The 282,251-nt window shown below is 42.6% G+C and overlaps 23 protein-coding genes and 1 pseudogene across 30 annotated transcripts; 14 read left to right on the top strand and 10 right to left on the bottom strand.

Annotated features, from left to right (window-relative positions):
• The first annotated feature begins 15,882 nt into the window (after positions 1–15,882).
• Positions 15,883–28,561, top strand: LOC139926085 (discoidin domain-containing receptor 2-like; annotated as a pseudogene). Its single transcript, XR_013507116.1, has 16 exons — positions 15,883–15,994; positions 17,594–17,700; positions 19,098–19,200; positions 20,070–20,307; positions 21,164–21,311; positions 21,471–21,573; positions 21,859–22,042; positions 22,950–23,190; positions 23,515–23,580; positions 24,209–24,345; positions 24,625–25,145; positions 25,476–25,603; positions 25,938–26,180; positions 26,351–26,585; positions 27,105–27,254; positions 27,760–28,561. The product of XR_013507116.1 is annotated as a discoidin domain-containing receptor 2-like (transcript).
• A 303-nt stretch (positions 28,562–28,864) lies between these two features.
• LOC139926096 (3-keto-steroid reductase/17-beta-hydroxysteroid dehydrogenase 7-like) lies at positions 28,865–33,845 on the top strand. Its single transcript, XM_071917678.2, has 9 exons — positions 28,865–29,019; positions 29,424–29,627; positions 29,751–29,843; positions 29,993–30,107; positions 30,792–30,986; positions 31,841–31,945; positions 32,074–32,130; positions 32,224–32,322; positions 32,425–33,845. The coding sequence occupies exons 1-9, from the start codon at positions 28,985–28,987 to the stop codon at positions 32,557–32,559; spliced, it is 1,038 nt and encodes a 345-aa protein (XP_071773779.1). The 5' UTR covers positions 28,865–28,984; the 3' UTR covers positions 32,560–33,845.
• Positions 33,846–34,990: 1,145 nt separating this feature from the next.
• serbp1b (SERPINE1 mRNA binding protein 1b) lies at positions 34,991–43,994 on the top strand. Its single transcript, XM_071917675.2, has 9 exons — positions 34,991–35,400; positions 36,437–36,617; positions 36,989–37,129; positions 37,875–37,943; positions 38,299–38,373; positions 39,690–39,867; positions 40,862–40,927; positions 41,116–41,301; positions 42,190–43,994. The coding sequence occupies exons 1-9, from the start codon at positions 35,145–35,147 to the stop codon at positions 42,247–42,249; spliced, it is 1,212 nt and encodes a 403-aa protein (XP_071773776.1). The 5' UTR covers positions 34,991–35,144; the 3' UTR covers positions 42,250–43,994.
• Positions 43,995–44,865: 871 nt separating this feature from the next.
• On the top strand, positions 44,866–47,748 carry LOC139926107 (nucleotide sugar transporter SLC35D2-like). Of its 2 annotated transcripts, XM_071917696.2 has the most exons (13): positions 44,866–45,065; positions 45,457–45,490; positions 45,587–45,673; positions 45,802–45,869; positions 45,978–46,049; positions 46,167–46,235; positions 46,381–46,483; positions 46,591–46,683; positions 46,808–46,875; positions 46,972–47,050; positions 47,148–47,230; positions 47,329–47,381; positions 47,524–47,748. In XM_071917696.2, the coding sequence occupies exons 1-13, from the start codon at positions 44,878–44,880 to the stop codon at positions 47,532–47,534; spliced, it is 1,008 nt and encodes a 335-aa protein (XP_071773797.1). In that variant the 5' UTR covers positions 44,866–44,877; the 3' UTR covers positions 47,535–47,748. The 2 variants fall into 2 exon arrangements, with proteins under 2 accessions (XP_071773797.1, XP_071773796.1); XM_071917695.2 differs by lacking the exon at positions 47,524–47,748 and having other exon boundaries at positions 47,329–47,404.
• Positions 47,749–47,996: 248 nt separating this feature from the next.
• mier1b (mesoderm induction early response 1b, transcriptional regulator) lies at positions 47,997–55,274 on the bottom strand. 2 transcript variants are annotated; one of them, XM_071917653.2, is made up of 13 exons: positions 55,266–55,274; positions 54,428–54,452; positions 54,060–54,208; positions 53,747–53,932; positions 53,525–53,651; positions 53,303–53,370; positions 52,879–52,951; positions 52,568–52,719; positions 52,378–52,459; positions 52,112–52,206; positions 51,619–51,746; positions 50,456–50,583; positions 47,997–49,990 (listed from the first exon to the last, which is right to left on the bottom strand). In XM_071917653.2, exons 1-13 carry the CDS (start codon positions 55,272–55,274, stop codon positions 49,680–49,682), a joined length of 1,533 nt encoding a protein of 510 aa, XP_071773754.1. In that variant the 3' UTR covers positions 47,997–49,679. The 2 variants fall into 2 exon arrangements, with proteins under 2 accessions (XP_071773754.1, XP_071773755.1); XM_071917654.2 differs by having other exon boundaries at positions 51,619–51,665.
• A 2,017-nt stretch (positions 55,275–57,291) lies between these two features.
• Positions 57,292–58,405, bottom strand: dynlt5 (dynein light chain Tctex-type family member 5). The gene is made up of 4 exons (XM_071917730.1): positions 58,293–58,405; positions 57,882–57,973; positions 57,637–57,761; positions 57,292–57,495 (listed from the first exon to the last, which is right to left on the bottom strand). The coding sequence occupies exons 1-4, from the start codon at positions 58,403–58,405 to the stop codon at positions 57,292–57,294; spliced, it is 534 nt and encodes a 177-aa protein (XP_071773831.1).
• Positions 58,406–61,960: 3,555 nt separating this feature from the next.
• On the bottom strand, positions 61,961–77,451 carry LOC139926097 (SH3-containing GRB2-like protein 3-interacting protein 1). Its single transcript, XM_071917680.2, has 24 exons — positions 77,442–77,451; positions 73,762–73,825; positions 73,470–73,515; positions 73,037–73,093; positions 72,612–72,669; positions 71,391–71,566; positions 71,148–71,159; positions 70,549–70,560; positions 69,934–69,958; positions 69,737–69,800; positions 69,472–69,536; positions 69,291–69,359; positions 69,124–69,192; positions 68,257–69,021; positions 65,381–65,502; positions 64,936–65,086; positions 64,611–64,667; positions 64,132–64,243; positions 63,557–63,712; positions 63,296–63,428; positions 62,991–63,193; positions 62,764–62,828; positions 62,165–62,329; positions 61,961–61,983 (listed from the first exon to the last, which is right to left on the bottom strand). The coding sequence occupies exons 1-24, from the start codon at positions 77,449–77,451 to the stop codon at positions 61,961–61,963; spliced, it is 2,679 nt and encodes an 892-aa protein (XP_071773781.2).
• A 4,907-nt stretch (positions 77,452–82,358) lies between these two features.
• Positions 82,359–86,409, bottom strand: LOC139926126 (cytochrome P450 2J2-like). The gene is made up of 9 exons (XM_078287461.1): positions 86,227–86,409; positions 85,813–85,975; positions 85,532–85,681; positions 85,078–85,235; positions 84,445–84,621; positions 83,772–83,913; positions 83,357–83,544; positions 83,071–83,206; positions 82,359–82,643 (listed from the first exon to the last, which is right to left on the bottom strand). The coding sequence occupies exons 1-9, from the start codon at positions 86,407–86,409 to the stop codon at positions 82,462–82,464; spliced, it is 1,479 nt and encodes a 492-aa protein (XP_078143587.1). The 3' UTR covers positions 82,359–82,461.
• An 11,505-nt stretch (positions 86,410–97,914) lies between these two features.
• Positions 97,915–105,394, top strand: LOC139926075 (phosphatidylinositol 3-kinase regulatory subunit gamma-like). The gene is made up of 10 exons (XM_071917649.2): positions 97,915–98,277; positions 101,445–101,556; positions 101,705–101,803; positions 101,932–102,112; positions 102,277–102,402; positions 102,570–102,712; positions 102,857–103,033; positions 103,235–103,309; positions 103,427–103,597; positions 103,737–105,394. The coding sequence occupies exons 1-10, from the start codon at positions 98,223–98,225 to the stop codon at positions 104,008–104,010; spliced, it is 1,413 nt and encodes a 470-aa protein (XP_071773750.2). The 5' UTR covers positions 97,915–98,222; the 3' UTR covers positions 104,011–105,394.
• A 6,543-nt stretch (positions 105,395–111,937) lies between these two features.
• On the top strand, positions 111,938–119,336 carry ipp (intracisternal A particle-promoted polypeptide). Its single transcript, XM_071917694.2, has 10 exons — positions 111,938–111,997; positions 112,498–112,932; positions 113,145–113,356; positions 113,643–113,862; positions 114,018–114,173; positions 114,407–114,574; positions 114,672–114,809; positions 115,717–115,839; positions 116,493–116,713; positions 117,185–119,336. The coding sequence occupies exons 2-10, from the start codon at positions 112,575–112,577 to the stop codon at positions 117,407–117,409; spliced, it is 1,821 nt and encodes a 606-aa protein (XP_071773795.1). The 5' UTR covers positions 111,938–111,997; positions 112,498–112,574; the 3' UTR covers positions 117,410–119,336.
• A 1,013-nt stretch (positions 119,337–120,349) lies between these two features.
• LOC139926128 (transmembrane protein 69-like) lies at positions 120,350–121,725 on the bottom strand. 2 transcript variants are annotated; one of them, XM_071917724.2, is made up of 3 exons: positions 121,437–121,725; positions 121,245–121,290; positions 120,350–121,133 (listed from the first exon to the last, which is right to left on the bottom strand). In XM_071917724.2, the coding sequence occupies exons 2-3, from the start codon at positions 121,281–121,283 to the stop codon at positions 120,417–120,419; spliced, it is 756 nt and encodes a 251-aa protein (XP_071773825.1). In that variant the 5' UTR covers positions 121,284–121,290; positions 121,437–121,725; the 3' UTR covers positions 120,350–120,416. The 2 variants fall into 2 exon arrangements, with proteins under 2 accessions (XP_071773825.1, XP_071773824.1); XM_071917723.2 differs by having other exon boundaries at positions 121,572–121,725.
• Positions 121,726–122,014: 289 nt separating this feature from the next.
• Positions 122,015–133,653, top strand: gpbp1l1 (GC-rich promoter binding protein 1-like 1). Of its 2 annotated transcripts, none has more exons than XM_071917683.2 (12): positions 122,015–122,091; positions 123,671–125,076; positions 125,788–125,902; positions 127,469–127,598; positions 129,845–130,164; positions 130,535–130,610; positions 130,794–130,990; positions 131,188–131,331; positions 131,881–132,036; positions 132,522–132,646; positions 132,770–132,872; positions 133,061–133,653. In XM_071917683.2, exons 3-12 carry the CDS (start codon positions 125,843–125,845, stop codon positions 133,229–133,231), a joined length of 1,482 nt encoding a protein of 493 aa, XP_071773784.2. In that variant the 5' UTR covers positions 122,015–122,091; positions 123,671–125,076; positions 125,788–125,842; the 3' UTR covers positions 133,232–133,653. The 2 variants fall into 2 exon arrangements, with proteins under 2 accessions (XP_071773784.2, XP_071773782.2); XM_071917681.2 differs by having other exon boundaries at positions 131,878–132,036.
• Positions 133,654–134,364: 711 nt separating this feature from the next.
• On the bottom strand, positions 134,365–140,494 carry LOC139926122 (nuclear autoantigenic sperm protein-like). The gene is made up of 14 exons (XM_071917714.2): positions 140,384–140,494; positions 140,101–140,212; positions 139,024–139,104; positions 138,741–138,844; positions 138,280–138,567; positions 138,036–138,151; positions 137,852–137,928; positions 137,668–137,741; positions 137,056–137,244; positions 136,201–136,373; positions 135,999–136,070; positions 135,642–135,734; positions 135,281–135,435; positions 134,365–134,537 (listed from the first exon to the last, which is right to left on the bottom strand). Exons 2-14 carry the CDS (start codon positions 140,199–140,201, stop codon positions 134,531–134,533), a joined length of 1,530 nt encoding a protein of 509 aa, XP_071773815.2. The 5' UTR covers positions 140,202–140,212; positions 140,384–140,494; the 3' UTR covers positions 134,365–134,530.
• Positions 140,495–144,432: 3,938 nt separating this feature from the next.
• Positions 144,433–148,690, top strand: prdx1 (peroxiredoxin 1). Its single transcript, XM_071917657.1, has 6 exons — positions 144,433–144,553; positions 145,717–145,833; positions 146,061–146,214; positions 146,303–146,425; positions 147,289–147,419; positions 148,212–148,690. Exons 2-6 carry the CDS (start codon positions 145,728–145,730, stop codon positions 148,292–148,294), a joined length of 597 nt encoding a protein of 198 aa, XP_071773758.1. The 5' UTR covers positions 144,433–144,553; positions 145,717–145,727; the 3' UTR covers positions 148,295–148,690.
• Positions 148,691–149,655: 965 nt separating this feature from the next.
• Positions 149,656–152,953, top strand: zte38 (zebrafish testis-expressed 38). Its single transcript, XM_071917671.2, has 12 exons — positions 149,656–149,706; positions 149,939–150,083; positions 150,477–150,540; positions 150,758–150,794; positions 150,910–150,930; positions 151,096–151,122; positions 151,257–151,324; positions 151,657–151,805; positions 151,991–152,232; positions 152,563–152,608; positions 152,691–152,731; positions 152,858–152,953. Exons 1-12 carry the CDS (start codon positions 149,656–149,658, stop codon positions 152,903–152,905), a joined length of 939 nt encoding a protein of 312 aa, XP_071773772.1. The 3' UTR covers positions 152,906–152,953.
• Positions 152,954–152,972: 19 nt separating this feature from the next.
• On the bottom strand, positions 152,973–159,539 carry aldh9a1b (aldehyde dehydrogenase 9 family, member A1b). The gene is made up of 11 exons (XM_071917670.2): positions 159,333–159,539; positions 158,728–158,873; positions 158,251–158,380; positions 156,980–157,114; positions 156,613–156,809; positions 156,038–156,178; positions 155,689–155,877; positions 155,462–155,549; positions 154,470–154,611; positions 154,110–154,222; positions 152,973–153,857 (listed from the first exon to the last, which is right to left on the bottom strand). The coding sequence occupies exons 1-11, from the start codon at positions 159,505–159,507 to the stop codon at positions 153,763–153,765; spliced, it is 1,551 nt and encodes a 516-aa protein (XP_071773771.1). The 5' UTR covers positions 159,508–159,539; the 3' UTR covers positions 152,973–153,762.
• A 3,613-nt stretch (positions 159,540–163,152) lies between these two features.
• uck2b (uridine-cytidine kinase 2b) lies at positions 163,153–169,831 on the top strand. Its single transcript, XM_071917664.2, has 7 exons — positions 163,153–163,271; positions 165,589–165,748; positions 166,546–166,642; positions 166,876–167,018; positions 167,785–167,882; positions 168,000–168,048; positions 168,219–169,831. The coding sequence occupies exons 1-7, from the start codon at positions 163,167–163,169 to the stop codon at positions 168,353–168,355; spliced, it is 789 nt and encodes a 262-aa protein (XP_071773765.1). The 5' UTR covers positions 163,153–163,166; the 3' UTR covers positions 168,356–169,831.
• A 632-nt stretch (positions 169,832–170,463) lies between these two features.
• Positions 170,464–173,253, top strand: czib (CXXC motif containing zinc binding protein). The gene is made up of 8 exons (XM_071917718.2): positions 170,464–170,491; positions 170,586–170,669; positions 171,130–171,186; positions 171,285–171,366; positions 171,453–171,484; positions 171,964–172,041; positions 172,175–172,240; positions 172,951–173,253. Exons 1-8 carry the CDS (start codon positions 170,486–170,488, stop codon positions 173,026–173,028), a joined length of 483 nt encoding a protein of 160 aa, XP_071773819.1. The 5' UTR covers positions 170,464–170,485; the 3' UTR covers positions 173,029–173,253.
• Positions 173,254–174,329: 1,076 nt separating this feature from the next.
• scp2a (sterol carrier protein 2a) lies at positions 174,330–203,359 on the top strand. 2 transcript variants are annotated; one of them, XM_071917697.2, is made up of 16 exons: positions 174,330–174,450; positions 181,120–181,177; positions 181,328–181,399; positions 182,993–183,124; positions 183,610–183,674; positions 184,650–184,776; positions 184,922–184,985; positions 185,245–185,331; positions 185,600–185,750; positions 186,327–186,474; positions 186,768–186,875; positions 189,680–189,833; positions 192,064–192,160; positions 195,780–195,909; positions 200,596–200,675; positions 202,475–203,359. In XM_071917697.2, exons 1-16 carry the CDS (start codon positions 174,397–174,399, stop codon positions 202,568–202,570), a joined length of 1,623 nt encoding a protein of 540 aa, XP_071773798.2. In that variant the 5' UTR covers positions 174,330–174,396; the 3' UTR covers positions 202,571–203,359. The 2 variants fall into 2 exon arrangements, with proteins under 2 accessions (XP_071773798.2, XP_078143800.1); XM_078287674.1 differs by lacking the exons at positions 174,330–174,450; positions 181,120–181,177; positions 181,328–181,399; ... (6 more) ...; positions 186,327–186,474; positions 186,768–186,875 and adding an exon at positions 188,079–188,159.
• A 5,517-nt stretch (positions 203,360–208,876) lies between these two features.
• slc1a7a (solute carrier family 1 member 7a) lies at positions 208,877–238,123 on the bottom strand. 2 transcript variants are annotated; one of them, XM_071917647.2, is made up of 11 exons: positions 237,983–238,123; positions 231,425–231,504; positions 219,515–219,730; positions 215,217–215,269; positions 214,512–214,814; positions 214,100–214,199; positions 213,405–213,638; positions 211,964–212,158; positions 210,113–210,247; positions 209,678–209,777; positions 208,877–209,143 (listed from the first exon to the last, which is right to left on the bottom strand). In XM_071917647.2, exons 1-11 carry the CDS (start codon positions 238,121–238,123, stop codon positions 208,877–208,879), a joined length of 1,824 nt encoding a protein of 607 aa, XP_071773748.1. The 2 variants fall into 2 exon arrangements, with proteins under 2 accessions (XP_071773748.1, XP_071773749.1); XM_071917648.2 differs by having other exon boundaries at positions 214,512–214,743; positions 215,227–215,269.
• A 14,754-nt stretch (positions 238,124–252,877) lies between these two features.
• LOC139926132 (protein shisa-like-2A) lies at positions 252,878–254,484 on the top strand. Its single transcript, XM_071917728.1, has 3 exons — positions 252,878–253,059; positions 253,914–254,050; positions 254,315–254,484. Exons 1-3 carry the CDS (start codon positions 252,878–252,880, stop codon positions 254,482–254,484), a joined length of 489 nt encoding a protein of 162 aa, XP_071773829.1.
• Positions 254,485–259,595: 5,111 nt separating this feature from the next.
• Positions 259,596–265,051, top strand: LOC139926112 (uncharacterized). Its single transcript, XM_071917703.2, has 3 exons — positions 259,596–259,668; positions 263,661–263,849; positions 264,645–265,051. The coding sequence occupies exons 1-3, from the start codon at positions 259,596–259,598 to the stop codon at positions 265,049–265,051; spliced, it is 669 nt and encodes a 222-aa protein (XP_071773804.2).
• A 1,016-nt stretch (positions 265,052–266,067) lies between these two features.
• LOC139926133 (transmembrane protein 125) lies at positions 266,068–266,778 on the bottom strand. The gene has a single exon (XM_071917729.2). The coding sequence runs from the start codon at positions 266,776–266,778 to the stop codon at positions 266,068–266,070; it is 711 nt and encodes a 236-aa protein (XP_071773830.1).
• Positions 266,779–267,535: 757 nt separating this feature from the next.
• Positions 267,536–280,827, bottom strand: cfap57 (cilia and flagella associated protein 57). Its single transcript, XM_071917702.2, has 23 exons — positions 280,674–280,827; positions 279,950–280,263; positions 279,390–279,649; positions 278,885–279,059; positions 278,222–278,374; positions 277,750–277,889; positions 277,122–277,287; positions 276,810–276,923; positions 276,424–276,636; positions 275,328–275,501; positions 273,967–274,128; positions 273,527–273,682; positions 273,027–273,120; positions 272,637–272,827; positions 272,326–272,499; positions 271,879–272,037; positions 271,311–271,454; positions 271,045–271,161; positions 270,441–270,575; positions 270,114–270,263; positions 269,294–269,429; positions 268,381–268,544; positions 267,536–267,625 (listed from the first exon to the last, which is right to left on the bottom strand). Exons 1-23 carry the CDS (start codon positions 280,825–280,827, stop codon positions 267,536–267,538), a joined length of 3,735 nt encoding a protein of 1,244 aa, XP_071773803.2.
• Between the last annotated feature and the right edge of the window lie 1,424 nt (positions 280,828–282,251).

The raw sequence follows: 282,251 nt of genomic DNA, 5'->3' as shown, positions 1-282,251 counted from the left end.
CCACCCTTAAGAAGAATTATTTAGAAAATCCCGCAGTGCCAATGCAGAGGAAGATGCAGCTTTAGGGGATTTCTACAATAGCTTCCGCTGTAGTGTGTCAGTGCCGCTGCCTGCCTTCACTAACCACTGCTGGTTCCTTCATATTCTAATGGCCAGCTGTCCCAGCAGCTCCACCAAGCTGACTGCGGGCCAACTCTTTAAATCACTGTATTGGGGACATGGCTTTGAGCTCTTTCCAAAATCGATAAATCACTTCCTCTCCCCTCTCCCTCTCTCACCTTCTCTTTTCCTCTTTTTACTTCGCTGTCTTTCCCTCTTTTTGCCTTTTTATCAAGCTCATTACCTCTCTGACCTTCTCTTTCTTTCCCCCTCTTGCACTCACAATCTATCTGTCTGCTGCATCCATCTATCTCTCCGTCTCTGACATTTCTTTTCAAGGTTATGCCTGTTCATGTGAAGTGTACTGAAAACGGAAGTGCACTTAGTTCAGTGTTTCTCCTTGTGGAATTAAATGCCCTTTCTAAAATGCCATGTGTGCCACCGGTGTCATGTTGTGTCCGCTGCAGCCGCTGCATTTCGTGCAGTCGTCGTGAATTAAAAATCGCTTGCACAACAGTTGTTGAAATGTAGCCATCGATGATTAAAACTGAAACATGTCGCTATCGTAATAATAAGCAGCAGTTCTTCCACCCAGTTCCTGGCAGTGCCACAGGCTGACCTTTTCGAAATGTTTTCCTCGTTGGTATTTATAACTGGTTTACAAAATGGTGCACTGTCTGTGTGTGTATGTGTGTGTGTGTGTGTGTGGGAGGTCCTTTGTAAAGGTGATGGCTCTCTGTTATTGTTAGAGGGACAACAGCGCTGGTCTTTAAGCAGGGTCAGCTCGCATTAGGCTCACTGTGCGGACAGCGGTACCTTGATGTTGTAACGCCACAGATAATCAGGGAAAATGTGAGGAATATCAGCCATTACCCACCCGCCTCCAGCCACGACACCCTGCCGCTGGAGGAGAACAGCCGCTGACACAGATAGTGGGCGGCCTCTAGGACACTGCCTCTGCTTTCATTTACTTGATTATGGAGGAAAATAGACTGTAGCTTCACTCCCCCTTGAATCTGTGCCAGTATGTTCCTCTATAATCCCCAAGTAAAATGAATTGATAGAATCTGATAAAACAGTTGCTTCACTGTACATACGGTGTAATGTTTATCCCTGGGTTCTTTTTATCTTTTTATAAACGCTACTGGTATTCATGCTCCTGCCTTCCCATCAGACCCCTTTATGTATTAGTCACTAGTCAAATATAAATTCCAGTTTACGTGGATGATGTTGACGCACGCCCAGACATCACCTTCTTTAAAACAACAGATGTGTGTCATGTATCCTTGAGAACCTGAGGCTTATAAGAACATTTCTGATGAGTCATGAATCATTTCATGTCTCTCTTCCTGAAGAGTAGTTGATGCAGATTTACTTCTGCTGCCCCTACCATGGTCAACTTTATTACTAAGAGACAGCCACGATCACAGAATAAGGGATTCAATCATCTCCCCTCGAACAAATCAAGGCTGTTTTGCAGTATAAGTTGAAATTTTGCATTCTTTCTCTTTAATATCCTGTTATCTTTCATGATTATCGGCCAAAAATGAGTAGGAAATGACCCTCTGAATTTCAGAGTTTGCACGAGCCTTGACAATCTTTGAAAGCTTTGTGGATTTGAGAAAAATAAAATGAGGCCTAACAATTTTGAAAATTAATGGATGGCCTTGATTTTTTAATTATAATATAGCACCTGCATTCATCAATATGCCTCAGCTCGTTGGATCTCTCTCCATCCTAGGATCAATACTTCACATCCTGATGGAAACTCTGTGATGGAGATTTGCGTCGATAGAGCAGCAGTTTTTACAATGAATGATTTCACCATGATTTACAGACTTGATTATGAGTAAAAAATTAGGCCTCATGATGTCTAATTTTGACCAATGGCATGTCTAATCCTAAAACATGACAATTTTGAGTCCTTCAATTTCAACAAACAAGTACTTGAAAGTCACTGAAAACTTCAATTTCTCTGAGTGTGGGAACCCTGGAATTGTGTATCTTTCCTGAAGTGTTGTATATAATGAATGAGGATGAAGACATCTACATATACAGTACCATCATAGGCGGCGTTATTAAGAGGCTAGGGGAAGCAAGAGAGGCGGAGCGGGAGGGAGAGGATTGAAGCAGCACACGTTGCCTCCTACGGCCCACACTGACACCTGAAAGTAGCATCAGCAAATGCATTCACCCATGGGTTCTTGAACGTTCTAGTTATGCACACAATGAAATGTGGACAATTTTATTTTTGCTTGTTGTATTTTAATAGCGGCATGTAGACTATATGTGGTCACGCTCGCTTGCCACGTTCATTTAATGTTCATTTTGTTCGTGTTGTTTTTGAAAGCCTACTAGATACTCATCATATATGTTGGAGTGGAAAAGGTTATGATAAAAAGAAAGCCATGCCTTCACTCGGCATGACCAGGTTAGCATTAACAGTTAAACTCAAGCATTGGAAAATGAACAATGGATAACCGTAGCCAATCTTAAGCACTTATTACTCTGTGATTATTTTCCATTCACTATTATAGCGTAATGTGTTGGTAAAATAAAAAAGGCTATAAAAAAAAGTCTGTGTTTAAGAGGCTTTATCTCACAGTAAAGGCCCATTCACATCTAGAACGATAACTATAAAGATAACTATAACTATAAAAAGATTTCAGTTGTTATAAGTAGTAAATGGAATGTCTGTGTTCACACTACAACTACAACTATAAAAACACACCAGTACTATTTGACAAAGACCATCGCCTCTAAAAATGTTGAAAAGAAACGTGACATACCGGTCGGGGTCAGAAGAGCTCTTGGGATTAGCGGTAAGGCGCGTTTACTGACCTGGAAGCTAGTTAAATCGCTAACTTTTGCTAGCTAACAAAATAGCATCATGTCTTGGCCAACCTGACCGCAAATGTGCTATCATCCTATGTTTTTAGTATGACCGGGAGGTAACAACATGTGTCCCTCCAGTAGCCTGTTGAAACTGTTTAGCCACAGTGAAGTTACAGGTGTTTCTCTCAACATGGGCTACAGGAGACTTCAGTTCAGTTCAGTTTTATTCACAAATCAGTTAAAATACAAGTACAATCATATGAGACATAATGGAGATATGTGAAATGGGACACCCTGATAAGCTATCTGAAGCTTGAGAATAGGGGCCAAGACACTAAGCAGATAGTATTTAAAATATATGTTTACTAACATGTCTAGATTTGAAAAAGTGCATGTATTATACAGTAACACTTACAACCTACAAAACACCTAAGACTAACCTAAGACCCTAAAAAGTACTACTAAATGGTCCTAAGACATTTATTCCATCAGTCTAAACACTGATTAAATAGGTAAGATACAATAAGTAGAGACATATGGCAAGTGGAAATAACAGTACAATTTGAATGGATTTCGGAAGTAGAGTAACTAGTTTAGAAGTCCCCAGCCGTTCAGGGTATTCAAGCTTAAACATATTTTAGCAGCAACAGCTGCCTTAAGCTCTTTTTGAAAACAGACACAGATAATGACATTTTTATAGTGTTATCAAGCTCATTCCACACCTGTGGACCTCTGCAAACCACACTAAAGCTCGTACATTTAAGTTTACGTTTCTTACCCTTTATAAGATGCTTTTTTCTAGTCTTATATGTATGCGAGGGAAGGTAAGTCGGAATAAGGTCACAAAGTCTGTCGTTGAGCATATATACAACATTATACATTATACAAGCATTGTGAAAGATATTACATTCAGTAAGCTTCAGAAGACTGTAGCTGTGGAAAAGAGGGTCAGTGGGAGCATTTACCTTGGACCATGATATGGCACGTATAACTTTCTTCTGTAAAATCTGTAGTTTCTCAAGATAACTAGGAAAAGTATTGCACCATATAACATTACAGTAATTTATATGAGGCTCAAATAAAGACTGATATAAGGTTAGAAGTGCTTCAAGTGGAAGAAAAATTCTCAACTTGAAAAATAAACCAACATATTTGGACAATTTTTTCGTCAATTCATCAATATGGCCCTTAAAGTTTAGAAATGCATCAATATGAACCCCCAGGAATTTGGTGGACTTCACTCTCTCAATAACCCGACCGTTTATTTTGATACAAACATGTTCAACATTATTTCGATTTCTATTGGAGCGAAAAACAATGAAGTTTGTCTTGCTTATATTTAAGGATCATTTATTGCATTTAAACCATGTATCCACCTTAACCAGTTCCTCATTTAGATTATTTTGCAGATCATTTAGATTTTTGTGTGATAAGAATAAATTTGTATCATCAGCAAATAATACTTTATGTAGAATGCTAGAGGAATTCACAAAATCATTTATATACAGAATGAAGAGGAGCGGCCCTAAAATGGATCCCTGGGGGACCCCATATTTGATGGTTTTACTTTGAGATTTGTGACCATTTACATAAACATATTGCTTCCTCCCATACATATAGCTTCTGAACCAACTGAGCGCTGTGCCTCTGATACCATAATGTTGTAGTTTGTTTAGAAGAATTTCAAAGTCAATAGTGTCAAATGCTTTTGATAAATCAAGGAAAATTCCAGTGCCGCAGTCGCCTTTATCAATAGCGTCATTGATTTTTTCGATGAGATCAAGAATCGCCATACAAGTGGTGCTCTTTTTTCTAAAGCCATACTGTGATGGAACAAGAATATTTGATTTATCGAAGTAATCACTAAGTCTACTATACACAATTTTCTCCAATACTTTGGAGAGAGTAGGCAATATAGATATAGGTCGGTAGTTGTGCATATCATTTTTATCACCAGACTTAAAGACTGGTAAAATTCTAGCAATCTTTGTCATTTTAGGCACAACCCCACAAAGTAGAGAGAGATTGCTAGAGTAAACAACTGGCTCCACAATTTCATTCACAATAGCTTTAAGAATTTTGCTACAGATTTAATCTGCGCCAGCTGTATGGGAACTTTGGCATTTCTGGCATTGTGTTTGATTTTGGTGTCAGGAAGCACAGTGTTTTTGTGACCCTGGCTGAGGACTTCGTTGAGCACCTTCCAGGATTGGAAGTACTGAGAAGCTTTAATAAGCTCGGTGTAGTGTCTTCACTTACTCATTCGTATTACATGTGTGAGTTTATTTCTGTATTTTGTATATGATTCTTTATTTGCATCGCTTGGATTTTTAATATAGCGCTTATAAAGTTTGTTCTTTTTATTGATGGATTTTAAGATACCCCTAGTAAGCCATAATTTCTGATCTGCAGCACCACGTTTAATGATCTTTTCAGGTATGGTGCGATCAATGGAGTCAGTTATTTCATTAAGTAGAACATTATATGCGGTGTCTGGATCTTTACAGTTATAGACTGAGTCCCACGTTTTGGCTCGCAGGTTTTCGCATAGTTGTTGCAAGGTTTTTTCATTCAGAACTTTAACTTTTGTTCTAGGACGTGGGTCATCAATCTTTTTAGCAAGATCAATGAATAATACAATAGGAAAATGGTCTGTAATGTCCGAAAGTATTACACCTGAATCAATACAAGCATTTTGACTATTTGTAATGATGTTATCAATGATTGACTTGCTGGATTTCGTTACTCTAGTAAATGTATTTATGGTGGGGAAAAAGGATGAAGAATATAGAGTGTTAATAAAATCGTTTTTAACATTATCCTCTTTAGAAATATCAATATTAAAATCCCCAAGAATAAAACAATTTTTATTATTTTTATTTATGCAATATAAGAGTTCATCCAGTTTAATCTTGAAAGTGTCAAAGTCAGAGTCTGGGGGTCGATAAATCACTCCAACAATGAGGTTTTTACCATTGTTTACATTTATCTCAATAAATAGAGAATCTGAGTGACCATCTTCAAGGATGAGGTCATCACAAATATTTACGGAGTGTCCTGAATCTACATATAGACACACTCCACCACCTGGTCTGCCAAGTCTATTTCTGTTATATAATTTGTAACCATCAAGGTTAAGAATATCCACATATGATCTATCATTAAGCCAGGTTTCACTGCAGCCAATTACATCAAAACTACGGCCTATACTGGCCAAAAGGGAGACTAGATCATCGTGATGCTTATTCAGACTTCTAGTGTTAAGATGTAGCAACGAATAGTCATTTTTGTTATTTATATGTTTCAGCTGGTCAGGTGTAAAACGCTTACAATTTAGCTTCCCACCGATGTTAACGCAATGCTGTTCAAATACTTCATAATTTCCATTACAGCTTATATCATCAAGGCCCATACAAAGTGTGATGGTGATATAGTGTCGAGTGACTAATGTAAAAATGAACTAAGACCATACTAAAAAACCTCATATCTAAAGATCCTAACTTGATTCTTTGATCCACAGTAGATGTGGTGTTCAGAGTCACCTACTGGTAAAGAAATTAATAGCTTCACTTAGTGGCCATTAGCTCTCATATAAACAAAGCAAAATGTCATGAAAGCGCCGTAAAAGAACATTATTAAAATAAAAGTAAAATAAAAGCACGTCGGTAAAGCAATCATGCTCCATTTTTTCTCTGAATATTCGGCGCCGATATTGTTATAGTGTGAACACTTGAGCAACAGCATATCCCCAGCTAACACGTGACGAACCAGCAGCATAATCTATTCAGACTTTTTAGTCATTTCACGATTTACCATCTGAAGACGTTGTCATTACGTTCTGTGGTGGTAACATTATTACCTCCGCTCCCCCGCCTCAGATTACCTGCATACGACATTGTAATTACGTGCTCCGACGGTCGGTTTAATGACCCACTGACGATCGTCAGTCGGTCATTAAATTACCAGTCGACGAGGTATGTCAACTATCAAGTATGAGCAACCCCAATGAGGAAAAAGGTGCATTTTGTAGGCTTATTGCAATAAGCCTGTGTTAGCTTCTTTATCGTGTGTAGAAAGATGAAGACAATCTTAATTTCTGCAAACTGACCAACTGTTACAATCTGAGAGAAAATAACAGTTATGTGTATATTATATATATATATATAGATATACATATATATGTATATCTATATATATATATATACATACTGTATATATACACACACTTAATATAACTTATAATATACTTATAGTCTACATATATGTATAAATATACTTAAAATAAATTCTATTAAAATATTTCTAGGTTTAGGGACTATGTTCATTAGTATAGCTGGTTCTAATGCAATGTAAAAAGAAACATGCTCACATTCTCAAGTATCTAGTAAAATGTACAATATTAAAAAATGTATTTCATTTGAAATATAAATAACAGTGATATTACTTCAAAATATGAGAGATTTTAACCATTTTCATTAGACAAATATGATGCACAAATTTTAATGGCTATAATTTTGGAACATCCAATGTAACATACTTGAAAACATCTGTTAACTGCTTTAAGAACGTACTATTGACTCTTGTTCTAAAGGTGCACTGTTAAATAAAGGCTAAGAACACGTCTTTTCCCCCAAAAAAGATGACATGTTTCCTCCTTCAATCTAAATCAAGGTAATTTTTCTTTATTTTTTCAAACTGATGGAGAGGAGGGTGAAGCCTAGTGGTATTGGCTGATGGAGAGGAGATAGAAGCCTGGTGTTACTGGCTGATAGAGAGGAGAGAGAAGCCTGGTGTTACTGGCTGATGGAGAGGAGAGCGAAGCCTGGTGTTACTGGCTGGTGGAGAGGAGACAGAAGCCTGGTGTTACTGGCTGATGGAGAGGAGAGAGAAGCCTGGTGTTACTGGCTGGTGGAGAGGAGAGAGAAGCCTGGTGTTACTGGCTGGTGGAGAGGAGAGAGAAGCCTGGTGTTACTGGCTGATAGAGAGGATGGTGAAGCCTGGTGGTATTGGCTGATGGAGAGAAAAGGAGAGTGGAGCCTGGTGTTACTGGCTGATGCAGAGGAAAGAGAAGCCTGGTGTTACTGGCTGATGGAGAGGAAAGGAGAGTGGAGTGTGGTGTTACTGGCTGATGGAGAGGAGAGAGAAGCCTGGTGTTACTGGCTGATGGAGAGGAGAGAGAAGCCTGGTGTTACTGGCTGATGGAGAGGAGAGAGAAGCCTGGTGTTACTGGCTGATGGAGAGGAGAGAGAAGCCTGGTGTTACTGGCTGATGGAGGGGAGAGAGAAGCCTGGTGTTACTGGCTGATGGAGAGGAGAGAGAAGCCTGGTGTTACTGGCTGATGGAGAGGAGAGAGAAGCCTGGTGTTACTGGCTGATGGAGAGGAGAGAGAAGCCTGGTGTTACTGGCTGATGGAGGGGAGAGAGAAGCCTGGTGTTACTGGCTGATGGAGAGGAGAGAGAAGCCTGGTGTTACTGGCTGATGGAGAGGAAAGGAGAGTGGAGCGTGGTGTTTTTGGCTGATGGAGAGGAGGGTGAAGCCTGGTGGTATTGGCTGATGGAGAGGAGAGGAGAGTGGAGCCTGGTGTTACTGGCTGATGGAGAGGAGAGTGGAGCCTGGTGTTACTGGCTGATGGAGAGGAGAGGAGAGAGAAGCCTGGTGGTATTGGCTGGTAGAGAGGAGTGTGGAGCCTGGTGTTACTGGCTGGTGGAGAGGAGAGAGAAGCCTGAGCTAATAGGACGGCTGACAGTGCTGGCATGGAACAGCACACTCAACATATCAGAAAACTAATTGTATCAACAATTATAGACTACAGGGACGCCTGACTCTGCTAGCTTCAGACAGCTTGCTCAGCAGATCAGAAACCGAACTGTATCAGCAAACAATAATGCCAAGACCTGAGAACAGTGTATCACAACTCAACCCGGCTACCATATCTAGGCTATACTATCATATGTTACATAACTCTAAAAACGTATTTACATCTAAAATCTTATCGCTATCATTTTTTATTTTTTATTTTTTTTTCTCTATGAAGCACTTTGTAACTTATTGTTTTCAAAGGTGCTATGAAATAAAACTTACTTAATGACTCACCTACTTACTTACTATTTACAGTTAATACAGTAGCCAAAATAGTAGGTCAGAAACCGAATGATATCAACACTTACAGACTACAGGGACGCCTGACTCGGCTACCTTCAGACAGCTTGCTCAGCAGATCAGAAACCAAACTGTATCAACAAACAATTACACCAAGACCTGAGAACAGTGTACCACAACTTATTCCAGCTACCATATCTATACATATTTCTAAAAACGTATTTATGTCTAAAATCGTAGGAGGCTGCAGCTGCTGCTCTGAGCTAATAGGACGGCTGACAGTGCTGGCATGGAACAGCACAATCAATAGATCAGAAAGCGAATTGTATCAACTATTATAGGCTAAAGGGATGGCTGACTCTGCCGGCTTGAGACAGCCAGTTCAGCAGATCAGAAACCGAATTATATCAACAATCAACAATCATACTGAGATCTGAGGACAGTGTATCACTCCGGCTACCAAATCTCTAAGAACCTATTTATGTCTAAAACTATACTATTTACAGTACCTACAGTCAGAGTCTCAGGTGTCTCTTGGGAGGAGGGGGGCTGCTGCTGTTGTCATCGCTGCTAGCCTTCCTCTTCCTCCGACTCTGACGCATCGGCACGTCTCTGGCCCTGGGGAAGGTACAGAAGGGACAGCTAAAGGGACGGCTGACTCTGTTGGCTTGAGACAGCCCACTCAGCAGATCAGAAACCAAATTGTATCAACAAACAATCAAACCTGGGGAAGGTACAGAAGACGGACAGCATCATGTGGCCCTCTGGACTGTAGTCAGTCAGCCTCCACCGACCCTCCAGCTCCCCTCTCACAGAGCAGCAGACTGGGGAGATGACCCTGATGAAACGGCTGCCCGCCACCTTGGAAATAAGACCACATTGGAAATAAGAGTTTTGTGTAATACTTTCATGTGCCATCCTCTGGGTTCAGTGTAAGTCTTTTAACATGTTTGATTATTTTTTTACCCATAATAAATTCAATCAATCACCTCTATAGGGCAGACGTGGTTCCTGGGGTCTGCCGTCAGGGCTGCTGGCTCAACCTTGTCAGGGTGGCTTGGAGTCACAAGGGAGCGAGCAGAAGACCTGGAGGCTGCTGTGGACACCATCACAGCTGCCGATGCTTCCATCACAGGAACTAGGGATGGGACAATATATTGTAATTCAATATATCGCAATGCAAAAATGTGACAATACGCATCGTGGGGCAGAAAAATGTATCACAATATTAGCTATATCTTACTCTGCTGTAGTAATCACAAATGAGAAGACTTGCCCATCACAATTTCACAAGCTCTCTATCAAAAGTATTAGGCTGTTTATTATTTGCACTTTGTAATGACATTTTTAAATTGTTGTTTAGGTTCTAGCAAGCCAATGCCATTGCTAGAAAGATTTGTGGTTCAGAAATAAACATAATTCTGCAGAGTCATACTTTGTTGTCATTGAACTTTTATCCTATTACATCGTTTTGTGGTGTTTCTCCAACCATAGAAATTAGTGGGTGGGCCCACTAATGTCAGGCCGAGTAATGTTGATCACCCGCCCACTAATCCCTGTCAACAATTACACCAAAGTTTGCCGGCTCTGCAGTGTTTGGCCCTTCAGGAAAATCACAGAGTAACTAAGCCCCAAACCCAAATCTGTGGTGAAGCCTGACATCTACGACCCTACCCCTCCATCTACCCTACTTTTCACCATTAGATGTCAGGCTACACCACAGATTTGGGTTTGGGGTTAAGTTACTCTTTAAAAACAGAAAAGTCCACCCAACTGGGAAGCCAGACCACTTTAAACAAACAGCTCAATCTGAGCCGCGGAGCTGACAGGTTGTGCTGTGAAAATGTTGGGAAAGAAGAACTAATGTGTTCAAGTGAATTTAACTTGTAAACAGACAGAAATATCATTGTCATTTCCTCATTATCCATCTTTGAAAGTTAAATTACTATAGTGTAAAGATTGCTACCTAGCATGGCAAGGAGAGTGAAGGAATATGTAGCCATCTGTTGTTTGATTGACTGTAACGTTAGCTAAATAGGTGGCACTGGTGTATCTGAATATGGTGGTGAATATGGTGTTAATCAGAATATAGTCATTTAAAAAGTCTCCTATAGACAGCCATCAGTCTCATAATTTCAGAATGCACCAGCATTTTAGGATCATTTTATAGACAGAATGAAGTCTACTGTTTTGTGAAGCTTATTCGGGAATGGCAACAATATGGAGAGTGTCGACTTGTAACGTGTAATAAGCATATCGTCCCATCCCTACCTAGTGGTGTGTTCTCCATGCCGTCCTGGGATGGATAGACGAAGGGGGAAGTCAGCAGTACTGCTTCGAAGGAACCCTCATGATAAATCCAAGAATAGTCACTGGACTCTCCGGTGACGTGGCGGTGAAGGGTGGCGATCACCTGACCGATGCCAAGGATGTTGTCCATAGTCAGTGTACGGTTCCTAAGGTTGGTCACATACATCAGTACCCCGATGACTCTTCGCGGCCCATGCAGCCCAGCTAAATGGAAAACACGAGTCATGAATTACTTTTATTTAACTGACTACATGCCTTTCTTAAAAACATTAAATAAAAAGTAAAAATAGGAAATTTCATTAGTGATTCAGGAAAAATTAAAGATGTGAAAATATCATATCTAAGCTCAAATATTCAGCACTGTTGAAAAAGAAATCCATGCTCAAGCAACAAAAAGGAGCGATGCAACCTTAAATCCAAAATAGCATGCTGAGAGAGAAAGGCGTAACACTCTCTTGTAGAAAAAAAATGGAAATCTATTTATTTAGTTATAAAAACATGAAGTTTTGGTCACTTGACCCTGTGACTTTCTCTCTCAGCAAGCCCAAATATTCAGTAAGAATTAATTGTTGGATTATTGTCAAACACATGAATAAGTATATGTACATTGAGTAAGATGCTGGGCTATTTCAGAAATGGAAGAATGTGTTTGACAGTGGGACTGAATCGGCAAAGGCTTCCAGAGAAAGCTTAAACAGCTCTATAGTTGAGAGACTTGTATAAATCTACATGCACCTAAATCCACATCACTCTTTGTGATTATCTGCAAAATAAGCAAATTCCGCCTGGGAAAGGTCTTAATTTTATTTCAGCCACACACTATAATGCTTTTGAAACATATATTGACTTTGAAATATTTTTTGTAGACTAAAATAAGACTTCTAAGAGAATTCTTTGGGTCTAATGATGGCTGCCCTAATGAGATACCCACTGAGATGCTCTATACAAATAAAATGTATTATTATTATTATTATGGGTTTTTTTAACATGCCCACAGTTAAGATACTGGGATTTGCCTGGACATGCTTTACTAACAAACTGCACTCCAATGTGAATATCTAAGAATTATAGTGTCAATTAGAAAATTTTGTTTGATATCAAATTTCCCTATGTAACGTTAAAACACTTGAACCAAGATCAAGCCTCTATTTGAATTGTAAAGAGGCACAATTACATAATCTAGCACCAACATCCACCCATTTGCTGCTGTTCATAACAATAAAATAAACGACTCCCAGCGGGAACTGCATGTTTTTACATATCAATTTACTTACTATGTCCTTTGAGACATGCTTGTGATAAAGGGCTATATAAATAAACAAACTTGATTAAACTAAACTAGCAACACATAACACTAGCTAGCCAGAATCCAATTCACAGCCAACTCTAAAGAAACTGCACATTTTCACTGTTTTAAGAAATCGTTTTTAGCTAATATTACGCTAGCTAAACAGTATCAATTAGTTAGCTAACATCAAACCTAAGCCAACGTTAGCTTGCAGTGGTAATTAAAAAAATAATTAATTGATCAACCCTTTGGCTGGTAAAATATCGAGGGGTACAACGGTAAAATAAAAAAAAAACAGTTTGTTTTTCTAAGGCTCAGATTTTAACGAATCGTCTCTGTTGTCATCCAAGTTATGTAACGTTAAGCTAGCTACCGCTAGGTGAGCTGAGGTTAGCTCTGCTAACTTTGACTTGCCTTATTTTGCCGTACCATGTTTTGTCATGTTCTTATTTTTATTTTTTAACCAAACCCACATTTTGAAATTTGGTCGTGTTGTTGAAACAATACGCATTTCCCAGCGAATGTCGCACGTTTAATTGTGTGTCATTTTTGCGGTCAAACAATATGTTTTCCATGTTGTACAAACTTAGCATTAAGCTAGCTTGCCGCCGCGACCCGCGGCTGCACAGTTTATTATGGCCTGTTCCCGGCTGGGTCTCCGGGCGCTAAGCGATAAATTACTGAGTAGTTCTCCAAACTACCTGCATGACCCTGCTCTGAGTCGGGGACGAAACGTGAAACCAGCAGGTACTTCTCACGTTGCAGTGCACTAGCCATTATTTCGACAGTCTCCGACAAAAGCTGAAGTGCAGAATGATAATTCGGAATGTTCGGGTCTGCTTTTATACATGTCCCATCGCCCTGGAGAAGGAACCTTGGAGATGGAACATGAGCCTTCTGTCCATTATGACAGGTGAGGTACACTGAATGTCCAAAATATCAGGGATACTAGTATTTTCATCTAGTACACTGACTAGGTGAATCCAGGTAGAAGCCATTATGCCTTATTGATTTCCCCTATTAAATGATACTAATCACAATAGTATCTTTGTTGCCTATTGCTTGTCTACATTTCATTATAGGCTGATATGATATAATTGCGACAAATTCAAGGTGTTAAGCAGTTAGACTGGGTGTCACAGGGTTATAAAATAATGATGCGTTATGGCTTCGTGGCGCACGGGGCGCATTGGAGACGCCTGTGGCACAGCCACCCTCTACAGCCGCACCCACTGTCTGATACCCCGAGTAAGAAAATGAGAATAAAGAACTTGTCCAGTCCGTTCTTAAGTCTGTAATGCGTTTTTCATTCAAATCAAATGAATGTGAAATGTTGAATGCATGGTTAGGTTCACTCTGTCCAAAAACAAAAGGCACATTTAGGAAACCTCGGCCAGTCGCAGCAGTCTCATTTTCCTCTAATGCCATGTCGGTGTCTCCCTCTTTTTCTAACACTACGTAGGGTTTCCCGTTATGGAGGTGAAGAGGAGAGCTCCGGTGTCCCATTGCGCCGCCAGTGGGACAGGTGTCATATATGTGTTGATAAAAATAACTTGTTTCCTGTCCCATCACTTAAAATTTAATCAAAACTACAGTCATGATAGTGCGCTACCACATAATGTTGTTCGTCGCAGCCATATCTCTATTACAATTACAAAATGGCATGCTCCAGGCTCTACTATTGGGAAACCTGTTGAAAGGAAGGAGACGAGCATGCAGTTGTTGTGGTGTGTTTGGATGGAGCTGTGAGCCGCGGTGTCCAGCGCGTCTCCAGAGTGTCACCGTCCGTCTCCTGTATTCCTGATGATTTGCACTGTAGAAACTTGGAAGCTGCGCGGAATAGCCTACCATGTGTGCACAAAAACACAGAGGTGTGTGTACCTATTTGGCAAGAGCCTGATGCTGGTTGTGCAATATCAAGGTTGAGGTGTGCGTAATTGCGCAACGCTTTGAAAATGCGCACCACATCGTTCAAATTAGAGGCTGCAGGTGGAACGCACATAACTGCCAAGCCGCCTTTGGATGGATATAGCGATTTCATCAACTGAAATATATCCTACAAGCTGTTGGATGACGGATATTGGTAAGAATAACCCCCTAATCTAGCCCAGTACAGACCACAATTACCTTTTACCTTCACATGGTGAGCTGGACACATGCGCAATTTGGTTACTGTTCAACAAATGCGACTATGGTGTATACATGTTCATTATTGCGATTAAGATCGGTGTACTCTTACTGCGATTATGCTTACTGCGATTATGCTTACTTCGATTATGCCTATCAATCGATGGGTGACATGGATTGATGGAGCGCAGTTTGTTATAGTTTATAGTTATCTTTATAGTTGTCTCTAGGTGTGAATGGGCCCCAACAGCCGCAACTTAGGCGCAGCTCATAACACAAACGTTTCTGTCATCCTACTGTGATGCTCTTATTAAACAATAACAAAACAAACATCTCTGACTGGTAAATTTACCTCAGAATAGAGGCCTGAGGTGAGCATTTCTTCTGTGTGAAAAATGAATGGAATTATACTGCGCTATCTCAATTTGGCCATACCAGCGATAATTGTAATAATTTTGATAATTTTGAGCTTAATGCATTGATTCTAATTTTATATTTCATGGCAAGATGTGGCCTTTCCTATTCCATAGTGTCAGTCGAGCTGTTTAGGTGGTTTGCCTAATTTTGTCCTTTTAAAATCCTGGGAGTTTTAGCTTCCCCATGCGTGATACCCTAGCGCCGCCTATGAGTACCATACATAGACATACCTTGTGGTTTTCCATGCCCCTAGACCATTCTGATTCACATATGCAGTAGTATCTCAACTTTTTATTGTCAAAACAAATTTCTGCTGGCTACTGTGCCCATGCAATTTCCTTTCATGCCCAGCCATGGTGCCCACATCCTGTGATAGTTTCATAGTTTCTATAAAACATCATCTGTCCTCCAGTAATTATCAGGTTTTCCTCAGCAGGAATGTGAACTCCAGTCTTTTTTTCAGTAGCCCTTGGTAGCCGCCAGAGACTGCTGCTCTCAGCTGCCCCTCTGGGCCATAATTGAAACCTTATGTGGATCAGGTGGAATTCTGGGCTTTTGGCCTCACCTCAAAATCCCAAAGTGTGTTATTTTCTCTTTCTCTTTTTTTCTTAGTTTCTTTCCTCTAGCCAGAAGCCAGAAGACTCTTACATCAGCCTTCGTTTCCTCTCTCTCTCTCTCTCTCTCTCTCTCTTCCTTTCCCAGAAAGACCTTCCTAGGAAGAGGTCAGTGACTTTCAATGCTGAATGCATCAACTCACAGTAGATGTGGAATATTCCCTGCGACAAATGGTTTCCAATAAGGAGGAGAGAACTTGCGAAAGTAAGTCTTATCCATATTGTTCTCATCTGTGACTGATAATCCTGATCCTAATGTGGAAAGTTTGTCAGTTCAACTCTATTATATAACATCATATAGGGTGAAAGATCATACAGGTTGAAATAAGATAGAGGGCATGGAATATATAATCTAGACATATTATATAGGTTGAAATGAAAAGTGAGATATTCTTGCTTTGTTCTTATTTCCCTTGTATATAATGAGTAATTTACTTAACAAATATACAGAAAATGTTATTATTTGACCCAAATTATTAGGGTCACTGATCATCATGCTAGTTCATGTTTTCAAAAGGAAAACATTTAATGATTATTCTAGACAGTAATGAAAAGTATAATCTGGATATGTTATGTCTTGCTACTGTAGTGGTGTGATATATTAAATTCTGCATATAATGGCCATCTTTTTTAATTTCTTGTAATATTACATTCATGTATGAAAGACAAAAAGGCTATAGTACTGTAATTTTGTAGATTTATTTTGAGGAACCCAAGGCAGGACCACACAAAACTCCAGAGGCAGCGTTTTGCGGGACGACAGTTCGTACACTAACACAGAAACACACTGTCAGTACTTTTCCCCCCCAACTCACATTTTTGGTGAACTCACCAGATGAATGACTGTAAGTACAGCAGCTGAACAGTAGCCTAAGTTGTGCAGAGCAAACCGGAGTGTGCTACAGGCGTAATTCACTGAGACCTTTACAGGCCTTTTACAAGGTAAATAAAACGAGAGCTCATACTGCAGGTACTGTGGTGGGAGAGCAGCAGTCACTTCGACAAGGTTACAAGGAGGACTGTGTGTGCGTGTGTGTGTGTGTGTGTGTGTGTGTGTGTGTATGTGTGTGTGTTTGCCACTGCGGATCTCACCAGGGTTTTAGGAACGTACAGCACCATACAGAACCAATACTGACAACCAAAAATCACACCAATGAAATTGTTGTCATGTTAATCTACAATTTACAGCACTTTAAATTTAAATTTGTTGATGTTAAATTTCAAAACTTACATTAGGTTAGATAGCCAACTGCCAGTTTTGATTACTATGAATGTATATGAATCAGAGGTGGAGACTCGAGTCACATGACTTGGACTTGAGTCAGACTCAAGTCACAGTTTTAATTGCTTGAGATTTGACTTGACTTGGGTTCTGGTGACTTGGCACTTGACTTTGACTTGTACTTTGATGACTTGAAAAGGTTTCTAAAGTCTTGACAAAAGATCTTGTGTTTGTGTAAATTACTTAGATTGGTATGAAATGATTGAATTTATTGAAGTTGAAACTCATGATGCTCTTACCAAGTTTTTATCCTATTAAAACCATATTGCATTGAAAAGTCCTAGATATTTCGTTTTCTTTAAGATATTAAATTGATACTGGACTCTTGATTTGTTCTGACTTGACTTGCTGTTCTACATTTAGACTTGGGACTTGACTTGAGACTTGTGCCTCAAGACTTGAGACTGACTTGTGACTCAAGTACGACTTTGCTGATATGAATATTATGATGACTATGAATGGTCGGCTGTACCACTAACCACTGATCTACAAATGTGGCCTTGATGCTAAACTTTCATTCAGGTGTGCAGCTCCTTGAGATGAGATGAAGGTGATGGAGGTTCAACAGATCAAACACCAAGTCCTGTTTATCCTGCTGGCTGCCACAGTGCGATCTCAAGTCAACCCAGGTATATATTTATATTGTTTGGCATTTAGCTAACGCTCTTACCCAGAGTGGCTTGAGTAAGCAGGACCGGGTTCAATATCTCACGTTAGGACACTCTGACAGGACACATTGGCTGTCGCTGGGACTGAACCCGTGACAATTTGATTCTGGCATGGTCTCCCGAACCGCGAGGCCACTCTGCTTACTGTGCAAGCCAATCAGTCAATCAATGATACAGTGAGTTTAGTTTCATAAGTGTATGATCAAAGCAAGAGGCATGAGCCGGTCAGTGCAGATATACGATAGATAAGCTTAAAATAACGTTTCTATATTCCTGAGGGATATGCAGGAATGTTGACATGATGGAGATGGAAAGCAATTTCAGGTGGGTGGGCTTAGTATGCAAGAATGTGTACGTGTGTGTGTGTGTGTGTGTGTGTGTGTGTGGTTTACCTAATGGTCAGACAGCAAATATCCCCAGAACAGGCAGACCTTTCACAGGCGGGGGGCATTCAGGGAAAAGAAAAAAAAAAGAAAAAGTTTGAAAAGTTGTAGGTGTAGAGGAGAGGAGAGCGGTGAGGGAAGGCAGCTAGAGGCAGAGTGAGCAAAGGTCTACGCTTATTAACACACACACACACACAGACACACACACACACACACAAACACATTTGACTTTCCCACTTCGAATATTTTCACAGTAAAAAGCTTATTTGTTCTGCTGCTCTCTCTCAAAGTATATGTGTAGGAAGGTGAATGGGAAACAGACCTGCCTTAATTATCAGGTAGGGAAGGTGAGAATAAACAGTGGCCGTCTGGTAGATGCAGTGAGTAGCAGTTTGGTCCATGAATCACATTAAAATCATTACTTCTATTGTTTTCAAAGTTTTCATTTCATTTTTTCAAGCCCAAATGACACGTAGTTAGTGTCCAGTGGGCACCACACTTCTAAAAAGTGAAATCACAACTTCCTCTCGTTTTGGTTCTGGTCGAAAATGATGAAAAAAGGGGACGAAAAATAAAGAGTAGGCAGCTCTGAGGCCACTCCCGTCTCATTTTGCTTAGACTGGCACCTACACAGTGATGCCTCTGTTTGAGTTTAGAGGCCTTGCAGGGCTGCAGGAAGGGGACTGGGGGAAGGGAAGAGCTGTCCACTTAACACTCGACTCCTCATGTCCTGCAAACACCCAAAATACCAAAACTCATATAGCCACACATGTGTGCATGCACGTGTGACCATACCGGTATCACACTCACATACACACACACAAGAGAGTGTGCCCTATATAGTCCTGTAATGCACAAAGGTACATTTCATTTCATACACACAACATACACAAATTAACCAGACTTGATATCATGTCCAAAAATATATCTTTATGATTCTGAGGTGATGAGTGTGTATCGTACCTGTGTTTGTAGAAATGTGTCGCTATCCTCTTGGTATGACCGGTGGGCAGATTCAGGATGAGGACATCTCCGCCTCCAGTCAGTGGTCTGAGTCCACTGCTGCACGATTTGGCAGGTATGTGCAATATTAATCCATTAATCCAATCACCTCATTCACATTTCTATGGTTTCTTCATCTCACTTCATTTCAAAAAGTGATTTCATTTTATTTAGTTGGAGCAACATAGTATGCATGTTAAAATATCCACACACGTGCATTTCTGTACTCGGTGAATGTGATTATCGACTGTTTTGCCTTGTGAGTCAGTGGTTTGTTTATGATGCTTGTTAAAATCCGCAAGTAAAACACATCCCGTCCTGTGCACCAGAGGATTTTTCCCAGGAAAGACACAAACCAGCTATAGATTGAATTATTATTGTGCTATATCATTCAGCAATAGAGAGTAATAAAATGGACATTTATTTATATGAAAAGGTTGCGGATTCATACTTTAAAGATATTTCAATTTATTGGTGAGATCACAGAAGGAAGGATCAACCTTAAACTCTCTTTGTTAAATATCTTCTCATATATCTCAATATCTTCTCTCGCACACATGAATTCACCACCATAATGGAAAAGACCATGCGTAGTAGATAAATTAACTGCCCCCTCCTTTCTTGTCCCCTCTCCCTTCTCTTCCCCTCTCTTCCTCCTCCATTCATCTCAGCCATGTATGTGTGATTATGTTTTATGTCTTATGAATCGTCTGTACAGTATATTTTGTCTTTTATTGAGGCGCTGCAACACCAATTTCCCTTTAAGGGATAATAAAGTTTTCCACTATTACTACTATCTCTTCATCCTATAAAAACATTTTTTTTACTGTCCTTCCTTTCCATCCCTTCCTCTTAATATTCACCCCCCTTCCCTTCTCTACCTCTTCTCCCCTCCTTTCTCCTCCCTTCTTTCACTCACTCCTCTCCTCTTCTCCCTCTCCCCAGACTGGACTTTGATAACGGAGACGGGGATGGGGCTTGGTGTCCTGACATCATGTCAGAGCCGGACGGCCTCAAAGAGTATCTCCAGGTGGACCTGCGTTCGCTGCACTTCATCACCCTGGTGGGCACCCAGGGGCGCCACGCCGATGGAATGGGTAATGAGTTCGCCCAGCGATACAGGATCAAGTACAGCCGCGACGGCAGCAGCTGGGTGGCCTGGCATGACAGGAAGGGTAGGCAGGTGAGCGGGTCAACATAATACTGCATATTACAGTGTATGATTAGTAGTTTTGTAAGAGGCAGTCTTATCCACTCTCAGTTTGAATCAGTGCATTTAAATCAGATCAGGTGATCATTGGCTCATCTTGTATCTCTACAGCATATCCACAAATAAGGCATTTAAAGGTGCTACATGGACCATTTTAACATCAATAAATCATTACCGCATTCATTTTGAGACATTAGCATAACTGAACAAAATCCATCGCCAAGAAGATTGGCAGCCTCTACTGGCCTCCACACTGCATTTTACATCGTGTGCCACTGGGTCGGATTTTGTGGGAAATCTGCTGGATGGCGTTACACCACAACACAGCGAGAAGGCCGCTGTTCTTCCAGCGCAAACAGAGCTAAAGCTTTCAGAGTTTGTTGTAATGACAGATGCTGGAACGAGTAAAAGGCCGATGGACGCCAGGGAGGGGGAGGAGGGACGAGCAGCAACATCCTCTTTGCAACAGTACGCAACAGTTTATGGGAAATGCGGTCTTAATTTTGAGAAACACTGGCACTAATACCGCTGGCGTGAGACAGAGGCTACCAATCGTCTCAACCATGGTCTCATTTATGCCAAAGTTTCACAATTAATTTGAGAATGACATATTGATTTATTCAATTCATATTCATATTCATATTGTTTAAAAATGCTACCAAATAATTTTGTCACTCAGCAACCCTGATTCCCCGCAGCAGCACAGAGATTTTTGCTCAAGGAGTCAAAGCATTAACGCTACATATGTATATTTAAACAGTTTCATTTCTATCCCTGGCATGTTTCTCTCAGTCAGTCTGGCTGATGTCATCTTCCTCTCCTATGCCAGGTCATCGAGGGGAACAGAAATGCCTATGATGTGGTGCTGAAGGATCTGGAGCCGCCCATCATCGCTCGCTTTGTCCGCTTTATGCCTGTGACGGACCATTCCATGATCGTGTGCATGAGAGTGGAGCTCTACGGCTGTGAATGGCTGGGTTAGTCGTAACTCTCATACACAGTGCAACTTTAGTAATTTTGTAAAAGTGTCTTTGTTTGTGTGAATTCATTCATACTTTTAACGTGTTAGTGATTTTGCTAATGAAGGCATGCAATCTGGACATTGACCATAATCTTTGACCTTTGACCCCTTTCAGATGGCCTGATGTCTTACAGCACTCCAGATGGGCAGCAAATGGTCTACAGAGGCCTGGATGTTTACCTTAATGACTCTGTGTACGACGGAGCTTCGGCTGAAAGGTCTGGGTTTTACCACTACTTCTATAAAGTAGGCCACAAGCAGCACTAACTTTGATTGTTGTTCTATTGTTTTAATTACTTTGTGTGAGTGCAGTGAAGTTTATCACCACCATGAATGAATGGAAATATGGGCCATAAGAATTTTTGATTGAGCTGAATTATATCTAGTCAGCAATTTACAAATGTGTGCACTTCTCAATGAAGTAAATTCTAAATTATTTTCTATCTTTCTATCAATCCATCCATCCATCCATCCATCCATCCATCCATCCCTCCCTCCACTAGTCTGACCAAGGGTCTAGGCCAGCTGACAGATGGTACCTGGGGTCTGGATGATTTCCTCCACAGCCACATCTATGGCATGTGGCCGGGATACGACTATGTGGGCTGGACCAACAAGAGCTTCCCCAAGGGTTACGTGGAGATGGCCTTTGAGTTTGACCACGTCCGAAACTTCACCTCCATGAAGGTCAGAGGTCAATGCAGGGGGAGAGTTGGGATTATTAGTAGGGGATTTTTCAAACTGCTGAGCCATCATTAAACTGAACTGAGCTGTGCTGTGCTGGCCTATAGGAGCCATCCTCTTTAGCTGCTGTGTAATGTCAATAGGAAATAAAATTAAAGAATAGGTGCAGGATAGCCTGGTAGTGTGAAAATTGCCTGCTCTGTATAATCAGCCTATTTGTCATGGGTGAGTGCTCAGGCTAGAGATTAGAGATGGAAGCTCAGGTTTGTTAGCTGTAGCCCAGCAAGACCAAGTCATCACTACACCATCTTCTATAGACCCCATTCAAATTCTAGTCATTTATCTATGGGCCAATGACATGACATGCATTTTTTGTGCCCAAATTCATTATTTAAAATAAATAAATAAATAAAAGAAACACATGCAATATATGAAATTATTCTACAATATGTACTTCAAGAGAAACCACTTTCATTTTATTGAAATGCAATTAATTGTTTTAAGTTTTGATGTTCCAAAGTCCAAAAAATGTCAGTAGTGGTTTTAATTATTTAAATATATATATGTTCAGTTGCACTAGTTGACATTTTGTGGGTGATAAGAAATCTTGTTAAAACATCAATTAATTCCATCTTAAAAGCTATAAAGCAAATATGTATAGCCTACATAGGATACATTCCTATGGACTTGACATTGCATTTGAAATCCATTTTGGTCATTCTGGTCATTTTGTTCTCTTTTAAAATCTTGTCTTATCTGTCATTGACCCCTATACTATTACTACTATCTACACTAAAAAACTATTTTGGCCATTTTACACCAGCCTAGTCAACATGGTAATGGGTAGAGGTATTTCACTATTTGCGATCTGCCATCATGCATCATGTTATATACCCCCTCCCCCCTACAGGTCCACTGCAGTAACATGTTCAGTCGGAGGGTGAAGATATTCAGACAGGCCGCCTGTTACTTCCGGTCTGGACCGGACTGGGAGGCCGACCCGGTGTCCTTCAGGCTCTCCGCTGACCGCGTGAGCCAAAGCGCCCGTTTTGTTACCGTGCCCCTTGGGGACCGCACAGCCAGCACCATCAGATGCCGTTTCTACTTCAATGACATTTGGATGCTGTTCAGTGAGGTGGCCTTCCAGTCAGGTAAATGGGACTAGATGTGTGTGTCATCCTCCAGTCAGTGCCTCATAAGAACCTTTAAGTTCCTCCGGCCTCAGGAAAACCCATAATCTCTCTCATTTGATTTTCCAGACAGTGACTGTGACAGAAGTCTCTCCCACATATATGGAAATTTTAACTTTTGATGTTTTCATTGATTTTCCCCAAGCGGTGCTGCATGAAGCACATGGTTACTGTAGAGCTGACTGGGTGAATAGCTCCCTTTTGTCTGACTCTACATCCTGAAAAGTGATTTCCTATCCACACCCGTCCTCTTTCTCTTTCTTCCTCTTTCTTTCTCACTGCCAGGCTCAGCGGTGTACAACACATCTCTGACTCCTCGCAAACGTGGACACCCTACAAACACACTACCAGGTCAGCAGCAGAAACACAAACCCAAACCCTTATAACCATTTTTCTTTTTTAAAGGACTGGTAATAATTATAGAGAAAGGAAAGATAGACACAGGAGATAATTTCCTGTCAGGGTAGACTGGCAAGGTAAAGCAATTCAGCAAGGTAAATAAAAAGCTGGGTAAACTATAACCTCCAGTCGGTGATCATCATAAAGCAAACAACCACTGATATAATCAAAAATCAATTATATATTCAGAAAAACATTTTTACATTTTTCCTTAAAAGACCCAATCCTCATATAGCTTGCATTGGTTTGATACTTCTTACTATGATGAATACTGTGAATTTCACACCATAAAGACTTATTTCTGCCTAAAAAGGGTGGGTAATCTCTATTGCACAAATAAAAAGGTGGGTCAACTGAGTTGAACCTAAACTGCTTTTCTAAATAAACAGTGCCCCCTGCTGTCAGTATGGAACACTACTGATTATTATAATGAATTCCAGGCTTCTTCGCTGCAGTGAAACATGAAGGGGATTACGCAATGGGAATGTAATTATACTGTGTTATAATTAGCTGAAGTATGATGGCTATTATTCATTAAATCAAACCCATCTGATCCCCTGACTCTCATCTGGTTTATTAGGGGATGACCCTACCCATAAGTTGGATGACAGCAACACCAGGATCCTGATTGGCTGCTTGGTGGCTATCATTGCCATCTTGTTGGCTATTATCGTCATCATCCTGTGGCGGCAGGTCTGGCAAAAGATGCTTGAAAAGGTGTGAGGGGGATTTTTTTGTTCAATTACTTTATATTTGGTATATAAAAAATGATCTTTAGTGTTGATAACCACTAAGAAGATAACCACTTGTTTTCTGGTAATCAGGGGTTCTTTACAATATCAGTGATGACTTTGTTAATTTGCCAATTATTTCTTCCTTTTAGAAAATTGAAACAACTTACATTAAGAGCATCCAAAGCTCCAACACTGAGTATTATTACAGACACATAACAGTTAACAGCAGCTCTCGACTGCTGCCCGCTCATGTCCTTCTTAGGCGTCCCGTCGCATGCTGGATGATGAACTGACAGCCCGTCTTGCAGTCCAGACCCAGGCCTTCTCCTTCCTCCACTCCTCTCTGTCCAGCGAGGGGGGCTCCAACTCCAACTCCACCTACGAGAGGATCTTCCCCCTCTGCTCCGACTACCAGGAGCCGTCCCGCCTCATCCGGAAACTGCCCGAGTTCGCTCAGTCCACCGAAAACCTCGGTGAGCTGGCAAAGCCATACATAATGCCATGATATCTTGGAGGTTGGCTACAGCTGCTGCAGTGTGTGTGTGTGTGTCCATAGCAGGGCCCAGCGGCTCCTCCAGACCCGTCCCGGCCAGCGGTTCAGACGGCGCTCCCCACTATGCAGAGGCAGACATCATCAGCCTCCAGGAGTCTTCAGGCAGCAACACTTACTCCATCACAGCCGTCAACATGAACCTCTTCGCCGGGAGAGACTCGGCCATGAGAGAGTTCCCCAGACACAAGCTCACCTTCAAGGAGAAGCTGGGAGAGGGCCAGTTTGGAGAAGTAAACTTAACTTTGTGGCATCGCTTCAATTGCTGTTTGTTCTGGGGTTTTACAAATATGCTTTAAATCAGAAATGATTATTCGAATCAAAGGGTTATTCTTTCTTTTCCAATGTTATGTTAATGTGGCTTTATAGCTCTCAGTCTGGATGGTGGATGATGGATTTCACTGTGTGGTGAAACTCCTGACATGAGTGTGAAGTGTAATGAGTATGAAAGGGCGATAAATAGTAGGTAACACTTAATGGGTGGTATTAAATGGAGCTAAATAGACAGTTGTAAGTGGTGCCAAGTGGATGATGGACTGAGTAAGTGTCTTTTTTTAACACAGGTGCACCTGTGTGAGGCGGAGGGCATGCAGGATTTTCTGGATGAGGATCTGTCTATAGAAGGGAGCAGTGAGTCACCTTTGCTTGTGGCTGTAAAAACACTGCGGGAAGACGCCAACAAGAATGCAAGGTACTAACATTTGGTGACCTCAATTCTTTTATTTGTGTGTGTTATTGTCCTGTTCTCATGCTTAACAACTGTAAGAATAATTTCTGTGTGTTAGAATGGATTATGGGTGGCATATTGTGTGTAAGCTGTCATTATCTCTAACAAGTGGATCCAAAAAGATAATATTTTCTTGAGGATTTATCCCGCAAACAGGTGGCATCCCTGCACAGCTATGTTAACTAATCTCCAGCTGGTTGTTATTATTCGTTTAATTATTCACTCAGGCAAGCAGATAATTAATCAATCAATCAATCAATCATGATTCACAATGATTACCATCCCCGCTGTGCTGCAGGAATGATTTCCTGAAGGAGATCCGGATCATGTCTCGTCTGAGGGACCCCAACATCGTCCGTCTGTTGGCGGTGTGTGTGGACACGGACCCTCTGTGCATGATCACTGAGTACATGGAGAACGGAGACCTCAACCAGTTCCTCTGCAGTCTCCGGCTGAAGGAGGGTGTTGAGGAAGACAAGAAAGAAAAGGAGGGGAAAGAGGGGAAGCTAGACAAGAAGTTAAACAACATGGCTATGGTCAGGTAGGCCAACACTGGGTCTGTCCATATCATGACATTAAATTGTGTAATTTGAATGATTATTGAGGGTATAATATAAATGGTATAGAGACAACTGTATAACACTATGTACAACTACACAAGGTTAAAGAACCAATGACCTGTTCTCTCTTTCTCCTGTCTTCTCCTCTTAGCTACAGTAAACTGATTGGCATGGCGGTACAGATTGCATCTGGTATGAAGTACTTGTCCTCTCTCAACTTTGTCCACCGTGATCTGGCCACCCGCAACTGCCTGGTGGGTAAGAACTACACCATAAAGATCGCTGATTTCGGCATGAGTCGGAACCTGTATCGGGGGGACTACTACCGGATCCAGGGCCGGGCCGTCCTGCCCATCCGCTGGATGTCCTGGGAGAGCATCCTGCTGGTGAGGGCTCTTAGGAATGGGGGCTAACATGATGATATGTCAAGGATGGAAATCTAGAGTAGCCCATTTAGCCCATCAGAATTTTCAAAAATGTCCTCACTACTCAGAGTTTGAGTGGGGCCGATGAATTGTCATTGACAGCCAAATAGCCCTGGTTGGTTGGTGCCTAAAACCCCTTCAAAGTTCAATCACATCAATTGTATAAAAAAATACCAGATGAAATGAAATGTGTTCCTCTTTTATTGTGATCTTGTAGTATTCTACTCAATGAACCCAGCAAAGAAAGAAAGAAAGAAAGAAATAGACGTCAATAAGGCAACTGAGGAGAGCACAGATTAAATGCTGCAATTATGCATTACTACAATTGTAGTACTAGTACTATGTACTAATTGTTACTTACTTGAGTTAATGGTATTGTAGCTATGTTATATACTTGCTTAATCCCACTAAACTACATCCTAGCAACCACTTGAAGTCAATGCCAGACTGTGTTTGGATATAACGTGTCACCTCTCCCAGGGCAAGTTCACCATGGCCAGTGACGTGTGGGCATTCGGCGTGACTCTGTGGGAGATTCTGACTCTGTGTAAGGAGCAGCCGTACTCCCAGCTGTCTGACGAGCAGGTCATCGAAAACACAGGCGAGTTCTTCAGGGACCAGGGCAAGCAGGTGAGGATCATGCAGCTTTATCTACAAGTGCTCCACCTAATACTAAAATAATAATTTACATCATTGTTAATGGTGATACATGTTGCATTTTTAACATCAATAAGTCATTACCACATTCAAGATGTTAGTATTGCCGTAAACTATCAAGACCATTGCTGAGAAGATTGGTGTCCTCTACTGGCCTCTGCACGGCATTTTACATTGTGTGGCACTGGGTTGGATTTTGCAGGAAATCTACTGTAATTCTTCATAGCACAAAATAGGAAGAAGGCCGCTGTTCTTCCAGTGCAAACATGGCTGTTACCAAGGGTGGTTATCGCCTTCTTGGTCTTCAAAACAAACACACACAGAGTGACAGCCAACATCCTCTTTGTGACAGAAAGCAACAGTTTATGGGAAATGTGATCTTCATTTTTGGGAAACACAAAATGCTACACATGGCACATTTAAAACCACTCCTTGGTTCAGATTCCTTTACCCCCAACACTTCCCTTCGTGCTCCCAGGTGTACCTGCCAAAGCCCCCCTGCTGTCCTGAAGCGGTCTACAGTGACCTGATGCTGAGCTGCTGGAGGAGGAACGCCAAGCAGAGGCCCAGCTTCCAGGAGATACACACTCAGCTGATGGAGAGCCAGGCGTAGCAGATGGGGTCCACGCACATACCGTTCCTCTCTGCCACGCAGACTGATGAAACTTGTGTTCACTTCACAGTCTGGAATTACTTGGAACTGAGTCAGAAACAAGAGAGTTTCAGAGAATCTTTTCCATTTCTTAGTAGTGCTGTACTGTAAATATTATAATGAGGACAAGGCATATAGCTGAACAAGGCCTGACGTTGTAGATACTAATAAATGACTAATATATGATATGCAGATAAACACTATTCAAATGATCGAATTTACTTTATTTTCTGTTTCTAAGTTGTTTCTATTTTCAGATTTCCCCACGCTATCCTTGTGTTCTCAGACACAATTGTAAATATTTGGCTATCACAGGTCCATGCCTTCTATGCTTCTATAGTTCTACAAAATTCTATCGCATATTTATTAGAACATGAATGTAGATCTGTTAATGTTGGTATCACTGTTGCTGTTTTTTACATTATTACGTTATTTTAAAGGAAAATAAAGACATGATGATGGTGATTGATGGTTGCCTTCAGGAGGAAGCAACAGGCTTTTTTCCTCTGCAGCAGTTCACTGTATGATTTGAAAACGTGTCCTTTTGTATAGGCTACAGTTGGATTAATAGATGAATGACTGTATATTGTTGACGTTTATTAAAGAATTAAGATTTTGTGTAGTTGTCAAACCCAAAACTTCCTTTATAAAAAGAAAAATGAATATTAATCAAGTGTGTTAGTAATCCTTTGGTGTTTCCTTCACAGTATGGCTTTAGTATCTTATGCCATTCACTCCATAAAATGCACTAGTGCCACATAACATGACTTTCCCTTGCGACATTTTCAAGCGTTGCGCTTTTTAGCAAGCTTGGGTCCCTTCGCTCTCCGTAGTTGAAGCTGATTGGCCAGCAGTCTGGTGACATCCAATCACACCACGTACAGGCTTGTGCATATAGGCTGCTGCTCTGTTTTCCTAATCGGACCATGGGGCTGTACTTGTACATTCCTTGCTAGTCTAGTGTGTGTCAGAACTGCTGGAAGTCCGATCATATTGATTATCTGGCTCTGTTCCCCTTTTCATCTGAACCTGCTGTGGACTACAGGGAATCATGGAGAAAGTTGTCGTCGTGACCGGTGCGAACAGGTAAGTTCATTTTCACTCGCGGTGACAGAACGATCACTGGACTCTATCACTGATTTGTTACATTGTTGCAAAGTGACGCCTTCAGCTCGTTTATAAACATTGTGCAACACCTGAGTCTGTTGTAGCTTCGCTGAAGGAGAATCCCTCCTGACCAATTAGAATTAACTGCTTATAAGTCTGTGATAAGCTGACTATGATGCCCTGATTCTTCCAAGCTGTAATGACGGTTCACCTATAGACTTATTTGTAAGCCTCTGTCATTCAAAGTCATTCAAACCTCAGTGCTTTTGTACACTCACTCCACCAAATTACTCAGAGAAGGTGGGTTTATATGCATGGGTACATGCTTCTGTTGTCTTCCCCTATAGAAGTACTATTAAATATTCTGTCTCCGTGCTCCACAGTGGCATTGGCCTGGCCCTGTGTGAGAGGCTGCTCGGTGAGGACGGCCTGCTGCGTCTGTGTCTGGCCTGCAGGAACATGCAGCGGGCCCAGGCAGCCCGCTCCGCCCTCCTGACCTCTCACCCCAACGCCCAGGTAGACCTACTGCACCTTGATGTCGGCTCCGCCCAATCGGTGCTCGCCGCCGCTCAGGTGGTCAAGGCCAGGTAGGGAGGGGGTCACTCACTGGCCTCATTCTGGTTCCATCTGCCCTGAAATATAAACTATGAATATGAAGCACTCTTTTTGAAATTGAGTCATCCTTTATGTGCATTTGTGTTTTTCCACAGGTACAGCAGACTTGACTATTTGTACCTCAATGCAGGAATTATGCCCAATCCACAAGTGGACATCGAAGCTTTTTTCAAAGGTCTATTTTCTAGGTAAACTTTCAAAGCCAGCTCAGCTACTTTTTATGTTGAATCTTGAATTCTCAAAGTGAAATAGGCCTAAGCTAAATGGTTTTATACTAGTGACAACTTGTTCCTGATTTCCCGCGCTCTTATGTACTGGTGTTATCTTCCCTCTGCAGGAACGTCATCAACATGTTTGCAACAGCAGAGGGTCTCCTAACTCAACAGGACCGCCTCAACTCAGATGGCATGCAGGAAGTTTTTGCCACTAACCTATTTGGTCACTTCCTTCTAGTAAGCCACAGACCACAAACATACATTTCTCAATTAGAAGCCTAAATTGTGACTTCAAATTACATAATGTGACATAATATGGTGCTTAGCGTTAAATGTCGTAGAAACATAGTATGTATACAGATTTAAAAAAAAAAAAAGTAGGAAATCTTGTAGGTTTTTTCAGATCGACGGAAGAAGAGAAGACGGTTCCCCATTCACCCAAATGTTAACGCCTTGTTTCTGCATTACCATACTCTTTCCTTTTCCTTGCTTAGTTGAGGCAGTAGGATAACTGAATTGTATTGCTGAATACTACGAAGGCATTTATGATGTTTGTTGATTACAGAATTGTCAATGGTTTCTGTTTAGATTTCAGAAAAAAAATATATTTGCCAACAGTAGAATATTGTACGATTTTCAAACCGAGAAATGGCCTCAATCCATTAATTATCATACGTTTCAAATGAGGCTTTGTAACAAGTAAGAAAAAGTTGAACATTAACGACACAGCTATTATAATGTAAGTCACAAGGCTTTTATAAATGGGCAGCGTCCTGAAGCAATGTAGATGAAATGTTTTCTCCACATCTATGATGTTTGAATGTCATCGTAATCCCCGTCCCTGCTGAAGGCCATGTTACCCATCTACTTGCCCTTGTATTGTTATCTATGGCCCTAACGTCTGTGCTGTCTCTGGTGTAGATCAGGGAGCTGGAGCCTCTCCTGTGTCAGGCGGATCACAGCTCCAGGGTGGTGTGGACTTCCTCGAGCAACGCCAGGAGCTCTGCCTTCAGCCTGGATGACATCCAGCACAGACACGGCACTGAGCCCTACAGCTCCTCCAAGTACGCTTCAGACCTGCTCAGCCTCGCGCTCAACAGACACAAGAACAGCCAGGTGTGTGTGTGTCACGTACTCCACAGTTTATCACTGCCGATGTCAAGCTCTTGCTCTTGTTGTGCGCTGGTGACTGCCAGTTGCAGTGATACACTGTGAAAATACCTTTTTCCCAAAGCCTCACTAATGTATACTATGACAAGTCAAAGTGCCAGAATTGTCTCCTATGCTGTAATCATATATTTTCAAAACTAAAGTTAAAGCATAACTCTGTCCGTTTTCAACCTGGATCCTAATTTCTCATAATTTTCCATCATACCATTCCATTCTGGCCAAAATCTCGTCAGTTGCTTGCTTCACTACTTGCATCTTGCTTGCCTGGGTGCACAGCTTTCTCCTCTAGGGCCAGTGGACATTCCAAAAATCAACCCCAAAAGTACCCAAAGTATGTCTTTCTCAAAACATTGATTGCTCACTTTGTATTGAGACACGTCAGTAAAAATATTGAAATGAAAATGATCTAAAGTCATGCTTTTCTCATGCGGTTTTAATGCTACCTTGGCCATTACTTTAGCACTTCCTCCATTACTCTTTGCCGCCTCTTTGCATTGATATATACATTCTTTATTACAGAGTGAGAGCCTACAGTATATGTTGAAAAAGACATGCTTTGGGTGCTTCTGGGGTTGATTTTTGGGCTGTCTATTGACCCTATAGGACTGTGCATCCAGGCAAGGAAGATGTAAGTAGCTTTATACTGAAGCGATTGATGAGATTTTGGTCAGAACCGATTGGTAAGATGGAAAATAATGCAGGTTGAAAATGGACAGATTTATGCCTTAAGTAAACCAAATAAAACATGTATCTGGTTGGTTAAAACCATAATTTTTGTGGGTTTTTTTTCTGACTGGCAGGGCCTGTTCTCCTCTGTGATATGCCCAGGACTGGTGATGACCAATCTGACCTATGGCATCCTCCCCTCCTTCTTCTGGACCCTCATCATGCCTATCATGTGGCTTGTGAGTTGTCCTCTTTTTTTCTTTTTCTTCCATCTCTCACAACTCTCACAAATACTAATGTTCTTTTTCTGACTTGACTGGAGGTATGAACAATCTCACATTCTTGTATTTCTTGTTGTGCTGAACAGATTAGGATCTTCACCAACACGTTCACACTGACACCGTACAATGGAGCAGAGGCCTTGGTATGTAGTGTGTCTTTGTTAAAATGCTTTTAGGATTCATATCGTAACAATGAATTTTCTATGAATGTGGCATTGTGCTTTTGCCTTTCACAGCACTGGCTGTTTCTTCAAAAGCCAGAGTCTCTGGACCCAAGAGCAAAGTATCACAGTTTAACATCGGGCCTCGGAACAAACTACACACAGCCTCGACAGGTAAGTGACTGTAGGCTTGTGCTGCCACAGATGTAATACTGCTGAAGTCTACCAAAGATGCAATTCATTTAGATCTGCTGTGTCTTTGTGTTCATGTTTCAGATGGACGTTGAAGATGGAATGTCTGAGGTCCTTTATGTGAAACTGGTTGAACTTGAGAAAGTAGTTAGAAGGAAACTGAGTGAGGAAAATGCTGACATGGAAGCCCATCGACAGTATCTCAATGAGACCGAGTAGAGGTGTGGCCTAATTTCAGTGTGATGGAGGGAAAGTGTTGCTCTCTGGAAATGCACCACATGCAGTTTCTAATGGGTATGTGTATTTTAGCACAGCCATACTTCTACTTCAATCAAGGTCACAACCTGTTCAGATCTGTGTAATGGGACCATGGATCATATCTACAGGAGGACAGCTACCTCTGGGACAGTGAAGCCACTCCTAAATCACATCAAAAGAGGTTGGCAACATAATACACTGAAACATTGATGGTAGAAAAGAGACCAGGCTTGATTCATTTCCTAGATTCAGCATCACTGACGTCTGTTTAAATAATGAAACACAATGAAGTGATCAATGATGCTCATTCACTCCCTCTGAGTTCTTTGATTCACATTGCTCTTATTTTCCAAGAGCTTTTTGTGGATTTGGCTAAATTTGAATAGATGATAATTGTGCTGCTATTACTCTTCCATAATTATTTATGTAACCCACGCTGCTCTCGCCATGCAGTTCTGAGCATTAAGAGATAAATTCAGGTCAGTCGGTCAGGGGTGAGACACTTTATTCCTCCATAGCTGTGTGCTAAAATCCATCACGGCTTACAGCACTTGAGAAGATAATTTTGTCCAAATCATGCCCATTTATTGAGCAATATCTACTTAATAAAAGGAAGCCTTACTGTGAAAATGAAACCATAAAAATTAATAGTTACACCTCAGCTGCAACATTCCACACACCTCCAATAATCCCCTTCTTGTATTCAGGAAACATTTCTTTAAACTGACTACATCAGAGGAACTTTGTCTTTTTTTTAAGTAATTTTTTTTCTTTGTTTTGTTTGATGTGTCAATTATATTAGTTAATTATTTGATATTTTAACTTTCACAACCTGTTTTGAAATGTTTTGCTAGCTTGCAAACCCATGCAATGTTGCACTGTACAGAATCTGTACTTGTTTTTACATTTTTGGCCAATAAAATGTAATTAATCAAGGCAATAACACTCTTTGTCACATGGGCTGACATGCCACATTTTTCCATCATCGAATCAAAACCAGCTGTCTCTTTTCACACTCTCAAAAACAATCATTTTAGGGTTCACCAAATGCTTGAGATCCAAAAAAGTAGCAGTTGCTCTCGTCTGTTGTGTTTTTCTGTTGTAATATAGATACCGTCGCCTGCTGTGGCCTAACCTGATAGCAATATCATGTTTCTCTCACGACAGGCTTCCCAGCGTAACCTTACCAACGTTAATGAGCTGTTTGTTTATGCTGTGGTTTCCTGAGGCCTTGCACCTCCTCCACCACCAGCACCAGCACCAGTTGTCATCTGTGGCTGTCTGCTCACCAGAATCATGATGCACAATTAGCTGAGATGAATGGCTAGTTTAAATAAATGAAATGACTATCAAGGTCAATAATAGGCTGTCAGGAGGACAAAACAAAGCGTATGAATGAATCCGGTTTCAACTGATTGAGGAGGGTGTTGTTCAAAATAGCACACTGCAACACAACACTGCCTTGTGTCAAGATCCCTTATGCACTTAAGCTTTATGTTACTGATATCCTCTGTTGCTCAAATTTCAAAACTGCTTCAGGGCAACATCAGGGAAGGGCTATGCTCGCTAAATTGCTTGTCACATGAGTCATGTGGCTTGTGGCAGACAGCCTACAACGGCTGTCGTACTGATTTGCAACTTATTTGCTTTTCTTTTTAACTGTGAAAGACCCGAATAACTCAAAACACAAGCTCCATCCTACATGACTTGGTGTCTGTGTATCCTTCAGGAGTGTGATGACAGCTGTAGAGCTTCCTTTATGGTGTGTTGGAGTACTGATTCTACAGAAGGCAGACTTGTCAGATATGTTACCACCAGCTGTTTCTCAGCATGCCCCGGCTTGCCCTGCCCACACCATTTGCTGCTTTTTATAAACTGACAAATCCCACTTAATCTTCTGATATGCATGTCTGAAGGATCAGCTTAGGGTCACAGCTGCACACACAGTGTACTCCTAGACAGTGACATTGTTTATGAAAATAATCATAATCATAATAATTGTATCCATTTAGTGCTTTTTAGGTTCCTCAAATACACTTTACAAAAAAAATATATATATACATCTTGGTGTATGATTTTGGAAATTTGTCAGAATGTATTTCTGTAAGCAAACAATGGGGAGTTTATTTCAATACATCCATGCATATTTTTTTATTTTAAGTTATACATTTATTACACAGATTTAATACACAGATATTTAATATAGCTATTTAATATATACTTCATATATAACTTTATATATAACATATAGAACAACTCTCCGGCCTTATTGAACACAATGAAAGCATTCCTTGCATCTGATGTCTTATTAGAAATTAGAAAGTGGAATATTCTAGGAGGACATGAAAACACAGTCTTACATAATGTAAATAAAAACATTGCTGACAGCGTGTGTTTAGATTGGTGCGCGCTGCAGAATGTCCCGGATGCTGCTCGCGCCGGAAGAGAAGGGGTAGGTCTCCCAGCCATCTTGTGGCAGCATCCAGCGAATTGTTCGCATCAAGCCTCGTAGAATCGGAGGTGAATCCCGTTGAAGGGGCGCCATCATGCCCGGACACCTGCAAGAAGGCTTCGGCTGCGTCGTAACCAACCGGTTCGACCAGTTATTGGACGATGAATCCGATCCGTTCGAGATACTGAAAGCCGCTGAAAACAAGAAGAAGGAGGGGGCCGCCGCTGGCTCCACCAAGACCGCAGCTCAAGCCGCCAAGCAGCCGAAGAAGGAGTCACAGAAGGACAGAAAGAACCCGCTCCTGGACAAGAAGGAGGAGTCTCAGGCTCCAGTCCCCCTGAAGAAAGAAGGTAAACTGTGTATGCTCTCACGTATGTGAGCTGCATCTTTATTTTCGTTTTTGTGGTGAACTGTCATGTGCAGCTCCTTGCTAGCTCAGCTGCTAGCCTGCTGTTGGGTCTCTGCGAAGCACAGCATGAGGTCAACATGGACCCTGTCCTGTTGTTATCAATTAGAGGACAGACACTTTGTCTGCGGTTCTTACAGACCGAGCACAGATGAGACGTGATGTCTTGGCCGGAGAGGATAACTACAACGCTCACGTCTCTCCATAACAAAGTACTGTGCAAAGTGGCGAGCCTGTGTCGCAGAAATAGTTTCCACTAGCATCAGCCAGGATGGTGTAACGTTGGGTCGCTGCCTGGTAGATGATGCTCCATGCACTTGCTACGCAGGTCGCTTGTAGCAGCGAGATATGCAAACCTATATGAGATGATAAGAGAAGATATTCACGTGAGCGGTGTGAAAACAAAACAGCAGGTCCGTTGTTTGGATTGATGTTGTCTCGTGTGAATACAATATTTTCACATTTAATGTTCTTTCTCGTCTAATAACGAGTTGAAATCATCAGCAGCCGAGCCGAGTTGTGACAAGAGAGGGGCCCAGTCTGTGTTAGCCAGTAATGATGTTGCAATGTAGCTCAGTGCTGCATGCTTGGTGGTGTTGTGTTGTGTTGTGTTGTTGTTGTAGCATAGAGCTGCTGACAGGAGAGATAACAGTCAGTACCAACAGGCCAAGACTGATACATTTTGATAACATCACTAGCTTAAATAGCTCCTTCACTTGAAAATGAGCATACTCTTGTGTGTGTTTATGGTGCAAAAAAAATAAGCAGCTGACAATTTAACATGCACAGATGACTATATTGAGGGTTGAACACACACCAATGGAGTTGACTAATTGTCCTATGTAGGCCTATTCTTAGCAAACCAGAGGAACAAGCCATGTTACTCTGCAGGTGTTAAGAATTCAAAACAGCATTCATGATTGATGAAATTAATGTTATAGATTCATCTCAATAGTTTGTGTATGTGTGTGTGATGGCAGGTATCAGGCGGGTGGGCCGAAGGCCAGACCAGCAGGGCCAGCCTGGCTCCCAGCATCAGGGCGGGCAGGGCGAGGGGCGGCCTGGAGACAGGAGGCCGGACCGGAGACCCCCTCGCGAGCGCCGCTTCGACAAGCCCACCGAGGACAAGCCTGAGGGAGGTGGAGAGTTCTCTGCAGACAAGTGAGTCGCTGTAATGAATGATGAATAGCATATTTAAGCGTGCTGATAAGCCCAAGGCTGTCTAGTGTGATCATAGGATCAATGTGGGGGCGTACGCTGGGATTAGTGTTGCTTTCAGATATTGATTTTCTGATGTGATCTCAGCCCACTTACCTCAACATCGCAGCCCAGCGATCTGTAACCCGCTAGTGTTGGAAACTGAACTGCTCTCCTTGGCATTCATATTACTACCACTGACATAAAGACCACACTGGGAAACATGCATGTGTGTCACTGTGCGCTTGTATAGATAAGTACTGCTGATCATTGTGCCGATAAGGTCATGTTTATGTGCTTTGTACTAAGTGAGTGTGTCTGTTTCTGTCCGTCAGGCCTTCTGGAGACAGGCCCCCGAGAGGGCGTGGTGGCGGCCGGGGTGGGCGTGGTGGAAGGGGGCGGGGCATGGGCCGAGGAGACGGCTTTGACTCCCGCGGGAAACGAGACTTCGACAGACACAGCGGCAACGACAAAACGTGAGTCAGTCCTGAACTGGGTCCTTAGCAGACCAGTTAATCTGTGAATAGGAACAGCTACTTCCCAAAGCTACAATCCATCCAAGACTAGAGTATCAGTGTTATCATCAAGACGTGCTTCCCTGAGCTCTTTCGTTGCTATTTGCTCACAGCACTGGCAGGCAGTGAGTGCCAGGACCAGCTCACACTGTTTACAGCGCTTTTGGTTTGTTTGAAACTAAAGCCCGACTGACAAATCGCTTCTGTTGGCAACAGGATGTGAAAGGAGTCGCACATTTTTTTTGGAGGGAAAGAGGAAAGTGGAATTACAATAATGATTAAACCCTGGGTCGTAGAAGTTGGGCTAATCAATGGCCAGCTGACTTTGCAGGACATCCATTTTTTTTTATTAGCTAGCTAATAGTTAATTTCAGCTTCAACACCTAAATGAGCTTCATTTAACAGTTGTGCTCTGAAGCAGAATAGGTACCGATATTCCCAAAAACACACCCACGCTACTGCTGAAGCCAACAGAGTATCTCCAGAATGATACTCAGAATGACCTTGCAGATTAAACGTGGATCTTGTTATTTCTAGTTTTGCGTGGAGACATATTCATGCACTCAAATCTAGTTTTGACTGCATAACATCATGAGCCTTGGGTGCAAGGGTTGTTCTTAGTTTTAAAGTTACTGTGCATTGTGGGGGCGAAGTTTTTTTCTTGACTGTTTACATGTGGCATGATGTGTTTCTCTTTCCATTTCAGTCAGAAAAATGAGGAGAAGCGCGGTGGCAGTGGCTCGCACAACTGGGGCAATGTGAAGGAGGAAGTGAGGTGAGTCTTCAGACACAGATACATGCTCCATAAATGCAAGCATTAGGGACGCTGCAAGCCGATGTAGCTGGCGGACATATGATTTTTCAGTTGTATCCAATGGCTAATGTACATTTAACAGGACAATTTAATTGGCAAACATAGACAGCAAGTGGTGCAACTTTGAGATATGTTGTTGTTTTTTCTCCTCTAAATCACTGGCTAAATCATTAGCAAGTCAATCCCACTGATATATTGAAACCTGCACCAAGGCTGTCGCTCCAAACATGCACTGTTCCCCTAAATAACCTCAAATAATAGAAAAAATATATATAAATGCTGTGTTGACAAGATGGTTGTGTGTCTGTGTTCCCAGTGAGGCTGAACAGACTGCTGCTCCTGAGGCGACCCCAGAGGGAGAGGAGCACCCACCTGCCGACTCTGAGAACAAGTAAGTGCTCTTTTCCTGTCGGAGCTGGTCAGGTTTCAGGTGCTATTTGAATATTCAGCAATAGGAAACTCACCTGTACAGAAATTTCAGCACCAGATTATTTGCCCTATTTGCATTGTCTGTCACTGCACTGTTTGAGCCACTGTGATGTTTTCCTGTGGGTTAAGTTGAGAAACTTTGGCGAGTATCTGAAAAGTGTCAGCGCACATTTTGCTTTTGGTAGTGATTCTCGATGGCCACTTCCACCCAGGTTTACTGTGTTTGTAGACGCCCCCGGCTGATGAGCTGTTTCTTTCCCCCTCATATGTTCAGTCACCCTGCAGATGCGCTCATTGAAACAGCAGTTCTTGCACTAGTTTTACAGTGTTGTAGATTGTACCTGTCACCAGAGGTCCGCCAGCCCAGCAATGCTGTCACCAGTCTCTACAAGTCTCAGTCTCAAATGAGACGATGTCTAGTTTTGTCACAAGGTGTTCTGTGTCACAGCCAGTATTTCTGTCTCTGCATTTTCTTCACAAAGGTTTTGCACAAATGGGATGTACATTATTCACATTATAGTCTTATTCATGAGTGATGGTACATTTTGACCAATTCTGGTGAGGGGCGTCATTTCCACGCTTCCAATTCATTTTCTATGTAAGTGGCCATGCAATGGATGCTGGTAGCGGCGCAGCAAGTTTCAAGAGGTGGTGTGTCACATTGGCTGCTCCATATTTGCGTGTGGTAGACTTGATCTGAACAATATGTAAATCAGGGGTGTCCAACATGACTCGCTGCCTCTTGAAACACCCGAACCTTGTGAACAAACTTGTAAACTAGCTGTTGCTAGTGTTATAGATCTAAAATTAATCAAGATTCAGCAACAGGCATATTTCTTGCCTCAAATATTTTCAGAAAAAGATTTCGTTGGACTGTTAGGTGAAATAATACGAACAAGCCGCCATGTTTTTCCAGTTTGAAAACCTGGGACAGAAACCAAGGACAGCCCAACAAGTGGTGCGTTCGTCCAATCAGAATGAGATTGTGGATACAAGCGGCTGAGACGAGGTTCCTCCGCAGGGTGGCGGACCTCAGTCTGCATGATAGGGTGAGGAGTTCAGTGATCTGAGAGGACCTCGGTATCGGGCCACTGCTCCTCCACATGGAGAGGACAACACATGGAGACTGCTCTGCTACCCCTATTGGATGGAAAGATGGATGGAAGGGATGTGCATTGTGGCTGACAGTTTGGCCTCAGGATTAGAGAGCCTGAATAGAGGAAGGAGGGCTGGCAGTTTGAGGTGTCATTCTGACATTGTTCTACTTTGGCTTTCCAGGGAGAATGAGGTTGAAGAAGTGAAGGACGAGGGCCCCAAAGAGATGACCTTGGATGAGTGGAAGGCCATGCAGGACAAGGAACGCGCCAAGGTGGAGTTCAACATTCGTAAGCCTAACGAGGGAGCGGACAGCCAGTGGAAGAAAGGATACGTGCTGCACAAGTCCAAGAGTGAAGACGTAAGTAGTGTGAGATACAAGTATGGAGGAATGAGAATGTTATTTTATACTTTGTATTTCTGCCTTTTCAAATATGAGTTTTAAAACATAAGATGGTGTTTTGTAAGATGAGTATAATAATAATAGAAACTTTATTTGTAGTTGGTGTGGAGTTTACAAATCAATATACAGAGGAAACAAATGACAACACATAAAAACAAGTGCTGAATTCAGTACCCAGACCGCAGTGGGTTTGTTAGTCTGGTTATTTTTGTTGATGTGATTCTTGTTGTATATTTTTTGCTTTGGTAGTGTTGTTAGTGATGTTGGGGTTGGTATAAGATTGTGGTCGTGGTCTCATGGAGATCAGGGAAAGTAGTAATGTGAGACCAAACAAACGGCCCAGGACTTGGATAACCAATGCAAGATTTCCAATTGCGGCGAGCACAAGAGAGAATTTTGGGTTGGACAGGAGTAAAGAGGGTTGCAGTAATCTAAGCAAGAGGAAGTAAATACATGAATGACCTTCTCTGAGTCAGCTGAGCGTAGTAGTGGTTTCATTTTTTTTAATAGTTCTCAGCTGCAGAAAGCACGACTGCACAAGCCTTTTAACCTGTGTCAAAAGTTGGAGTTAAAGAACACCCCGAGGTTCTTAGCTACAGGTTTCACATTGGAGGCTAAAATACTGAGTCTGCGGCAGGTTGAATTTTCTCTGCAACTTTAGATAAAAAAAAGGGAGTTTGGAAAGTATTCTAAAATTATTTGAAATTTGTTGGGTCCAAGTTTGTTTTATTCATATACTATGAAGGAGCTGGGTTCAAAAGCTGACAGCATAGAGAGCTTGCAATGTTTTTTGTTCTTAATTGATGTATTGAAATTGAAACAACCAGCTTAGACTTTCTGTGTAGCATGCATTCATTTAGTGCTAGGCACACATAAGCCACCTTGTCTTTCTCACCAGCTGATGTGACATGACATGACTGCTCAGATATCTTTTCTTGTCTTTAAATTTCAGAGGCCTGTTGGCGCTTTGATTGATGCCGCAGAGACGGAAGCAGAACCACACACTCTGTACCACAAGGTGCCTGTTCTCACATTGATCTTAAACCACACAATCCACTAAATAAAATCAGTGTTCGCTGTCTGTTTTGAAAGCATTTACTACGTAATGGTGGGCGCTGTAACACATCTTAATATACTGAGAATAGTATATACATTTTTACTGTGTGGAAATAGAGTACAGTTAACATCTAACATGCTTGTCGTCAGGGCAACGCTGAGGACGCCGGAGACCACCACTTCCGCAAGCCAGCCAACGACATCACATCTCAGCTGGAGATCAACTTCGGAGACCTTGGCCGCCCCGGGCGCGGGCGTGGGGGCGCTCGCGGAGGCAGGGGAGGTCGCGGCGGGGGAGGCAGCAGGCCGGCACGTGGGGGAGGACGCTCCGAAAAGGTAACAACAACGAAAGCTGTTGTCACTGCCAACAGCAAAGGTTTAACGTCCTTCACAAAAGATTTAGTGGAAGGAAAACCGTGAAAGAATGTTGATGTTGTTCATTGACCACAAAGGCAGCGCGTGGCCATGAGCCCAAAGCCACTGACCCAGAAAAGCAGCTGTGTGGACCACTGAAGCCCTGTGGTGACTGACTGGTGGCTACATGCTGTAGGTGTTGACACAAAGGCACAGACTGAAGATACTGTGTGTCACTGTTGAGGTGGTTTTCTGTAGTGATGGTGCTGAGTTGGGATAGGGTTAGTGTGATCTTTGGAACTTTGAGATGCCTATTAAGGAGGAATATTTCTATCTGCTCCAAACTGCTCTCTTTACCATCCAGCATAGTCAGCTGTCTAATATGTAGTGCTGAAACAATTAGTTGATTCATCGATTAGTCGTTTGACAGAAAATGTATTGATTATAATTTTGATAATGGATTAATAGATGTAGTCATTAATCAAGTAAACATACCAAACATTTGCTGGTTACAGCTTCACAAGTGCTAAGATTTGCTTGCCATTCTCTGTTTATATCATTAATAAAATGAATACTTAGTTTTTTTTTGTCTGCTGGTCAGACTAAGTAAGCAATATTAAGAATCACTTTGGGCTCTGGTAACTATCATTGTTTTTTTTGTAAATTTTATAGACTAAATGATTAATAAAAAAAAACAATCAATAGATTAATCGATAATGATCGTTAGTTGCAGCCCTACTAATATGTGAAGAGTTCTACCAAAACACACCTCTCTGGCTCTTTCTGTCTCTACTTTAAGTTTAATTTGAGACTGTTGTCCCAGGAGCTGCACCCTTAACATTGTCCTTTTTCCCATGTGCTTCCCACCAGCCAAGTGGAGTGTCAGTCCCCAACGTGGATGATCCTGAGGCCTTCCCGGCTCTGGCCTGAGGCTCCTTTTCCACCACCAGCCCACCCATCAGCCCTTCCGGGCCCCTCCTCTACGAGGCTTGCATGCTTACCACATCTTCAAGTATATAAGAAAACAGAGAAAAAAAAAAAAGATTTTAATGACGAAAAAGACTGTCATCCCATACCACTCACACCACCAGAGGACTGAAATTTTACCTGTTTTAAAGGAGAACAAAAGACAAAAAAAAAGGCGGAAAAAGGACCTCTTGTTACACTGAAGCAAATTATTGGTAGAAGTTTTGTATTTAGGGACATGAAAGCAGGGATGTTTTCATACAGTGTTTTTTTTTCAGAGATTATGCATACTTCATTGATATTTTTTGTGCTGCTTGAATATATGCATTTCCGCAGGTTAGGTTGAAGTGTGCGCATCTCTTTTTCCCCTGAAGCTTTTGTGCTCACTCTCCTCATGACTTCAACTCAGTATTATGGGGTCATCTTAGACAAGACTTTTTATGGGGTCATTTTTTTTTTTTTCCAGTAATACACACTGATGTGGTAGAGCTACACTACAGTTAGGAAACGTGTACTAGGTATCTGAAGTATGGTTTAACATGCATCTAAAGTGTAATTACTCTTCTCCTGACTACCCATCCTTTGCAAGGCACAAATTCAGGATGAGTAGCCAGGCAAAGGGACTTCCTACTAAAGCTTGGTATTTTTCTGCTTGTTGTGCAGTGAAAGTAAATGCCTCTTTCCTTTTTTGATAGCTTGCCTCTTTTTGGTGGACCAGTGGTTAGTAATGCTTTGTATCCCCTGATCCGGATGTGCTACCTGTGTTTTCAGGGTGTCCCAGGGCCCAATATATATCTTTAGGCTGGTCCTCTTAGGTCATACAGACTGTACTACTAGTAACTTCAGGACCACTAAGCAAATATTGTATTTTTTTGTTAAGGATATGTGTGTGTGTGTGCCTGTGTGTGTGTGTGTGTGTGGGTGCGTGTGCAACAAAGTGTGAGAGGGCGAATGTGTGAATTTGACAGGTAGTTACTTAGAGTTTAAGTATTCCTCTGCTATGAACTTGCCATTCTCTCGAACAGTAGACTGCAGGTTCTTGCCTGAAGTAGTTCACATTGTATTTTGAGAAGTGATTGTTTCAATCTAGGTGAGAATGATAGGTAGACCATGGACATATCTTGCACTTAGAGTATTGGTAATGTCTTTTAGATCTCAGAAGCACTTGGTTTTTATCAGCACCAGTACTCTGAAGATTGTTTTTATGTTTATTCCCTATTGTAATCATATTTGCTGTTTTTTTTTTTTTTTCATTTTTTTTTTTTTTCTTTTTTTTTTATCAGTACAGCAGCACCACTGCATAATTTGTCTGAAAGAAATGTTGCCGGTCATTGTGGACCAATCAAGAGCTACAGAATGTAATGTAAGCTAATGGTGCTTTTAGCCCCCTGTGTGTGCATTTCCAGCGAGCATTTTATTTTAATGAAGCGGGTGCATTTCTCATTGGGTAGGGAAGGGGTGGGTGAATAGACGGGACTAAGTGAATTGAAAGCTTTATATGCTGTGCTCTGGAAAGACTTGCTGGTGATGCACTGATACAGACGGCCGGAGCAGTTTTCTTGTAGGACTGTTTGAGCCACATGACGGTAAAACTTCTCTGCAAACATCCCTGTTCTAATAAATTGCTTTAGAGGTGTTACATGTATTCTGCCCACGGCTGTTGGGTTGTGTGAAATCAATACTGTGATTTTAAAGGTGTAAACAAATGTGCTGTGGACTCTTTATTGCTTTTTGTGAAACCTATGAAGCCACACCATTTCCCTATGAATCCAATTTAGATTGGGGTGGGATATTAACTTGGGTCCAGAAGGGTTTGGACTGTGATTAAAAAAAGTCTTTAAACATCCTAAATTAAATTCAAGGTTTTGAAAGGTCTTAAATACAGTTGGATATTAGCCTTAGGTCTTGGATAGAGTTTCAGAGGTGTTAAAATTGTGTGTTCTCAGTGCTACCTCTAGTGATATTTCAGTCCAAAACACCTTAAAATGTCAACATTTCAGAAATACAGGTGAAGCTGCCCTCAATAACAGAGCTATTTTAAAAAAACAAAAAAACGGCAAAGGTCTTAAGATGAGTCATGACTTAAATACTAATCCGTAACATGATTTACATATTTGTCAAGTACCATTTAGAGCAGGTGTCAGGATTTTTTTTCCCCAAATGGTAGCTATCTAATTTTATGGTCTTAAATTTGTTCTAACAGGCATTTAAAATCAGACACCGTGATTTTAAACTGACAGCGCGCGATATGGTTATTTCTAGATTCTGTAAATGGCAAAGGAATACGTATTTCCAGCAAATGTACATTTCAGTGTAGTCCACACGGTGGAGACACTGAGCGGTTTTCACCAGGTTTTCACTAAAGCTTGGAGCGAACCCTTACAGAGAGTTTCCAATTAAAGCGAGAGGTTTCACTTGTACTTACTTTCGTGTTCACCCTTTAAAGCCAGAGAAACGCACGTGCAAGAGGATTCCCCACTCTACATTGTTCTGGTCTCGCGATATGAACTATGTGGACAAACTTCAGCATCTTTAACGTTTGTTCAGTTGCCCCGCCCAGCTGTGTGTGTGTGTACCGTTATTACGTAAGTCATGGCAGAAGCCCACAAGCGTCGTGACAGAAACTTCTCAAATAAAAGAGTATCAACCGAAGACGATACCAAAAGAGAAGCAACCGGTGACAGTTCGGTGGTATTTCTGAAGCTTTTGGCTGCTGGATTTTACGGACTCAGTTCTTTTCTGATCGTTGTTGTCAACAAAAGCGTTCTCACCAGCTACAGGTAAGGGAGCGTCGGTTGGACGTTGAACCACCTTGATAGCAGATGACAGCGGAGGTGAAGGGCTGGGAGAGACCGACAGTTATGCTAATGATGGGTATATACTGACTGTGGAGGGGCGGGGAGGCGTATCTTGCACGAGGACGACCAGAGACAGCATTATAGAGACTTTGATATGACACACACGGTATGCAAATGAAGTGGAAGAATCCAAATGAGACTTTATTCATGTACTGACTTAGTGGTGGTCTATGGATGTATTCAAAAGATGAAGCACATTATTAGAGGCCATTAATTGTGTATTAGTGAAAGGACAGTTGAGGTTTCTTGTAGTTCTCCTGTAGTTCTGCTGACCATTCACTTCCGCTCATACCATTGTCTACATGCATTGCAGATTTCCTTCATCAACATGTGTTGGAATTGGCCAAGTAAGCTTCTCTAAACATTCAGTTTTAGTTACCAATGTTCCCTATGCACTTAAACAAGAGACCCTGACACGTTTCCCTGCTAAACTCATGTTTCAGATGCTGGCTACAATTGTAGTCCTGAGGGTTGCAAAGGCGCTAGGTGTTATCACATTTCCAGATATGGATTTGAGTATACCAAACAAGGTGAGGTTTAAGTTTGTTGGTCAAATAAAGAGTTCTTTTACTTTGGCTCAGTATAGAACAGATACAACAAGAGAAGACCTGTATATCAAAATCAAAACTATATATTTTTATGTTTGCTGTCTTTCCAGATGTTTCCTCTACCTCTCCTGTATGTTGGGAATCAGATATCAGGACTGTTTGGGACACAACGCCTCAAGTAAGAACTTGTTGTCCAGTCATTACCTCATCTTGTATTATACATTGTAACTTCATGTCACTGATATGAGGCAGCAGAACATGACAGCTTGTTTTTCTCCTGTCCTAGTCTGCCCATGTTTACCGTTTTAAGGAGGTTCTCTATTTTTCTCACCATGGTGTTTGAGGGACTCTTGCTGAAGTAAGTTTAGCTTCATATTTCCTTGTGCCGCATAACCAGAATTCCCTTAAACCTGCACATTATTTTGACTACATTGTCCTCAGCACAACTACAATAACCTGTTGCTTTTCCTCACAGAAAAACCTTCTCCAGGTCTGTGAAGATCACAGTGTTTGCCATGATCTTTGGTGCTTTTATCGCTGCGAGGTGAGATGTCCACCTAACTCCACTTGCTATAATAAACATTTACATTATCCAGTCAGTGGAGACTACTGCATTTTCATGCATATTTGAGGTAAACAGATCGATCCACCCAGGCTGTACCTCAAGCTTTGACTTTCTCTGTTTGTAGTGCTGATTTAGCCTTTGACCTGCTAGGCTATGTGTTCATCATGCTGAACAATGTTCTGACTGCGGCCAACGGGGCGTATGTGAAGCAGAAACTTGATTCCAAGGTGAGGTAGCTGCTATTCACTCTTCTTCGCCATTAAGCTGTTTCACTCTGTTACGCTGTTTTTTTTCTATATATTTTCTACAAGTTTGTGTGCTGCTGTTCTCACAGGAGCTGGGGAAATATGGGCTTCTCTACTACAACGCTTTGATCATGATTTTCCCTACTGTGGCATACGCATACTATGCAGGGGACTTGAACATGGTAAGGTGTTTATATGATGAGTATCCTAGTTCATTTCAGTGTCTGACAACTAGAGCTTTGCTGTACTATAGAGCATTACCTGTGTGTGTGTGTGTGTGTGTGTGTGTGTGTGTGTTGTGCACAGGCGTTGGAGTTTGAGGGATGGTCCGACATGCTGTTTGCTGTCCAGTTTGTGCTTTCCTGTGTCATGGGGTAAGCTCCTCTACCTGTTTTTGCATCATTAATTCACTAATACATAACATCCCATGGTGTGGTTCCTGTCTAACAGCGCTCCAATCTCTTTGACAGCTTCATTTTAATGTACTCCATAGTGCTGTGCACCCAGTACAACTCTGCACTCACCACCTCCATTGTGGGCTGTATTAAAGTAAGTCATGTCAAGCTGGTTCAATCCACTATTGGTTGTTACATTTCATGAAGAGGAATACTGACGTCTGCAGCGATTCCTTATGTGATTCCCGCAGAATATTCTCGTCACATACCTTGGAATGGTGTTTGGTGGAGACTACATATTCACCTGGACCAACTTTATCGGTCTAAACATAAGGTAAGAAACCCCTTCTAACTGTGCTGTAGTAGTTTGTTGAGGAGCTGATCTAATATTTTCAGGCTACAGCTAAATCTTCTCAATTTTCTTTCCCGCAGCATTGCTGGAAGCCTGGTGTACTCCTACATCACCTTCACACAGGAACAATCAAGTAAGAAAAGTGAAAATATCTAGTAACCTTCATTATAAGTGTGTGCCATCAGGTTTTGTTTTTGATTTAGTATGGAGTAATGTGCATGAAATCAAGTGTGCTTGTAACAGGTTTCTGAAATATTTGCATCTAATTTTGACAGAAAAGGCATAAACCACAGAGTCACACCCAGATATCTTGTTATTCCTGGAGGGGAAACTACTGAACCACTACATACAGAATACATTCCAGTACATGTGTGTGTGTGTGTGAGAATACATGCAGTATATATGGTGATTTACTATCCTATGAATTTTAGATATCTAATACATTTATTAGGTATTTCATTGTGAAACATTTTGTCAGCAGATAATTATTAATGTTGCAATCATTTAAGGTTTTCTCTATTGTATACCTATACTATAACATTACATATATCGTTAAGACAAAGTGCCTCAACTTTTTTATAAGTTTACTGCGTTATTTCTTAATGATTGTAAATATTCATTTGAGAAACTAATAAAAAATCAATTTCTAAAGAGTTGCTTGTTGCTGCAACATAAGTCTGCACACTGTTTGGAATACCAAAATAAAACAATTCAGAGTAATTCTTAATACATTTATTAAATATAGCCAACACTATCCCATTCACAGCCAGTCTTGGTATACACTTCATTTTTATTCATGTTGTCATTTATGGAGAAAAACTTACAACACGGCATTTGTCCAAAAAAAAAAGGGAAAGAAAAAGACTACATGAATCAACAATCAACATTATTTGAGGCATTAAAGACAAACTGTTTACCTTAACAATTTGTGAATGTAAGTTCAAAGCTGGAGTACAAAGTAAAACATTAAAGCATTAAACAGAACAGCTACTGTACCAAAAAAATACAGATCTTCCAAACCATGCCTCAACGTCAAAGTGGTCTATGTGAACCGCTGGGAATCCTTTGCCCTGAAGCGACGTACTGAGGCCAGAAAGCAAACGTTGCATGAACTTAAGCACTTTGAATGAACAGTTTTCTAACCAAAGGCAAGCAGCACATTACACTATGTCGGGGGCTTTTTATACACAAGAGTTATGAGGGGTTTTTTGCAACAAACATTTCAGAATGAGCAAGGTCAAACAGGAATGGGAAATGCTGCCAGTGGGAGAGGAAAAAGGAATGGCTACTGTTTATTACATCCCATCTTAGAGCAACAAAAGCAAGAGGTTGTTCAACAAAAAGCATACAAGGAAGACCATAAAATACAGACAGATGAAAGACAGTTATCAAAAATGTGTACCAACTGCACAAGATAAGAAATCTATACAAACTTTACATTAAAAATCACGGACATTCTGTCTAGTAAAAACAAGGAGACGAGCAAAGCGCTGACTATGAAAATCCAAAAATACAGCGATCTTCTAACTGATGAGTTATAATACAGGACATCACTGATGTCAGCTGCTTTACACAAACAAACCTGGGGGGGGGGGGAGGGGGCTCACCCATTGGTTTATTTTTTAGAATCAAACATAAAGCCATGGTAGAGGCCAAAATGGGGAGCGGAAATGTAATGCTGCTGGGTTGCATCACCACTCCTTATCAATAAAGAGAAACATACAATGAAAGTGCAACTAAAGTGAGCTAGCAACAGCACCAGCCTACCTAACTTGTTTGCCTACCTTGCCTCTTTTTGACAACTTAAGTATATAACCCTTTAAACAACGACTTGCCTATTTCCTCAAATGTTCAAATGGCTTGGACAGCAAATACCCATCATAGTACTTTTTTTTCTCTTAAAAAATATAAATATCTCTTGTGTAAAAAAATATCACAGGTGATTTATTTTCTTTGAATACAAATAGAAAAAGAAAAAGAAAACATTTTCTTGGCAAAATTTTGATATCAGTCTCCAAAAAGGGAATAAAGATGATGGGTAGAAGAGCATGTTTTGTAGAATAACATGATGGTCTTAGTGGGGATGAGGACTCAGGTGGAGCTGTGGTACTTTGGGATGAGCTTTGCTGGACTGGGGGCAGTCAGTAGGCGGGTGGGGGGGCCACCATGTGCTCCTTTACAATCAGGCCGCTGCCCTTCCCTCCGACGCTGGAGGACCAGCTGGGGTTTGGTTGGTTGTTTTCTTCAAGGTATGCTTTTCAGTGACCTTTGACCTTATCAGAGTGAGTCATTGAGTCATTGCTCCGAGTAGCTGCTGCGCTTGAGGGCTGAGTGGGGTTTGGCTACCCCGTCCCCTTCGTCCCAAACCCTAAGTAGCAAAAAAAAAAAAAAAGAGCCCAAATCAGCATCTATGGGCCCAGCTCCTGAGCCTTCAGTTCTCCTGCGTTCTGGAGGGTTCCACCTCACTTTGGCCCAGCGGCTCGGCCTCCGTCCTGCACCTCTTGGCCGGCCTGTCGTACGCCACTGGGGCGTCTCTGTGGTCTAGGTGAGGTTCCAGAGAACCGTTTCGGTCGTGGCTGGGGGCGCTGGGCTGAGTGCAGCCGTTGGAGTCGTCTGAGGCGGGAGGAGGAGCATCCAACAGAGGATGGGAGGGACCGTTGGATTGGACTGATTCAGGTTTGACTTGATTTGCTACTGGCAACTGAGGGCCTTCTACTGAGCTTGAAATGTGGCTTGCAATACCTGCCAAAGAAAGATGGAGAAAACTGAGTGGCTAGAGAGTCTATGATGGTGTGCAAGGTGTCTGTAAGTTTCAAGTTAAATTTAAGAATCAAGAATTTGAAGGCGTTTTTAATGCCAGAATGAAATACAAGATTAATTTTGCAACTGAAAATGAAAACAATTGTAGATGTCAGAATACAGGTCTGCAGGACTTCACTAATTTCTCACTAGAAAAACTGTGCACCAAGAAACCATAATATTTAATTATATTAAGACCCCTAAAATTACATTTAAATGAATGTTGTACTCTACATCAACATTAATGGTTTCAATCCAACTTGAATACATTTAAATATATTTAAGGCCTTGAGTTTATGCTCAATGTACTATAATGTACTATACTTATGTACTATAATTAGACATTTTTAAGATTTTCAAGACCTGTGTGTGTGCACTCACTTCTTATATATGTATATATCTGCTCACCATTCTGACTGCTGCTGTCCTCCTTCTCTGAGTGGCTGGCGCTGCTGTTGGAGGTGGTTGGAGGGGGCGACGCTGCCCTGCTGGACGTAGCGCTCTCGGTCTCATCCAGCAACCTGTCCATGTAGTCTCTGATGACACACAGCAGCACACAGCCCGTTACACACAACCTAAACTCTTGCACTGGTTTAACATAGGTGGGGCCGGGGCTGTCACTTTTTCCCAAACTTGAACGCAATGACTGCAGCTAGGTCCTACCGATAATACTAGAAAATCACACCAGCTAAGATGTATTGTATTGTCCGAAAAGTTTCATTCAAGGTAGTATAATGCATAAGAATAAAAAACAAGAAAATGAGAAAGATTGACAACTAGCTACTTGGTTATCACAAGAGTTAGCATAGCAACCAATTCCATTTTTGTTGGAATGCGTCTTTGACTAATCAATTGCTCGGCTGAAACTAGCCACTGAATAAAATAATGTGCCAAACTACACTGTCTAATTGGGTTCATCTGTGTAATGGGATGCATGAAGAGCAGGGCCTGCTGCCATGTGAGGCATGGCCACATCAAACTGTAGTGTACCAATCCACAGTTTCATGAATACATCACAATTTCCCGCTAATGCCAATAAAATCTGAAATCTGTTGCCTAATTTTGTGGAACAACCTGCTGCGTCTAATTGAAAAACAAAACTAAGTAAGACTTGGTGTGAAACAAAGGGGCATTTTGATGATGCTGTGGCTATCTTTTTATACAGAAATAATCAAACTAAGAATCTGATTGGGTTTGTAAGTCAGACATCACTGAGCTGAACAACTGACCTGCTGGGATACTTGAAACAATATTGAACATAAAACCTGACAGCCTTGCAACACATTAGGTACAGCATATACACCCTGTAACCAACACTGAATGGGAGCACAGTTTTTGTGTCAATTTCTATCACCTCATAACACCAGTGAGCATTGCATTGACAATAACATAGCTATAAACCATAACTGAATCATATTAACAAAAACATGGCAAAATGAAACTATTTCACTTGGTTCCTAGCATCAATAATTTAGCATATTAATATTTGCAATGCATTTTGCGAATTGTCTAAGAAAAACTTCTGTTAGCAACTTCAGAAAATAAAACTTTCTATATCATAAATAACTTACGTGACACCGGGATGAAGATTGTATTTCCTTTTCCCAAGTCTGGTTTGCTGTGCAAAGAAATCATAACGCTCAGACTTCTTCCACATGTAATAAAAGGCCACACATTCTCCTACAGACCTAGTTCTCACCTGAAAAATTTAATTCAGCAGACACGAAATAGCCATTATTACCATTGTCTGTAGGGATGGACTCAGTTCAATTTCAACTCAGAGACAAATCAAATTACGGCTTGGGAATATGACAAAAGTCTGAAGATTCACAGAGACTCCTCCATTCTCAAACTTTGAAATTTGATTTGTCTCAAAATGCCACAAGGTTGAAATGGAGCCGATTCCAACCCTGAGCACCCATCACACCACATAACAACAAAACACATCAACACAGATATCAAATTAATGTCAGAATTAAAAATATTCAATGTTATCAAATTATGGTCACATGCCATATTTATTGAAATCAGGTAATTGATGTAGGTTTTTGACATTTCTCTTACCTTGTTGGCCTGTATTAAATGAAAGTCTTTCCCATAAGCTTTTAGTCCTTGCTCAAAATTTCTACATTCCTCTTCAGTCCAGACAGATAGCTCTTCTGTTGCGGAGAAGAAAGGTGTTAATGCTGCAGCTGCATTTAAATCCTTCTAAAAGTAAAACTCAGATGACCAATGTACAGAACACTGGGCTACCTCAGACATGTTGCCTCTGTGAAATCAGTAGAGGAAAAGAAAATGTGTCGAACATTTTGGCTCGACTGTCTGCTTACCTCTAGCTGCTTTTACATTAAACCTCAGTCTTCTTAAAGCTTCCTCTGTGTCAAAGTCACATTTCACCAGTTCATACAATGCCTGCAGAGATACAGATGATCGGTTAATTACGCACAAATACAATAAAGCATCTTGATGCTTCATTTGTTTCAATACAAACTATTGCTATAACAGCTGTGGTCCTCTCACCTGTTCATTGTCTTTGATGTGGGATCCCTCTGGGATTGCGTCCACTCCCTTCTCCTCTCCGGTTCGCCTCGATGCCTCTGTCAAGAACTCCACCACTTTGCCTTCAGGAAGACACTCGGGGTTCCACAACAGCTGGTCATCGTTTTCATACACTGTAAGGATTAAAAGAGAACGAGGAATGAGTCAACCTTTTTACACCATAACAACTTTCATGGATTTGGGGCCCAGATAGGAAGCACTGGTGGGTCTTCCTTATAGCCTAGCCATGCAGATGTACATTAATACTGTGAGACCACACACAGCCAACTTACCTTTTTCATTGTCTTTATATTTACATAGGCCCACAGGGGTTTCTGCCTGATACATGGAGCCCACCATGATCTCCTGTTGAGGTTGAACACACAGTTTAGATTGGGTATAAACTGGATAACACAATTACTATTTGAAGACTACTTCAAAATGTGAAATCTGCTTGCACACCTAAACTCACCCTTTCAACTGAGATGTCTTTACACATCCAACAAGAAAATTTGTTCACTTCTTCACAATAAATATTCTTCTCATTAATTTTTCCAGTGATTGACAAACATGTAAACTGACACTGCACACATTGTAACACACAAGGTGAGCCATGTTCTTTTTCTTCTGAGAAATGGCTTTGGCAGCACAGTATATAGTGTATAAATCCAGTCGTAATCTGACATTACATGTGACATTCAGATAAATCTATTGTACCTTTTTCCAGTCCTCAGATGGAACATAGTCCTCATCCTCATCTGACTCCTCTTCTGCATCGTTGTTGTCTGAAACACAATGTTATATTCATTTAACCTTCTTGACCTCCCAGATATTCCGGAGAGTTTACGTTGTTTTGAAACACATGCAATCACCACACAGTTCCTACAAGTAGAGACAAGAGGGAAATGGAGAAAAACACTGAGAGAAGCTGGCTCATACTTTCAAAGTATTTGAGTTTCTGTGGGCGAATAAGTTCTGCCGTGCCGAGGGACCTGACTGAGCGTGTGCGGACCTCACAGGTTGCCTGGGCCTCATCCTGTCCTGATGAGATCTTCACTCCCTCAGCCTGGAAACACACACGCACACATACGTATTCAGAGTCAGAAAAGCCACCGACGTTTTTGGAAGCTTTATCATTTTCAGGAGCTTCATGAAACACACCTCATTCCTTTTCAGCTCGCCTGTGCTTCTGCTGCTTTCATCATTGTCCAAGTCCTCTTCTTCCTCCTCTTCCTCATCCTCCTCTTCCTCCTCAGGTTCTTCCTCCTCCTCTTCATCCTCATCTGCAGGCGAACCACCTCCATAGCCATATAGACTCAGCAACTCATGAATGGGCATCTCTCCCTCCTATTGAAAAAAAAAAAAAGTGATGCTGCTTGCTGTACTGTAAAACACAGGCTGGGGGAGAGAACCCATATCAAACATATCACACACTGGATAGAGGCAACAAAAACAAAACCGTGCTGGAACTCACCCGCGCAAGATCTTCAATCTCGTTGACGTTGGTCTCATCCGCTGCTTCCAACATTTCCTCTTCCTCCAGGGTGCGTTCATCGTCAAAGTCGTGGACCAGCATGTCTGCTGAGGGGTCAAAATCATGGTCATCGGAACCTGCTGAACCTCCTAGGAAAATAACCCATATATTAAAAAATAGTTAAAGATTTAGACAATTTTACCAGCCCATACAACAGGAAACATAACAAGATACAACATTTCCATAAGGAAATTAGAGACACATCAAATTAAGCATCAAGTTGAATAATTATTAGGCATCACAGTTTGGACAGTTACTTTAAACACACGTCATGCATTTGACCAGCAACAGAAAAAAAAATGATGTACCTGGGCTCGAACTCCCGAAGGAGGGCTGGAAAACGCAAACGAGAAAAATAAATTAATGAACAGCTTCAGGGACAAATATCATAGTAGATGTACAATTAGAAATACGTTTCACCTCTATATATAAAATGACATTTTAGGGTCACTCGAGGATAACCCCCGCACTGGACAGAGTGGGAGTGCACAAAAAGCGCGCCTGAACTTGTGGCCTCAAAGCTGGCTGATTCAATTTTACAGGAAACGAACAAAGACCACTGTCACACAACTTCATACAGACAAAGCTAAGTAGCATCACAGTATTGGTAACAAAGCACGATAATATAACCAACAAGTTTAGTGTTTACCGCTTGCATTCACTCACAGTTAGAGCAGGCGAGCGCTTACTAAGTTAGCTAACTTGCTTAGTTGTATTACAAGTTGCAAGCTAATTCTCCTGGATATACTTAAGCTAACGCGTTCAAGTTAAGCTTACTAATAACAAGCTACAAATAATGGGCAAAAAACAATACACCAGAAATGTAAGGCCTGGAACTACCGCTACGTGACCGATAAGTTTATTACGATGGACGAGTAATATCTAAACGAAAAAGCCGAGTGACATAACGCTAGCACCCCAGCTAACTGGCGTCTCGGCTAGCGCAGCTAACGTTAGCTAAATCCGAAGTTTACAAAACATGATTGTGTCAAGAAATGACAAGTATCTAATATCGAGAAACGCAATCATTTGATCCTCGATTTCGTGTATTAATTCTATAATAAACGGACGACGTATACATTCGATTGAATCAACTATCTTGTAAAACAATTTTATTTTTTCCGAATATTTATTACACTTTCCTACCTCCGCCATGTTTGCAATCCTGGAGGGTCACGCTGGGGGTCAGCGATAGATCCCGGATGCAGAGCCCCGCCCACCAGTCCTGCAGCATAATATAAAACCTCCTTGGCAGCATCATGGAAGTAGATCTTGATGTATTCATGTCATACAAAATGAAATCTTACATATAGTTTTTAGTCGAGATAATGATTTAAATAATTTAATACACATTGTATTATTTTTCACTCTGAATTTCTATTATGTTTGGGTCCTATTCAACTAGTGATTGTTTTGAGAAGTTCACTCTATTTTATGAGTCAGTTCAGTTTGATAACATACATAAATGCCATTGTCTCTTCTTGGAATTGCTGATTTACTTGCGAGATAGTGGCCACAAACTCCACTATGTTGCTATGTAGAGAGCCATTGCCTCAATCCGTTTTATGAAGGATATCTCAAGCGGCCCATTAGGAAACACTTTGCTAAATTAGTGGCAATAAAGCCCCTGCAGTTCACTGACGTAAAACAGTAATTCTTCTCTTTAACATTTAAGAAGATGGAGTTAATCACTGGTTTTGTCGATGGCCTAGATTCCCACACATATCCCAAATGGCCGGATAGTCATCTGCTGTTAAAAACCAAATGATGATTACCAAAGAGGACTCGCGTCACTGTCACGGTTGACAGAACATAGGAGTCACCTGAGAAAGACCCAGGGAAAGGGTCTGACATCACTAGCGACTCTATATAAAAGGGTAGACCAGGACAGCTGTCTTCTTAGACAGTCAACAAAGAAGGACATTTGTGTGTGTGAAGTGAGTATCTCGGTTAAGTATCTCAGCATCTTTAGCTAATAATCCTCCATGAGATCCCTACTCCTGCTTGCGATGCTGGTGTGTGTGTTGTGTGTAGCCGAGGTCCGGACACAGGATAACACACACACTCTGAGGCTGTGTGGACGGGCGTTTCTGCGGGCTGTGGTGTACACCTGTGGGGGATCCAGGTGGAGAAGACTGATGGGAGAAGAGGAGACACTACCAGACAGTCAGTATACAGATACTCAAATTTCTCTTTGTTACTCTGTTGTTGATATCACAATCACAAATCCAGATCTGACACCGTTTGACAAAATGTCAGTGCAAGGAATAGATATATTGATATCTCTTGCCAGGCAGCTGGGAGCAAAACCTGCAGAGGACTAGGGATGTGGTGCCAGTGACGGAGCGTCATCGGAGACACCTAACCCAGGCCATGACTACGATGTGCTGTCAACTAGGCTGTCGGAAGAGTGACCTCTCCATCCTGTGCTAGAGGGGAACACCGCAAGGAGCTCATCATCAGTCCGTCACATCCATTCATTCATTAGTGTGAAATAAAATCTTCAGTAAATCATTCAGATTATGAATATGGTAATGTGATTTTATTCCCTATTCTAGCAAAAAATAAAACAAAACAGCACCATGTATTTTTTGTTTTATCACTTTATATATGGCAAAACATATAATTTAATATGCAAACTGTAGCATTAAGAACCTGTTCACAACTGTGAAAAACGCATGTCATCAAAATAATCGGCAATAGACAGATATTTTGACATCTACAGTGAAGCACACACCTTAGTTTGCAAAGGGCTAGTTGAAACAAAAATAATTGAACATAAATTGTGACATTTAGCTGCTTTAGATGGATGTTTTCATGAAATTCCATTCAACAACTTTTAGGCTATTTAAAATGTTTAGATATATATACATATTTTGACATATGGTACCTGTTTGCTCTTTGCTTCAGGTCATCCTATCATACATCCTCAATATTTTTTGAAAACTATAGCTCTTCCAGACTCTCTCTTTACAAGCATATAAACTCTTTACAAACATATAAACTGCTCCCAACACTGCATAAAGGTGTCCTGTGTACTTTCTTAACATGACAAAGACTATTCGTCATGATTTGAATATTAACAGGAGACCATGTCATGCTGTCATAAAGATAAAACCCACAGTTAATGAGTCTACAGTTCATGGCAGTCATCATCATAAGTGTCTATGATTCACTCAAAGTAAACAGCATAGACATTTGCCACAGCGAAGAGAGAGCTGTTCTTGAAGGTGTGTGAGGAGAAGGTGTCATTAGACGCGTCCCACAGACAGCGGCTGCTAATGCGCATGTTCTGATCACAGAGCTGGCCGATGGTAACCAGGACGATGATCTTATATCGGGGAACCATTAGGTCCTTCACACGGGCTTTTATCACCTGGGGGAACCCAAAGAATCAGAATATATAGAGCAGAAATCCCCAGGTACAGAATCTGATATGTATCGCTATAAGGTGTTGCAGGAGCAGCTTATAGTGGAGATAAGTTGCAGTTTCTTTTGAATGCCCCATTCTTTTTACCTCAGATATTGTCTTTGTCATCTGCCGACACAGCTCTGCGTCATATTTCTCCTCTTGTAGGTAACTGGCAAGTACATCCTTCAATATGTCTCTGACAGCAAGAACAGGAAAGCGTTTGTAAGGTCCTGTTCAAAAACACAAACAAAAAGGAATCCAATAACTTTCTCTGTAATTGCTTTGGTTGGTATTAATTCCTTGATGCAAAAAGAGGGAGATGCAAGAGATGCAGGTGCATTTTATCTCACCCAGCTGGTAGGTGTTCTCCATTTGTACAGCTGTTCGAGCATTGTCATCATGGTGCCCTCGCTCATCTATGCAGGAAACGGTGCTTATGGAGCTGAAAGACAAAGAGGAACATATCAGAACCAAGAAATTACCAGGGAAAGGGCCATGCAGGGCGTTTGTGTGGTTCAGTGGGGTATTTACATGATGTGGTTGCCAGGCTGCCAAATAAGTAATAAGTAATTTCCCTACTTTTCATCTTAGCAAAAAATTAATGAAATAAGAGCTGACTATCATCAGTATAAAACTTGTAGGCTAAACATATAGGCTGCTTTCTGAATGTCAATCCTACACCACTGACAGATTATTTCTGAAACACAACATAAATGGTAAAAGATGGATATTAGTCCATGTTATTTTGATAGTTTACTCACTCCTTGGTCTTGCCAACTGTTTCCCTGGCTTTGACTTCATGGCTTCCCAAGGAAGACATACTGCCTCTCTTCTTCAGAAGACGAGTTGTTTTCTCTTTAGCCAGATCAGACATGGTAGCTTCCCTCCTGTTAGCTTGTGTTTACAAAACCTGTTGTCTTTAAACAGCAAGCAGTGAATACGAAACGTGTAACGTTTAGTCCCCCTGGAGATGGCTCACATCGCAAATTCTTGATAAATAATTAAAATAAGCTACATTGCCACAGAGGAGAAGTACTCAAAATGCCTTTGAGAAGTAAAATGACGAATACTGGAAACGTAAGAAAGGGTAAAAAATAATCCAGCTTTCGCTAGTTTTTCAGGTAATGAATGAGCTCGCAAGAGGAATTTGAGTGATGAGACAGTTTCTAAACAGATGACTCTGGGGTTTCCTATGGGAAATATAGATAGATAGATGCTAGCTTTCTATAGAAGTCGCATATAGAATCAATAGTGACTGAAAATAAACACATTTTTACCAATTTCAGGATCTCTTGAACCCAACAGGAAACAGTTACAACACCGCAGAGCATTGAGTTGTCTTGGCAACCGTCAATCTAGGGGGAGGGGTTTCCTATTCACACTCGCAAGGGCTTTAAAGTGATTTTACCTTTGGTTATGGCCTGTATGGATTTGACTAGCTATTGCAGTGGTTCAAATAACTTTGCATTATTTGCACGATTGCAACAATATTAATAATACATCAAACCTCTCAGTCAATTATACACATTTAGGCAATAAGCCACGAAAAGGCACGTTTTACAGTCATTTTAGAACAGCTAAGAGGAATTATTGGATTTATTTTTTTTAACCGAAGCAACCCGATACAAAATGAACCATAAGCTTATAAAGATTCAGTAAAATATATAGGCCTAGAATGAAAAGCAAAAAAGGCAAGGGTGCAAGACTGTGTACAGCATTGCAAGTGACGTCATCAATCTCCTTTCCCTAAATTTCAAGTGATAGCCTACTAAATAATATAATAGTAATTGCTGATTGGTAATGATTTTTGCCCATGTCCATGTCTGACAGTAAAACTGGTCTGGCTACCAACCATGCAACTTTGGAGTGGGCAATGTTTCTATGGTAACAGCAGCCTCTCCCATTGGTGGGAGCTCACTAAAGCTAAGCAAAGCAAAAGCAAAGGTAGTGTAGCATTTCAAGAGCTCAGGAATAAAACACAACTTCTTAATAACAAAGCTGAAATCAGATTGACTGATGGCTTCTACAGGGACATAGTAGCTATATAGTTGATTCACAATCTGATAGTTCATGGTTAGTCTACTTTACACCATTAAAACATCATGGCTAATAATCAAATTCCCTATGGGAAAAATGAATGGGAAATTTATTTCCGGAACCCACTGTTTCAGCTCTGTGTTATTAGTCTACGGCTTTGAATGTGACTCATCCAATCAGAACTGAGGACTGGTTTTGTAAAACTGATCTGCTTGCTGTATATTTGAACAAATAAGAGACAAAGATCGATGTCCAATATTTCCCCTTCTTTATTACCAAGTAAAACAGGTATTACATTATATTGACTTTTTATATATTTACTTTCAAAATCTTTGGATGGGAAATTTACATGAAATGTTTGCATATTCTGTGTGTTATGCAGTGAAAGGAATACAGCCAAAAAGTTATAGAAAAAATAAACTTACAGAAAGCCTCTAATATTGGCGGACATATGCTCACACATAAGGCAAATAAAAACATAAGCATTGTCAACAGAAACACTTTGAACTACTGTTTCTACTCAACTGAAGAGAACCAAGTGAACTTGTTAAGTATTTTTCTTTCTTTTTCTCCAAAATCCAGTAAGGCCTAAACAAAATATTACACCCAGGACCAAATTGTGAGTCAACACATCAAAACATTCTATAAAATGCGATGTTCAAACACATATCAAATGTTATTTATGACGTCAAGCCATAAAATGTATTATGAATGCGTTGGACTGTAAGGTGTGTTTTGTGTGGAAGTCAAACACAGGAGGATGTCAAACAGCTACATACATATTATGGAGTTGCAATATTAATGAATGCATGCCGAACCTATTGACAATGAGTTTCTGAAGGTGCAACAACAGCAAAATAGTGAGTGGAAGTGAAGTGCAAGTGAAGGCAAAAAGTTTCCTCTCATGGGTCGGTTTCAAAAACACATGTATCATGAACGTCTTGAAACAGATAAATTGGCATTGCATTGGTAAGAGTGGTGATGGACAAATGCAGATTGATGCAGATTTCATGCGGAACCGTTTTGGAGTTATTCATCATTGACAGTCACAGTTTTTTTGTACAAGAAATCCACATTGAAAATGAAAGACGAGGATGAACAGAGATTTGAACGGTGTTATGTAAACCTAACGCATTATGAGGGTTGACATCGATAAATCAAGAGACAATCACAGACACATCCAAATGTCCAAAGAGATATTTGAAACATATTTTTCTATGTACACTTTTTACACTTAGTTTTTAAATATTGCTATTAGAAAATGATAAAACACCTATTTACTCCACATGGTGGAAAAACAAGAAAATAAATCAACAAGAGGGACATGTATAGTGCTGTATTCTTGATAGACATTTCTTTTCATTACTCTGTGATGTCCAGAATTATCCTGGTCAAGACCAAAGATCAAAGTCAAAGGAATTGGCCAACTTATCAAACATCACCAAAGGCAACACTTACAATCTGCAGCCAAGTTCCCCTCGGCTGCGTTTCCCCTGCCCCTTAAAGCTGATTGCTTTTCACCATCATGTGAGACACTGACCTGGCTCTGCATGCATCAACTATCTCAGATTGAGAGTGTTGATGCTGAGGTTCATAGAACTGTGAAGTGATCAGTCATCTATAATCAGCGCTAATTCTATTGTCTCAAGTTTGGTAGAATGGGCTCTTTTCAACGCTGTCTAAACAGAAAAAAATTAATTCAATGCTCTGTTTAGACAACAATAAAAGATTAGATCTGTGTCACACATGATGAAAAAAAGTCAGATTTGAGGCGGCAGTGTAAATCAGATCTGACCGAGCAACCTGTTATTTGGTGAACCCACTGGAATACAACTGTCAAGCAACCCCACACCACACATTTTCATATTTCCCCTCCGTCTTGTTTTAGACTATTTTAATATATAATATCTATTCACAATATCTTGTACAGTGCATTTGCCATGACAACCAGTTAGAGAAAAGAAACTCTGAAATGAATAAGGCTGGATCACTGTATGAATCCACAATGATGAATGTTTAAGGTAACAAGAACAAAGACGTCGGGTTTCCCTATATTTTACTCCACATGAACCCATAAGTGTTCCAGGTGCACAAAACTGATGATTTGTAACTACTTGCATAAACTCAGCAGCGGTCAGTCTACTGAATATGGAGTGTTAGAAAGTCAAATAATAAAATAATAATCTAGGTTTGTGTGTGTGTGTGTGTGTGTGAGAGAGAGAGAAAGAGAGAGACAGAGAGAGATTATGTTCTGATGTTACATCTCAACCATTAATCCTTTGCTGCTAAAGATAAAGTTTCAAATATACTAAACATGGGATGGATCCATAGTGTGTCATCTTCACAGTCAAAAGCCATTGATTCTCTTGGTTTCCGCTCACAAACAAGTCCACTAATTATCCGCCAGATATTTACCTGAAGCAAAACAAGAGAAGACAAGTCAAAGAGGAGAAGTCCAGCCATTCAATTCTAAATCACTCTGGTAGAGTGTCTGGGTTTGTTTCTTGTTCGACAGACTAAATCCTACAGCAACTTAATTCAGAGTGAGCGCAGTCAGGCACCATGACATCATGCAATCCCTTACACTCAAACTGACCTGCAGCAAATCTCTTCTTGACCAGGGAAAGCCTGTAGCCAGTCCCTACCAGCTGGATGTCACACCCTGACAGCGTGCTTCCCTCACTGGTGAACTGGACTGCCAGCTGGGAGGGCTTACTGGGACCTTCTGTCAACTGGAACCGGCCCAGCAGAGCCCCAACTCCTGCAGGACAGAGACATGGTATTAAACAGTTATGGTGTTGACAGTTGTGGGGGGTTTTTTGTTTTATGTTTTAAAGTTTGGGTCTGTATGTTGTAGTATATAAATGTTGTTTTGTCTGATAATGTAATGAATTAATAAAGTCTAAATCAATCCCTCCGTCAATCCATCAATCCATGAAATCAAATGTAGTTCCCAATAATGCAATATGCAACTTTTTCACATTAAAATACCATCAAATAAATAGGATATATTATACATGATCCGTCTGTGTTAGATGTCTGTACATGCCTAAATCTCTGAAATTGGCTTTTCAATTATTTTTCTTTAAAAAAAAAAAAAAAGTCCAGTGAAATAAAGACAGAAGAGAATGAGAGTGATGCTGAGGTGAAAGAGGAAGATGAAAAACATGAAGATGAAAAAAGATGAATACTTGCCTCCGTTTTCAGACCTATGAGAGAGGCTGGAGATCTTCCACTGCATTGTCCGCTGCTCTGGGTTCCTTAATGACAAAACCACACTGTGTAAGGAGCAACATTTTGTTTTCTGATGTGCATTTGTCCATGGGAAAGATGTAAAGCCTCAACTGTCAACACAGCAAATAAAGCTGTTAGCCTAACAAACTGCAAACAAATTCCAAGTTCCAATATATCTGTATCCTCACCAGGTGGCAGGGGGGATCATGGCCTGGAGTTTGGCCACGCCTCCATCCACAGGAACCAGGAAGTGGATGTTGTGTAGTGGCGTGGGGGCGGCCATGGCCTCTGTGTTGTATTTGTAGTCTATCCGCAGGTCCGTGCTGGTAGCATCGCCTCGCCAACTCACTGCCAGGTTGAGAGGAGTGGACTGGATCCCATCTGCCGAGACCTGAGGCAGGGGGAAGACAGCAGACAGATAGATATATAACAGATAGATATATAACAGATAGATAGATAGATAGATAGATAGATAGTGGTGATTGCGGCTGACCTGATATTTGATCATATCCACGTTGTAGTATGTTGCCTGAGGCTTCTGCTCAGCCACTTTCCTCAGATGGCTCATCAAGTTTGGCATATTCACCCAGAATTCCTTGGTGTGTACATTGTCCGTTATGGAATCACTAAAGGAGGAGAGGTATGTAGAGACGTATATATCATATATCGTGTATGTATTATTATACAAACAAAGAACTACACGTACAGTTAATGTGTTTGTGTGTGGTATATTTGCATAAAATGTTGCTCCTACCAGCACAGCAGCTGTGGATTGGGGAGGACCTGCTCCAGTCGGTTGTAGTTGCTGATGCTGAAGGTGAGGACGGGCTGAGTCGGGTGGCTGGCAAAGTGCCTGGTTATGCCTGCGGGGAAGGACAGCACCATCTCCCCCATGATCTTTACCACACATCTGGGACACAGGGAGTGAAGAGGCAGAACGCACACATCGGGCTGGATGAAAACTTAAGCTCCCAGAATCCCTTTGGTATCTAAAGCTGAATGTCAAAGAGGATGCCTGGCTGCCAGAAATGCATTCACTTTGTTAGTCTATTACAGAAACGTGTCTCCTCGGTCTCCCCGAAGCTATTTTTCTCTCATCTTTCCTTTTGCTGTCAATAGAATTCTTACTTGAAGACCAATTGCTAAAAGCATGCTCCACATTACGATACAAGTGATTCATTTTGCTAATCATGACTCAAGACTGTCGACAAGATGCATAACCTGCCTCTGTGTTACATCAGCGTTAAACCTGTTTCTATCATCAGTGGGAGTTATTCATATTGGCAAGAATGTTGGTTATTGCGGCTGTAACAGAATATGTTGGCCTACTTGCTGGGGTCGGCGCCTTTGAAGTAGGCATTGATGGTTTCAGTGAAGGCAGCTGCCACTGGCAGAGTGTCCTGGGGTCCCATGGTAAGTGGGCTGGGTCCTCTGGAGCACCCTAAAGCACACACACACACACACACACACCATGGGCCTCGTAGATCTACACCTAAACAGTCTCGTCTATTCCTCTGAGGTGTCTCTATCTGCTCAAATGATCAGCCATGGTTTACAGGCAGAGGGTAAAGGGGTAAAACCAAAGAGAAGCAACAGGACAGAAGCAAAACTCAACACGCCATCTAGAATCTAGATTCGAGGTCAACAGAGTGAGCTGACATGGGATGGGATGGGCGGGAATATTCTCGCTGAGTGGACTTGAGCGTGGACAGGAGTCAGGACTGCATGAGGACGGCAGGTTTAGAGGAGGACAGGTGTATTCAGCCCATGCACAGGTGGCACTACAGTAGTGGTTTGGCTTGACTCACCTTCAAAGGCTAAATAAAACCTGCCGTGGTCAAACCACACCAGAGGCTGTGGGCCCTCTGAGTGTGCAGAGAGATGAGGGGGAGAGAATCATGGACAGGAGAGGACAGGACGATGAGTGACTGCACAACATGGACACACACTGAGGTGAAACAAAATGCTACAGGGGTGCACACTTGTCCCTCGCTCATAGATTCCCATCCACACCAGGTAATTTTAGACTGTAAGTAAACCTAAACTAAATGTCTATGTCTGTATTAGCTGGTCATGTCGCTGATGAGTGATTTGTCCGTGTGGCTGAGAGTGATCCCTGTCCTGGTGCTGTACCTGTGGTGGACATGTTGAGGTCCCTCCCTAAGGTGGGGGTGGACGCTGCGCTCAGCGAGGTGATGGAGGAGATGGAGGAAGAGCTCTCCGCCCGGGCCAGGGGGGCGAAAGGCGGGGGGCTGCCTGAGACCGGCGGACTGAACGGCCGAGCCTGGAGTCGGTACACAGCAACACAACACTCTATGATTACAGTGAAAACACAGTGCAGAGGGTGATCACACACTCACACGCCTGTCTGAGGCTACAATTAACCGTGACTGGCATGATTTCTGTCTGTTGAAACACTTCATCTGTTGTCTAGGACTGAAAACTAACAAAAGGAAGACTAGTGGCTCTCCTTTGAAAAGGGAAATACAGAATGATTATGTTATAACACCAACCAACTAAGACATTAAGTCATTAATAATAATGGGGTATTTTATAGATGCCTGAAGGGACACCATACCAGGTCTGCTATTGGTTTCCCTGGGGGCAGCTTTGGTCGTGAGGACGGTCTAGGAGGAGGAGGAGGAGGAACGGGACTGCCTCCTGACTGAGGCGTGGCAGGACGAGCTGGAGACGAGGGGCCTGTGGCACACGCCGGGGGCTACAGTTAGCCTTTTCATTAGATCACATGTACAGATTTTTCATTCAATGATAGCACAGTCATTTCCCATCATATGTTAATGTCGTTTTCACAGAGCAACTACGCCTACAGACTCACCAGAACTTGTTTTAGATAATGACTTGTGTCCATAGTTTAGAAGGTATAGACACAGTGGGAAAATAAATCTATGTAATATGTAATGGTATTTGTTGTGGCTAATCTGTCACTCTACACTCAAAAAAATCAGAAAAATCTGCTATTATTGTGAGATGATTTCAGTTGTTTTCAAATCATTTTCAATTGTTTCGAGAATTTAAAATATGTGACTCTTGCAATAATCGTGCAATAAGGCAGATCACTTCACCTGATTCAAGACAATGTCACTTGATTAAAGTGAAAAGTTGAGTAGTATTGGAAATAAGTGAAATCATCTCATGCAATTAAGAAAAATAAGATTTTAGGACTGATTACAAGATTAAAAGACTTGTTATGAGGGACAACGTTTTGCAGGGAGTTTGTCTGCTCAATTCTATATATCTATACTGATCCCTCCCTGCTCAATCGAACTAGTGGGAAATGACCAAAAATACCAAAGTATTTAATTCTATCACATCCTAACACACAGAACATCTGCTAATAATAATGAGTCTGAACAGCTGTGACTTCCAAAATAAATAAAAAAAAGTCACCTGTGTACTCAAGGCTGTTTTCAAGAGCAATAAGAAATGTGGTAAGCTGCTATAGCAATCTGCAACCTCTTATGCAAAACTAGGTCTCACATTTAACACAGCTGTCTAAGTGAAACACAACAACACTAGACATATTTCAGCCCATCCCATCTCAACATGTGACTCTCAAATGATTAGCTGTCTCCACCAGACTACTGTTTGATTCTTCTGGAAGCTGAAAAGAAAATTATATTAGTATATTATTTTCAAATCAATCCTTCTCAAGGTTGGAGCAGAAGTGCAGTGCAGCTGCAGTGTTACATGCAGCTCATACAGCAAAACTTCTAGAATCATCTGCATAAGGCGGTGATAGTACTCAATAATAATCCTCACACCATTTCTTTTTGCTTTGATAAACTGCAAATAATGCAAATATTGTGAACAGTTGTGACCATGTGACCTAGTGACCATGCATACCAGATACTTGTATAGTAGGAGCTAATAATGCGCAGTTTTGGGGAGTAGTTTCCCTTCATGCAATTAAACTAGTAGTTTAACTAAATTCAAATTTGGATAGTGTTTTTAGTAGTTTATTACTTTATTCATTTTGAGGCTTAGTTAACTCCTGCAACTAACTACTTTTGTCCATAAAAGAAAAGAAAGGAACTGCATTTTTCATCCATGTATTTATTTTTACATTTTTTATTTACTTTTGTTGAGGTAGTAAAAGTAAAATGTTATTTTAAGTATGTTTATTTAAGTACAACAGAAAGTTAACATTCCTTCCACTTTGCTCCATGAAAAACCCAAACTGGGTTCTTTGGTTTGGGTTTGTGTGAAAATGCAGGAATGATTGACATTACATAAAGCAAGTTAACATTTGTTGCTCTTCTCCCTGTGATGAACCAGACTGGTTTATTTGGTTTGTATTTACATCCAGACTCTAGTTTCTGGCAGGCAGCTGTCAGAGTGTGAGCATTATAAACACAGAAAGCACTGCTTGCACTTTATTTCAAATAAATTAGGCTAAAACTTTTGTTAACATCCCAATCAGTATGTTTTTTTCTTTTGCAGTCTTTTGATTTTGTATATATGATACAAAATAGTTTGAACTTCTTTTTCTAGTGAAGTTTAGTAAACAAAGCTATATTTCTACAGAACAACAGAACTGATTCCAGCTCACTGCTGGATAATATAAAAAAGTAAAACCTGTTAATGTAATAAATAACAGCGAATATTTACATTAACTGGCAGTTATTACTTCATAATGAAAGTAGTCATATTATTGCATTCTTCTCATTCATTATAACATTATTTGTTAATATTATTATTACATCATCAGTTAAAAATATGTTACACCCTTTATGAAGTCATAACGCCGGTTAATGTAACAATATGATGTTATTACATTGTCCAACATTTTAGCACAGCAGCAGGTTTTATTACATTTTCAACCCATTTAGAGCAATATTTTATTACATTTTGAGAAGCTCTGACATATCAGTTGCTATAAGCTTGTAAAACTACTTCCCCAGTAGCTTCTCACACTAACAATGAGTCAGTTCAGTCAGGACGCCCTGCCAGCTCTGATCCAGTTAGAAACACCTGAGGAGATATAGTTTTCAACCTTTTTTTGCTTTTAATGTCATTTTCAAACTGTTTCTTTATTTTGTATTGTCCATTTAGACAGAATTTTATGTTTAATATATTGCCATCTGATAGCCTACAGGCAACATCTGTCTCCTTATACCCATAAACCCTTGCGTTTTATGGTCATTTCCTGTAGTTGGTTCGGATTACTTTCTCACTCCTAAGAAAACGCACTGCAGTTTGCTTGGGAGGACTGAGACCTGCATTTTCAGGCACCTCACTCGGTTTTTTTTGGTATCACTCAGGTTCAAATGGCATTGTTCTCACCTGCCCAAATGAACCAAACTAAATGAGTAAATGCTCCAGAGTTCTTTTGAACCACTCAAAACATACTTATGTTATGTTGTGTATGTTTGGAGATGTGAACACAGCCTAAGTGGCCATTGGAAACTTTTAGAAAGAGAGCACAGTACTCACTGCTGCCTGAGTAGGGCCCCGGGGAAGACACGATAGACCTGTAGGTGGTGGGAGGGAGAGGAGGTGGCGTGCCCCTGAAGCTCGGCGTCAGCTCTCTGGGTGAGCCCACGAAGTCTGGGATATCGTCTCTCAGGTACGCACCCTCCGGAGTCCTCTTCCCCCCGGCGCCCCCCAGGACCAAGGGAGACGGCACTCCCACCCGGGGGGACCTCCGCTCCGCCGGCAGAGGCGGGACGGGGCTGGTGGGGGCGGGGGACGAAGAGTACTGCGCGAACTGCAGCACCTCCTCATCGAACGCCTCGTCGTCCAGGCAGACCGGAGGCGAGTCGGAGGGGGAGAAGTCGGGAGGCAGGGGAGGGGCCGGTTCGTCCGGAGGGGGTCCCAGGACGATGGAAGGGGGCGAGTCCGGAGGCGTGAAAGGAGGAGGAGGTGACTCGGGCGGAGAAAGGGGCGGAGGGGAAGGCGGGGGCTCGTCGGGAGGCGGGCCGGGGGAGAGGCAGGGGGTGGAGGGGGTGGACGAGGGCGTGTCGGGGGCAGGGGACTCCGGCGGCGGAGGGGGGGCAGGTTCGTCCGGCGGAGGGGGGCGGTCGCTGCTGAAAGTGACCCATCTGGGAGACACCGCCTCCTCGCTGCTCTGGGGGCTGTCCACGGGGCCGAACACGTCGTCCAGGTCCGGGACGGGGGAGCCGCGGTAGGAGGAGGGGGATTGGACGTTCAGGTAGATGGGGGCGGGGCTGCGAGAGACCCTTCCATTAGGTAGATCAGCTGCAAAAAATTAGGGTGGAGCACTTAGATCACAGCCAGCCGTCATGGGATTTCACTTGATGACAGGTGTACTGGTGTGTGATTATTAAAAGCAGAATTTACCGGAAGAGTCCGAAGGATAGCCGTAATGACTGGTCGATGGAATGTTTTTTGGAGGAAGCGGAGGAGGAGCTGAAAGAAAGATGACAGTTAAATGAGTCAAAGCACATTCAACAGGTGTAACTCCTAATACAACTAAGATAAAGTGAGGTTCATCCGTGCCGGCTCACCTCCTGTTGGAAAGCCTCTGGTCAAAGGAGACTCAGGCCGTGGTCTCGATTCCCAGACATCAGGGACAACTGTGATTGGATGAGCCAGTGACAGAGAAACAACCAATGACACCTCTATAAACTACAATACTAACTACTATTTCATGTGTATGGAGCTATATCCTATTGATATGTGACAGACCATCATATCTGGAATAGCTGGTCTCTGGTGGCAGCCCGAAGAAGGCAGGAACGTTCTGGGATAGTCTGTCACTGCAATGGATAAATACAACAATCACAAACAAACATCCCTCATTTTGTTTCTCATTTGGCTGCTCGAAATGTAGCAAAGCAACTTCTTTTGCAATTCAAGACAAATCCGCACACCTCAAAGAGAAAGACTGTTCTTGCCTTTCTGTGAATATAATGAATATCATTATATATATTAGTAAAAGAAAGACTCTGACCTTGGCATGTCGGGGGCGGGGCTTGGTGTTGGGGTTGAGCGTCTGGGTCGGGCAATCTCCTCACCTGTGAGAAACATAAGAAAAACTCAACATCTCTCTGTTACACACTTGTATATGAACATATGTGTAACACAAAGTAAACTGCTTGATTGTAAAACGGTCAAGTGGAAAAGCAAGTCCCCGACGGATGTACTTACAGGACAAGTGTCTTTTTATCTGTCCCTGTAAAAGAAACAAACCAAATTTGAGATATGGATAATACAGGAATTTAAGATACAGATAATACAGGAATGTATGTATGAAATGATATGCATATGTGTGACTCAAATTTTCAATACACTGCAAAAAATGTCCATCTTAACAAGTCATTTAGTGTCATATTCAGTGATGAAATTTTATTTGTCTTAAAACAAAACATCTGCCAATGGGGTGAGATAATTCCACTTATTTCCAGTGCAGTTTCATTTCTTTTAGGAAGTTTCTAGAAACAAAAGTCAGTATCTTGAAACAAGGCAGATCACTCCATCAGTATCAAGAAAATGACATTTAATTAAACACAGTTCTTTAGACAAGTTGATTTGCATTGGAAACACGTGAAATTATCTAACTCCATTTTCATATTTTTCACTTGTTTTGAGAAAAAATATTTTAAGACTCAGTATGACATTAAGATTGACTAAGATAGACATTTTTTTTGTTGTGTACAGGTCTTTTATAATCTGTACTTAAACGTGGACAATCAGCAGAGTTTAGACAGCTGTGTTTTGCGGTGCGGGCCTTGAAACAGCCAGCAGATGGTGTGAGAAACTCACCGGGCTGCGTCTCTGAGACCAGCAAAAAGGAAGAGAGAACAGACCTGGGTCAGAGAGTGAGTGACAAATCAGTCAAATGGACACAAACTAAAACTGCACACACCGCACCTCTTTACTTTAACCGCAAAGCCTTCATAATGCAACATGAGCCATAACACCTTTTCGACACCATGAACACAACATCAGCAACATGTACGACCAACATTCACACAGCTGCGCATTGAACGTAGTTTGCTGCTCGGTGCGTAAGCCCCGATGAAACCAAATCAATAGGTTTGGAGCGAGTGTTATGTTTACTGTGCATTATGTAACACAGCCGCTTTGCCAGACAGGTTGAAGTAAAGTTGGAACTGAAAAGAAAAAACAATCAACAAAAGGAAGGGAGGACTTTCTATGCCTAAAAAGAGCATACACTTTGAGGGAGGGACAGAAACTACATGCAGAAAAGGGGGTTCAACATATTGCCATAAAGGCAATTTATAAAAATCAACTACCACAGAAAGGAAAAAGTATCAAGCACTGCTACCAAGTGAACCCATGCCATGCTTTCGCTCTTGGTAGTGATACAGAGATGAACAAGTCAGAAAAGACAGGCTTACCGGACTTCTCTTCTACAAGATGTACAAGTCAGCAGAAATAGAGAGAAGCAAAGACATGGAAAGAGAGAGAAAGTGTGAGGAGACAGTGTCACAGAGAGAGAAAGAGAGAGACGAAGCGATACACATTCAACAGATTCAGTCGCTAATAAGGAAATAAAAACACATACTCAAGTTGCGGGGTGTTTTTTGCCCCGATCGATACTGTGTAACATAACAAGAGCAGCGGCGATTAGTGGCACTCACCAGAGAGGGAGACAGCGCCAGGCCTCCCACCGAGGCCTTCAGCTCGTCCATGGAAGGAGTGACACACTTGGCACTGTCCGACACCAGCGGCTTGATCTTGATTTTGAACCTTTTCTTGCTGTCTTCCTCATCCTCTGAATCACTGGAGGAGAAGAAATGTTTTCCTCTGGAAGCTGGTGAGTAATTGTCAAGGACGATAAGGACTGAGAATGTAAAGTGGAACCAATGCGATGCCTAATATTTAGTGTTGTGGTACTCGAGACCGGTCTCAAGGCAACATTTTAGGTCAGAAATTGACTCAAAAATTGATTTCAAGAGCGGTTGAGAAAACAACTATAGTGTCATCATATCCAACCTTGTGCACATCATCTGAAACTACTTTGTCTTTCTTTTTACTGTGGTTTGATCGAACAAAACTTTCCCTTACAATGCCTTCTGTCACGTAGTACGCTAATCTCTACCATATGTCCAATTCTATTTGATTAAAATGTCGTTTTTTGTTTGGAATATTAGCAGAGAAACTGATGCAAAATTTGAGCCCTGACTATGATGGCAGACCAACACAATTACAGTCTTGAATGGTCTTGAATTGGACTTGCTTTGTTCTGGTCTCATATAACTGTCACTGTTAGGGTTAGGCTGCAAAAACTAGGATCCAGCCACATCCTTTTAAAATAAATAAATGTTCTCTCAAATACACACCCTTCACTTGTAGAACAATATTGCAGCACAGGAGTGAGATCTTAGCCCTCTGTCTCTGCCTGCTGTGCCCCAGTTAACAACGTTACACCTGCTGTAACTGACACTCCAGCTTTATCTGAGCCAAATCTTCCTGCTCACGGCGGACCATCTCCATAGTACCGGCTCTCCAGGATCACATTCCAAATCCAATTCCAACATATAGTTTACTAATTCCCGCGGGGGGGCAAAACATAGCTTTGGAATACCAAGGCATTCTAGGTCAGCGGTTAATGAGAACTATAGCGTAGTGGCAACTGTAAAGCCGAATGCAATGTGGCGCTGTCCGGCTGCCCTGCACCTCGCTGCAGGGGCGCGCATGTGCGGTGTGGCCAGAGAGGTCTATTGATTTGGCCTATTTAATGCTGAGAAGCACTCGTCCAATGTGTCACTCAGCCAAACAGGTCAATAGTTTTGCAGGCAAGGGTCCCGAGGCTGGTGCTGCTTCCTGCCTGCCAGTCTCAGTCTCAGCTGAAAGGATATCATCTCCCTCCTCACCCGGTCTGAGGCTGAAGCCCTCCTCATCCACATCAGGAGACGCCTGGGAAACGGAGAGGAGACCAACAGGGACGACGGTCAATCGTAGCTCATCACACACTATAACAGATGCGCTGCTAAACTCTCCTCATTCCTGTGAACACTGCATATAAATGCGGATCAAATTCCACTCAGATGTCTTGGCTGAGGCTGTCAGATTGCTGGCTGAAGCTCTTGCTGACTCACAGAATATGTGCAGCTATCACTCTGTTCGCGCAGTTTACTCAGTCATTTTGAACCCGGCGTTACATGATAACGATCGCCGCAGCACAGCAACTGTTTCACACCCAAAGCTGCAATGTCTCTGCTTAGTCAGAAACATAAAGTAGTAGTAGTAGTAGCGGAGCAGGGAGTCGGCTGTGGACACTTACATATCTGTCCCAGTCAATCTCCCCATAGAAGCCATTGGGCGCCCCATTGGCCTTTTTCTGTCAAGATGGAGAAAAGAGAACGTAACAAGAGGGCAATATTGGAAAGCTTACCTCAAGTGACGTCAGTGTCACTATTGGCATGACAAACATCAGGAATCTCAAAATTTTAATTGGAATAAACACCACAAAAGATAAACAGCACCAGAATTTCCCTAAAGAGTGTAACAGCTGTGCTGCAACCTGCTGTGAATCTACTGCACCACTATGTAAAAAAACCCAACCTGTCAATCTACAACTTATTACATCAGCAGGTGTATCATTTCATGTGAAAGTTGGCACCCCGGCACCGCACTGTCACAAATCCCGAGAAGAACACTACTCATTATTCAGAGGGGAAACAGGAGAAACAGGAGAAAATCCAAAATGTACATACGCTTCCTTTCTTTCCACTTCCAGTTCCTTCTTTGTCAGGTGAGCTCCTGTTTGGAGAGACAAGGAGGAGCACGACGATCAGATGCTTAAGAGCTGAAGACAATCAGTGCCACAAAGCTTTAGGGGGAAAAATAAATCTCACAAGATACATAGTTACATAGCGTTTTCTTAATGCCTGCCAACGTCTCGAAAACACATTTCCAAGCTGCTAAATTATGCAGTGATTTCAAAGTTGTATGGCTGTTCAACTTTGCATATTTATTGTGTCCCTGTATGCGCACGAGCAAACTCACGTGGAGTCTGTATCCTTGTCTTTCCTCCGTAACCCCAAGGCCTTCCTGGTTCGGTTTTTCAGTCCTAGTACAGTGAGAGAGAGAGAGAGAGAGAGAGAGAGAGAGAGAGAGAGAGAGAGAGGGAGAGAGAGAGAGAGAGAGTGAGAGAGAGAGATGGAGAGAGAGAAAACAACATCATAAAGAATTAATTTTAACAGTTTTAGAGTCTACTATTAAGTTAACTGTCTTGGCGGCGTTTAAAAAGTAGTTAAAAGCAGAGAACGCAGCAGAGTGGGACGCTGATGTAACTCAAGGAAGAACACTTACACCAACCCTAATAACAGCCAGTTAATACAAACTGATGTATCGATGTGGGACACAAACATCCTCCCATCTAGGGAGAGCATCCACCGAACACGGGGCACGCATTACATCATATAGATGCGGAAGCAATCCCCTTAAGTGTCCCCTCCTTAGATGTATAAGATGGAAAGGAGAGACAAGCCGGGGGGTGATCAATTTGAACACTTCATTAGCGAGATTCAGGGGAGAGTGGGGAGAAATGTACAGCGACCCGTCTGCCAAACGGGATGCCAAGCCCCCCGCAGCGTCGTCGGTTGGCACCACGCAGCGCTGGAATCAGGGCAACTAGAAAAACCAACACCAAGACACACTTTTAACGTGTACGGAGCCTGAAGGTTTCCCGAGGCGTCCCACATCAGTGAGTCTTGCTGGATGGGATTTGAGGGTAATACTTCATACATGTTCTTCATTTCAGGTTTGGAGTATCACATAGGACAGTGATTGTCAACCATTTTCATATCAAGGACTCCTAATTTAGTACACATTTGGGCCACGGACCCCCATTTAATGACATTTTGTCTCTTGGACCCAAATCTGAGAATATTTTTATTGTTAGATATGATTTTGTCCAGAATTCCATGACTATCTGTATTGTAGGTAGAGGGATAACAGTGAAACTATGATCAAAATAGTCATTCTTCTACATTCTCTAATTGCGTTAATTTCTTGTAAATGAAATAATGGTGAACCCACTCAAGGATCCCTGGGGGTCCCCGGACCCCATGTTGAGAACCACTGACATAGGATGTAGTGGTTTTTGTTTCAACCCTACATACGTCAGGTGAATCAACAAACATCTAAAAAGCTGAAATGTAGAAATGTATAATGAATGAATGAACACCCGTGTCGCCCATGAAACCCCTGCATTTGTCGAATCAGATTGCACAGACTGCAATGCACAGTCTGTGGCTCTCCACACCAGCATTAAAGCGCTGATTAACACTGTACATGTGGAGACATCACGCTGGACTGGTTCGCAGTGCCAGTCACTTGGGAAGCAGAGAGTCTCCCGGGTGCTGAAGGACATGCCGGGGCGTGTGATGCATTAGCTAGCTGGGCCGCTCAATGGCAAAGGTTATTCCTGCGTGGCTCTGCATCAGCGGAGACCGTGGCGTACAGCGAGCCTTCTATCCGGTCTTGACCTGCGTGCGTCTTGTGTGATAAGGTGTAAAAATAGAGAATCAATCTTGACATTGATATGGAACAACCTACCGAGCTGCGTGAAAATACACTGATGCAGCACAAGTAGTACTGAGCAATCCAAACAGATTAGTTGGTTTGCTGAGTGCATGACAGCACAGCATGCACATCACATCGTGCATCCAAGGAGGACTGTTGTTTTGTAACCCATTTATTAAGTTCGCCTGAACTGAGCCCTAAGGCACTCTTTAAACAGAGAGATTATGGTAATTAATCATATTAACTGTAAATATAGTTGAGTTTGGGTCTTTTGATGTGGCCCCTCTTGATGCTAACTCACAGGAACACAAAGCTTAAAGATCTCACATTATAGAATTAAAAATTTCCTCTATTCATGTACATATATGATCAAAGATGTTTAATGAAAACATTGTTAAGATTTGATTTTGTTTGAGTGGTTAAATTTATAGCTGTTGCACCAAAAATCAATCCTTTTTTTACAGGCAGTTTCAGACCAAATCCAGTCAACGCATCACAACTGGACTTGGTCTTGATTGGCTCCCCTCACTAAACAACTCCTGAAATCCTTCCAATCAGGCCAGTCTGCAGCATTTGACCTGGCATCCCCCCTGAAGAGCCTCCAATCAGCGGGTTTACCTCATCTGAATCAGAGGAGCTGGAGTTGTCAGCCAATCAGGGTCCAATATTGTGACTGTTCTGAGGACTTAATCCATTCAACTGAATCCAATTCAACTTTAAACTAAGCTACATTTATTTGCAAAACATCATGAAGAACATTATTCTTTTATCCTGTGCCAAAACAAAATGATGAAAACTAAATAATATGGGACCTTTGGCAGGTGAGATTACCCAGAATTCAGTTTTGGACACAGCTCTCCCAATCCTTGTGCCAGCCTAAAGTCGCTATCTACTGACAAAACTGACTCCCAAGTATAAAGCTTACAGTTCTAAAAGGGTTAGTTTGAATACAGATTAAACCGAGTCAAAGACTAAAACGCTCCTTTCAATGGCGAGCTCCACTGAGAGAGATTTCTTAGTCTAGGATTATAATGCCTGTTCCTGAAAACATCCCATAGAATTCTACTACTTCATATACTGTACAGCTCATAAACACTGCTGCATAAAGTCCAACGGGGATCAATCACTGAATGTGACTAGCGATGCCTAACTATGTCTAACTGCCTACACTGTGTAATTAGTGATGCGGGCTGGCTGCTTGCACATGTGGCTAACAATGGCTATGATGAGCATGTGACATCTGTGTGGATGTGAGTGTTGATTTCTTAGAGCACGTGAACTAAGTACAATATCACGGCAAGCTGACCGCAGGCCTTTTGCTAATAATAGCCACCTTCCTTCCATTACCATGTTGGCATTAATGGATGGTAAAGGCCTGGTATTCATCATGCAGGGTGGGATCTATGATGGAGCTGCTCTGTGAGCATTGTAGATGTTTTCCAAAGCAGCGCTTGTTAAGCGACCCTAAACAATCCAGTTATTCATACTCTGCTATCTACTTCATCCCCATCCATTACTGTTACACTATGCCTTTGTTCTGTGGTATGGCCCTTTTACTATACTTTATGTGTATAACAAAATATATTTAAGGATCATTTTTCCTATTGGCATGATATAATATTATATTGGCAGCAATAGCAGCAGTAGCATGAATGGATCCAGTTGTATTTGCAGACAGTATTATGTGGTTTAGATGAGATAAGAGCTTCCCGGACTGCTCACATCTCTCCACAACTACACATTCATAGGACACAGCCTTAGTGTGTAACCTTGAGACAGAACTATAAACTACACACACACGCGCGCGCGCACACGGTCACATGTATAAACACACATGCATGCACACGCACTCACACAAACACAACAAGACATCAGCAAGTGCGGTACTACACCGCCGGGAGCATCAGTTCTCCCTTTACAAATCAATCTACACCTCACACACTCTCTCTCTCTCACACACACACACACACGACAGCCACGTCACATAGGACATGAAGCACAGGTGTTCCAGAAATCCATAAGGCATTACACAGCACATCACTAGATTCACTGGCTCTAATAGCCCAGCAGGACAGAAGAGGGCAGGAGGACGGAGCAGGGGGGGGGGGGGGGGACAGAAAAATAAGGGAGGAGAAGAGAAGGAGAGCGCAGATAATTACCTTGCATCATGATTGCAGATTTTCATTCCTATGTTGCCCCCGCACGCACGGTGGGAGACGGGCCGACAGCAGGACAGGCAGACAGAAATGGAGGAATCCAGCCGGCTAAAGGAGGATGCCTGGGCAGGGCATAGCCGATTCTGCACAGCTCCCCAGCGAAGCACGATGTTGATTCCCTCCACCCCCGAGGGCCCAGCTCCCAGACACCCGCACGGAGGGGGTGGGTGAGGTGGGGCGGGGTGGGGGGAGGCTGAGCGGCAGCGGTGTTGCGGGCAGGAGAGAGTCCCGAGGAATCTACAGCAAATCGGGGGAAGGGGGTCCTCTCGGTGCGCGTTAGGCCCCGGACGCCCCAGCAGCACCAACGCACGCCATCTCCGAGAGGGGGGATGCTGAGAAAAGGCAAAGGAGAAAAAAACAGAGCAATACAGAGAGGGAGAGAGAGAGAGAGAGAGAGAGAGAGAGAGAGAGAGGCACACCGGGAAAGACAGAGAGAAAGGGAGGGAGGGAGTGGGAGGCTTGCTGATGTCACATCTGCACTAAACCAATCCCTGCAACCATGGTCACATGGCTGCTGTCCCCTGATGCCTTAGCAGCTCTCGGCTTGCCTGGAGCAGACACTCCACAGCCGACTGCATACATATTTGCAAGGTCTCACATAATGCAACGCACTGACTGACCATGCTGTCGTACCGTGGCAACACTTTTTCTTAACAATGTGTCATGGTGCGTCGAGGTGAAACGTGCTTTTGAAAAGAAATGCTGCATTCGCCTCCATTTCTGCTTCTTAGTGGGCATTTACGTGCGGTTGTGTGGATTCAGGGTGCAATAATGTTTCTGTCGTCGCACAAAGATGCGTTGTACTGTAAGACGACAGCGTGTCAAGCACCGCAGAGTGCACACTGTCAACCGTAATAATAACACAAGCTCACTGGGAGGAGGAGGAGGAGGAGGAGGAAGGAGGGGCCTCCAACGCTCACACTTTAGCCTGATAAAGAGAAAGCGAGAGCGGCAGAGGACGAACGAGCCTCCCGCTACTCTATGAGTGTTGTACCTCTGTAGGAAAGCTGAGATGCCAATAGTGAAAAGCAATGGTATGATTATTCAGCCGCTTTTAATGGCAGTGAGTCGGACGCAGCAGAGTGACTCACTGCTCACTGGTAGGGAGAGGACAGATGGGGGAAGGCAGTTAGAGGGTATAGTGTGTGTGTGTGTGTGTGTGTGTGTGGGGGGGGGTATTGGAGGTTAGGTCAGAAATGGGGGGGGGGGGGGGGGGGGTTCTGCTGTGGGGGGTCATATAATCTCAAAAAAGGAAGACACAAAAGATACTCTGATTCAAATTTTGTTGTAAGTCTTAGATTGTGGGGTTTTTTTAATCTCCCTCTCATTCCTGTTCTCCCTCTTCTTTCCCATAACGGAAAGACATAAGGGACCCATGGATGTCAATGAGTTGTATTGGGCTGGTTATCTGACACAGACACACAAAACCTGTAGGCTATTTTACACTGTTCGCTTAATGTACACCAGTATCAGATTTAAGACCCCTGAGGCAAACAAGTTAATCATTTACCAAACCGTGAGACCAAGGCTATTTAGAGAAGAGGATGCAGGCCACAGAACCTTTATTCAGGATCCACACTACCTTGGTTTACTATTCCCACCAATAAGGTTTATCAGTAGCTGGCATCCTGGAGTAACTGTTAATGAGCTTACCTAACCTGACCACAGGCTGTAACCGTGTGCTTTCCTTAACCAGCTCCTTACGTAAGACGCCATCCACGGGTCACAAATCAGAGCAGCTGGGATTAGCAAGGGAGCGCCGGACAGAGGAGAGCAAAACACGAGGAGAGTGAGCTCTGACCTGTGCATGTGGGGCTGCTGTCCAATGCTGCCAAATGTGACATTACCATTACCGTACTATTTGCTACTGCACATCAGAGGTAAACAGCGGTAAATTAATGGTGTTTGGTTGCTCAGGTAGATAGGCTACATTTCTATACATTGTGGTCATGGCAGACACCATCTCCAAGGGAAGAAAACAGTGAAGGACACTTAAAGTGACGCAAAATTAGCCTCAGTGAGCAGTATTTTGTGTGTCAACAGGCGGCTTACTGGGTGATTACAGCCTAGTTTTATTAGAGACAAACCCACTGAATGCAATTTGATGAAAACTATGGATATCACTGAGGACATGAAGGCTTTTACTGAGGCCTATCTGTGGAAAACATGAGCAGTGACAGGATTACTTTGCAGTGACTCCTCTGGCTTTGTGTAGCTCAATACTGCCACCTAATGACTTCAACAGTTAATATGGGTTTGCATGAGCTGTATCTTTCTTGTAGCAACAGTTCACTCTAAAATAACCATTCCAAGCATCAGTCATCATCATCATCATCCTCAGCATCATCATCATCCTCAGCATCATCATCATCGTCAAATTAGACAGAACCAAAATCTTACAGCAAGTTGAAATGCTATATCATCACCAGGACTTGTCATATATATTATTTACCAAGGAGTTGGTTGGCAGGTCAGATGTTAAATTTGTTGATTAATTTTGGCTATTTAGCGGACCTTAAATGAGTCCCAGAATTCCTGGTTATGTCTCGCTGTGTACAGTGTAGCTTGCTTGTTACAACTTGTCAGAATATTTTGCCTACCTTCAAGCAAAAGGCAAGAATTGATTAGGATACAATCACTTTTGGTGATTAATACCCACTGTTCTCTTCATAATATATCATGTGTAACAGTCTGGATTCAACCATGAGAAACCAAACACCTATCAGTTATCCAAAGTTAACCATAATTGCACGTACACCAAATCTTGGCTGAGCATGATCACAGATCAATAATCACTGCCTTTCTGGTACCTTTGGAATGGAGTCCCTGTTTGTGTCCTTGGTGGCCATGCGTGGCAGCCCCGTGATGTAGGGCGATGTTGCCCATCCTCTGGGTGTCATGACAACACGACTCCACTGGGGCTGACGGGGTGACAGCATCAGTGTAGGGCATGTTGGTGCTGTCGGCCATGGGGAGCCGCTGTAACCTTGCCACCGCTCTGTCTCCGCCCGGAGCCTCTCTACAAGAGGAACAGATGACGATTAATTATTCAACAACTCTTTAAATCTACTTGCATGTAGTAGAGGCAAGGGGCAACATTTCTGACAGTCCATAAGTACAGGGGAATCTTTCTAAGTCTAACTCCAAGTCACTGTGAATGGGAAGGTACTTCACTATACAAGTCATCAATAACGCATACATTAATCATATCAATATTGTTATGTCATTTGTGTCACTTCACTATGTAACTCCATGCACTCCACCACTGACTCTGTATGTGACGTATGAACTCCCAGAGCAGCGCCCCCTGCAGTGTCATGTAGGTGATCTCAGTGCCAGGAAGAAGTAGGTCCACGGTGCACTAGGAGACTCGGCTGGCCTCCTCCAACCCAGCAGCAAGGTCGACCATGCCCCAGGGCAACGACTGTATAAATAAGCTGGTCTAAATGGAGACAAGTTCACAGGTTGTTCCATTTAGATGTAGAAGTAAGGCTGTCATAAATATCGCTCTGGTGAATTTTATTATTTCTGAAATGAGACATACCACAAGAAAGCACTTTCTCTCTTCCTAGCAGGCTGTAGTGAGAGACCCTGGAAAACTCTTAATTCATTTGCAATATCCCGTATATATACTTGCCATTACCACTCTTTTGCTGCACCTGCTTTGCTCCTCCTCTAGAGCTTGCTTTCCAAACCCAGGGTTTGTCTCTGCGGACGGGACAAAACACCTCCGCTTTTTCCATTCATGGCCACTACTGGGAAACAAGCCTAAAATGAACAGAGGGCACAATGCGTATTGTTTTGTCAGCACGCATCATGGTGATTGTATAGTTAGTGTAAATCTCAGGTTTCAGTCCTCTCTCTCTCTCTCTCTCTCTTTCTCCCCTTACTATAACTGATGTCAGGCAGAATTTCCCAGAGCTGTAAGGCAGTTTGTTGGACTGAACTGACTGCTGTGTAGCTGCTTGTCTAAAACTATGAATGAGAATCCTGGAACAGAAAGATAAACATGTTTTCTTCATTTGATGTGCTATTTGACAGAAAAACATGTTTTCTGTGTATTCGGGAAAGGTCCACAATTCCTTCAAGGACATTATTGGGCAACACAGCTATCTACTATCATTTCTACCACGCTATAGTCTTTGTGATATTGCCTTATTTTCCCAGCCTACTTTCGGTAGGTACAGGTGAGTACTCTTCCTTTTGCTTCCACGTTAAACGTGTTGGCAGCAAAAGGAAGAGTCCTGAGGGAAAGTTAAGTGGCTTTCTGAGTCTCAAAACAGAGTCAGGTTCAGTTCAAACTACATTGAAATCAATAAATGTATGAAGTCCTGGTAAGCTGTGGCCCAATCCACCTGCACTTTCCCCTTGCTATATTATCAATATAAGGCTAAACAAAATCACTACATTACACTTTAAAACTTTACTATTAAAATGGTCCTTTCTAGATAATTTTGTATCAAATGATTGTTTATATATCTAGGGGAAGAGATTCCAAACACTTTTACCATATCTGACATTACCAAACCCTGACAGGAGAAGCCACACATGGGATTTGCAATAAGGTCCAAAGTTCAGGCCCATTGCCTTTGTGGGATGTGGGCCCTTTCCATGAATTTCTGCATTGTCACAAAGGCTGCACCAAAAGATGTCAAACAAACATCACGCAAACATCATTCGATATTTACAACAACTTTTAATCAATCGTTATACTGGTTGGCTTTTGGCCTGTATCAAAGTGCAAAGCATCAACATTCATGAATGGCAACATGGTTCATATGATGCGAAGACAGAGGAAATAATGAAGCATGATCTGTAAAAAATATTTCAATATCCATTACAATATCTCATTCAGTATTTTGTGATGAATTCAGTCATATTTGTGAAACACATTTATTGACAAGACGGCACTAATCTAATCTTTTTTTTTCAGACTTGTTTTTCAAAAAAGCACAGGGCGTGATCACCGAGCTTTGAGACAGATGTGGAAAGGTTTGGGGGAGAGGACAAAAGTCCCCTGATTCTCCAGGCTGACTTCTTGCCCTGGGGGCGGAGAGATGGAGAACCTCTGGAGGAGGGAGGTGAAGAAGAGGAAGAGCTCCATTCGAGCCAACTGCTCCCCCAAGCACATCCTTTTCCCTGAAGGTGGTGGAGGTAAAGAACGTTACTGGGTTATCATCTGCCGCACAATATATACCTCATCCCAAAGTGGGCGGATATGAGCTTTAGTCATTATCTATTAGTTTCTATTGAATACCACTGTCTAGTATTGTCTCTCACTGTTGAATGTTTTTGTCTGTCTTTTCTTTTTTATTCCCTTTCAGTCTCAAGATGTGAATTCTCTCTTGCCAGTTGTGAATACGAATTTGTGACCTGAAAGGATAAATAATACTAAATAAATCAGCCTATCAGTTAGTAACATGCTACTCCGATGCCACAATGTCACATTATAGACTTCAGCGGTATGTACAGTCTCTTAGTCACTTCGCTTCTGTAACACTGGAGTAGGCAGGGCGATCTCCCTACTCGCTACGTCACCCTGCTGCCCAAACTGGGAGTCACTCGCCTGCAGAGAAGGGGAAAAAGGCTTCTCGTTTCCGGAAGCGTCCATGCTCGTCCAGGAAGTGCTGAGGGTTGAACTGGTGCGGCGTCTCCCACTCTGTCTCGTCGTGCAACACTGAGGACAGGGTGGTCACCAGTGTGGTTCCCTGTGGGATCAAGTTACAGACACACGTGGAAGGAACAGCTTATGAAGTAGTGGCTTATAACACTTCATTATCACTGGTATCACATCACCACACATCTACAATTATGCCGTTGAACCTTTGAGAAAGCAAAAAGACGTTTGTTTCTCGTACCTGGGGGATGAAATATCCCCCCACAGTGGTGTCTCTTGTGCACAGCCGAGGGAAATTCAGGGGGACGAGGTCGCCCATCCTCTGGGTCTCGTGGATGACAGCCTCAGTGAAAGGCATGTTGGCTCTGTCAGCCAGGCAAGGCTGCCTGGACTGACCAATCACACGCTCTATCTCCTCCTGCACCTTCTCTGTGGAGATAGAGAGGACTTCAAAAGACTTGGACAGCTGATTGTTGATGGTAAATGTATTTTAAGTGGGCTGGTGTGTGGATGGATGAATGCTTGGGTGGATGGATGAGGGGATGGATCGAAAGATATGGTGATACAAGAGTAAAGCGTGGTTACTTTAGCTGCTTTCTTAGTTATTCAAATGTTAATTGGCGTGTATACCGTGTTTGTTTGATGTCAGTACTCACCCTGTATTTCTGGATACTTCATCATATAAACGAGACCCCAGCGTAATGAAGTGGTCATGGTCTCTGTTCCAGCCTCAAAAAGGTCTAGCGTGCTGATCGCCAAGTTGTCTATGTTGAACCCAGCTTCTACATCGTTCTTTTTCTGAACCACAAATAATTATAGCAAGCAAGGGAAGTGAATCAAGCATGTTTCTTGAATACACGACATCGCATTGGTAGCAGGATAATAATCTGAGGTATAAGAAAAATTATTTCATAACAAACACACTGCAAAAAACAATCTTAATCTAGTATTGAGCGTTGAAATCTTGTTTCTTAAAACAAGTGACAAAATCTGCAAATGGGTGAGATAATTGCATTTGTTTTCAGTGTAAATCAACTTGTTTCAAGAATTTTCTTGAATCAAGTGTCATTTTCTTAATATTAGCAGATATTAGTGATCTGCTTTATTCTGCCTTGTTTCAAGACACTTGTTACTAGATAATTCCTGATATGAATTATACTGCACTGGAAAACATAATTATCTCACCCTGTTGGCAGAATTTTTAAGCAAAATTAGACTGAGACTGAATATGAATATGAACATGAATATGAACTTAAATGGCCTGTTAAGATGGACATTTTTGCAGTGGGGACTAAAGTGAGACTCGTTTCTAATATATTCAGGCCCAACCTTGTCTATTTGACCAATGTAGGCATCGATGAAGTCCCGGTGATCAAACGGGTCCCAGTCCCTCTTGTGTTTCTCTATCTCTCTTTTCAGAAATGAGACCAGCGTGGCGTAGTTGTCGATGATGATCTCATGGGGACCGGGTAAATGCTTGAACAGCCACGGGCAGATATCATACAGCTGGGGAAAGGGTCCGAAACAAAATTTAACTGAACTATGTAACAACCAACAACAACTTTATACTGAGACGGAAGCAAAGATGAGGAGGAGACGCACAAGAAACATGGGTGGCACAAATAAGAACTGGACTTTATGTTGTGCTATGTATGCATTCCTTTTGTGTAAAATATTTGTGTGCCCTTCGTTGCTTGTTGTAAATTTAATGTTTATTCATACACCTGCCACTATTTACACAAGTGAAAAATATGGCTCTTCACATGTAACTTCCTATACAGCTCTAGCCAAAGAGAGATATTTTTGTCCGTCTGCCTTGTTACCTTAGGAAGTGGCAGCCGAAAGCTAGATTTGAATCCACATTCTGCCTGATTACACAACAGAAATCAATCTGTCCTTAGCTGGAGGTGTCTGACTCTACAAATGAATTTTTCTGCCACTGTAAACAGAGTCAAAGCCTACCTGAACTCTAAGTGTCCCTGCCAGCATGAGGGACTGCTGCATCCGCCGAAGGAGGTTCTGAAAGTCTTCCGAATCGTAGTCAAAACGCTTCCCAAACACCAAGGATCCAATGACATTGGCAACAGCATTGTTGATTAAATGAAGAGGGTTGAAAGGCCCTGTTAAAAAGAGAAGTAAATTCAGAAAGCAGGGGAGGGGTCACCTTCAATCAGTTCAAAACAGGATAGAAACATTTTAAGACATTTTTCAGGTAATTGATTTTCACTAACATCAATTTCCTGAATTTTAAATGTTTAAATGTTAAACTAAAAATGTATTGATCCCAACCATGCCAGGAAATTTACAATTCAATTCACACTATCATCCATATCCACTTCTAATACCCTGTTTCTGTCATGGGTGAGAATGAACGATTGAAAACAGAAGACACAACAGAAAACATATCAGCTGGTACCTTTCTCCTGTTGGAAAGCTTCACAGAGGAAGGTGCACTCCAGCTGACAGTGAAGCTCAAGGGTTCTTTTCCCCTCTCCAAAGTATTTCAGGTGGGCAATGGAAAACTGCCTCTGCCTCCTCCATTTGTACCCACTACTCATGGAGATGCCTTTGAATATGACAAATAAACGCTGATTATAGAACAGCCCTCCTTAATAACCCCCTCCAAATCAAACAAAGATGGCATGTCGCTCATAAACGAACTGCGAGACTGCGGGAAAAGGAAGTTTCACATCTCACCATTGCCTTTGAAGATGACGTCGAAGAGAGGGGAGACAGGTCGATCTAAAAAACAGTCTCCCTGGGTCACCAAAACCTCCTTCACCAAGTTGTAGCCTGACACAATCACCAGCTTCTCCCCACCAAAGCAAATGCTGAAAATGTTGCCAAACTGCGCTGCCAGCTAAAGACAAACCACCACAGAGAGACAAGTAGCTACACCAGACAGTTCTTCACACTAAAATCTGATATAAAGCATGATGACAGAAAACAGTACATGGACACAGCTAACCTAAACACACAGGCTGAATGGATGGTATCACACTGAAACCTAAGCTTCCTTTGACATGACACAAACAGAACAAAATGCAGTTTCAAATCTCTTACATGCTGTGACAGTCATTATGAATGAAATGCAGGTCAGTGTTACTGTACCTTGTTAAAAGCATGGTAGTCAAAACCAGTGAACACATTCCCCAGGAAGGGCAATGCCCAGGGTCCGGGCGGAAAGTTACGAGGGTTTCTGTTCCTCTGAAAATGAACCACAAGGAGGAAAACAACGATAAAGAGAAGAGCGCTCTTTGCGTCAAGCCAGTCCAGCGCTGAGAGGAGCAGCATGCTGGCAGATTGATGCAGAAAGTCTGTGAGAGAGATGCTGGCAGGCTGAGTGCAAAGTTCAAGTCAAGTCTGAATCCTATTCCTCCTACTGCAGTAACCAAGATTAGCTGGATGGGATCGTTGCCATACTGAGATGTCTTATCTGGTGTAATAATATCATCGAAATATGGCAGAGGTTACAGATTTTTATGACCGATGTAACTCTCTCTATTTCTAAACTCACTTCTTCCCCTGTATCTCCCCTCGCCTGTCTGAAACCATAAGTGAATATCACAACACTGTCTTTTCCCCTCACGCTTGAATTGAGCATGGAGAAACTAAACACCTAGTGAGGTGCCTGCTAGTAACTCAGGAGTTGAGTTCCAACTCTTATGTAACAGCCTCTAAACAAATAACCAGGAAGACAAAGAGCGTCAAGGCCGGAAAGCTGATAAACCTCCACTTTGCTTCCCTTCCAAAAAAACAAAACCCGAGACCATACTTATTTGCTTGTACTAAAAATCACATTCTTTCACTTGTTTGAGTCTTTAAGCGTTCATACAATCTGTATGCATGCTGTCAGGACTGTCTCTTAAAGTCACAGATCCCATGGATGTCAGCTGAACCCATCGACAACACAGAAAATGATGCGCAGGGGCACGACTGAAACACCATATCACTGCAGTGATTTTCATAAAATGACTAGTAATGTAAAAATGTGTGTAAACATGGATGTTTTTGTCACTGCAGATGCGTACAACTGTGCCGTAACAAGGTATGTCGCAGCTGAAATGCTCATGGCTAATGAGTAACATGGACGACTGATAACTGTGGGACCTCACTGAAAAACTCCTTCATCCTCGGGCCCAACCACTAGATGGCACACCGACACTAATACATCCCAATGCAATATCTTCCCTTCCAATCTGCTCAGAGTGGGGTACTAATGAACACAAAGCACTTGCTCTTGCAGCTGGTTCACATTTTCCTACCGCTGCTGAACATTTGGCCGGAATTCCCACTATAATGAAACCTGCAGGTGATGCAGGCGTGCGGTTTTTCTGTGCATGGAGAGCCGGTCAGAGAAGCGTGACATCTTTTAGTGCCTTGTAATGTTCAAGTATCATGACAGACGTCCAGCCAAACCTGCCGCTGACAGGTGTGGCGCATTCTCAGATGGCGACGGTGTTGTGGATCAGGAGGTGGCAGTGTTATACACCACTGAATTAACCAATTGTCTCTGGGCAGAAAAGGCTGAACACAGAGAAATGTGGTGAGAGAGAGAGAGAGAGAAAAAAAAAAAAAAAAAAAGAACCAAGGAGAATGATGTCATGCTTTAAAGGGATAGTCGCAGAATAAAATATACGGTTACAATAGGCGGGCTGCAGTGGAGCTGAGGTGACAATAACAATAAATAGCAATGTTTATGATCGTGTGTGTGGTCGCGGCTGGGTGTGTGCACGCTCGTGTGTGTCTGTTCGTCTGTGTGAAGAGATGGATAGATGGATAGAGAGAGAGAGGGAGAGAGAGGAGGAGAGACAGATGAAAGACAGACAGAGTGGCTAAGTCAAGAATCTGTCTAACATCTTCCACTGAATAAAAGCCGTGGCCCAGGCTCTGCCTTGTTTGCATATGACCTCAGCTCCAACGCCTTAGGCTAAACAGAAACACCATCCATTATGAGGAGTGGTTAACCAGCTCTCTCCCAAATTACAGTGACTCTGGGTTCCCATTTTACTGATTTAGCGGTTGTGTGGTTCCCCCTCTCATGTTACTGACTGTTTTAGTGAGACGTACTCACGCAGGCTTCCCTCCCCTTGTAAAATGTGAGCAGGGTATTTGTTAGCCATTAAACAGGCACCAACCGAAACCCGATTAAAGATCCATAACAGGGCCTGTGGAGATGATTTGTTGACTCTACATCGCACATTTGGCCAATATTCATTCAAGTATTTTGGAATACTAGTTACATCTTCTTCTGTATAAAACCATTTTTACCTTTTGAAATCATACTGAAGCTTAATTATATGGCCATCTGAACCGACTAGTAATGTTACATCATTGCTCCTATGATGAGAAGCTTCAGGAATACAGACTTTTCTGCTGGGATTAAATCACAGAAGAACAACCTTCATGCTGAGATTTTACCACCGTGACCAAGAGGCCGAGTCACAGGTTTTTCACGCCAACGGTGGAACCTCTCCATTTCCCGGGCATGTAGGATCGCAGCGACTGAATCTCTTGTACTTTCCCCTCTCGGTATCTCCAGCCGCTCCCTATTTAAAGCCGGCTCGGGTCAGTGGGCTCGCTGCGGTGCGACCGTGATTGGCAGCTGTGCAGAGGTGTCCAGATAACACCCTGGTTATAGAGTTGACCCTGCTTTTAACCTGGTGGCACATCTCCTGTCTTCACCCAACCCCCCTCCCTCTGTCAAACTCCGGGCCCGAGCTGACAACATTTACCCAGCGCCTTGTGCTGCTCTCCTCCACACCCACCGCCTCAGAGACATCTGCCCTTCTTGTAAAACTGACCTTTGACCTCGCAGGCTAAAGATAAGTTAACCTCTACTGCCATGTCATGAAGCTACCAACACACTTCCTCATAATGCCATTTTGTCGGTGCACTTTCGCAGTATGTCAGCCTCAATAAAAAAGAAAATCCAGTATTATATAACTGTCTTTGGGAAAAAACAACTTTAGCAGGGAAGTTGCACGAAGAATCAAGATTAGGAGTTTTCAAGAGAGAGTGTGGTGTAGGGAACATGTCTTCCAGCAGACATGTCCTTGTCTGAATACTCTCTCTCTCTCTCTCTCTCTCTCCCACCCTCCTCCCAGCACTAGTCGAGGGATTTTCCTTCCCACCGTCTCCTGCTGGAACACTATTTCCGGATTGTGTCGTTCATTTACTTGGTTTCGCAAAGCGCCCGGGAATGAGAGGCCATGGAAAAGTGAGTGTGGCAATGTGGCTACAGCGGTAGGGAGGGAAAGACAGAGGAGAGGGAGAGGGGGGGGGGGAGTGGGGAGGGGTGAGAGAAAGAGAGACGGAGAGAGCGCAAGACAGAGCGAGAGAGCTGGATCGGGTCCCTAACCGGTAGAGACAAGCCCAAGCGACGGCCTTTACCGAAATAGCACAAGCAAGCATCCTTGTGGGTAACATAAATTTGAGCATGATGGGTGTAATCAAACTGAAAGGGGTTAGACACGCAACATAAACTATCTTCATGAGCATGTGATGAGTTTGAGGATTCCTTTGTCACAACTGTTGTGTATTTGTTTCCCTGTCTGCCTGCCTGCCTGTCTGTTTGTTTGTTTGTTGCCTGTCTATCTCTATGTCTCACACAACATCCTATTACACTAAGGCTCAGGCACAGGCTGTTGGTGACCTGTTTACCTTGTGACATTTCCAGTGTTGACAAAGGCTAAACCTCTCTGACAGGTATAATTGTAAAAGAAGGGTGGTCATACAAGCTTAACAGGCCTTTGACCTTCAAGCAGCCACCTAACATACTCCATCCTCGTTAGATGACTAAACTGGATTGAATCCATTCACTAAGCTCATCTTTGTCCTGACTCCAGGCCATCAGGTACATAGAGGAGGAGTGGGACAACAAGAGCAAAAGGCTTTTGAGCGGCATAATGTCCCACTATAATCACCATGATATATTACAAATCAATCAATCAGTTATGCTAATTATGTCATTAATTAAGATGTAAACATACTTGTCTTCACATAGCACATAGGCAGTATTGATATGAACTCTGTATCCTAGGAGTTATACAATACGATACGATATAACTTTATTGTCAGATTTCTCTGAAATGTGTTATGCATTAGATAGTAGTTTCAAGAAAATCTTTCTCCTCATTATTATGCAAATGTATCCAAAATCTAATCTGCTCATCTACTCTATAGGGGGAACCTGTGGTGTAAGTATGAAGTTTCTATCATGTTTTGTTCTTGATTTCACAAGAATGTGACAGACAGGCAGACAGGCAGACAGACGCCACCATGATGACATAACATCCTGCATACCATGTATCATAGTGGAGGGACATAAAAATACAAAGTAGCCTCATAGAAAAGGGGAAGAAATTAGGCTTTTTTAACCAACTTCCTAAACACTCTGATTACTCTCTTGATTAACCCGAGAAAGATTCTTCACCCAAGACCTTTATTCTGCAGAAAAAGACACTGAAATACCTCTAGGCATAACAATTACCAATAGATCACAAGAATTAAATGAGATAAAATAGCTTTGGGCATCATATTCGGAGGTCATCACGACAAGTTCTGCTTCTTTGCAGTCAGCAGTTTGATGGTGCAGTAATCTCTCTCACAGAATCTCTTGTACTGAGATTGACGGTGGCATGAAAAGGTCACACAGTGCAGGTGTGAAGTGGAAAGATGACAGTAATTTCTGCTTTAGATGTTATGACAACAAATGTAATCAGTATTTTGGAACATTTTGGTACAAGTTGTATTAATAATGTAATTTTGATGTGTGTGGGGAGTTGATGTGCCATAAATCACCCCAGAGTTTATTTACCTTATGGCACAGAGGATTAGAGATTTCGACATAGAGGGCAGAGCAGAGTGACTCTTGATAATTTCAGTTTACATTTATTCTGTTCTGTCATGTCAGAGAATGTTTTGTTCTGATGCCATTTTTTATTTCTGAACTGAGTGAACTATTTTGACTAAACCATAGGAAAAAGATACGGTACAAAACTGTATCTGATAATATTATCTTTCTCAATCATAATATATCCCTGATGATCGATTTCTATGAGCGTGACCTCAAGTTCTTCGCTTGGAAATCACAGGACTAATAGGGCAAAGCAGTCTTCAGTTGCCCAGTGCCACAAGTCACCAAGTATTGACGCAGCAAGAACAAAGTATTTTTTTAATTGGCTTATCAGAGTAATAGAAATTTAACATGAAAAGATCTACATGAACCATGTTCGTACACTGACGAAAGCAAAAAAGACCTACTTTATCTTACAGTTGATATCCAATCTCCTCTGAGGTAGTCTAATTCTATTAGAGAAAATCAGGGCAAAAAATAAAGTCAAATGGTTAATGACATTATTAATCTTCCAGGAAGCACGTCCCAACCCATGACCTTAATGCACCAAGGTAAATCCCAATTCATGACGCAGAAAACCAGTGAACTTACTATCCTCACTGCTCAAGGTTGTCTCATTTACACAGGTCACTGATGCTGCTATTGTTTGTGTTGGAGTTGTGTAATCCTAGATTCCTTTGTCCTATCCTCTTATTGTTGTGGAGTATTTGTGTGTGTGTGTGTGTGTGTGTGTGTGTGTGTGTGTGTGTGTCAGGAGAAGAAGAGGAGGGGGGCGGGGGGGTGGGGTGGGGGGGGCTTCTTGCGTGTGAGACATGAGTGGTTTATTTTGTCAGCAAAATGTCAATCTGTCTTTGTAAGGTTATCCCATATGATCTCCCTAAATGCACAGGGCTTGGCTGTCCATCTGGTTGGCAGTTGAGAGTTATCCCCCCCCCCCCCCCCCCCCCCTCCCCCCCCACCACCACCCACCACCACCACCCCAGGTCTGGAGGTCTTGCCTTCTACCTCCCACAGAGAGGATATGAAAAGACCAACAAAGCTTTCCATTCTCTTCTTTTACTGTCGGATTTTTGGATCAGTGTAATCCTCAATGGCGAGAGCACGTGTACAGTGGTTCGGTTGCTCCCTAACAACTAACTTGACAACTAAACAATGCAATGGCCTTTATTGAGAAGGGACACTTTTATCGAGAAGGAATTTGGTAAGTCCAGATGCAAGAAAAGACCCACACTCTCATACATGCACACACACACACACACACACACACACAGACAGACAGATACACACACACACAGACACAGCCAGCCAAGAAACCCACAACGTTCCCCAAAAAGTCCAAAAAGCCAGATCCATCTCCAGTCCAAACTGCCTCGGGCTCCCCTAAGCTATTCAGCGTGTGCAAATGAAAGATGTGTCTTGGAACAGTGGGAGCCTCTAGGCAGAGCAGAGCTAGCCTAGCACACAGATATACACAGCAGCCCTCTGGACAAGTTTGGCACCCACACCAGCAACTGTGGGCCAAAACTCATGTTGCGTGCTAACTCTCTCCCTCCCCCATCCCCTCATGCTATCCCGCTCTGCAATTATATGCTACGCTCCCACCCAAACATGCAAGAATAGGCCTTCTCAGTCAACAGACAAACCGAGTCATTCTGTCCTCAAACCATGACATCATGACCATTTGACTTCAGCGTGAAATTCAAGCTTAATTTAACTTTGTCAGGAAAAACTGGTGTGTGTCACACTCGCACAGCAACATAATGGTGTGAACGGTAACTTTATGAAACGGCACAGCTAATTTATGCTCAAAACTATCGCACTCATGAAGAATATATGAGTCATGTGAGAATCTCACATATCATGTACTGTAAGAAACGGTACGACTGGGCTTGTGCATGTTCAGAATAATGTCCCGGGCCTTCAGTCTCTGGAAGTTTCACGGGGGTTAAGCGCCTGAGAGGCATCTATCAAACTGCTGACAGCTATTGTGTGAAGCACACCTCATTTTCAAAATCTGCCTCGCAACAGAGTCCTCTCCTCTGTCCTTGCAGCTCCGGGAGGGGTTCTTAATAGTGTGTGTGTGAGCGCGCGTGCGTGTGTGTGCGTGCACGTGCATGTATATATGACAGAACCGAACCAATGACAGGCACCTCAGCCCAGCCCAGCCCTCTCAACAAAGACGGGTGGGTTTCACTGCAGCCCCTCTCGCTCTCCCACACGCTCATAAATAACCACACAGAGTCTCTGCCCTGGCCAGGGGGAGAAAAAGGAGAGAAAAGAGCCATTTAGGCAGCTCCTCTCCTCTCATGCCTTCCAACTGACCTTTTCCAAGGGTCAATCAGTCCAACCACCACTCAATACTCCCCCCGCTCTCTCCTTCCTGACACTAACCTGAATCGTCCCCAACACTGGTGCTGTAGAGAGAAGCCACTTAGCAGCCCTGGGTCATTGTAAAGGAGCATTTAAGACCTGAGGGGAAGGCATAAAGCCTCGCAGGCTCTCACTCCCAAAGCATGTGAGATGGCAGCCGGGGTCAGAGGTGAAGGTCACAATATGGGAGGAGGGGAATAAATCCTGTAGCATGGCCGACAATGGCTGCTATCCCCGCTGACAATGATGCCATTGTGGGCTATGGGTTGCTTAGTGTGTCCTGGAGCTGTGCCTAATAGAGTTATAGTGCTGATGTGATGGCTGTGTAGCAGAGGAGAGAGTAGTGTCCTTTTATATAAAGAGGGTAACTGCCAAGGAGCTTGAAAGAGGTCTCAGCTTCTCAATTTTGCTCTGCATGAAAGCCCGGGATTGTGTGTGTGTGTGTGTGTGTGTGTGTGTGTGTGTGTGTGTGTGTGTGCGTGTGTGTGAGAGAGAGAGGTTACTAGCTTAACTTCACTGAGCTTCGAGCCACGAATCCTTTGCTCACTGACACACATGACTCCTCTCCCTAAATACTCATAGTTGACAAGTTACATCACAGATCAGCTGACCCCAGTGTGCAGGTGGGGTGATTTTGGTCACACTGGCGAAGACTGGATCGGGAATAATATAGTCTTTGTTTGTAGGACAATGGAGCAAATCAGTATTCACCTGTGACTTATTTTATTCAATAATTGTTTAAATTGGAACAACACAGCATCAAAGAACGCACAACGTCTTGTGGATCTATTCTGCCTGGGCTCTTCTCGGTCAGGTCTTTATTTGGCACTCCACTTGAGCAGAGAGGTAGGGAAGGCCTCCGGAGGAACAGGGGCCAGCGATACCACAGGATCATCATCTTCAGCATAACTCAGACACTCAGCTGGTAAATGTTATGGGGTGGCATGCCACGAGTACCTCAGTTGTCACCTCTGTTAGTGAGATTAGGCTCGGGCAGAATGGAGTGACAGACGATGAGTGGTGGGTATGACCATCGGGCGCTGAGCGAAGGCAGAGGACAGAGAGACAGAGGGCTACACAAGACAGGCAAACTGGACAGACAGGCAGACAGACAAGCAGACAGACAGACCGAAACTGGAGAGTTTGGATAAACGGTATGTCACTTTTGCTGATGTCTATAGTTACAGTAGCCTCCAATTTGACATTCCCTCCACCAAACATCGGTTTTCTGTTTTTTTTCTCTCTTTTTGGCTTCTCTTTGACCTCCTTAAAAGAACAAGCTATGTTTCCCAGGGCCCAGCTATTTGAAGCTCATAGTTTTGGTCATCCAAAGTTTTCTGTTCCAACTCAAGCCGTTCAGACACTGTCCCCACTTACATTTCCACAATGGCCGGGTCCTGGGGGCCAGACCATAGCCGCCCTACACTCTGCCCGCAGTTGAGTTGCCTCTGGCAGGACTACTGCATGCTTTGTGTGCTGGTTCTGGCCGCCGATCAGGGAAACCCCACAGTCTCTCCATGGTGAATGTCGAACGCTCTGCCAAGACCATTATGCATCCCTTCAATGGCCGTGAATAGCAGCACACTACAGTACAGCAGATTTGAGAGATGTGCAATTCACCCAGTGCTAAAATGCAAGACCATGACACAGATACCGACACTGGTAAACTGAACTAATCCCTGACATGCTTTCTCTGTGTTGAGTCTTTGAGTCTTTTCTGATGGACAACAAACAAAACAAATCCAGATAAAATTTGTGCTACATTGATTGTACAGGAAATATGAACACAGTTGATAAATGAAGTTGCTTGGCACCATTAGTTAACTAAGTCTAAACAACCATTACTCTCAAAGGCCAGAGGAGATTATTCCATTCAGTCAAATATTGGTAAATAACTCGTAGTTTAATGCAACTAAGTGAACAAGGGCAGCAAACATATCACACAAGTATATACACTATACACAAGTTTTACACAGTTTGTTAAATATGGGGAATTCATGCTCTTTTCATTATTTCGCTACAGAGTTGATGTATAATACATTCCACCACACTGACAGCACATAGAATAAATAAAATCAATAACGTCTCTTGACACCTAAATGTCTTCTACAATTCTCCTTAGCTCTTATTTAGTTTTATGTCTTTCCCTAACACTTCTCTCCCACGTGACCACACTATGATCATAAGGATATGGCCAGGGTGTAAAGTCTCTGACCCTTGCCCTCTTTACTGTTGCTTGCTTGTAACGTTGGTGATTTAGGAATTGAAGCTTATCCTCCTTTTGCAAGTTGCTCTGGAGAACGGCGTCAGATAAACGCCAAAAATGTAAATGTAGGATGTAATTAGAGTTTAACTGTTATCTACATTTAGCTCAGAGGAACATCTGTCTATTGATTTTAAACCCGTGCTCTGTTCTCAGCGTTCACACAGTGCAGCTGTATATTGTTGCGGTGGATATCAAGATGAGTCACATCAGCTAGCAGGCAGCTGGCAGGCTTGCAGTATCAGCCTATCCCGTTAATCTCACGATTAGCCTTCACTGATCCCATCAGGACTGCCTAGATCTGGGGTGCAGAGCCTAAAGGTTTATCCTGCAAGTCGACCCTCCCACACTCTGACCATACCACGCACAAATGTGGCACACACACACACACACATGCACGCACGCACAAATGCTCCATACTCAGTTACACCCTAAGTCAAATACTCTGACTTCTTGTAATGCTTATCATAGAGGCAACATATCCCTAACACACAGCCCAGAGACCAGCACCCATGCTCATCATGCCTAGGCCTGTCCCCCACACACATGTCTGCAGCCCCGATGCCGCTGTGTTGGCAGAGGGTGGTAGTGCTGAACAGTGTCACAGGGGTCAGACCCAGAAGTCAAGGGGGCAAATTCTGTGCACTTCTGACACCGTGGGGGGATGGGTAGCAGCCAAGTGACATGCCGTGACAGGCTTCAGGGCTTCTTAGAGGAGGAGCGCATGAAAAGCACCCAGGCACACACTCATGCATGGCATATGCACCCACACACGCACAGACACACGTGACATGCATGCACACACCCACACGATGACACACCTGTCAAACGGTGGATCTAATGCCGAAAAAAGAAGCTCGCCATTTTCCGCCAACTACCAATTCCACATTTCCACAAATCTATCCTTGAGGTGCAGTTCCGCGAGTTAGTCATCATTTGCATACAGCATGCAAATGAGACAAGGAAAACAAATTTTTCCAGAAATGTTAACAAACTGTGTATGTGTTGGCCTGAGCTACCCACAAGCATGTGAGTGTGTGTGTGTGTGTCTGTGTGTTGTGGTCGTGTGAAGCTCCACAGAGGCAGTTAGTTTAGATAGTTTCATGGGCGCTGACTGGACACAGGAAAGAATCATCTTACTGATGGGAAAAAGGAATGCTGGAGGCAATTACCTCCCTGACTCTCTGTCCGTGGGTCAAAAGGGGACCGGCCATAAACGCCTGGACACCAACAGAGAGAGACCTCTGACCATACAGGCCTTGTTTCACTCTCCCTGCAGCCACTAACTTCAGCTGATGTTAGAGGCCCCCGGTTGTTTAAATTACAGCACAATGCGCTTCTGTGTCGAGACCGGACAACAATACACGTATTCATCCAACACTAAAATATAAGGAGAATGTAATGGCAATACTAAGGCCATTTTTAGTATAACAAGAAAGAAATGTCAGAATGACTCATCTTTAAATAAGTGTTTCTCTGTGCTGCTGTATCCCTGTTCATTTCAGTGGCATATACAGGTATAACACACCTGCTATTACCCACAGTGTCCTCAGAAGGACGATCTCAGAACAGCAATCATTCCAAGTGGTGACACTCAAGAAGCCATTTTTGCTGCTGAACATGTTTGACAAGCTCAACAAGAATATAATAAACGCTTGCCAAATAGATGCTTCCCTGTCACCGTTCAGACTCGGCCCCTAAAGATTTTAGCCTACTTGTGCCTGGATGCCAGGCGGCTGAAGACAGCTGAGGTATGATAAAGTCTAGAGCATGATGTCATTATATTGTAATCTATTCACTCACTGTAGACCTACAGTGGCAGAAAACGATTTGATCCCTAGCCCTATAAAAACATCCAAATACAACAAAGGTTTATTTCTCACGTTAGTCAGACATAAATTACATCCTAGCCATGATCTAAATTAATAGACTACCAGTAATTTTACATATATGTAGGGTTTTTCTTTCCCATTCATACAATGCAAGGAATTTTTCAGCTGTTACAGTGCAGCTTGAGGAGAGTTGAATGAAACGGTCTGGGATGTACCATTACAATTTAGGGGTGACGGGGTTTGGGCCGTCCTAAGTATCTGTAAATGGAAATTCGCCAAATGAAATATTATCTTGCAGCATCTGGTCACTCCGTTTGCTTTTATGTAAACATGCAATCTAGGTCTAGTTGGGTGTATTTTGCGTGCCAAAAATTAATTCGAGAAAGAAACCCCCCTATCGTAGCGGCCGGTTGGATCGTCCCAAGATGATGTTACAGACAGCCCTTTAAAGTCCCTTCACTTCCGAGATGAAGTGAAGTAGAGCTGCACCGCACACCGAGAAGACATGGACTGACAATCTATTGCGCTACAAAGTCCCCAGTTAAAAAAAGGCTATGTTGAAAGGATACGTGTGGATTCTGGGATGTTTCGTGGAGTCGGAATCGAGGGCCTTTCTTATTATCCAAGTCTACGGTAGGACGTGGCGTCTGCGGCTCAACTGAGGCAACTTGGGCTGATTTTGCTGCAGAAGAAACTCGCATTTTTTTAAAAAACATTTTGTTGCTCCGCGCGTCGAAACGTCAAGAAAAAAGAAGACAACCTGGACTACTCTTTTGAAACCGGAATGGTTAATCCTCCCGAAGGTTTATTCTACATCGAGATGGATCAAGCACCCCCAGGTAGGGTTAAGGCAGCCATTGTCTGATCTGCGGGGGGTCAAAAACGTTTCCTTAATGTGCTCCTTGCGTCTTCTTTTTTGTCATCCTCGTATTTAATAGCTAGAATGAAGCTGACATGTGACAAATGCTGTGCAGGTGTCTGTATAACGTTATAATAACCTGGTACTTGGCGTTGCGCTCCCCCAGTGGCATTGCCCAGGCATGCATAGCGCAATTCACTTGCCAATTACGTAATACCCTTTGGTGGACCAGGCGCAGTGGCTTGCCTCTTTCTTTTGTCCCACCACATCTGACAAACTTGGATAGCAACACACAGCGCTTTTGCACTTCCTCGTAAGCCAAGTCAAATGTGAATATGTACGTCTGCAATTCAAAAGGGTGCATTTTGAGGGGAATAGTGTTGAGGGTGCGTTAATAAACGCCGCATGAAACGAGCGCTTTGTTCTCCGCTGCAGCCGACCGTGGTTAATTTGTGTGCTCGCTTTGAAAGTAGGCTACAGGCAACCAGGCTAGACAGCTCGTCTCATGACTTACTCTGACATTTTACAATCGATTTATTATATTTTTTAATATTTTCCAGTTGACCACTGCATTATTACATTGCCTTAACAGTGTAACACTTGGACTTATAATATGTTATGCCTTATGCAAAGATCTACAGTAATCCAATAATAGATTTCAGAAGGATACCATACAGATATCACAGCAAAATTGTACGTCCCCATTAAGGATATTATAGGACTATTACAATGATTCCGTAACACTATAAGATCATTATAAACTCATGCATTGAGTGCCACAGACACACTATAAGGCCCTATGGGAATAACATAGGAATATTATAGTGATTATTCTTAAGGGTTTGGCCATCAAGGCAGGCCATTTATTTATATACTGTCTGGATTGGCCACTATATATTCTACAGTAAAACTAGGCTACAGTATGATTATTTGGATTTTTCATATAATTTGAATATCTGGCTCTTCTCTGTACTGTTCTGTGTATGTGGGTTTTGGCAGCCAGTAAGAGTTTTTTGGCAGCCGACAGGAAGGAAAGGTGTGCAGATTTCATTTTGCTGAGTTTAGGAGTCCCAGCTTTTGGTCTTGTGCTGCCACTGTGCTGTTGCACCTGCCTTTTGTTTATTTTAAGGTCAGAAAAAGAGGAGAGCGGATGGAGGGAGAAACCCACATTTTCTGCTCACTGAGGGTGCTCTTGTATTCTCCCTAACTGCCTCATGAAAGGCACTTTTGTCCTGCAGTGAAATATATCGCCCTTCACCTCCTCTTGATGCGGTTTGCCCTCCTTTTTCATTTTTTGGAAAACGCTCAGTCCTTTGGGCAGATTTAGATTTTTTTTTCTTTTAAGGTTGATGGAAAATTTATGAGGATCTTGAAGAGTGCAAGGATTATAAAGAGGGAGGGGTGGTCTAAGAGGATCAAAATACATATTTGATGTCTTTCAAACCCTTCGGCACAGTGCTTAAGGCAGTTCAAAGTTTAGAAATTGGAATTTAATCAACTTCATAAGAGTTGTAGGCTATTGAATGCCTAAAAATGGGCCAGTGAAGAATTTGGAAAAACACAAAAAACATCTTTAATATGTTGTTGACCTCTTGCAGAGAAATTATGATTTACTGCAACAGTTGCTTTTTCTTTGCTGGCCAATTTAAGATCTTGGTAATGATCGGGCCACTGATACCTGTTGGAGACATGCCTGGGCTTGTCAGGAGATCTTGACAGGCCCCATCAAGCAACGTGTGAGAGAGAGAGAGTGTGTGGGAGGGGGTGGTGTGTGTGTGTGTGTGTGTGTGCGTGTGTGTGTGTGTGTGTGTGTGTGTGTGTGTGTGTGTGTGTGTGTGTGTGTGCAGTGCCGGCGCGTGCCAATCAGGCGCCCTGGGCAAAACTATAAATGCTGCCCATCCACATGTTCTCACGTTTTATCAACTATTTCACGTAGGGTTTCCAACTCAATGTTATTTGGCGGGGGGGGTGTTCATACAAACTCAAAAACTAATAATAATATGATGCCCATTGTTATTACCACACAATGACCCACAGCATCAATCAGTTCTCTCTCTCTCTCTCTCTCTCTCTCTCAAACACACACACACACAACGTTACCATGCAAAATAGAAAAATAGGATCATCTACTATGAAAATGTGCACTTTACGTTCCTGACATGTATTTTGTTGCCAAATTGCCATATGCTGTCACCATTACGCAATGCCAAATGCCAAAAACTACGTGTCCCTCTCACCATTACGCAATGCCAAATGGCAAAAACTACGTGTCCCTCTCACCACTACGCAATGCCAAATGCGCAACGTGCATGTCCCGTTAACCATCATCACACATTGCCAATTGCTAAATACGCAACCTACAACCAAGAAAAACAACACAGTAAATATGTAAAAAGCACAGCCCGGCAAAAAGTCATGAAAATAAACTGCAAAGGCATCTTACCTTCGCCCGACGCACAACATAGGCCTACCTGACGCACACACACATCGCCCTTGATTGGTTAATACGTTACGCTACATTCAAAACAATTTAGTAAATCCTCCCCAGTTGTGTCTCATGTCACTTAACTCACGTAGTGTAATTTCTATTATTACTTTACTGAAAGAGACTTAAAGCTACTCAAAGCTACTCGTCGGGAGCAGGTCGGGAGATAGACTGGGATAGAACTCAACCTGCTGCTGTAACTCAGTCTCAGTAAAACAAGGAGTACAATGTTCCAAAAGCATAGTAGGTTTATTTCTGTTTTTTCTGTCTTTGTAGATCGCGATAAATGTATTTATGCTGTGTCACCAGTGTCACCCTAGTAACAATCAAATTAAGACAAGTGTGGACAAATTTGGCGCCCCTAGTGGCGTGGCGCCCTGGGCAATTGCCCTGTCTGCCCCGCCCACGCGCCGGCACTGTGTTTGTGTGTGTGTGTGTGTGTGGGGGGGAGAATAGAGAAAGCAAATACTGTAATCCCCCAACACACATACACACGCACAAGCCTTGTGTCTGCAAAGGTCACAATAATGATGGGGTCATGTTTGCAGAACTTCAACAGATCAATGCGTTGCAATTATCGACGGACCTCTTTCTCAGAAACTGTCATCCTGATCCTTTCCATTTCTTTTGTTCTCTCTCTATCTCTCTCTTATCACTCTCAGCTCTCCCTCCCAGGTCAACAAAGCCAGTGTCTTCCACCATGAACAACAACTGCCTTCCTCCGCCGGTGTATTCGCTGCAGGATGCTGAATGGTACTGGGGAGACATAACCAGGTAAAGTATCTTAACCTTACCGGTCCCTTTTCAAGCGTCACATCCTTCTCAAACCGCAGAAAAGGCTGCTGAGTCAGACTCGGTCGTTGTTTGTTTATCTTGTCGGTGCTCTGCGTTTGATCTGTAACTGTCATCACTTTTCCCTCAGGGATGAAGTCAACGAGAAGCTCCGCGACACACTTGACGGGTCCTTCCTGGTGCGTGACGCATCCACAAAGATGCAGGGAGACTTCACGCTGACGTTAAGGTAAGCAGAAGGAAGGGAGACCGGCCATCCCCGATACCGCACTACGACAAAGGGCAGCGCTAAAGGGGTTTACATCCTCTTTTACGCACAATGATCTCATTTTGTACCTCACTGCTTCGCCTCCTCAGGAAAGACGGCCACAACAAGCTGATCAAGATTTACCATCGCGACGGGAAGTACGGCTTCTCCGACCCCCTGACCTTTAGCTCCGTGGTGGAGCTCATTTGGCACTATCAGCACCACCCGTTGGTGGAGTACAACGCCACGCTGGACCTGATGCTGACCCATCCTGTGTCCCGCTTCCAGCAGGTTAGTAAGCACCAGTACCATTTTTCTTTGAATAAGAATGTCAGCTAAAAACCTAAAACTGCAAAAATGTTGGAGTGAAAAACTATTAATGATGGTGCCATTTTGTTAAAGTGGAGTGATGGGAATTTTAGAGATATTTGATTGAGTGATATTTTTGACATCAGGAGCAGCCGGTGAAGGAGGACAGTGTTGATGTCGCCGGAAGAAAACTCAAGGAGTACCACCGTCAGTATCAAGAGAAATCTAAGGAGTTCGACCATCTTTACGAAGCCTTCACAAAGACATCACAGGTAAAAAATAACTTTTTGAAATAAACTCTTATGGTCCGTTATTGTACATGGGAGCATGCTAAGAGAATGTGCTAAGACCAAAATATCGCAAAATATTTTCAAAAGAGCAAAATCTGCATTCAGCAATCTCCGAGTCGTCCTGATTTGATCTGTTCATTGTGACGCAGGAGATTCAGATGAAGAGGACGGCAATTGAGGCCTTCAATGAGACAATGCTGATCTTTGAGGAGCAGTGTCGTGAACAGGAGCGCTACGGAGAGGAGTTTGAGAGGAACAATCAGTCTGAGGGAGCTGAGAAGGATCTGGAGAGGTACTTGATTTCATCATGGTGCAAAAAATGTCCCCATAAGTGGATACACACACGCTGGTTTTTCATCCCAGCAGTAGTTTGATTTGGAGGCATGTAGTTAAAGCCCATGTTCTCAACTCTGCGACCTTTGCCCTCCTTGTTTAGCTTCCTGATTAATTATGAGAAGCTGAAGTGCCGTCTTGGGGAGATCTATGACAGCAAAGTCCATCTGGAGGAAGACCTGAGGACCCAGGTGGAGGACTACAGAGAGACAGACAGGAAGATCAACAGCTTGCGGCCTGACCTCATCCAGCTACGCAACATCAGAGACCAGTATCTCAAGTGAGTAGTGCCAGAATGAGATCTTATTGGAGGCGGTGCATACTAATGCTCAGGCACGGTCTGTTTTGGCATTTGTGCTAAATGATTGCAAGCTCATAAAAAGAACAAAACTTCACTGCTCTATTATTTTGTGTTAAAATTAAGCCTTTCTTTGCTCCTCTCCCTCTCCACCCCTCCCTCTGTCATTTCATCGCGCCGCAGCTGGCTGAATCACAAAGGCGTACGGCAGAAACGTATAAACGACTGGCTGGGGATACAGAACGACAGCCTTGATGAGTAAGTCGTCAAATGATTCTCTCTAGAAGTCACAATCAAGAGTGCAACGCCAAACTGGCAAATGAAACGCATAATTGGCGAAGAGCTGTTAAAATAAGGCGGTTGTTGTCTTTGCAGCACCTACGTGCTGAAGGGGGACGAGGAGAAGCTGCCACATCAAGACGAGGCGAGCTGGTTTGTCGGCGAACTGAGCCGGACGCAGGCGGAGGAGATGCTGCAGGGCAAAGCTCCCGGAACCTTCCTGATCCGCGAGAGCAGCAAGCAGGGATGCTACGCCTGCTCTGTTGTGTGAGTACTAAATTATGGAAAGCTATATCTGGAGAGCGGATCAGCTGTGTGACTAATATTACACACTGGTGCAGTTTCGTTGTGTGAGGCTCGCCGACGCGCTCGTGTTAACCGATTGCTTCTTCTTCATTCTTTTCAGCGTGAATGAAGAAGTGAAGCATTGCATGGTCTACAGCACGCCTCACGGATACGGCTTCGCTGAGCCCTACGACGTCCACTGCTCACTGAAAGACCTTGTCCTGCACTATCGCCTGAACTCCCTAGCGCAACACAACGACGCCCTGGATGTTCGGCTGGCGCACCCGGTGCACGCCGCCGCGCCAGCCACGTCCTCGCAGCACACAGAGGAACACAAACTCTTACAGACTCCAAAACACACGGCGGGGCTCCCGCCAGCCGCTCCGGAAATGTAGTCCAACGGAGAGACAAAAGGACATGTTTACTGTATCCTGCGAGAACGACTGCGTCGAGGTGCATTGTTCGCTGAGAGGAATGTGTGAAATTTGCACTAGAGTGATTCCATCGGTTTTTGTGAATGGGATTTCACAGATTGAAGTGGGACCGGAACTTGAATGTCAGCTTGAACTTTGTTTTTTGTTTTGGGTTTTTGTTTTTGTTTTTTCTCGATAAAGACTGTTTCGTCTTTTAAAAGATTTTTTGTACTTCATATATTGCCATTTGTTAAATTGACATCTTCGTGGTGGGGATGTTGACAAAAAAAATGCTCACTGACATCAGGTGCTACACCTTCTTTTGACGTCAACTTTTACAATCGGAGTTGATGTTGCTAGAGATACCATGTCCATTTCCCTGGTTAAAATTCTATTCAATTATGAAAATTTGACTAATATGTGACTTATATATTGGATTACTACTTAGTGCATTTGTGAGATAAAATGGTGCTGTAAACAGGCTGATTCTGTCATACAGGTCTGGTGGACCAAACCATTTCTGGGTAAAAGCCACATGTGAATATGTGAAAGGTTGTGGTGCATCTTGACAATTAGCCCCTTTCTTACTAGACATTCAAATACAGTGGAAAATTATGTAGCATTAACATCCTGTAGAATACCATTGTAAAAGCATACTCAATGTTATATCCATTGACCAAAGCACTTATTAGTGAGCAAAAACACATCCCTGTTTAGACCGGCAATTACATTAGGGCAAGGGGGGGCAATTCATGTACACCTGCTGATGTGCTGATCAAAACATAATCTGAAGTACTGTATGTTATATTCTGTTACTCAAAGAAGTATAAGCTTTTTGTATTCTATATATATTTTTTCTATAAACATGCCACAGAAGATGAAAGCTTGAAGAAAGTGCAATCCAACAGTATTTCTATTGTTGCAGTGTATGACGATGATGGTGGTGAAGGTGATGCTGTTATGAGAGGTTGACATTTGCCACAAAAATGCACTCTCTTTGGTGGCGTCGGTATGATGTGGCCTCTTATGTTTGTGTGAACTGACAGAGGTCCGGAAGTATCCTGCCTCCATTACTTGAACTGTGGCATTGCTCGAGCTATGAATGTTTTTCATGACATGCAGCCTACATAGCTTAAGGGGAAAGGAATCCATGTTGAACTTGGCACATTTTTCAAGTTTGAGGACAATAGATACTCTGTACAGAGAAACTGTTAAACTTGTTTTTGAGGTTGGTTCATGGAAGGTGTTTTAGCCTCTTATAAAAACTCTACTGGAGGATTGAGGAAGCTCCTCGGGTGAAGCTAAGCAATGTGAGATCCTGACCTTTTCTTGCTGAAAGACAATAAACTGATGAGGGTTTTGTCGACTTGCGTAGTCCACTGCTTTTTTTTTTACATGGTGCATTGCTGATACTGTGCAAGCTACGCAGTATGCTATCAGTTTTCTTTTTTAAATGATGTGAAAAACAATTGATGACAATGAAGATGTGTCAGTCTGCAACTATGCGATGACAACTTCAATCGTGATACTAAAATACCACAAGCGCTAAGGGCAGAAGATTCTTATTCCCATATTAACTGACTCATGTGGCTACAGGGGGCTTATATACAAGACTATTGATGAATCATATTTTACAAACTATTTTTTGTGATGCCAAGTTTTCAATGGGCAAGTTATTGTATAATTTCAATAACATGGGGGAGCACAATGACGAAATGTAAAATGTACTGTGCCTCCTACAACAGGTGAGATAACTAGTTATCCAAGATTTACCATCTGTCTGTAGTGAAGCCATTGTAGTCCGATGAGCTTATCCTTGGGCTGGTGGCGATATCGCTGGTGATGAGACAAGCTGAGCGGGTGCAGGTTGGGACACTGTGGACAGATGGAAGAGAAAGGAAGCGATAAGACAATAGCTGGATATGTGCAGCCCTTTCCCCCCTCGGTTTGGCCGCTGTGTTGAGTCACTTACGAAAATTGGGTCCATAGAGAAAAAACAAATCAAACGTCCTTGACTAAAAAAAATGGAATTATTTCGTAATGGAAAAAAAACTATTTTGGACTGTGCAGAAGCTGGTTTACAAGCAATGCAACCTGACTGTATACATTTGGCACCATCCAGCATGAGATTTTTGTCTCCTGAACTTCATCACATTATCAGAAGGATGCACAACTATTCGTGTATTTTTTCCAAACAAAGTCTGCTGAGGAATACTGAGTATACCTTGCGATGTAGGCCTGCCGACCACTGATGACGATGACCCTGCCTGACACTGCCATTGGCCCTCCGTGACCAGAACAACAGGTGGCCTCTTTCAACCATCACATAAGGTCTGTGTTAGGCAGGGATTAATGAGGTGCAGAGGGCAGGGATGTTCTGGGGGAGAGCCTCAGTTCCAGGCCACGGATTACTCCCTCTTAACTGTGTCAGCATAGAGAGTTGGTCGACAGCATGCATGTTCTGCTCGGATGCACCAGATGCGGTGGCGATAGGACAGACTGTACCAGCGCTGAGTCACCCTCAGGCTGTGTGTGTGTGTGTGTCCAAGAGAGAGAGAGCGGGTAGAGAAAGTGGGGGGTAGATAAAGACAGACAGGAAGACAGGAGGAACAGGAAATGGTGCTCAAAAAGTGCACGTCTCAAACTAGAGAGACTGAGGCTGGAAAGGTCATGTCGGGCCTTCCTTCACCACATTTCATTAAGTTTAAACATCCTCACCCACCTAGCTAAAAGCAAAAGCTCTTTGCCTCAGCCCCACCAGAGTTTGAGCCTGAGTCCTGCCTTCAGCTCCTGGCCCCTCAGTATAATCTATGTAAAAACCCAGCCCCCATACTCACACACTCACACACACACACACACACACACACACACACACACACACACACACTTCCCCTATACTCCCCTCCCTCCCTCTCTCCCTCTCCCTGTCAGCACACCTTAGTCATAGGAGAAACTCGTTTATATTCGTAGACGTTTTTCTTTATAGTGCCCTGTCCAATTTAAATAACTCTTGGCCGGGTGACTGGAGGACGAATTACCTTTGGAGTCACGCCTAAAACAGACCATCAACTGTCTCGCAGGCTTTTGGAAAAAGAGGTTTTCGCTTTCAGTTTTGTCACAGCCAATCGCGTCTCTCCTCCCCTCTGTCTCCGTCTGCTTCCACGCTTTCACGCTAGCCAGCCCACCAATGGGAGAACGGGAACGTGCTAGCCGTTAGCCAATCACCGCCCAGTTGCTATGTTGGAGGCAGAATCTATAAGCGAAGGATTTTTTTTTCTCCCTTTTTTTTTACTAGCTCACATTATAGTTGGCTTATGGGTGGAAGGCATGAGAGTCTGTTGCCTGCCAAGCAACATAATTTTGTTGTAGGCTATGGACTGAACCGTCCAAACACACTGGCTGCTTGCTTGCTATTGCTTCATGACTACTATTGTTGTCAAACACCAGAGAATTACATTACAAAGGACAAAACTGAACATTTTGTCTGTCTATCTATCTATCTATCTATCTATCTATCTATCTATCTATCTATCTACCACAATTCATTCATAAACTTCAGTTGCTAGCCTAGACTGATTTTACACACTGCATTTGCTTTGTCCAGCATAACTTGAAAACAAAATGTTGTTAATCCAGTTTTCTTAGTCCTGTTTGATGACGTTTGCAGGTTAAAAATACAGTAATTCAGTTCATGGGCTCACCCTCCACTGACTTGTTCAGGTCATGTAAAACCTGGAAATTGTGTTTCCATCCTGGAAAGATTATGGCAAACGTGTACCAAAAAGGTTTTGGAAAGGACATGAACATAATCTTTTTTTTTTTTTCCAACCAGTCATGTGTTTAATATCAAGGTCGGCTGCTGGTAGCAAAGCATTTTAAAGGATAACCCAAATAACAACATTTCGGATTACTTAAGCCCCAAGTTACAGTAGTAGCTAGCCAAAACAAGACCTGGAATGCTAAATAAAGATATTCAACAACAACAACAACAAAGAAACATTAGTGCCCAGAGACAGTCGGTGGTTAAGTCCCCTGCCTCTGGAAACATGCGTGTCCTCCTGCTGGGCCAACATCCAATCCTGGCAGAGCTTTCTCTCCTCTACCTCCCCTGCTTTACAACCGAACCATATCAATAAATAGACTGCTCACTCTCCATTCTAAAATACAGAATAAACTTACATTTATTTTGTATTTTGTAAATAGTGTGTACTTTGTAACAAGTGCTCTATAAATAAAGTTTATTACAAAGTTTATTACTATTATTTGAAGATTGACACTGACAAATACTGGTCATGGAAATTGTGCTGTATATCATGGAATAATCATGCAAAACTCATGGAATTTTATTATAACGTATAAGAACAGGTCATTGAATTGTTTTGTGTTGTTCACTGTGGGCCAGTTTAGCTTCTAGGTTGTCATGAGTCAGGCTAGGTCAGTTCAGATCAATTCAAGATTGTTTTCTTCAAAATTCGAAAAACTGTCTTCTGCCATGTTGAATCCTGAATCCAGTTTATAAATTTAGCACAAGGAGCATTCCTTAGGTGAATTGCAACTTTCTATTTTTTCCAACTTTATTCCATTTCCATTGAATTAGATAAGATAACAAGATAACAAGCTCTCTAAGGTAATCAAACTGAATGAGATATACAGTAGAAAAGCCCTGATGTTTTGTCTCCCCTCGCCCAACCTTATTGTATTCTTAATTGACTGTGGCACTAGTTCATGCAGATTCAGGGGCTGCCGTGTTTCAGAGCCTAAACTGCTCTTTTTGTAACGTGGTGACAGCGATGGAGGTCACAGGGGCTGAGACCACACCGAGATGAGAAGTGACTGACGCTGAGCCAGTTCTTATAAGGAGATAACATCTCGCTGCTTGCCGACAAACCATTCAGGAGCGATGCCAATCCAGATCCACCACCAAATCAGATTTGCAGATACCAGCTTAGGCAGGGATGGAAGATGATCCCACCTCCTTAAACAGGTAGAGCAGGACACTAAAAAAACAACTGACTGTTAAACGTCCAACAGCTTGCACGAATTCTTCCCGATTTAACCCGTGACATAATGTGTTATGATATGAAAGAAGAAGAAGAATGTTCTCTAATGGTTTCAGCGGTGTCAGTGACGGACCTCAGCCGCCCCTCGAGCTCTAAGGACAATCTCATCGCAGGAGTTCAGCTCTAAAAAAGATTAAATGGGACCACCAGGCACAAGGCCAACAAACCGATGTGGTGTGGGATTGGGCGACATCGGCTGCAGTGCAGATGGCAGCAAAAAAGCTTCAGGAGAAAAATCACAAAGCAATTAGGTTTGGAAGTATAATGCGTAGGTGGAGAGTTCAGCCAAGATCACAAAGGGTTAAAGAGTTCATGAATCCTCCCAGGTGAGGAGAGCAGCCACGTCTGCCCATGACAGATCAGAATAAACTGTTTGTGTTAGAGGAAGAAAACTGGCAACTTTGAAACAAATGTAATGTTGATGCAAAATACCCTCGCCACGCAACTATGATTTTTATAGTATTATCATGGATATAATGGAAACACCAATAAAAGTCCCCCCACAGTGAGTTCTCTACTTATTTGCGGTGCTTTTTTTGGCCTGGTTTAGGGTGAATCATATCTTAAAGGGCGAGGTAAATTCTAATTACTGCTCTCCTAACTATCCTAAGTTGTCAGTTTCATCCCATTATGCCTTTCTTTCCTGGTGGGAGCAGTGTCTATTGGAGGACAAAGGCCCAATCAGAAAGGCAGACATGGTCACACTGTGCTTTGAACAGCATGATAATCATGGTAACCACTTTCCATATAATGGCCATCGCACCAATCAGTCTTTCTCCCACTTTTTGGGAGATTCTGAGAGGGAGTCAAAGACTGTTTTCCATCATCACAAAGGAGAGCCACGATGATTAGTGAAAATCATTACGCTCATGACAAGCAATAACCTTGCCCTCTAGAAAAAAATCTTTACAAAATAACTAAGGCCACGCCAGGAAAAGCATGCCACACCATAACAGAACCATCTTCACCGAAAGACGTCTACATATTACAGTTCTACATTCAAATTCACTTCAGTACCTCACCTACTTATTAAAACCTGTTCTACAAGAGACACCTGTCTAGACAGACAGCAGCATGACGAACAAAAGACAAAGGGAAAAAAACGACTTTCATATTACAAATGAAACATACAAAGGCTCTAACAAATAGACGGATCATGCATGAAAATTCTGTAATTGAGGTTAATTTAATGTCTTTATCAGATACTGCAGGCCTGCTTTCTACTTCTAGTATTGAAGACACTATGAGTTGAAGCCAAATCAAGAATCTGAAGTTCTGACTGAAATCTCTTTATCAGTCATTTGAACCCATTTCTGTGTGATCTGACTTGATTGACCCTTTAACCTTTTGGGCTACACAAGTGTAACTCACTGGTGCATATCTTTGGTTGACTGAATGGAGGCTGTTGTCCCTCTTAAATGAAACACCAACAAGGCTCTTGATTTGATGAACAGTCCAGATCACTTCATGACTGTGAAAAATAATGTGATTAACACGTCTCCAATGTCTCAGGACTCATCTGCTTGTGTGGAAAGTGTCAATACATTTGTCTCCTTGAAATATTTTCTTCTTTTTTTTATTTATTTTTTTAGCTTTTCTGACAAATATGTTGCTAAGTTCTGGGTGACCACTTAAAGTTAATGCCCAACATTTAAATTGGATCAATTAAACAGGATAGTAATGCAACTCCAAACACTGATGAATAGGTTTATGTGAACAAATCAAGAGATCTAAAGGTGAATATCAATTCATGTCAACATTCAAATGTCACGTGTGTCTATTTGCTGAAAAGAACCAACTGCCAAAAATGGAAAAGTCAAGATAATTATTAATATTAATAATTATTAATGTATTATTACTAGATTTTCAGTTTCATAATTGATGAGAATTTAAAAAACAGTATTTATTTATTCATTGGTTCATTTGTCAGAGAAGTTCCCGGCTGGATGTCTTCATGTCAGCACAGATTCTTTGGTTCTTTGGTTTCCAGCTCTGGGACGGAGCTTCTCATGTTCACAAACCCCACTGCCGTCTCTGAGGGCAGACAAATAGCATAGATGATTTCCCATTTTAAGTCTAGATTTTCTAATGAAAGATTGAATTCCCCTCAAGATAGTTGGCCGTGAAAGAGAAAATGTCACATTAAAATGACAAAGGGAGCTGTTGGTTGTATGATGGTCAAAGCTCGCTGAGTTCAGTCTTAGAAGAGAGCCTCGAGTTTAGCTTTATATGGGCTTACTCAGATTCCATTTAAACTGTATCCAATAAGCTAATTGTTCAGCTCAGATAATGGCCATGCTGGACGCCCTCTCAGGAGACAGGACACACTGACAATTCACAAAGATCCAGGCCAAGTGGAGGGCAACCCAATTAAGACCCTATGTGATGTAGGCTTGGTCAAGTCTGTAATGCAGAGGATACAACAGACCCACTGGAGGATACACATTACATACATATTACATTCCAGGGCCTCGCATTATTACAGAACCGTGATGATTTGCTGAAGGTTTCTTTGGCTTGTGAAGGACTTCTAATTTTTTGCACCTGGTTCAAAGGCAATACTGCCATCTGGCGTTGCATCATATAATAGACGTGGCGTGCATTCCTGTGAACAGCAAAAAACAGGCTACTCTCCGAATTTAAACGGAATTATAAAAACTGATGAAGCAGAATAAAAACAAGAAATAACTGATAATTTAATGTAATTAAAACTTTCGTTTCAACCAAGCCCAGAGTCAACCAAGCCCAGGCGACAAAAAAAAAAACCCTGCCAGGATTTGGGGATTGTTTAGTTATGCCTGGTATTAGGATTCATCGCCAGACATTGCAGTCGATTCAGCAAATCGATTGACAGACAGTCTGCAGAGCGCAGACGGAAGTTGCCTGCATCCTCATCAGTAAACTTATGGGTAAGAAATAAAAAAAACAACAACACAAATTTGCCAAGCATTTTTACGGAGGTCCGCCATTCACATCGAGTTGAGAGTCTGAGCAGGGATTTGTCCAGCGGTTAAATCGGTTGCTCCGTTTTAAAGAGCAAGATGTTTGAATGTCAGAGCATCCTAGCTAGCTTGCCTGGCTAACAGCGGCAGGTGTGTTTTGTTTACATAGCTACGGAGAGATGGACAGCTACCACCTTTCACGTATCCAGTGTTTTATGCCATGAGACAGTAATGCATGTACGCTTTTACAACCTTAACGCTGTCTCTTCGTATTAACACAATGCAGTATGGTAGACTCAGACTGTGCAGTTATTCGTCGGTTAACTTGAACGGTTAAAGCTTTAACGTAGGTTTTATGTACAGTTTCTATGTAGCTACACTACAGCCAAGTGAACCACTACTGCTGCTGTAGTACTGCCAGTATGCCACTGACTCTTGCTTTGTCTGTGTTGTTGTTCTTGCCTCAGGGCCAGGTCATGTGTCTCCCAAGACTGTCTTGTGCTATGAAGCTGTAGAGGGGAGGGGCCGGGTGTGAGACTGAGCCATGTCCTCCCTGGGTGCTCCGCCCGCCTCCACCTCTGTCTCAGCATCCGGCGGCTGCGGTGATGCCACAGCTGCCATGGTGCCCCAGTCCTCTGACCAGGCTCTGCTGGCCTCAGACCGCTACGCCAGACTCATCCTGGCCCAGATGAACAAGATGCGGCTCCGCACTGACTTCTGCGACGTGGGGCTGAGGGTCGGCGGCCGTGTCTTCAGGGTCCACAGGCTGGTGCTCGCCGCCAGCAGCCCCTACTTCTCTGCGTTGTTCTCCGGGGGGATGAGGGAGGTGGATAAGGAGGAGGTGCAGATCCTAGGAGTGGAGGGTGAAGTCTTTGCGGTTCTGCTGGACTTCATATACACAGGTTCTCACTTCTCCTGATATGCCTACCACACCGTCGGTCATGTGCTTACAAATCTGTTCATTCATTCATTCATTCATTCATTCATTCATGTATGTAACAACAGGAAAAAAAATCTAACAGCCAGTATTTACTACACATCTATGACAGGCTTAATATCATTACTATCAACACACTGTATGTCAAGCTAATATGCATGTACCTCTTCCCATCAGGTATGATCAATGTGACAGTGGAGAATGTTCAGGAGCTGATGGTGGCGGCAGACATGCTGCAGCTGAGCGAGGTGGTGTCTATCTGTGGAGACTTCCTCAAGGGTCACATGGACCCTTCCAACTGTGTGGGCATCTTCCAGTTCCTGGAGCAGATCGCTTGCATGGACATGCTGGAGTTCACAGAGAACTACATCCATGTTCATTTCCTGGAGGTACTAAAGCATAAAAGGAACTGTTTGTCATTTTATTGCTCTGCCAAGACTCTCTTTTTGCTGTTAAACTCTCTTTTCTGTTTCTCTGGTTGATGGGAGCGAGACGTAAGATCAGTTTCATCACCCAATTTAAAGTTGGTTGATTGCAAGAGTACACACCAAGGAATGACACAGTCAACGTATTATCAAAGCCTTATTTATACCACTTATGTTGTGAAAAGGGAGGCAACACATTCTTTTCAAGTTAAATGCTTACATAAAGCCTCCATCAACTGCCCCCCTTTAGGTGTGCCTTACCGATGAGTTCTGGGGCCTGTCGAAGGATCAGCTGGTGAAGTTGCTGCGAAGTGAGGAGCTGAGAATCGAGGACGAGTACCAGGTATTCACCGCAGCCATGGACTGGGTTCTCCAAGATGTGGCAAAGAGGAAGAAACATGTGGTGGAGGTGCTGGATCCAGTCCGCTTCCCTCTGCTTTCCCCACAGAGGCTGTTCAAGTACATAGAGGGTGAGGAGAATATGAAAGCTTGCAATTTTACAGGATTGTACAGCCACTGATTTGTACTTAAAATATGGTTTTAAAACCAATTACTGTGACACGTTGCAAACCAATTCTTCAATACCGATAGCTTATCATTTTTGCCATTTTGTCTCACAATAAAGGCATTGCTGACTTCAGCCTGCGGGTGGCACTGCAGACGCTGCTGAAGGAATACACAGAAGTCACCAAGTCTCCCAAGGAAAATAAGATGTACAGTCTATTACAGCCAGCCAAGATGAGGCCCAGAAGGAAAGCCAGGAAATACCTCTATGCCATAGGTTCTGTGGTGTAAACCTCTTGTTTCAACATCTATATGTGACCGTGATGACCTGTAACATGTTGAAATGAAGAGAGAACTTACAGAACTTACGTTAGAGATGTATTCACTAACATTAGAACATCAACGTGTGTGTGTTTGTGCGTGTGTGTGTGTACAATATCTCCATCCAGCGGAACAACACACTGCGTGAAATCATATATTGTCTCTCCTCTGTGTGTTTCCTTCTGGCAGGAGGCTACACTCGGCTGCAGGGCGGCCGCTGGAGCGACAGCCGGGCGCTGAGCTGCGTGGAGCGCTTCGACTCCTTCAACCAGTACTGGACCACCGTGTGCTCCCTGCACCAGGCCCGCAGCGGGCTGGGGGTCGCCGTGCTGGAGGGCATGATCTATGTGGTGGGAGGTGAGAGAGATGAGGTCATTGTTTCACTTCATGTAAAAAAAAAACAAAAAAAAAAACAGTATTTACAAGTGTGTCCCTGAATGATGTCTTCCACCAGGGGAGAAGGACTCGATGATTTTTGACTGCACAGAGAGGTACGACCCGGTGACGAAGCAGTGGGCGGCTGTGGCCTCGCTGAATTTCCCACGCTGCGGGGTCGGCGTCTGCCCCTGCCACGGAGCTCTGTATGCACTCGGTAAGCGCTGCAGTACTACTAACGCACTGTTTGTCCACAATACACACACGCTGCTAGTTTAGTTTTTTGCACAGTGATAGAACATAGAAGCAAAGTAAAAAAAAAAAAAACAGTGATACAATGTGATCACAGAAAACACTGAAAGAAGAGATACAAATTACTAATTTGTGCACGCCAAGGTTAATTGTAAACTAAATCTAAAACCAAGATGAAAACTAGGTGTTAAAAGACATTGTTGTAAACTGAAATAAAAGTAAAAACTACATTTTGTGAGAAAGCTAGAACTGAACTAAAACTATCCTATCTACTTAATAATAACTAACATAACATAAAAATATATGTGAAATGTTTTCATAGTTTTCATCTTTTTTTTATGTGCAGGCTAAAGAAGAGAATGAAGTGGATTAATTGAGGATGTATTGAAAAATTCATATAATTACATTCAATTACACACGAATTTAGGATTTATTGTGTGTATTACACAATATGCAAACATGCAAAATCCCTGTTCTGAACTTCTATCATTATACCTTTAAAAAATACTGCCTCTACCAAAATTACTAAATCTAGAAGTGAAACTAAATAAAAACGAAATAAAAATGAAACTAAAACTAAACATTTGCCAAAATGTGAAAGTTATATAAAAATAAATGGAATTAAGGAAGACACAAAAAAACAACAACAACAATAAAATCAAGATGACACAACTGGGTTGGTTAACAGAATCTTACTGACCACAGTGCACAACAGTGTGGAAAACAGAAGAAGAAACAAGAGCAAAAAGATCCAAATAAACAATGCTCATCAAATAATAATCACTCAACCAAAGCAATGAAGTGGCTCATTTATAGCCTGTATGTTGGGAAATGTTGGACAGAAGTGACACCTGATCATTGAACTCCTGCAGGTGGTTGGATCGGGTCAGAGATTGGGAAGACGATGGAGCGCTACGACCCAGAGGAGAACAAGTGGGAGGTCATCGGCAGCATGGCAGTTCCCCGCTACTACTTCGGCTGCTGTGAGCTACAAGGTGTGTTCCTCCTCCTTAAATCTGTATAGTCCAGTACAACCTGTGAGAGGTTTCTCTCAAGTATTACATCAACTTTCCCACATGACAGAGAAGATTATGGTGGAGGAAGAAAGAATAGAAGTAAATGCAATAAAAAAAAAAAAAAATTGCAAATGCCGCTGAAATCCCCATCTTGTTTCTGTTTCATTTGTTAGTTTTAATTGCTTGAGACTGGACTTGATGCAAGAAGAGAATACTTGAGACTTGACTTGGGTTCTGGTGACTTGGCACTTGACTTTGACTTGAAAAGGTTTCTAAAGATCTGACAAAAGAGATTTGTTCCACCAGACAACTGAATTTAAATTCTGTTTTCTGAATTTGTATGGAATGATTGAATTTATTGAAGTTGAAACTGATTATAGAAATCAAACTCATGATGCTCTTACCAAGTTTTTATCCTATTAAAACCATATTGCATTGAAAAGTCCTAGATATTTAGTTTTCTTTAAGATATTCAATTGATACTGGACTCTTGATTTGTTCTGACTTGACTTGCTGTTCTATATTTAGACTTGAGACTTGACTTGGGACTTGTGCCTCAAGACTTGAGACTGACTGACTTGAGCGAAATTGACTCGGTCACACCTCTGCTGAACACCGTTTTCTCCTTCAAGGGTTCATCTACGTAATCGGGGGGATCAGTGACGAGGGAGTGGAGCTGCGCTCGGCCGAGGTGTACGACCCCATCTCCCGCCGCTGGAGCGCGCTGCCCGTCATGGTGACGCGTCGCGCCTACGTGGGCGTCGCCTGCCTCAATAACTGCATCTACGCCGTGGGCGGCTGGAACGAGGCACTGGGCTCACTTGAGACGGTGGAGAAGTACTGTCCCGAGGAGGTGAGGTGGGAGAGAGAGAGGGGACTGTCTGTGTCTGTTTGAAAAGGAGGAGGCTTTGTAAGGACACATCAAAATAGTGTTTAGCCCACGTCCAACGACTGAGTCACAGAGTCGACTCATGAAGTGCTGTTTCATCAAGAGGCAAATTCAGGTCAGGCAATCGGGGGACACTTCCGCTACCTGGGTGCTATCAGACTTCATCACAGTTTACAGCAGTAAAAAGGGATTTAAAAGTTCTGGTATTCAGAAAATTTACATTCCATTATGAATCTTCACTCCTTAGCTGCAAATTTTCACACAGCTCCCACAATCTTTGTTGCGATTCGGAAAGATGAAAATACATTTCCAATACCATGACTTTTCCAGGTTATCCAGGAGTGTGTGAGCCCTGGATCTACATGTCATCACTACGAATGTGCTGCGGGGACTGTCCCTAATATTCTCCCCAACGTTGCGCTTGTGTTTCCTCAGGAGAAGTGGGTGGAGGTGGCCCCGATGTCCACTGCGCGGGCGGGGGTGTCGGTGTCGGCGGTGAACGGGCTGCTGTACGCCGTCGGGGGCCGGGCCTCCAGCAGAGACTTCTCGGCGCCGGTGACGGTGGACTCCGTGGAGATCTACGACCCGCACCTGGACACCTGGACTGAGATCGGCAACATGATCACCAGCCGCTGCGACGGCGGGCTGGCCGTGCTCTGACAGCCGGGAGCGTTCACATACTAACTGTCAACATCTATATCAACGCTAGAGTCCTTTCTCTAAGGTTTTAACTGCACGGATGGAAGGATTTCACCAGCAATCTGTTTCACATTTTTTTTAGGTTGACACAGTAGTCCGCTACCACCCATATCACCCCATGTCCGTATCGTATCCTTAATGAGCTACTGAAAAGATTTGTGTTTTAAATTTAAAACGGCACCTGGAGGAACACAGTTTCTCTGTCTCAAATAGTCTTTCACATTCTCATAAATGTTATTATTTATACTTGGATTAGACGGGTTCTGTCTGGGGTTTTTTTGTTCGTCCGTACCATTTTACCTCCATCTCACTTAAGTTGAACACTTTGACATTAAACCGACAACAATTCTGTAACTGGAAAGCTGCCAAAACTGGGTGCAAACTGCCTCCACTCACACTGTTACAGGACCCACCCGTCTATACTGTGTTTATTACCAATTCACTAAATTACTGTACGAGAATATCAGAAAGGCCAAATGCTTTTTCTGTCTGTTGCTCTCTTGTGTATTTGAAAACAAAGGCGTCGATGTGGTGAAGATTGTTTTGCACAGCGGAGGAGTGCTATCTTTGACGGACCAGAGGGTGTTTCATCTTTAGTGCCAGAATCCTCCGGGGACTTGGACTTCTGAAAGCATGTCGTCACTTCACTCTGAAGAATATGCCAGAATGTACATGACGAATAGATTCAATTCTTGGCTAAGATGTGAATGCGCTGAGATTGATTTGTTTTGTTTGTTTTTTACCAAAAAGAAAGAAGTGTTTGATGTGCTTGGATTGATACTTGGAGTAACAAACCACTTTGAGCCTATTTGATAAATGAAGCTTAATGCTACTTGGGTTTTATGACAAGCTTCTCGGTAACATGATTTCTGTATGTCTCATCAAGTGAAGAAGCACACCACTAATGTAACACGAGTACAGCTGTCACTCAGTTTTCATTCAATCTCACTGGCTGATATTATATGTATTGTACATACACAGGCTACTATAAATATCAGTGCCTTTTAGTCAGTATTTTACACTTACATTCAAGCAAGGGAGGGGTGTTTTATCATTTCACTCACCAGTGGCACTTGAAATAACTAGAAAGTGCATTTACGTTTCAACCCTCTAATGTTGAGATAAGCAGCACAATGCACATGTATAGGAAAGCGTTTATTGTTTTGCAAAAAAAACAACATCCTTTGATTGATTTCCTTGGATTCTGCAACTCATCAACTTAGCAAGCTGAGTGGTGGTGTTGCTGTAGCATTAGCTCCCATCATATGTATCCCCTTTGCACAGTGTAATAACATTAACAGTACACAATGGTAATAACATTATCTTTCATTAGTTGTTTTTTTTCCCCTGAAAAGACCTAATAAAAGATTTTTTTGTGCATGCTGGGTTCGGAGTGAGTCTACATTCCCTCTTTCTTCATTAAAGGTGATGAAATTGTAACTTCAAATTGTGACATTTCACAGATGTAAATCAGGCAATGTGACAATGATTTGTACATGTACACAAGGTAAATTGTGTTTGAACTTTTTGTACAGGAACCATAAACAGAGTAGCACACATCCAGCACTCTGCAGTTATAAAGACGGAAGAGTGCACTGTTTAAAATGTGTATATAGTGTGTATATACAGTAGTTTATATAAGTCTCCTCTTTACCCCGCTCTAGTGGAGTGTGAGTCAAGCTGTGAATGACACACTACATTTTCATGAGAGGAGTTAGCTGATGCTCTAATGACTTGTGGAGGTTTGACTCACTATAGGCGTTTTTTTCATCATGTAATTCCACGTGTGATCCTGTTCAAAAGGCAAAGGCAGTGTGAATCCTTTCCCACACTATCTCCAAACTAAGGAGTTTCACCATCTGTTGTGACTAATCAGAGAATCACGACTAAATTCTTTGCCAAAAACAGCAGCTACTTCCTCTCCTGTGTAAATATTACACTTTTGTATTCCTGACCTATTGAATTTTGCTAAATCTTCTCCACATACGTGACAAACACATTTCGAATTCACTGCATGAGTTTGCGTGGCAGGGGAAGAAAGGTTGAAAGATTTTCTTCACATTTTACAAATGAGCAAAAAAAAGCAAGGCTCGGTCTTTGTGGTTTTATATTTGACATCTCAGTGGATTTCTGTCTCTTCTTATTACAAAGGGATGCGTATTCTTCAAACCTGACTGTGTCTGTTGTCATCCACTCTCTAATTCCCATCATAATGTCCTCATTCTCAGATACAGCCCTTTCATTATGCTCTGTATTCATCTGCTTGGCTGAGGTTTAGTAAAGCATCAAGGCTGGTGTTTGGTCTTGATCTTGCTCACTTCCCACACAGGACAGAATGTGAGATTAATGTCGTCCGGCTCTTGAAAGTGTCCTGCTCTGTGACTGAGGAACAAGCCCACTAAAGCTAGACGCATATGGATTAACACAGGAGTTTTACATCTAATGCCAGTCTAATACAACTCTTGTTTGATGATGGCTGTCAGGATTTCAGTGAATAATTGGATTTCAGAAAATGCTTAATGTTTGTTTCGGGTAAGAAAAAAACAAAACGTTTTTCTGTAAATGTCCCTCATCCCGCCATAACAAAACATTTTGACCTTGAAGATGTGCTGGGTCATGATCTTATGATTCATCTGTCTTTAAACAACTGTTAAAATATTTGTTCAGGTCTTTGCCCCTCACCACTATCTCAGACTGTAGTCACTAGAAGGGCAGGGAGAGGCAGATTGGTGAAGATGTTTGGGAATATTTCACATAAACAAAGACTGTAGCCTACACACTCCTATGGAACGAGGCCCAAGCATCTTTCCTTGACTGTTTTGCGGCAAATTAGATTCTATGTCCCCGTATTACTATTTCATAAACAACAATATTACTGCTGCAAGAACAAACCAGACCAACCCCACATCTTCACTTTTTTAATACACTATTTTAATTACAATAAAATACCAACAACCAACAACTTCAGTCAGTTCTGAAGCTCCTTAATCTTTTTCTCAGTGCAGAATTTCTTAAGTGTCAGTGTGGCTACCAGTGAGAAGGTGGCGACCAGAGTGAGGACAGTCCGCATGGCTTTGAACCAGGCGGGGTATCCTGGCAGCAGGGTCAGGTCATAGTGCAGAGACAGACCCAGTCCCATGATGACTACCAGGGCTCCCTCTGCTACATTGTCCCTGCAGAGCAGTGCCAGCCAGGCCAGGAGCGAGGGCACCACACTGTTGCCCAGGTTCATCCAGTCGGGCCGAGCGGGGCTGCCCTCTGGGATGGCAAACCCCCAGCGGGCCCCACCGAGGAAGGAGACGATAGAAGCCCCGTACACCACTTGCGCGTAGGCCACCTCAGGGTAGAAGGACTGTGTCGCTGCCATGAGGAGAGGGGCGGACAGGAACGGGACGAGGCCAGAGAAACCGAGGTACAGAGCGGGTTTGGGAGCCCGGACGAGGGCCCCCATACTGAAGCCCCCCTTGGTGTGTCTTGGGTCCCCTCCTTTAGAGGTGCCGGCTGCGTCCCCATGGCAGAGACGGGAGGAGGGCCAGCTCATGGGCCTGAGGCTCAGCAGCCTGGTGGTGGACGCTGGTCTGGACAGCAGTGACCATGAGGAGGCTTGAGTGTTAAAATGCTGCTGACCTTTCATTGAGCAGTCTGGTGCTCTGATGATCTGCTGAAGACATCTCCATGCTGGACCCTGACAACATGATAATTGAATTGCAGATAAATTAGGATTGCTTCACATTCTTATGGTGTCAGCACATTTCACTGTATTGAAGTTAGTGAGGAATGTGCTATTCCTTCTTACCCCAGGAGTTATGTGTCTTCTCCATGCAAATCCAATCATTTTCAACCTGTAAAAGCAACACATTCATTAGTATTAGGACAATCTCCATGTTGCATGCTGTATTAAGAAGCGTCAGTCACTACACTAGCGTCAGTGCTAATTTACTTCATATGCGTAACAGCCTGGCTGACAACTAATTTGGAGTTGTCTTACTATATGTGATGAAACCGGCTGAAACTAACGCAAGCTAACCTAGCTAAGTGAAGCTCGCAACTACTGACGATTGACATCAGTTAGCTACTAGCTCAAGCTGACGTAATACATAAGAATCACAGAAGTTGCAGTTACCCTTGAACATTAAACATGTGTGTCAATGCCTCAACAGAGTCAATAACATCTAAAGTTGCGACGTTAACGTTAACTACATTAGAGGTCGTTTGCTGACTCAAATTCCATCGGTACTCGATTTAATTGTCTCTTTCTGATTCGCAAGCGAAATCGGTTCTGTTATCGACTGGTTTGTCTGGCGGTGGCGGGGAGGCACTAAGTTGTATTCAAGATCGCAAACTCTAAACATACGTAATACGACAATAATGTTTTAAAATATCGCGAAATGTAGTTTAAAATGTTCTTGCTGAAACTCCATGTATATATTTCGTCTGTTTATTTGGATGGAATACTATTCCATGTGGAGTGTACTGCTTAGAGGCCGTCCCGACTCTAAACATCTTGCAGAACCTCACTTAGTTGCATAATCACAACAGAACTTGAATGTACCTCCATTAGGCTATTCGAATCCCTCAGTGCCAGCGCCAGTGGTAAGCGCTCCTAAAACCCAAACAAACATCAATAGCCACTTTATTAAGAGGTGAGTAGTCGTGTGAAGCTGTAATCTTGCTGTGAATGTTGTGACATTAGTTATACATTTGAGTCATACTTTATCAAGACTATCTTGCTCAAGAGAAGGTACATGGCATCGTCATTAAATACAACAGCTAGTCAGTTAGCTCGCTAGGGCTAGCAGGCTGATGAATGTGTGGTGCCGCTGCTAAGGTAGCCATTTTGAAACTGTGTTGTTCCAACGAAGCCAGGTCTGTTTACCTCTATTGTAGAATTGTGACAGCTGTTTATATAGACAGTTTTACCGACTATGGGTATATGCACCGAGTTTTTGCATGGATAAGCCTTTCAACCTTGCTAATTCGTTTTAACTAGCTATCATTTTTCGTGGGCTAGTTACCAAGCTATGTAACGCTAGCTATTAGCTAACAATTGCTATGCTAACGTTAGAGTTAGCAGCAACGTTGAGCAGAGTTCAGGCTGATCTGATAACGTTAACGCTACAGAGCTTTGTAACGTTGATTAGCTAGCAACCATTACAACTAGTGTGCTACCTAAACAATATTGGCTCATTTGAATTCGCATTCCTCAGCCAGTTTGGTAAAACGTGAATTTATGTTTACTTGGTCTTCTGCAGTGTTTGTGGATTGTACTCATTGTTAATGTCGCGCACATTTGGGTTCCCCACACACTACGTTAACGTTAGCCCGCTTGCTACAGTTCAACTCTGACAGACTGTAGAGTAATACTTCAAATAAGCGATGCCATCATGCAACTCGGCATTACTTCAAACTCAACTAAATGTGTGTGCAACGCATTGTAGCCAGTGTCTGAGGCAAACTCATTGATGTTGAGTTCTTACGTAATGGGCTACTTCAGTGGGAGTAAGTTAACATATCCTTTGAAGGTCTGTCTTTGTGAATAAAGGGTTAATGTGTAAACATTTACGTAGTGCTTTGCAACTGATGTAAACTGAGGACTCAGTTGTTTAATTGAATGGGCAGGCAGACCGATTTGTCATATATGTTTTAAGAAGGTGCTGAGCTGAAGAATCGTTACTCTAGTGTGATTGTCACTTCAGTGTCATGCAGCATTACACACACTCTCAGGGCAGCCTGTTTAGATGTGCAGCAGTCAGGGGAGAAGTAGTGAGGAAGAAGTGTTCATGTCCAAGTTATTTTTACACTGGTATGAATATTTGATTTAAAAAAGCCGACACAATTTTATAAAAGGAGCCATCTCTCAGCATGAAGTGGTTCTAAGATCCCTGAGTCATCATGTTTTCCCCTCATTCCTCTCAAAATGTATTTGAAGCATCAAACGCTGTTTCTTTCAAAGTATTGACTGTCTCTTGAATTGGAAGCTATTTTAGGCTTTAATATAGGTATTCAGTGAAGGAGGAGTGTTTCATAATGCCTGATATACCAATAAGCCCTGTGTAGCAACTTAGCTGTGCTCTCCTAAAGAAATATGGGGGAAATTATTATCAGTTAAAGCTGTGTTTCTGTGTATGGACGGCTAATTTAGGTCTGTGTTTATTTTTGAGCCATATGCTGTGATGTTAATTTCTCTGAATAATGGCTAATACTGTCTTCTTTTTTCTGCAGGTCCTGTCTGTTCCTGTGCAGATACCCATGAACCCTCAGCAAGAGAAAAGAAAACAATTGGCATAGCTGCACTGAAGCTTCCCCTTGTGTTAGGAAAAACTCATCCTGGAAGGAAAGGAAATATCCAATTGACAGATTTTGGGCCCACGCTATTTTTCAATCCTTTTTTTGGTCAAAGAAAAAGAAGTTGATTGTATTGTCTTTATTGAGGCTTTCCTTATGGAAAAGATTATTTTTGGTTATTCTTAAAGGACTCTCATGCATTCAATGACACTGAAGATATTTGGCTTGTGGCGGATTTCTGTTCAGCTGTCAGAGTTCGCATATCTATGAAATCTGAACTATTCTCCACTTCTGCTTCAATCAGACGACCCCAGATAATCCAATGGACATTTAACAAACGTGAATGTAAAACATATGAAGACAACAACGGCATTATAATGCATCGTCCCGCAGCATCCCAGTTTCACTAACTTAGACTGAAGATGACGGCAATGTAACATTGGGTTTTACTTCCTTCACTGTCATGTGACTTTGAAACCTGGAGCGTTATTTTCTTCAAACTCAGACAGTCTTTTCACCAGTTTAATGAGGTGAGCGGTGGTTTTCAGTGATCTCCATTGCAAATAAAAGACTGTCTCAGAACTTCTTTCTTTTTTCTGCATGCATTTCGGTCGAACTTACAATGATTCGGTAGAAGGTGAGTCGAAGTAAAAAACATACTGGCGCACAGTGTGGCAGGAGAAGACGTGGAATCTCTTTCCCCCCCGTCTGGTGTCATAGTGGAACTGCCACACGGACTGCTATCCATACTCCAGTGCAGACTTCTTCCACAGACTACTTACTTGTATTAATAATAGACAACCTGGCTCTGCCTCACCAGTTGGACAAATCACCTGTCAATCAATTCAGCTTGCCAATCAGCACACAGACCAATCAGGTTTTGTGTCTCAGCCCAAAACAAAAAGAGCAAATGATTCAAATAAGTTGGTGAAGAATTCAGTCTGCTTGAGTAAAGTCACCCGGACAAGTTGGTGGGAACAGTAGCACTCATAAAAATCCACCGGTGACGTCCCTGCTCAGGAGCTGCTTGGGAATCCAGTTCAAAAAGCGACACCTGTCCCTCTCAGAAAATCAGCTTCCTGCTTGCCCAGCTCTCTGGATCACCATTCCAGATCATTCCTGCAACCTTTTGACCCGTCTCCCAGTGTTTCACCCTGGACGAGGGGATCTGCCTCTGGGGAAAGGGGCTGTGCTGTCCTGGCGGAGGTGGAGAAGGGGTTGGCAGTGTGGTGCTCCCCGTCTGTCAGTGCACGCACTCTGTGATCAGCGCCAGCGGGCCTGAGGAACCAAGCCCAGCCGGACCGAGAGAGGAGGCAGAGGACTTCAGAGCCACAGACTCTGGGGTAATGATAACGTTTCACCTGACTGACTCAGCTCAGACAGACAAATGTTTATGGATGTACACGCACACAATAGTCGTGAAAGTAATCGCTTTGGTACGCTGCATTGCCAGCAATTTGCGATCATTTTATGGGTAGCTGGTGTTTATTTCCCACTTAATACACACACACACACATACACACACACACACAATGTAGTCTTTTTCTTTTCTGAGTCATACTTCCTTAGAAAGTTAGGCTAAGTCCAATAAGCATTTATTTTGAAGACGCTTTGTACTGCACTCCACCTGAGTCTTGGGTGACTGCCACCGTAGTTGACGTGCGAGATGATGAGAATTTGACTCGCTGCACAATGAGCTATATAAATTTATCACATACACATGCTGCATAAAAACACTGGTATTATACTGCACAAGATATTTTCCATCCAGGCTGTCATCCAGCCATCAGCCTCATAGGCACAGCTGCAGCAAGTCTAGCTTTGTTGTTTTTCTGCTAAGAATAGGACGCTTTTTGGCTTGTCTTGCGGGAGACTTTTATGCAGTGTTTTCTAAATAACCGATGGAAGGCAAAATGCTTTGTATGTTCAAGTTAGATTTTGAGGGCATGAAATGCAGTTGATTTGTGTTTCTCAGATTCATGTTTCTATGCCTGATATTTGTACAGAATCTGTATATTGAAAATGTCATTCATTCTCCACATTTCTTTTGTTAGATCCTGGCCATGAGGTTTGACGCCTCGATCCACTGACCGGAAACACTGGACCTAAATGGCGCAGCATGACTTTGTCCCTGCCTGGCTTAACTTCTCCACGCCCCAGCCTGCCAAGGTGTGTGTTTATGTGTGTGTGTGCATGCGTGACGGTGTATGTGAGTGGGTAAGAGAGAAAAACAGAGGGAGCGAAAGAGACGGAGCTTGAAAGTATGCCTGTCAGAGCAACTGCATTGGCACCCATTTCTTGTGTCTGTCCGTGCATGTGTGTGTCTCTGTACACCTGTGTGCGTGTGTGTGTGTGTGCGTGTGTGTGCGTGTGTGTGTGTGTGTGTGTGTGTGTGTGTGTAGTCAGGGACGAGTCACCCTCAGGGAGAGACAGTGCAGTCGGTGCACGGTTCAGTGGAGGGTCACAGTCATTGTGTGTCCTCTTGGAAAAGACTGATAATAGAAGAAAGCAAACAACTTTAAGTAGCTTCTAATGATAACTCAAGGTAGTAGTGACGAGGTTTTAGGTCTTCAGGGTCTAAGCTGCGTTTGTTTTTCAGATGCTCCTCCATGTGAGCTAAAATTAAATTTGTTGTTGTTTTTAGTTGTGTTCTTGGAAACGCACCTTATCTTCTGAACATGTGTCAGTTCTGTTCACACATGACTATTAGAAGAATTGAAAGTAAAATTGGGGGTGGGGGGGTGCAGATGGAAAAAGGCAGATGTTGGATGAAGAAGAAGAATTGGTTTGATGTTGGCTTGCCTTGTTAAGAATGTGTTTGGCTGTTTGACTTTCCTGCTAAATGAGATCAGTCAGTGTCTCCCCCAGCCAAAGCTCAGTGTAATCTGTGAGTCAGGACGTTGCCCAGCTGAGTGGCCTGTCTGTAAATCAAGAGTCAAAACCAAGAAGCAAATGCATAGTCACTGTCCTGCTGACAAATGACTTCACTTCAATGTCATTTATCCTCAGGGTTTAGAGCACATACTGTCGCTAAGCTTAGAGCTACATTCTCTCTCTAGTTTATTTGTATATTATTAAATCAATTGTTTTGTATTGTCTTTGGAAGTGAAAGACAAACCCCTGAGATGGTGTTTGAAGGGATGGGCTGAAAAATGCATGCTAATTTGATATTTGAACCTCAGTTGAAGAGCAGTATGTGATCCAAATGGAATTGAGCATTTGAGACTACTAAGAAATAGGTTTACTGGGTGTTTCTGATCCCAGTGGCTCCCATGGCAGCAACTTTTCCTGCAAGCCCCATAAAACATTAAGCAAAAGAGTTTTTAGTTCCTTTTCTGCTGCTTCTCTCAGTTCACTCTTGGTCCCCAAAGGATGGATCCCCAAATTGACATTTTCCCTCCAGTTATTCCAGTTCTCTGAGACATTACGAAGATGACAGGTTTGCAGAGTACAGAGAGGTTTTATGCACATCCAAGTTCCTTCGCAAGGGCCAGACAAAAATAAGGAGGGGGAAATTAGAATGTCCTCTTCTCTGAAAGTTGGTTGAAAGGTAATTGTCATTGGGTGTTTTTAATAGTTGAGAGAAAGGGATACACAGGAAAGAGCAGATCCTTCCATATTCTGGATCACCCCAGCCTAGACGAGGCATGTGTGGTCCACGACCCACCGTCTCTGTGCACAGCCCTCGGTCTGTTTTCCCTCGTTGACTGTCATGGTCCCCTTTCTGTCCTCCAGTCCCCTGCCGCCAACCTTGAGAAACAAGGTGAGCCCCACCACCACAGAGACAGCAGAACCGCTGTGAGCCGCCGCCGCCACAACTCCTCTGATGGCTTCTTCAACAACGGGCCCCTGCGTGCTCCAGCAGGTAACCCTGTACAACAGTTATTCCTGTCTGTGTTATTACGGGGTTTGATTGTTTGAAGGGAAGCAACTGTCAGTGAGAAACAAGTGTGCTTGCACTTTTTAGGCGCTCAGTGGGTTTTGCATGATTGGAGTGAGTGACACTATGTTGACTATAAAAACTCCACCTGTTAACACCAAAGTGCGGTGGCAGCACACTGTTGTAACTAAGAGAATCGCTGAACAAAATATTTAATTCCTGCATTGACTTAGCCACTACAGTTACAAAATCACCACGCAACTTCCTGGTGTGTGGATGTTCAGTGCACCAACACAGAGCTGGTTGATCCTTGTTTGACTTCTACCACACTGCCTGGTGTACAAATGCACACTGTATTTCCCTTATGCAGGGCTGTTGGGGATTTGCGCTGCCTAAACAGTGCAGACCGTAATTTCCCTAAGCAGTGTGCATGGCAAACAGTGTTACAAACAAATGCACACATAGAACCTGGCTCTTGTAGAGGTGCTCCTCTGAAGCTAGCCAGTGAAATGCATAGAAAATTAGTTCAATGTTATTGATGTTCAATGTTACACCAGCTGCTCTTATTCAAATGAGGTAAACCTGCTGAGTGGAGGCTTTGTAGTGGGAGTGTCAGGTCAAATGCTGCAAACTGGCCTGATTGGAAGGATTTCAGGAATTGTTTAGTGAGGGGAGCCAATCAAGACCAAGTCCAGTTGTGATGCGTTGACTGGATTTGGTCTGAAACTGCCTGTAAAAAAGGATTGATTTTTGAAAATGCACTAACTTTAAATTTAATCACTCAAACAAAACCAAACGTTAACAATGTCTTCTTTAAACATCTTTGATCATATGTATATAAATAGAAGAAAAGTTGAAAGTTGAGGGCCCCGTACAATTTGACTGTATTGCATGCTGCCAAATCACTATACCTTAGTTTTTTTCTGAAATAGTACTACTGCTTACAAATTGGAATGATGAGATTGATGGAATATGCCTGAAAACAAGTTTTTATAAAGACTGTTATGAAAATCTTACCTTTTTCATGTCTTCTAAAGGTGTAGTGTTGTTGGGGTTTAAAAGCTTTTAAAGTTGCAAACAACCATACAATCAAAGATCACAGTCAAGTTAACAGTGGGAGGAGAGGAGATAAGGAGAACGGTAGCACAAAGCCTTGAGCAATACTAGAGCAGTAGAGCTTAATGTCGGAACGGGTTTGTGAACTAAAACAACCTACCTACCTGCCAAGAATAAGTTTTACCTATGAGCGCCCTACCTATGTTGCCCTACCTGTATTTGACATTGTTGTCATGATAAACGAAATTTCAACACTACATCAACACTGTTCTGAAAGATTGAATTCAATACTGAATTGTATAAGTTCAATACTTTCACCAAATGTGTTCTGCAAGCTGAAATTCAATTGTACCTCCAGAGGGCGTAAACGTGCAGATTGGTATACTTAAAAAAAGAAGAAGGATTGTGATAGACAGAGCAGCAGTCTGGCTCTTGACAGTAGACTGCAACAGTTGGAGTCAAACAGCTGAAACCATTTAACAGTGTCAAATAGTCCACCAGGTGTTGAACTGGATCCCAGTCCAACCTTAACTGGTTGACAAACAGGTGTTAGGAGCCAAATATGGACCTATTTTACTACTACTATTACTACTTTACTACTACTAACTATTTTTTTGTTTTTCTTGTTTTCCCTGGTATTGCCGTAGTATTGCATTTTTAGATATTAAACTTTAGTATTGGTATTGAAATCAAAATTCTGGTGTCGTGACAGGTGTCGTGGCACTAGTATTCAGTGCTATTTTGTGTACAGAATTATGATTTGTGTGAGTAGCTTTAGAGTCTTAATTAAAAATGTGCTCACTCACTCTTGATCTTCATTTATTTCCTTCTTGGTGGCCTCACATCTGCTCTGTCTCCACATTGGAAATAATATCTCTACTAGCCAGGCATCAGAGAAACAGACGTTTAGATGCTGCCACTTTGTTAGCACAGGCAAAGACCAAAGACTGTTTATAACCAAGGCTTTCAGATGTTATCGTCTCAGGAAGCTACCGGCCAGTGTGGCAGGAGACATATTGATTCATCTGTCGAAGACAAATTTAACTGGCATTCGGCGCTTGCCAGGTTAGGCTGTGCATTTCAGACACTGCTTGAGGTGATGTCTGCAGCTTTTCCCCCAAATAAACACACACAACTTCATTATTTTTATGTGAATGTTTTTGTTGTCTCTTTAGGTGACGGATGGCAGCAGCCCTCTCTGCTTCTGAGGCACGACTCGGTGGACTCTGGGGTGGCCAAAGGGGGGCATGGCGGGCTGGCAGGGGGTTCATGTTGGAAGGAAGCGCCCAGCTGGCACGGAGCACCGCGGGGAGCCCAAGACGGTCACCATCACCAGGGACGTCACCCCAAACGGGGAGCGGTCGACAGGGACAGGCAGGGGGGACACCGGCAGCGCAATGGTAACTTCCATCCCCGCAAGGGCGCCCCGTACCAGGACAAGTTCCCCACGGAGGAACGCAAGGACGACAAGCTGAAGTTTGTGGAAGAGGACTTTGTGAGTAGCTAACCCTCCCTGAACTTCCCAAGCATGCCACTGACCTTGACATAGTTCTTGAATGACATAATCCTGTTGAAGGATAAGACACTTCAAGTCTGTGGCAAAGGTATTGAGACTGTCTAGTGAAATTGTTTCTGAATGCAGATTGTCAGCTATGTGTTAAAACTGTTAAAACACACTTGAGAAATATGAATTGAATTTCATGAGTATATGCATCATGAGTATACCAGTTTCTCTCCACTGTCCCAGTACTTCTGCCAGTAATGACATATAAACTGCCTAGATTATTGTAAATGAACATAACTTGAAATTCCAAAATGTGAATGCAAAGGTATTATAAGCTTGCATTCAATCTTTGTCTTTTTAGCCCTCCCTCAACCCTGAAACAACTGGAAAGCCTGGGACCCAGATGCGAGCAGTGGCTCCCCACGCTGGAGTATGGGGTAAGAACTCTCAGTCCAACTTAAGGCTGTCATTCACTTAAAGTCAAATTTGTGAGTAAAATAAAGTGGACAATGAAAAGTTTAAGTCCTATCAAGGGATGCTCCGACAGTCCCTCGTCCCACCAGTTAACCACCTCACCTCCCTGTAACCTTGCCTCACTGCTTGTCCTGGTTGTGTTGCAGAAAACCCCCCTAGCGGCAAACAGATGGTGTCCAAAATGCTGGTTATCAAGAAGGTTTCCAAGGAGGACCCCAGTACGGCCTTCTCTGCAGGGTTCGCCAGTGCAGGCGCCCTGCCCACCAACGGCAGCAAAGCTCCCATAGCAGGCTCCAGCGTCTACAAGAACCTGGTCCCCAAGCCTGCTGTGGCCCCCACCAAGGTAAGGTTTCCTGAGTCGAGTCACAAGTCGAATCAATCAGTTGATTTCAGTTGGAAAACAGAAAGAAAATGTCATTTGCAAGATTAAGCACACTCGAATGGATTAAATAGATACATTTTGGGTCTTGGGCCAGTACCAGTTATGATAGGAATGAGCTTCTTTTGTGACAGAGAGGCATTATCTTTCCTCTCCTCCAGAGCACCCAGTGGAAACCCAGTGGTAGAGAGGTCACCAAGTCTGGCCTTCACATGCCAGGCCGAGATTCAGTCTTCACCAGCCCCGTCTCTACAGCCAAACCCAGCACCCCAGCCAGTGTACCACCACACAACACCCCAAAAGAGGTGAGGATACCAGGAAATGGATAGTAAAATGCATTTTAAACTGTTGTATGACTAATCTATGTTCATAGGCTGTGAAATTGAAAACGCAACGTCAGAAATTAACTGTCAATTCCAGATGGATGACATAACTGCACTAGTAACTGCTGACTGCCACAAATTGGCTCATACATTTTTTATTATTACGGTATACGTTCGACTGCTTTCCTTATTCAGCAATTCAAAATGTATTTTTTTATCAGTTTAGTTTAGTTTATTAGGATCCCCATTAGCTACAGCATTGCAGCAGCTATTCTTCCTGGGGTCCACAGGCAGTTGAAACGATGATAGGCTGATCACCATTAACCTACCACGTTTATCGGGCAATTATGATCAATTGTCGATCGATCAGTGCACCTCTACGAACAATTGTGAATACAGCCAAGAAAGACTAGTGAGGCAAAGTCCTTTATCCACCTCACACCCTTCTCTTTCTTTCTCCTCTCTCTCCCCTTTCCTCTCGTCCCGCTCTCTCTCTCTCTCTCCCTCCCCGTGGCGCTGACATCACAGCAGCACCCTTCCAGCACGACTCCTCCCATCGACATTGCCCCGTCGAGGCTGAAGCTGATGCGTCGCGGTCCGGACCGTAAGAGCGAGTTCCTGCGAGCTCTGAAGGACGAGGGCACCGGAGAGCTGACGACCAGCAGCAGCCCAGGGACGTCGGGGGAGGTAGGGGGCACCGTGGGGGGTTTTCATGAATCATCACACGGGACAGGACAACAGTTTCAGGACAAGTAAAAGATGAGATAATGCTCCAGTTTAGAAAGAATCCCAGAAGGGAATCCTGTCAAAATTCAACCCGCAGAGTCTCTGGAAGTAGAAGTCGGTGTTTGAATTTTGAAAATATGTTGTAGTCCCATAGGAGAGCAGTCTTATTCTTCCTTTGCACATACTACAGGACAACCATGCATGAAATAATGAAAATTTGAACCTCTCAAAGCAATCAATTTCCGAGTTAAGATAAATCCAGTGTTCATCTTCTTTTTGTAATATTTTGAAACAAAAAACTACTCATTACCATTAAGCTCATGTCTATTAAAAGAAGCTGCAAGACATTTTTGGTTCTTTAATGGTATTTGGCTCCAGATCCTCAGGGAATCGGTTTGAATGCCAAAACTAGTATTTCATGTTTCCTCTGTTGTGAATCTCCTTAGGGTGAAAGCAGCACCCCAGAGCCCAAAGCCTACAGCGAGGAAGTCTGCCATGAGAACGGCCTGTCCTACTCCCTCAGTGACTCAGACACTGAACACCTGTCCAGCTCCCTGGAAGCAGAGCACAGGTGAGGCATGGACAACACTTTTACTCTCTCTCTCTCACACACACACACACACACACACACACACACACACACACACACACACACACACAGGCAACTAAGCAGACGATCGCTTTGCCCTTGCAGGTTGCTGAAGGCCATGGGCTGGCAGGAATACCCAGAAAATGATGACAACTTCCTGCCTCTGACAGAGGATGAGCTGAGAGAGTTCCAGACTAAAACTGAACAGGTGAGTCTGACAGGAATATACATAATCTGTCTGTTCATTTTGACTAGATATTGTATCACTGAATTGTTTATTTTGGCTGTTTTTGTGCTTAAATTTTTTTTTGATCCCAAACTAAAACCAACGATTCCCACACTTCCAAAGCGTACATCAGTGTTGATTATCCCTGTTCTTGTGCTTTTTTTCCCCAGCTGAAGAGGAACGGCGTGCAGAGGAATGGGGTTCTCCCGAGGGCGCGGGGTGTGACCCTCCACTTCACCCCCTGGAGGAGTGTGGCGGAGGCGCACGTCGAAGAGGGCTCGGAGTCCGAAACCAGTAGCAGCAGCCAGACCTCCGACGACGACGACTGCATCAAATCCTAACATGGCTTTACGGAACAAAAAAACAACACAACAGCCAACACCACAGCCCAGCAAGCAATCCCCTCTCTTCTCTCATCTTTGTTTTTAGAGCACCATTTCGACTTTTTTTTTTTGTTGTCGTTCTTGCACAAGGGAAAAACCAATCATATCCCAGTGAAGGGGGAGATTCCTGCTCCGCCAGACGTCTTTTTCCCTGCGTTTCCTCCTTCACTGCAGTCCCTGCCCTCTTTGACCCCCCTTCCCCTTCTTCCTTTTTCTTCCTCGCTTTGTGGAACTGAAGTGTTCATCAAGAAAAGAAGGGCAATGAATGCACACACGATTCTGCTTTAAACAGACTAACTCATTTCATTGATGACGCTGATGACACATTAATGATATTAATAAAAATTGGTTCCTGACAAGCTGAGATGTTTCAATATGAATCTGGCTACTGTGGTGTTTTTGTTATTGATCCCTCACTGTTGCAGGCATAGGTTTAATTCTAGTCAGCCAATAAGAGCCTGCTAAGCAGGAAGATAAAATACATTTTTGCAAAGTCACTGGAACTTGAGTAGATAATTCTGAATGTTGGATATCCATACAGCAGCTTCCCTGTGCCAAGACCTGCTCAGGCAGGGTTTCCCACTAAAAATATTCTGGATTTGTGTTCAGTAAAATTGTGATCCCTACCAATTTGAATTTACCCAAGGAGGACAGGAGTGTAGCTGAAAAAGGGCATTTATCTGCAAGTTGTCTGAACTTCAAGCTTGGAATTAAAGCAGAGAAATCAACTGTACACTGTTAACTGAATTTAGCACTTAAGGCACTTGGAATGCAGTCAGTACTGTACTGATTTTCTATTCAATGCCCAAATCTAGGCCTAACTTAGCAATGCATTTCTTCATGGTAGCCATTAAGTACCTTATTCAGGAACAACTTCCTTGATGAATCAGTCAGGCCACCACCATATGCTAAAATTTTAAATACCAAATTGCTATTCACATTTTTTTTTAAAGAGGGGCTCTAGCCCACCAAACTCATGTGGTGGGACAAGTAGTAATCATTTCAGTTTTCACAGCTTGCATGGTTTTGTAAACACCAGCTACTTTAGTTAGTACACCAAGGAAACAAAGATATATCAAATGATAGTCTTTATTGATTTTTTTTTTTACAAGTTAGATATGTGAATAATAACAGGCATACAAAGATAAACACAAGAACAACATATTTACAACTGCCAATGGGTTTAACATCAGTAAGAGCTTGACATGCGACATCTGTCTTGAGGTGGAGATGCAAAAACCAGGAAGGAATCCGGCTTCACTGGCTGCAAGAGAGAAACAACATTCAATTTGTCTGAGGGGATGAACACATCTATCATTTCAGGCATTTGAAAAGCAGCTACGTAGTTATACTGTGATCAACACTGTACATACTGAGCATGGATAGTACACTGCTAACTATTGCAGTGTGGAATACTACAATCAAATCATATTGAAGCCCAAATGCAGATCTGTCTTCCTACTTCTGTTAATTTTGCCACTCTCTGCACAGCAATAAGGTTTCATGTTTGTTTGTATTTCAGTGTCTTTTAGACACAAAAAAAACAGACTTCCCATTGTGGTTCACACATCCCAATAGTTTCCATCTCAAAATGAATGGGTAAAAATCCCCTAATAAAATGATCAGATGCATGCAGCTCACGGAATTGAGAATCGTCTTATTCTCAAGCAGTCAATAAAATCTAATAGTCAGCTTTCTATGCTAGCTCACATCTTGGGTGTTATGCTTTTTAAAGCTAGCACCCAACTGTATATATTGTATACTATTTTCTACATATGCTTTACTTTGAGCATGTGATGCAATTAGAGTGTACGTGACCGTTAAAATCACCAGTACAAATAACTGGTGCATAAAGTGTGTGAGATTAATGGGAGAAGTCACATCACTGGTTCTGTGAGAAAAAGAATAAAAAGGGGAGAAACCCGAGTATTGAGTATAGCGGTATGGTGGCCAGGGCATTCACTGTGTAATCAGGTTGGGAACACACTGAAACACTGGTTCACTTACCTCTCAACTTCCATTTTGTTGGTGTGTCCGGCAGCCTCTCCATTGGTGTCCTTCACGCCGTTAGTATGGGGCTCCTTCACGCCGTTAGTGTGAGGCTCGTCCTGCTTCACCTTCTTGGTCACTCCCTCCTTCACTGGACTCTCCTCCGGTTTCCTCTGAGATACAAGGGAGGGATTTATTCCAATGAGAGTGGAATGATGTTAACCACATGAGATTTGTGTAATTCAATTTTTAATCATTATTCATCTTATGATTTTAGGAAAATGACATCTCATGTATTTGCGTAGTGTCAGATATAGAGGGTTTGCTCTGTGTGGTTGATCATTTAACTTTGAACCATGAAGACATCTTGCTCCCTCACCTTCTTTCTGACCAAGTGTGAGATGTCAGAGACTGGAGCTGTGGAGGCCTGTCCATTGGTAGAACTGACTCCATTGGCTGGTTTGGCAGTAATCTGGATGGAAAATAAACCGAAAAATTCAAAATGGAAAATTAAAAAAAAAGAAAAAATTGCCTATCAATCATTATTTCAGGGTGGGTAACAATATACAGACAAATATTCTACCACTGATTCAAAAACAGATGAATCACCTCACCCATCATGAATATAATCATGAACCTATCATAATCATGAAGCTTATCATCTGTACAATGTTTAACAAGTGTCACAACTTATGAATACCTATTCCTCTCTTACACCATGAAAGCTGCGACTTACCACAGTACTAGTAGAAGCGTCGCCATTTTGAACAGTGGAACCAGGGAAGGCTGAGGAAGTGGAGCCGCCATCCTGACAAATATCATAAATGGAATTAAAACAAAGCTTTTCCATTAGACTTTTACAGAACCAGCCACAGTCCAAGCATCATTGCTGTAATCCCTGATCTCATCTTCCTGAGAAACACCCGTCCCCTGCTCACCAGGACACCCTTCATGGCCTCGGCGTCAATGCTGGCTGTCTTCAGGCCTTCTGTGGCGTCCTCCACCTTCTCCCGGATCTCTGGCAGCAGAGCCTTCAGCTCCTCCATCTCCTTCCTCTCGTCTGGCAGCGCCTCGGGCCCCTCGGCCTTGTCGATCACCTCCTGTAGTTTGTCTGGAAGGCAGAGTAGGCTGTGTTAAGCTACAAAATGGCAAAGACTGACACTGATGTTGCCAACTGCTGCTACCATTACTCAAATCAGGACTGCATCCGTTACACCTGCCAAGGGCAATATCCATATTGTGAACTAGTACTTCACTAATATTGTGGATTTCAAGAGTTGTATACTGCAAATAGAATACATACTTTCCCTTCTTCACTATAGCCGTCAACATTTCCCTCATATCCAACAGCACTAACAATGTGCTAACACAATAGACCTCTTGCTCTATACTGATGAAGTGTTGCATTTTACCTTTTGGTTGCACCCACTTTCCATCAACCTGCCTCGTCTACTTCTACTTCAGTTGACGATTTCCTACATTTCCCAGAAGGCCTTTCGACAACCCCCACAGAACGTGCCTAACCATGCTTGAGCATTTCAGCTGTGGTTTCCATGTGTAGGTGGAGAGAGTAAACCACAATACTGGCCCTATCACAACAAAGTAGACCCAGGTAATATTTTATTCAGTGCCCAGGGTCCCACTTCTCTATATGCATGGCTCAAAAGTGTGAAAATGTGGCTACATAAGTAACCTTAATATGACTTACGCTAAAAAGGCATGGGTGTCAGCAAGTAAACCTGTTCTACCCAAGTGTAAAACCACTAATGACCCAGCCGAGTCTCCCTGCTTACCCAGCCTGCTCTTAATGACAGAGATGGAGCTGTTCAGCTGCTTGATGGCCTGGCTGTACTGGGAGTTGAAGCTGTAGGTCAGGCCAAGCTGGTAGTGAGTTTCAGCAAGCAGGCGGCTATCAGAGTCCAGGTGCTTCAGCTGCAGGGTCAGGCACTCCTGGAAATCCTCCACGGCTTGACTGTAATTACCTGAGGAAAAAAACAAAAAAAACAATCCAGCAACCACTAATAAAACTTAAAAGAAAAAGTTGATAGTAAATTGATCTTGCTGTCTGGAGCTACCCAAAGCAACAAATTTACTCTGAAAATCCAGAACAGCAAAACACTGATGCCTGTGCAGCTGTCAATATAGATATGATTTGTCAGGTACAAAGAAACATGATTATTAGTTTTCAAACATGTCGATGGTCATGTTGAGCATATTCTGTGAGGCAGTGAGTGATTTCCCCATGATTCACGACTTTTGAAAATCCCGTAATGTGAATGAGAATTAACAAGCTCAATAGGATTTATGTACTTGGCATGCCAAAACAAGGTGTGCGTTAATGCAGATGTTTTCAATGTCTGAGACAACGTGCCTCCCTTAAGAAAATATTAATAGTTTTCCAATACCTGATTCAGAAGAAACTTCACCCAGTTTCAGATGAGCCTGGGCAGCCATGAGCTGATCCTCCTTAGTCTCTTTCCTTATAAAAACAAACAAATAAATAAATAGATGCAGGTTGTGTGGAACATCTGGCGCTGTCACACTCCCGATTTCCAGATCCCAACAATCACGGTTAGCAAATATCAGCACCTTTTGTAGATGACTTTAGCCACTTCCAACATCTCCCACGCCAGCTGCAGGTTACCCACTTCCTCATCGTCACTGTCCTGAAAAAGGTGAAAACTGACTGTGAGCACTTAGCACCCGTTGAAACTACATCCAACAACTCCAGCCATGTAATTTGGCTGTGCACTCGAGCTGATTGGTCAAGTACCTTCTCAGCAGTGCCTTCTCCTTCTTGCCCTTCTGCATCACCTTCCTCCTCCGCATCATCGCCTGCTTCTGCGTCACCCTCCATCTCTGCGTCATCACCTCCCTCCTCCTCCTCAGCTGAAACCAAGGGCAGAAACATCCCAGTATTTTAGATAAACTGGACTTTAAGCCATTACACCCATCTGTGTCAATGTGCCATTACAATCAAGGTCAGGACAGTAAAAAAAAAAAAAAAAAAAAGTCACCTTCAGCCTCCTCTGGCTTGCCTTCTGATTCCTCCTGTTTATCTGTTGATTCCTTCTCAACTTCGCCGTTCTCTCCATTTATTTTCTTGTCTTCACCTTCAGTAGAGTTGCTTCCACTGACTTTGCCATTCACCTGTTCCTTTTCAGCTCCCTCTTCCTTAGCTTTGCTCTGCTGCACATCTCCAGCCTCATCCTTTTTTGCATCTCCGTTCTTTTCTGCATCTTCTTTTTTCTTCTCCTCTGCCATGGCATCGTAGACCTGAACCCTCAGCTCATCCCTGGTCTTCTCTGTGGAGGAATTAGAGGTTATAGGTGAGGTGAGCGGTGTAAAGAGGATTTTCCCTGCCACAACTTCTTGGTACAACTAGTGATACTCGGCCCTCAATAGCAAAAACTCAAGCCCAACGGGAAAAGACCACTATGTTGCAAGCGTCAATCTTCCAACAACTAAATGCCCTCACCGTCAATGTTTTCTGTGCTCTCGATGTTGGAGTCTTTGGGCTTCTCCTCCTCTTCCTCCTCAGGCACTCCTTCCAGAGCATTGCCCAGGACCGTATTCTCCATCCTACAATAACAATATCAGTCAGGTCTACAGCCTTTCTAAAGCTTATGAAAAGCACAATGGCCAATATAACAAAGCACAATCCCTTGTATTCTTGTTTCTGTGAAAACAATAACTATTGTGTGACAGACTGATGAGGGGAGGAAAAGAAAAAAGATTCAGACTGATGTTAATGTGCTCACCGTGCCAAGTCCAGCAGCGCTTTACCACACCAGAAGAAAGCCTCTCCACACTCGTCTGCTGTATCTCCATACTTTTTAGCTCTGCAATGAAAAAGGGAAGTGAAGTTTTGCTCAAGTCAGACTGTCACATTTCTTTGAATGCAAACAAATTTTGTGGTGTTCCCTCACAGCCATCTGGTTTTACAGTGCTGCCTTCCTCAGTGGCCCAGGCTGAAGCACTGTACGATACTGAGAAATTGTTCCGTTTCTATACCAAGCGCTGGACTACTCTGCATTTGTGTATATTATGGACATGTTTCTGCATATTTGTGCACATATCCTCCAAACAATTATGTCAGGTTTCCGCCCCACGGTCCGGAGGTAAAATTCCACAGCTTTCCATAACCAAGTTGGGGTACCATGAAATAAAAATGATATTCCTTTGTTAATGTTTTTCAGCTCTGAAAAGTTCTACAGTTTTCAGAGTTTGGTTTCCACTAGGCATATAATAACATAATCCTGTAAAATGACGCATTTGTAAAATTACTCTATATTCCAACTTTCCACAGAATTTATCAAAATCCCCGACTTTCATCAAGAATACACTCAAAATGTCATGATATTCTAAAAAATCCATGGCAGGTGGGAACCCTGTTATGTACATTTGCACAGTTTCCTTGTTATATGATCACATACATACATACATGAGTAAATTGTATAATCCCTGCACATATGCATTTGCATTAGCCTGTAAACCTGAGGGAAACATCGTTGTACCTACAAAGTTTTTGGCAGCAAGCACAAGATTTGTACTCCTCTTTGCTTTTATTGTATATCACTATTGTATTGCTATCAACACCATAGTTTGCGCTTGCCATCACTGTCTACATGCTATAGATGGTTTGACTTTTGACTTTAATTAAACCTAAAAGGCATTCAAAATGAACGGCGTCAACGCACATCTGAATATCTTCTCGATGTTCATTCCCAGTCTAACAGCTCGTGCTGCTGCGGTCTGCCTGGGACGGTAGGAGATAATTACATTATACATTACTGTGTTTTTGACGTGTCCAACAGTTTCTTTGTGTGACAACTCACAGCATGCCGCAGGCCTCCTGCAGGACGTTCACCGCCTCCACCACCTTCCCCATTACCAGGTGCTTCTTGCCGGTACCGATCATCTTGTTTGCCTCTTCCATGTTAACTGAAGCTGGACAAGAAGAAATAATTCATCAACTGAAACTTTCTGACAAAAACAGTTCCGAGCAGGACGCCTAGACAACTTCAGCCTGTAGTTCTTACTTCAAATGCCACTGTTTTCCGAGTTAATTAAAATCACAATAACGTCCTATATTGGCCGCTGCGTTAAGTAATTACATACCTTGAACGTGGAAAAAAAAACAGCCGTTAATGAAAAGTTTTTAAAAAAGCGTTCAGCAGTCGCGTGCACTTGACTTGACCGCTCCTGTCCCACCGCTCAGACACACTGCTCCGTTGTTTCAATTTGGCGCGAAATATGCTACCTTTTCCGGTTGATTTCCGGGTGAGTAAAACAGCGCGGGAGATAGTCTTAAAGGCACAGTACGGAGGAAAAAGGTAAAGAATGGCTGGTTGAAAGGATATACAATAATATTAATAAAAGGAAGAAAGTAGTTGTTTAAAATATATTTAATCCAGTAATCTTCACCTATACAACCCACAGACAGTTGATCTAAATTGTATAGTTTAACAATAACTGGATAAAAGAATAATTTTTGCCTCGAGAAATGATAAAAATCTTGTAAAAACATTTTCATACTATAAATCATACGATGAATGATCCACTGTAGTTATATTCTACCTTTAACTGTTTTTGTTGTTTTGTTTTGTTTTTGTTGGTGAGGGTTGGATGTTCTTGTGAAACAGCGAAGAGCACCAGCTGGGAAAAAGGCCATGGGAAAAAAATATAGATAGGTTGAGAGAGAGAGAGAGAGAGAGAGAGAGAGAGAGAGAGAGAGAGAGAGAGAGAGAGAGAGAGAAAGATGCATTGAGGGTGTGTGTGTATGTGTGTGTGCGCGCTGTCATTTCCTGCTGTGAGGGACAGTGATTGCCGGCCCCCCTGAGCCCCTCCTGCTGAGTCCACTGTTGCTGCCCTGTCAGGACAAGCCTGGACTTGACATCCAATCAAGCTCACACTGAGACCATTACACTTAGCTTCCCCCTCAAATTGTCATCATTTAGAGACACTGCTGTCATAGCACTGAAATTTACCAGTGTGAGACACCACAGCTCCCAGTTTCACCACATGAAAATAGTCTGGTTGGGTATATTTGATTTTATTTTGTTACTACCTGCACAAGCCTATCACTATTCATAAGAAGGTATATAATATGTTTCGTAGCGTGCTGTCGCTTATCACTTGTTCTTTATCTTCTCATTCACTGTCAAAGGGGAAAAGAGTACATTTGCATTTGTTAAAAGACAAATCCTGCAGGTATTTACAGGCATGATGATGACACTACAGACGATGGACACAAGGGCCCTTCAAAACATCCAGTTGCTTTGGAATTGGCGGTGGAGCAGATGCACTAATTATGGGCGAATTGTGAGTCAGGAGATGAGCACGTTTGATCGCCAGCCCACCGCCGTGCTTCTAACAGGAGGTTATTGTGTGTCCCCCTCTTATCTGGCCCTTCATGTGGTGCCCATGGCAACGACATGCAAAGACATCACTCGGCGACGGTGGAGAAAGGTGGAGGGACTGTTTGAGCAGCCTCTGTCTGTCTGTCTAGAGGGGAACGAATACTCAGTCATGTTCTCTGATGGAACAGCAGAGCAGGTTTCCTTCACATATTTGCTAATCGAATGTTGTGATGTTTTGACAACATACAGCTCAATTTCCATGACAAATATTTGTTAGAAATCCACATAAATAATGTCCCTGGTAATGTTTCAGGTAGGACTTTTGTCAGGAATTTGGCAAGGGTCATTAAAGGTTACAAAAAAAGGATAATTCCTTCTAGCTGACTACATCTACCATGAAGTTAGTTTGACATTAAACTCTTGACCAGTTGAAAAACAAGCACGTAATTTGTGATAAGATGCGACCAATTTGGTTCTATGAAACCAACTACACCTCCCCTGCATTGATGATTCACCCTTTTGTTTCTATTTCTATCGCCTCGGGGTGCAGAAGGTGGCACAAGGTTTGATGTCACATGTCTATTAGCCTCAGGTTTGAGGTAGAAATTAGCAAATATATTTTAATGTTTCCTGGTTAGCTGTCAGAGCTTTACACTTGTCCAGAAAAAAAAACCTTTGGGATCAATAGATATAGAAAATAAAAAACAGCCAATAAGGAAAAGGGCAGGGGCATGAATCACATCTAATCAACACAAAACTCCTCCTTGTCCCGAGTCTGACAAGCTGTCACTCATGCCAATGCAACTTTGGTATCAGCAAATATAAAAGATTATAAATCTCAATGCAATTTAGGGATTAATAGATATAGATGATCAAAATGAAGTCAATCATGAAAGGGGGAGGGGCTTAAATTACATTACCAGTCGATAGGGACTTTGGGATCAATAGAGATAGATAATGAAAAGCAGCACAAATTGTGTTCAAATTTCTGGGACGGACTGATGAACCATGAAAAAACAGCTGATTGGGAAAGAGGGAGGGGCTTAAATGACATCTCTAATCAACAGGAATGCTCAGGCCTGGAAAACACAATTTTCAAAATCCATAACTTTTCCCGATTCCCCAGCTTTAGGAAACCTGAAAAACGTTCCTCCACTTCTGTCTGTCTTTGGCCGTCTTCCTCCACTGTACTCCATGCTCTGCTTGTTTTACTGGAGCTAAACAGGGAGCAAAATGTGTATGAATGATTTTCAATGAGCGATGCCTGCCACTGTTTAATACAAAGAGCACGGGTGTATTTCCTTCAGCCCAGTCATTAGGTAAATATAGCAGTTGTGAGGAGGAAGTGAGACTGAAAAATACCTTCAGCAGCCCACAAGTACAAAATGTTGCAACAGTGCACCGCCCTATGCAGTCTGCCCCGCTGCAGATTTAACATAAAAATAGTAAGGTAGTAATTGACATTCCAGGAAACATGGAGGAAGGCGGTCAGCTCATTCCTTTTTTTGTAGCGGCTTCTTAAACAGAACAATAAAACCAGTTGGTAAAGACAAGATGGGACTGCCATGGGTCATTGTTGCAAATAGGAATTTGTTCTGAATCTGTTTGCCCTGTAAAATAAAGGTTATAAAAAAATAGACTACTCTGCATGAGTCAGAAGTGAACCAACACTACCATAGTACACAGACAGACCCAACAAAGCACCAAGGTGCCTCTGAAAAATGTGACAATTTGAAAGTCCTTATTCCATTCTGCATAAATAAATACATAGAATAGAGTATATTGAACCAATTCTAGTTACATAACAATAACAAAAAGTGATAGATGTATGTACGGATGCTCTTGTTTTTATCCGTTTCAGGGAATTGCTGTCCCTATTTTGTCCCATGGGAATCAATTCTCATGACAATTCATCCCAACATATTGCATTACCATAATCACCTATCATTGCCTTGGCCTGTTCTTTGATTGCAAACGCTTCTTATCTGCATTTCCAAGCTGACTGTGTGGTGACAATCAACTAAATTGAAGCCCTGTTAGTAAGTAATAGTCGAATTCTGCAGTACAAATACATGCTGAAGTGTTGAGAAATGGGAACACTAAGCAAACCTGAGATGGGAGAGGAAGGTGGACGTCATGAAGGGATTTTTCAACAAGACATAATAAAGTTTGGGTTGCGGTGCAGTGTGGGTCTGTCAGTGGTTTAATCCCCGGGGCAGCTGGGAAAATCTGAGCAGGAAAGCGAATTAGTAAATCTCTCTCTCCTCTCTGTCATCAACTACCATTGAGTTGCCCTTGAGTAAAACACTCCCATCTATTCCAGAGAAAACACTGGTGGTAGCAGCAGCCTCAAGGTGTGTAGTTACATAAATAGAATGTATCTTTAATATCAATACATGACTGTTTATTGGCTCCACTTCCTGAGAGAGGTTTAAGTCATATGATGAAACCTCATGACTCTGTGACCCCTGCATGGCTTGGATTACTAGTGGAGCTCATGGACTGGAAGAAGAAAACCTGATCTTTTGAGATGAATCAGTTTGATGTTATGCATTTTCTGATACTAAAGCAGCTGTAAATTTAGAAGCAGTAGTAGTAACACAAGTAGTAGTAGGCATATATTAAGCTCTCAGTTTGTAGTAACTTTTAGATTTTGAGAATAAAGTGAGTGGGATGATTTAGAGGCCTCCTCGTGTGCCTCTTCATCCTTACTCATGGATTTGACATGTGGTTTCACAATGAGATAAAAAAACATCCCGGCAGAGTGGAAGAGAAATTTGCCAAGTCATGCTCCGTGTTTGGGACTAGACCAGACAAATAGTCCTATTGATATCGCGAGAAGTGAGCCGGCGTATAAATTCCCCAAACGAGCCTGTCATCCCCTGCACTCTCTCCTCTCTCCAACTGCCGTGGTGTGAACTAAACTGAGGTATGTGTTACACAATACACTTCATCGAGTTTTGCTTTTCTATCGGTATACTATTCGATATAGGCATTATGTTTTGTTTATGCTTTCTTTTTGTTAACGTGGACGGTAGTTTGTTTTATTTATGCATCCACGCTGTACAGTTACAGGCTGCTGAATAGTTCAACAAGTGGTTTTTCAGAGGATGTTGAAGAGCCTGCTGTGAAACACCAGAAAGTCAAGCTTGTTCATCTAAATAAACCGCTTATTGTTTTACTTTATAACGTTATTCATTTAGCGAAAAAACGAATTCGCTGGTAGTCGAATTTTTGACTGAAAAGCTTCAATAAACAGGAAGAAGTAAGCGACTATTGTCACAGTTCTCATGGGGAAAAAAAAAAAAAGTTCCACATTTGCAGTTATTCGTCAATTATTAAGTGAAATACCAAAGTTAAGTGCGCCCGAGCGCAATGATTTCACCTTGACCAATGAACTCAGGTTATCGGATGCCTTGAATACGCGATACTGCAGACCTACGGGGGATTTGTTTGAGGCGAGAAACCTTAAGAAATCCATAACCCATATGCGGAAACACTTGTGGATTTACTATGAGAGAAGAAGTGGAATTGGTGCATGAGTTTCTGTTTTGGCTATGGCTAGTTTGCAAGGAAAATGCTAACGTTATGCGTTTAAATAATAACTGTCTGAGTTAAGCTTTAGCTTAGCCAGCCCTAACGAAAAATCACTGTAATTTCCCTATAATTTACATGTGACGACTTGTGCCTGTGGTAGTCAATAGTGAGTTTATAGTCACCACTTTATGTTTTTTTTTTATTTTTTTAATCTCTTCAGCTATCACTAATATTCTTGTACAGTAAGATTCCTATAGGGACTTAACGTTTTGCTGTGATATTGGTATAGTATCCTACTAAAATGTATTACAGGAATACTATTGTTCTTTTTAATCAGGGAGCTCATTCATTGTGTTGTAACACACTCCTAATGGTAGATGTATCATGCTTTCACAAGAGATTGCACAATTGTACTGTTTAGATGAAATCATATACAGACTCCATTTCCTTGTCCTGTAAATCAGTAAGGCTTGTGGTAAATGTATCTCACCAAAAAGTGATTTTGAGAAGAGATTGTGTGTAAGACAGCCACTGTTTCCTTGTCCTGTAAACCAGACTGACTGAAGATGGCTGCAGGCAAGGCACAGATTGGAAAGCTGGCCCCAGACTTCACAGCCAAAGCAGTGATGCCAGACGGGCAGTTCAAGGACCTGAAGCTGTCGGACTACAGAGGTAAATCTCATCCGCTGCTGGGTGGAGAACAGCTTTCATGGTGCTCACTTCTGAGCTGTGAATCACTGCTTTGTGTTCCCACTATGTATTGAATAGGCAACATTTACACTACTAAGGAAAAGAATATTAATTAAACTGTAATTATCATTGGTGCATCACTCAGTAGCTATTTTAGAGATTAATTGTGCGTCTCTCCTTGTTTGGGGTTTTTGTTTCTTTTGGTGCAGGGAAGTATGTTGTCTTTTTCTTCTACCCTCTGGACTTCACCTTTGTGTGTCCAACTGAGATCATCGCCTTCAGTGACGCGGCCGACGACTTCAGGAAGATCGGTTGCGAGGTCATCGGCGCCTCAGTCGACTCGCACTTCTCCCATTTTGCATGGTACTTATTGGGCTTTAGATTTTAAACACCCACACTTACTGTGTGTGTTCACTGTTACAAACTCTTAATGTTTTCTTTCTCCTCACAGGACCAACACACCTCGTAAGCAGGGCGGTCTGGGTGCCATGAAGATTCCCCTGGTGGCTGACACACGCCGCTCCATCTCCACGGACTACGGTGTGCTGAAAGAGGACGAGGGCATCGCCTTCAGGTGGGATTAACAATGTGGAGCTGTGCTGCACTTCCATGTTATGATTCCCTAGAGATAAGAAACAATGAGGCCAGTGTTGGTTTTCCTAACAATTCCCTTGTCTGCTTCAAGAGAGAGATAGTGTTGCATTTGTTAACTTATTATCAAATGCACCGCTCTAAAGATATTAGGGGATATGTGAGGCAGACCATGGATTTTCCGACCTCCTCTCCTACCTAAAATGTGGAAAAATCACCTGCTGCTCCTTTCAGAGCCTGGTATTCATTGCAAATAAACCTGGATGTAGGGATGGGAGGATATAAGATTTTATCTTTTATTGCGATAAAAACACTCAAGATAATTTTATCTTGGTGAATTTCCATTATCGGGATAATCGTGAATATCCTCACATGAGCGTGAATATCCTCACGAGTGACTTGAAAAAGCTGTCTAGCTCACTAACGTACAGTCCTATTGATTTCCTGATTTATTTTGAATAATGTGAATGCTTGGATATCAGGTTGATAGGTAGATTCTTTTTATTAATGGATTTTTTTTTCTCATTGTGATTACCTGCTGGGTGTTGGCGAGAGTCTGAATCTGTCCTTGTTTGTTTTTCACTAAAAAGGATGTTCACAAAAAAAAGATATGTGTCCTATGATGCAATAAAAATATTTGTTTCTTAACAAAATGTAAGGTAAAGTGATTCCAGTATGTTTTAGTGCCATTTTAAGAGTTTTAAGCATATTTTGATGATTATCAGGATAATATCGTGAATTGCAATTATTTTGGCCAGGATAATCGTGACATGAAATTTTCATATTGTCCCATGCCTACCTGGATGACTATGGGGGCTCACAAACCGCTCATTCACTTTATTTCAGAGGGCTGTTCATCATTGATGACAAGGGCATCCTGAGGCAGATCACCATCAACGACCTCCCAGTTGGACGCTCCGTCGATGAGACCTTGCGTTTGGTCCAAGCATTTCAGTTCACCGACAAGCACGGAGAAGGTAGGCTACTACTGCCATCCTCTGATGCTGCAGTTCTGCTAAAAATACAATGATAAAACCACACAATGCTATATAGTCTTAGGCTCAGTTGCATTAAACCAGTGCTTATTGAATTATTGTACGCTGGTCTGTTTCTCTTGAATCCCAACAGGACAGCAGTATTAATTTTGTTTTGAGTCTGAATCTGTAGATGAAACTGACTTTACAAAAGTCTTTATAATGTGCTATACTGTGGGAATATTGTAATTTAAATCCTCTTCTATGCTGATATCTTGCTCTCCAAACTGTTGCACTATCCGCATTACCCAAATGTGATTCTGCTGGTAATTAAACTCTTGTAATAAGCACCATACTTTCACGCATTTGGTTCCAAAGCTACTGGCAGTACTTCAGAGAGACTAGTTTATGTTATATACCATATTTGCCAGAGAGAGCAAAGGCCATATCAGCTCACTCAGGTTCAAGGGTTGCTCCTCTTATCAGGGCCTAGGTTAATCATAGTTTAATTTCATTAAAAGATAGTTGTGAGAAGGTCAAGTCGAGAAGTGGTTGTGGATTTGAAGGAAAATAATTCATTCTACTATGTTATGTAATGTGTTTCCATTCAACGAAGGTATCGCATAAAAGTTAAAAACAGTTTAAAAAGAATGCTAACCAGCACTGGTATTAAAATTACAAGACAGCCCTAGTTTAAACCCAGGCCAATTGGGGTTCTATATGTGGTTCCAAGTGGTGATTGTCTTTACTGCACCATCTACTGGACTAAGACTCACCTTTGGCTTATCTTTTCAGTCTGCCCCGCCGGCTGGAAACCAGGAAGTGACACCATCAAGCCAGACGTCCAGAAGAGCAAAGACTTCTTCTCCAAGCAATAAGGCCACAGCCACAGTCTGCAGCCTTCTGTAGGAGATTCAATCTAGAGATTACATTTCCCGAGAACAATATTTAAACCTGTCAGTCAACCGCTGTGCCTGTGGAAGAGTGGGTTGGGAGACATTTTTTTTAGCCAACATTGCCTATGTGTTGTGTATTTTCTGTAGCGTGGACATTATGACCAAATTATATTAATGTATAACTATGTTTAAGCTATTGTCTGTGCTAAATATCTATTTGTTCTTTTACATCCTTCCTTGCTAACATAAGATGAAAAGGACCCCAGAACAATGGCTAAGTATCTGAAAACATTATTGAAAGCTTTTCATTGGATTGAAGCGACAGATACCTCTCTTCATTAACTTGTGCTTTCATCTAAATAAAGAATATATAACACACTTCACTGTCTCTCCTGCCATTACACCATAAACATATTTGTTTGGAGAATTTTTTGTTTAGCATTGGATAACTTAGGGTGCCGCCAATACTGACATGAGGCGGCATCAGATGAGGATGCAACAACTTCTCTCATATTCCTCATATCCATTTTCTTATCAGTGAACAACTTCATAGACTACAAATCCTGGGGATATAAGGGATTTTACTAAAAAACTACTAGCGATTACTGTTGCTATTGTTTTTTTATCTAGTGCTGCATGCCATATGGTTGCCCACCCCTGATAGAGAAAAAAAGACCATTTAATTATACATTTTATTAAGAAAAGTTAACTTTTTAACTGTACTCTTCACTATAATTTCATCTCTATGCTTATTTCATAGTAGACATTTGGACCCAATTAATGTCATTCCACCTCTCTTTTTACTATTAGTCAATTAAAACAGCACAAGGCAGTTCTTTCACTGATAAATTACATTTTGGCTGCTTTTACTCCCCTACCTTGACTTAACACATTTGCATTGTAGTTGTTAGAAACGGTGATGAAATGAAAAAACGTAGCCCAATTAGGCTTGTCCTTCAGATAATTTATTACTACTAGTCTACTACTACTACTACTACTACTACTACTACTACTACTACTACTACTACTACTACTACTATCATTGTTATTATTATAAATACGCAATTTTTTTGGCGGGAATGAGTGAGTACAAGATCTGGCAACTCTACCTCCGAAATTTGAGTGGATAACCTGTTAGAGATTGAAATAGACGTATTAGAGGTACAGTTTGAAAAATATTCAATTAATCCAACAAGAAAATTCATCATATGGTTACTATTATAACGTTATTACGGAATAACGTTTTGTTGACATTAGCCGGCAGAGTTTGCCCTACCATATTCCAGTTATTAGCTAATTTATTTTTTGGCCTTACCAAGCTAACCGTCTCCATCAGAGACAGAATGGCAGCTGGGAAAATGTGCATCAGGAAGAATAAGGAGGATACCGCCGAGGTTTGACAATACCACACTGTAGCTGATGTTAATATGTGTACCAGTGGACTTACCGAGTCACTTTGTATGTCTGACACATCACAGTTTTATAACTTTAGCTTTTCAGTCCGTGTTGGAGGGCCCTCCGTAATTCAGTCAAGTTGCGCCATCGTGTGGCCTTACGAGTCCTGTCGAAGTGATTCATGTAAGGTTTGCTTCTGTCAAGCAATGTCTTTGTTTTTTTGTATTGAAGTGGACTAGTTTATTCCTGAACGACCTGAAAACCGAGCAGGCGTCCCTTGTCTTCGTCAAGAGGATGATGGCCCTGGCCGTGTCCTCCATCACCTACCTCAGAGGGATTTTCCCAGAGGATGCCTACAGATCTCGATACCTGGAAGGTGAACTTCAACAAAGCTGATGACACAGCAGTTTTCCCATAGATTTTCTGGAATATCATGACATTTTGAGAGGTGTATTGCACAGGGAAAAGTCGGGGATTGTGGAATTTTACAAATGGGTCACTCTACAGGAATACAGCCCAATGTATTTAACAACTTGTTTCACACATTCATTGCATTAGATGGTGGTTTTCAGCTGTTTTTCGCCACAGCAAGCCCAACTATAGTGGAAACCACTATTGTTTACCATGCTCCAGCTTAGTTCTGGAAAAGTCATGGGGTTTTGCATCAGGGCCGTGGTGGAAACCCTGTGATAGTCATAATAAGAATAAGGACAAGTATTGTTATTTTTAAGTCCTGTTTTATGTCATTTGTTCTTTGCCATTTGACCAGATTTATGCATCAAAGTTTTGAGAGAAGACTGCACCACACCAGGTGCCTGCAAAATTGTGAAATGGTAAGTGTCATAGATGCTACCAGAATGTGACATTAGTCAGGATCTGATTGGTTTGCCTACTGGCCAGCTCAATCACAAATTCACTTGACCTAATTTTCCAGCCAAACACATTTTTAGAAGAGTTAACCACCAAACAGTAAAAGATTGACCAGCACTTGGCTGGTGGCTCAAGTTAATTTCCCACCCTGATTAATGTTTTCAACCTGTCTTTGTCCAGGATGATGGGCTGCTTTGATGCATTAGAGAGGAAATATGTAAGTTAGTGGACCGTTGAGTATTTTGTTTGAATTCATATTATTTCATGAGGCCTGCCTGGGGTCATTTTGATCACTAATGCTACTACTTCCATTTTTCAATGTCTTCTCACAGCTCCAGATTGTGTTCATTGGGGTAAGTAAGTCAAATCAACAAAGCAATCTTTATATTTAACACACTGATTGACTTCTGTTTATCATGTTGAGTGTGTTTTTCTTATGTATGTATTTATTGACTAAAGCAAATTATCCTTTGGGGAAATAAAATATGCTCTTCTATAAAATAACTATTGCATTCTAGGTCCACACCAACCCAGATGACTCTAATGTAAGTTCTCTCCTGAAATACTGAAAAATTTGATTACAAACAGAAACACACTGTTATATTTTGTCAGATCATAATCTAGTGTGCACCCTGACCAATATTAAGAGACATTTACATCTCTTCTTCTCTCTTTGCAGTGCCTTATTGAGTCCTACCAGTTCAAATTCAAATACACAGAGAAGGGACCACAGATGGACATACTCAGGTGAATATCGTAAATAGCAGACAGACTTTGATACACTGGGCCTGTCCACAGGTCAAGGAAAGAAGAAGAGAGCTTTGTTGGCATTTGAGATTCCTTGGGTCACAACCAGGTGGACACTTTAACCATGGCTTTGACCATGGCCTTTTGGCTTTGGCTTTTTCAGAGCCAAACAAAACTCTCATCTTCACAAAATGTTATGGAAACAATTAAGCATAGAACTGTCGTAATTCCTCCTGTGTGAAATTCAACTACAGTCAATATATAATACAGTCTCTCCCATGTTATTTAATTGGCTGGGTTGGTATAATAACTTCCATGAACCTTTACCACAGGAACAAGAATGTGGAGATGCGGGTGACGATGGAGGACACCAAGAAGGCCTCCGTGATCCTCATCAGGAAGCTCTTCCTGCTTATGCAGAACCTGGGTGCCCTCCCCAACAATGTCCGCCTCACCATGAAGCTCTACTACTATGATGACAGTAAGACATATATCCATTAACATGTCTCTTATTGCTTTTTTGCCCAGCACCTGACCTCACTTTTTACATAACTATTCTTTGATTACAGTAGAAGTTTCTGGCGATCACATTTTTCAGGACAACACCTAGTTACACCTAGTTTGTGTGTTGCATAACGGAGACATCTCCTCTTGCTCTCCTTTCAGTCACCCCTGCTGACTATGAGCCACCGGGCTTCAAGGAGGGCGAATGTGACAGCCTGTGGTTTGAGGGCATGGCCGTGCACTTCAGGATGGGCGAGGTGCAGACGGCCTTCCACACCCTGAAGGTCCGTGTGGCAGTAGAGCAAGGCCGGCTGGAGAAGCTTCATGAAGGAAACCACTTGAGGGAGACCAAACAGGGTTCTGTGGAGCCTCAAAGCATCGTCTCAGAGCTGGGCAGGATCCAGGTGGGTCCCACACAAGTCAGAACTGGGATTATTGAAGTCCTGGAATTCATAGTAGTGTAGTTGAAAGCTAGCATGCTTATAATATTCCCACTATCTTTGTTATTATTATTCTCTCAGAAAACTTTGGACTCTTAACTAATTCTATTTATTAACTTTTCAAGTTGAAGCATGCGCACTCCCAGTTGTTTTGGCCCACACACTTTCTCCTGGAAACTGACTTTTCCAGTTCTATACCTTGTTCTTCTCACTATGTAGAACAGAAATTAGCTTTACTGTTGGGTGCAGCTTGCTGTCAATTTAGTATGGTTATCTGTTTCCACCTGGTTACAGGATCCTCATCAGAAAATAGCCGAAGAAGACCTGCCTTCTGAAGATGGTAAGGAAACATGAGACTACTGTGTTACCAAAGTGCAGAATTTGTTGAACATGAAATTGACTTTTCTCTCTACTTTAAACAGAGTCTGCACAGTTCAAGAAACCCCAAAAGCCCATGGCAAAGGTACAGTTGTGGTCAGGACACAATCATAGCACAATCAAATCAGATGAGCTAAAAGCGCTTTGTTTTGTGTTTGGAGTTTATGCAAACTGGAGCCCTGCATGATTATTATCCATTTTTCCACCTTAGAGAATGGGTGCTGCCAAAAATCTTGCAAAGAAGAAAAGAAGAATTTAGTCATGGCATCCCACTGAACAAGTGTTCTGTCAACAACATAAACCCAAAGATGAATGAAGTGTTTCTTCTTTTTATGGTAATGATTTACAAAGAATGTTTATGTAATGTTTATGCTGGTTGAGCAATTTCAACCTACCCACAAGGTGTGATGTTATTTTCAGTTCTAAATCATAAAAACATAAAATGTACAATCCAGATGAATTCAATATATTGTTCAAAAGTGCTGAGATTTTATTGTATTGTGTATATATATATATAAAATGCATCTTGTTTGCATTGTTAAAGAAATAAAACTTGACTTGTAAACATGTTTTCGTTTTTTGTACAATAGTGTAAAAATACATGTGAAATTTTCTCTACTTGAGTGCAGTACATAAAAAATACTAAGCAAAGCAAAATGGGGATAGTGCAACTTCCGTACCACAGTGGGCAATTGATATCTATATTGAACCAAGTGGAATCAAACAAGGTCCAATAAATACTAAGAGTGATCCCTGATTTGACCCATTTGGCATGGATGACAATCTTCATGTCTAATACTACAGAGTTAGAAATGAACGGGGGCTCTAGATGCTGGATGGATGTAGAGATCCCATCCCTGCTTTCATTCTTCCAATTCAAATGTGATATTTCCACTGTTCACCTCAGTTTCCAGAATTATTTGATTAGCTAGAAATAACATTTGCCTCAAATTCAGAAAATATCTCAGAATATGACGACTGATATCAGCACTCTTACTCTGAGCGCTAATGTTTTATAGACTAGTCCTGGCTGGTGGACATCCCATCTTAGTCCAGGCCGTTTGTTTCAGTCTCTGGGTTGGTGGCACTGGTCGAAGTTCCTCTGAATCTGCGTTTCTAGAAGAGGCTGTCCACATCACCCAACTCCACAAACACGGTCTTCAGCTGGGAGTAGAATTCAATGGTCACCTGGCCGTTCTCCCGCCCTATGCCTGGTAAAGTACAAGGATTACAACTTAACTGACCAAGACAATATGTGTGCCAGAAAGATTGCACAACTCCAGGACAATATTTGAAGGTTAATTTTGTATACTATTTGTGTTTGACAATTTACCCTACACTATCTGAATTGCCCTGATGAGGTAAACCCACCCATCTAGCACTCCAAGCAGACTAAAATCATCACTAGAATAATTTGCAAATGACATTTGGCGCAGGTCTGCCTGCTACAGACTAGACTGTACCTGACATTTTGAAGCCTCCGAAGGGAACCTCCACTGGGGTGATGTTGTAGTTATTGATGAAACAGGAACCAGCCTTCAGGTGTTCGACCACACGATGGGCTCGCCGCACATCCCTACAGGCACAAACATTCAGCTGCAAAACACCCTGTGTCTGGTTGGGTGTGGATTTCCCCTACCATAGTGTCTGTATTTAATGATCCATCAATGGTTATATTTTGAACTTTGCTGCACCTCCTGGTCATTGCACTGCTCTCACCCCAAATCTAGCTTCTTAGAAAAGGTTTAAGATGCATTCTCATGGCTTAAAAACACATTTTTTTGGCCTGTGAGTTTGTGTTACACATCTCACCACATGCCTACCTAGTGAAGACCCCTGCAGCCAGACCCAAGGTGGTGTCATTGGCTCTCTGCAGCACCTCCTCTTCTGTTTCAAAAGACAACACAGACATGACCGGGCCAAAGATCTCCTCCTTCACACAGGTCATCTCATCTGTGCAGTCTCCTACGGGATGGGAGAGAGAGAAAGAGAGAGAGAGAAAGAGAGAGAATGTGAAAACACTGGTGTGAGCAGTGACCTTAAAAAGTCACCCATCTGCTGTGCCTTCAGAAAGTATTGACCCCCCTCTGCTCTTTGCACATTTTGTGGTATGCATGCTGAATTCAAAATTGATTAAATTGATTGATTGATTGATTGATTGTTTGATTTTTTGTCAACATTCTACACAGAATACCCCATAATGATAAAGTGAAAACACATTTTTAGATTTTTTGTTTTTGCAAATTTATTGAAAATGAAATGCATAAGTAGTATTCAGCCCCTATGTAATACTTTGTAGCACCTTTGACAGTGATTATAGCTTTGGGGCTTATTGGATATGCCTGTATCAGCTTGGCACATCTAGGTTTGGGGATTTTTCTCCCATTCTTCCTTGTAGATTAGCTCAAACTCAGTCAAGTGATGGAGAGTGTTTGTGAACAGCTATCTTCAAGTCATTTTCCAATGGGATTCAATTCTGGGCTTTGGCTGGACTTTCAAATTCTTCTTCTGATGCCATTCCAGTGTTGACTCGGCTGTATGCTTAGGGTATTTGTCACTCTGAAGCAGGGTCTCCTAAAGAGTTTGTCTTTATTTATCTCTATCCATTGTTCCCTCTATCTTTACAAGTCTCCCAGTCCCTGCTGCTGAAAAGCCCCCTACAGCATGATGCTGCCACCACCATGCTTCACAGTAGGAATGGTGTTAGATGGGTGAAGAGCTGTGCATGGTTTCCACCAGGCAGAGCTTTGCATAATGGCTGATGAGTTCAATTTTTGTAATTGTATGTATGGAGGTGTGGAGGTATGAGGCTTACCCAGTACGCATGGAGTCATGTAGTATCCACCCTGGAGTTTGGGATCTGACGGGACGAAAGGTTCCCCTCCACACAGCACTGCGGCTCCCTAGAAGCAGTGCAGTGTTCATTTGGGTGAGACGTCCCACATACTGTGGCCTCATTTACAACACGGTCTAAATTTGTGTTACAAACTTGCAGACAAACTTAATGTTGTATAGCAAAAAAATATTTATTTTCAGTCATACCTCTTTCTTTGCCTGATCCACAAAGGCTAGGACCCGGTCCAGGTGCGGCCGGCTGACCAGCGCTCCCATGCGGGTGTGCTCTAGCAGCGGGTCTCCTATCTCAATCGCCCTGGTCCTCCTCACCACCTCCTCCACGAACTCAGGCAGAATCTGCCTCTGAACAAACACTCTTGTACCGTTGCTACACACCTGCCGCGGATTTAAGAAGAAATCAGCATCGCACAATATGCTGCCATGTGTGGAATCACATATTGTGTCAATAAAGTTCCTGCATGTCACTCTGGGTTATTGCACGAAGACGCCAAGATGCGATAGCATATGAAGACGGGGTATAAAGAGCACACACTACCTGGCCTTGAGACAGGAAGTTGGCCATGAGCGCTCCCTTCACAGCATTATCCAGATCACTGTCCTGAAAGATGAGCAGAGGAGACTTCCCCCCAAGCTCCAAAGTCACAGGCTTCACCCCCTCGGATGCCATCTCCATAATCTGTGGGCCAGGACGGGTCAGAGGAAAAGTCACATGGAGGGATATCTATTGACGGGACTGAAAACAAGAGCCTCAACAGATCTTTAGTTGCATACTGAATACTGCAATTGAAGAATCGCATCATTGTTAGGAGCATTTTTCAAAATTACATTTCTTTTTGTAAGATGAATACCCCTTAGTAAGTTATGGCCTTTTTTAATTTTTCTATTCAAGCGAACATACAGTGGACGTTAAAAGTCTACACTCCCTGAATCACAATTACAATCCCCAATTCTGATGTGGGGTGTGTCCCAAGGTCTTTCAGTTTTTCATTTTTAACACATTGAAAAGAAGTCTGATTTAACGAGTTTTCATCAAGGCCTGAAGATAATAAAAACTAGAAAACTGGAAAGGGTGTATAGACTTCTGATATCTTCTATATACGTCTCACTCACCTTCTTGCCAGTGGGCACGCTCCCAGTGAAGGAGACCTTCGCCACGTCAGGGTGGCGGCACAGTAAGCTGCCGGTCTCCTGGCCGCCCTGCACCACGTTGAACAGCCCCTCTGGAGCCCCGGCCTGGGTGTAGACCTCTGCCAGCATGACTGCTGTCACAGGCGTCACCGGCGAAGGCTTGAACACCATGGAGTTGCCTGTTTAAGTCGAGAAAAGAGAAAGATCATTCACAAGCAAGTAAGGACAATTCATATTCTGTGCGACCGACTCATCTAATCAATGATTTAAGTGTAAAGTCCCAGTTTATGTCTAACAGCTGATTACTTAAATGATCAGTTTTCTTTAATACTTTAGAGGAATCCCATACCACAGGCCAGGGCTGGAGCTGATTTCCAGGCAGCTATCTGGAACGGGTAATTCCAAGCACCGATGCCCGCACACACTCCCAGAGGCTCCCTGCGTGTGTAGGCAAAGGACCCGCCAGGCAGCTGGACATGCTGGCCTTGACAGGTTAAAACAGAAGCATAAAATGAGTATCAATAATAATAACCATAATAATAATAATAATGATAAAATAAGTACAGCAGTTTTTTAAAAGTAAGTTGACCAAGTGCTTACCAATCAAGACAAACAAGACACAGCAACAAGGTTATACAAGAAAAGAAGAGTGGCAAAAACAACTACATAGCTGTAGGTGGGGGGTGAAGTTATAGCAACAAACCATTAGTGGAGAAATATTGTTTCATAAAAGCATCCCATACAAAAAAGTTTTATAAAAATCATAAGGTCTGCCCTCTATGATTTGGATGTTTTGCATTATACAGTATATGATACCTATAAGTTTAATAGTATGAAAGTGGCCACTTTGATAGTGAGAAACTTATAGTAAGCCATATATAACTATATACCAAGATTCATGCATCACTTATAGTATTATTTTCTAGTCTCACTTATATGGGTGGCTTCTAAGTTACTTTCTATCAAAGTGTCTATCAAAGTGTCCACTTATAGTAAGTACTATATATAACTTGTAGTTATATATAGTAAGAAACACAGCTTGACATGAAAGGTAGAACACATACAAATCTTGTTAGATTTTTGTGAATCTTTTCCATGTGGGATGTCTGTAGAAATAGGTCTTAAGAAACTAAAAGATGACACTGATTCTGCAAGGTGTTACTGAAAAAAGCAAGCTTACTCACTCAACCTATTCTGGGTATAAAAAAATACTGACACTGCAAGTCTTCATAGTGGACACCAGCAGCATCATGCATTTAGCCTTCGCTGCCTGTACAACTTAAACTCAATCATCTCAATGATTTTGATCTGAAAAGTAAATCCCATCTGAGATCAGTGTTCAGACACTCACACATTTCATATTATGGACCAATGTGTATATCACCATACACTGGTCAAGTGGCAAGGCATGATTCAAACTAAAACCTGTAATTAATAATGGGGATAGATTACATATTTTATGTTGAAAAGCCTCACCTCTTAAATTTGCCTCCTGTTAAGCAGCGAAACGGCGCTAAATGAATGTGTACAGAGCAGATGAGGCTTAATCCCAGTTTTTGTCACATTTTATCTAGTAACCCGTAGGACAAGACTAACCAGAGAGACTAGCTGTGTACCAACCTGCCAGAGTGCTGGCCAGCCCTGAGTAGTACTCTATACACAGTCTGGCAGAGTCCACATCCAGACGGGCCTCTGTGATGGACTTCCCATTGTTGATCACCTCCATCTCTGCTATCTCCTCTCTCCTGCTCTGTTCACAGCAACCAGGGTAAATTCACACACACATAAAAAAAAAGATGTATTGTTGCACAGCATAGGTGTCAAGTAGATAGTAAAATCAAAGAAAGAAAACCTACAGTTCAATGTAGCTTGACTATATACTGTATAGCTATTCCCACTCTCAAGAACTCTAGTATGCATTCTACAATTTACAATTTAAACCATCTTCAAATTTTCAAATCAGCAGCAGCATAATGGATCACAGTTGGAAACCAGGCCCAGGATTTATGATTAATGCACTCTGCAACAACTCCTGTGCATTTTTTGTGCCAATTTATGTATTCCCGAGATTAAAATATACAAACAACAAATGAACACCTCAATGATATGGGCAGCTTCTATCATGATCCTTGCCCTCTCCATGCCAGACATCTTGCTCCAATGGCTGAAGGCCGACTTGGCATGGTTCACAGCCTGGTCGACCTCCACGGCACCACATGGCTCCAAGTGGCACAAGACGCGCCCTGCAAAGTGAAACATATGATGATTACAAACAGCCAAGAACACAGGTTAAATATAAATACAACAGGTTACACCATTTCTGTTCTGTTCTCTTTTTATTTATCCATTTATTTAGTGATGATTCAATGTGATTCATACTTCCATATATATGATTGTGAGTGGTGATAGTGAGTTCCATATATGGAGTGGTGTTGCTAAAAATCAACAAGCACTCAGTTGAATTTCCCTGGATAAATAAAGGTTTAAAAAAAAACTGCTGAAAAATAAGCTACCCAACTAAAATTCAAAATGTCAAAACAACCCTTTAAAATACAGCATAAGATTACATTGTATCTTCTAACCTAGAAACCCCGAAGGACACATAGCCTACACATTTTCACACAGCAGCGATCAAAGTCCAATGCGATAACAGTGTCAAACAACAGGCCGAGATAAAAGTCAGCATTAGACCTGTTCTCTACCTGTTGCAGGTTCGTAAACAGACTCGTTGCTTTTCTCGTTGCTCCTCATTCTCTTCCCTCCCCAGAAGTTCAGCGGGACTCTGATGTCCACAGCGCCCGAGGAGGCGCATCGCAGCGCCGCCAGAGGAGCGGCAGCGGGCCGCCGCCGCAGGGACAGAGCCAGCCTCCGGAGCATGACACTTCACAGGCTCTGCTGGGAGGTCAGGGGGTATCTGGAACAGGTCAAAACATAGATGTTGCACATTCATACTACTATGAAACACTTAATAAACACTACACCAAGATCAAAAATGTGTCAACCCCAAACCATTTCCACTCAACTGCAGCAACACCTACACTACATGCTGTTTCCTCGCGGTGTCGTTTCAACTGTGTTTGACTATTAAAGCGTCTGCATTATACTTACCAGTGCAGCCTACTTCACACAAAATGCTGTTTGGTAAATGGTGTATAACAACGTTCAGTGTTGCAACTTTTAGGTACAGCTTTTCTTCTTCGTCTTCTTTAAGATTTGCGGCAGAGTAGACGCAAGACGGCGTGTTACTGCCCTCCACAGATCAAAACTCGTATTGGCATCGAGTTTTCAAAGAAAAGGAAGAGACCCGACCATCTGCTAATAATCAGAATCAGAATCAGAATCAGCTTTATTGGCCAAGTATGTACACATACAAGGAATTTGACTCCGGTTTTTTCGTTGCTCTCAATGGACAACAAAATGAACAGAGGTAAACCTAAACATCTAACTACTATGCACAAATATATGCATATATATAAAAAAGTATTAAAAAAAGTATATATATATATATACTTATATGTAAACAACACTAGGACAATAGTGCAGAGTGCAAAGATGCTGGAATAAATGCTGGAATAAATATTATATATTATATACACGAATCAGATATTGTACAGATGATGATGTTGGGGAGGAGGAGCAGGAGGAAATCCCTGGTCTGGGCCTTTCACTCCTGTTTTTTTGGAGGGGGGGGGGGGTAATTATATACATGGTGATGATGGGGGAGGAGGAGCAGGAGGAAATCCCGGGTCTGGGCCTTTCACTCCTGTTTTTTTGGAGGGGGGGGGGGGTAATTATATACATGGTGATGATGGGGGAGGAGGAGCAGGAGGAAATCCCGGGTCTGGGCCTTTCACTCCTGTTTTTTTGGAGGGGGGGGGGGGTAATTATATACATGGTGATGATGGGGGAGGAGGAGCAGGAGGAAATCCCTGGTCTGGGCCTTTCACTCTTGGGGGGGTAATTATATACATGAGGTAGGTGTTACAGGTTTATTGCACAGGGATAGTTTCTGTCACTGTATGACTGATTTAAGTGTTCATCAGAGTGATGGCCTGTGGGAAGAAACTGTTCTTGTGTCTGGTTGTTTTGGCGTACAGTGTTCTGTAGCGCCTACCACAGGGGAGGAGTTGGAACAGGTTGTGTCCAGGGTGTGATGGGTCTGCAGTGATCTTTCCTGCCCATTTCCTGACTCTGGAGATGTATAAGTCCTGAATGGAGGGCAGGTTGGCACCAATGATTTTTTCTGCAGTCCTGACTGTCCTTTGCAGTCTGTTCCTGTCCTGTTTGGTGGCCGATCCAAACCAGACAGTGATGGATGTGCAGAGAACAGACTGGATTATTGCAGAGTAGAACTGGATCAGCAGCTCCTGAGGCAGGTTGAACTTCCTGAGCTGGCGTAGGAAGTACATCCTCTGCTGGGCCTTTTTGATGTGTGTGTCTATGTTGGACACCCACTTTAGGTCCTGGGAGATTGTGGATCCCAGAAACCTGAAGGTTTCCACAGCAGACACGGTGCTGTTGAGTATGGTGAGGGGGGGGGGGGAGTGTTGGGGGGCTCCCTCTGAAGTCCACTGTCACCGACCAACCGTTGTGTCGTCTGCAAACTTCAGGAGTTTGACAGATGGGTCTCCTGAGGTGCAGTCATTTGTGTAGAGGGAGAAGAGCAGAGGGGAGAGCACACATCCCTGGGGGGCACCAGTGCTGATTGTCCGGGTGCTGGATGTGATTTTCCCCAGCCTCACCTGCTGCCTCCTGTCTGTCAGGAAGTCTGTGATCCACTGACAGGTGGAGGCCGGCACAGCCAGCTTGGTGAGTTTGGAGCGGAGGATTTCTGGTATGATGGTGTTGAACGCCGAGCTGAAGTCCACAAACAGGATCCTTGCGTATGTCTGCATCATCCACTGACCTGTTTGCCCGGTAGGCAAACTGCAGGGGGTCCAGCAGGCGGCCTGTGATGTCTTTCAGGTGGGCCAACACCAGTCTCTCAAAGGATTTCATGACCACAGATGTCAGGGCGATGGGCCTGTAGTCATTTAATCCTGTGATAGAGGGTTTCTTGGGGACCGGGATGATAGTGGAGCGTTTGAAGCAGGAGGGGACTTCACACAGCTCCAGTGATCTGTTGAAGATCTGTGTAAAGATGGGGGCTAGCTGGTCAGCACAGACTTTCAGGCAGGAGGGTGACACGCCGTCTGGGCCTGGTGCCTTCCTGGTCTTCTGTCTCTGATAAGGCCACATCCACACTAATACGTTTTCGTTTTAAAACGAAAACGATCTCCGTCCACATGAGCGTCCTCTTCACAGATCCTGAGTGCAGGTGGAGGGTCAGTGGGGAGGGGTGAGGGGGTGCAGATGGTTGTGTGAGGTGTGAATGTGGGCTTACCAAACCTGCAGTAAAACACATTCAGGTCGTCGGCCAGTTGAAGTTTCTCCCCAGTGTTGGGGGATGGTCTCCTGTAGTTGGTGATTTCCTGCAGGCCTCTCCACACTGACGCCGGGTCATTGGCTGAAAACCTGTTTTTCAGCTTTTCAGTGTAGCACCTCTTTGCTACTCTGGTCTCTTTCATCTTTCGTTTAGTCCTGAATCTTGAGTTATGAAATAGGCTAATGCCTCCCTCTTTTTTTGTCATTGTTTCACTCTTCTTGCCATTTCTTTTTAATCCCTTTCCAATAGTACTTACTTACTTGTTATTGTAGTCTGCCCATCAGAGGTTAAGAGCTACTTTTTCTTTACTTAGAGCATTTTTGCAAGTCTATTGTTACCCTGAACTCCAGAGTGTCCTGGAGCCCATACAAACGCAAAGTCACAGCTCAACTTCTCAGTTCTATACAGAATAGAGAAGATAAGAATCTCATTAATAAGGTCAGGCCGAGCCTGTGCAGAGACACTCTTCACAGCTAACAAGGCAGCTGATGGATCAGAGCATATAACAACATTAGTTGGTCTTACTTACAGATTAGATCCATTAGTTCAGAGGCAAAAACTGAAGTTCCACCTGTGATCCGCATGCCTTGTTGGATTTCAAGTTGAGCTAGCCTATATAAAAACCAAACCAAAAACCAAACACTTTTCCACTCTCTGGATCCTTAGATCCGCCAGTAGAAATCTGTAGGTGAAATCCCCATGATTGTTTAAATAACCCTCGACACTGACATCTTTATCTTTCAGTTGTAATAATCATGGATGTATTAAACTGGTAGGTAATAATAGATCAACTTCTGGTTCTAGTGGATCTAGCAGTAGGCGGGACAAATAAACAACGGTGCTCATTGGCTGCTCAGTCACTAGAGCGTAACAGACGATTGGATACTTTTATGGTCGATCACAAAAAAGAGGCTGAGAAAGAAAATAATCTAAATTAATAATGTAATTACATGTTACCTGCTCGTATGTCATGGTTAAGATACATTGAAATGCAATGCAAATTAACTAATTTCTACAAAATTACGCATTTATAGAATGAGCTGAAGTAATATAGGCGGAGCTACGGGCTAGTGATCCTCCAGCACAGACGTCCAGCCGGCACATTGCAAGTATGGCCGGGGACAGTGAGACACATCTAAGGGACCGAGGCGAAGACAATAACGTTATTCGACAACCTTTCCTCATCGGTGTGTCCGGGGGCACCGCCAGCGGCAAGGTCGGGGCTCTAGCTAGCTAATGTGACGATTTCTGTGAATTGTCATGTCTAGATTTTGAGTTAAAACATGTCGGAGAGCCGCTCGGCAGCCGTGTGCTAGTTGACCGCGTGGCTCAGCGGCGTAATTGATTGACAGCTCTACAGCGCTACCATCTGTTTAACCATACAGATATCCATCAGTAGCAGTTTAACTTAGCGCGTTTGCCCACTAGCTATTGTACTCAACTTTAACTTTGTGTAATTTGTGTTTTTTCTTTTCATACGATGCCGTTTGTTAGACTAGACTAGACCAGACTAGACTGCCCTGGGACTACGTGGTGATCATTGATCTTAGCTTAGCTAGCTTCCTAGCTAAATTCCATCACATACTAGCAGCAGTACCGGTATGCCAAACAAAGCAGATTTCGTTTGATAGCTAATGTTAGCTAGCTAGCCTCGAGGCTAGCTAAACTGTGGCCGCTTGTATTTTGCAAACAACGCCCGCCGCTATTATCGCTTATTTGTTTCCCATGTGATGTCCTTTAAGACATGTTCATAAACAACGGCTAAGTTACACCTTAGTAAGAAAAAATTGGTATTGTATGCCGTTATTTTTCTGACTCAATCAGTTCATGTAACATAGTTTACTGAATGGTAAACAACAACACACCGGCGCCAGCGGGAAGATAGCAGCTCTGAATCCGAATAGGATGTGATTTGTATGAAGCCATCGCGCCCACTTTCCTTTGTTCTTATATGTAATAAATGCAGTAACAGATATTACCCAGGTGGACAAGTGCAGTTTTACGTCTCATTTGAGGTTTTGGCCGATTAAACGGAGACAAGTTTTTTAATTTTTTTAAAGAAAAGTAAAGTAGCATTTATTAACCTAGATTTGCCTTTTAAGGACGGCTGCGTGGGAGGGCCAGACTAGCGGTAAGCGAGTCACTTCCCTCCTCTCATGCCAATAAAATGACGCAAGCACATAAATGGGTCTCTTTAGAGACGTCACGAGGGTTTCTGTTATGAACTGCGGCGTATTCTGCGCCTGGTCGGTGCCAAACAATGAACGGCACCTCGCGTAAACCGGACACGCGAATGCAGCGTGCGGGCGCCGGTGACCGTCACGGCCAAGTTCATAATTCATTAGATTAAAGCGACGACTACTTTCCTTTGTACACATAAAAATAACCGTAACCAGACAGTACATTTTCTTGTACATGTTCTTTTATTGTGCATTACTGAATTATGTGACTGAAGACTGGAGTCTTTCACTGTGCCGCGTTCCCCCTCCTATTTGACCCAGATATCCTCATCAAGTTAACCCTTGGCACCAAGTCAATGTTTTCCTCCTTGAAAGCCCCCTACAAGGGGCCGCGCGAGGGGGTTGCGATAATTGTTGACGCCAGGCCATGGTCGGGCTTAGTTAGGAACTTGGTTCATGTTTTTTTCCCCGTCCTCCTCTGCCCTAAGGTGCTAGATCACCCAGTTTTCATTGAATCAATGATGTAACTTTAGCCTCCTTGTCTGAAATGTAGCACCCACCTCTGTGTAGCGGTAAACCAGTGCAAATGGCACCCAGGTGCTTTGTATTTTCATGCGCCTGCCTGGTCATTCAGTTTCTTTCCATTTCCATTGCTGACGTTGAGTGATTGAGGGGTGAATTGTCTTTTTGTGTTAATACAGAATAGCATTCATTTGCTTTGCTTTATCCATAATGATTAGTAAAACAGTTGTGTTGGACGTGAGTGTAGATGGCCTCATAAGAGCCACTGCAGGGTGAATGTCTGATGTGCTCCAAGTCAGGCCTTCTCAGCTTAGCATTTGGGTGTGTGCTGACATGACCTCCTAGCTCCCGAGTGGGGGCGTCCAATTTCATTGTGGCACATTTCGTGGATACAAAAGCACCATAGTCTGGTGCTGCTGGAGAATGCCCAGTCAGCATTGGCAGGAGATCCATTTATTTCGAGTGAGGTCAATGAGGACAAAGATGGTGGGTCACAGGACAGTTCACCTGAATCTGTGTTCAAATTAATGGATCAAAGTGCTGGTAAAATTTGGCTGTGAATAAAGTATTTAAATATTATAAATGTTGCGCCCATTCCACGTGTATTGAATTTAAACAAGGTACCATTACAGCAGTTTCGTCAACTATTTTAACTCCGCAATGCTTTCACTTACCATTCATATCTAGGTTGCTGATGGTGAGGAAATAGATTTTGTACTATATCAGCTCCCTTGTGCATTTTTGGATTATTTTTCCCCCTCCATGTATCCAGGCTGTCCATGCTTAGTCATCCTTATTGATTTTCTGCCTTTTGTGTCTTTCTTCCCGCAGTCATCTGTGTGTGAGAAGATCATGGAGCTGCTGGGGCAGAACAAGATTGACCACCATCAGCGGCAGGTGGCTATCCTCAGCCAGGACAGCTTCTACAGGGAGCTCACCCCAGAGCAGAAGGCCAAGGCACTTAAGGGCCAGTTCAACTTTGATCATCCAGGTACTCAAAACACGGGATAGTCGATGGCACAGCTCATGCACTGTGTGTGCACCAAAAGTTTAGATTACTTGCAGTAGGAATATGTCTGTCACCGCCCTAAACCTTTGCCTGAGTTGCAGCGTGGGTGTGGATCTTTTGGAAGTTTATAAACTTAAAGGTACTCTGTATAGACAGTTGTAAGGCTTGTGGAATTCAGAATAGCTGAGGCTGCCCCAAGGTTGTACAGATTAAAATGAAGGCTGGTGTCACATGATGTTGCCAGGCCATGAAAAGCAGACAGAGTGGCAGTGGTGGAATAGACTGGACAAAAAGGACAAAAAGCGATACATGGCCATGCGAGTCACTCTTAAAGCTAGATCTTGTCTTTGATTCAACCTGGCAAAATGTAAATTGCCCGTGTGATATGAAAATCTTCATATACTAAATCGAGGCTCGTGTTAAACAGCATGTGCAGGGCTTGCCATGCTGCCACGTTGCTGATAGCTTCCCAAACACATTTTGGCAGAAGCATACCCGATCCATTTTTGGAGCCGGTCTTTGCCCCCCTATCACTCCTGCTTCCTTTCTCAGCTGATCTGAATCCCCCCAGTCAGCAAGCCTTCCCTAGAGGCAGCTGCTGTAAGACTGAACCCAGCAGCTGTTACACGAAAGTGATTCCTCAATTTCCAAATGTGAGACTGCATATGTGAAGAAGTGTGGTTGTCCACGTGCGCACAGCAGGCGGGTGTGACTGGCTTTAGGCAATATGACATCACACGAAGATCACAACTGATCATTTGTCTGTTTCTGGTCCTCAGATGCCTTTGACAATGAGCTGATCATGAAAACACTGAGACAGATTCTGCAGGGGAAGACTGTCCAGATCCCAGTTTATGACTTTGTCACCCATTCCAGGTGAGCACCCATCTATTGCCACAGCTCCTGCTTCGCCAGTGTCTACCTTTTCGTGTCCCCTGCACCGTAGATTACAAGTTCACCCTATAGGGGCTATTCCTGTCCAACAGGTTCCTGTCCCTTGATTTAAAACTTGATTATCTAATTGCATTTTCAAGATGCGTTACCACATAACAAGTTGGCTGAATGTTTCTAGTTTTGATGAAAAAGAGCGATGTCTGTTTGTGTTCCAGGAAAGAGGAGTTTGTGACGGTGTACCCAGCTGATGTGGTCCTGTTTGAGGGCATCCTGATGTTCTACTCCCAGGACATCAGAGATCTCTTCCAGATGAAGCTGTTTGTAGACACGGACCCAGACACACGACTCTCACGTCGAGGTTTGTGGGTGTGGCTGAGTGCGTGGGTTATATGTTGAATCAGTATATTTACATTAGAGGTGCACCACTACCGATTTGTCATAACTAATGAGTACTAATCGGAGTACTAGTCAATTAACATTACTACTAAGTATCATTCATGCTGCGTATTATTGGCTTATTCTAAAAAAATGACAGAATTGATTGAGGTCAAATCAAAAAGAAAATGAATTGATAAAATGGAAAAAGGGGCTACATATCATGCATTACAGTTGCTTTTCTAAAAAGTACTATTCACAGCATTTATTTATAACACGATTACGTAACACCTCTTCCATAGAACACTGTAACAAATGTGGTATTTTGAAGGCAGACTCTCCTCACTTCTGGTCTTACTCTTGCTGCTTTGCCTCTCTCAAAAGTGCCAGAAACAGCTAGGCTTGGCACAGAGGGTAGTTTGCTTCAAAGACCTCAAAGAATCGCTGCACTGGAGACACCTTTCCTTTCGTCAGAACACTATTTTAGCATGCAAAAGTGCATGTCACTAAAATATCTGTATCTGGACAGTTTTGGGACAGTTTGCTCGTAGTACCTGGGGCAGCTGGATCAGCGCCAATCCCCACAGTGCAGATACTATCTCTGCACCTCTAACTTACGTAATTGTGGTTACGTAGTTGTTGGTGTAGATTGACTTGGGTAGTTTTATGTTTGCTTGTCCTTTTTTTTTAGATTTTGACGACAGCTTGGTATTTCTAATATGCATCTTTTTGTGCTTTCTTTGTTTCAGTCCTCAGAGACATCAGCGAGCGCGGCAGGGACCTGGAGCAGGTGCTGACACAGTACATCACTTTTGTTAAACCGGCCTTTGAGGAATTCTGTTTACCAGTAAGTGCCTTTTGCTAGCTTGCCCACCATCTGTAGTTGCGGCTTACACATCTGGCTGTGAGGAAGATTTTGTTTGTGGTAATTTTTAAGCGTTGAACTCATCTTTGTTTCTACCAGACCAAGAAGTATGCAGATGTGATCATTCCACGAGGAGCAGATAACCTTGGTAAGGCCCCAATTATGATAATGTAAAGGAAATTGGCTATTATCTGGCATTATTACATTGCATTTGTGCTGGTGAAGCAGGGGAAAGTTTCTCTTGAGGATTTCCTTGTTGCGGTGGCCTCTTGGGTTTTCTCTGGGTGTAACCTTGTCTCTCTCTCTCTCTCTCTTCAGTGGCCATCAACTTGATAGTGCAGCACATCCAAGACATTCTGAACGGCGGCCTGAACAAGCGTCACAACGGCTGCGTGAACGGTCACAGCACTCCACGGCAACGACGGACATCCGAGTCCAGCAGCCGGCCACATTGACCTCACCACGCCTCTCTCCCCGGGGAAGAGGGGGCTGCGGGGGGGTAGCGCTGTAAATAATGCCTGATGGCATCACTGTATTTAAGAGGAAAAAATGGAACAAAAGAGATGCAAAACGAATTGCAATGCCTTTATTATTATTATTATTATTATTATGACTACTCTTGTTATTAGTTACTTTTATTGTAATTGTTGAACTTCATTTAGACTTCTGTCAGGGGGGTAAAAAAGGCTCTTGCTGTTTTTTTGCGATGAGACCGCGGGTTAGAAGTGACCCTGTGCATTTTCCTCCCATATTACAACATTTTGTTTTTATGTATCCCCTGCTGCTACATGGAAATTCTTGCAGTTAAATGAATAAAAGAGGGGGGACAGTTTTTTTTTTTATTTTTTTTTTATTTTAATTTTAAATGTCTGATGAAACTTGAACCCCTTATGGCCGGGGAACTTGATTAAGTTTGGATGGGTTCCAAACGGAAGGATCTTGATTGGGAGATGAGTTGAAAAACCCAGGGTTGCACTCTTGTTTTTCTGTTGACAATCTTGGGAGTGTTTCCTATTCCTACCCTTTCTCAGTGTTTTGAGTTCCCTCACTGTGTTTTGTGTGTAATATATTACACCAGAGGTCTCTGTGTTCAACACATGCAGCCCCTCCACCACATTCAGTCTGCATAATCCCTGCAACAGCACGGCTCCACACTACATGATTTTACAGCTCTGATTGCCACATGTATAAATAATGACTTGAAGTACTGGAGTAATGGAGCCAAAAGCTGAGAGGTTCACATGATTACTGCTATATTAACTCCAGAGTCCTAAGTCCAGAGTGTTATGGGTGTTGTTACATTTTTTGGGGCACTTCTTTCCCCCTCTATTCATTGGGCTAGTGGTGTGCAATATTAACTTTCCCAATCAAAACTCAACTCAACATATTTCCCCATCCCAGACAGGGTAATTGAACTTTGCCTATATTATTTACATAGTGCATTTAATAATCCGTAATTTAGATGAAGCAAATTTTGTTACCATACGCAAACATTCAGCTCTCAGTTGAATTAAAATATGGTGTTACATATATATATTCTCAGGTTGACACTACCATTTTGAGTGCGGAGATGTTAGAAAAGGTGTGATGAGGGGGATCAGTACTACAGCAATACCAGTCATGCCAGGCGTGTGGCCATGAACCACCAAAACCTACCACAATGCCTCTGCAAAGTTGCCTCAGGTTAAACTATAAGTATCCACGATATAAACCTTATTCCATTCTAACATTAGGTTATAATAAAACTGTCTGTCAAATAGCTTTTCTATTCCATGTGCTGTATTTGTTGTGTATAATGCTATTGTTGAGTGAATGATTTGTACCACATGATTTGTACCGTATGGCTGTTGAATTGGCTTGGGGGCGTTGGATGATTTATAACAGAATGACATTGTCACTTGCTTTAATGGTCAATAAACTGATGCAGCCGAGCGGCCTTGTCTCGCGTATATGAATTATACATAATGGTTTTTTTTTTATGAAAGGAGGGCTATGAATTAGACGCAAGTTACTGGAAAAGTAATTTGAAGGGACTTTGAAGGGCGCTTGACAGTTTACCAAATGAGGTTCACTACATGTGGCTCTTCAGTTTCCATTCAGTGTGTCCAGTTTGCCCACTTGAGGGCGCAATTGACTGCGGAAGTTATGCTCCCTTCAAATGCTGACGGAAATATGGGCGACCCAACCAGCAAAACAACTGGAAATGTCGGATTTTCAGTGCTACGGGAACTGTCGAGGTGCGCCGTTTAGGTTACTTAGAGCACGGAAGCCGTGCAACAACCGATGGTAAAAGTGATGTATTCAAGGCATTTTGGCTAATATATTTATTAAAACATAAGTTACAAGCACGATGCGCGTTTTGTCCTTTCATTAAAGTGCAGCACAAAGCAAGTCCGTGCTGCCTGACGTCTCAAATAAAATAACAGGCGTCAAAACGGTAACATTTGTTCAGGGTTTGTTTTGCTATCATTTCTAACCAAAAACACTTGTATGTACGTACGACTTCTGAACTCAGAAGTACAAGCTTACGGGGAGTACTTGAAGGCAACAGGCAAACCCAGTTGCTACAGTGGGAAGGCTTCAAAATGGTGGTATGTATCGCTACAGCATGTCGTGGTGTAAACAAAGAACCAGTTTGGCTGAATGAGTGAATTAAAAACCCTCCTGTTGTTCTATATGTGATAGAAATTTGGGCTGCAGTTCAAAGCCTCGTTGGAAAATGTCACCGGAGTGCGACCAGTGGGCGACGACTTCCGCTGGTTTCTGAAGGTAGCTGTCAAGCTAGCATGTCAGCTCACCTCTCTCTCTCTCTCTCTCCATCTCCATCTCCATCTACCTCTCTCTCTCTTACACTGTCAACATTTTTCAACAGTGTATAGTATACGTATATAGCTGCTAGATAATATCAGATTTATGTATTCAGATCCAGAGGTTTTGTAATGTTTTTTTTCTAATAGTAAGTTTCCTTTTGTGTAGTTAAGACTTGATGGGGCCACATTGCTAGGTGTTATGACTCAGGACTAGCCTGCTGATGGGACTCCTTTCTGTCTTTTCCTGATATTTTTTTATCCAAGGCTTTGTTGTAATCTCTCACACGCTCACACACACACATACACACACACACACACACACACACACACACACACACACACACACACACACACACACACTCAAGCTAGTGTTTTTTTCACAAACTTACAAAACAACTTTGTGTCTTTCCTTGATTTAGCTGAAGTGTGGGAACTGTGGAGAGGTTCCAGATAAGTGGCAGTATATAACCCTTGCGGTAAGGACAAGATTATCTTGGTGTCCACACAGTGTGCTAACAGTAACAGTATTGTAACACAAGCGCACACACTATCCAACCTGTCTTTTGTGTCCTAGGAGAGTGTGCCACTAAAAGGAGGAAGGAGCAGTGCCAGCATGGTGCAGAAGTGTAAACTTTGTGCCAGGGAAAATTCAATCGGTATGAGCTAACGCTGACAACTGTGTGAAGTTTGGTTATTTTCTGAGGTGAAATCGTCGAAACATTCACACACTGTTTCCTGACAGATATCTTGGGGGACACGATCACACCGTACAATGTAAGCAAACATACATCACATTTCTACTCTTAAACACACATCAACCTGACTGTTTTCTTGCATTTCTTGCAGATAATAGTCCACAAATGAGACTGATTTGCTTTTATTCCAAATGATGCCAAATGAACTGCACTGTAACTAAAGTATAACTTATCTGTTCCTAACTTGAAAGTGTGATTTTTCTTGTGACCCCCATTGGAACAGTCTAGCTTTGTGCATAAACATATTCAGCTAACTATGGATGCTGTGGAGAGTAAACCCACCTAAAGTCAGTTTACTCATCTTTTCATTTGCGGACAAGAGTTTACCCTCCTTTTTAGGCTAAATCTTCATGATGCACATTCATAGTATAAATTGCTAATTTTATGAAATCTGTGTTGAGATGAGAATGACTTGATGTTGAATGAAAGTGCGTCTATGTTTCAGCTGCTTACAGTCTCATCTTCTGTCTCTCTCATGATATGTCCGCTGTCTGGAAGGCTGAGGACAGCGAGAGATTCAAGACAATGGTGCAGTTTGAGTGTCGAGGTCTAGAGCCCATTGACTTCCAACCACAAGTGAGAGCTTTTGATTCAATAGATATGATTTCCACTGTGTGTGGATTTTCTCATTGATATATCACTGAGGCATGTAGAACGCCTTTTTTATGCTGCCTCTTCTCAATTTCCTCCCTTTTCTAATCCACACCAGGCCGGCTTTGCTGCACAAGGAGCAGAGTCTGGGACACAGTTTCCTGAAATCAACCTGCAAGAGAAAGTGAGTGTTTTTGTTGTTCCCACTTTCCCTCAACCTCCCTTGTCTACTTCTGCTTCAGTTAGAAATCTCCTACATTTCCCAGAATGCCTTTTGACAAACCCCAGAAGTGGAGAGAGCAATAGAGATAGCAAGAGTGTTCCCAGTCGAGAAAAAGTGAGAATTGCGCCCTTTAATCAGAACGCAATATGTCTTGTGGCTGCGTTGCATTATGGTCTATTGAGGCTACTGTTGGTGGAGAAGTTGGTCTCTCTTCCTCTTCTACGATGGATTTCCACCTGTATGAAAGAGAAAGACGTTCTTGCCTTTTGATTCTGAGGGACTGACACCAAAACCTGACATTTACTGTTGATGTTTTAGATAGAGAAAAATTCTTCCGCTATAAATCTCCATTGCAGCTGCACTGGAAATGTGATGTCACATTGTCTAGGTTTGGCCAGTTATCCGTGGAGATAAGAAAAATACACCATTAAACAACAAAATGTGCCCAGAAATGCAAGGTATATCTCTAATAGCTGTTGACAGTGTTGATGTGTTTTAGGGTGGATTTGTCCTTTAAATTTCAGACCCCAGTCTCATCTATAACAAGTAAAAAAGAAACACAGTAAAGTTACTGAAGTAGACATCATGATGTCTGTGTTTATGTGAGCGGTTCTTGTCACTGAGTTATCTATACAGCCATGTCTCTCATAACTTCATTTTGAATATTTCAGGATTGGACAGACTATGATGAGAAAGTCAGCGAGTCGGTGGGCATATATGAGGTCACGCACCAGTTCATCAAGTGTTGATGTGCTCCTACGATAAGCCCAGGAGATGGGATGATGAACACTGCAGCCAAACATCCACAGGCTTGATCTCTGGCAACAAGGATGCTTCAGATGCTGCGGCAGCGTGGTTTGGTTTATGGTGAACGGGAAGAAGAACAGGATGGGATGTCCATACACACATCTTGGATTGTTCAATGGACAAGGCTTTTTTTCACTGCCTCAATAAAGTTGAAGAGTGAAAAAATATTTCTGAGTTTAGGTCTTTCTTTGCACAATAGAGCTTGGATGGGGCTTTTCACTGCCTCAATAGAACTGAAGATTGAAGATTTGATTGATTTTTGTAAATTCAATGAAGTATAGGAGATTTACACAGTTTAAAACTATTTTGATGTGTTTGTATTTTGGGTGTTATCATCTGCAGTGGTTGTAGATGTGCATCCCATTCATAAACCCTATCGTTTACATAACAGGAGCCCATTCAACTTAATTGAGAATTGCATTGTGGGATATGTGTGAGCAAAGGAGCAAAAGAGCAAAAGCAAAGCGGACTGTATAACCAGAGAGGAGTAAGAAGGTGGAGAGCTCTCACTCTGCCCATATTTTTGAGTACCACAAATTGCCCAGAATCTCCACAAGTGACAATTTTTTGATCCAAATAATAAATTCCAGGTCCCGCCCACTTTCAGTCTAACGTGAAAATGAATAGGGATGTAAAATTATTGCTTTTAACCACGTCCAATCCAACATTTTTGCTTTTGGAGGTTCCTCTATTATGCATAAATGTATAGAGGTGGATTCTTCTGGGTTTTTGACGCTGCAATGAAAAAAAAATCATTAGCCATACATACATGCAGCATTTTGTGCATTTTTTAGCTAAATATATAAAAAAAAATCAGTAATGTGTTAAAATATGTTATAACTTCATCATATGTAATTTCTACTTACATTATTTCATCCATTTTAAGAACAGAACAATTGTCAAATGGAAAAAAAAAAATCCCATTAATTTTTGCCATAGCTTTTTCATAGACGGAATAAAAAATGGGTCTGGATATAATCTGGAAGCCCTGGCCTGAAATGACAACATTTGAGAGGGCAATACTCTGAGCCAGGAACATGAGTGGAAAAGTATCAAGATGCTGTGTGGCTGACTGTGGCAGATATCTTCTGTTAAAAACAGCTGAGGGTTATTTGGACGACATTTCACTCAAACCAAACATGCATGAGAGTTAACACCCACTTTTGAAGACCGGAAGCAGTTTCTTTTTATCTACCGAGTGACTCATCTGCTGAGACATAGACGATCTCTGCAGTATAACCTGTCATTGCTGCTGCTGTCTGTTATCTAGCCCAGTGTCTCTCTGGACCAGCCACCTGAGAAGAGCAGCTATGCCACCTCAAAAGGTCAACAGAGTATTTGTCATCGGCGTGGGGATGACGAAGGTAAATCCGTATACGTACAATTTCACTGACACGGAGGCTCTTTAAACACTTACAGCTAGCACAGTTAGCTTGCCAGGTGCCAGTTGCTGTCAGTCTGCATTGCACAACCTGTCCCACTCCAAAACCTCAGCTTGTATTCTTTATAGTTAACAGCACCAAACGGTATTTTCGCTAATGGTACACAAATATGTTTTGTATGTGTATGTTATGTATTTGACAGCTCAGTAGGCTAGCCACCTAACAGACAAGCACTCTGTGTGTAGCGATACTGAGAGCCAGCTAGCAAATATTAGCTCAGTTTATTAGGTAACTAATTCTTGCAATTTATTTTTTTAGTTTTCCTTGAAAATGTAATTGTATGTCTTGTATCTCTTGTATATCTAAGTCAGTATTATCTAATCTAAGTCCATACTCCATGGTCATCAGCGTTAGAAACTGTGTTAAGGGTCATTAACTGATAGCACCAATACGTGCTAGCTTAGGTCAACCCAACTTTTACTTTTTAAACATCTATTTTGATAAACGTTCCTTATATATTTTTTTATTTACGTTACTATGTGTTATTTTATTGGTTTTACCTCTGTAACTGCCTTATGTTGCCTTCTCTTGACTTTTCTTATATACATATAGCCTACTATTGTTTTTGTTCTTACTGTTGTTCTGTTTGGCTGTAAAGCACTTTGTTCAAGTATTTTGTGAAATATTTTAAAAATGATATTATTTTTGTTCATGATAATATTGGCAATGTAATAACAACAATAATAGCCAATAATAATAATAATAATAATAATAATAATAATTGGTAGTAGTAGTATTGGTATTATTTTTGTTGTTATTATGGTTTCTGCTCAGTTTTGTTGTGGGACAGATCGAGGCCAAAAAGGCTCATCTTTAGGCATATGGCACATTTCATATGATAATCAAATTTTGCCTATGATCTAGCTCCATTGGACGCTTTCAAGTGTAATGGTATAAAGAGTAAACTTCTCTCCACATGCAAGATTATAGATCTTTTTCAGTGGCCCCATGTTGCTGTGTTAGGCTTCTCACATGAATGACTCACTTTCACAATGTTTACCACTTAATATACTGATACAGCAATAATAATAATAATATAATAACCTTTATTTGTATAGCACCTTTCATACACAACATGCAGCTCAAAGTGCTTTACATCAATAAAAGGCAGATAAAAGACAGATTAAAAAGATAAAATTCATATAAAAGAACAAGCAAGATGCATTGCATTAAAAGAATCAAATCAAGTAAAATAGAAAGATAGAAGAACACAACAAATACTCCCACTTTTAGATGCACATTGTGAGTGAACCCATATGTTTTTCTTTAATTTACTTTTCCCCTGTCCTTCCTGATTCTACTCTTGATCCGATATTTACGTCAGATCTCACTGCCTCAGGCAGACGAGAATCATAGATTCTCCTCTTGGTCAAAAACCTCACCATCCACAGATGGATGAGAATCATACAGGGTAAAGCTCTGTCCCCCCCACATATAGTGTTCACTTGTGCAAGTAAGCATTACCCGGACAAGACCAATGAAAATTTGTACTTGCCCGTGTCAGCTCTGTTGGGATCCTGAACAGAAACAGTTAAAATGAAGGCTATTTAAAAGCTAAGCTGAAAAAATACGTTTTTAGCAGTCGTTTGAAAATGCTTACAGAGCCCGCCTCTCTAATATTCTTTGGGAGAGTGTTCCACAGTTTAGGAGCATAGTTAAAAAAGGCTGCATCCCCAATCTTCTTTTGAGTGGGGTTTTGTACTTCTAACAAACCAGCAGTAGAAGACCTGAGGGCTCTTGATGGAATGTAGAACAGCAGGGATTCTGTAATGTAGGCCGGTCCTAAGCCATTGAGAGCTTTGTATACAAGTAAAAGAACTTTAAAATCAATTCTAAAGGACACTGGGAGCCAGTGCAATGCAGCTAGAACCGGAGTGATATGCTCTCGCTTCCTTGTTTTTGTTAAAAGCCTAGCTGCAGAGTTTTGGATAAGCTGAAGCCTCTCAATAGACTTTTTTGGGAGGCCGGTAAAAAGGGCGTTGCAGTAGTCCAGTCTACTTGTAACAAACGCGTGAGTTAGCTTTCCAGCATCTTTCTGGGTTAGGAAGGGCCGCACCTTGGCAATATTTCTAAGATGAAAGAATGCTGTTCTGGTCACCTTGTTTATATGGGAATTAAAAGTTAGATCAGAATCTAAGATAACACCCAGGCTTGTTACTTCTGATTTGATCGAGGGATTCAGGTTCCCAAGTCTTGTGGAGAGTTCTTCTCTTTTGGCTTTGGGGCCGACCAAAAGTATTTCTGTCTTATCTTCATTCAGTTTTAAGAAATTTGTGTTCATCCAATCATTGATAGCCAATAGACAAGTAGTGAGGGAGCTTAAGGCATCTGCATGATTTGGCTCTACAGAAATGTATAGTTGTGTATCATCAGCATAGCTGTGGAAATTGACATTATGTTCTCTGATAATATCACCTAATGGAAGCATGTACAGTGAGAAAAGCAGGGGACCAAGACAGCTTCCTTGTGCAACACCAGAAGTTAGATCATGTTTCTCTGATACATGATCTCCAAGACAGATGAAAAATTTCCTCCCTGTAATGTAAGTTCTGAACCAGTTTAGGACACATTCAGAGAGACCAACCCTGTTCTCGAGACGATCTATGAGAATATTGTGGTCGATGGTGTCAAATGCTGCACTCAAGTCCAAAAGAACCAGAACTGACACCCTGTTGGCATTAGTGCTAAGTCGCAAATCATTGACTATTTTGGTGAGAGCAGTTTCTGTGCTGTGGTTGGCTCTGAAACCTGACTGAAACTTCTCCAGAATGTTGTTTTCATTTAAAAAGTTGTTAATTTGGTTAGAAACCACTTTTTCAAGTACCTTACTTAAAAAAGGAAGGTTTGATATGGGCCTGTAGTTACTTAGGACCCCACAGTCCAAATGTGATTTCTTCAACAGCGGTTTCACAACAGCGGTTTTAAAGGCATCAGGAAAAACCCCAGTCTCAAGTGATGTATTAATGATTTTCAGAGCAGAGTTTGAAACACTATTGAAAACCCTCTTAAAAAATGTAGTGGGGACAGGGTCAAGAGAGCAGGTGGAAGATTTACTCTCTATTACAATCTTATTAAGTTATTAAGAGGCTTGGCTTAAAATGTCAGAGACAGGGGCAGGATTCAGCAGTTGGTCAATGGTGGAAAACAGTATTCTAGGATCACTCCCACTCTCTGTAATGATCTTTGAGAAATGGGCTTTTCTTGCAGCACGTACAGCATTGTTATATGCAGTTAAGGATTCTTTATAAATGCTATGATGGACCTCAAATCCAGATTTTCTCCACTTCCTTTCTGCTGCTCTACATGTTCTCTTGAGCTCACGGACAGAGTTATTTATCCATGGTGATATTTTGCCACTTAACCTCTTTTTGACCTTGAGTGGGGCCACTTTGTTCAGTGTATTACTCAGATTGTTATTGAAAGCATCAACCATTTCATGTACTGAGCAGTTTAGATGACATGAGTCCAGTTCTCTTACAAGCTCTGAGAACTCAAGTTCTGCTGTTGCATCTAGGAACCGCTTTTGAGCAACAATTTCTTTCATGTTCCTGGTTACAATCAAATGAGCATCAAAGAACACACAGTAGTGGTCAGAAACAGAGACATTAGACACTGATACATTGTCAATCGTTACTCCTTTCGTCACGACCAGGTCGAGTGTGTTACCATGTTGGTGTGTAGCCTCAGTGACATGTTGAGTGAGTTCTAAACTGTCCAGTAGGTTGATGAATTCCATAGCCTTCGAATCAGACATATTATTTATGTGAATGTTTAGATCACCATTCAAAATTATTCTATCATATCTGGTGATAATAAGTGATGCCAATTCAGAGAATTCTGGGAGAAAAAATGGTAGTTGCCTAGGTGGCCGATAGAGTGTTAAAATAAGTACTGGAGCTTCAGCCTTGAGGACAAAGGCCAGATATTCAAAAGACGAAAACTCTCCTAGGTCAACCTTTGTACAGTTAAACTGATCTGAGTAGATTGCGGCTATTCCACCCCCTCGTCTGCCCTGTCTAACTGACTGATAGAAGTTGTAATTTGGAGGACATGCTTCAATAAGTGTAGCATTGCTATTTTCATCTAACCAAGTTTCCGTTAAAAACATGAAATCAAGTTTAAAATTAACAATAAGATCATTAATTAAAAATGATTTGTTTGTTAGTGACCTAACATTTAGTAAAGCTAATTTTGAAGTTTTGACCGGTCCTGAACCCGAGTGATGAGGGACACATATCCAATTATCAAGTTGTTTCACACTTATCAAATTTGATAAGTTTGCAGCATGGAGAGGGTACGTCTTGCTTATTCTACTGCTAGTCAAAACAGGAATGGGGAAAGTTACAGGCACTGACGTAAAAACTCTTGGTGGTGGTTGTGATCCAGCAATACGTGTATTGGGTCCCAGCTTGATATGGGAAATTTCATGAGTACCAGCTACAGTGTAGCAGGGACCCCAAGGCCATCAGTTGTTTGCTTCTCCGGTGTTGATATCAGCAACGTTGGTGTGACACAGTGCGCTTGGCGCCTCCAGGATGGATGAAGGTCGAGGGGGGCAGGGAGGGGGAGGACGTCTGGGAGTTGAAGAGGGGGGGCATGGGCGAGGGGGACGAGGGGGGAGAATTGAAGAGCGGGGCTGTGGGGGTGGTGGAGCCTGAGGGCTGGCTAGGACGGGGCGGGGAAGCGGTCGAGGGGTGAGTTTAAGTCCAGCATTCACCAGTTCTTCCATCTTATCTGTGAATCCTAATAGAGGGGAGGCGGGGGAGAGGGAGAGGGAGGGGGAGGGGGAGGGTGACCTGGAGGAACAGAGAGCTCCAAGCTGAGGCTGGGACTGGGGCTGCGGTGAGAGTGACTGGTCATCTATGGGTTGCTGTTGAAGTTGGGACTGAAGTGTGTCACAGTTGAGTGCATCCGGGAGGGGGGCAGATGGGTGATGAAGGGAGTAGAGGAGATTGTCCGTTAGTAGTTTCACTCCGGACCCGTTTAGATGGCGGCCATCTGCTCTGAAAAGGTCTCTACGCCCCCAGAACAGGTTAAAGTTATCAATGAAGTTCAGTCCTTTTAAATTGCAGGTTTTGGACAGCCATGTATTCAATCCAAGTAGCCTGCTAAACTTATTGATTCCTCTGTCAGCTGTTGGTAATGGCCCACTGATAAAGGATTGAATCTCTAGTTTGCCAAGTCTGTTAAAAAGTTCAATGAAGTCCAGCTTCAGCAGTTCCGACTGCTCTTTGCAAATATCATTTGTCCCCACATGTACAATGATTTGATTCATTTCTGGGTGGTCAGACAGTACTTGGGGGATTTTTTCACTGATGTCACAGACCATTGCACTTGGAAAACAACATGTTTTGATCATCTTACCGCTTATGTTTCTGATAGCGGCGTCTCCAACAATGAGAATGTCCGGCACAGGTGTCTGCTCCACTGGGGGGCCAGGCTTCTTGTCCGTCCAAGCCTTTGACTTTAACCCTTTATCTGTGCGCACCTTAGTCCGTCGCCGTTCTTCCTTGTGCACATGATCAATAGTGGTCGCCATTTCTGATTCACACAGATTCAATAGTGGTTCAAATCTATTTTCCAGCCGTAGTGTCGGGGATGACTGCAGTCTCTTATTTGCATTAGTCTGCTGTCTATTTGTGTGATTATTTTTGGGCTTTGCGCCCAGCGTATACCAGTGGGTAGTAGACTCAGTCTGTTCAGTTAGTTTCTTTGGTACTGGTTCAGGTTTACCAAGTTTTGGGAAGGTTATGGAATCATTCAATGCTGGCACTTCATTAGCACTCTGAGCCTGAGTTCTAGGCTGTTTTAACTCACCGACTGAAGACATTGGAAGTGTGTCATGAAGTTCTCTGTCATTTTCCAGTGCAAAAATTCTGGTTTCTAGCAGAGCAATCTTCTGTAGCAGTTTATGGCAGTCCAGAGTGTGAGGAGGCATCGTGTATTCCCGAATGGTGAAAGAGTTTTAAAAATAGGTGATCACAACCTCTATCACTTTAATCCTGTAGAATTAGTAGTTAACAGGAACTCCCACTCGTATTTTTGTGCAATGCAGCCGGAAAAACAGGAAAATATTGCCGAAAAATAGATAAGCAGGCAGGAGCAAAGCAGGAGCAAAGCAAAGAGCGTCTGTAGTGCTGGAGGGGCGGAAGAGGATATATATAATGATTAATAATTGAGATATTGGTAGAGCTCCAGTTGAAGATTAAATTTACTGTTTTAAATAATTTACTGTTACAGTAATATAACAAAAATGTGCTGTAAATATGTGAATTATTGCCACCTATGTGATTTCCTCTGTATTTTTTCTTTATTATTAAGTATGATCAACTAGTACTGGAAATCACAAGAACTTTTGTGAAAATTTGTGTGACTATTGTACAGCTTGGAGCCTCATTCAGTGCATGAATGGGAGACAGACTTTGTGGACCCATACAATGTATTTCTGACCTTTAAGCTTCATATTATAGTGGTACTATCAGTTCCAAGCCAAGGAGCAATGAAGTAGAGAATGTTCACTAATAAAAATTTATAAAAGACATAGGAACAACATATGTAAATGCTGAAGCCTGTTGTGTGTTCTGCTTGCAGTTTGAGAAGCCTGGAGCCCGAGAGGACTTTGACTACCCTGATATGGCCAAGGAAGCAGGTGCTGAGTGCTTTCTCTCACACACATCTTCACAGATTATGGACATTGTTCAGTCATGCTAAAGATGTATCATATTAAAATACTTGCATGTGAAATGGATAGTGTTATTCATGTGCTGCAACGTCTCATTATTCCTCCTCTCTGATTCAGGTCAAAAGGCCTTAGCAGATGCAGGAGTCCCATATTCTGCCGTGGAACAAGCCTTTGTAGGGTATGTCTATGGTAAGACCCTGCTGTCGAGACTCTAATACACTGTGTTGGTTTTGAATGTTGTTTACACATGCTATAAGTCCACTGAAATGCTGGATACTACCATCTTCTCATATATATGCTCTCGCTGTACTTTTGTAACTCAAATGAAAGTGATGCAAGTGATCTTACCCTAAATTTACAGCAAAGCAAAAACAAAATGATTGCATAATTTTTCAGCAGAAAAAAATTGAAAAAGTAACAGGTGCCTTTTTTCGCAACGCGTCGGTGCTTTTTAAACATTTTTAAACATGTATGATGTGTATGCAATTCAGTAGCCACTAAACAATACAGGTTTTTTATTTTCTGTATGGAAAAAGCTTTGGACACATTTTATCTGCCGAAACATGACCATGTCACCCGAGCTTCAATGAGCACCTCTCCATACTACACTGAAGCCAAAGCAGTGTTCCTCTTTAGCAAACAATTGCATCATTTTTATTTAAAACATGGGGACCATTTGTACAGAGATTAACAGGGTTCACATGGGCTTTGAAAATCCTTTGAAGTTTGTGTATTTGAGAAAAATAAAATAAGGCCTTCAGAGTTTTGGAAAATGAGTGGATGGCCTTGAAAGTACTTGATTTTTTAAATTAAAATATAGCACCCAAATTCATCATTCCTCTCTGTCCTAGGGTCAACAGGAAAACCCTCTGATGGTTATGTGTATTGATATAGCAGCAGTTTTAAAATGAAGGATTTCGCCATGAGTTCTCCACTTGACAAGATCATGAGTAATAAGTGAGGCGTCCATGATGTCTAATTTTGATCAATGTCATGTCTTACCCCCAAAAATACCAATTTTGAGTCCTTGAATTTCACCAAACAAGACATTGAAAGTCATTGAAAAGTCCTTTAACTTGATTTACAAGTGAGTGTGGGAACCCTGGATGAAGATTCAGAAAATGTATATTCTATAAAAAGCTAAATGCAGTTAGGCCCTTTTTTGCACCAAATTTAATCTTTATTTATGGATTCTATTCACTTTGGTCTTTTGGTTTTCCTCTTTATTTTTTATTTTGTTAATGATTACAAATGTGTTCCTTTGACCATCAGACAGAGCTCAAAATGAGCTGTCCAATAATATCTAAAACTCAGTTTTGGCCAAAATGTCCCTTGCACCCCTTCCGTACCAAACCCTCTATATACTCTAATAAATGGCACATTTTATGATGTTATTGTCATATCAACAAGGAAAGTCAGTAGGAAATAAAACTGGTATTCAATAGCAGGCAGTATCCAAAAAAGGGTGGAGCAACCAGTGCAATTTAAGGAGTTTTACTGAACGGTTTACCCAATATACATACATACAAATCCATGCATTACACGTTCCAATAGAAAAGCTTTCTTCAGGCCGCCGTCAAACTGTGTAGCGTGCAGATTTTTACCTGCTGTACATGATGTAAAATAGTTCAGTTAAGGTCTTTGCATTGCGCTGGAGGCGTTCTCTCATTTTTCCCATTTCAAAGCCAAACTTGAAGTCTCTCACACATGCTGAGTGACATGCTGAGTGAAAAGAACAAAACAGAAAAGAAAAGCATCTCATCCCCTCCCCTCCTCCCCCAGGGGACTCCACATGTGGGCAGAGGGCCATTTACCACAGCCTGGGCCTGTCTGGGATCCCCATCGTCAACGTGAACAACAACTGCTCCACAGGCTCCACTGCTCTCTTCATGGCCCGCCAGCTGGTCCAGGGAGGTGAGTTAGGCAGCAGGCCTTTGAGAGCTGGAAGATTCACACCCAGGGCCAATATTACAGTGTGTAATATGGGACATGTTTTAGTCAGTACTACACTTTGATTTGTTTTGGTTCAGCAATAACACTAGGTGATGAAATTGCACTGTCTTTGTATTTTTCTTGTGATGGAGGGAGTTTTTCAGTGCTGGCAAGTCATAGGTGCTTGATCAATGTAGAGAATTCACTGCATTAAATGTGATGATAAATAATGTAAGGAATAAGAAGATATATCATCACCAAACACTCATTCAACAATTGCTCATGCGCACAGTACACTGGCTCTAGCATTATGTGCGCAGTAGTTGAGCTCATCATTTCTCTGGTGTCGATCTCTTGAATCTACCTCAAGCTGATCTTATCTAATAAATAGATAAATAGCAACCTTTTTCTTTGAAGTGTGCTCTTGTGAAGACCTGCGCTTGAACTCTTCCCGTCTGTTACTGCAGGTCTCGCTGACTGTGTGCTTGCCCTTGGGTTCGAGAAGATGGAGCGGGGCTCTTTGTCTTCAAAGGTATAGAACTTCTTAGTGTGTGTGTGTGTGTGTGTGTGTGTACATGTTTCTATTAAATGCTTGTGGTGTTATTGGTTGCTCAGGTTTAGTAGCATGGTTGCTGGTATATTGATTCTTTAGAATGTTGATATGCTGGCTTGCCTGTAGCATGCTAGCTGAAAAATTGTTTGCTAGTAGCTTGGTTGCTCTGGCTGAAAAGAAAAGGGTCCCAAAATTATGTGACTAAGACATATGAACTATGGAAATATATGAATATCTATGTTATGATTAAGACAGGAGTCTTAACTCTCAGAAGTCTGTCATATCATAGCAGAGATATGGTAATTATTCCCAGCTCTTGGTATAATTGTTTGCGGATACAATTCAGTTTCTGAACTGCTGAGCGGGCTGTTCTAAGCCAGCAGTGTCAGCTGTAGTGATAAGCCTAAGTGTAGGGACAGAGTAATGGAAGAAACTCTAGCTGTATTTGATGCTGAGAGTGGGTTTCTTGGGCTTCTGTATGAAAGCTCAGCCTGGACTATGGCACAAAGGATTGGAGCATCATATCCTGTGTATTGGTAAATTCAGTGTTTCCTCTGTCATTTTATGCAGCTGTGTATCTGCATCTGACTACACTTATTTTCTCTAGCAGTGGGGGTCATTTCCTTGTTGTGGTGGCGCACCACTGCTAAATGAATATAGAGGCAATACTGGGTAAATGAGATGCTGGATTTATGCTGGATTGTTGATGTTGTTTGTTTTCAACATTGGGAGTTGTTTTTTTTTCCCTTTTCCCCTCCAATCTCAGCCTAAACTTTATGTGTTTGGCATGTTTGTTCATAACTGCAAATTGACCAGACTGTACTGCAAACAGGAGTATATATATATTGTGACCAATCGATATGTCTGAGCTGTTTGTGTTCTAGTTTATTTGTTGTCTTTTTTTTTTGTAAGGTGAAAAGTAAAATATGATTTAAAAAAACATCTGCTTTCTAGTACATGGACAGGACCAATCCCATGGACAAGCACATGGAGGTGATGATCAACCGCTATGGGATGGTGGCAGCCCCAGCAGCACCGCAGATGTTTGGCAACGCTGGCAGGGAGCACATGGAGAAATATGGTACATGCTGCACATTTGTTCAGTGAGGGAAAAAGATTACAAGGTCTGAAATGTGGAAGTTGTGGTTGTGACTTGCATTGTGTGCAGTTGCTTCATTCAAGCTTATAAAATAAAAGGTTTGTCTCGATGTTTGGATCTCTTCCAGGCACTAAACCAGAACACTTTGCCAAAATCGCATGGAAGAACCACAAGCATTCCACCAACAACCCGTAAGACACAGTTAACTCTATAACAAAAGACAAGTATTGCTCATACATTTTAGGTGGTACTAATACAAATAGTAATATGAAGTAAATTGGAAATGATGAATAGATTAAGTCTGCACGTTATTTGAACTTACTATTGAGTGCATTCGTGTACTACAGGTAGTATGTGATTGTGCTGTTAGGTTGTTTGACCGTTTTTAATTCAAGTGTGTGCTTATGTGTGTGTGTGTGTGTGTGTGTGTGTGTGTGTGTGTGCATGCAGGTATTCCCAGTTCCAGGAGGAGTATAGTCTGGGGCAGGTTATTAACTCCAGGAAGGTGTTTGATTTCCTCACTCTCCTGCAGTGTTGGTAAGAGGCTCACAAACTTATAAGATAACAGTGTTATCTTACCTTTTGAAAATCTCCAAATTGTCCACAGTAAACAAGCATAGTACACAAATGTAGCTATGCTGTGAGAGAGGCTAGCAAGCAGTAGTCATTTGATCCAAGTGCAGATTGTGAGCTTGGAATTGACAAGTCATGCTTTGCAGGTTGCATATTTTAAAAGTTATGTCTCTCTTTGCCTGAGTTCCTAACGTAACCATGTCCACTCCTCCCGCTCTCCCTCTCCCATCAGCCCCACATCAGATGGTGCGGGAGCAGCGGTCCTGGCCAGCGAGGCCTTTGTCAGGAGTCATGGTCTGGAGGGCCAGGCAGTGGAGATCCTGGCCCAGGAGATGGTGACCGACCTCGCCACCACGTTTGAAGAGAACAGCTGCATGAAGATGGTGAGAAACCTGGGATATCTGTAGTGAAAATTCACAGTATTCAACCCTTTTCTTTATACTCATATGGACGGTGTCACAGACATGGATCAAACCTAGTATTACACTGAAGGAAAAGAACAACAGTGTTGGGCTTGGGCTACTCATAAACGTATTTTGTTACTCATTACTGGTTACTCATTTCAAAACTAATGTTATTACTTACAGTATTACTGCCTGGGAGCAGTAATTTGTCACACTGCTTGTTATATTACAGTGAGTAGAGTGTTAGTACATATAACACTGTACTCTACTAGCTGTCATCATGTTTGTCATCATTTTAAAGCAGATTTAAAGCAATAAAGCTGATACACAACCAGGGCTCAAGGTCGAGTCTGGTCTTATCACAAATGTATCACTTGTAGTTTTACGCCTCCTGGCAATTTCAAGCTTTTATGATGTACTGGGCCCAGGGAGTTAACTTTGCATTTATGAGATAACGCATTTGAGGAGGAGCGCAGCTGTCATACATAAATTTGTTCTTGTTTCCCTTAAAGTAGCCTCCAGACATGCTCAGGGCTGTTGTTGTCTCTCCTCCAGGTGGGATATGACATGTCTCGGCTGGCGGCTAAGAAGTGCTTTGAGGCCACGGGTCTGAGGCCTAGTGATGTCAGCGTGGTCGAGCTGCACGACTGCTTCTCAGCCAATGAGCTCATCACATACGAGGCCCTGGGGCTTTGCCCAGAGGGTGAGTCCATCCCTCTGAAACCTTACCGTACAACTGCTGGAGGACTGCAGTGGGAATCGATGTGCAGCGTTTTCCACTTCTGAATTTCCTTTTCTACTTTTGAGAGAGTAGTCAGACATGAAAACGGGTCTGGATGTATTATCCTATACTGCTGTATAATAGTATAGTTAGGTCTTTAAATCCATTTTAAGACTTGTGCTGATGATATGATGCTATATGTTATATTAGAATATTATGCCATATGGATTATGTTATGTTATGTGATATTACCACGTCTTTCACATCCACCACAGGTAAAGCAGGAGAGCTGATTGACAGAGGGGACAACACATACGGTGGCAAGTTTGTGGTCAATCCCAGCGGCGGCCTCATCTCTAAAGGACATCCTCTGGGTGCCACAGGTATGCTGAGCCTCTGACTCTCCACTCCACTCAACCACTGATCACCCACTGATCATATATGGATGATCTATGGAATAATCCATTCCAATTCACTCAGCTACCAGCAGAGTATGTGAGTAAAGATGCCAGATCCAAGTCAAAAAGCATTTGCAACTAATTCTTAGGGTTTGTTTTAGCCTGCTTGGTGTACCAGACAGGTGGGTTTTGCTACATTGGACAAAACAATGAGGGACAAAAGGTTTAAACAAAGTAAGTATTTAAAAGTCACTGTAGTATACCCAATTTTTTGTGATGGACAGTTTACCTTATACTATCTGCATTGTCCTGATGCAGAAAACCTTACCCACCCAGTCCGCCAAGCAAGTTAAAACAAACACTAAGAATTATTTGCAAATACTTTTCCAGCCAGTTCTGAAAGGCATCCTTTATAACGGTCTGAAACTTTTCTCTGTCCAAACGACATCTGTGTTCACTAGTGGCCACCAGGTGGCGCCTCTCTCATAGCAAAGACCAGCAGGGTTGTAACTGGGCAAAAGTGACCCTAAGCCTGCATGTGAGAAGCCAGCCGGCTGTGACTTTGGCAGGCTTCCCCGGGTAATCCCTCTAGATATTAAACTGTTGAGGGTTGAGACGGAGCAAACGGTGACGCTGGCCCTCCACTTCTCACTCTTCCTCCTTCTCTATCTCTCCTCTATTGTCCATTCTCAGTAACGGCTACTTAGTCTTTGCTGCAGAATACACTTGCCCACAAATGTCCAATACAACTTAACATGCTGATGCATTCTCACAAAAACAAACACATACACACACACACACACGCGCACACACACATACTGGGGATAACAAGGTGAAAGATCAGTGTCCAGCAGGGCTTTGACCTCGTTTCTGCTTCATTTTGATTGCCAAAGCCCGTCGGACTTCACTGTCAATTTCTGATTTATGTTTTTCTTCGATTTATCATCTTTCTTTGTTGTTTTTTTCTCCTCCTCTCACTCCCCTCCTCCTGCATCATATCTCACGATCTGCTCCACCACTCCCTTTGCCTCATTACTATTCCTATCACTCTCCCCATCCTTCCTGTCACGTCTCCCCCCTCTCTCCTGGGTCATATGCAAGTGCCCCAGTCCACTAAGCTCTGTCTGATTCATGGTGTTGCTCCTAATCTTGGTCGTAAAGCTCTGACCTTTACCCTCGAGAACAGTGTGAGGAGAGATTCCCACTGCCAATTGACTGACCCGTGCAGTAAGCGCCCCTGGGAAGCAGTGAGAGCAACATCAAGAGGAGGTGATTTTTACGTGTTGAAATGACACCCGGGGATCTTGACGGCCTCATTGGTGCGCAGCTTGTTGGTCGTGGTGAATTACAACGGGCCTGTACTCCACTCTAATGGACTGAGGACAGTGAAAAAGGCAGATGATCATCTTTGTCACCATTAAAACACATCGCTGTGAAAGAACCTTATCTTCATTCTGTAACTTCTCATTCATCAGAGGTGATTTCTGGAGGCATTGTGTGACGAGGCCATGCCAGATTTACTTGTGTTAAGTTATTTGCATGATTTAAGAATTTAAGAACAGAAACCCTGTATTTCCCCACTGGCTTTTACAATTAACATTGCATTCACACAAACAAGACCCATGGGAGCAGATTAGGAGTGTGCTGCAGAATGTAGACGACACACCACGAAGAGGTCTTTACCCTTAAGTCCTTTAGCTTATTGGGATAATGGGGAAATGCAAAAGCCCATTAACCAGATGGGATAAAATGCTTAGCTTTAACGCTAACACAGGAGCTGGCCCCGGCAAGATTAGGGAGCGAGTTGTCAGATTAGGAGTCAAGTTGTCACCCCCTTTGAGTGTGAGAAAGGAGTTGGAGGAAATTGTGTTTTACAGATCCACAGTGTATTAGCATTTTGACCATGGGCACCCACACATACACTGTGTAGGTGTTTTTTTTTAATGCTAATAATTTGCTCAGTTTTAATAAAGAAAACAAAATTATCTTCCCTGAAATATGATTTGTAGGGCAGCAATTCTGCACTAGGAGGCTATCTGAACCACATTTTCCCTCTGATTAAAAAATAATTGCAACCAAGAGGTGAGTATTCAGAGGTATTCGGAAATTGCAGTCGCCAGCATTGCACTTTTGATATTGTTCTAATTAATTATGGATAAGGTATTTCTTTCCTGATGGTAGAAATGTTGTCGTGGATGGCAGTACCTCTACCCACAATGCACGACACATATACCACAGCCGTCATTAGGTATTACCAGATATACTTGAGAATCAATGCAATGTCTTTGGAATGATATTTCAGATATTTCAGATGGTGTTCTCTATCACCATCCAGGACTCCAAGCCCCTCTGCTTTACCCCCCCCAACAGCCAGGGACTCACACCCACCTGAGTGGGTGTGTGTAAACAACCAGCGCTTCTAGGATTAAATGTGTGTTATGCTAAATCTCACAAGAGGCATGTTTGTATTGAGTTAGCAGCCATCGTGTACTCTTGGTCAAAGTGCAGGTTATGTTTGTTTGTGTGTGTGTGTGGACATGTTCTGCCTGACTGTGTGCACTCCTTTCAGACATATTTCGTCCTGTAGATCATTCTGTAGATCCCTATATCATTCTGAGGATGATTACTCATGTCTGTCTCACTGATCTCAATTCAATCCACTCACTTCAATCCACTCACGCATGACCTGAAACTCAGCGCCGTCAGAGTTGAGAACATTTTCAAAACTCCCCCCCTCTCTCTTCTGCCCACCCCCTCCTCCCCCTATCTCTCGGTGTGCGATTGCTCAGGTCTGGCCCAGTGCGCGGAGTTGTGCTGGCAGCTGCGAGGCCAGGCGGACAGGAGGCAGGTCCCCGGGGCAAAGGTGGCCCTGCAACACAACATTGGCTTAGGAGGAGCTGTGGTTGTCACTCTCTACAGGATGGGATTCCCACAGGAGGCCAGGTGAGCAAGTCATCGCAACTATTTGTCAATGGTCCGGTCTAACATTTCACGCGGCGTTCATTCTAAATTTGCTGATCAGTATCAGTAGGCCGAAGTGGATTTGCTCTGGAAGTCAGGGGAGCTGCCACTGGCTAACTTACCAGAGGCGAGATATTGAGCCGTACATAGAACAGCTGCTTGTTATGCCTAATTAGAGAGCCTTGATTTATTATTCAAAGTTTTCTCAAACATAAATCAGAAGACTAACTAGGTGTATTCTTTAAGGCTGTCAATTTAATGAAACAGCGATTGTGATTAGGCATGCCACTGCTCTCCACAGTACTGTTTTGATTCTGTTTTGATTCAAAAAACTTTACTGTATGTTTCACTGTGGGACACGGCTGTGAAGACTCTATGAGCCTGACTGCTGTATCAGTTTGAGTTAAGCTTGGCTGATAAAGTTCCACACCAGAGATCCAAGGTTCAAAGCTAGTGTCCAGATAAGACGCCTTCTCAAAGCACCGGTCTGGTCGCAGCTTGTTATAACCATGACTATGCACAGAACATGTACTGCATTAGACGTATGTAAACATATCGTCCACATCTCTTGTCCAAGAAGTAGAATTGCCAGGGTTGCGAGCAAAAATCAAAAATCTTCCCTTTGCCATCCTGTGTTAATGTGCAAAATTCATAAATATGTTTTTCTCCTCCAGCCGTTCTTCTGGATGCATAATTTTTGCCTGAATCTTTCACAAGTTTAAACCCTCTAAGATTTAGAAGTAGGCTGCAGTGTTGAAGAAAACACGTTTTGACAGATGAAAGCCTGAGCACTGTGCACATCAAAAGCCCACTCAACTGTATTGCTAGTAGCAGCACAGAAGAAGAAGAAATGTGTGATTTAGACAGGCGGCACCCCATGGTTTAAAAGCAAACATGTAGAGTGATTTTAGTGATTTTTATTCCAGCGTATTTTCATTCCAGGGCCATGTGATGAGACACAAAAGTGCCACACAAATCCTAGATACTTTTGGAAATACTGCGTGAACATAGAAATGGGAAATATTTCTGTCCATGAAAGCAACAGGCTTGTTGTTGTGAGCAACAAATGCACCCTGAAACAAATTACAAAACGTCCGGCCTACTTCAACATCTTCATCCTTAGAACACTGCAAACAGATGTGAAAGAGTTTTCTAGTAACACGTTTTCTAGTAAGAGGATTTGGCCAAATCACACATTTCTAGCTTCCACAATGCCACTAGGCGGCCAGCGTAGCTTTACAACTTAATGAACTAGGGCTTAACACATTTAGGTTGGAGTTGCTGCAGTAGGTAACTTTTATGGATTAACATTTATTCAGAAATAATAAAAATAAATTGTGTCATTCCTTACTTACAGCAGCTTTAAATGCAGTATAGGATTATAACAGCTACACCTTCTCCTTGATTTTGTGTTCTTTTCAATTCACCTACTATGCCTCTCTGGTGTCAGTGGCAGGCGTCAGTTCAGTTTGTGTGTGTGTGTGCAGGTTTTCAGGACTGTTGTTCACTTGATCTCTTGGGATCTGTACGTCTCGCTCAGAGACTTGTGTTATGTTTCCTTTTGACTCCGTTTTCAATTATGTTCTTGATATGATAACATCAAGTGGTAAGAAAGATAAAAATGGCTGTGCATTGAAGCATGCCACGTAGCCTGGATGGAATTAAAATTGTGGTGCATTGAGAATCGTTTTATAATCCAGTAGCAGCTATATGAATCAAATCGAAACATGAGCTGCCTGAATCCATATTTTCAATGAGCTGTGAAAGTATTTGCACAGTTTTTGTCGTGCCTAATAAACGTTCTGTTCTATTGGTTTTGTGATAATAGGTATGTTGTCATGTGTGCTGTGACCCATAAGTTGAACATTGCTCCTTGTATTTCCACAGTGAATGCTCATTATTCATTGTTTGACCTTGTACTGTGTATATATACGCTGCCTAAACTCTTTCAGTTGGGAAACTTTGTCTGGATTGAATCACTTGAGAATTACGTGGCCTCGGATATAACTGAATCAAGGTTGAAGCTTAGTTTTGCTACCATGGCAGTGTCTCTTTTCACATAGTATGTTTTCATCCATACAGTGAAACTCGCGTACAAAAGTGACATCTCTCTCACTCACACTCTCTCTCTCTCCTCCTATATCGCTCTCTCTTTTATGTCTTCATGTCTTGTTCATGTATACATAAACATAATTTTTCCTGCTTCCCACAGGTCCCACATAATTGCAGTTCCCACCAGCTCAGCCAGCGGTCTGGAGGGTTTCAAAGCTTACAGTGTCTTCCAAGAGATTGAGAAAAAACTGCTGGAGGTAAAGTAACTAACTGAGTTAACTGAGCTTAGGGAATCAAAAGGTCTGCTTCAAAGGAAATGTATATAAGTCCTCAGTTTTCTTTGTTCCCCTTTTTTCCTTTCTGTCTAGTGATCATTCCATAATAGACAAGTTTGACCATAGGCTCCTGATAGATTTTCATACATATTTTATATATGGGTGTCTATCAGAAGATGTTAAAGGTTGTTAGAGATGAGAAAACATTATTTGCCTTGGTACAAATCTAACAACATAATTGGTCTCTGCAGTATATTGAAACCATGCTTATTTATTTATTTTATTGGTTTATTTGACAGGGACAGTACACATCAATTTACACTACTGTAGATGTGCCAGTTAGCCTATAGGATTGACTAGGACTAGCCTAGGACTGTAGTCCCTGGCCAGCTGTTAAAATTGGCTACCTAGAATAAAAGAAGTATTGAAATTACTTGCACACAGTTACAGTTACACGCAGGAACATGCACACATGTGACTTTACAAGAACCATCAAGTATGACATTGTGTACAGCATCTTTCAAGGCACCAAAGACAGCAGCACAGGTTCAGTGTTGGCGTTTTTGGTTATTAATAAGGCAGGACTTTAAATACTACTAAAAGCCTGATAACACATTAGTTCTCTTATATAAGCTGGAACTGAGTTTCATTCTTGCGAGGCTCGGATGGAAAAGGCAGATTGACTGATTTTCTAATAGGGATCATGCAGTCGTCTTTTTTACACCTTGAGAGGGTTGGTAACTGCTTGTTCTTTGCAATACAAAACCCCTGAATGACAGGGGGCCATGCCATGTACTTTCTTATAAATGATACATATTTTCCCAACTCAGCTTGGGAAGCTTTCACCTAGTGAAAGGCTGAGTAGGCAGACTTGTACTTCAACACTGACAGCACAAGTCAGTCAGGAGGAGTATAGTTATGATAGGACCTGCAGAAATTATTCATGGCCATGTAGCATGACCTCTATAATAACGTGACGAGAAACATGGTGCAAAGTGCAGCAGTTTAAAGTGCAACACAGTAATTACTGGGATCAGTGTGGGTTGGACTCTACGGCTTGTGAGCAACAGATTATTACTATCAAGGCTAATCATTTTACCATTGGCAAATCAAAATGGAGCACGTTGACCAATTATTCATATGCATTAGCAAGGCTTTTGCCAAAAGACGAGATGATCATCATAGATGGAGCTCATCAGCGATAGTTATCTCTCCCCTATGTGCTGTTAGGTAACTCTTCTCTCTGTCCATACATTTACAGAACAGAATGCAACATAAAACTACACCAAATCTAAGTCCTCCATTCATAATGACAAAGCTTTTACTAATTTACAGTCAGATTTTTTGGCCATCAAAATGCCCTGATTAAACTTAAGCTAGTGCTAAACCCAGATAAGACGAAATATATGCTCTTTACCAGTTCACATACAAAAAATCCTATGAATTTTAACATTAGTACAATAAATGGGGTTCAAAGTACCTAGGTATCTGGTTAGATGAAAAATTGTCTTTTAAAACCCATGTCAATGAACTAAGAAACTAAAATTTAAACTGGGTTTCTCTTTTAGAAATAAGCAATGCCTTATCATGAGTAGTAGGATGCAGATTGTACAAGCAACATTTTTATCAGTGCTTGATTATGCAGATGTGATTTATATGCACACTGGGGCCCTGACACTCAAACCCCTTGATACTGTTTACCACAGTGCTCTTAGATTTATAACAGGTGACATGCTTAGAACACATTGTATTCTCTATGAGAAAGTAGGGTGGCCATCTCTTACCACTCAAAGAGAACAACACTGCCTTTTGTTTATTTACAAAGCCTTACGTGGCAAGCTACCATTGTATTTGCATCGCTTTTAAGTTTCAGTGCTACAGGATATCATACACGTTCGCAAGCATACATTAGATTGGACATTTCACGTATGAACATATGAACGTATGAGTCAGGAAAGACAGTTTTCACCTTTTACGCTCCTAACAGATGGAATAGGCTTCAAGACTCACTCAAGTTGGACCGACTTGTCTCCCTAGAGACATTTAGGGTGCTGCTGGGTGATGCATTGTATAGGGATTGCTCTTGTTTTTCTTAGTAGACTTTCTTATTTTGTCTGCATGTGGATTGTCTGGAAATAACTTGTCTTGAATTTTGTTTGTTGTTTTGTTTTCTTGTTGTTGTGTACACAGGTCTCTCTTGAAAACGAGATCTCAATCTCAGTGGGACTTACCTGTTTAAATAAAGGAAATAACATAATTTCTCAGCCAATCGATGGGCTAAACTTAGCCAACGGCTTATAATGTTAGCAGTATCCTGCCACTACTACAGTATAGCAACAAACATAGCTAGACTAAAGTGAAAATCTTGCATTGACTGCCTTTTTAAGGTTTTGGATTTATTAAAGGGTCATTAAGTAATTTATTACTTTTATCAATCTATTGGCGACCAAAGAATTGCGACAGCATTGCCAAGTCTCTGGGACACCTTACCGTGTTTCTGTAATGGACAGAAATTTAAAAGTCACATTTTCAGAATAGCAATTAGTAAGCTTGCTAAATAGATTAGAGATCCAACAAAGACATCTAGTGAAGAGGTAATCCATCATGATGCGAAATAATACTGAATTGTCATTTGCTTTTTTGACCTGAGAACAAAATGTTAATTACTTAATGCACCTTTCAGTGAAATAAGCATGAGAATTTTGAATTTGATGATACGCTGTCCATAACTGCTCCGGCAGATTGTTGGAGCAGCCGGTCCCATCTGAATGAATGACTGTTCGTTGGTCCAGATGACATTGATCAAAGTGTTTTAGACGTATAGGAGGATTCTGTGGGGAAACTGCTGGCACAAATCATCGGCTGTAAGACTATCAGAAAGCGTCAGAGAACTCATAAACGAGTGCATGAGGCGACGTCCCCATGTCCTATTTATACACTGAGTCTATATTACCGCTGGACCACTGAGTGTAGCATATTGGACTGCAGGCACACCTGGGGTCCCATGTTTTTCTTCTTCACTTTTATTAAATGTGAACTATATATATATATATGTTCATAATAAAGCCACATACCTATTATAGAGGGTATTCTGACTGCACATATTGCATATAGGTGCCCAGTTTCCTGTAGATCTTTCTGTGGATGTGAGGTATGGGGGACGTGTTGGTTCTCAGATCAGGTTCACTCCTGTGCCCTTTGCAGGACCAGTTCCTGTAGGTGTTGCAGTTTAAGAATAGCTCTCATAGGAAATTGTACCCTAATCACAGCTGTAATAGTTTCTTTTTAGGCAGATTGAGCAATAAGGAAACACTGAAGAGGCGCAACTCTTGCTCTCAGTAAAACCAAAAATCAATAGGCTAAGTGTTTTCTAGATTTTGTATTTTTGGCTGCACCTCCTCACAGCTGGTTGAAGCACTGTCCTTCCCTCTCTACAGGTTGAGCAGTAAGATGCAATACAAAATTCAATAAAAAATAATTTAGGGGAGATTTTGTTCACGTAGCAATGGATGGATTCAATATTGAATTTGGAGTGTTTTGGGCATTAGCGCCTGTCTACCAGCGCGACATTACAAGGATCACTCTTTTTGACTCTCTGCAGGAAGGAGAGCAGTTTGTCAAGAAGATCGGAGGAGTGTTCGCATTCAAGGTGAAGGGCGGACCAGGCGGGAAGGAGGGGCTTTGGGTCGTGGATGTGAAAAATGGCAAAGGTTCTGTCACCAATGACCCAGGTATGCATGTAAACTGAGCTGTCCGGCTGTACGTTCACAAGGCCAAATTATACTGTTTGACTCTGTAAGGAATCTCTCAGAGAAATCAGTTCTCAGCTCCACTGTCAGTGTGACTTGAATATGTTAACAGAAGCGTCACACCTGGTAAACAACCCGTCATCGCTGTCTTACTCACAAACACACGCAAAAACACCAACACACACACGTGACTGCTTTAATGGCTTTAGAGAATTCTTATGATGCAGCACAAGACATAAAAACAGGAACCTCATAACGTCCCCTCCACACACGCACGCACACGCACGCACGCACGCACACGCACACGCACACGCACACGCACACACACACACACACACACACACACACACACACACAGAAACCTTAAAAGGCTACTTGGATGGCTTGAAAGACTACTTTTGGTGCAGCACAGTACATGAAAACAGGAAATCCATTAAAAGCCCACATTTCAGGCCACAAATGGATGCACACAGAGCCATCTGACTGCTCCCATTAGACTGGCCTTGACCTCTGACCTCCACTCCATCTAAGCCATTACTTCTGAAGTTACCAATACTTTTTCATCAGATTGAATGTTCTGTTAAGAGAGAAACAAGATGTTTTGTTGCACATTTTGTTGTGCTACAGAAGTATTTCAGAATGCATTCACTTGGGATTTTTGCCAGAGTTCTATGCAAAGTACTCAAAATGAAATGGAAATTGGAGAAATTCATTCAACAGTTTACAATTCAAGTAAGAGATGGGGAAAAAAAGTATCCCCTCCCCTAGTTTTGAGTTAAATTGCTTCACTGCTTCACTAGGTTGAATTACTCATTGCTTTCATATGATATGTTATTGTAGCTTCATCTTCTTATTAACATATCTGATACCAGTTCAATACATCGTAATGCAGGCTAGACTCTGCATCCACCCTCAAGCACAATGTAGAATGTATGCTTTCCTTATGGATGGTTTTCAAGATCAGTATGTGAAGTTTCAAAGAAAAAAGAAAAGAAATCAACATGCTGATATATTATGTGGAAATGATGAGGGGCAAACGTTTTCGCTGTCAAATTTCTCCACTTAATGAAAAATGACAGTAAAAGTGTCTCCTCTGTGTTTTCACACATCCCAGTCACAACAGACTCAAATGGCATCAATAAGTGAACCAATTACACCACACTTGGTGTAATTGCGAGTGTATTCTGATAGAGTGTTCACACTAAACCCCCACGAAGATAATAATACATTTTATTTGTAAGCGCTTTACATAGTGCTCAAAGACACTTTACAACAGTTAGGGGCAAATACAATAAATATACCAAAAAAATACAGAAAAACATTGATACAAAGTGATGATGATAAATGAAGATGATAAAAATGACAAGAGTGTGCATTTCAGTTCTGGAGAGGCAGTGGGAGTCAGATATTGTAGGCCTTTTTGAAAAGGTGGGTTTTGAGTTGATTTTTGAATGAAGGGAGTGAGTCCGAGTTTCTGATTTGTGAAGGGAGGGAGTTCCAGAGGGTCGGGGCAAAGGCTCTGTCCCCCAAGGTGCGGTGCTTGGTCCTGGTGATGGGGGTCAGGAGGTCGGCATCAGCTGATCTGAGGTGGCGGGTGGGAGAGTGGCGATGGAGAAGGTTTGTCACATATGAGGGGGCGAGATTATTGAGAGCTTTGTAGGTGATGAGGGGGATCTTGAAGTGGATTCGGTGCTGTATTGGGAGCCAGTGAAGGTGTTGAAGGATGGGTGTTATGTGTTCTCTGGAGCGGGAGTGGGTGAGCAACCGGGCAGCTGAGTTCTGAACGTATTGTGGTTTTTGGAGGACGTTGGAGGGGAGGCCATACAGGATGCTGTTGCAGTAGTCCAGTCTGGAGGTTATGAAAGCGTGGATGAGAGTTTCAGCAGCTGAGAAGGAGAGGGTGGGCCGAAGTCGAGCAATATTGCGGAGATGAAAAAAGGGCGTTTTGGTGATGTTGTTGATGTGCGACTTGAAGGAGAGGGTGGGATCCAGAGTGACGCCAAGGTTTCGGACCAGGGGGGAAGCTGTGACTGTGTGACCATCGATGTTGAGTGAGAAGTCCTGGGAGGAGGGGAGGAGGGATTTGGGGCCGATGTTGATGATTTCCGATTTATTGCAGTTGAGTTTGAGGAAGTTGCTGTTCATCCAGGTTCTTATTTCAGTGAGGCAGTTCGTGAGGGTGGAGAGAATGGCAGGAGTGATGGTTTTGGTGGAGATGTAGAGCTGGGTGTCGTCAGCGTAGCAATGGAACTGTAGTCCGTGGCGGCGTATGATGTGACCTAGGGGGAGCATGTAGAGGATGAAGAGGAGGGGACCAAGCACCGAGCCTTGAGGGACACCATGGGTGACCGGGGTGGTGTCGGATTTGCAGTTATTGATGGAGATGTAGTGAAATCTATCGGAAAGGTAGGATTTGAACCAGGAGAGTGCTGAACCAGTTATGCCAATGCAGGATTGCAGGCGACTGAGGAGGATGGAGTGGTTGATGGTGTCGAAGGCTGCACTGAGGTCGAGGAGGAGGAGGGTGCTGAGGGAGCCGGAATCAGAGGAGAGTAGGAGGTCGTTGGTCACTTGAAGAAGAGCAGTTTCTGTACTGCGGTGTGTTCGAAAGCCTGATTGGAATGTTTCATATAGCCGGTTGGCGTGGAGGTGTTGTTTGAGTTGAGTAGCGACGGCACGTTCCAGTATTTTAGAAAGAAGTGGGAGGTTTGAGATGGGTCTGAGGTTGTTGGGGTTGTCAGAGTCCAGGCCAGGCTTCTTGAGGATGGGTGTGATGACAGCAAGCTTGAAAGGAGAGGGGACAGTGCCAGAGGTGAGGGAGGAGTTTATGTCAGTGATGAGTGGGCTAAGACAGGGTGGAGGGTAAAAAGGGTGGAGGGGATGGGGTCCAGGGGGCAGGTGGAGGACTTGATGCCAGTGAGTATTTTGGAGAGGTCAGATACGGTTATGGGGGAGAAGAGGGAAAGGCTATGGTCTGTTGGCGGGGGAGGTACAGGCTCCGGGTCGGGAGGGGGATGGGAGAGGAGGTGGCTAGCTGGTTGTGTATATTTTCAATTTTGGAGTGAAAGAATGACAGGAAGTTGTTGCATTTTTCCAGGGTGAAGGAGTGTGAGATATTGTCCATTGGTTTGAGGAGCTTGTTTATGGTGGAGAACAGAGTGCTGGGGTTGGAGGAACCAGAGTGTATGATGCCGGAGTAGAAGGTGGAGCGGGCTGTGTTGAGTGCAGACTTGTACTGGTAAATGTGCTCTTTGTAGGCCAGGGCGTGTACGGTGAGTATAGTTTTCTTGTGTAGTCGTTCCAGTTGTCTTCCTTGTTGTTTGAGTTTCCGCAGTTCAGGAGTGTACCGGGGGCAGAGTGAGTGAATGTGACAGTTTTTGTTTTTATGGGGGCAAATGCATTTTAATTTGTGTTCATTTTTTTAGATGGAAGTGATTTGCATAGATCAAAAACATGTATTTTGAAATGCTTTTGCAGCATAAATTGCTGAAAGTAGGTTTACAGAGATCCTTTCAAAGCTTTTGGGGATTTTACTGAATTGACAACAACTCGGTAAAATGCCATTGTTTTTTTTTCTTACGATGAAGATGAAGTTAAAAATGAAGCTGACCTTTTATTTTTGTCTCACATATATTTAAATTTCTGCATAGCAAAATATCTTTTCATCTGATTCCACTGTTAGATTTGATTCCCACTCGAGTGTGGAGTCGTGTTTACTTAGCTCAAACATTATTATGTGTTTTATTGGCACACATTGCCACTAGTTGCTGCACTCCTCTGTTCGTTTCAAGTGTTCAGCACACTTTGAGTTGAGTAAAAAAGCAGCAGCATCAGGCGGCTTGATGCAGAAGTCTATTGTTTCTGTAGATCAAAACTGTTTTACTCTGCTTTGAGAAGCTGAGGATGGCTTTGCGATAGAGATCTGTTGCTCTGGAAAACCATAAACCACAGCAGACAAAACTGCCTTGTCTCTTTCCAGCCTGTTTAAAGGCAAAGGCAGCAAACGAACGCTTCCAAACCCATAATCGGTCTTAACACGTCAAGTTAATCTCTTTTATAACACATAGTTTTATCATCTAAGTGTATCATTTAAGTAGTATTTAATGTATTCATCAAGTGCCAATATTATTTAATAGCTAGTTAACATGATGCGTTTTCAGACATTTTTGCTAAGAAATCAAACTTTTGCTCCGTTTTCTAGTGAATTTTAAAATATTCTCTCAATAACAGTCGGTGTCGGAGGCAGGGGATATAACCACGATCTTTGGTCCAGATACAGAAAGCTTGAATCAATGACAGAAACGTTGATTTTTTTTTCTCCTGCTACGTAGAATATATTTTTATATTAATGGAACTTTTCATCTAAATGCCAAATGTAGTGTGAAATGCTTTTCATCCTGGCAGAGCAATTACTTTATCACTCTTGAGAGCATTACGCTGAGGACTTGTAATAATGGTGTTAGCATTTGCTCGATGCCTGTAATTTCCCCCAGGTACGGCATCATAAATGTAAATTTTTTCCTTTCTTTGTTGTTTTTTCTTTCCTTTCCTGTGTGTGCAAGGAACAGTTAATGTGATTATATATGGTCATTCCTGATGTATTCATCAATATAATGTGTTAATCTGAAAGGCATCATAAAGAAGTTGCTCTTCTTTTTTCCCCCTTAGACAAGAAGGCAGACTGTACCATTGCCATGGGCGACGAGGATCTTCTGGCTTTGATGACGGGAAAGATGAACCCACAGACGGTGTGTGTGTGTGTGTGTGTGGAACACGATGTGGTTAGACGTCATTACAGATGAAAAGTAAAACTGTGCAGAATCAGTATCTGCCTTTTTTAAATATTACACTTTAGTGAACTTTATTTCCCCTGAAGTTTCACTTTAAGTAGCCTCAAATTCATCTGGCCTGATCAGTAAATCTAAACTAGATGTCATTCAGTGATGCCAACATGTAAACGTTCAACATTTGTATGTCGTTATCCTCTGAGAATCCACATTTCTCTTTTAGCTAGTATATTTGCTTTCTTCTGAAAGTATCCATAGCATTTACTGTCATTTAAAATTTCCCCCTGTAGGTGTGAGCTCTCCCTGCTGACGGCACACTGCATTAGAAAGGTTCTGTCTGTGCAGGTTTCGACCCTGTTTGAAGTGTTTATTCCTAAAGATCACTGGCAGGGTTAATGTGGCATTACATGGGAACCATCATGGTGTTTTCCATAAAAGTGGATCTCCAGTTTGTCAGGTTTTACCACATTCAGTTATTTGCATATTGCCAGTGTGATTGATGAAAGCACCCTGCGACAGTAAAAAACACCATCTGCTCCCATGTTATTTTAGTCAGATGGAATATTGCTGCTATTTCCAAAATAACTGCTAACTGACACAAGTGACAATGGTTTGATTTAAAAAAAAATGTCCAGCTGTCTCAAAACAAGAGGTGGAAAACTTCCCACCTCTTCTTCTCTTAAAGTTTGGAGAACGTTGCATGCAGTCCACTGAACTTACAAACAGGCGTTGATAATCAGTAGCGTGCGTTAACAAAATATACAAAATGTACAAAATATTTATATACTTAATTATTACTTAGTACTTAATACTTAGATAGCTGGATTGAAATACAAGATAGAAGCTTTTAAATTTTGACATTGTTTTGTTTTATTCTTCTCATACTACTTTCTTTACTATTTTTTTTTTTAGTATTTTGATATGTTGATCCAACATTTAGATTCAGTTTGTGAAGGGAGACAGAGAAACGGGATGTGTGTTCTTATTTGATTATGCTTTTGATTTGATATTTGATTTGGTGCTCACGCTTTTGCCTCTAACCAAATAAACCTCGAGGTGTCCAGATTTCATGAAGCACATTTTCCGTCCCACAAACAGAGCGAGGGCATTGGCCCACTTGCAAGTGACCCAGTCTGACATTTTCATTTGGTGCGTAACATAGGGCAAGGACAACATGTCCCAAAATTTCAACTGTCAGTTTAAAAATAGAGCAGAAATCCTGTGTCTGGACTTTTTTTCCCCACATTTTCTTATACCCTTATTTCTGCAATAGGTCTGTCAGTCCAAATGATATTGAAACGCGGCCGGGCTCCACCCCTGTAGGATATGCAGGGGCCTTGTTTGCCCGATGGCAAGCTGTCGCCCCGCCTGGAGCACATGTCCCAGTTTTCAGGTCCCCTATTAATCCTGCAACTGAACCCTGTAAACCCCCTGACTCTGACGCTCTTGGCAGGCCAGGAGGATGTGGGGAGCTGGATAACAAGCCACCTCCGGCACTGCCAGAAGCCGACATGCCCCGACCCAGCGCCAGATAACAAAACAAACAAGTGTCCCCTCGGGGCTCGGAGATACACTCGTACCACAGAGATATATACAGTATGGCTTCATCGGACTGAGGGTTTTCCGAACCATTTTGACGTTGTGTGCGATCCTCATTTTCAGTTTCGCGCAGTTGAATTCTTTGGGTGACAAATGTATCTTTTTTCCCTCTCTGACTGGTTTATCTTTCTCCGCCCTCATCCCCCTCTCTGTCCTCTCAGGCGTTCTTCCAGGGAAAGCTTAAGATCACCGGGAACATGGGCATGGCTATGAAGCTGCAGAACCTCCAGATGACACCAGGCAAGGCCAAGCTGTGAAACTCTGAGCTGGCAGCGCAGATCTCCCGCCACGAACGTCTAGAATCCCGCTCGTTAACCGCTCTCTCATCAGCACCACTCTTAATTCCTTCTCCCTCTACTGACTCTCTCTCTCTATTCATCTTCTTGCTATCCCGTCTTCTGTCTTTTGTCTTTTTTTTTCTTTTTTGCTTTCAATGAATATTGAGCTCATTTTCCTCCAAACTGTCTCATACTTTTTGTCCTTTGAGCAACGGTTCTTGAGAGAATTTGGTGGAAAATGAACTCCTCCTCTTGACAGTGTGATGTTGCTAATTGACAAGCTGTCTGAATACTTTGCTAATGTGCTGGATCATAAGTGTGAGTCCCTAAAGTTTCATTTCCAGCTGCTACTCTGATAGAGATTGACTGTTGAGACATGCATCTTTGGATCTACGCCCATCATCTTTAAGTCTGAACTAATCTGATGTGACTTGTGGCACTTCTTCTACCACCGAAACTGTATTTTTTCTGCTGTGGCTTGGCATTGACTCGCTTATATGCAACACCAGTGCAAATTTATAATAGCATTTCCCAAAAAATGTGTAGAACCCCTGTTGTGATAATGCTAAATAATATTATATATTTGATGATAATGTAGTTAAAACACTCGGTGTGCCTCTGATTTCTGTCTATGAAATGAAATCTGTGATTCAAGGCCATTGTTGGCGTGAGCATTTTGATAAATAATTTTGTATAGAATATATACTGTATCTGTGAATGATGGAGATGATTTTAATTTTTACTAAATAAAACCTTCACTGACAAGAATACTGAGAGAGCTGTTTTCTCTTAAAGGCTAAAATCAAGTGGACCCAATTCTTCATAATGTTCATATTCCACTATTATTTGTAATGGGTGGGAGATTGTGTGTGTGTGTGTGTGTGTGTGTGTGTGTGCGTGCATGCATGGAGGGGGGTAATTGTTGAAATCAAACTCAGAATAAGAATCATTTTTGCACCTCAAAAACAGTGAAGACCACTGATGTGTTTACCTCATGACATCCTACAAAAATGAAGAGCAAGAAAAGTTTCAGGCCTTCATAATTACTAACCTCTTGGTGAATACAGACCCTGTGTACATGAAGTCATCCTTGCCTGTTGAGGTCGGCTGTGCACTTTTGCGCCTGAGCGCTGGCTGCGTAATAACAACCCATTGCACTGTGATTTAACACGGACACCCAGGCTTACACAGCAAAGGACATATTTGCATTTTTTAGAGGAACCAGGGACGGAGACGCTGCGCTGAATAACAATTTAAAGCACTAACCCAAGCATAATTATTATAATTTACATGTACATTTTGTTTTGATCTCAGGCACCTTGTCTGATATTTACATCTGCTCTCATTGGGCCGCATTCTCTCACTCTTCACTCTCACAATTACAGGCAAAAAAAACAAAACTCAAAGATGAAAGGTTAGGTGGCTTTTTGCTATTGCAGTTAATTGGTTGTCTGCAAAGCAACGAAAGAGTGCATTGGCTTACAAAGATAAGTAGAAGTACATTGGTTTGTTCTATTAATCATAAATTCTTCATTCTTAGTGTTTCATAGCAAAAGTCAAGGCCACCTATAAAAAAGCACTATACCTATATACTATATATATTTTTATTATTATTATTATTTACTTATATATATATATATATTTATTCTCTTTTTCTTTCTCCTTTGCCCTGAATAATTGTTGTTGAGGGTTGGGGTGGGGGTGGGTGTTTGTAAATGCCAATGTATGCCAAAATCAATAAATATAATGTTAAAAAAAAAAGAAGTCAAGGCCACACCACATTTTTTATGCAACAGGCATTGTACAGCGTGAGCCAGTGCTTTGTGTTTTTATATTGGAAATTCATATACCATGGTGCGTAGTCTGTCTGTGTGTGTGTAGACACTTCTTCTGGACACAATAATTCAAAAACAATACATGATAGAAACTTCATACTTACACCACAGGTTCCCCCTACAGAGTAGATGATCTGGTTAGATTTTGGGGCACCTTGCTGCATACATTTGCATATTAATGAGGAAAGTTAGATTTTGATTTGATTTTGTTGAAACTACTATAACTCCTTAATGCTTTAAGATACAGACTTCATATTGATACCGCCCATGTGTTATATGAAGACAAGCATGTTGACATAGAAATAACCGGTTATGTTTAATGTATCATGGTGATTATGGCGGGACATTAGGCAGCTCAAATGCCTCTTCTTATGCTTGCCACTAGGGGGGTAGGCTTCTAGAAAATGGTTTTGTGGTTTGGCCAGAGTCGCCCCTTTTCTGCCCATTTTCCAGGTGTCTGTGTTAAACTGCCATGTGTGAACTGGCCTGTGGCAGAGTGCGCTGTACTTTGAAAGTAACTGCCCATTTTCAAATTAAGGTTTCCTTTTGCTTGGAATAAAGCTGCCATACCTTTGTTTTGTTCTAATCATAATTAAATAATAAACTAGTACAACATCAGCGCAGTTAATGAAAAACAACATTGCGTTATCCCCCCATCCCCTCCCAAGTGGTAAGCTTGTAATTGGCTCTCTGCTCGTTATAATTCAAACAAATGGACCTCAGCATGCCGGATGATTTGAGCGATTTCCTCTTTTGTTGCTGTTGTTTCACCCGTTCTGCCCTACTTCCCTCTTTCTCCAGTTTTATTTTTTTCCCTCCATTTGTCCATTTATTTTTTCAGTTGATCCAGACCTGTCCCTGTTGGCCTCCCCCCTCCCCCCTCCACCCCGCCCCGACCAGCCTGCACCTTCTGCCAGATCCAGCCTGTGCTCCTAATCGCTCCTATCCACCGCAGTCATGCCAACTGGTGACATTTAGCAGCTGCACGAGCCGCATGGCTGGCCTGTCCCGCTGCACAGTGGACTTATGGCTTCTAACCAGCGGAGCGGGAGGAGGGAGGGGGTGGGGTGGGAGGAGGGGAGGGGAGGTCATGTGAGGCAGACTGCCGTTAGCGGAGGATCTTCAGTGGGCCGCCACGTTCTTCAAACGTCCAGCTGAGATAACGCTGCATGGCTGCCAGCTTGGGTTGGAAGCACAGCCTGTTCCCTCATAAATAACGTTGGTCCAAAGTCCTCCTGTGAAGTGAAGGAAAAGTTGTATACTTTGGGTATTTTTGAATGCAGCCCAGCAACTCTCCATAGACTTGCCGACCTCTGACATTTGAACACCGGGGAAGAAGTGCTTTATTCTCTGCACATTCAAGGCAAACTACTTAAAAGTCCAAAAACTGTTCCACTCCTGAGTCCATCCCACAGAGCACTTGCCTCAGTGTGTTGGCTTTCATATTGAAGGCAGACATTGTTAGAATTTGTTAGCAATGGTAGGAGGTGCCATTGTAGCTAAAAACCACTTCTCTGAAAAGAGAGTGAATCAGCTCTATGTGGTTTTTTTTTAGCTATAAGCATGACTATTTCACCTTTGGCAGCATCAAATGCTTTACAATCACAGTAGAGATGGCTGATGCATTATCACAGACACACACTCCTATTCAATCTTGCTCCACATCCCACTTCCTCACATAGGCAGAGACTGGCTGAGTGTGTTTACGCACTTTGTTTCCTGATGCATAGTTTGCTATATAGTTTCCTATATATATAAATAAAAGGTCACTATACAGAAGATGTACTTTTCCTTTTGATATTTAAGCACATGAAATATCTAAAACTTCACTACTTTTACCTTTGGAAGATCATTAATACAGTCTATTCTATTCTATCAGGGTTATTTCCAGTATTATTCAAGATGTTGTTAATGCAAATTAAGTTTGGCATTGATCGAGGAACCATTTAACAAGGTAGTGAAGTCCTACCTGCTGATATTACACTGCTGTTTTCCAACGTATTCTGACCTTGAACTGCATGTATACCTGGAAGAATTATGTCAGGCAAATTACTGTTGAAACATGCGATAACCTTGTACAATTCAGTAAATGTGCTCTTCCTACATTCTGTTCATTTTAGCCATTTCTCCTGATCATTCAGTCAGTGGGTTGACAATTGCACACAATTCCTATAATTCGTTCACCCAGGTTGCCGTGGTGATGGTGTTCCTCTGATGTTTGCTCCCCCGTTTGCTCGCTCCAAGGCTGCTCCTGTTACTCAGAGGCACCTACCAGTCCAGTTGGTGCATTTGATTTGAAACCACTACAGCCTCATCAAAGGATTTTTTGAGTGCAGCATGACAACAAATACCAGGATGTTTTTTTCTTCCCACATGGACATTAAGGCTTAGAGTGAGGAGAGTAAGGGAAGACCGTTTTCCTTGATGTGTTGCTGTCCTTGAAAATATATATTGATAGTCTCAGCTTCATTCTGAGAATAGAGATTTTGCCAAAGTGAAATTCTAATAAGCCATCTGATTAGATTCTTAAGGACGCTTGGTGGACTGGGACTCTCCAGTAATCTTGCTTACTTATCTTAATCTGTTGGATCCATCAGCAGCTTTTCACGTAGCTTTCATTTACACCCCTAGAGGGATTTATTCATGTGGCAATAAAAACTATTATGCTCTAGTGAAAAAGTACAGTTGCGTTCATGTACGGCCTCTTTTGTTCAAATTTTTAACACTTTCTGTTTGCCTCCAGGAGGGAAGATGCATGAGAATATCATAGCTTGTGCCTTAATTGCACCTGCAGTTCAGACTGAAACAAACTTATAAGCCCTTTTGATATTTGAGCAAGAGGAATATCATCAAAGCCTCAATGAGAAAGAACTCAAGAACTCAACACAAACTACTATACTACGTGCATATCTTTGTCTTCACAATATATTTTTCATTCTTTGATTTTTTTTGTTTTTTTTTACAGAGAGGGTACATTTTCGTAAAATTGGACTACAGTGAAATGTTCCTTTTCATTACAAAGACAGAATGGCAGCTCTTGAAAACATACTGTCATGGTAGTAAAATCTACATTTTTTACTTTTGAAATAAATACATGTACAGCATATATCATATACATATGGACAGAGTTCAGAGTGTGACCTGGTGATTGTTGTCTCCTGTTGTTTTTGACTTTGCGGCGGCTTGTGGTTGTCTCGGTCGTTTTTGGCGAACACCCATAACGCACTGCTCCCGAATGCTTCTCCTTTGGTCATTTAAGGCAAAGAGGGAATACAACGGGGTGCAAAGACAACTTGACATAACTTCAATGTTCAACACGAGGGCAAACACGTATCTCTTTGCTTTCATACTGGCAATAATAATGCAGTAGGTACAGTATGAGGCAGAGTACCCACTTAGTAGACCGAGGACAACAAGGCAGAGAAGAGAAGTGCAGGGAAAAGTATGTAGAAGTGAAGTTCAAGGTTTAGATTAGCTTCACTTGTAGAAAGTCGGAATGCAAGATAGAAATGGGAAAGAAAAAAGAATCCCATTGCTTAACCTCAAAATCTGAGACATTCCTTTGTTGAATCAAATACCTGTGTGTGTGTGTGTGTGTGTGTGTGTGTGTGTGTGTGTTTGTCAATAGACTGTCTGCAGAAAGGTTTCAGTTTGAACATCTCTGCAATTTTCTTGTCATATTGTCATATCTTGTTTTGTCCCAGCTGGCCTCTATCTTGTGCCCAACAAAGTTTACTTCACTCCCTCGTTACTGACTGAGTGAATCTGTTGGAAAAATGCCTGTGTCCAAAGAATGAGGGATCTCAGGCAACGTTTTGTCTCAGTCTCATGATGTTTCAGAAGAGAAGAACTGACCAAAAAAAAAAAAAGAAATCAAACAAAAAGTTATGATAAAAACATACAATAACAGATCATAATGAATAAAAAGAGATATGAGTGGATGCTCTTTGTGTTTTTCCCCCACAGTCCACTGAGGGACAGGCGCCTTTAGTTCTATTTGACATTAGCTACTGTGTTCTCCATTATCCGCTCCTTAGAGACGGGCTGCCTCACAGATGTGGGAGGATGTTTGCGAAGCCTCAGAGAAGAAAACTGAAGCTGTGACGTCCCGTGCACACACACACACACGTCCAATTCCCCGCCAAACATTGCCTCTTTTCCTCCTGCTCGACGCGTTTAATGTCTGTCAGCCACATAATACATCTCTGATAAAATATGTACACACACAAACACACACAATCAAACGTGGGTCATTATTTAGGTTATGTAGAAAATCGTCTTTTTTCGTCCTGGGCCGTCCTGCGTCCGTCCGCTCTGGACCGCTCCCCTTCTCGGAGGGAAAGTGTGTGCGCTTGGTCACCTCAACCCTCCGGTTCGCCCCCCTGTCCCGCCCGCCCTGCAGCTGAGGACGCGCCCATAGCTGTTGTCGGGGTAGATTGTTTTATTTATTTTATACATTAGTCTCCAGCCCGTTCATATCGATGGAACAGTGGTCCTTGTCCCTGTGCTCTCTCTTGTGGTGGGAGGCGTGAGGGTGTTTCTTCTTCTCCGTCGGCCGGACCCCCTCCTCCAGCTGGATCAGGCGAGCCACATCCGGGGAGAGGTGGTCCTGCTTGCCGCCCGGCGGAGGGGGCTGGTAGCAACCGTTCTTCTGGTTCTGGTAGGTCATCATCTGCTGGATGCTTATCATGGGCTTGGTCTCGCAGATCAGAGGCACCTGGGGGACGCAAAGACAACGAATAAAAAATATTAAAAGTAAGCTCCTGCTGTTTGGATGCATGTTTACTATCATCAGAATAATTTTGAGCTTGGACTCCAAATGATGCAATGGTAAACATTTCCACCAAAGCCTTTGTATCAACATTCATTAGTGAAAAATATGCTCACTATTGATAAATTTGCCAGCATGCCATCACTGGTGTTTTCTAGTGATGACAAACAATGATTTTAACCACTTGTCCTGATGAATTGTGCTAACCCTAACCATAATAAATCTTTTATTTCAAGTAAGCTCTTTAGCAGATAATAGGTTTTTGTCCCACTAGCCAATTGTTGTGCAAAAGTCCTGCTGTTCACACTGACAAAACGATTTGACATCTTAAATCTACTGCATTGAAAGTGCGTTCTGCATTCAAGTGAAGATTATTATGAACAATTATTCAATCCCTATACACAGAACACTTGTCTATCTTGTTATCAGATAAAGAAAAAACCTTTCCCGTGAGCACAGATACACAGATTAAGCGCTCACCTGCTCCCCCTCCTTGACAAAGTCTTTTCTACAGATATGAGCCATGATTCCTGTGGCCAAGGCGTCTCCCATCACGTTGACCATGGTCCTGAATCGATCCCTAGAGGACAAAATTGACATCCTTAATAAGGAAGGCCATTTGGGTGCTTTCTACAATACATTGGCATAACTGTGCTAAAGCTATTCCAAGATATGAGCGCGCTCTTATTCTGAAAACATGGAGTATAGTCGTCTTTGTACATCTGCATCGCCGTATATTTTGCTGATTACTTGGCATCTGTATATACACTCATGCTAAGAAGCTATAGATTAAAATATACTGTATGGACAATTACATTTAATAACCACTTCCTGGATTCCTGGTGACTTTCACTTTGCTCAATTATTGGTCAAATCATGCCTGATGACAAGTTTAATCAGCAGGCCGTTACTTACAAGGCCCAATCAACAGCAATGATGAGAGTGATGTCATCGGTGGGCAGGCCCACAGAGGTCAGCACGATCACCATGGTTACAAGTCCAGCCTGTGGGATTCCGGCTGCACCGATACTGGCTGCAGTGGCAGTAATGCTGAAAGAAAGAGAGGGAGGGGGGTGGGGGGGGGGCATTCTTTTTATAATCTAGTAAAACATACTGTGCGGTCTTTCGGATCGCTGGGGAAGTGTACATTTGTGCGTGAAGTCTATAATTGTGTGAGCGGGTGAGTGAGTTTGGAGGGAAGGATAAAGAGAAAGGATGAAGTGGAAGAAGGGGGAAAGAGGGAGTAGGACCACACACACACACACACACACACACACAGGGACACACAAGTGAGCAGGCGGTTCAGGATGGGCGTGATTGAGTAGATGTTTTGTCAGGGACCTTGGACCTCAGAGCACAAACTGTTTCTCTGCAGGGGAGGGGTGTGTGTGTGTGTGTGTGTGTGTGTGTGCAGATGGAGCAGCTCTGTGGTCAGCAGCCAAACGGCACGGGAAACAGGACGGCGAGAGGGGGAAAAATTATTATAATTCTGGCGTGGCAAGGGAGATGAGTAATACAGGTCATATGGGTTTTACCGCCAAGGGATTATAAGGGAATGGGCACAGACTGCAGCCATGAGGATAGGTCTGCTTAATGTTATTACAGTAGAACATGACATCAAATCAGTGGTGGAACAGGCCATTCTCATAGACTTGGCTGGTCTTGTTTACCTGTGGGTGAAAGGTATGGGGTAATGGGTGGTGGGGTGGGGGAATTGTCTGTCTTTTTGTCTGTTTACTGTCTGTCTCTCTCTGTCTGTCTCTCTGTCTGTCTGTCCGTCTGTCTGCCTGCCTGCCTGTCTGCCTGCGTCCCCTGGGCATCCAGACTGATTTAGCAGAAATCAGATCAGACTAAGAAGGTCATATGACGCATAATCTGTGTGACATTTACATATATGTGTATCTGGTAAATCCCATAATGTTGTTTTTATTAATTCAGAATTAAACTAAATGTGTGACATTAGATTAATTCCCATGTCGCACTCCAAACGCCACCATGCTCGCACCATTTTGGACCAAATGAAAATTGCTCATTGACACACTTAGGGAGGGTTTTTCTCATCTGCAACATTTGCTGAGAGATGATGGGATAAAGTGTAAGTCTGTGTGAGTCCACATGCAGTCGTTGAAGTCAATCAATTAAAGCCTTGTGCTTTACACATGTAAGCCATCTAAAACGCTCAATAAAGTTGTAAAAACTACTGAAACCTTTTCCCTTCACTTACAGTTAAGCACTTTGTCTCCCTCATAGACATTTGCTTAAAGGGGTCAAGAAATAAAACCAGCAAAAGGATGACTGTAAACAGTTTGTATTCATCTTTGACCCCCTGACTGTTACTATCATCCCAAAGTTACCTGTTTGAGCCAGGCCCACCTCTTTCTTTGACCTGCCTAAACTGATTGGATGCTAATGTAAGAAAGAATATTAGGGCCATTGTAGGTGAATTATTTTTTTTCCGCAGCTGGGTCAGAAATTTGCAAAATAAAAACTCTGAAATTTGTGAATTTAATCAGAGAAATTCTGAGGTTTTTCTCGCAAATTTCTGAGTTTTTTCTGGCAAACTTCTGAGTTTACCTCCTTCCCCCGACTGCGTTAAAAAAAAAAAAAAAAATCACCTACATACTCATATACTCATACGCCTACTAATACTCTTCTGTACTAATGAAAGTTTACATGGAAATGGTGTTTTTTTTCTGGACAGTATCAAATAAAATGCAGACCATTTTTCCTTAATCAGTCTAAATTTAGCTGTGTAAGCGCCCTTACCTGATGGTGATGATCTGGCCAAAGTCAAGCTCGTAGTTATTGACTTGAGCGATGAAGATGGCGGCCACGGCCTCGTACAGCGCGGTGCCGTCCATGTTGATGGTGGCCCCCACCGGCAGCACGAAGCGGATGATGCGTCTGTCGATGTGGTTGTTCTCGAGGAGGCACTTGAAGGTGATAGGCAGAGTGGCGGAGCTGCAGGGGGAAATAGAAATAATGTCGTAATCAGCAGTTAGATACTGTGAAACACCGCTGCCAGGTGCTGTGATTCACAGACATGTTTTCACCATTTCAATCACACCCAAGTAGTGTCGGCGTAAATGGTTTTGTTACATGATTCCAGGCAGCTGTAGCGGCCATCTTGATAGAGCTACCACTAAGAGATGCGTTAAAGGCCCAAACATTGCCTTTCCTTGATGTTCATCTCATTGCTAATATATTGATTTACCAGATGGCAGACATTTTTTTCCACTGTTGAAGCTTTTTAATATTTGGCACCAACAGTATGTGGCAGCTAAGTATGCCTTTTAGAGGCTGGAAATGTTTTTCACATTTGTAATGCTGGAGTAAAACTGGAGTAACAGGCAGATATTGTGAGTTATGATGGGTTAAAAATGCTCCAAACATCTTTGTTGTTAATTTACATTTACAAGAACAGATGTGAATATGCTAAATATTTAAATGGACAAATACATTCCAGATACTTTTAAGACATTGTTGCACTCCAAAAATGAATTGATTTTTTAAATGGCATGTTTACATTTGCATTATTTCAGATTGATTAGGTGAGACTTGAAAGTTGCACAGAGATAATTTTCTTTCAGCAAGTTCTACCCTTCAAATAGCTGAAGTATGAAGCAGTAGCCTACCTGTAACTAATGCACACCAAATAGTTTTGTATTTACAAGAATGGTCACAGCCTTATTGAACAAAGCACTTCCCAGCCCAAAAGTCCTTATTATCAGCAGGATGGGATTTGATGGGGATAAGACAAGAAGATAAGGACTGATACTGATTTTAAACCAGGAATAAACACTCACTGGTAATGCGAGGAATCTAGCATTCTAGGAAGGGCTAGAAAGTGTTGTGATGTTGGAGGTGTGTTATTACAATTGTGGGAAAAGACCAATATATATCACCCAGCATCAAATCCTGAGGTTAAGGAGTTTGGCATTGAAAAGGTAAGGGTGAAATCCCACACACACTCATCTCATTCAATGTTCATTTCATTGTCCTGTCCTCTGCCCAAGGACATACTCTCCCTTGTATCTCTCTCCTTGGTTGTTATTCCTTACATGAGTGTTGACCATAGGGATATAGTAACCTTTACACTCCTTTGGCTGCTTTTGGCGATACAGAGGCTCCAAGAGGAAAATGAATCCCCTGATGCAGTCTTTAATTGCAGAAGTGGGACCTGGACGGTTAAAGCCTATGCTTTTACCTGGAGGAGGTGGCCAGGGAGATGAGCAGGGCCTGCAGGATGCCCCTGATGTACACGATGGGGCTCTTCTTGGTGATGAAGAAGTACATGGCTGGGAGGATGAAGAGGCCGTGCAGCACCAAGCCCATTACCACCGTGATGGCGTAAAAGCCCAGCTTCTTCCCCATGGCCGACGGGTCGTCCATCTCCAAGATCTTACCGGCCACCAGGAACACGATCCCAAAGGGGAAGTACCTGGGAGGGAAGGAAGGAAGGAAGGAAGGAAGGAAGGAAGGAAGGAAGGTTGCATGTTCAGTAATCGACAGCTGTGCATCTGTTTTTTTCAGACGGTTGTTATTCCTCTTCACATTGTCCAGTTTCAGCAATTATGGTGCATCTACTAAGACAGCTCACTACTAATCATGAATGCAGTAACAAACCCTCTGAGTAGTAACAATAAGCAAGAAAGGAAGTTATAACGTACATTTAGGAGGTAAAAATCATAAAAACTTAGAAAAATCAGAAATGACTAGTGTAGTTTAGGCTAGACATTTGCTCCATGTCACCAGTAGCAGATGAAATTGTGAATGCAAGACTAAAATTATTACTCTACCCTCCTAAAACATCTCACAAAAGTGTATTTACTTGTTCAAGACAGGAAAATATAAAGTCCAGATGTTTGATGGTGCTGTTTACTTGCAAGTTACAGCTCTTACCAGATGACAATGGCGACAATCTTCAAAACAGCCTCATTCAAACTCTGGCAGAAGTTGACCAAAGCACTTCCATTGGGCCCCATTCTACCCAGCATTATACCTGCATTGAACAGAAAGCAACACAAAGTGCTATTATCTGTTGAAACACATTTTAAGTGTAGCACATGAATACTGAAATAAATCATACATCTAGAACGTGGTATTCAACAGAGAAAATAAAAAGCACTCTCTTTTTTGTATCTCTGCCTTCCTTGTGGGAGCACAACACATTTAAAATGGGCTAGTAAAGCACAGGTGAGTGCGCCACGGGTGTTTCTTTGCAATTATATGTATTTTGTGCATGGTGTGTGTACTTTCTGTGTGTGTGTGTGTGTGTGTGCGCGTGTGTGTGGGATCTGAGCCAGCCACTTACCCATGGTGGCAGAGAAAATGACAATCCCCAGGACGTTCATGCCTTCGCTGGTGCCCGGCGACGTTCGCATGATGACATCAGGCGGCGGCGTGAGATCCAGGGAGAAGTTCTGGATGTCGGTGCCGTTGTCGTCCTGGATGCCGTAGATGAAGACCCTCCGTGTCGTGGTCTCATCCAGGAGCTGGGCGAGCGTCGGCTTGGGCCTGGGCACCGGGATGCTCTGGGTACGATACTTAGAAACAAAACACAGCAAGGCCCTCACATCAGCACAGTTGGGAACGAAGGTGTTCAGAGCAGCAGATTCTCACATGGCTGTTGGCATTTAAATGGCAGATTAGCAGAATATAGTGCGAGTTATTTATCATCTTTGTTTCTAAGGGATTTATGTGACCCAGTAGTTTTCACTATTCATCAGTGAAGGGAATATGGAGAAAACAGTGGAATGTAAAACAGACATCTTTATGATTATGAAGAGTTTTGCTGGCTAATGCATCCAAGAGGTGGAATAGTAGAATAAGAGCCACATATTTGACTTAGTTATAGTATTTTAATCCACAGTTCATTTGAAGCAAAGAACCAAAGATTTTTATTCTCAACTCCAAAACATTGGTATTGTTTGTTTGTATTTTGAACATGTTTTCCCATTTTGGTTGTGAAATGGCCCATGTTACATTTCAACTACACTACATAAGACAAAACCTAAACTTCTGCTTACCTGTTGAAAAGTAGCTTGGACCAAGTTGGCCGGGAACATGTTGCTGTGGAAGAAAAAATGGAGAAATGTTAAAGTCCTTCTTTGGATGGCAGGTGGGAAGATGGAAGCAGCAATCCTACTGATATTATTATGAAGGATTAGATGATAAAACCTTTCAGACTGTTTTAATAAAAAACCAAAAGGCTACTACCTCCTACTCACAGAGCAGTACATGCAATGCTAGGTCAAAATGTGTTATAAAAAAACAAAAAAAGAGTGGACATGACTAGTGACATTAACTGTCCATCATTCACTGTGAAGGAAGGTGTCAGGCTTGAGACCTGCAGGGATTAGACATTTTGTATCTGAGAGACAATAACGCTTTATACTCTGGCATGCTGTGGCTGGACCTTTTTGCATAAAAGCTATAGGAGGAGGAGCTGCACTTATCTCTGTTTGCCAAATGCATCTGAGTTGGCTTTGATAACTGAATTCTTCCTTTCATTATTTGGAGACCACAAGACCACACTCATGTTCATGGCCACAAAGTGACAAATGACAGCACCAGGAGTGAGAATTTGCAAGCCAAACTGGATCAAGGCTCTGGCTAGTTTTCAACACTTAAAAACAGACGAATGCGCAAAATATTAGGGACATCTTCCTGATATTAAGTTGCAGCCCCTTTTTGCGCAATCCACAACCCAATTTGTCTCAAAGCTTCAAAATCCTTCTCTAAGTTGTCTTCTTCTCTTTATCTACATCTCCTCCTTTGGTATAGATTTAATAAGGGAAATCAATAAGGGATAATGGCTTTTACCACTAATGGATTCACCTCATCAGTGTTCTTCATGAAAAGATTAAGCATCGCTAATGTTTTGCACATTCAGTGTAAAAATTGTTTTTTCTGCATTGACCTTGGCCTGGTGAAAAACACCCATTGCAAGGACGATGCACTTTAATGACCGACATAAAAAGCCAACATATCTCATCACAACCCATCTTGACTGCTTTGGTCATTAAGGGCATCTGCAGCAGGTGCTCAGGAAGAAAAGAAGAGGGGGGATGAAACCTGAAGAGGAAGGGTAGCGTTAGGGGGATGAGGGTGGAATGAATGGAAGAGAGGAAGTAGATTTGGAGTGGGAGAGCGGATGTAAAAGGAGGTAAACTGAGAGGTGAGCATGGCCAGCATCCCTCAGGGACAGGGTGTGAATGATGTCTTTGACATGGAAAGTAAAGACTCATTATAGCCTCCCTCTGTCTTTACTGTGTGTGGATGGCAGGTCTAAATTAGATATATAATATATAGCAAAATGTTTAAAATTGCCAAAAAGGCAGAATTGTTAGCTTCGTGCCTGTTTTAATGCCTGGAAAGTTGAATTCTCAAATAGTAAACTTTTTAGGAAAGTTGAACTCTCAAATAGGATCAGGATGATACAGGCTTGCAGCACAACAAAAACAAGACTCAAGTACCATCAAGTACACATGGGAGTTGATGCTGCTGAAATGATCAATTAATGACAAAAAAGAGAGTGTGCCATTTGACTGGACTGAATTTTTTTAAATCTGTAAAATGTAAGTGTATATATTTTTTTCCAGAATATTCCATAGAATTTTGTAGAATAAACAAAATTTGCATTCCCAAGTAAGTACTTGAACATGCATTTGGTCAGCAAATACAAAGGTATTGTGTGCACTAGCAGGCATTGGGTCTCTGTTATGCAGACTGTTGCCTGTCCATGTAATGTAACCTGCAGGTTTCAGAGAAAAAAATCTAGCATGCTCTTTACACAGTTGAATATCTATCAAAGGGAAGTAATCCCTGGAAAATCTGCATTGCACTGGCATTGGCTGTAAATCCCAAATGCCATCGGAGAACATCACACAATCAGTTTTCAAAAGGGACATTTCAGAGATGCAGAGAGATTACAAGACGTATTTTATAATAATAAAGCATGACAGATTTACCATAAAGACATATGGCAAAGATATACAACAAAATGGTATAATGCCGTGTGATATATAAATTGTAAAAATGCTGAAAATGCATTTCACAACTGCGTAAAAAGCCAATGGACAGTAGTCAGTGTGTATTCTACATGGATTTGACCACTTAGCCACTTAGTCAGTCTATCCTGTATCTAAGACAGAGAGCAAAGCGGGCTAATAAACCACTCTCTGTGGATCAGAAGTGGACACTGACCCCAATGCCCCTAATTGAATCCAAGTATGCACATTCATACATACTGTACTCATTATGCTTAACACACCCGCACTCACTCTCACACACACACACACACACATGAGTATAGGCAGTCAGGCACATTTGTAAGTGCACACACATATATGCCGGCATGATAGATGAGGACTCTAAAGAAGCTTTGCGAGATAAATCCAAAGCACAGCTGTGCTCTGTAAAACACACAAACACACACAAACACACGCAGGCACAAACACACACACAGGCACAAACACACGCACAGAGCCCATGAACGACGCCGCTTCACGCTGCCACATGATCAGTATGGAGGTGGATTTCATGAGCTTGGGCAGAGTCTATTTTTTCCTCTTTTCCAGTTCTGATTGCAAGGGAATTGTTCAAATGCAATTTATTCCCAGCATGATTTGTTTTTCAGCTATTGAAACGTATTCAGCGCTCAATACGTTTTCAAAAAGATACCGATTTCAAAAGAAGCTGAAAACATGATTAACTGTTAAACAGACAAACAAGTATCTATCAATGAAAAAAACTCTCTTGTCTGAACAGGGCTGTGTAGCTGGGCTGCTGACATTAGCCCACTGACCGATTGTCACATTGACACACTGGCTCTCGGGCCTCGCCGTCGTGTCTTTCTGTCTTGCACTGACCCAGGTTCACCTCGCCACACCAATCCCACCCTTCAGCAGCACTAATTAGCTTAGCTCAATAACCCACTGGCACACGAGGCCCGAGGCTTTATGGAGCAGTCCCCCTCCAGACCTCATGATGCAGCACGCGTAGCTCGAGGACAGAGACATTTACAACATACCACAGGCATTATAAGGTCGCTTTAAGTTACGGTACTGAGGTCAAAACGCCTGTATTCAAATTAAAGTGTGAAGATTTTGTAGATTTCTTTATCTCATTCACAGCCAAAGGTGTAGCGAATTACATTTAGCCTCAATACTGTAGCTAATTGAGCTTTTTTGTGTACTTGTATTTTTTAAGTCAGTAATTTTACTCTTTACTTAGGTATGTTTTCACTTAAGTTTTGTACTTGGCATTTTAATCCATTACAGAGTAGGCTACAATGTAGGCTCTCCATAAGCATCAGAAACTGGCCATGTGCTTCAAACCTTTGCAAGCATGAGGAGGAAACATTAAATGATCAAAGTTTAACAGTAAAAGCTTAGATTTATCCATGATAGCAGCTTAATTAACTTTAGCCAAAAAGCCTTCAATCCAGCTACAGTTATGCTAGCTTGCGTTTACCTGGTTGTTGTCTAGCTATTTTGCTAGCCTTGCTAGCTAGTTGGATAGCTAGTAGCAAGAGAAACAGCATAACATTACTGTTATTGGTTTAATCACAACTTAAATAATAACATGAATTTCATAACCATATTTTTAGAAAGCTCAACATAGTCTATCAAACCATGAGCAATATCGACAGTGCATTTATAGAAAGAAAGAAAAAACAACTGATAGTGCAGTAGTAGATTCCTTCTCTCAATAGCGCAGCGGATAACCTGCCAATTACGCACCATATGTTCACCTGGCCTCTTCATCTTTGATATTCTGTCTTCAATTTTAATGTAATTCACTAACTTTTACTCCGAGTACATTTTAAGTGAGCTACTTTACACCAGTAATTTTACTTCTAGGGTAATAGAATATTTTGGTGGACCTCTTTCACCCCTGCTCACGACTCGTAGCCTTTCGTGTTGTTGAATAACAGAGAGGAAATTGCTTGAAAGCCAAACAATGAAGAGTGACTGTTTGAGAGTCTATATCAAAAGAAAAGTTATTATATACCAGTGTCCAAGGGCTTTTCATATTTCATATTCTTTGCTAGTTTTGGGCAAGCAAGTGTGATGAATTCCCAAGAATGTGTGTGCATGTGAGTTGTGTACGTGTGTGCATGTGTCTCTGTATACATGTGTGTGTGTAAGAATGTGAGGGAGAGAGGCAGAGAGAGAGAAAGAAAGAAAGGGAATAACCTTGCTCGCAGAACTCACATCTGTGCTACCTACCCAGTTCCCCAAAGTTTCGCCTGACCTCACTCTGAGTTTACAATGAGCGTGTAAAGAGAGAAAAGTGTCTGCGGTCCCTTACCGAATGAGATCCAGCAGGGCGTCAGCGGAGCTCATGATTGGCTTCCCGCTGTCCTCAGAGTCCTCTTTCTGAGCAGCGCCCCCCGGGTGGATGATGGATACCATGACGATGCCGACTACCACGGCGACAAAGGTGGTCCAGAGGTAGTAGGAGATGGTCATGATGCCCAGGCGGCTGGAGCACTTGGCGTCCAGGGCGGCCAGGCCCGACATCAAACTGATGTGTGGAAACAGACATCAGAGAGAGACATCAGAGACAGGAAGAGTAGGGAGACAAGACAGACAGACAGAGGGATATTCGTGTTATGAATCATTACAAGGAGAACCTCATGCCACTGTCGGAGCGACTGGAAGGGAAAAACTGTGATAACTGTTTTCTATGTGGGTCTTCAGAAGCACAGAACTCCTTTGACTGACTTAGGTTTGTTTGACTTTGGAAAATGGCTGAGTTTCCCTCAGCTTCCAAGCAAACAGACAATGACTGAACTGGGATGCTATTGCAGATGTTCACCTTTATTCACTTAGTTTTCATCTGCACTCAAAACATCAGTGGAAAGAAGAAATATGTCATTGAAATTGGCATTAAAATACACCAGTAGGTTCACCAGTGGAGGGCTTTTCGTGTGCTGGTGCAGCACTGAGGAAGGTAAACAAATGGATTATTGGGTTATGGATTCCAAAGCATTTTTTTTAAAACCTTTATTTAAACAGGCAAATCATTTAAGAACAAATTGTTGTTTACAATGATGGACTAGCAAGAGGCAAAATGCCTTTTGTTTGGAAACGAAAAAGGGGTGGAAAAAATCATCATCATCATCAAAAGAAGAAGTAACAAGGAGACAATATAAAAAGGCTACTAGTTTGCAGAAGGCAACAGAAAACAATTAAAACAGTAATGCCACATCAGCAGTGTTTGTTACATGACTGCAGGTAAGAGAACTATGAGACAAACTATGAGAATACAGCAGTAGATTTGCTGTCTGAAAACTGATGAACTGATCACAACGAGTGGAGGCGGGGTCTCCCCGCCCTGGATAATGCCTCGCTGCCCTGCCAGTGACCCCGTCACCCTGGGGTCACAGTCCCGCCCCTGAGAAGATGAACAAGCTCCTAACTGAAGTAAAGCCTCAATCTGGGAGGTTTGTGTTCGGTATAGTCCTGTGTTACAATATGTAGAGCATGACACTCAGGGTTAGGGCTTGACCAACACATGTATGTAAAAGCATCCATCTAATGGCAGTTGTTATGTGACGGTTATGATGGGTGTTGTTTTTCTTTTTTTCTTTCTTTTCCCTCTTCCTATCTTTTTAATAGGCTATACTATAACTATTTTATGTGCATTCATTAAACTGTGACACATATTTTTAAATGTGACATCAACCTGCCAAGGGACAACAGATGAAAATTAGCCATGGCGGTGAAATCTGGCATATTTACATTTGGTTTTTAAATGTTCATTAATATGCACTGTCCCTATTAAATAAATAAATAACAAATCACATCATATATATACACATAGATCATGTAGATACATCTTGAAAGGTAGCAGTTGCTAATGGAGAAAATAATCCCCCAACTTTCATTATAATTTAAAATGTAGGACCATATTTCAACATTTACAAACAATAACAAATACAAATGTAACCAAAACTCACTTAGCTGTCCTATTCATAGTAGTATTCATAGTTAGCTTAGTTTCTCTAGATACTCTTGAAGATGCATGTGTAGTTCAAAGGGACATTTTAAATTTTAATCTTTTCTTTTTCTTCACCAGGCACATGTCACATTATGCGAGAAAAATTCCCCCGGTTTTCCTTTATCTGCCATAAAATTGGATTGCTAGAAATTCTCCTTGAAATCAAGCAAACGAGTGAGCCACCATGCTGTGACAAGTGGCTGGTGAATAAAAATAACACGTTAAAATTCAAAAGATCAACGTAATTATTCAAGCATTTCACTACCAATGAGAAAAGACGTGAGACATAGAGAGGGAAGCGTTGTGAAGTTCATGATTCATCTTGATGATCCACTTTGTGTGTATATAGAGATGTCATGCCAGGATAAACAACTATTCCCCGGTCTAAAGTCACACACCGGCTTCAAAGCGAGCTTCAGATCATAAAGCACTGCCATAGAAGATGGCGGCTTCTTAAGTAAAGCTCAGTAAACCTGTTACTAAACCGGAGAAGCCCTTTATATAAGATACGGCCACAGCTGTCTCAGATAAGGCAATATGTGACACTGAGAAAATGTTTCTTATTAGAAAGGGCAGACGGCATCAAACAGTGAATGAAAATGCTCCATCGAAGCAGCGTCTCTAAGCTTTTCTGTCTTTCACTGTCCTTCTTTGTCTTTCTTAGTCTCTGTCTCTCTCTCTCTGTCTCGCACTCTCTCTCTCTTTCTACACAACTGTAATTTACATTCAAATGGACAGCTCTGAATCTCCAGTTCAGATTTTTCCCAGCAAGGTTGTGTGACATTCCCTTTGATTTCTTCAAACCAGTTACGGTACGCTTTTTCAGCCGGTATGGAAAAAACAGTACGATGTTGAAAAATTGGCACGGCAGGTGAAGCCAGTGAAAATAGGCAGTGATAGAGAGAGAGAGAGAGAGAGAGAGAGAGAGAGAGAGAGAGAGAGAGAGAGAGAGAGAGAGAGAGAGACAGAGAAGAAATCTTACTCTATCTCTTGAGCTGGGGTGACAAGATTTGCTCCCTGTCCAAAGTGTAATCTGGCTTGGCTTGACAAGTGTCTGGATGTGGTTGCTGAATCTTTCCGTGCTGTCAGTCTCTGTTTACCCTCATCCCACCATCCCTCCCTTCATCCCACATCACCAGGCTTGAGAGTTTCCATCTCCTGTGAGTCCTGCACACTCACATAGGGGATGAGACAGCTTAAAGAGTGAATCAGCACTAAATCACATTTTTGAGCTGGAAACATGGTTATATGACTTCTATATAGTGAATTGCATTAATCCTGTACTTAATTTCGACATTTTTTTAATTAAGTCCTGCATCCGCTTCTAGGGGCAGAAAATCATTGTTGCTCTGCTCTCTCTGGGCTGAAACTGTCAGCCCTGTTGCACTTCTGGCTGCACCTCAATCAGTAATGTCAAGGCAGGTGTTTCACCTTTGGCAGCGTCAAATGCTTTGCAATCACAGTAGAGATGGCTGATCCGTTATCACACACACACTCCTATTCGCTGTCGCTCCCCACCCCACTTTTCACATCTTTCAAAATTGTGTACTAGGCGGAGACAGTCTCACATACGAAATTAAGCCACATACTGAAAATTACAGGTTTGGAGTGACATGCCTGGTAGAAAGGCCAGTTAAGCATGTAGGCTAATCACCACATAAGAGTAGCAGGTGTTAAGTGCATAAGTGACAGGCTGCTCCACTGGCATTGGTGCCATTACAATGAAATAGGAAGCTGGGAATGTAGGCAAGACACGGAACAGTCTGAGCATTATGCACATTCACAAGAAGTCAGCTAGTGTACAAAAGGCCACTGACTTGAATCCCTGCATCATCTGGGAACATCTGGGTTGGATTGAATATGTGATTCGATGTAACCATTCATCCCCCTGCAAGTAGGCCATCGCTGAATAAACGTGTGAACGTCAACTTGCCTGATAAATTAAGCGTTCAAAAAGCAGCCCATGTCAATCGACAAGCCTCTCATGTCCATCCAATTAGGAAGCCAGCTATATAAAATGTTCCCTCTAATGTAACTATACCATTCTGAATGAAATTTTGAATTAATATCGGGTAACTGAGTCCAAAGCTTAACTAATACTACAACTGCTACTTCTACTACTACTACTACTACTATTACTACTACTTGTGCTCCCTCTACTGCTACTATTATTACTACTACTACTACCACTACTACTAGTAATAATAATAATCAAGCACCGCTCCACAGTTGCCCATAACTATTAAGGCAGCAGGGTGTGTAGTTAGTAGGGAGATCAATAAATGATAGTATGATAACGATGATGTTTATTATTATCGTTATTAGTATTATTCTCAAAATATTCTATGTAAATGGGTTAGTGGCTAAATACTGAGATGTCCATGTATGGTTCAGATTGTTCTCATGTTCATCAAACAGTTGAGTGAGCACAGCAGTCATCCTCCAGGTAGAGAACGCCCTCATCAGGACACAACCATCACCCCCAAATTGCTCTGTATTTATTAGTATTTAGATTGCTCTCTCAGGCTTGAGTAGATCTAAACCAAGTCAGAAAAAATGGACTTGACCCTACAGCAGAGCTGCCAGACCTCCTCTTTCTATATATTGTAGCCCTAATTTACATAGATGGCTCCTTTATTTTGGCAGATACCTGTCTTGCAGCTTTTCAAAAGCACACACCTAATCAATTTGAGCTGGCCTAAGAGCGCATCTCCATTTATTGTTATTTGTGTGAAGTGGAGATAGTGTCTCTCTCATTTCCTGGTAGTTTTATTGATGCTAAAAATCCATCTTTCTGCTCCTAGATTTTTTCCACTCTTCGATATTCCCCCTCCCCTGCAGGAAAGCTTGTAGATTTTTCTATTTCTATAAGTGCTGACCTTTAGCAGAGAGCTCTTGAGGCACCTTCTCTGCAGCCCTCCAGGAAGTTATGTTAATGTCAGAGGACAGTTCAGTCTGAAACATCACGTTACACCTCTTGATTACCATTTGCTGATAGGGTGGTCACATCTTTTACATGTGGATCTCAGAAGAATAATGGAGCCTGGAGAACTCTGTTCAATATGTACAGCCAGCATGAAATGTAGCCTCTGGTATAGAGTAGGGCTTTGATAATCTTACACTTCTTGAAAGGTAATCTGAAGGACTTCGGTACAGCTGCTGCTGGTTTATTCATTCACCATTTCCAAGCGGCCAAGATTTATTCCAAGTCAGCTGACCATTTATCATTTTCATTTAGCCATTGTACTTTATTCCCCCCCCATAAATAACCACAAGGTGTAATTGCCGTTTGAATAGTTACCAGTAAACTGCTGCCTACAGCATATGGAACGTCTGGATGGCCTATTTGGCATTGGGATGCGCAGACGGGACTATTAGACAGCAGCCAAGGATTGTACAATGAGCATGCCAACAAGGCAAGTGTACTTGATGAACCACAGTGGGCAATTTAAACCAACATGATCTGACTTCTCATTGTAGGATTTTTCAAGGTTGTGAGGAAAACAAATGAGGATGCACAGAGATTGATATCCAGACCATTGCATTATAATACCATATTCCATCTATCCTGGACTTGTCCCATTCCATTAACAGTCACACGCTGGAAATTTCCGCTGCTAATGGAGTTTCACTTTCCTCTGTTTATTTTTGCTGGAGTGGGGCGGTGTGTTGTGTTGTGACTGGAATTAGAATAAGAGATAGACAGCTTTGTGCGAATAAATCTTGCTCGCTTGGATATATCGGACAACAACTGGCACCGCAGCAGTGATAACTAAGGGGCTTGCCCTGCGCCGGCCACAGAGGATTACATGACCTCCAGCGGGAGAAGCAGAGCGCTCTGTGGAAACACATCAGTCGAAAGTCAAGGGGCAGAGGTAGAGTGGCGGCACAATGGAACATCGATATTCTGGGAAATGGCAGACAAACTGTTTCTACTGTAATGTATTATCGCAGGCCAGATTTTTTTTTCTAAACACACGAGGGAAATGACACCACAGCGCTTTAGGAAACCTACAACCCAGAAACACTGCAACCAGGAAATCAAAAAAATCAACTATTTGTTATGCCATGGATTTACCTGACCTCGTCCCCCTCCACACACACAGAACATAATAACACATTTTAAACATCTCTCTAATGGAAACTACCCACCAATGCTGTTTTTTTTTTGTAAACTATCCACCATCAAATCCTGCCTTATGTTGATTTTTCTTGCATCTTTCACCTAGTGGATATTAAGATGACAGTATATGCTCTATAATATCACGTAACACCCACTGTCTGTTTGATAGAAGAGAGTCAATGCTATGGATCTGTGTCGACTGGAGGCTATTCCAGTCAGGTTTCACCATCAGTAAAACTGATCACTGATTTTTAATACAATATTTAATCGATTAGCAGGTGTAAAATGCCCTGAGCATCAGTAAAGAGGCTGTATACTGTACATGCTATATTGATTGAAGATGTAAAGCCTGGTTGTAATGTGCAGTGTATGGAAAGGAGAGGCTTTAATCTTTTGTTAGAGATGCTTGTGGTGAAAAAGTAGGTCTGTTTTTGAAGGCCCAATCCATTACTTCTGAAACAGCGACATGGTCCACCCATACATAGGAGAGAGAGGCAGTCATTTCTCTGTATGCATGTCACAGACAGAGAGAGAGAGAGAGAGAGAGAGAGAGAGAGAGAGAGAGAGAGAGAGAGAGTTATTTCTCAGAGAGAGGTTTCATCTGGAGTCCAGGTGGGATTACAGTGCCTCGCCTGCCATGTGAAGCGGCCTGGATCGTGTGGGAGGCAAACACGTACAGCAGATCTGATTTTTGGACCATATGGGGCTTACAGTCCTTCCCTGCTGCACCTTCGTTGAGCAAGAGCATTACAGTAATCCCTCCTTCAGATGAAAAAGAGTAGGCCGTGGCTCCTTGGATAGGGGTTTTCCATGGTACCCATGGCATATATTAATAACACTGTGACATTTGTTGAGCAGCCCAGATCAGCTTCTGTAGAGCACATCCACCAACTCAATATTGTTCTACTTCATGCCGGTTTCACTGTTTGAAGTGCCAGGATCATTTATATCCTCTAGATGTAACACTTGGGTTTCATATACTGTATACAGTAGGGGTGAAAAGCAAACCAAAACAAGAACCTTTGACATCTAATGGTGACCATTTATAATGGTGTTACCACAGGTGCCACAAGAATATAGCAGGGATCCAGTGCAGTTCTGTAAACTTTTTCCATAATGAAATGAAAACTACATGAAATATCTTATCTAGGTGGGAGCAGGCCTCTCCTTTTTTAGATTAAGAGCTCTGCCTTTAAGGCTTTTTTAAAAGGCAGCAAAATGCCAATCCCTTGACACCCCATGAGTTAAAACAGCCTTGGGACAGAGGTGTTGGTAGAGGAAGAACCTTACCAGCTTACTGAACATTAATATGCTGTATATGTTGTTTGTGGAAAAAAGCCATTATCATTTTGGAAAAAGGCATCAAATGCATGTCAAGCTATGTCAATAATTAATGAAATCTACTCAGAGGCTCTAGTCATTTGTAGACATTTGGCAGTGCTTTATACAGTTGTCGTCAGCCAGCTGTCATTGCCATGGTAGAAATAATGCAACCATTTCAAATGAAGGTCACGACTGCCTACATCAGTGTTACATGTATCCATCAACAGCCTTGGCGAACCCTGCTCCAATCTTGCGAAAATGTGTGGTTGAACTATATACGGAGCCACTAAAATATTAGTTTTATAGAGATTTCATGAGCTCTCTGGGCTGGGCTATATTTATGTTTAATAGCGGTCGGTCAGGAAGGGATATAGCCCCTCTCTGCCCTGCTGTACCATGTCTGTCTGCCTGTGTATCTGCCTGCTAGGATTAAGAAAACCAATTCTCTGTACAACATCATGTTCATCCAACTTCATTGCCTGACGTGCGGAGCTGACCATAAATAAACCAGCAGGCATTGTCCTCAGATACCAAGGCTGCACTCCCCAGAGCGAGCAAACAACAATAACAGCATTTATTAAGAGTAACAGACAAACCAGGCATGGAAAAAGCAAAAATGGCAGCGAACAAAAAACAGACAATCACATAGTGAAATTGAAAGCTACAAGCATGACACAAAACCCATGTTGCATGCGTGGATGTGTAAATCATATACACATTGCTGTGATAACTGAGGACCTTCGCCTGTTCTGTATGTGTCATAGGGAAGAATCACAGCTCTTCCCCACTTTTATTGTTGCAGTCGAAGTGCCACTCAACAGATGCTAAGATGTGCCTGAATGATTGCAGGGGAAACTTGTTTGTCAAAAGTCCCTAAAAATAGTCTTAAAATTGCAACTTCAAATAATCACAGGCTTTCTCGCAGTTTCTGGCCACCAGCAAAAAAACAAGCTGAGGAAGCAGAGGATATGCTGCAAGACTCCCATTGGTTCTTACTTTATGTTCGCGTTTCCCTTTCTGTCTAATGGGGAGCTGTAAGTAAGAAGCACAGCCCAGTGCTGCCAGACCCTCACCAGCACAATGTGACTTGACGAACACATGGCGGGCGCCCGAGCCCACCGAGTCACCATGACATCCAGAAAGGGCATGCATGGAAAACATAATCAAAGTCCTTTTTGCTGCATTCATTAGTGAATTACTGCTGCCGCAAGAATAGCTTGTTAAAATCCAATTTTGTTCTCCTCTCAGCAAAATGCACGGGGAATTATCAGGCAACCAGTTGAATGACAGACCTAATTTCCTGCTACCCCGAGCCTGTCTGAAGGCCGGAATTAGGCAGCGACAAGACCAATCTCAATACAAATGACATTGCTTGATTAGCAAAAATTGGTGATTAAAAAGTGCTCTTACTGTGGCCTTAAAATGCTAAAACAGTGGGCGTCCAGTGAAAATTGAGTCATGGGGGCTGCATGCTGCTTGTGAACACTAGAGACACAGAGTTCATTTTCTGAGGACAAAACACTTGTTTGCTGTTGAAGAAAGCGTGTTTTCAGGCTTGACGTCAGTAGTATTCATAAATATAACTTTTCATTAAAAAATGTGACCTTGCTAGACCCTCACTGACTGTGACTGAATGTTCAGCTCAAAGCTGCATGTTTAGAGACTGTTAGAGACGAAATGAAGTTGGTTGGATAGCGGCTCGTCCAAAACGCAGCGGTGGTGAAGCAACCAGCTATCCCTTCCACCTTCATTATCCCTTATTGCCTGCATCGAGACACAGGCAGGCTCTAGGAGCACGGTGTGTACTGCGGGCTGACAGACTCGACAGGAGCCTGTGAGGCTGGTTGAGTGTTCGCCCTGACTGCTCCTACAGTCCCGCAGGTAAAAAGGCTGGAGTGGTGCGTCGAGCCCAGACGGTTTTTCTGCCCCCCTGCCTGCATCCACCGTTTCAGATTAGTTGTAATTAACGTCCCTCGCCCTCACGTGCCGCACGTTTGTCAGGATACCTCGCATGGACTGAGGCGATCTCCTCCTCTGTACGTGTACAACTGGCACACACACACACACACACACACACACACACACACACACACACACACACACACACTTATACCTATACTGTCTTTTCCCTTCTGTTCAACCAACCAACCTAGACAGGAGCCGGACTGGATGAGAGAGAGAGAGAGAGAGAGAAAGAGAGAGAGAAAGAGAGGGAGGAAGGGAAGGAGAGAGAGAGAGATAGAGGGAGAGAGAGAGGGATGGAGGGAGGATTAACTTCTCATCCAGTCTTTGCTGTTGCATAGATTGTAAGTAGCTTATTGCACAAAGCGCCCTGCATGTAACCGGTGCGTTTGCATGATTTGTTTTGGGGGGGTTTTTGTATGTCGTACATCACTGACCTCATGTAGGCAACTAAGGGCTTTGGGCCTAAAATAGTCGGACTGGAGAATCCTGCAGGCTGTGCGTTTCTAAGAATGCATTCAAAGCCATGAAAGAGCAACAGGTTTACTTCATATAAACATTCCTATTTACTCCTTGATGTGCAACAACTACGGTGCAGTAAAAATCTCATCTATGTTGTTTCTTTTCACATTAATCACCACACAGCCATGTTCAGCCAGAGTGCTAAATCCTATACATTTTACAGGATATATATATGAAAAAGTAATGACCCTGTATGTCAAATGATTTAAATTTGAAATCACAGCAGCTCTCGGGAACATCCAGTTCATATTTCTTATTATAGGAAAAATCCCCCCTCAGATATTCTTCCACTAACAATCATCAATCTGTGTTCAGTGCATTCCAGCAGTTATTTTGTGATGAGGCGTTGCAATTTCCCTCTGCCTGCTTTGTCTTCTTATAGTTCAGTTAGTGAAATTCCAATATGATCCCAGAATGACTTTTGACAAACCCCAGTGAATGGGTGTGAACTTGTTGTTTGAACTTGTTCTGCCGTGTCTGATCGCGGCCGCGCCCCTTACTCACAACACAACATGTCCTGTGGCTGCATTGCTGACTTTGCTCTTTAATTCTGAGGGACTGACACCAAAACCTGACATTTACTGTTGATGCTATTAAACAGCTGCGCTGGAAATATCTCAATGTGCCGTCACATCAGCGAGTTATCCGTAGGAATAAGAAAAATACACAACCAAACAACAAAATGGACCCAGAAATGCAAGATACATTGCCATTTTTTTAACACACACTGTTAAAGTGTTTTCATATATAGGCAGACGCTCAGCGAAAAACTCACCACAGGTCAATCTCCTGTCAAAAAGCAACATAAACATTCTGCAACTGGTGTCAATGAGTCTCTCAGATCATGCAACCAATACTGTATAATTACTTTGTACTTCTACAGCTCATAAACTGATTGACAAAAAAAAATTCATGAGGGAACATAGGGCTGAGGGAACATAGGGCTGAGGGAACATAGGGATGACCCCGTTTTCTCTGCCACACACAGTAATACAGCACTCCTCCCACATATGACCATGTGGAGGGAAAAGGCAAGGCAAGGCCCATAGCTGTGAGAATTAACAGACACGTGTATTAACCTATTCTCCTTGAAGCCACTGTATTAGATATTCACAAAGTAAACTCATCCGTCCTGTTCTGATGCAATTCCCCATGTTCTCAGCAGAGCATGAAAACAGCACACAGGAGGCACAGCGTTTAGGAATAATATGTGTCATCTAATCCGAAGAGGCAAGGTATGAGAGTACGTGGAAAAAGCAGTCCTTATTTTCACAGATAGCTCCATTTTCAAAGAAATCTTAACCACTGCCACTAACAGCCGTGTGTACCGGCGAGAAATGTTCTCTGCAGCATATGGCCCGTGGTAATCACTTCATGTGGAGGTGGAGAATAGCACTACAGCAGTAATTAGACTAACCCAGTGATGCACATGGCAGGCTCCTCTTGTCTTGTTTACATTGACAATTCAATTTCAATTCAACTCAACTCGACTCGACTCGACTCGACTCGACTCGACTCGATTCAACTCAACTCAACTCAACTCAACTCAACTCAACTCAATTCAATTCAATTCACTTTCATCAAGTCAAGTCAAGCCAATTCAATTCAATTCAATTCAATTCAATTTCATTCATGTCAGTTCAATTCAATTCAATTCACTTTCATTCAAGTCAAGTCAAGTCAAGTCAAGTCAAGCCAATTCAATTCAATTCAATTCAATTCAATTCAATTCAGTTCAATTCAATTCAATTCAATTCATTCCACCTTACATGAGTTCGCAGTGAAAACCTCTCTTGTGGTGAAGCAAGAGATAAACCAATAGCAACACAGACAATACAAAAGGAAACAAGACAACATAGAACAACAATGGAATGGTAGATCAATCAGTATCATGTCTATTGAAGTCATCAGAAATGGGAATTATTGTAATATTAAGTAATAGTAGTAGTAGTGATATAAGAACAACTTGTTTATTCTAGATTTAGTTTAGTTTTGTGTTTCTGCTTTGACTCTTTGTTGTAGCCTGACACCTTACTATTTCTCAACCACATCCTTATAGCACTAAAGCTCACTGCTGAGCAAACTAATTCATGCCTCGCTTTTGACAGGTTTGACACATGACAGACTTAGAGATGAGAGTCCATCTTAACTCTAATAGTAAGAGACACTTGGTGATGTAACGCTTGTCCGTAAAGTGTACACGGTTTGTGGGAAGCAAGATGTTGGGAGTGCACTGAGTGTGTGTGTGTGTATGTGTGTGTGGGGAGGGACCACAATGTTCTTACCTGGATACGACAAGAGGCAAAATTAACATTTTCAACATCCTCATCAGCAGCTCTCCAGGGAACTGGAAGTACTTCACCTCCTTCAGAGAGAGGGAGAAAGACACAGTGAGGGAGGGAGACATGAAGAAAGTTATACAAGACATGCAAAAAACAATATACAAGTAACACTTAAAGTGATAATCCGCAAGACTCTTGTTTTTTTGAGTTTTGTCTGCATCTTTGGTGCCAAGCGCTCATTGCTGCGGTGTTTCTGTACTGCACTTCCAGAGATCACCTGTCAATCAAACAGTGTGTCCAGTACTCTTTTTCCTTGGATTCTCTGTTTATGAAGTCTGAGTTTCTCTTTTTTTTGTCTGTTCAGCCATGGTGGATATCGCTGCTCATGCTAACTACCCAATTCTTCTTCTGTTCTAAATAAATTCAAAATAAACAGGAAATGGAAAATCCAAAATAACTGACGATAAGGGGGGGGGGGGGGGGACACGCACAGACTATTTGAATCCACTGGAGCAAAATAAGAAATACGGCAACCATCTATCCTTCACATTGCTCATCTAACTGTGTCCTTCAGCGTCAAACATTATCAATGTAATTAATGTGACTAAATAAGAACAATGAGCTGCACACTGCATTGAGGTTATATTAATGCATAATTATATATCCAATTATGCTAATTGTGAATAGTGTTCTCCATAATAGAGGATCATTCATGGCATTGTATTTTATCTGTGTTTCATGTCATCTTCTTCATCTGTATTCATGCCTGAGGTTTTAGCACCACAGCAACTGTTGAATGTTGTTTCACAGTTTCACACTAGGCTATAAAATGCAGTGTTGTGTGCTGTGGCCTTCAGATTCACTAATGAATGACACCACTTCAGGCACATCAGCAAAACCAAAACACGGATCTCTGAAGCTTGCATCCCTGCTGGTTCAGGACTCACTTCATGTTTTGGCCTTTATGTTTGATGGCAGTGGGTTTCCAGAGGTCATGTTGGGATCATTGTGTGTTTTTTTTGTCATCATCATCATTGGGCACAGCAGTGAAGCCCATTCCATATCCAATTAAAATAAAAAACTAGTCAGCTAAATAGGGAAAGTATTATAATGGAAAGGCTTATACCTCCTGCTGCCTCACAACTACAATCGGGCTATTTTTGCCTCCGCTTTTGCTATTTTTACTTTGCTAACTCTCCTATCCAGGCCACCTGGAACTTTATTGTACAAATGTTTTTTTTTCCAAACAAGTATAAAAGGTTTGGAGGCATTTGGAGGAGTACTTTCAAACAAGCAGATAAAAGACAACCAGAAAATGGAGATTTTTTTTTTTTAACTTTGCATTTGAGATGCAATTAGTCACTCACTTCACAAACTTGTGATGTGGTTGCAAGGTTGTGTAGTGGAGTGCAAACTGAGTCACTTTATCATTCTGAATGAATCATCAGTCCATTGTTCTGACTGCACAACACTGATTGGGATGTCACTGAAACTGGAACAAGCTGAACATCTCAGACTGGAATTTGTATGGATATTGTTGAAACAAGAACACTTCAACATATCCGTGAAGAGAATAATAGATGAGCTTCTGCAGAAAAAAAAACAAAAAAACAACAACTCCAGTTGAGAAGCAAAACGAAACAAAAATACAAACACGGGGCCGGGGGGGGGGGGGGGGGGGGGGAGTGCGGTATGAAAAAATGAAATTTAAGTACAACACATCTGTACAGTGAGATGATGTGGCAGTAAAAGCTTCAACCTTTTTGCCTCTGCTTCTGTTTCAGAGTGAGAGAGCTTAGTCCACTGTTTTTACACCAGGATCATGGAGGGCAGTTACATGGCTGTGTGTGTGTGTGTGTGTGTGTGTGTGTGTGTGTGTGTGTGTGTGTGTGTGGTGGCTCATGTATGTGTTGCATATGTGCAAGAGTAGATGGGCATTTGTTTGTGTCTCTGCGTATATTTTGCGTTCTGATATGCCAGTCAATGAATGCAGTATACATGCTTACTGTACTCAGAGTGTGTGTGTGTGTGTGTGTGTGTGAGAGAGAGAGAGAGAGAGAGAGAGAGAGAGAGAGTGTGGGTGTGTATTGTCGCTCTGAAGCATGGAGGGAAGGGCAAACACAGCTGCCATCGGGGCCTGGCATCTGCTAACAGAGGAACAAGCATTTGGCACACACACACACACACACACACACACACACATACACATACACACACATACACTATGCATCATAAGCACACATACCGCATTCATTGACTGGCATATAAGAATGCATAGACATAAACAAATGCATCCAGCCTATCTACACTTACATACAGCAAGGCATACACAATGCAGGCTCACATGCATGAATGTCAGCTCACACACACACACGCGCACACACACACACACACACACACACACACACACACACACACACACACACACATAACTCTTGCTGCCCCAATTATATCTTCTTATATCTCCATCCAAATGCTAATGGATTAAATCCCCACACTGCGTCTGTTTGAGTGACGTCTTTAGACAGAAGTTGTATCGTGTCCAATAAATGAGAAATCATTTAATGAGCTGCAACAGAGTCAAGCCAGTTTTTTTTCACTTGAGAAATGCAGTCTCTGGATTGTGGTTATTCAACAGAAAGAAAGAAAGAGCATAATGAAACTGACACTATGGGTTGGTAGAGCAGGAGGAATTTGACTGTGTGGGTGGTTTTGACTTAATTAAAGGAAAAATCCACCCTCAGGTACTCTTACACTGTTATATCACCATCGTCATCGTCATCATCATCATCATCCTCATCATCCTCATTGATATCATCAATGTGTGCTGTTCACTGCATTCCAGAAGTTATTTTGTGATGAATTCTTGTGATTTACTTTTTTGGTGTACCCACTTTTTCAACCGGCTTCGTCTACTTCTCCTTCAGTTAGTGATTTCCTAGATTTCCCAGAATGCCTTTCAACAACCTCCAGAGAAGGGGTGTGAGTATGTGAAGGTGGAGAGAGAAATATAGCGATAGTGAGAGCAAGAGAGCGACAGGAGAGTCGCACCCCTAGTGAGGTCTCTCCTGCAGTGGATTTCTGCCAGTATTATTATTCTTTTTTTTTCCAAAACAGAGAGTACGGGCCAGATTTGAGTCTGGAAAGCCTGAAATTTCAGGACCTGGCAAAGTAATCGTGTAGTCACTGGTATTGACCGAGAACCCGATCAAATCCCCCAAGGTATGGTCATTTATTTATGGTCATTTTGTGCTATGAGATGTGTGAAAATCTTTGTCATTGCACCTTTAACCAATGCACAAAAGTCACTTTTTCATTTGATTTTTGTGTATGTGAGGGGTAGAAATTGTCTTACAGCCTCGCGGTACCGCATCAACGCGCAGGTACAGACGCAATCGTGCATAAGACACACACACACACACACACACACACACACACACACTCTGAGTCCTTGCGACAACCAGCGCTTTCACCTTGTGCCCATGAATGTGGTGCAGGCTTGACTGTCCTCACCTCTATCTTCACCTTCACCCTGCCAGCTGCCACACAGAGTCGACTCTAATCCAGCACCGTTCTCTCCATCCTCTACGCTAAAAATTCGAAACCTTTTTGCCATAGAGACAGAAAGAAAGCGAGAGAAAGGGAGAGCTTCATATTACTGTACAACTGTATTATCCTGCTCTCCCCTCTGTTCTCCTTGTACATTTTGTGAACATTTAGCCACAGAGGCGAGCCTATGTTGTACACCACAGCAGGGCGTTCACTGGAAGCAACAACATGAGGAACAGTCACACTGATAGAGGGATGACTGAGCGGTTGTCATTAATAAACCGTAGACTTCAGACAACCAATATCCTATTTTGTTTTTTCCTATTATGAGTAATGAGTCCCAGGTTGAGAGAAGCCCAGCATGTGCAGATTGTCTGGCAGTGCTGACCATAGTCCCAGCTTCGTCTGTTTGTTGACAGAGACACACAGCAGAGCCAGAAATTCGTGTTTTGCTTTGCTTTGGCAAACTAATTTTTGGAGTAGTCTTGGTTCCATAAATCTGTGTGTTATTCCTCTTGTGTTGTTGGTCACTTATTTCAACCCTCAGCCACTGGAAATTACAAACAAGAGGCATGTGAGATGCCTAATCACCACGATGTATTAGACATAGCCATTTATGCTAATGAGGTCATTAATGAAGATAATGAATGCATTCATTAGCCAATATTTCTGTCAGCATACTTGTCTTCACATAAAATGGTTGGTATTAATATGAACTCTGTCTGTATCTTAAAGCATTAAGGAGTTATAATAGTTTCTAGTTTTCTAATTTCTGTTTTTCCTCATTAATATGCAAATTTATGCAGCAAGGTGCTCCAAAATCTAATCAGATCATCTACGCTATAGGGGGAACCTGTGGTGACAGTATGAAGTTTCTATCTATGCAAATGTCTGCTACATTGTTTTACATTGTATACTTGTTCATTACTGCAGTGTAATAGTCACAACAGGAGGAGGTCAGTTAGTCAAGAGCCTATAGCAAAGAAGTCCTTTAATTTGGAGGGTTAGGGTTAGGGTTTGGCCAAAACCATGAATCTTTAGTTCCACTTTGGATATTGTTTTGGAAAGATTTCCACTCCTTAGACTTCATGCATGCAATTTTTGATGCCAGCTAGTTAGTGAGCTGATACCACATGCACATTTTGCTGTGGAACTATCATGGAGAACTGATGTCAAATTAGGCAACAGTTATTTTTGTTTTTAGCACTTTTTAGCTTTCCATTTGAATAAAGTCCGTGCAGCTGCATATTACATGCAGTAACTTAACAAGACAGTGTAATTTCTCTTAGCATAAGCGTGCATTCCATATAAAACAGATAACCACAGAAGAGAGACTGTTATGTACTCAGCATGACAAGTTTCTATAACTTACAGTGCTTTCGGTGATCGGTTTTGAAAATTTATTATCAGAGAAATTCATCTGACAGCAGATGTATACGCAAACATCAAAGGAGATACCTGCATATAAACTCATATGTGCACACATACACAGGCACATGCATGTGTCCCCCCCCCCCCCCCCCCCCCCCCCCCTAAACACACACACACACACAGACACACACAGACATATTCCACTTTGAAATCCACACAAGGATTTTTTTTAAACAGCACCGTTGTGTTGGCAGCCTTTGGTACTGACGTAATTCTCCACTTTGAAATCCAGGTCATTTTTTCCATTTAGTTTCAAGCACCCGTACAATGACAGGAGTAAGTTTTTGCGTGGGCAGTATTCAATTCAGTCTGACTAATACTGGGATTAAAAACCCAGTTTGAGTCTATGCACTTTTAACTTGTTTTTTTCCTAATTAACTCTCTGTGGTTCTTTTCATAAATAACCCTTGCTGCTTCGAACATATTGTACAGTTGTAGAGTTACATTTTCGTTTTCATTTGCTTGCTAGTCACCATCAAGCACAAAGTACAGGGAGGAGCAATCAACCTGTGTGCCTGCCAATGGCCTGCATTATTCCTCTATGCAGTATGTAATTATAGCTCTAAAATTTCAGTTCATTTATGTGACCAGTCCAACTATTTAATTTTACTCTGTTTTGCATGAATTATATAAGTCAACATGAGTGGTGTGCTGTTGACTTGAAGCCTCTGGGAGTGATTGACAACTAATCTCCCCACCGGCAATCCCTTTCCATGGATGCACCATGGATGAGTCTAACTGACAGGCTGTAGGCAATCTGAGTGACTGACGGGATGCCGCTGAACATTTAAAAAAAAGGCAGAAAAAACAAATCCATGCTCCCCTCTTGGGATGTCTTTTGCCATCTTCAAAGAGCCAGTCACACAAGGAAAGCTGACTTTTGGAGCAAACCAGCAGCTGTATATTTGAACTTGTATGCAGTCTTTACCTTCTTCTATCTCTCCTAGAAAAAAAAGCCTAAGAGACTTCATTGCACTGTGCGTTTGACACTCTTTTGCAGTCCCAGGTGATAAACGCAATATCAGTCATTTAGGTGGAATCGGATGGCTATCAACATAGTCTATTCCTCATTCCTTCCATCTGTCCAAAACACAATCCACTATTCATTACACCATGTCCTCTTTCGCCCTCATAGTGTCAGTGTGGCCCATAAAGATGAAAGCATATTTTGGTAGAATTGCATGGAGCTCAATGATCAGAACGAGGGTGAGAGGTTCAGGGCCGGCGTGTGAGAGAGTGTTAAGAAAGAGGCTGATTTCTGAAAGCAGCTGAACACATTTTCATTTAAAAGGAATTGCTTTCTGCTGTAAGGGAACTGAAAGGGATGTGTGTGTGTGTGTGTGTGTGTGTGTGTGTGTGTGTGTGAGGTGCAGGGAGAAGAGGTATAGAGGCAGACGCAGGGAATGGAGTAATCTCTTACATTAGGGGTCAGGGCTGCTGAATCCATCTCAGGAGTTAAGGAGGAGGTAGGGGGGTCACTGCGGGACATTTGGAGGGAGATAGGGAGGGAGAACCGGGGTGGGTGGGTTGGTGAGTGGGGGGGGGGTCTTCACCAACCACGGGGCGTCCCGACCAACTGACCTGCTCGGAGAGCTGCTTGCCCCTGAGGAAGAAGCCCAGCAGGCAGCCAATGACCACGGCCAGCACGGACAGGATGAGCAGCCCGTTCTGCTTGCAGACATTCTTCACCCGCCCCCACACTTCATCCAGAGCCACCGCCATCCTTCACCTCCTCCTCCTCCTCCTCCTGCTCCTGCTCCTTCTTCTCCTGCGCCTGTTGCTGCTTGTCCCGGTCCCGGCCGCGACCTCACGCCCCCTCGGAGAGAAAACCACCGGAGCAGCCCCCCTCCCCGCTTATTCAGCCATATAGAGCCGGCTCACAGCCAAACAGCCAACGGTGCGCGGTGAGCAAGAAACAGCAGGGAGCGGAGGCAGGGAGGTAGATAGATAGGCGGATGGATGCAGAGGACAGATGGATGAAGGAGGAGGTGGGACAGATAGACGAGACAGAGAAGACACAGCTGAGACGGGAAGGGGGAAAAAAATGAATGGGGGGGAGAGAAAAATGGGTTGGGTCTGACGTCGGTTAACGGTGGGGAGGCGGAAAATGAAGTAGAAGAGGGCCAGAGGTAGACGTCCAAAGATAAAGCACTTCAGGAGTTTGTCTGTTCCTCCTCCGAGCTGCTTCCTTGGTTATTCCACACAGCACACACACGTTCAGCTCTCTCTCTCTCTCTCTCTCTCTCTATCTCTGTCAGTCACCTCCCTCTCTCTCACTCTGCCCACCCGCCCCACCCCCGCCACACACACACACACACTCCTACGGGTGGCCAATAGGGGGCTCTGCGACAGCTGGCGGTATTGTCATCAGGGTTAATACTACCGATCCTATTAGGCTGCGCTGCATGACTGAGATCTAAGGCTGGATTAGAGAGCTCTCTGAACAATTGGACAGCGGATTGTTCCAGCCCACCGAAAAAAAAAAGAAAAAAAAAGAGGAAAAAAGAAATTGCACATCGGGTAACATTGGGGTAAATTACACCGTACAGAACACAAAGAGGGATGTCATTACAATCCTGATGAGTTATTGACTTATCACGCTTTGTACACAAAATATCCATTCACATTAGGTGCATTCTGATTGCAGACGGCGAGCAAAGATTGAACATAATGAAGACACAACTGTACGCACATAGAAATAAGCACAAGATTACACACTCATGGGGATGCACATATATACACACACACACACACACACACACACACAGTGAAGTTCATACATACTGCTCAGTGCAGGAGCACAGCGGGGTTCGGTTTTGAGAGGCCACACTGATCCAGGCAGGGATGAGCAAGTTCATCACCAAAACCAGGAGTGAAGCAATCAGCCACATTCACAGTTTCTCAGTTGGAGTGTGTGTAGGCGATGAAATGGAAAAAAGAAAGGTGGGAATTAGGCTATGAACCAGCGATCACAGTGACTCAAACATCCACCAACAGGAGGGAAAGAGACAATGATAGTTTCAGTATTTTCAGTAGCAGTCTGGTAGTACTTCCTATGATGAACACTATGAATTTATATCATAAAGCTGATAAAGCAGGTAAACTTTGTTTCACCAATAAAAAGGTGGGTAAACTGGACATGCAATTAGTAGCTCTATAGCTCCATGTGACCTTACTAATGCTACTACTAATAATAATAATACTCAAATGCATGCACGCGCAAGTATTTCACAGGTGCCAGACACATGAAAAACACAATGCAGCACTTCACCTGGCACATCTGCTGCTCATCTACTACACTTTTAGATAAAGAAGGCTTTGATGCCGTCTGCAGCACTGATGGAAAGTGCTAGACCGCTAATGTAACTAGAAGGGCACTCGGAGAGCGTAGACCTCCGCCAAGGTTCGTGCTATTATTGCTTGTTCGTGAGTCGGATCCAGATCCGCTCCAAAATTTAATAGGTTCTTCCTTGGCCCATGCTGCACCCTTCCACGAAGTTTCATGAAAATCGGGCCAGTAGTTTTTCCGTAATCCTGCTAACAGACAAACAAACAGACAAACAAACAAACAAACGGCACCGAAAACATAACCTCCTTGGCCGAGGTAATAACGTGCAAAGTGTGGAAGCTTACATTAGATTGTAATCACTAATTATTATTATTATTTTTTTTTTTACAATTGATAGATTACTATGGTACTAAGAATACTCCAGAGCACAGCAGATGAAGAAAGGACTGGACCAATTAATTATTTATTTCTAATTTCACTCCTATTTATCTCCTCTATTCACTTTCCATGGCCTCTAGCCTCATCATTCAGCACTATAAAATTCGTATGCGTAGACACACACACACACACACACACACACACACACACACACACACACACACACACAGGACTCAAAAGAGACTATGCATATGAGCAAACTTCCACTTCAGTAGACGATGCTGTTTGCTGTATCAAACCCAAAGCCATCAGACTGTTTAAGCACCGAATCCTCTCCTGGCCGTTCCTCCATCTGTCTTTCTGTTTGTCAGTCTCTGCACACACACGTGCATGTGCACACACACACACACACACACACACACACACACACACGCACACATATACACGCTCAGGGAGAGGAAGGCCCGTCAGCCTTTGATATCCATCGCTGTGTGGCTTGGCCGAGTCAGAGATTGCCGTGACACACTGAGATACTTTCTAATCCTAATCTCGTGTGCTGGTAACAGGCGTGGGGGGGGCGGAGGACGGGAGCACACCTGTTCACCAGCAGACATCGCACACACTGGAGGCAAGGAGGGAGAGAAGGAGAGGAAAGGAGGGATGAATAGAGAGAAGGAGGGAGGCTGAGCGTGTCATTCTCAATTACACACTGCTACCGCTCACGGGCAAACAGCCTGGTCGCCTGCGCCTGCAGCATGCACAGAACCTAAGCTGTTAACTATGGACCACACCTGCGTCAGATGGCATTTGCACATGATTGTGAGCGCTTGTTGTAGCCAGCCTGCGGTAACAGATGGGCGGGCTCAGCGTCAGGACAATTCAGATAGTGTCATGCATGATAAGTGATCAGTTACAGACAAAAATATGTCTGAGGACCTGTCCAGGGTGTCTCCCTGCCTTCCGCCAAATGCATGCTGGGATAGGTTACGCCCCCCCACCCCCCACCAACGACCCTGAAAAAGATTAACTGGGTAGAGGAAATTAATGAATACTATTTAACCCAGGGCTGCAATACACGCAACAAATACACCCGCATGCAATTGAGCCCATGTGCAAATGTGCAGCGATACATGCATAGAGGCACACACACACACACACACACACACACACAACAAAGGAAGGAATTCGTTATGTATGCACAAACAGATGACAAGCAAACAGTTCTAGGTCCATTTGCGATGACACATCTACTTAATGAGTCTCTTGGGTTTCTAAGGCCACACAGTAAAAGAAGGTGCATCAGTTGGAATCCATTATTCACAACATGGACTGTCGTCAGATTATTGACAGTTCGGACAAAGTCCAGTCATCACCCCACCTTCTCTTCCTTCATTAACTTTATTCCTCTAACACTCAATTTGCACATCCATTGGTTTCCATTTGTATCCGAGAAATCGTCTCCCACCATGACAGAGCCATTATGTGGCCTGTCAATGAAAATGGGAAGAACTATATAATTAATCAAATTTGCTGTGAAGCCCTCCTGGAGGTAGGGAGATTAAAAGGATGTGCTGAAATTGAAGAACGGTAAGTTTCATAATTTCCCATTTAATTTGCACCTGTGAATCCCAATTAAATTGTGTGAATGAGATTGGCGAGGTCTTCCATGAAATAGAAAGTATGACTAATTAGAATGAAGGTCAGCATCACCTGGATATTGAGTGTCGACAAAACCCATTCAGAGAAGAAAACACTAATCTTTCTGGGTTCTCTCTCTCTCTCTCTCTCTCTCTCTCTCTCTCTTTCTCTCTAATCTGGATGTATATGATCAGAAGGGTCAGTTAACAGTGGGGTTTGTGTGTGTGTGTGTGTGTGTGTGTGTGTGTGTGTGTGTGTGTGTGTTTGTGTGTGGTGCATTAGGTGTGGCTATGTGTGGGCAGGTAAGGGTGGGAAAGGGTGTTTTTTATATCATGTATTTATTGCAAGTCTAGGGTGTTTCTTTTCTTTACTCTGTGGGTTTTTATGCATTACATTATTAATAATTAAAGAACGTCAAAAGTCTCTCCCTCTCTCATTCTCTGTTTCTGTCTCTGTTTCTGTGTTTTCTAAAAGTTTAAAAGCATGAACAAGGGAAGCAATTATTCAATCTCAAAGAGAAAAACACTGCAAGTGCTGTGACATGTATTGGTTTCTCACTCTCGTTTTATCTTTCTCTCTCCACGAATCCACGAATACCCAAATGACAAGAGACCCTGCAAGCAAAAGTGAGTCGGATATTAAACGTGCCAAACCCCCAAAAAACCTGCTTAATACTGATTGTCCCTTAACAAGCTGGTTGCATGTACGTGCACAGTCCAATTAAGGAACAGGACACATTTAGTGGCTGTGTGTGTGTGTGTGTGTATGTGTTTGCATGTATGAGTGTGTGTATATGTGCTATGTATATTGGTATTGGTATATTTGCAAAATTTAGCGCAGAGTCCATTTACTCTCCTCTATCTGTCTCTGCATCATTAAATGAAGAATGAATTTTGTCTCTGCCTGCATGCAGGAGGAGTTTTGTGGACTCTAAATCTCATAAATTCAATAATCAAAGTATTGAAGTGGTTGGTCTGATGAAAACATGTTGCCTTGGCCCCTTTGACTCCCATTACATTAACATAAGCAATGGCTACATTTTCTTGACGTGTGCCCATTACCAGATGCATTGTAGATTCAGATACAATGCATCTGGCTATAGCATCTGCAAAATACATGTGAAAAACAGGACTTGAGGCTAGCATACCATTAATAGCAGAAAATGCCAGCAGATTTCACGCCCTTAAGAGGAAACAAACTGACCTGTGGATGGACTCATCCATTCAATAATTGCTGTATGCATGAGTGCATGTATAGAAAATAGGCTATTGTGCATCTATTATACATGCCAAACAGGAGGCAAAGAAAGCAATAGTGATTGACAGAGAGAGAGAAGCAGAGAGAAAGGGAAGTAGAGGGAAATAAAGGCAGACATTTTCACAGGAGTGTAAATGGGCCAGATAGATACAGATGAAAAGAGAGAGAGAGAGAGAGGAATAGAAGAGAAGCCATAACAGGAGAGTAAACTGGCTGGTTTCACCACCAAAGTCCCCAGATCTGATCCACAGGCCCGACACCCCCCTGCACTCCCCGGCCTCCATCATCCTGATTACAATGAAGACCTGAACAATACAGACGGCTTATTTAATTTCCATTAACAACAACGCCCCACGTGCCCCGCATGCCCCACATGGGGAAAAACCAGAGGCTTTCCTATTATGTTAACATAACAAGCTTTTACATGATGGATGATATTACTCTAATTGTAATCCCAGATGCCACAGCTGCTGTGAGGCTGCTGTGTAATCCCTGATTGGGCTCTGGGATGGCTGTCGTCTGCGGCGAAAGACGTGGACTCGGAGGGGAGCCTCTGCACGCAGAGTAGGCCACAGTCGGACATGCTAATCACTAATGACATTTCTGTGAATTGCAGAAAATGTCATGAGCAAAAAAATGAAAAAAAACCACACACGGGTTGCCTCGCTCTGAGTTCGTGAAACAGCTTTTCAACATCCCCGTCTTCGGCGCCGCTCCATGTGGAAAATGAAGCCCTATGCCGCCAACACGCTGCAATTGTCGTGTCACTGCTTGCGATACGTCAAGGGAGACGGGGAAATTCACACAAAATCAAAATGTTAAAAGAACATTTTGAGTGGGGAAGTGATACAACAGCAACACATTTGATTTTGACATGTGGGGGAAAGGGATGTAGTTTGTGTTGTCTATATTCTCTCTGTACAACCTGAAAAGCACCTAGAACCTGTAGTGGTGGTGATATTGATTGACGCAGCTATTCCATGTCCTATCCTATCAGGTATTAGCTATCTGTGTCAGGAAATAGAATATCATTAAAGAGCCATTGTATTGAGTTGTTGGGTTAGGCCTGTGACCCAGCGGCAGTGATGATGTGTTTTTGCCTGGAAACATTGTGAGCTCATTCACCTGCAGTTACAGTAGAGCAATGAACTGGCAAATAGATTATCTTTGGAGCACAGAATTACAATTCACTGCACGTTTTGCCTAATCGCAATCAGGCAGAAGAACATTGACGGACTCAAGCAGATGAAATTTAGTCGCTGATAAATTGGCATAGACTGAATCGAGGCCTAAACAACAAAACTCTTGAGATCTTCTGCTTCGTGGACAGCATGTTCCTTCAAATACTTCTCTTCTTTCTTATTTGAAGGTGTTTTTTTTATGAGAGTAGAATAGCTTGTTTACCCTCTCCAAACTACATTTTCAGAGAGGCATATTAACAGGTACATGAAGGACTCTGTCCTCCAAATCCTCCCCAAAGCTATCATTTCGCTGTTGTTGGGTGAAATGCTCATATCTCCAAAATGTCAAAACAGCCTAGTTTTCAGCTTGACAACTGTGCATTTTTGAGTTGATCTAATTAGTTTTGAAGATTTAAGAGGTTTCATAAACTCAAGGGTTGTAGACTTTTCTCAACCCACAGGGGAGCATGTAATCCTTCAACTGAAATGTGAAGTTAAGACAGAAAAATCACAGAAATTGGAGTTGCAAAGTTTTCATCTGACAGCGATGTCAGCGAGTCTATTATATAATCAAAAGAAAAGGAGGGAATGTTGGATGGAGGGAAATGTCGTCTAAGTCTAGTGAAAGTCTAAGACAACTACCTCCCACATCGGACAAGGTCTAAATCTTTCACTTAATTGGAGAGATAATGTAGAATAAAAGATCCCAGGACATCAGCGATGGCTGATATCTGATGTATCGGTATGGTTGTATGCCTCTGTACCTCTGACCTATAGTCCTACAGCTTGGAGCACAGTGGCTGTGTGCAGGAGGGCAGACATGACAAAGATAACGAAACCCAAGCCAGCTCTAATGGTAGGAGGGTAGTGATGCTTATTTATAGGTCGGCCTGGTCTCTCACTGCACTGAGATCAGAAAACCTCCTACAATACAATCGTCGAGCAGTATGCTGCAGTATGGTTCTGCATCTTCCAGACTGCAAGAGTTCCCAATATTTGTATGCGCTGTCGTACACTTATCCACAAAATACTAATGGAGAGCCTAATTGAAAAATGACTTCTTGGACTGACGTTAATCCGTTCCTTAAAAACCACACTGTGTCCATTAAACAGCTAGGAGACACAGAAAGCTGCCCTGCTTTTATTTCTGCATTCTGAGCAGAAATAAAAACACATTTCACCATAGTAAGTTTTCCTTTAGTAGGAAATGGTGTAAACAAAATCAAAAAAAAAACAAATCACCCAGGAAATGAGAGTTGCAAAAGACGACCACTCTCCCACCCAGACTGATGAAGCATTCACAGTCCTGTGAGCAAGCTACACATGATGGCGAGCAAGATAGAGGCAAAATACCCATAACAGCGAGGGTGCAGCATATATGAGGCGGTGCAGTGGTTGCAGTGTTGGCTATTGGAGCTGTGCAGTGTGTGGTGCTGTGGGGGGCAGAGCGGTGGTCAGCATTATCTGTCATCTGTCACCGCGGTGATGGAGGATGTTTACCAGTGCTTCTCTGTGGGCCGATGGGGGAGGAAAGATGGATTGGAGGGAGAGATAGCGGAGGGGTGGGGGTGGGAGTGGGGGCGGGGGGGCGGGTGGCTTGGGGGTCGAGCTTCGGCTTTGATTGTTTGCCTCTCGCGTCCACACTTTCATGAATGAGTGAACAGGAGATGAGCGGAGGGCGGACCTCACTCTGAAGCGTGCAGGGTGGTCAAACACGCAGGGAATGTTTGAGCGTGCATACGTGTGCGCTTATGCTTGTATGCATGTGTTTGTATGTGTGTGTGTGTATGTGTGTGTGTGTGTGTTCATGTGTGTGGTGTTTATGAACAAGTAGGTGTGTGTTCGCTCCGCCACGCCCCTCCACAATCCCCCCACCACTGTCAAATAATCCCCTTTCTTCTGCCAATTTTTCCCTGTTTCTGGATTGGACTGGCAGAGATAATCTGGGATTAGAGCGAGCAGTCAGGCCTGGTGTGTGTTCCTCATTCATTTAGACCGGCAGACATGTCCAACAGCCACAGGTCATCTGCTGTGCGCCTCAACATACTCCATTACATATCATCTCAGGGCAAATTGAGTTAACAAATTTGACGCTTCGCACGCTAAACTGAACACAAGGAGTCATGCGGTTGCTGTCCGCCACACCATAGTGAAGTGATTCCAATGATTAAACTAAATGATTGCTGTGGTTTAATCCAGTCCTGAACTATCTAAGGAAACAATACTGCCTGATGCACCTCTATAAGAGGAGACAATGCTTATTGAAGCCACTCCTCTTTTTCCAGCCACTCTTGTTTTCCATCAACCTAAGTTATCTGGGCATGGAGGTGGCCTTGCAAATGATTTTTAAGTGGTGGCCCATTTCCCTTGGCAGTTTCTCCTCCTTTGAACATTGTAGCTTTTTATTCACCGGCAAAGCCCCTCTTTTATGTGTTTTAGCCAACAGGCCACATAAACCTGGCAGTGATTTTAATAGATGAGTTCTCTGATCTCCTCTCTTTGATCCTGCCTGTATACGATAGGGTTCTCACACTGTTGCCCGGGCCTCACCCTGTCCCAGGATTTTATGAATCTATTTGAATCTTTTTACTCAGTCCGCAACTGAGGCCGCTCACTCCAGAGGTCATACACTTGATTGTTGTCTCGTGGTGTTACTCCAGCTGAGCTCACTATTGGGCACATTTCTGTGTCTGATTATAATGAAGTCACCCCTCTAAAAGAGAGAGAGGCCAAACCTAAAGCCTTGGCTGTGCTAAACGAGCATACGTGCAATCGCAAATAGAAGACAAGTCAATTACAAATGAACCTTAATATTCTTTCACTAGCAGGGACCACGCCACAACATGTCATTTAAAGGTTTAATGGAAATTCAGAGGTATTGGATGTTGAGGACAAGTGAATGGATGTAAGGGGAGGGGTGAAGGTGGAAGGAGGATGTCGTGTGTTAGGCTGGTCTGGGAGGACGTACTGGAGACCGGGCGGAGGGAGACTCAGTGTGGGGGTTCCATCTCAGGCAAGTTCCCACCCGAGCTGATAACAGGCCCCCAGACAGTACCTAGAATGACACGTGGGAGAGGTATGCACGGATTGAGTAAGAAGGGATGAGGGGAGGAGGGAAGAGAGGATGAAGGGATTCTTAAATAGCATATGCGTACTTATCAAATTGCACTTAAGGATGTGAGGACATCATATTTCACTCACTTTATTACCGAGAATTGCTGTAATTCTAGACCACTATTCAATGTGACTGACTCTGCTCTCTGAATCTTAATACTGTGGCTGTTCCTGAGAGACATGTGAGGAGTTCCAGTCTCATTTTAGATAAAAGGTAGAAAACATTAGGCTCTAGGTATCTCCTCTTGGGCCTGATCTTTCTGTCTGTCCTAGTAATAATGCCCACTCTGAGCAATTTTGAGCCAATTTCTTTTCAAATTATTTCTCATATGAAAACCTCCTCCTGTTTCACTACACGACATCACTACAACTAAACCCCTAAAAGAGGTTCTTGATGCAACTGGCACTTCAACTAACATTTCATCTACTGGTTCTGTCCCCTCCTACTTCAAGCGTGCCACTATTCAACCACTACTGAAAAAAAAATCGAATTTTGATCCCCTTGTCCTTATAGACTTTTCAAACTGCCTTTCTTGTCCAAGGTATTGGAGAGGCGTTTCCACACACTTGACATCCTATCTAACAACTTCTAGATTTGAGTGCCGCCTTTGACGCTCTTGACCATGGTATCCTCCTTAAGTGTCTTGTAAAGTGGGTTGGCATTACTGATACTGCTCTGAATCTGTTGAAATCCTGTCTCTCACAGGGCAGACTCTCTGTGGTTACTTCGAATGCTTCTTCACCTGTAGCGGACCTCACCTGTGGTGTCCCTCAGGGGTCAGTTCTTGGCCCTCTACTATTCTCTATTTACATAATCACTCTTGGTGACATTATTCGTAAGCATAATGTCCTGTTTCATTGCTACGCGGACGACACCCAGCTCTATGTACCCCTAAAGACAGGTGACCCCAGCTGCTTGAATAACCTCATAGACGGCCTCTCAGATATTAAACGCTCTATTTCTATTTCTCTCTCTCTGTCACCCTCTTTCTCCATCACTGTCACACAGACACACAAACACACAGATATTCCAATTTTTTGTTCTGAAATCGTCACAGCCGCAGTGACCAGTTCAACATTTTTGTCTTTGACTTTTATGACGGTGATTGAAAGCCTCGTCTCAGGGTGGCAGGAGAGATCATTCTCTTGGATTGCCTCTAGTCCACCCCTTGCCCTTACTGCCCATAAATCCAACAAAGATAAACGAATGATGGGACGTCTGTTATCGGCTCCTCGCCCTCCTTCTTTTCCTATTCCTTCACTTTCTCCTCTCTTCCTTCTCCTCTTCTCCTCCAAAGCAATCACACTATGCTGCCTCCATGAAGTGTACACACAGCCACCTTGGTGTGAAAACATCTTGTGTCCATAAAGAAGATCAATAGCTAACACTGCTAGTAACCTTTCTCTTTCTCTCTACCGGCCTGTTGAGTGGTTTTCCCATCAGCCTGAAGTGGAGGCAATCCTTCTCAATGTTGGGAAATATACCACTTCCTTTATAAAGCCCACAGGTTTGTGCAAACACCCATTGGCAGCTCTGGTGTGCTATAGTGGCAGGTAATCAGTGGGGAAAACCCGGGTCAATATTGTTAATTAAAATCTGCTCTTCTTTAGCTAGGTGATTTCGGTGGCAGGTCCTTTGCAGCTCCCTGAGTCCTGTACAACTGAATATTTTGAAGGTATGTTGAGTTGTAACACTCAGGGCAATTGTTTGCAGCACTAGTCTAGCATTTGCCCAAAATTTCTCCTTCAGTTTAGCGTCTTCATCAAAAGAGTCCTGTAAAATGTGGATTTTGGAGGCTTCTGTGACCCTTCAGTGTGTCCAATATTATTCTTTAGAGGTTTGTAGCTCAGCAATTAGCCAGTGCTCTTGAAGCCTTTTGTCTGCATAGCTAAGCACAACCTTCCTGTTACACTCTTTGTACAATGTGACTGCCCACATCCTTTTTTTCCACAGATATGTTCTTGACCAGGCTGGCTATAAAAGAAGCATTTAAATTTTTTCATTACTGGGTTTCCTTTATTTCTTCACTAAAAAAGTTTTTTTTTTGTCACCCAGGAAGGGTGATACTGATACTGATTTTTTGTCCACTTATGTAGAGAGCAAGGTCAATGCTAATCGCTATGGAGGTAAAGACTTTAAGTGATCCTTTAGGCCTCCGTCTTTATGATGAAGATTGAATATAACACCTGTCATCTCAGATGGTGTTTCAGAGTCTCCTATGAATCCGCTGGAATCAGAGCTCATTATGCAAATGCCAGGCTCCTCATGGGTGACCTTGTTGATGGAAGTCACTGAACCCGGGGCAAAGGGCTGTCAGTCAAAAACAACATGAGCTTTCATTAGCCCTTCCCTCGCCATCTTACGGATGATTATATACCGTACCGGGAATGCACCGCACACTAGTGCAGAACCATGTGAGGCTTTCCCTTTGGCGCTTTTTTTTTTGGTGTCTCTCCGGCTACCAGGTCACCTTTCCACCCATCTGGGCTGTTCTCCAGTCTCTTGAGTTCAGATGCTGATAGAGAATCAGAGCATATCTTTCAGAGTCAATGAGATTATTTAGACAAGTGGTCATGTTTTACAGAATCCAGACAGGCACCTACCGCAGGAGATTTGGAGAGTACAGCGCCTGATCATTGTCACCTCTCTGTCTTTGAAAATTGCAATCCTCACACTGTTCGACATATAAGGTGTCCTGGTGAGTCACATACTACTGGTAATGCCAAAGGTTCAAATCCAATGATTGACCTTTATCACTTGTCATCCCCTCTGTCACTTCTGCCCATCACTTCTGCGATTCTCCGCTGTATTCTCTCGAATGAAGCAAGAACGACCTTTACCTCAACAGGGCTGGTAGTCAAAGGATGGAAAGGTCCTTGCTGGTTGCGGGCTGCCCCTCTGATAATTTCTCTGTCCATAAGTTTTCTCCTCTGAAATATTCATTTGCAGTAATTGTTCCATAAATAAAGACCTTTCTCTTTGTGGCTCATCCCAAGGGCTCAATCACTCTTTCCCTCTCTCTTGTCACTCATTTCTATTTCTCACTCAGTGATCATCTTCTTTTAACTTCAAAAGGCTACGTTCCAGGAAAAAAGCATCTCCAAAACCCATGTAATTTTGACATTTCACAACACCCTTTGTATTGGTTTTCTGATGTATACACTTTAAAACCTGCTTGCCTCAGTGCTGTAGCTACATGTATTTGTTACAGGGGAGCAGTGTGTATTTCTGGAATTATCCTGATATAAACCCAAAGGACAGGCTTGGTTGATACTTACATAGAAGGAACCAGGCACAACACTCCACACTGGAAAGATGACACATTAAATCTTCATCTTTTACTTCGAGACAGGATGTGACATTTTGGTTACATGACATTCATAAAAAATGGTTTATAATTATAAACAAACCTTTGCGTCTCCAGTAACAACCTTTTGGCCTTATTTCATTTGTTAGGGATTACCAAATGAATGACAGCATTGCTAAGGTGAATATACTATGATTATTACATCGGGCACATCTTAATTGAACTTTTCCATTATTAGATGGTCGTAGAATTGGAGAGGACTCCAGAATTTAAATTCTTTCCCTCACTGAGAGGCAATTGTATACTAAATATGCTCAATCTGTTCTGAACTGTCTGACCTTGTTTGAATGAAGTAAAAATTCAGGATTTTGAGATAATTTGGTTAGTAGTCTGAGCAATCACTGACTTCATTAACGTGCGGAAAGTGTTAGAAATGGCAGCAGCCTTCTGTAAACATTTGTTAGCAATGGTAAAAGAAGCTGGTGGCCACACCCTTCTGCTTCCTTTAAACACGTTTCAGTAGTTTGAAATTAGCCATCAATAGCTTGAAGTTTCAATAGCTTGAATGTGAGATATGACCATTTAAACAACTCTTACAACATGATTACAAAATGATTGCTATCATGAAAGTAAAGCACATTATGGGTTACAATAGAAGTTATGAATCATCTTAAGACATCTGTTTAAAAATAATTATGTGTTGAATGATCATATGTGTTGTTTTGAATGATTGTTTCTAAAATGGATAGCATTTGGATTCAGCTGTATCTCCATGTTAAAGGGGAATGCCACTCATTGAGTGGACAACCCTCTCCCAAGGTAGGAGAAAACTAGAAAACAAAGATAGCTCAGTGTAAAACATGGTGCTAACACTGCCAGCTGGTTCTCACTGGCACTGTCAGCTCCTCTGGATAAAACATCACTTCTCGGTATGGATGGGCAGCCTGGAGACTTGGTGGACTCCTACAATGTTTTCCTGAACTTTAGCATCCAAAAGGTTGTTAATGATTTTGTGATCACGGGTCATGATTTCCTCTTAGTGTAAAGTAAGGCTTTAAGATGGAGTTGAGTGTCTACCTGGATAGATTTCTAACTTTACTGAAACACAGCATCAAGTGAAAAGGGCACATCACAAGTTGAACAAAGGGCAAATCCATGCTGTTTCAGTTATAGCTAAAGAAAGTGTTTCTGGTAACTCGCATCTTTCTCTCTTTCTCTCTCTCTCTCTCTCTCTCTCTCTCTCTCTCTCATACACACACACACACACACACACAAAGGGGGGGAGGTTTTCATTATAATTTTGTCAGTCTGAAACCATGCAGTGCATGGTATATAGCGAATTAGTAAATATTGCGTTTGACATCATCTCTGTCAGTGCAGACCAGCCTCACAGCGGTGTTGATACTTTCACCAGTGGTTGTGTAAGAAATTACTATTTAAATGTCACTGGTTACAGCTACCAATGGACAAAATAAATAATTGCTTTTGCTATCACCCCTCTAAATATCAGACTGAAGCTGATGATTCATCCAACATATCCTACATCATTTGCTTTTCATTGTTTCAATGCTGATGGTGTTTACAGACCTTACTGACCCTTTTCTGTAGGTCTGCACTGTTGGCCTTATTACTAAAAAGTAATCTATAATTCAACAACTCCTTGCTCATTTCAAAAGCAATATGATTATTACTGGAGCAGTAATTCATACTTGTCAGATTACCTTTCCAGTAGGCTACACCCCAAGATGGACGGTTCTTATCTTAAATACTGGGGATACTGGAGCTGCCTCTTCTGTCAATAATGAGGGACAACAAACAGCATTAATGTCCAATACTGTGTCAAATACTGTGTGTCAAAGTAGTGATCATACTTCCACCTGGAGAGAGTTTTCTGCCCGTTCCCATCTAAACTACAGTAGCTTATAATGTGAGAGGAAAATAAACAAAACAGAGAAATTGTATTTGTTTTTTCTTGAAGGACACTTAATCTCTTGGGATTTGCCAAACAATGCAACGTGCGTGTACGTGCGTGCCTGCTGGTGTGTGTGTGGAGGGGAGAGAGAGAGAGAGAGAGAGAGAGAGAGAGAGAGGGAGAGAGAGATCTTCATCAAAGTTTTCCACCTAGGTTCGCTGCTCCTTCACTGGGAAACATACAGCAGATGAAGAAACACCACACTCTCCTAATTGTCTCATTGCAGAATGCACTTCTCAAACTGATGCTACCTGGGAGACTCCACGTTTGAGGGATCATTTCTCTGAATATTTGTTTTGGGTTTTTTTTTTTTTCCGCCGGAGTGATCCTGGCAGCAGCATGAGTGGTGAATGCAGCAGTTACTACAGCGCAGACAGCGTGTTTGTGGACGGCTTCTCCTGCCCCAAACCTGGAAACGACGCCGCCGCGGTCTTCTGCTGCGGATTTAACGACATTAAGTACTGCTGCGATGATCCCAACAGCTTTTTCCCGTATGAATATGGATATATGTGGTGGCTGAGGTAAGGCACGCTCACGACACTTCATTTGGGAGTTTTAAACTGCCATTTGGCGTTTATTGTAGGCTATCATTTATTTTTATTCCTCTTTGGCTATAACCTTAATTATTTCTCTATTGAAATAAATCATATAGGCGATGTAAGGCGAAGTGAAATGGATAACTAATTGGAATTGGATAACTAATCAGAATCAACAGATGAACTAATTAACACTATGAAAATTAGGTTTTCTTAAGATTGCTTGTTGAATTTTTTTTTTTTTTTTTTTTTTTGACAATATCCAGCAGTTTAGGCAGCAGCACCTGTTTCAAACCGAACCACCCACTTGTCAGATTCTATTCCCCAGTGGGTCAGCCTTGACAGAAAATCTGTGACCTCCCCCTTTGCCTTTCTGGGTTCCCCAGCCTGCAATTGATCACTCTCCACTATTTCTGTACCCCATATGTTCCTGATGGACTGCTGCAAACCGACAAAAGCAAGTGGTGGTTGTTGAAATCCACTGTGTCCACACTCTTTCACTCTTTTATGGGAGGCGTGCTCAGTCAGGAGAGCTGGACCATTCTTTTGCCTCGGGGTGATATTCTGAGCTATACATCACCATATACATTTTTCATTTGTTTCTGAGCTATATGTACTGAATGCTTAAAAAATGGTTAAAAAAAAAGCCAGTGATCTTTTCCTGTATCTCTTTCCATCTGTGAGAAGCTTTTGTTAAGTACACTTGATCTCACTGCCTTTTCCCCCCACTCTCCTTCTCTCCATGTTTTAACCTTTGCCCCCTATCCCCCTCCCTCCCAATATTCTCTTTCCATTCCCTGCACATCATCTTATTCCCTCCTCTCCTCCCCTCCACTCAGTATCGGCGCTCTGGTGGGTCTGTCCATTGCAGCGGTGGTGCTCCTGGCCTTCCTCATCACTGTGTGTGTCCTCTGCTACCTCTTCATCGCCACTAAGCCCAGTCGTCTTGACAACGGCCTACCACTCAGAGCGCCAGGTCGGTTGAGGAGTCAGCTAAGAGTGAATGATGGGACTGCCTAAAGTAGATAATAATTATCGAAAGCAGGTACTCTCCAAGGCGCCCTCTCTGACAGCCTTGATTTCTCAGAAAATCTCTGCTATCAAGTGTTTTTGGAATTCAGCTCTGTACTGAATAGGTTAGTCATTTCTCTTTTGTGTGTGTGCGGTATAAAGCTGTCAATCACCTTGAAAGTTCGCTCGTGTGTGTGTGTGTGTGTGTGTGTGTGTGTGCACTGTCCAGCACCAGATCCCAGCGAGGGGCCCAGCCATGCCACGGGTCCGCAGGGCTTCAGGAAACACTTCATGAGCAGGAAGCTGGACTGCGACAACCAGCCGCCGGACCCCGAGCGGCTGTTCCAGAGGTGTTTCATGGCTACTGTCACCAACGTGAAGGTGGAGAGTCCCTCGTAGGCCTGCCGAGGGTTTTCTCCTTTAACATGGGACCGGAAGTCCAGAGGTCCAGAGGGCCACTGGATCTGGAAGCAGACTGCGCCGCGAGGGGGACAGCTATGACACTGTGGGAGGAACAGTAAGCAACATCATGTAGTGTGCCGCGGTGTAGCGGTGGGTGAGGACATGGGGAAACCCTCTGAGAAAGACTGCATTACCATATAGAGAGATGTGCTAAGTCAATTCATATGCCCCTGACTGCACCACTGGTACTGTGTGAAGGACATGCAAATACCCGTTGATGAGAAGATGTGTGAAGCTCTTAACCCCACTTATCAAGCACACACTGTGACGACTCTTCATGCACAAACTGCGTCTATCAATTTCCTTCCTTTCCTCAGCGGCATAACTAAGTGTCGCAGCCCATAGCAGCAGCGCTCGAGAGTGAATGAACGGATTCATTCTCTACCTAAAGCATACTTTGAAGAGCTCAGTGTGTCCTGGGAAGATGCTGCAGATGAGGCGCATGAAAGGAGGAAGCCTAGATACACTGAGCTAACAGCTGAGGCTGTGAAGCCAGGCTGCACCCTGTGGAGGCTGGGTGCTGTAGGTTTGTAGCCACATCTGCTACCATTTTACTCAGGGAGTGAGGGATCTGTGATGAGAGAAGTCAGTGGCTCTGGCTGAAAATAAAGGACATCAGTTGGGGTGGAATGGAAATCCATCTCTGTACCGAGATAGGAGTTTATACAATCATATGGCATAGCTATGTTTTGCTGATACAATTTGGTTTGTGAACTGCTGAGCAATCCACTTCAAGCCAGAGGGGTTCGATACCCCATTGCTGCGAGTGATGGTGAGGTCAGAAGTTATTTTATGTGATGTTGCAGACTATGTACACTACTAGTCAAAAGTTTGGACACACACATTTTTCTTTATTTTTACTATTTTTCACATTTTAGAATAATAGTAGTGTTCAAAACTAAAATCAACATCAAATCAAAACTATCTTATATTTTAGCTTCTTTAAAGTAGTCGCCCTTTGCCTTGATGGAAAGGCAAAGGCTTTGGAAAGAAATTCATACATAGGCATCAACTACACTATTTATATTTGTCTAACAAACAAATTTCACGCATTTAAGCATAAGCCTTTAGATCAAAATGGCTTTAAAAGAATGAACAAGCACAGATCCTGTACAGACACACAGCGCCTGTGTTCAATTGTATGCACTGAAGCACTGCGACACGGTTAAATTACCTAATTCCACTAACGTTTCTAAAATACCACAAGGTAACGTCACCTACCGTTTAAAGTTTGTAGGGCAGCGAAGAGGAGTTACTGTCTGCAAATCCCCGTTACTGACTGTGGAATGCTAAGTTTCACTTTTGTTTTCACCCCGGGAGACTCTGTGGATTGAGTTCAGTGCTGCTGGTCTGCTGTCTGTACATCTCCAAATGTGATGCAACATCAGGCGCATTAGAGATTGATTTAGATCCATTTCTATACCAACTTTGACCAACTTTTGATTTTGTGCCTCTGTATGAAACACTGCATCTCACAGCCAAAAACGCCCTCTAGAGGCCATCTGACGAAGCGCATCATCTCACTAAGCGTTACCTGACTGACTGACTGCCTGACTGCCTGACTCACTGACTGACTGCCTGACTGCCTGACTGACTGCCTGACTCACTGACTGACTGCCTGACTGACTGACTGACTCACTGACTGACTGCCTGACTGACTGACTGACTCACTGACTGACTGCCTGACTGACCTGAATTTGCCTCGTGATGGAAAAACATAGTACATTCAATCAGGTGTGTCCAAACTTTTGACTGGTAGTGTACATGGCTAAGTGTAGGTGCAGGGTCACTGTAGTGTAGTGAGAATAGGTTTGATCAGTGTTGAGAGGAGGCTGGTTATGGGAGGCAGGCTCTCATGCTCTCCGCCTTTCCCCTAAGAACCAAACTACTGTAGGTTTCTACAGAGCTGCTCCCCCTAAACAGCACCAGGGGAAGTCGCATCACATCCTGTGTACTGGTAAACTGCATCTGAGTATAAAGATGAATGTTTTTCAAGGCTACCTGGAAACTTTCTGACCATTCTACCCAAGACTAATGACCATTTTTTCAATACCTTATTTCAAAGGACTCCAAACTGACCACAGCTGTGTCATTATCTATCATTAGTAAATGTTTATGAGGAAATATTTGTAAAGCCACCGCGACCCTGACCTGGATGAGCGGCTGGAAAATGGATGGATGGATGGATAGTTGTAAAGTAAACATGTCTCATATGCTGATTGATGCTCCAACTCATTATTTTACATCCAAACAAATAGCATAGCATTTACAATATGACACCATGCAAGTCACAAAATTGTGAAGTGTTGCACTCTCCAAACTGCCGACATTTTAGCCTTTGCCTTAAGAGTTTTGATTGTATTACAATTTTACGGTTTATAAAAAAGGTAAGGCATAACAATGTTACCATAAGACAAAAGCTGCATTTACAGCTGTGCCCACTAACATACACTGGAACTAATGGATGGTCAGCTGCTTCTCAAATCTCCAGGCTTTTAAGTGCCCTTCTTTTTTGTAACTCATAAAGGCAGCTTAAGTATTTATATTCTCGTGCAAAATGTAGTGTCTTCTAGTCTCGTGATAAACGTTACTTGTGTAATTGTCATTTGCAAACTGACCTCAATTTGTCCATTATTCAAAATATTATTTTTTCTCAACACTCTTGCAAATGTTATTTTATCCACTAAAATGTACCACAGATTTGTTATATTCTGTTATAAGTATTTCTAACTAAAAGACAATAATTGTCTCTTATAGAATTAATACTTTTAAGTAAAAGACATACATACATATACAATGCATGTTTCACAGAATGAAAGAGGGAAACAAGACTGTCACAAAAGTAATATTTAAACAGGATTCTGTTCATTTCCATATGGTTGAAATTCATGACTGTGAGTTTGGCCTCATGCTGATGTTTTTTAAATGCCATGAATTCCATGAATGTACGTCCTTCTCAATGTTCACACAGTTCTATAAAGCACATCAATAAAATCAAACTGAAAAGAAAAAAAATCTATGTGTGTATGCAGGGATGCTGCCATTTCAGTTATAGACTGTGTGCTGGCCAGAAATCATGTGCTTTAAAAGCAACAGGTAATTAACAGCTCACTCCATCTGCAACGTGAAGTGCTGCTTACATGGGAAATATGGCAAGGAAATTTTAATGAGATTTAAACTCAGATTCACATTATCTAGAAAATGTAAATAATTATTTTGTATGCAAAATGAGATGCCTCTGACTCAGAGTGTTTATTTATTTTCCATTAGATGGGCATCACGAGGGAAGGAACAATATAACAAGACATGAGGTGGGATGTGAGTGATCTCTGAAGTAACCAAATCAAAATAATCAATTAAATTGTACTGATTCTGCTAACAATAGAGACTATTCTGAAAGGGATTGCACGTCTTTTTTCGTGAACTAAATATATATTTTTTTCCAGGAAGAAATTGGGTCTCTTAGCACCCACGTCTTTTTCAGACATTTTTTAATGAGCTACATGACTGCCAAGCTGATCTGATGTTTTTTCTCCCTGTTAATTGGACTGTCTTCATAACCTTTAGACCACCCACTCCAACAGGGACTCAAACAAACATAACATAAAACAGATTTATCTGAGCAAATCTGCTGGAAACACACACAGTGTGTTGGTGTAACGTGTGTGAGAGAGACGTAGAGGTGGCAAAGAGGTGTCTCTCTCTCTCTCTCTCTCTCTCTCTCTCTCAATTCAGTTCAGTTCAATTCAATATAGCTGACTATATATACTATATAGTGTTTATCTCTCTCTCTCTTGCTCTCTCTCACCCTCTCTCTCCCTCCCTGTCACCCTCTCTCCCTCTCACTCTTTCTCTCTCTCTCTCTCCCTCTCACTCTTTCTCTTCCTCTCACTCTCTCTCTCTCTTGCTCTCTCACCCTCTTTCTCTCTTGCTCTCTCACCCTCTCACTCTCTTTCTCTCACCCTCTCTTTCTCTCTCTCTCCCTCTCTCCCTCTCACTCTTTCTCTCTCTCTCTCATCCTCTCACTCTTTCTCTCTCCCTCTCTCTCTCTGCCGTAGTGCGGCTATGGCAGTTTAAGAGCAAAAGATTACACGGGTCACGGAGACTTAAACTCAGACACTTGTCTTTCATCCCAGTTCAGATCTCTCATTGGCTTTGAGGTCTTAATCTTTCTCTGTAGAGAGCCATCAGCCCGGTAAGCCAGCCAAAACATTTTGTACGTAAAAATGTATGCCGTAGGAAGACTAAGTGGAAACGGGGATGAAAAATGGCGGCGCGCGCTGCATGCGGTGACAGCAAAAAATGTTTTGTTGACTTGGGGAAACATATTCAAGCACTTGCACACTGAGATGAGCAGGAGACAATCTGGCTCATGTGGCCTGACCTTTTTGTTCTTGGGATGAAGATGACGGATTTAATACTGATCCCTTTGCGGTTTTAACATGTTCATCAGTAACATGTTTAATCCTATGCTTCTGCCCTTGAGGATTTCATTTCACACATTGTAGCTTTATATGCACCAAAGACATTTTGCTTGGCTCCAACTCTAACAATGAACACAATGAGAAAAGGAAAGGTATTGTGGTGGAAATTGTATTCACCCCCCCCCCCCCCCCCCCCGGCATCAGCACATCCCCTCACATTTACCAAGGATGAAAATCTTTATTCAGTTCAGAACAGAAAAAGCAAAATGCTGTCACACATCTAACAATGCTGAATTCAAAGGTTTAGTAGTGTGTTTCTAAGTGCTGTTACTATGCACGCTGTGTAACATGTGCTATGTAAGCAATTCTGACTTTTTGTAGCCAGTATGCATAGCAGCTTGTCAAAACTATAGTCTAGTATTGGGTCTTTAAATTATTTTATTTATTTTGTGTAAACCAGGTGGATTTCTGTTCAGAGACGTGCTACAAAAATGCAAACCACGTTTTCCCTCATGTTTCCCTTTTGCCTTTTCCAGTCCATTAACAGCTGATCATTAGCTCGTAAAACCGCCAAATTCGAGCAATGTTTTTCTGCCCTTGGTGGTCGTATAAGGTCTGGCCACGATGACGGTGAGTGGGCCAGTGCTGCTCACAAACATCATTAAGATGTGGGATCAGGGGACCTACGGGCCACGAGGCAATGAAGTGCGGACCTTATCAAAGGAATGAAGGTGTGTGGAAGGGAGCCTCTGGCTTAGATAAACCACTGATTTAGATGAATTTTTTAACTAAGAAGAGACTTCATACATTTCAGTAAATCAATGATTCAACATCCATCCACGTCAACCACTGTAACTTGTAGCTTACAAATTCTGCACTGCTGAATACAGACCAGAGACGGGATGCTGAGGCAGAATAAATGTGATTTCTTTCTTTATGTGCAAACTGTTTTTTTTTTCCATTGGTTTATATTGGTAAATACATGGAAATTATTTTACTGTATTCTACGTTCTTTATCAGTTGCATATTTTTACAGTACATTTACTTTTTCACTCAATTTCAGTTTATTTTACTACAGTACATTGAGGAATTACTGTAAAAATTTTGAAAATGTATACATGTGTTGTGTGTTTATATTGTGTTCATCATGTAAAGAGGTTGTTCTGGGGGAAAACCATAAGCGCCATTATTCATTGCAGTAACAGGTTTTTACGGTAGTGTTTTGAATTGATCTCACCAGTGTGTAATGGCTGTTTTGTAGTGTCTGTGTATTTGATGGCTTTTGTGTGATGTCTGAAGGCAAAGTTTGGTTTAGATGTAAGATTACATGGTTTTGAGTGGAGAGTTTGGTTTTGACATGGAAGTTTGAAGTTTGTGAAGATGAGTGTGCAGTTATGCATTTGTGTTTAGAGTTTTGGGAAATGGAGCATAATTTCAAGAAATGTGTCTTGGCAGTCAAGAAAAACTGTAATATCAGCGTACACCCTTACAAGTGTTCAGCCCTATGAGTGAAAATATTATACAGAATGTTTGACTTTTTTCCCTTTTGCCAAATACTTAAACTTTTACTATTGTACTTTTACTACTGTTCAAGTGAATTTAACAAGTCACCAAGCAGTCTCCCACTCACTTCAGCACTGTTTCAAAGTCTAAAACGTCCTCAAGAGTTTAGTATTCCATCATTGCAATTATTTTCAAATTCAAAGCAAGTACATTATTGTACACAAGGGCAGCAACATCTCAATAATTCAAGACTTAGAGGACAGTTCAAATCTCTGCAGAGTGCATTAGATTGACTGTGGAAGCCATGTAAGCTATTAAATGAATAGGCTATGGCGAATCAATTTAAATGTCTTTTTACAAGGCGATGGATGAAACTTGATGGGTTAGTATACGGATTAGTAATGCATTGAACATGATAAAAAAACAACAACTATGAAGATGCCTCCACTGCTGTTTTCCATGCATCTGATTAAATACAGAGCGAGCGGGCAACTAAATTAAACAGAATATTGAAGGGAGCTGATTAAAAAGCAACGACTTCCACGAGGAAAGATTGCCTCATTCATTCACGATGAAAAGACCTCCAATTCAAAGCTGGAGAACTTGATGTAAGGGAAGAGATGAGTCTCAATTTAAGAGATTGCTCTGAATGGGTCAATTTAAAGTCATTTTGTTCTTTGGGGCGAGGGCGCAGTGACTTTCCCACACAGGATTACTTCGCTCTTCACCTATTTTTTTGTCCAACCAAACAAAGATGTGTTGTTTGTGTGTGTGTGTGTGTGTGTGTGTGTGTGTGTGTGTATGTGGTGTGGGGTTAATTACTGTATCCAAACTCCGCCAAATGCGAGCACAACTCGATCAAGAAAATCCTCCTTAGGTGCACGGCCAAAGATTAATACATGAAGAAAGAAAAGCCAGCACTCTTAATGTCCTTTTATCATGTATTTGAATGGGCAGCTATAGAGCACAAACGACGGACGCGTTTCAGCAATAAGCCATCATCAGCGTTGTCAATTACTGTATCACCATCATCGGAAGGTAAAAAACAGAATGAGGTGTAGATAAGAAGTGGAGGAGAGGGACTGTGAGCTTTGCTATTTCCCATGTTCCCTGTGAATATATCTCAATAATTATATGTTATAATGATTAGACCGGATTCCAGCTGAGCCTTTTTTCGAGTGTGGCTCTGTTCTTGGTGAGTAAAGTGCCGCATGTAAAATGAGACCTAGAGAGGACTATGTAATCGCAAGAGTTAGAGACACCTCTAAGACACATTACTCTGCCCCATGGGGCCAAGAGAGATCACTGTTGAATGTTAATGCATTAATAATAAATAAGGCTGAGAGGACACATGGAGCCATTTCAATGCCTTCCTCCCAGTCTTGCCTCTCATTACAACAGATAATTTAGCGGGAGGTGGCTCATGAAAAAAAACTGTTTGATGTTCTTTTCTTGCTGCCTGCCAGGAGAGCTTTTAAATTTTCCATATCAGCGACTGTAATTCAGAGAATGAGAGAGAAGAATCCATTAAGGCAGCGTGAATCCAGAGTGAAGCCAGCGTTTTTATTCAAGTGATATGTGAGTGAGTTATTGTATCAAAAACAAATCGTGAATGGCCGTGAACGCTCTCCATGTAAATATTACGCCCACTCACAGTGTGCATTTGATTCACACATTCACAACATTCAAGTAGCTTTCACTGTTCAGTGCCACAGATACAAGGTAGAGGACAAGGCATCATGGACAGCAGCCTCAGACAGAAATAGTACCATGGTCCACGAGCTGCCAAGCCTCATGAAAGCATGGAACTGCTGATCAAAGGAAACACACTTTTATTTGATTACACACATATCACAAGGTCTGATGCCAGAGTGAACACTGTAGCCCTTTGAAGCCAAAATATGGCTTATATGTAGGACCGTGTTTAGGAGTTTCAACGCAGCAGCAGCCTATGGCTAATGTGATTACAGTGCCACTAACTGGTCTCACTGCACAGATGCAACACCCAATAATAAGAAACAAATTCAAGCCTCTTCATTATCCCATCATTGAATTTTTGATAGTGGATGATTAGATATTGACCTCTGTTTTGAAAGACACACATTGTGGCCATTTTCTTACCAGTGTGGCATGTATTAATGATCAAAAGCAAGGTTTTCATCAGTTCACTCAGGTATTTTTGAGATCAACTGCTCTCTGGCTGAGAAAATTCGAAAAATAAAATAACCTCAGTTCTTGAACTTTCCTGCGTTCGCATTCACTCCCGATTGAAAAAGTGAGTTGTAAAGGAATGAAAGAGGAGGAAGAATGAATGACAAACCTGGCAAAGTTACTCATTAACGTGTCTTTCTTAAGGGCATGGGGCAGGTAGGGTGGAATTATGGCATATCCTTCAACCTTTGCCCGGCAAGTCTCTGTGTTTTGCGAAGGAGCTGAAGAGGAAGAAGACAAAAACAACTGTTGAAACCCAGGATTAGGAGATATACACTTGTCCACCAACCTGTACCTGACAGGTAAGTCATTTTAGGTGTTGGTTGTGTTGGAGTAGATGGTGTAAGATGACAGTAAGTTACCATAAGTGTTTGAATAATGTAAGTGAGATAGTACTGAGTCTGTTGTGGTCATATGACTTCAGTGTTTGACCTAGAGATGACGGCGCTGTGTGCTGGCCTGCATCACAAGACGCAGCACTTTTACCTGTATCACCTGTGTATTTTTCTCTTTGGAATGAAAGACACAAAAATATAGCATCCATTGCACAAGTATTATTGGATATTTGTGCTCACAATTCAAACTTGGCACTGAATTAAGCCTTAATGCCATCTTGGTGTATATACAAAGTTAATTAGTAAGCAGTCAGGACTATTATCATGAACATTGCTCAAGATGTGGGAAGTCTGCTTCTGAACATCATGTGATAGCTGTTCTACCCAAAAGAGGACTATTCGTCACATAGGTTTTTCATGTGATTTGAATTGATTTTTTTGTAATTCAGGCCAAATAAGTTTCAAGTTTGTTAATATATCCACACCAATGCCACAAGAGAGACGTTTATTGGCCAGAGAGTTTATTGGCTATGAAATGTGAATTGTCTCATCAGTTAAACATTAAGCACATAAAACAAGTCAAAGTCTTGGGCCTCTCCACAGAGCAACGAAACAATCCTCACTTTCTGTCTTGTTGTAGGAATCCTACAGGAGAGAGATATGGGGCACTTGGGCTGCAGCGCGCTGGTGGTGTTTTTTCTTTGCGAAGCGTTCGTCACAGAAGCACATCCTGCTCCTGTATCTGTCCTGAGACACAAAGGCTCTCAGAGACATCTGCTGGAAGAAGATTACCCCGTCGACGGGAACAATACCGAAACTTATGCTGGACGTGAGTAACTCTGCTAGGTATTCTACAGGTAGCTCACTATCTACAGCCAGGTGCATTTGTGGTACTTTGAACCTTATAACAGTCCATTTACAGGAATCATTTAGAATGGCTTGGTGTTGGCCTTGCTGTGATCTAATGTGTGATCGAATACAACCAGAGGTGGGGAGTCACATGACTTGGACTCGAGTCAGACTCGAGTCATAATTTTAATTGCTGGAGACTTGACTCTGACTTGGGTTCTGGTGACTTGGCACTTGACTTTGACTTGTACTTTGATGACTTGAAAAGGTTTCTAAAGTCTTGACTTGAGATCTTGTGTTTGTGTAAATGACTTGGATTGAAAGTGATGAGATTTGTTCCAGCAGACGACTGAATTTAAATTCTGTTTTCTGAATTTGTATGGAATGATTGAATTTATTGTGAAGTTGAAACTGATTATAGAAGTCAAACCAATAATGCACTTACCAAGTTTTTATTCTACAATCTTGTATTGAAAAGTCCTAGATATTTAGTTTTCTTTAAGATATTAAATTGATACTGGACTCTTAATTTGTTCTGACTTGAATTGGTGTTCTACATTTAGACTTGACATAAATGACATGGACTTGACTTGGTAATCTACATTTAGAGTTGGGACTTGACTTGAGACTTGAGACTGACTCGGGTCTCGAGCAAACTTGACTTGGTCACACCTCTGAATACAACACAATAGTGCAATGGCATACAGTGCAATTTTTGTGACTCGCTTTTTGAATCTTGTTCATTCCCAACTTTTCATTCAAATGTAATTCCCAGCTCCGTCCGATCCACCAGAAGAGAACCAGAACTCTGTGAGCTACCTGGCTGTGGGCCTGGGCACGGCCCTCACCGTCTCGGTCCTCATCGTGGCGGCCGTCAAGGGTCGCCTCCTCCATCGGTTCCTGGCCAGCTACCGACACTCCCTGCTGCTGGAGGCCGACGGGGTCAGCCAGTACGGCCAGGAGGTCACCTTCCCTCAGAACGGCATGGGGAGAGCGGGAGGAGGCGGCGGGACGCCGGGAGGGGTGGAAGACGACGACGACGGCTTCATCGAGGATAACTACATCCAGGCCAGCGAGAGAGACAGGGCAGAGAGAGACAGACAGGAGGAGGAGGAGGAGGAGGAGGAGGAGGGGGGGGGGATAGAGGACAGCGACGACGATCTGCAGTTCACCATAGGGTGATTTGATAAAAGGGAGACCTCCTCAAAAGACTGTCTGTTTACAATTAAGAATTGTTCATTCTCATGGCATTAGAGAGAGATCATGATTGCCAGTTGAAAGTATAAATATTGAAATATTAATTGAGATGTGAAAACTGAATGAGCCTCAATTGTCTAAAACATCACAGCATCCTAAGCTGCAAAGATTACTCTTTTGTCCAAAGTGAATAATCTTTCATTAGTATAATGATGATAATGATTCATTAAAGTGAAGTGTTTTTGAAAAATGTTACTGCTTGTCATTCAGTTCATTTGAGACTCATAAGCTCTTATGTAGAATATAATTTGCTCCCATTAAAGTGTCCAATGTGACACTTTGACTATTGTGTCAGAAGCAGGAACTTGACAGTGCTCATGTAAGATAGCATTTTTGAAAACAGCAACATGTATTTTAATACACTTGTATGTATATCTTAAAATCAATTATTATATTGCAATATGTACTTCTTGAATAAACTCCTGCTCATTGCAACTCCATATCTTCACCCATATGGTAAATGTACAGTATAAAATCATCAATGGTCCAGTGAAATTTCATGAAGACACACAAAACACATCCAAGTGGTTCATGTTTTGTTTTCATGTGTACACTTACTGAGCGGTTATTTCTAAGAATAACTGCTCAGAAGTAATAAAAACGGTGTGCCCAAATAAGAGCAGCATTGCTGACAGTGGAAACCATGGAGACAAGTCTGTGATAAAAGGTGAGGCCCCCTTGTTCCTATAGGCAGAAGGATCGACCCAGTGGTGACAGTGACAGGAGCACTGATCTGTTCTTCTGTTACAACGTACAGTATGTGCAGATCCTTTAATAATGTTCAGGAATAGTCAGTTTTACAATCATGGAGACACAAAGATTGAAAAGATGCCATAAGTAAAGTCTAAGATGGGGATACAGACAACACTGCATCTGCTCCATCCTTCCTCTCACAGAGTCTTTGCTCCTTTCTCTCTGTGTTTTCCCCCCTGCCAGCCTGTTCAGATGAGGCTGGTCCTGCTGGAGGAGGTCTCTCTGGCGGCCTGGCTCATCTGTCCTCCTGAGACGCTGAACACCCTGACAGCTCGACTCCCCAGCCTCCTCGCCCTCATCCTCCTCATCATCCCCCTTCTCCTCTCCTCCCTCCTCCTCTGAAGGTAGACTAGCCCGGTGTAGCCCGCCACAGCCAGCGCCATGCCTCCCCCGGCGGCCATCAACACCAGGCCGGACAGCAACATGTCCCCGTTGTCCTGGCCTCGGCCTGCCGCGGCCACGTAGACCAGCACCGCCCCGCACAGCAGCAGCGCCAGCCCCACTACCAGGATCAGCACCGGGTCGACCCGCCCGCCGCTCTTCAGCTGCTCGATCCGGCGCCGGCTGCGCACGCAGTTCATGTCCTGGACGGCGGAGCTGAGGAGCTGCTTGAGCAGGACGGCCAGGGCCAGGAGGCAGAGCGCGGTGCCCACCCCGAGGCGCCACTCCCCAGACAGGCTGGTGGTGGTGGAGAGGAGGCCCACCCCGCCGAGGCCCAGCCCCAGGATCAGGGCCACCGAGGCGCAGTAGCACAGCAGGGAGCGGCGCGGCTCTCTGAACCACCACAGCTCCACCTGATCCTCCAGGACGCGCCGCTGCATCAGGGTGGGGTCCAGGTGGAGGCTCGGGGGCCGACGGATGGTGTGCCGGTGCTGGTAGAAGGCCTGCATCTCAGGCATGGTGCTGGTGGTCTTCTCCCGTCTCACACCTCAGCCAGCCCACAGTCAGCCTGACACCTTGTAAGATTATGCAGAATCTGAGTTGGGTTGATGATCATAACACTACACCATAATGGAATTCAAATTATGGTGCACAGTGGAATCATCCTAAAATTTTAATTGCTCCAATTAATTTTCTGTTTACCACAACAATGCTAATTGTATTAACAACAGAAGCAATTATTCACATTTTGCTGATTACATCCTGTGCTTCAGTTTAACTTCTGTGAATACAGATTACTCACTCAGTGTTAGATGAGTGTCATGTTGTTGTCCATCCCCGTCCCTTCAGGCAATCTTGGTCAAAGCATTACAATAGCTAAACAGTCTGTTCGGTCCTGTTGTATCAGAGAGGAGAGGACATCCCCATGAATTTTATGTTTAGATAATCCAGTTTCAAGGAAATCTCTCCAGTGATCAAGTAGAGAATTTCCCCTGCTAAGGCAAATCCCCCTGGCTGGTTTCAGAGATGAAACTGTTCTCAGCACAGAAGGCAGAAGTATCCTCTCTTCAAGCTTCACCAGTTTGGTCTTCAGTACTCTCTCTTACTTTACTTCTCTCTCACTCTGAAGCAAGGAAGCTATGACACAAAAATACAATCCTACAGTGTGAAAAACTGTTGTGCGTGGTGATGTGGTGACGAACCGTGCTGGTGATGTAGACAGGCTGGCTGGCGGGATGTCGTGTACTTAGCCCATCCACGTGATGGCAAGTCTGGTCACCAAGCCTCCATCACCACAGTGACTGTACTCTTGTCAAAGCTGGCGTCACACACTCCTTCCCCGGTAATCTGTACCCTCTTCACATTCTGTAACACAATGCCAGGCAGGACGGTGGACAGTGGACACCCCCCGCCCCCCCCAACCCCCCCCCCCCCCCCCCCCTCCTCTCATCACACGGGAACACCATCTTGTCTGGTTAAGTGGAAAAAGACCGGTCACAATAGTAGTGTTGGATCATGGTTTGGGAGGAGATTGGTGACATTGTCCAGCGCTCAGCAGTGAGAAGCCATGCCTCCAGACAGACAATGGGCTGACCGATGAACACAATGTCTGTGCTGCGGAGGACTGGAGGCGGTGGTGTGTGTGTGTGTAAGTGGCGGGGGGGCATCGCCTGGCTGTTGTGGAGGGCCGAGTGATGTCAGTGTGCACTGATAATGGTGCTTCTGTGACCCCGAAAGATAGCGTCATTCACACACTGAGCTGGCCTCTTAGATCAGCCACAATGGACACTCTCTTGACTACTGCCTCTCCATTTTGAAAAAACTGAAAAATACTGGGATTTAACCATATAATGTGCCTGATTAAACAGTGAATCAATACTCCTACGTGTTCATTTCAGTTTTGGGGAGCTACATAACTAAGCTTATATATTAATACACAAAAAAAACATAGTGGTAATTTCAGAAACAAATGTCCAATCTTTATTTAGAACAAATTCCATTAAATAATGTGAGCATTTGGTTTGAGTTATATGACCATTCAGTGGGGGGATGCAGTTGTGCTGCTCTATTACCCAGAGAATCCTTCAACAAAAAAACACAGTGGCTTAATTTTTGAGTACAGTAAAGTGATCTTGGCTCCCCTGGGGGCTGAGAGCAGGCAGCCTGGTGCTGAGGGAGAGCGGCCCGGTGACGAGGTGCTGGCTGTGGGTCTCTTGTCTCAGCCTCTGGATCTCTAAGCGCTGCAACTGGATGATCCGCTCTGCTTCCTCTAGCTTTGCTACGGCTACAAAGAGAAGATCATTTAGGCCACCTTTCCTTAGCAGTACGGAAAGGCATCTGAAAATGTATCTACTGTACTGTATATCATTATGTGACACTAAAACGTCATTGCAAGAAATACAAATTGAAAGAAATATGCATACTAACTGTGTTTGAATCGGTTTTTTTGCTCCTGGACTTTGAGTCCTATTTGCCCTACTTGAGAGTGGGCAGTACACTTACCTTAAGCATTTTTGTTGGACAGTTGAAAAATAGAGAGTGAGACAAAATAGGGGAGACAGAGAGAAAGCTCTGGTGGGATTCAATGCTGGGCCAGCAGAGGCACATCTTTGGCTCCAGAGGCGGTGGACTTAAAGCAATACACCAAGTTTCAGGGAGATTTGCCCACAGGTCAGCTTACCCATTAAGTATTGAGAACATGGACACCAAAATGTGTCCCTGGTAGATTGTCTGCTCCGGGGCTCCATGCTAACACTTCAGCACACACCATGCTGAGTGACAGTAGGTCACTAGCAATATCTCAAAAGTGAGAAAATGAGAGAGATGTGGTGTATTCCTTTAACCACTCGTCTTGTGACCAACTTTTTCAGCAGGTCACTTTTTTGTCATTTTCAGCACTCCTGCAGATTTTATAAATATGGGACTACGTTTTAAACCTCAACAGGAATAAATGACCTGTATCACCAGCAAATTCAATGAGGAAAATCAAAAAATAGATGCATGGTGAATTCACCTGTCATGTTATCTGCTCACCTCTGTGGTCAGTAAAGCTGCGTTTCTTCGACTTCTGGCCGATTGCCAACTCAATTTCGTAGTTGTGGACCTGTGACCTCACCAAACGCAGCTCCTTACGCAGGTCATTCACATCCTTGATCAGAGAGACGTTTTGCTGCACGGGGCAGATAACAATCATGTTTACTGTTAAAATATATTTTCTCAGTGAAACTCAGATTTGCACAGAGGAATAATGCTGGCTTAGCCTCATCATGTTGTGGAGAGATTCTCAATGAAGGTTGGGATTTTACTGTCTTTGCATTTGGACTGAAGTTTAAAAAAACAATTATATTTCCCCTCTGAGGAAGGCCTGTGGGGCGCTGTGCACTTTCTTTTGTACTTTTCTTCCTCTCTTTCCTTCATTACCACCTGCCAATCTCAACCTTTGGAGTTTAACAGTCAACAAAGTGCTGTCTATTATGAAAGGTGATCAGATTGTGAAAAATGTCCATCTTAGCAGACCTTTTAATCTATTATTGAATTTGAAAAGTAAAAAAAACACTGCCAATGGGATGAGACAATTCCACTTGTTTCAACCTGTTTCAAGAATTTTCTCAAATCAAGTATTTACCAATACACAGGATTTGATGTTGCAATCATTTGTGAATTGGTAAATGCTTGATTTGAGAAAACTGATGCTAGTGGAGTAATCTGGTTTATTTCAATCTACTGTCACTTGTTTCTTGCAACAAGTGATATCATTGCATCCCATTGGCAGATTTTTTTTCACTTTTTTGAATCCTTCATGGGTAGTCAGAGGAACAGTGCATGCAGTGAAATACTTCTCCTGGTTGTTTACCCTCATCATCTTGGTATATTTGTTCTGGTGGACATCGGAAGTTTTGGCCAGCTGCGTCTTAAGAGAGGCAATGGTCCTCTCCAGGTGTTCGCGCTGGCGACAGCACTCCCTCTGAACTCCCTCGTCTGCGTCTACGTCCACTTCCTCCACCTAGGAAACACACACACACACACACACTTCAAACTCTCCTATTCTCATATTCCCTGCATTCGCTGTAGGTATAATTCCTTTCTATACGTCTACACGTGTGTGTGTGTGTGTGTGTGTGAGCGTGTGTGTGTGTGTGTGTGCAGTAGCTACACAGGATGCACTGTGTGTACCACTCACCACATCACTCTGTTGTACGTAGAGGGTGTAGAGCTTCTGTATGCTGTCCTTAAGTTTCTTCGGCTGCTGGATGAAGGCTATACACTTATGGAGGTCTGTTTTGAATTGGCCCACATGGGTCTTCACATCCTTCACCTTGGCAGAGAAGAGATATAGGCCTACATCACTGCAAAGGCAGGCAAAGTAGCAGTGGAATACTATTTGAATTTCAAAGACTTCGGTAATACCCAGCCTTGGAACATGAATCTTGTATAATATGTGACAGAATTATAAATCCTATGCCGCACAGCAAAACTGTCAGTGTTATTTTAACTCTGAGAGTGTAGTCAATACTATGCCAGTGTTCATGTCCCCGCCCATCAGAGTTAATTTAACACTTTTAGATTACTGTAACAATCAACAGTTGTCACTAACAAATCAACACTTATTAACATTGGAAGATTTCCTGTGTAGGTAGCAGCAATTGCGTGGCGTGGTTTAACGAGCCTGAGTCCCAAGGAAGGCAAAAATAATTTCTAATCCAGTTAGGTTAAGGACATTAAGGACCAACATTAAGGACCAGTAGGTGCAGTATAGAAAGCAAGAACATGTATTCTCCTCTCACTCTCTGCATCTCCTTGCGCATCTCCTTATCTGTGGCCTTCAGCTTGAGCTTCAGGTCAGAGACAGTCAGCTCCAGTTGGGTGTTGCTCTTGTAGAGTCGCTCCAGCTCCACCTCCATCTGACGCACAGGAAAAAACATCACATCACTGACAACACTGCAAAGACTGTCTATCTTGACAAGTCAGCCCAATGTCCCCACGGCGATCACTGAAGTATCATCTTATCATTTAGTACTGAGTCTTAAAATCATCACACACACACACACACCTCTTGGATCTTCTCCTTCTTCTCTTCAATGTCTTGTTCTCGAGGCTCGATCTGGTTCTTCAGCTCTTCGATCTTGTAGTCAAGAGTATACTTCAACTTCTCCAGTTCATCATTCTTCTTCTTCAAGTCGTAGATTCTCTTATCCTGTGTGCGTGTGGTGTGTGTGTGTGTGTGTGAGAGAGAGAGAGAGAGAGGAAGAGAGGTCATGGAAGATGGAATGTTCATTCTGTGCTTACTCACACAAGTCATCACTAATTGGTGGTCTTCAGCAGTCCAAGTCATCATGTAATATTGTGTAACATCTTACACCATCTTACATAAAAGGATACTGCAGGCACAAAGTCTCTCTCTATGCATGAAGGTTCTTTTTACTTAACATGTTCTAGTGCTGAATTTGTTGCTTGTATTATGTTTACTATCCCCACATTTGCTCATTCTTATTTATACCCTATTTTATTTTTCTATATCCTATATTTCCGTACAGGGATCATTACAGTTTCTAATTTAATCTAATCAAATTTGGGGGTCCTTGACATGAAACATTTTGGGAACCCCTGATCTCAGCCACCTTGTCCTGGATGGTCTTCTTATGCTCCGAGATCTGCTTCTTCAGGTCTTGGATGTCCTTCTCCTGGGAGTGGACCAACCCGTGCAGCTCCTGCTGCTCCAGCTTCAGCCTGTTTATGTCTGAGCATCTGTCGTCGATGTCCTTCTGCAGACTGTTGAACTGTTATCACACACATCGTCCGCCGGGACAGAGAAGAAGAAATGCAGAGAGAAAGTGCAAGAGATTGAATGAGAGACAGAGAGCGAGAAAGAGAGGGAGAGAGAAATCAATAATACGTTTTCATGATGAATTTCATGGCGAATGAATCGAATGAGAAGAGGCCAGGTAATGTGATCAGGGGAAAACAGGAGACATGGATTGAGAGCATTACAATCTCTATTCTGAACAAATGCACTTTTAAAAAAAAAGAGGGAGAAAACCCCAATGAATCAGGGGAATTATGGTCACCTCTCTCTTCATGGTGCCCGTTTCTTTCTTCAGGATCAGGTTGGTCTCTTTCTCCATCTGCAGCTTCCTCTCGTACTTCATTCGGATGTCGTGGATCTCCCGGTCTGCATCCTCCTCTGTCAGCTTTACGGTCTCTTCAAACTCGCGCGTCTGCTGCCTCGCCTCGTCCTGGCACTGTACGAAAACAAAAGCACAAATGTGACCGAATCACCGCACCTACGCGGTTCCCTGTGGAGTCCGTCCCGCTTCATTCTGGCCACAAAAGACCCCGCCTCCTCCTCCCTGTCTTCCCCTTGCTCGTGCGGACTGACCTGGCCCAGGACGTGAGTCTTCTCCTGCAGCTTGGCCTCGTAGCACTGAGAGAGCTCCTCCAGGGCGCGGGCTTTGCTTTCCTCCACAGCCATCAGCTGCATCTCGTAGTCTTCCTGCATGCTTTGACACTTAAACTGAAGCTCCTGGTACTTCTCGTGCTCCAGCATCAGCTTCTGGGTGTTGGATAATTCTGTGTGTGTGTGTGTGTTGGTGTGTGAGTGTTTGAGTGACAGAGAAGGATAGAAAAATATTGATAGTAGATAGATAGTAGGCAGACAGACAGACAGACAGACATAATTGACAGATAGAGATAATTAGATAATTAGATAGGCAACATTGTTCTGTGGTGTCCCTGGTTTGTACAAGTGCTGATGTTGATCCTTTCTTACCTAAATCCTGCAGTTCGTTTGAGTGTTTCTCAGTGACCTCTGCATACCTCTCCTGGTGCACAACTTCCTGCTTATCTCTCTCGGTCTTCATAACCTAGAGTTAGAATATAACTTGTGAATAGAGAATGAAGGCCTTCAACCATACAATTCACTCCAATGGCAAAAGCATCCAGTGCTGACTTACTACTGACTATCCCTCTACAAGGACTTGCCACTATAAAGTGCTGAAGGCTTGTTCCATTGCAAGTAAATACAACAGCGTGTGCCAATTTAACTGAATGCAAGCATGGCTGAAAGAACTCCAAACACGCTAAAACCTCACTTAAATATGATTGTCTGCACCTGTTGTCATCCATGCAATTATTCTTAGTTGATCATCCGCAATGGGAGAATTTACCACATGCTATCTGTTCAACTGCAGACACAATTTAGCACGTTTGGGATCTTAGTAAATCAGGCCCATATTTGGAGTAGAGTTGTATGGTAGATGGCCAGCGGACCTGGTTCTTGGTCTTGAGAGCCTCGATCTGCTGGATGAACTTCTCAGAAAGGTCTTTGATCTTATCGTTGTAGTTCATGTCCTTCAAGCGGAGCTGGTACTCGTTCTCCATCTTCAGCTCATCCACCCGCATCTTCAGCTCAGACATGTTCTGATTCTATAACACAGACAGACAGGAACATAGGACTGAATGTTATTTACTTTTTATAATGTATGTCCCTGTATGTTGCTCACTGTTTGAGTGCTAGAACGCGGATTTCAGTGAGAACACCTGATTAAATAAAGGAACTCAAACTGAAAAATGTCTTTGAACAAGGTTATCTGTACAATATATATTCATAAATCAAACACACACACACACACACACACACACACACACACACACATACACATACACACACAAGCATGCATACACATGCATACACAGATACACTCACAGACCTTCTCCTCCAGGTCAGACTTGGTGATGAGGATCTCCTCAGTGTAGACGATCTGCTTGTCACTCTTCAGTCCATGGCCCTCCTTGTCAATGATCTTCCACATCAGCAGGCAGCCGTCCTCGGACACCGTCAGCAGGAACTGATCATCAAACGTGATCACCATCTGAGGACACACAAAGTCACCAGTCTTGTTTGTATTTGATGGAGTTCTTCATAGAGTTGGGCGACGTTGTCCATAGTCAGATCGTCCTATCGTCACCCTGTGAGATCGCCGATGCCGATGCTATCGCCCGGGGGGGGGCAGAGAGAGAGAGAGAGTGTGATGGTGAGGCTGGTGAGCAGAGAGTATGAAGTTAGCAGTATAGCTGTGAACGCAGCAGTGCAGTGTGTGTACAGTTTAGGCTATTTGTCAGTGAATAAATGCTCCTACTGTGCAATTCAAAAATGTTTCTGGTGGAGCGGCATGTCCGCCCGCTGAGCCCCGTTAATCAGCACGAGTGACGAGTGAATTTTAAATCCTTAATTACAAACCAGTTTGCCGTCTCTTTTCCATGGATCTGACACCCCGCATCTCCATTCTCCATTGCCTGCTCACCAAAACTTTGCTCTGCGCTCCATAAGAGTAGTTAACGTTATGGGTATGATTTGGATTGTGATATTAAAGATAAGATAATAATGTTAAACTGAACATGATGCTGTGATATTGTCGCACCAAGCACAGACACACAGACTTTTAAAAGGGAGCCACTTTTGCTGACCACGAACACCAACAGTCAACGGGACACAGTTTGCCTCAGTATCTCAGCTAATACCAAGGTATCAGAATGAACTGAAAACCAGATGAGAGTGGGATTATTGCTAACAAGATACATTGTTTACATGCACCAAGAACTGAATACTTGAGCATCCCGAGAAGCAATGGAACATTCAGTTAGGGTCAGTGTAAACACGTGCAACATGTGGAGACAACAAGAGGAGTTACAGATATAGAGTTATATACCTGATATTTGTTTATCCTTGATCAAATCAAACAGGGCTTGTTGGGGTATATTTGACCAATGAATGTAGCTCATTCTAACAATCATACTATATACCTATTTGACATTTTAATCAGATGCGGAAGGATAACTGCTTTTGTCTCCCTAACTGATATCCCATCGGTTTACACTTTTGAATGATCCCTCCCTGTGTCATGTGCCGCCCCAATATCCTGTTTCAACAGGAAATACATCACATTAAGGAAGCAAGATGCTCTCAAAACGCTGTTTCATTGTGACTTTGAAATAAAGTTCAGAACCACTGCAGTGTAAATTGTAACAGAAGAGATGATCACAGTTTCCTTTTTTTGACGTTCTGACCCACCTTGGTGACGGGGCCACAGTGGGCCTGGTACTCGATCCAGTCCTTCTGGATGGGTAAGGGGTATTTTGTTGCCCTGATGGTACCACTGGAGGTCCCAGTGAAGATGACCCTGCCGTGGCGGGACGTGGCAATAGTGGTGTGGGCCTCATCGTCACCAGGAACCTCCCTCAGGATCTGTGGAACAGGATGGCCAGGGTACAGTCAATCTAACACACGCCCAAAGAGACAGCAACTCAGCTGAATTTAGGCTTGCCTTAAAATTTTGGGGAAAAAAACAAAAAAACTGTTTAGTAATCAGGATTCACGAATTGAAAAGATACTGATAATCACGCACACATTCATACACATTCTTGGAGTTTGTAATGTACATGTTCTGTTTTGCTTTAATTAGCATTGTTTTTACATTTGTTGTTTTTTGCTTCACCGCAAACAAAAGAAAAAAGAAGGCTATGGCATCTAGGTGTCTGAAAATTGTCTAACATTTTGTAATAAATGTTAATAAATAATAATAAAAATGTAATAAATCATGCACTTCCTTCCTTTACAGCAATGGATACCATTCCATAGATGAACAATTGTGTCTCTGTTACTGTATGTTGCAGCTCAATATGTGATGTGCCAGCATTGTTGAGAAAAATATTAACCCTTAAACATAAAATAAAATAAGGTAAAATAAAAATAATAAAAACACTGAAGGGTCTGGGACTTATTTAATCCTCCAGTTTACAGGAATACGGTTTACTTCTTGGAACTAAACTGCATTCCAAAGCAGCATTATCCTAAACTCTGCTTAGTGTCTGGAACTAAATTTACTGCTTGACAGCATTAGCTTATTAGAAGCTCTTTCAAGAAGCAATACCTTGTGATTTCACTGGCATAGCTACTTTAGACAAATGCCAGTAAAAAAAAATCTCTCTCTTTCCTAATAGTTCCCTCCTACATGAACATTATATAGTCACAGGAATATTGTCACAGCATGGCCTCCCTAATCCTTGCACCCATTACAATTAGATTAATTTTGGTGATTTGGTGAAGTCTATGTAAATGCAAATTTAAACTAAAGGGACAGATATAATAGTGTGTCCTCTCTAGTGACCTGACAGTCTTGGATTTCCTTCAGGCTGTGGTCTGTTCCCACAGCGAAGATGGTCCTGCAGTCTGAAGAGAAGGCGACACCCGTGTAGCTGCAGGACTTCAGGACGCTCTCCGACTCGCGCTTGCTGGTCTGTGTATTCCACTCGTACACCGCGCCATCCATCCCACACGACACCAGCCGGCTGTCGTCCGCGCTCCATTCGATGGCCCGCACCTGCCACAAATAAAAATTAAAAAAAAGAGAGAGAGCAGCATTTAGGCAGAGTCAAGAATTCCCCATGAGACACTACTATTTACCTTCTGCAGAAGGTGTGGTAGAAAACAAGCCAGGTTGTACATGTTCACTTTGGCCACACTCTGTGTGCCTCATCCTCAGACCTGGCTCACCTTTCCGTTGTGGCCCTTCAGACTCAGAAGGTTTTCGAAAGTGGTGAAGGAGTAGATGTGAATGACATTTCCATTGACGGCAGCAAACATGTGGCCACCATGGCTAAAGGCACACTGGGGAGAGAGAGAGAGAGAGTGAGGGGGAGATAGAGAGAGAGAGAGAGAGAGAGTGAGGGGGAGATAGAGAGAGAGAAAGCTAAAGTGCATCATTGGGCTGAACTTTAAGTACTCTCTGGAATTCAGGAGTAAGGAACAAACCACCAACACACACACACACACACACACACACACACACACATACACACACCCCACCTCTCTGCAGCCCCGCACAGTGAACTCCTTGACAGGGCAGATGTCATCAATAAGCAGGTTCAACAGCCTGAGCTTGTCGGAAAAACCCACCAGGATGAAGAGGCCAGTGGGGTGCAGCGCCACACTGTACGCCACCTCCTCGAACTGCTTGTAAAACTCCAATGCTCTAGTGACAAGTCACAGGGAACGGCAATGAAGAAACACAGTAGCATGTCCATAACAGTGGCATACTGGTTTTGTGTGCATAAATAACATTGAACAGCCACTTTTGCATTTTGCTGCACCATGCCTCAATACCGGGGGTGATGTGATGCTGGGCCCCTCACCCAGATGCATCTAACTGAAATTATTCCCCTTTTTTCCCCCACTAGCGGTGCTCCTGTGCCTCACCGCACCTCAAGGAACAATATAGAAACCTATCAGCCCAGTTCTGCAACCTGATGGTCTGAGCCACAATCTACCCCATTGCGCTGTGAATTGTGCTGTATTTGATTGCATCTGTATGACTGTAAATCAGTCAGGAAGTGAGAAAAAAAGTCTGATAATGCCTAGGATTTGGGAGTGAAAATGAAGAAAATATATCACACCACATATACAGAATAGCGAAGGACTTCATTTTGTCTCTTACTTTGTTTTATAGTTCCAGATGCGGACAGAATGATCCAGAGAGCAGGTGGCCATGAGGGGCTTGCGAATGCAGATGGACAAGCCAGTGATGGCCTTGGAGTGGAAGGAGTGGGACAGGAACTCAAACTGTGCTTGCTCCCCCTAGTGGACAGTATTACAAAGTACACATTTGAGTGTCAACCTAGGAGTCTCAACTAAACTCAAATTTCAGGGTCAAGTTCACTGGTGGCAGACAGTGTATCTAACCTGTTGCTTTGTTGTCTAAAACCTGCTAGATGAGGGGAAAGAAGGATGATGGAAGCAGACACTGAAGAGACAAAGGGAAGAATGTATGAAGGAAGGAAAGAAGGGGAGGGAGAAAGAAAGAAAGGCAGGGAGAGAGAGGAAGGGGAGGATGGAGGGGAGAAGGAAGGAAGGAAGGAAGGAGTATTGGTAGTGTAGGAGCGGTGGGAGTGGTGGTTGTACGCTGCTACCTTGTTCATCTCAGTGGAGGACAGCATGAGGCTGTAGAGCTGTCCTTGGTCTGTGCTGATGGCCAGGGTCTCCTCTGATGGATTGATACACATGGTGGCAATCTCCTGGTGTTCCGCCTGGATCAGCTCATTGTTGCGTGGGTCTGCGGGGATCTGACACAAACGCATTAGGGATGGGACGATATGTCGAAATTCAATATATTGCAATAAAAAATGTGGCAATACCTATCGTGGGGCAGAAAAATGAATCGTGATAAGAGATACATTTTATTCTGCTGTAGTAATCACAAATGAGACGGTTTGCCCATCACAATTTCACAAGCGCTCCATCGAAGTTATATCATTTGCACTTTGTAATGACATTGCATGGCACTAGCAAGCCAGTGCCACGGCTAGAAATATTTATGGCTCAGAAATAAATATAATTCAGCAGTCAGATGTTGTTGTCATTGAACTTTTATTTATTACATCGTATCGTGTTTTTATCGAATCGTGAAGCCCATATCGCATATCGAATCGTATGGTGAGATAAGCAGATCGTCCCATCCCTAAAATGCATACATGCGTACATGAACACACGGCCACACACACACACACACATACACAGAGCCTACAGTACAATGGCGCTGTTCCAGTTTGTCCCCATTAACAAGAAACACTCACCCGTATCTCCCTGGTCTTTCTGTAACTGTCGTCCTCATTCTTCTCATACAGACAGATGGTGCTGGGGCCCGCGGAGCAGGCGAAGCCCTTGGAGTAGGACAGGATGGCTGTGACACGAGGTGTGATGGGGCCCTCCTCCACGTCGGCGTCCTCTATCTTACTCCTCTCTATATGTCTGCGCAGTGACACCACAGTTTTAATTCAATTTATGATGGTAGTTTCAGCCAAGCAAACTGATTGGTCAGAGATGCATTACAACCATATCGATCATTCCCACAACACAAGGTTAGCTGTATTGGTTGCTATGACAACTCTTGTAGTAACCAGCGAGCTAGCAGGTGATCCTACTTGCTTTGTCCTGTTTTGGTATTCGTGGGTATCTATTTTGCTTGGGATATTCAGTATATATATATTTGCAAAACATTGATCCGATCTTTGAGTTCATAAAACAACCTCTACACATACAGAAACATTGTCACATTCTCATCGTGACCTAACGTCCGACCTGTCAGACTCCTGCTGTACAGGCTTAGTGGTGACGTCCATTTCCCTTCGCAGGTCCCCAGACTCAAACACCAGCAGCCTGCCCGTGTCCGTCCCGGCGATCGCCCGTTCCTCTGTCATCCAGGCGTGGCACAGGAGGTTGACGGACTCCACCTTGGGGGAGCTGGTCTGTTTCAGCGCACCCTCTGAGTAGCGGAACAGCTTGAACACGCCGGTGCCGCTCACACAGACCTGAGTGTTGTTGTGAGGGTTGAAGCTCACCTGATACGACAACATGAAAATGGTATAACAGTGTTCACAGTGCATTTCGCATACAAATTAGAAACAGTCACGGATAGATGATGAATGCAGTATTGCCAGTATTGTGCAGTATTGATATCCATGTTATATTCTATTTTTCAGTAATTGGCATTGTCATGGCAAGTTTTGTGTATTGGCTAAATAGCCATGTTGATGTTTTGGACAATGCTGTGTGTCTCAAGGTGAGGAGGGATGTGTGTGTGTGTGTGTGTGTGTGTGCAAGGGCTGTGGCTGCATTGATGAGACACATGTGTCTCTTACCTGGGTTACAGGATTATTTGAGTTGCTGGTCTTGACCGTTGCCATGACTTTTTGTTTTTCCCAAAGCCAGAAGACCAGCGTCCACTCTGGGCCACCCGCTTGACCCACCAAGTACTTGGAATCAGGGGAAAAAGCCATGCATACAAACTCTTGTATGTGAATGTCTCCTACACTCAGAACCTTTCGCTTTCTGCCCTGCTCGTGCTGCAGGTCGTACACTGTGATGGTGGCCTTCTCACCACACTCTGACACCGCCAGGTAGCGCCTGTTGGCACTGATGGCCAGAGCCTGCATGCCCTGGCTTCTCTCTGTGCCTGGTGGGACACCATAAATAGAGGTTAAGAGCTAACGTGTTTAAAAATAAAAAGGAATCTCAGAGAAATAAGGCCTGCAACACACTGGGTGATGAAACCAACATCTTAGTTGTTTTCAGTCTCATTCCGTGTGATTGCATGTATATTTGTGGCATTAGCAGTGTGTGTGTGTGCGTGCTTGTGTATGGTGTGTTTGAGTGGACATGTGTGGTGTGTGTGTTGTATGTGTGCGTGGTGTGTGTATGTGTGTGCGTGCATGCTTGTGTATATGGTGTGTGTGTGTGTGTTTGTGTCTCTGTGTTGTCTATGTGTGGAAAACACACACTTCCACCAAAAATGTGTTGTCTAGCTAGCTAGCCTACAGCTAGCCCACTATAACGGGCACACAAGTGGATAATTATCCAGCCTACCTGGAATGAACTTCTGCCATCCCTGGTCAATGTTATAGCGGACGCAGTTGTTTCCACAGGGGAAGACGACAGTTTGGTCTTCGCAGAAACACACATTGTTAGTCACACCTGTCCGTAGACCGAAGCTGAAGCTGGACTGAACGACTATTGCCATTTCTCAATGGAGCATGCAGTCCTCTGTCAGAGCACACCTCACTGAATGTGAAAAGTAACGTGAGGCAAAGATTACTCATGCTGCAACACACAAACAATATATTTCTCGTATGCATTATCTGTTGTTTATGTACAAAACGCTGTGGTAACGTTAACTGTTTTAACGCTTAACGTTACCTGCGCGAGCTTTTTCGATTTTTTTAGCCACGTTTTTCGATGCAAGCTAATATCTGAACGTTGTTGGTGGTAAAAAAAACAAGCACTTATACACTTCCTCAGGTCAGGAGACAAACCTGGTCTGTTGATGTGACTGTCCGATGTACGAAGTGGCGTCTCGTTTGATGTGGGTTTGTATGCTAGCTGACCAACTGTTGTCTCTGAAAACTTAAAAAAAAAAAAACCACTCCAGCCAGGAAGCGTATTCTTGAGTGTATGGTTGCCAAGGCTACACGAAGCCAAGACGATACCATGGCAACCATGGTAATGCCGCGCAGTGTGGTAAAAGAGCCACTTGATGGCAGCAACTATATTAAACGATATTATTCCTTGCAATTTGAGAATATAAAGTAAAAGTAAGACAAGACGCACGCAAATACACGAGTAATTAATGATAAATAAATACCTATGATTGGTATCCAGAGATTAAACAATCAGGGGAGCTGAGCAGTACGCTTTAATGTCAGTGGATGAGTTTTATTTATCATGTCTCAATTGTTTTTATTTTTCCTTGCAAATGAACCGATTGACAACAGAAAAATGGCAGGCCAACTCTTGTATAGTGTTTATTGTAATACACTGCCAACTGGCATCAACATATTCCAAACTCCTTGAAAGAAATAATGACTTTGTTGAATGAATCTTTGTTGAATTTGAACAAATTGCCCTGTGCTTGTAACCCAGGCGACTTGCCCGCTTGCTCCCTGTCCCTGGGCGGAGGAGGCTGTGGCTGCTGCCTCAACATCGCCCCTTCCTGCTAGGGCTTCAGATGCACAGATGTGTGAGGGGCAAGAAACAGCCCTCTGCAATCCTGAAGAATAAAATAAATAAGAGAAGCAAGGATATCCATTACATGACGGACCTCTAATCAAAATATCAAGTTCATAACACAGCTGAGGAAGCCAAGCTGTCCCGCATACAAAATGGAACAAATCAATTTGTCACTGGTAGCCTACATTTAGACAGGTCACAGTATCAATTCATTTTCATTAATGTTAGCCTGTAGTATCATTCAGAGGGAACAGCCACTTACAACAGGAGGTGCAGGCTCTGGTGGGGATGGGTAATGCACTGCCCCCGGCTGGAAGTGGGGGAAAACTAGGGATCCATCCTTGTAGGACCCAGGCGGCATGGGTGGCATGGGTGGCATGGGTGGCATGTTAACTAGGATCGGGCATGGAGCGTAGCTGCTGGGGCAATGAGCAAAAA

The sequence above is a fragment of the Centroberyx gerrardi genome, chromosome 13 (assembly GCF_048128805.1).
Source record: "Centroberyx gerrardi isolate f3 chromosome 13, fCenGer3.hap1.cur.20231027, whole genome shotgun sequence".
Classification (NCBI taxonomy): Eukaryota; Metazoa; Chordata; class Actinopteri; order Beryciformes; family Berycidae; genus Centroberyx; species Centroberyx gerrardi.
Note: the sequence above shows the minus strand (reverse complement) of the source record. Positions and strands in the feature narration are given on the sequence as shown.

Coding starts and splice junctions, on each gene's coding strand:
- cfap57 (XM_071917702.2), bottom strand. CDS start 280,827: ATGGCAATAGTCGTTCAGTCCAGCTTCAGCTTCGGTCTACGGACAGGT. Junction 280,264..280,673: donor ATGGCAGAAGTTCATTCCAG/GTAGGCTGGATA, acceptor GTGTCCCACCAG/GCACAGAGAGAAGCCAGGGC. Junction 272,828..273,026: donor AAACGAACTGCAGGATTTAG/GTAAGAAAGGAT, acceptor ACACACACACAG/AATTATCCAACACCCAGAAG.
- ipp (XM_071917694.2), top strand. CDS start 112,575: ATGTCCTCCCTGGGTGCTCCGCCCGCCTCCACCTCTGTCTCAGCATCC. Junction 114,174..114,406: donor GAAATACCTCTATGCCATAG/GTTCTGTGGTGT, acceptor TCCTTCTGGCAG/GAGGCTACACTCGGCTGCAG. Junction 115,840..116,492: donor CGGCTGCTGTGAGCTACAAG/GTGTGTTCCTCC, acceptor TTCTCCTTCAAG/GGTTCATCTACGTAATCGGG.
- LOC139926126 (XM_078287461.1), bottom strand. CDS start 86,409: ATGCTGCTCCTCTCAGCGCTGGACTGGCTTGACGCAAAGAGCGCTCTT. Junction 85,976..86,226: donor ACTACCATGCTTTTAACAAG/GTACAGTAACAC, acceptor GTTTGTCTTTAG/CTGGCAGCGCAGTTTGGCAA. Junction 85,236..85,531: donor AGCTTTCCAACAGGAGAAAG/GTACCAGCTGAT, acceptor TCTTTTTAACAG/GGCCTTTCAACCCTCTTCAT.
- LOC139926107 (XM_071917695.2), top strand. CDS start 44,878: ATGGCAGAAGCCCACAAGCGTCGTGACAGAAACTTCTCAAATAAAAGA. Junction 45,491..45,586: donor CATGTGTTGGAATTGGCCAA/GTAAGCTTCTCT, acceptor CTCATGTTTCAG/ATGCTGGCTACAATTGTAGT. Junction 45,674..45,801: donor ATTTGAGTATACCAAACAAG/GTGAGGTTTAAG, acceptor CTGTCTTTCCAG/ATGTTTCCTCTACCTCTCCT.
- scp2a (XM_071917697.2), top strand. CDS start 174,397: ATGCCACCTCAAAAGGTCAACAGAGTATTTGTCATCGGCGTGGGGATG. Junction 183,125..183,609: donor CCGCCAGCTGGTCCAGGGAG/GTGAGTTAGGCA, acceptor CTGTTACTGCAG/GTCTCGCTGACTGTGTGCTT. Junction 184,777..184,921: donor GGAGCACATGGAGAAATATG/GTACATGCTGCA, acceptor GATCTCTTCCAG/GCACTAAACCAGAACACTTT.
- mier1b (XM_071917653.2), bottom strand. Junction 54,209..54,427: donor CTTCGGGAGTTCGAGCCCAG/GTACATCATTTT, acceptor TTATTTTCCTAG/GAGGTTCAGCAGGTTCCGAT. Junction 49,991..50,455: donor GGACAGCAGCAGTCAGAATG/GTGAGCAGATAT, acceptor TTTCTTTGGCAG/GTATTGCAAGCCACATTTCA.
- gpbp1l1 (XM_071917681.2), top strand. CDS start 125,843: ATGGCGCAGCATGACTTTGTCCCTGCCTGGCTTAACTTCTCCACGCCC. Junction 131,332..131,877: donor CACACAACACCCCAAAAGAG/GTGAGGATACCA, acceptor CTGACATCACAG/CAGCACCCTTCCAGCACGAC. Junction 132,647..132,769: donor TCCCTGGAAGCAGAGCACAG/GTGAGGCATGGA, acceptor TTGCCCTTGCAG/GTTGCTGAAGGCCATGGGCT.
- LOC139926132 (XM_071917728.1), top strand. CDS start 252,878: ATGAGTGGTGAATGCAGCAGTTACTACAGCGCAGACAGCGTGTTTGTG. Junction 253,060..253,913: donor GGATATATGTGGTGGCTGAG/GTAAGGCACGCT, acceptor CCCTCCACTCAG/TATCGGCGCTCTGGTGGGTC. Junction 254,051..254,314: donor CCTACCACTCAGAGCGCCAG/GTCGGTTGAGGA, acceptor TGCACTGTCCAG/CACCAGATCCCAGCGAGGGG.
- slc1a7a (XM_071917647.2), bottom strand. CDS start 238,123: ATGGCGGTGGCTCTGGATGAAGTGTGGGGGCGGGTGAAGAATGTCTGC. Junction 215,270..219,514: donor GCCCTGCTGGATCTCATTCG/GTAAGGGACCGC, acceptor TTTCTTCCACAG/CAACATGTTCCCGGCCAACT. Junction 214,200..214,511: donor CATTTTCTCTGCCACCATGG/GTAAGTGGCTGG, acceptor TGTTCAATGCAG/GTATAATGCTGGGTAGAATG.
- aldh9a1b (XM_071917670.2), bottom strand. CDS start 159,507: ATGCTCCGGAGGCTGGCTCTGTCCCTGCGGCGGCGGCCCGCTGCCGCT. Junction 156,179..156,612: donor GCGTGCCCACTGGCAAGAAG/GTGAGTGAGACG, acceptor CCTGGCCCACAG/ATTATGGAGATGGCATCCGA. Junction 153,858..154,109: donor CGGAGGCTTCAAAATGTCAG/GTACAGTCTAGT, acceptor GTACTTTACCAG/GCATAGGGCGGGAGAACGGC.
- dynlt5 (XM_071917730.1), bottom strand. CDS start 58,405: ATGTCTGATCTGGCTAAAGAGAAAACAACTCGTCTTCTGAAGAAGAGA. Junction 57,974..58,292: donor ACAGTTGGCAAGACCAAGGA/GTGAGTAAACTA, acceptor TTTGTCTTTCAG/CTCCATAAGCACCGTTTCCT. Junction 57,762..57,881: donor GGAGAACACCTACCAGCTGG/GTGAGATAAAAT, acceptor GTTTTTGAACAG/GACCTTACAAACGCTTTCCT.
- LOC139926133 (XM_071917729.2), bottom strand. CDS start 266,778: ATGCCTGAGATGCAGGCCTTCTACCAGCACCGGCACACCATCCGTCGG.
- czib (XM_071917718.2), top strand. Junction 170,670..171,129: donor ACTTCCGCTGGTTTCTGAAG/GTAGCTGTCAAG, acceptor TCCTTGATTTAG/CTGAAGTGTGGGAACTGTGG. Junction 171,485..171,963: donor ACACGATCACACCGTACAAT/GTAAGCAAACAT, acceptor GCTGTCTGGAAG/GCTGAGGACAGCGAGAGATT.
- LOC139926075 (XM_071917649.2), top strand. CDS start 98,223: ATGGTTAATCCTCCCGAAGGTTTATTCTACATCGAGATGGATCAAGCA. Junction 101,557..101,704: donor TACTGGGGAGACATAACCAG/GTAAAGTATCTT, acceptor CTTTTCCCTCAG/GGATGAAGTCAACGAGAAGC. Junction 103,034..103,234: donor ATCAGAGACCAGTATCTCAA/GTGAGTAGTGCC, acceptor ATCGCGCCGCAG/CTGGCTGAATCACAAAGGCG.
- uck2b (XM_071917664.2), top strand. CDS start 163,167: ATGGCCGGGGACAGTGAGACACATCTAAGGGACCGAGGCGAAGACAAT. Junction 163,272..165,588: donor GGGGCACCGCCAGCGGCAAG/GTCGGGGCTCTA, acceptor TTCTTCCCGCAG/TCATCTGTGTGTGAGAAGAT. Junction 166,643..166,875: donor GACTTTGTCACCCATTCCAG/GTGAGCACCCAT, acceptor TTTGTGTTCCAG/GAAAGAGGAGTTTGTGACGG.
- LOC139926112 (XM_071917703.2), top strand. CDS start 259,596: ATGACGGTGAGTGGGCCAGTGCTGCTCACAAACATCATTAAGATGTGG. Junction 259,669..263,660: donor GGGGACCTACGGGCCACGAG/GCAATGAAGTGC, acceptor GTCTTGTTGTAG/GAATCCTACAGGAGAGAGAT. Junction 263,850..264,644: donor TACCGAAACTTATGCTGGAC/GTGAGTAACTCT, acceptor TGTAATTCCCAG/CTCCGTCCGATCCACCAGAA.
- zte38 (XM_071917671.2), top strand. CDS start 149,656: ATGGCAGCTGGGAAAATGTGCATCAGGAAGAATAAGGAGGATACCGCC. Junction 150,931..151,095: donor TCCAGATTGTGTTCATTGGG/GTAAGTAAGTCA, acceptor ATTGCATTCTAG/GTCCACACCAACCCAGATGA. Junction 152,233..152,562: donor CAGAGCTGGGCAGGATCCAG/GTGGGTCCCACA, acceptor ACCTGGTTACAG/GATCCTCATCAGAAAATAGC.
- serbp1b (XM_071917675.2), top strand. CDS start 35,145: ATGCCCGGACACCTGCAAGAAGGCTTCGGCTGCGTCGTAACCAACCGG. Junction 37,944..38,298: donor AATGTGAAGGAGGAAGTGAG/GTGAGTCTTCAG, acceptor CTGTGTTCCCAG/TGAGGCTGAACAGACTGCTG. Junction 41,302..42,189: donor GGGGAGGACGCTCCGAAAAG/GTAACAACAACG, acceptor GCTTCCCACCAG/CCAAGTGGAGTGTCAGTCCC.
- LOC139926122 (XM_071917714.2), bottom strand. CDS start 140,201: ATGGAAGAGGCAAACAAGATGATCGGTACCGGCAAGAAGCACCTGGTA. Junction 136,374..137,055: donor TGTCATTAAGAGCAGGCTGG/GTAAGCAGGGAG, acceptor TCTGCCTTCCAG/ACAAACTACAGGAGGTGATC. Junction 135,735..135,998: donor ACGCTTCTACTAGTACTGTG/GTAAGTCGCAGC, acceptor TTTTCCATCCAG/ATTACTGCCAAACCAGCCAA.
- LOC139926096 (XM_071917678.2), top strand. CDS start 28,985: ATGGAGAAAGTTGTCGTCGTGACCGGTGCGAACAG. Junction 29,844..29,992: donor TTCAAAGGTCTATTTTCTAG/GTAAACTTTCAA, acceptor TTCCCTCTGCAG/GAACGTCATCAACATGTTTG. Junction 31,946..32,073: donor TCATGCCTATCATGTGGCTT/GTGAGTTGTCCT, acceptor TGTGCTGAACAG/ATTAGGATCTTCACCAACAC.
- prdx1 (XM_071917657.1), top strand. CDS start 145,728: ATGGCTGCAGGCAAGGCACAGATTGGAAAGCTGGCCCCAGACTTCACA. Junction 145,834..146,060: donor GAAGCTGTCGGACTACAGAG/GTAAATCTCATC, acceptor CTTTTGGTGCAG/GGAAGTATGTTGTCTTTTTC. Junction 147,420..148,211: donor CACCGACAAGCACGGAGAAG/GTAGGCTACTAC, acceptor TTATCTTTTCAG/TCTGCCCCGCCGGCTGGAAA.
- LOC139926128 (XM_071917723.2), bottom strand. Junction 121,134..121,244: donor GAAGACACATAACTCCTGGG/GTAAGAAGGAAT, acceptor TCATGTTGTCAG/GGTCCAGCATGGAGATGTCT.
- LOC139926097 (XM_071917680.2), bottom strand. Junction 64,244..64,610: donor GTTTTATTTAGCCTTTGAAG/GTGAGTCAAGCC, acceptor TGTGTGCTTTAG/GGTGCTCCAGAGGACCCAGC. Junction 63,713..64,131: donor AAAGGCGCCGACCCCAGCAA/GTAGGCCAACAT, acceptor CCTGTGTCCCAG/ATGTGTGGTAAAGATCATGG.